This window comes from Pangasianodon hypophthalmus, chromosome 13 (genome assembly GCF_027358585.1).
Source record: "Pangasianodon hypophthalmus isolate fPanHyp1 chromosome 13, fPanHyp1.pri, whole genome shotgun sequence".
Taxonomy (NCBI): domain Eukaryota; kingdom Metazoa; phylum Chordata; class Actinopteri; order Siluriformes; family Pangasiidae; genus Pangasianodon; species Pangasianodon hypophthalmus.
Window position 1 is genome coordinate 16,627,329 of NC_069722.1, and position 243,786 is coordinate 16,871,114.

Consider the following 243,786-nt stretch of genomic DNA (forward strand, 5'->3'; position numbering starts at 1 on the left):
TTTGAAAGCTTGGATTACATGGGTGAAGAAGACTTTTACTACGTGGAGGAAAGTAGCGAGCTTGTAAGTACGACTTATTTGAAATAGCCTCACTTGGTGCCTGGCTAGCTCAGTCGGTAGAGCATGAGCCGAAATCGGTGACTAGAGGTCGCTGTCCAGGAGGAGAAACACGCTTATATACAAGCTCTCCGTGCAGTTATCTGCTTTGTCATCAAGACTGTAACTTTTATATTATCTGTTATTATTGTGGTTTATGATTATGATTGTTAATTAAACGATATGTAGTCCACCCAGATGCTCCTGTGTGTTTACTGGACTGATGATTTTAATTATTTTTTTGATTTTACCATGGTTCTTATTTATGTATGAAATATATTATTAAAATAATCAATGATAATAATAATTAATATATAATTATTACAATAATATAATAATTAACGGTTATTATTGTTGATCTTAGTAACATTATTTTTATTTTAAATATTAGTTTATATATAAAGTAAATATGATATGTAATAATAATAATAATAATAATAATAATAATAATAATAATAATAATAGAAGTAATAACAATAATATATATAAATAAATATAATTTGATAATTAATATAATGATCCACTCTGGTTTTGTCTAAAAACATATTTTATATACCCTAGAAAGCATGTTAATCTGATGTAAACAGTCACAGAGATACAGCTGGGTCACCAAATCTGACAGTTCATAATAAATAGTTACCGAAATCTGTTACTCTCACCAAACTGACTTTACTGTTCACCGTTCAAACAAACAAACAAACAAACAAACAAATAAATAAATAAATAAATTTCTTACATAATTACATATATAAAATGTATTTATTTATATATTCATTTATATAATTGCTTTTATAATTACATATGTAACGTATACTATATAGTTTCTAAACACACCACTAAAATCTCAGCATATTACAGGTAGTCCCGCCCCAAAATCACGCCATTGGCTGAGCAAGACTTTGAGATAATTATATGCAACATCCTGTGCATGCATCGCTCACTAGCGTAGGTCTGTGTTTTAGCAGGTGTCATTTTCAGCTCCAGTATTGCGGTATGTTCATTTACAAGTGCGTGAATTTTAAAGAGTGAAGAAACGAATATTAATGAAAGAGAATAGGCCCTGACAGCTATAAAGAAATTTTTGACTTTATCTCCAGAAATGAGTATCCTCATTCTGCAAAAAAGTCTCAGAGGTTTATAATTCAAAGAAGAGCCTCCAGTTATGTCCTTAAAGGTGAGATGCTAATAGCGTTTTACATATATGTTTAAAAGAACGCAGAAATTGTACAAGAGGTACTTCTGTGTCGAAATGTTACTCAATTAAAAGTCAAAATCTCTTAAACATACCTGAGTATAATGTTTATAAATTCTGTCCTTTAATAATACATAAATCACACGTGAACTCGCTCCAATGAAGTTGCCAAATAATTTCATTGTAGTGCATTTGAATCACACTGCAGTGTTGTGACCTCAGGTAAGCTGTGGAAAACAGGTATCGAGAATAGCCTGTTATGACTGTATATCAAGATTGTATTAAATTTTTAAATATTAATTTATTTAATTTATATATTAAAAACTATAAATGTCAAACTCTCTCAGATGCATTGAATGTCATCCCATTCCATTGTAGTATCCTCAAGAAGTCCTCAGTTTTATCCTTTAATTCAGGGGTGTCAAACTCTTCTTCTGGAGGTCTAGAGTTCTGGATAGTTTACAACCCTGTTCCAATACACCTGCCTCTATAATGGACCATTTTCACAAACTGTGATGATGCATTTCCGTCTTGTTTAACTTTGAAAATCTAGCAACATTTTTTATATTTTCATTTTTTTAAATATTTAATATACATTTAAAACACATTTATTTTTAAAAAGTAGTTAACACTGCTGCAATGGGGTTTCTAATATAGCTGCTGAAGGTGTGACTGTAAATTTGACATCTTTCTCTCTTCTGACTGCCCTAATCCATCTCTCTACATTGTTTTCCTCCTTAAGAAAGATGTGATAATGCAATAGTGGATTTTCTTCTTTTGCAGAAAATGGGAACATAAAAATTATATTTGCTATGGTCTCCTATACAATTCTATAGAGTTTACCCTGCTATAGTTTACTTTCACATTGCAAAAATGGAAGTGTGAAAACAGTCCATTCCTGAAGACTTGACTGATTAGCTGGTTCAGGTGTTTAAATAGGATTGAAGCTTGCAGGACTATGGCTCTCAAGCAGAGTTTGACTACTGTGCTTTAATTTTAGTAATTAGTTAATCTAATTAAGTTTAATATATATATATATATAGGAATTATAAATTATAAATCCTTGGAATGGATCTCATTAGGAAGCACACAATGACAGAGGAAGGATATTAATATATCTGTGTCCTCATTGATTACTTCACAAAGTGGCCCCAGGCCTATCATCTGAAGTCCAAGTTAGCCAGTGAGGTCAACACCTGAATAACAAAGCTCTTTTATCAGTTTGAGGCACCAAAAAGTAACCTCACTGATCAAGTATTTTCTGAATTCTGCATGTACTCAGAAATGTCCATGCAAATTGTTACCTTAATTTTTTGAGTAATAGTAATTTCAATTCTGTCAGAATAAAAAAAAAACACAGTTGTTTCAATTTTAGGATAATTTTTTATTGAATCACGCTCTGGTGGAAATACAAAGGCAAACTATTTGTAGATTCAATGAAATTAGTCTAACTGTGATAGTTGGATATGTTTAGACACATTTAGACACTAGATAAACATTGTTAAATAAAAAAAATGTTCTTACGTACAAACACATTACAAGATCGTTCAAGCACTGACGTAAGAATGAACAAAATGGTGCTTCTACAACACGGTTAATCTTCAAAGTACAACACAACAAAATGGTGCTTCTACAACAGAATCAAACTCAGTGTTTGTGTTTGCAGTGTTTGAACTAATGCTACAAACATTCAGTGCCGATTACGGTCATTCGGCTGGCACTGTAAAACAAAACATAAGAAAACTGAAGACACACGATAGCTAGCGGTCAACTTCACTAACTTAAAAAATTAGCAAAGGGCATTCTGTACCTAACTTAGAAGACGCGAGCTAGCCAGCTGAAGTCAACTTTCAAACGGTCGAATTAGCAAGGGGCAAGCTGTAACGTTACTTTAAAATTTAGTGTCCTGTGACAACGATTTTTTTGTGCCGATATAGTTTGATAGCTGTTGCTAGTAAAACAAATCAAAAATAGTTAGGCTCCTCAGCATGTACCTTTAATGTGTGCACTCGTGCTTGTTCCTTCGTTGTTCGTTTGTTGTTTCTCCTCCTATAGGCGTGGTCTGGCTCTGACATGTTCAGACAAGGGCCAGCCCTGTTCTCTGCTTTTTAAGTTTGCTCACTAGATTTTCAAGTTTCCCTAACTCAATACTTTTTTGTTGTTAGGTGAAAGCAAGACTTTGTTCAAAATCCATATATTAATAAGCTGAGACAGATTTCTTTCTTTTCAGTTTGACAAACTTTGTAAAATAAGTTGTCAACTCACTAATATATGTACATGTAACAAATTTAATTTTTTATGTTAAAATTATTCTTTATTTTAAGCTTTTCTCACTAGCCACATGGATAAGATGGAGTGAAGATGAATATGAGACAATAGATCAAAATTTCATCTTTCATTTCCTGATATTTACATAGACATGTTAAACAACTTAGAACATCCAAATTTTAGGTGAGCAAAAGTATGGGAACAGATAGTAAAAAAATTAAAGTAATTAATGCTTACTATTTGGTTGCATATCCCTTGTTTACAATAACTCCATTAAGCTGGTGACCCACTGACATCACCAAACTGTTGCATTCTTCTTTTGTGATGCTTTTCCAGGCTTGTATCACAGCTTCTTTCAGTTGTTGTTAGTTTTGGGGGTTTCTCCCTTCAGTCTCCTCTTCTGTGAGCTGAGGTGCGCACAGTTTTTTTACATTTTGAAGTAAAGAAGAAAGAAAAAATAAATCGTGTAATTGTAATAAAAAAATAAATAAATAAATGACAATAATTTGCCAAGATTTTGGCAAATTGCCAATTAGCAAATTGGCAAGAATTTGCTAACTTCATCTGCCTCACTGCCCTTTGTGTCACATCATGTGGTGTGCATGTGTTTTATTTCTGGCCCCAAAGTCTCTAAATTCAACTTGGCTTTGCTAGGTAGTCTTGTGAGCAAATGACATCAAAGCGCGAGCATGTGACATTACTGAGCACACGCAGAATGGATATATATAGCTGCGCACATAAAATTCTCTGCATGCTCCAATAGCTTTGGGTGTCGCTCAATTTACAATACCTTGAGCTATCTGTTAATAAGCACACTCAATAATACTGCTCTGCACGCCCAGATTGGGCACCCTCACGCACTCAAATAACAATACTGTTTACACACCATAGGCATGTGGATATAGGAGCAGGAATTATCGCTAAATGTTTTAAAATGATTACTAATTATTTTTACGTTGTTTTGCCATACACTTTTGTGATAATAGTACATTTATTTCAGTGACCTAATTGAAAATTATTTTTTGGACTGTTTTGCCATGCATAGCTTTTCTTTACTTTGTTTGGGACTGGGGGGCCCCCAAAGCTTTAGTTTTCTGGGAGTGAATGACCCAATTCAACCTCCAATTCAACAGGGGTGTGTTCTTGAAGGCAGAATGTTCACGATCACGATGTCACAGGTCACCACTTTCAGGACCCAGCACCAACCCAGCCCTACCAGACCCCCGCACCAACCTAACCCTGCCTATTATCACCACCTCACCCTTGCCCAGCAATGTCAGCTATATCCACCAAGCAACTCCAGAGGACATTTGGCCATACCCAATAGCTCATTCAAGAAAACTAGCTGGTCAGCCAAAAAAAAAAGAAAGACTGCTATTCTCACTGACACACCAGTGAAGGAGGCACTTGAAGCTGAAAAGCAGGTATAACCAAAAAATATCTGTTCCACAAAAACCTGGTGGGGGGTTACTATATCTGTAATGCCAAAGAAAAAGAAGGCAAGTACAAAAACAAAGACTCCAGATGACTCTTCATCAGATAAAGACTAGTGCTCTGAAACTGCTTTCTGAAAGTCTAGTCCTTTAAAAAAAAAAAACCTTAAACGGCTCGCAGGAGTATCAAAAACCATTACTAGTGGGCTATTGTGTATGTTTATCAGTAGAGTAGTAAATGTCAGAACAGTTCAGTTTGAAAGGAAATAGGGTGGAAATAATGTAAGAGTGCCTGTTTAAGTATGAAAATTAAAGTCATAATTGTCTTAGTCAAAAATATAATTTTGACAACGTGTTCATTTGAAATTAGTTATAACCTTTTATATTTATTTTAGGCCTATTCTTTTTTGCATATATTTATTTAATTTTAATTTGTGCCAACTGTGCAATATCTTTGAAAGTATATAGTCAAAAGAGTTTAAATTGTGCATTTTTCATTGTGGACATCCCAAGTGAGTGTATGGGGCACTCAGATGACATTCCTGGGCTGAAAAACTGTCCCACTCCGGTCCTGTCAGGGATAAATCTGAATGAATATCTATATCTGGATATTTGTAAAGCTGCTCTGTGAAAATGTCCATTGTTAAAAGCATTATACAAATAAAATTTAATTGAGTATTTCAATACATTTTGTGTAGATTTGGGAATGTCATCAATATATCGCAACATATTCCCTATCAATGTACTTAAAAAGTGTTTACATACAAAACAACTTCGGTCAGTAGTGGCGGGTTATATTGCCAACTCCCAGCTCCAGTTTGGGGCCACTGTGCCACTGCGCCACAACGGACCGAAGTTACTTTGTATGTAAACATATTTTGATCCTGAGCTTGGGTTACTGTCTGAGTAGTGGCATGGTAGTAGTGGCATGGTACTCTTTTTTTGTCTACCATGCCACAGACTCAAGACTAAATAAAAAAACTGACATGCAAACTTATCTTGGGCCTGCTCTGTAGCAGACATGGTTACACACTGGGTCTGTATCCCAGTCATGGAGGCCCAAATAGTACACACCAATCAGCCATAATATTAAAACCACTGACAGGTGAAGTGAATAACACTGATTATCTTGTTACAATGGCTCCTGTCAAGGGGTGAGATATTTTAGGCAGCAAGTGAAGTGTATATACATGGCAGCGCATGTATATACATGGCAGCGCGTGCACACGCTGCGGCTTCTCTCTCTCCCGACAGAACAGTGTTTTCGTGTTTTTTATCTTGTAAGTCGCAGTGTTATTGTAAGTATTCGTCACATCTATCGGTCTTTAAGCGTGTATACAGTCGTGAGTTTCTGCTCGACATCGGTAGAACCACATTTTTAGAGTTAAACTCTGCGCACGCCGAAGAGCTGCGTGACCTCGGTCTGCTCCGGAGGTCTATTCCATCACCGACCCCCACTCCTGTATCTCGCCCACAGTGGATGCGCCACAAGCGGCGCGAGAGGAAGCAGAAGAGGGGTAAGCGTGGAGGTATCCGGGCTAGGCTAGCGGCTAACCCACACAAGCCAGCGATCCCCACCATCATACTGGCCAACGTACGCTCTTTGGAAAATAAACTGGACTACATCCGTTTACTGCGCTCCACTCAGAGGATTGTAAGTGACTGTTGTGTTTTTGTATTCACGGAAACACGGCTCAGCAACAGCGTCCCGGACTCCGCCATTCAGCTCGACCGGCTAACATGCTATCGTGCAGACAGAGTTCTCGTCGAGGGAGGTAAGTCCTGCGGCGGCAGGCTTTGTGCTTACATCAATGATGCTTGGTGCCGTGACGCTGTTGTGGTCTGCAGACACTGTTCACCCCTGGCAGAGTTCATGATTATTAGGTGCCGTCCGTTCTATCTACCGAGGGAATATACAGCCATACTGCTCGTTGCTGTATACATCCCTCCCAGATCCAGTAACAACAACAGGAGTGAGGCACTGAATGAGCAGCAGACAGCCCACCCTGATGCATTTCTCATCTTGGCTGGGGATTTCAACCATGCAGACCTAAAGAGTGTGTTTCCTAAAATATATCAACACATAGACTTTCCAACTAGGGGAAACAACGTACTGGACTTTGTTTACACCACCCAGAGTGGAGCTTACAAGGCTCTTCCCCTCCCCCACCTTGGTGCCTCAGACCACATCACTGTCATGCTAATGCCTGCATACAGACCACTTGCTAAAGTCGCCTAACCTGTTCGCAAACAAATACTGGTGTGGCCAGAGGGGTCTTCAGAGGCTCTTCAGGACTGTTTCAGCACCACAGACTGGAATATGTTTAAGCAAGCTGCCACATACAACAACACCACTGACCTCCAGGAGTACACAGAGACTGTCACTGCCTACCTCATCAAGTGTATTGAAGATGTAACAGTCACCAAGACCATCACTGTTCGGGCGAATCAGAAGCCGTGGCTGACAGGCAAGGTCTACAGACTCCTGAAGGCTCGTAACACTGCCTTCAGATCTGGAGATGAGGTGGGACTGAGGACAGCTAGGGCCAACCTGTCCCGAGGCATCAGAGAGGCTAAGAGACAGTACTCCAGGAGGATAGTTCATTGTTTTAGCGACAGCAGAGACACTCGGAGCCTGTGGCGAGGGATACAGACCATTACGGACTACAAGCCCCCACCACAGACCTGTGACAGCACCATCTCCCTGCTGAACGAGCTGAACACCTTCTTCGCTCGCTTTGAGGCACAAAACAGCACCACTGCACAGAAGACTCCACCTCCTCCTGGCGACCAGGTGATGACATTGTCCACGCACATCATGAGGAGATCCCTCAGCAGGATCAACGCACGCAGAGCTCCGGGTCCTGACAACATACCTGGTTGTGTACTGAAAGACTGTGCAGTAGAACTCACTGATGTCTTCACAGACATATTTAACATCTCACTTAGTCAGGCTGTTGTTCCCACATGCTTCAAAGCCACCACCATCATTCCAGTCCCGAAGAAGTCGTCACCCTCCTGCTTCAATGACTACCGTCCGGTTGCACTTACTCCTATCCTAATGAAGTGCTTTGAATGACTAGTCATGCACCACATCAAGTCTTTCCTCCTCCCCCCTTGACCCCTTTCAGTTTGCATATCGGTCCAACCACTCAACCGATGACGCCATCGCCACTGCTGTCCACTTCGCCTTCACACATCTGGACAATAAAGACTCATACGTTAGAATGCTGTTCATAGATTTCAGTTCAGCATTCAACACAATCATCCCTCAACAGCTCATTCACAAATTGGTCCAGCTGGGACTCAGCACCTCGCTGTGCAACTGGCTGTTGGACTTCCTGACTGGGAGACCTCAAGCAGTACGGGTCGGCGGCAACACATCCAGCACCATCACATTGAACACAGGGGCCCCTCAAGGATGTGTGCTGAGCCCCCTTCTCTTCACTCTGCTGACCCATGACTCCACACCGTCACACAGCTCCGTCACACAGACTACAGGAGCGAGGTGAGCCGCCTGGCCGGGTGGTGTAAAGACAACAATCTCTCTCTGAATGTGGAGAAGACAAAGGAGATTGCTGTCGACTTCAGGAGAGCGCACACTCAGCATGCTCCTCTGACTATCAATGGTGCGACTGTGGAAAGAGTGAGCAGCACTAAGTTCCTGGGTGTGCACATCACAGAAAACCTCTACTGACGAGCTGCATCACTGTGTGGTATGGCGCCTGCAACGCATCCTGCCGAAAGACCCTCCAACGCATAGTGAGAGCAGCTGAGAAGATTGTTGGTGTCTCTCTCTCCCCTCCCTCCAAGACATCTACAGCACCCATCTCACCCGAAAAACCCTTCGCATTGTGCGTGATCCCACCCACCCGACACACAGCTTCTTCAGTCTGCTGCCATCAGGGAGAAGACTAATTTACATTGGACTGTAAATTACCTCTTCTGACAGTTTACTTTGTCACTTTAACAGTCTAATAAGCTCTTTGCACTACTCACTTTACATCTGCACTGTTTGCATTCTATCTGTTGTGCCTTGTAGATCTACATTTATACTCTATTTATATGTTTCCATTTGCATTTCCATTTGTATTTTTACATCCTTTTTTGTGTGTGTTATCTGTATGCACCTAGGGTCTGAGAGTAACATAATTTCAATTCTCTATATGTGCTGAACATGTGGCAGAATTGACAATAAAGTTGACTTTGACTTTGACTTTGACTTTTGTACAGTCAATCCTTGAAGTTGCTGTGTTGGGAACAGGTAAAATGGGCAAGCATAAGATTCTGAGCAACTTTGACAAGGGCCAAATTGTGATGGCTAGACGACTTCACATTTTCTTTTACATCATGTGGATGGCCGGGTGCATATGCGTCATTTACCTGGGGAAGAGATGGCACCAGGAGGCATTATGGGAAGAAGGCAAGCCAGTGGAGGCAGTGTCATGCTCTGGGCAATGTTCTGCTGGGAAACCTTGGGTCCTGGCGTTCAACAAAAATTGTTCAGGAGTGGTTTGAGGAAGATGACAAAGAGTTCAAGGTGTTGACTTGGCCTCCAAATTCCCCAGATCTCAATCCAGTCGAGCAGGACAAACAAGTCTGATCCGTGGAGGCCACACCTCGCAACTTGATGGATTGCCATCCAGGTTGAATTTTTCTGCCTTACACTCAGAATTCCAGGTATAAGCGCTGGATTTGAGGCCTGACCAGAATCTAGATAAATGAATGAATGAACTTACATCAAGAGACATACATTCTGTACTATGTGTGACATACCTTTGTATAATTACAAACGATCATTGGATGTCTTTTATACATGCTGAGAAGTGCACATGGAACAATCACCAATCTAAATGCTGGTGTAAGAAAGACTTGAAAAGCAAGGGCTTGTGCAGATGCTGTAGTGTGCAAAAAGTGGAAACATTGAGATAGACAAAACCTAATTTACAAAACTTAATTTAGTATCTATACTACATTGTTTGGTGTGGTTCTCTCTCCTTCCACTAGGGGCTATACAGACTTTCCAACTTTTTATTAGTATATACACTCACTGTCCACTTTATTAGGAACACCTGTACAACTGGACATTCATGCAGTTATCTAATCAGCCAATCGTGTGGCAGCAGCGCAATGCAAAAAGTCATGCAGATACAGGTCAAGAGCTTCAGGTAATTTTCACATCAATCATCAGAATGAAGAAAAATGCGATCTCTGTGACTTTGACATTTCAGACTCAGGCCGAGGCATCTTTATTCAAAAACAATACAATAACATCACACTAAAAATAAAACAGGGCTGGATATAAACAAAAAATGGCAGAACTCAAACATTGGCATGAGACTAGCATAGTGTAGTTAACTTATTAACGGCCACTAAGAAAGAGAGTGGACACTCCCTTTCTTAATGCCGGGAGCTTGCATGGTGACAGAATATGGCAAGTCAAAAAACTTAAAATGAATCATCAAGCAACACTAGCCCAAAGTAGTGTTGCCACCTCAGACTCACAAAAAATCTGTACGATGCATTTCGGTTGATCGATATACTGATAAATTAAGCTCCTACCAGCTTTGCACACTCTTTGGGCATGATTTCTGCCCATTCTTCTTGACAGATTTGTTCCAGATTGGTTTTCTTGGTTTGTATAGAGAATTATGCCAAGCAAGCCTGCAAATTTAAATAATTTATCATTTTTTTATAGAAAGGAAAAAGCTGCTCACCTTGATTTTTAAAGCTGAGTCTGATCACTCCCTCATTTATCCTTTTCTCGCTCACTAATAAATAAATAAGTAGCCTCTATTAAAGTTGCACTTATATTTATGAAGTAGCCTCTATGCATAAACAATGGGTTTATATAGTATATTCATGTGTGTCATAAGAATTGAGACAGGAAATTGGATTTCCTGGAAATTATACATTATCAGAACTGTATGTGCTTATTTGACTGACAGAAAATCCATTTCTTTCAGTTATAGACACAATCTGCTGATGAATTGCTTTGCATGATTTTTGTGGGTCTTCATAGAAATCAAATAATCTATACTTAACTCCCTCGGAGCCGAAGTACTGGCGAAGTACTTAACTTTACTACTTAAGGAAACAGCTTGGTGCCTGAATTTGACAAATCAGACACACACGGTGAAAATGTCTGCAACTCATTAGCCAGTTAGTTTCAACACAAATTGTGAAAATTAAAGAAACTGGCAAGTTAGCTAGCTAGTGTTAAAGTAGATCATGTCAACCTAGCAATGCCTGTAGAGAGGTCTGTTGTGACATCAAATATTTGCGCGTAGTTCCTGCAACTCTGTCTAATCAGCGAGCAGGTCCAATAAGCTCAGCAAAAACCAAAACATATGTCCCGGGAAATTTAATGCATTTTCACCGACAGACGATCAAAAACAGGGACAAAACCATAGCTAAAAGTGGTAAGTATGGCGTTATTAATTAATATTTAATAGATATATTGATAAATTGTAGTTGTATAATTTGCACAAGTATATTAATTTTACTGTTGTCAGGAAAAGATTTCAGAGTTTTGAACCATGATTGAGCTACTATTTGCTAGCTAGCTGACATTAGCTAATCCATCATGTTAATCATAGTAATGTAAGTATATGTAGCTAATTTAATGTACCAACTGAAAATATACTGGTAAAAAACAGCCAACATTTACACTCAACAGAACATATTTTTGAGGAAAAAAATCACTGCTCTCCATGATTTTCATCTAGCACTGATACCTTCAGTAAGTTACCCATCTGAATGGTGGTGAATTGCACTCTTTTATACTCTGCTCATTCTGTTGGTGGTACATTTAAAAAGGAGTGACTTGCTAACTGTAACAGTCTTCAAGGATGGACAAGGAGGAGTGAACCAAGTGAACGTAAACGTAAATCTCAGACAAAGCAAATGCTAAACACAAACACACAACACGTGTGCATCTCTTTCCCCCCTTGGTGTCTCCAGCCGCTCCTATCTTCCACTGATTAGCCAACTCAGTGCCAGGTGTGCATCCTCACAGCCTGGCCCTTCCCTCCTCGTCCTCATCACACTAACCAAGCTACCTAATAATATATTTCAATATGACTTGTGGCAATTTTAATATCCAAATTAAGATTAAGACATCTAGCTAGGAAGGTAATTAATGTTTTTTGTAATGCATGGAAAGGATATCTCACAAGTCATGGCTAAATCAGTGCTGCCCTGAACAACTGCCAGCTACAGTAGCTCCTGTGTTTTTGTCTGTTTTGTCATCTTTTGTATATTTATTGTTTGCTTTTTCACAGAAAAACTCATATAGATTTTTAAAGGTGCATTAGGTAAGATCAGTCTTTTTTTTTTTAAGATTAGGTCTCTAAGGGTTAGGTGGGTTCGACACTCGAATGATTGCCGCACATGTTCACGGAGCTCCACTCCCAGGATCTTAGGTGGCCTGCATAGTGTCTATAAAATGACTGATGGGGGCGCAACCAGACACGAACAAGCATTCCAGACTGGAAGTCAGTGACTCTTCTGACCCAGGTGGCTTGGGAATATCAGAGGCTTTTGTAGAAGTTGAATACAAGTCAACTAAAATAAAATGATATTTAAATAGTTGTGTAAACATTAATAAGCTGTGGTTTTCCTCTTTGTTCAAGAAGAGTGCTATAGTCTGGCATCACTACACGTGAGCTGACTATTGTTTGGGCACAAGTGAGTTTAGTGTATTCAATACATTGATTGTAGGCAACTTTGAACATAATACAGATTCCCCCAACTGATGGGGCCAAAGATTATAAGTATGATACAATCACTGTGTGCTCTGAGAGGTTAAACTCAGTCACTGCTTTTATATTAAATTGCCACAGTGGTTTACACAAAGCCTTGTATGTTCAAATTTCTCTACTAGCAATATTGTTTTTCCTGCTTAATCCATGGGTTATACAGTAACAGACTTCCTCCCAAACTAGGGCCTCCACCTGTAGGTATAGCAGGTACACCTCACAGCTTAATCAGTATTTTAAAAAAAAAATTATTGAGAATTTTAACATCTCCTAGATGTGAGCATTTTTTTATGTATGGATGCTGCACAAAAGAAACCTAGAACAAGACATGTAGTATAACCTCCTGTAAATTGAACAGCTGGATTATTGAAAAATGGTATAGTATTGCCATGTTGAAATGTGCTTTAACATACTTTTCTAATAATCTTAATGTCTTAGTGTAGCCTTTTCTCTTCTCCTTTGCAGAAAAAAAACAGATCACTAAATTAAAAAATAATTGGTCAAATAAAGATTGTGTCCACATGTAGTGGATAGATGTTGAGGTGCCTGTGTCTTTAAGCCACAGCAACGGTGTTGTGTCGCACCTGTATGACATCACTAGATGCGACTGATTTGTAACAATTGTTAGCCTCGGAGCTCCTTTAAAAGCACGGCGTTGGCGATGCTAAGGTAAGTGGCAGTTTTTGTTGGTTTGCTCGTCTACCCTGGGTTTTCTCCTGTGAGTCGGAGCCTGTAGAGGTCTGTGCCTTGACTGTAAAGGGTGCAGTTGTTGGAGTCCTGCTCCAGGAGTTTGTTGCTGCTTGTTTGCGCTTATAGTGCGTATATCTCATCTGTGAGTGTTGTAAGCCTGAGGCTGTGTTGCATCGGTTCCTGCGTTCCGGTATGTAGCTTTCTTGCTATATTAGTATATTGGCTTTAGTATGCCACTTGATTCACTGTTACCTGCCCCTATTAGGCTGTGTGGTCGGTTGACTGGGAGGTTTCCCCTTTTCTTTTTTTAAAGGAGCTCCTCTGCATCGCTGCTTGTGGTATGTCGCTATGTTAATTCTTATCTCTTTTTTTTAGCTAGTTATATATGAGCTTATAGGTGCCTTTGGTGTCCTTTATTTAGCAGGTGACTTCTGCTGCTGATTTGCTGCTGTGACTTCAAACCATTGGGGCCGTCTGCTGACGGCGAGCTGCTGTTTTGTTTCTAGCGAATTTCTTTATTGTTTTGTTTCTGTGATACTGTGTATTCAGGTTTTTTTTTTTTTTTTTTGTAATTGTTGCGCAGTGTGTATAATTTGATCATCAGCGCGCTAAAATCGTTAGAGTGGTGATGTTTGTACGAGTGTGTTTTTGATGCGGGTAGTTGGTAGTGTGTTTGTGTGCGCATGTGAGCATGTTGATTTAATTTTGTTGGTATATATTTTTTTTTTGTTTTGTTTTTCTTTGTTCCTGTATTTTTGTTCATTTCTTTTTGTGTGTTCTGTTTCAGGAGTTGGGGGACGCCGGCAGGGAGGCTTGGCACCTGGTGGCTGGGTACCTGTGTTTGTGTGTGTGTGTTTCACCTTTCTGGCAGTGTAGTGTCACCTGGGTGTGCTGTGCAGTGTATGTGTGCGCTTCACGTGTGGTCTTTTTGGACCCTCCTTCCAGATCGCCTCCCTGTGGTAAGCCCCTATCCTAATTTATGTGTGTGTTCTGTCCTGTAGGCCTACAGAATAACTGAACCCTGGTTATATTTGCAGTGTTTGCTATTCTTTTTTTTTTTTTATGAGTTGTAACAAAATCATTGAAAGGAATTCAATAAAGAAATTGTTTAGTGTGAATCCTGTCTCTGTTCACTTGTGTACGAACCAGTGTTGCTTATGTGGGTGTTTTTGTATAGTTAGTTTTCCTAAGGGGGGCATAACTCCCCTGGGTGGCGTGGTCGGTAATCTAAATTCTTATTGGCACCTTGGTCTCGCTACACACAGTTCAAAGTTTGGTGTTTGAATAAATTCCTTAAGTAACAAAGAATTGTTCGGCAAAGGTCTGTCTCACAGCCCTGCCCTCTGATTGTTCCATGGTGAAAGGATGCACCAAATCAGGGAGTCTCTCCTTCCTAATCATGGTTACACTGTGCAGCACTGTTATGTCATGCCTTGGATGGGTCTGCACTTAACAGTCTTAAACAATTGAAGTGTGACTCCCAAATCCCAAACTGTTATTTCTGTCTTGACCATAGTTTTTGCATTGCCTCCTTAAATTGACCCTGAGGTCCAAGCAGTGACTCTGGATATGGAGTCATCATCAAGATATTCTTGCAGGCGTACCCTCTGTCTCCAAGCAGCAAAGTAAGGTAGTCATACCAAGGTCTAAGCAGTGATGTAGTGTAGACTCACTGAGAATACAAGACATGAACTGACCCAGTCCATTTTGCCTTAATCAGTAGTTGGGGACTAATCACAAGTCATGTAAACAGGGGAAAAGGTCTTCTGTGGTTCTATATTCATGAAACCACAGGGATGCTCTAATAGTGATTTGTGTTACTGTGAGAAATTATGGTAGGCTACAGACACTTTATAAAATGTATGACTCATGAACAATATTCTGTTAAGTCAGTTATGTGCTAGTTAATTTAAAAAAAAAAAAAAAAAAAAGTATATAAACCGTATAAGAATTGGAAAACCCTAACGAATTCTCTCTCTTCCTCAAAGCTCTAGCGCAACGTAGAGATCCTTTCACAATACGAGCAGCCATGGGAAAAGTGACGCAATTGTACTTCCTAGCTCTCTGATCGGACAGGAGGGGGCTTTATACACTTTCAGTCTGCTTAGCTTCAACTTAACCTGCCCTGGAGCAGATTAGTCATGTAGAGTCAGTGGCCACAGTGACCTAACCAGCTGAAAAGATAACCACCTTCATGGTATGGATTAAGCCAGAGTTTTAGCCAAAATTAACTAATTCTGCAATCATGCTTTGTGGTACTCTGCTCAGCCATGGGCCACACACACCTTTCCTTTGGTCTGTCCATCTACTTAAGATTAAGAGTTCACACTTAATTGTTGATTGGTGTTTTCTATTTTGTTTATCTCAATAAATTCTATTTTATTGAACATTTCATTGCCGTGTTTGATATCACAAGAATCTATTTAGAACTAAGCCTTCAGAAACCAAGTTGGTCATTTTATTTGGTCATTTTAAAAATTCTCAACTTAAAAAGAGGATAGTCTATGAGACTGATTGATTCATGAGATTAATTAGCTTTTCAGTGCTTCCTGTTTAAACAGACTCATTTCCCCAATTATCCTATTTGTGATAAGTGCAGATTATATATTTCAGACTATTTCAGAAGTCTTAAAATGTAGAATTGAACCAAACCCTCTTGTGGCTCTGTCTGGAGTAGCTCCAGAAGAATTGTGTCTATCTGCAGCAGAATGCAAGGTTGTACTCATATGGTAATTTGAAGAAAAGAAAAAAAAAAGTCAATAAAAAGATAAGCCAAAAATGTTTTAATTTGACTTTTTTTCTTAAATATATTTTTACTTTTCACAATTCACTTTTTTAAAGAGTATACTTACATGAAGTATTCTAATGTGTACCATGTTAAAAGTGTATTTCTAGCATTCTTGTTTTTAACACATACATTGTAAAAATTTACAATATATTTGAACACAAGTATCTAACAAGCGTATTTCTTTAATTAAACTAAATTTTAACTAAAAGTATATTTCACAGTATATATGTGTAATATAATTACAATTTTATTTATTTTTATTTGTGGTATCTACTTTCAAAGTTTATTTGCAAACACTTGATCAAAGTATGAGATTAATATTATTTAGCATGTTTAAGGACATAAAATTGTAAGTATATTTACACATTTCAGTACATTTTGAAGAACATTTTGGGCTCTTAAAATTATATGTGTGATGCACGGCTAACTGCACACAGCTTGTGAGGAGAGGGGCTCAATGTGAAGCCCACAGCTGGAGTGAGGTCCAGCTGATCTTCAGAGACCCCTGGTGGTGGAGTGAAGCGGAAGTGCTGCATTAAGGAGGTGAAGAAGAGGAAGAGCTCCATCCTGGCCAGACTCTCTCCCAGACACACCCTGCGCCCTGAAAACAGAGAAGAAGCTTTGAAACTAATTGAATTTTAGAGCACCATGTTCACCAGACAAAAGCATTTCAAACTACCTGCAGAAAAAGGCATGAAGGCATCCTTCTTAACAAATCGGCCTTGCTCATCAAGGAAATGTGCTGGATTAAAGGTCTGTGGACTCTCCCATTGACTCTCATCCCTCAACACAGATGTCAGGAGAGGAACCACACAGGTACCCTGCAGAGAAAAGGAGCTTTATATGTCAATCTATATTGTCACCTTTCTATAATTGTGTTAGAAATCTGTAGTTTTAGCCCTAATTATAGCCTGTTAGCAGTTAACACTACTACCTTCCATTAATTATTATCATTAATTTCTACTTAACACCACAGATTGACCTTCTTGATGAAGAAGCCTTGGAATTTAACATCACAACTAGTGGTGTGGGAGAGATTCATGGGTACTATGTTAGCTAGTCTCTGAGTTTCATGGATCACTGCATCTGTGTAAGGCAAATTCTTTCTGTCCTCCACCAGTGGCTGACGACCTCCAATGACTCTGTCAATCTCTTCCTGGACATGATCTAGTACCAAGAAAAATTTTATCTTTACAGGAAAACAGAGTCATTTAAAACATTCAGTATTTATAAACAGAAACAAAAACTGTGCACAAAATAATGTCAAACATTCTGGTATAGTTGTTTACCTGCATTGCTCATCCAGTGGACAATGTTTGTGCAAGGTTAAACATTTGCTATTGGCTGTGAACTCTTACCCTGAACCTGAGGATACTTGGCCATTAACAGAAGGCACCAGCACAGTGTTGTGCTAGTCGTGTCAGTACCAGCAGCAAAAAGGTTGGCAACTGTTATAATGAGATTCTGTTCATGAAACAAAGTGTCTTCATCTCCAGCTTTCTGTCCAACAAAAACAACATGTATAATCATTAGCCAGTGTGAGAGTAATATGGTTATCACTTTCTGCCCACATGCTGAAACCTGCATTTGAGAGACAGTGGCAATGATTTATTCTATATTGCCTGAAAAAAGCTGGTTCATGCTTTCTGCAGTATGCAGCAAACTAAAGGGATCTCGTGTTTGTCGTAGCATTTGCAGTATTATACAGGCATCAGTCCACCAAGGGCTCATGTAAAAGTATCTAAAACAATCTGTGGGTTTAAAAAGTTTACACATGCTAAAGCAATGTGATTAATTTCTGTAAAAGTACAGTTTCAGAAAAGGTTGTTTCTTTTTTCTACATCACTATATTTCAGCCTCCAACATGTAATTTTAAAGTATTATAAATATCCTATTAGCTTCAAACATATTTATTTTCAGTACAAAAACATTCCAAACATTAGTTTTCCATCACAAAATTAAATGTTACAGAAAAGTGTTTGTATGCCAGTAAAGAAAGTAGCATATTACATAGGAATCCACTTTTCAGACAAAAAAACCATAATGAAGGCTACTGGGTTTTGCTGCAAAAATAAGAAGCAAGCGTGATAGTCAAAGTCTCCAGAAGAACTGTGGCTGGTTCTGCAAGATGCTCAGTAAAACTTATAGCTAATTTCCTTATAAAACTGCACAAACTGTACTGAGACTACTATTTTTTTTTAAAGTGAAGGATTGTCACACCAAATATTGACTTTGTTTCATTTATTACTGTTCACTGCTCTTTATAGTATTTTTTTAAAGTAGAAACATTTAGTTTCATTATTTTTGAAGGCATCTTTGCTCTACAGCATGTGCCTAAGACATTTGCACAGTAAACACCAAATTTGTGTGTTTTAGGTGAGCAGGCATGACAGCTATACATACATACATACATATATATATATATATGTATATATATATAGCTGTCATGCCTGCTCACCTAAAACACACAAATTTGGTCTCTGGATAATCTATGCACCCAGAAATTAAGGAAATTAAACACATTTTACATATTCAGAGGAAAGCTATACCTCTGCATTCTTTTTGCGTATAAGAAAAGAGTCAACCAAGCCTCTGGTTTCCTCAGGATTTAGTGTCTCCTCCAAATTGTTCACAAGCTCCTTTACTTGCTTTAGATTTTGTTCACAGTTTTTCATTGAGAGCTTCCAGTCCTTTATCCAGCAGCCAAGCCAGGGAAACATATTATATATCTACAAGAACATACAAATACATACCTTCATATTCAGAATTACTTTATGCCTCAAATATTAACCAGTTTATATGGGATCACAGTATATACAGAACATGCTTCTGGTATATATCTTTTTTAAAAATGTGCTGTAAAATGACTTTTATAATACTGATTGTTTAGATGAGCATGGTACCTGTATAGAAGGTGAGCCACTAAGCTTGATGTTCTCTTTGGCCCGATTAACCATTTCTTTGAACTGAGGGTCACTGTATTGAAACCTGCTTCCATACACAATGGCTGAGATGACATTGGAGGTGGCATAATTTAATGGCTGGGAAGTATCAAATGGTTTCCCTGTAAAGTAGTAAGCAACAATTAATATCCCAAACATTTCCTTTGTAGAAATGCATACTTGTGGTGCCTGCAGGCCCCTACACTCCTTGTGGCATCTCAACTTCAATTGAGAGTCCTGAAGCCAACTTTAACATGAAAATACCTCCAGAGTATCAGGACCTCAAGGAAGGTTTTTAGAAAGACCAAGGCTAAAAAGGCTCTGAGGCTGACAGAGGCTCTGGTACGAGGGTACATTTGTCCTTCCACCTCATCAGCATCGGCGGGCTTTTTCTTCATGGAAAAGAAAGGAAGAGGGCTCGAACCATGCATTGATTATCGTAGACTGAACCAGATCACTGTCAAGTACCACTATCCACTGCCCTTATTCCCATCACAGCCTTGCTTAAGAAAGGGCCCAAGAAACTACAGTGAAACTCCTCAAATGACCTAGCATTCCAAGGCCTCAAGCAAGCATTACATCCTGAAGTACCCAGATCCCTCCAAGCCCTTCATCATGGAAGTGGATGCTTAAGAGACTGGCGTAGAGGCAGTACTGTCACAAAGGTTTGGCGAGAAACCTAAGCTTCACTCAGTGGTATTCTTTTCCAAGAAGTTGTCCCTGGCTGAATGAAACTACAACATCACTGAGAACTCCTGGCAGTAAATCTAGCCTTGGATGAGGGGTATCACTGGCTGGAGGGGGGTCCAATATTGGTTCGTGATATACCATAAGAATATAAAAATACATCAAGATGGCCAAGAGACTCAATTCACAACAGGCAAGGTGGGCTTTGTACTTTTTGAGGTTCGAATTCACCCTCTCCTACTGTTCAGGGTCTGAGAACATGAAAGCTGAGTCCCTCTCATGTATATACCCAGCCCCTCCCAATATAAACACCAAAGAGCACATCTTGCCCCCAGCCTGTTTTTTGGGAACATTAATCTGGCAAAATTACAAAAGTTGTGTCACTGTCCAAATCCTTATTCACCTGACTGTACATGAAATAAATTACTTTGGACTTTTATGCAGCAATAGGACAAACAGCATTCCCCCATGGTGAAAAAATGAAATTCTAGGTTTATTTACTTAAAGAAAATAATTCTAAAAAAGTGAAATATTGACTACATTTTGACTGTAAATTAAAATAATTTTACCGTAATAAGATTTTACCTTGAAATTCTTCAAACACTTCCCTCAAATAATGTGTTTCTTCTATGATTTTCTCCTCACTCCCTTTTTTGCCCATCCCAAAGTCTCGAAGAGCGGTGAGGGAAAATCGTCTCATTTCTTTCCAGTTTTCACCATTGCTAAACAGAATTCCTGAAGTTGAAAGAGAAATTAAAAACAGAAAATCTGAAATTCTGAAGTTTATTGTTAATGGACAAAGAAGACTTTTTTATAAATCACTTTACACTTCTGAATGTTCTGGCTCAGATGATGACATATAGTCTTATTTGGCTGGGGTCTCCCTACCAGCAATTTCATGAGCATGAACAAAATATTAAATTTATTCACTGAATTTACACCTGTCCATCTTCAGAAAATATTCCCCAACACCCCACATTTGTGCTTCAAAGGTAAGGTTAATATTTGCTCTTTAATGCATGGAATTGTGGAATTGTGGCAAGATTCAAACTTTGTGGAAAGGGGTTCACTATACAAAAGATATCTGGCAAAGAGCCTGACGTCACCCAGTGTTTATTTGTTACATTTATATTCCAATACCTCTGATGCAGACACTATTTATGCCTTAAAAATTCTTACCTACCTGGGCAAAAAATGTATATTATTATTATGGTCTACAGTCACAGGAAAAAGTAAGTACACCCTCCTTAAATTCTATGTTTTTATTTATCAGGGCCTAAATAACACTTATGTGGTCCTCACCAACTTCTATAAACAAATAACCTCAGGTGACAACAAACAACACAACAGATTTTAACGTGCAGTCATTTTTTCCCAAAAAGTAAACCAACATTCCGAAACCAAGTGGGAAAAAAATAAGTACACACTTTCTATTTCCACAATCATTAAGATGGTAATTAGCAGCCAGGTGTTACTAATGAAATGCACAAGATTAGTTCAAATGTGAGTACTTCTATAAATGCAGAACTTTTGGCAGTTTGGTGTTCTGGAGCATTCAGGTGTGTCTACAGCATGCCAAGAAGAAAGGCCATCAGCCATGACCTCAGAGAAGCAATTGTTGGTGCTCATCAGTCTGGGAAGGGTTATAAGGCCATATCCAAACAACTTGAAATTGAAGGATTGTTTACAAATGGAGAACCTTCAAGACAGTTGCCAATCTTCCCAGGAGTGGGTGTCCCAGCAAATTCAGTCCAAGGTCAGATCATTTAATGCTCAGTGATAAAAAAAAAAATCAGCACATTAAATGTTTATGTTCATGAAATCACAATCATAAAAAGACTGAACATTACACCTTTTATGTAAGGGTGACTAGGGAAAAGAATATGGAGCATGACTGCATCTTGAACAAACCACAAAAGTTGGACATTGAACTGATGAGACCAAGGTGGATATGTTTGGTCATCATGCACAGCATCATGTTTGGCAAAAAACAAACAAACACAGTGTATCACCACAAACACCTCATACCAACCATCAAACATGGTGGTGGAGGGTTGTTGACCTGGGTTTTTTCCGCAGCCACAGGACCTGGGAAACCTGCAGTCATTGAAACAACGATGAACTTCATACCAGAATATTCTTGAGACAAATGTGAGCCCATATGTCCAGCAGCTAAGCTGGGCTGAAATTGAGTCTTGCAACAGGACAATGATCCCAAGCACACCAGCAAATCAACAGTTGAATGGCTAAAGAAGAAAAAACAAGGTGTTGGAATGGCCAAGTCAAAGTCCAGACCTCAAGTCCATTGAGATGCTGTGATGGGATCTTAAGAGAGGTGTGCATAAGTGAATGCCCTCAAACATCAATGAACTGATGCCATGTTCTAAAGAAGAGTGGGCCAGAATCTCTCCAAAAGGATATAAGAGACAGATAAACTCCTACAGAAAATGTTTACTTCAAGGTATTGTTGCTAAAGGTGGTTCTACATGTTACTGAATTACAGAGTATACTTATTTTTTCCCACCTGAATGTTGGTTTACTTTTCGGAAAAAAGACTACATACTGATATCTGTTGTGTTTTTTTTTATTGATGTTGTCACCTGAGGTTACTGGTGTGTTTATAGAAATTGGTGAGGACCACACAATTGTTATTTAGGCCCTGATAAATAAAAACATAGACATTAAAGAGGGTGTACTTTCATTTTCTCATGAATGTCTTTTCATAGAATTTTACAATTGTTTCAATGCAGCTAATAACGGTTTACATATTGTTACTTTGCTACATATATTCTGGCTTTAAATCTAATTTTAAAAAAATTCCCCTCCATTTCATTGTTTACATTTGTATACATTTGGCGCTTTACAGGACAGTAAAAGGAACATACCTGTATCATTAAAAAGGTAAATTATTTGTACCCCTGTACATGTTAAGGGAAAGTACCACTTTATATCCCAAGGTACAAATAGCCTACCTTCCCCATAGGTATAAAATGTAAGGGTACAAGTTTGATCCTACAAATAAAAGTATGTTTCCATTCCCATAAAGGCTACTGACAGAGTGACAAGAGATTGTACTTTTTTTAAGAGCGTGTAAAGGACATTGAGCTGCATTTTAAATGTACAGTATGGTAAGGTTTAGTATACATTAAGAGTATACTTTAAGGTGTTCTGTCTTAGATTTATTCTTTACTGGTAAGGTACTATCTACTTGGCTCTGCTGGATCTAACATTATGACTTTAGTATTGTCAATTCTGTACTGTTGTTTGAAAGAGTCTGTGGGTCTATGCTAATTAGTTCTCTCAGGTGTCTAATCAAGAGTAGCTGCAGTCTGTGTGGATCTGCAGCCATTACTGCGGGAAGTATTCTCTCGCATAGCCTCATGTCACCATAATCTCTGTCCCGGTGCTTGGCGCACTGGGATGAGCTACAATAATCTCCGAAATCTGAAATGTATACACTGGATTTCCCTCCCAGGTTCTTCTCTGGTTTGTAGCTCTGCCAAAATTGGACTGGTTAACACTAGATTGTTGACAAATAAATAATTTATTTTAAACAATTTCTTTATAGCCTGTGGTTTAGATCTCATCCTTGTGACTGAGACATGGTTTACTACCAGCATTTTAAGGTCTGCTGGTTGAACTTTATCCTACTGACAGTCATTTTCTCAGCTTACCTCGAATCACTGGTAGAGGTGGTGGTCTTGCTACAATTTTTGAAGAGTGTTTTTAAATGCCTATCGCTGCCTGTCGACAACTACTCAAGCTTTCAAGTACAAATATGCAGATTGTAACTGTCTAGCTCTCTGCTCTGTGCAGTCATATACAGACCTTTGAAGTTGAATATAGACTTTATTCAAGAATTCTCAGACTTTCTCTCTGCCCTTGTACCCAGCTCTGACAAAATTGTGATCTTGGCAATTTTAATATCCATAATTTCTGTCCTTCTGGTTGTTTTTACAACTTATTGATTCTTTTAATTTACACTCACTGAGCACTTTATTAGGAACACTATACTAATAAAAGGCATTCTATTGGATTTAGATCCGGTGACTGGGAAGGCTACTGAAGAACATTGAACTCATCAGCATGTTCATGAAACCAGTTTGAGATGACTTTTGCTTTGTGACATGGTGCATCATCATGCTGGAGGTAGACATTAGAAGATGGGAAAATTGAGTAATCAGCAAAAATACTCAAATAGGCTGTGGCATTCAAGCAATGATTGAATGGGCCCAAAGTGTGGCAAGAAAACATTCCCCACACCATTACACCACCTCCACTAGCCTGGACTGTAGACACAAGGCAGGTTGGGTCCATGGATTCATGCTGCTGGCACCAAATTCTGACCTATCTGTTTGCCTCAGCAGAAAATGATATTCATCACACCAGGCTTCGGTTTTCCAGTATTCAACTGTCCAGTTTTGGTGAGCCTGTGCCTACTGCAGCCTCAGCTTTCTGTTCTTGGCTGACAGAATTGGAACCTGATGTTGTCTTCTGCTGTAGTAGCCCATCCACCTCAAGGTTCAAGGTGTTGTGCATTCTGAGAGCATTCTATGCTTTTTACATACTATATTAGCCTCCCCAACAGAGTTTTTAGACTGATAGTCCTCTTAGTCCCTGACTTAGTGAACCGTTATGTGGATATATTTATTGATAGAGACTTCGAAGTATTTTTGTAAGTTGCTCTGGACAAGGGTGTCTGCCAAATGCCAAAATGTAAATGTGTAAATAGTCATTTAGAAGAAGAAGAAGAAATTGGGTTTTGATCTGGTGATATCTGGAATATGTAAACTGGGGCTGCTACCATGTCATAGCTAAAAAAAGAAAGGTCCACACTTAGGACATTACATTTGTACTTGTGTCAGAAAACCATCTCAAACTACGGTGACCAAAACCTAATTGTCTAACTTCATTATCCAGGGGAGGTTTCATATTTGCTTAAATACTTGGATCATATATGAATTCAAAGATACACCTACATTCCCATATATGGGCTTAAAGATACACCCACTCAGAGCTGTTCTTATTTTATCCGTGAATTATCCATAAATTGTCTGATGATTTTGTCTTAATGTGAACAGTGTTGCTGTAGGGTTTTCATCTTGCTTCACTTTTCACCTTGCTTTCTGAATTAACATTTGTGACAACAGCACAAATGAAATGAGCGCAAATGCATTCCTTCAATGACCCTTAAGAGAATACCCAACTAGTTTTACTAAAAAGATTGACACAAATAAATGACTAAGAGGAAGAAAATTAATGTCCTTAATTAAAATATTTAAATTGAAATCATTTACAATATAAGTAAGTCAAATTGAGTTTGTTCGGTGAAAAACAGTGTTGACTCTTACCATGTCCTTTGCTTATGTCAAAGAAAATGGGACTGATATCTCTGTTTCCAAATTCCTCTGCATAGTTTACAAGTGCTTGTTTGATGGTTTGATATCCTGCCAAGACAACCACTTTCTTAGACCCAAGATACACAGTGAATATTGATCCATATTTTTTTGACATCTGTAAATGAAACAAAAAGTAAAAGTTAATTTGAGTGGTGAAGGTTTTTGGATCTAGATATTTGATATTTGTTGAGTCTTTTTAGCTAGGACAGTTAGCATTCTTTTTCATGCACATTCAGCTGCTCAGCGCTGTTGCATGAGCAGCAGTTTGAAAAAAATACCACTAAGCATCAGCAGGTCTATAATAATAAAAAATTCTATTACACCCCTGCTAACCTCCAGAGGTTAATCAACTGCATACCACATGTCGAAGTGACATATGATACAGTATTTGCTATAAACGCTAAACTCAAAACAAATCTTGGGATTGGCAAGATTTCAGTGAGGCATACAAGAGCCTTGTATACACTACAACAAGAAAGTAAACTGGAAGTGGTGAGCAAGAGGCTATGATATTAATCAGGTGAGGGTCACCTCTTTTGGTGAGGAGATGTATTTCATTTTCATTTCATTTAATTCAATTCAATTCAATTCAATTTTATTTGTATAGCGCTTTTAACAATGGACATTGTCACAAAGCAGCTTTACAGAAATATATAAAATCAAGATATAAGTTTTAAATGTAAAATTTATTCATTTAAGAGGCGACAGTGGCAAAGAAAAACTCCCTGAGGCAATATGAGGAAGAAACCTTGAGAGGAACCAGACTCAGAAGGGAACCCATCCTCATCTGAGTGACAATGGACAGTGTAACAAATAATTCTATAATTCTAATAATTCTATAACTGTGTACTACATGGTCAAATGTGCAATTGTGTAACCAGGAAATTCATCATAGTTTTCACATGAAGTCTATTTTGTTATCAAACTGAAGTTATCAAACTGTTCACTGATAGAGACTTGAGTGCAAAACTGTTCGTGGCAATTGCAGTCCTAAAGCTATCATAGAAATTGCAGTCCAAAGCCATCTTCATGGTTTCTAAGTGGTACCATCCACATAATCTCATGTACAGTACTGTGCAATAGGAACCCTATTTTTTTAGTACAAACTTTGTTATAGATTTTTATTTTATGACTTCTACATTATTGATTCAGTACAAAAACATTTTAGATTTCCAAACATTAGTTTTCCAGCACAAAATTAAATGTTACAGAAAAATGTTTGTATGTCAGTAAAGAAAGCAGCAAATTACATAAGAGACCACTTTTTGGACAAAAATACATGTGGCTGCTGGGTTTTGCTGCAAAAATAAGAAAAAAGTGTGACAGTAGAGTCTCCAGAAGAACTGTGGCTGGTTCTGCAAGATGCTCAGCTAAAAAAACCTACACCTAATTTCCTTATAAAACTGCACAAATTGTGCCTGAGACTACTATTTTTTTTTCTTAAAAGCGAAGGATCGTCACACCAAATATGGCAAATATTCCAAACAATAAATACAGGTGGATTGAACCAGCAGATAAAGCATGTCTTATTACTGCCAGTCTACTTATATGTGTTTCTTTGTGCTTTCAGTATCTGCCATAACCGTAGAGAGAGAGAGAGAGAGAGAGAGAAAGAAAGAAAAGAAAAGAAAGAAAGAAAGAAAGAGGCATAGCTGGCGGAGCTTGCAACTCACACACGCACACACAAACACGCATGCCCACACGGAGCATGAACTTGAACATTGAACTTGAATGGGGTGAAAGTCGCAAGCTAGTGATGGTCCCACAGCAGCTGCATGTGGAAGGCCAGAGGAAGAGTAGGCCCTATGTCTACTCCCCTTGCTGTGGGGGGAAGCCCAGCTCACCACACAGCAGGTACCACTGCATGTGCAGTTGGAGTACCAGACTGTGAAGTGGCAGTGAGTATACAAGGGAATACATGTCAGGCCTTGGCGGACTTGGGGTATAACCATAATTCAATGCAGGGCATTCGGTAATGCACGATTGGTGAAGGTTCGGTGCGCATGGGGATGTTCATGAGTATCCGCTGGTGCCAGTCATTAAATTCTAGGGATAAAAATGTAAAGTAGAGGTGGTGGTTAGTCCTCACCTCACCAATCCACTCATCAACATCAGCTCCGTGTCAGGGGTATATGGAGTGTGGGGAGGGCTCTGCCCCTCCATCCTTTGCAGGGATTCTCCACAAGGATTTCCCCTGAGGCATGCCTTCAACCGAGTGAAAGTAATTGATAGTCAGCAAATTCAGCCTAATGTTGCACTATCCCACCTGTATTTTTTTTAGTTATTAAGGATAGGTTATATTGAGTGACGCCGGACACTCAAACCAAGGAAGAGATGACCCAATTGTTGGTATCAAAAACCCATAGGGAACTGCTGTTCCATGTGACTCATCATAATCCCATGACTGGGCATTTGAGACAAGATGAAACACTAAACTGTCTCATGGCCAATTTCTCCTGGCCAGGAATTCACGGCAATGTTCACAAATGTCAGTGGGTGAATCCACCAGCCACCCCAAAAGCTCCATTCTGACCCCTTCCATAGATCCCCTTCTAAGGAATCAAAGTGGACCTCATTAGGCCATTAGACTGCACAAGGGCAACACTTTATGCTAGTTTTATTGGACTACGCAACGCGATACCCGGAAGCCATGGCTCTTTGCAACATCTCATCACGTAGTGTTGCAGAGGCACTCTTCTGAGTTATCTCCCGGGTCGGAGTCCCGAAAGAGATCCTGACTGACCAGGGCACTATGTTTTTGTCACAGACACTAAGCAAGCTTTATGAATTATCAGTCTGCAAACAGATGGGCATAAATGGCTCAAACCCCTGTTATTTGCAGTACAAGAGGTCCTGCAAGCCTCCACAGAGTTCTCCCAATTTGTATGGGTGCAAGCCCTGCAGTGTCTTAGACATCATTAGAGAAAATTGGGAGGAGGGACCTTCAATCAGTAAAAACGAAATTCATTATATTTTGGACCTGAGAGCAAAATTCCACACCTTGGGACACCTAACACAGGATAATTTGCATCAGGTCCAAGACTGTATAACAGGGTAGTCAGCTACAGGAATTCACCGCACCGGGAGGTTAAGTGCTCATACTACTTCCCACGTCAAGCTCTAAATTACTCATGAAGTGGCAAGGGTCCTTTGAGGTCACACAACAAGTTTGAAAAGTTGACTATGAGGTCAGGAGAATGGAGGCAATGCACCGAAAATATACCACTTTAGTGTCCTTAAAACATGATGGGAGTTGTTTCTGGTGGCTCTGGCGATGGTGGTTCCGGACAGAGAGAAACTGGGCCTGGTGTCTTTAAAAACCTTGGCTTATTTTTGAGCTGAGTTTTCAGGAAGGGCGCTGAAAAGCACAGTCAAAAAGCTCGCTGAAATTATGCCTGCCCCCCAAGTTTTCCTTTTCCCACCCACACATGCCACGGTTTTGCAACATTATACATACACATTACAAATTACAAGACAGCTAAAAAGACCTTTTTTGCACCCTGACTTTTGAATTAAAATCTTGGGCACTGGTCTGTCCTCTTGTTTAATTTTCAGTCTCTACTTATAAGTATGAACATCAAAAACTATTTCATGCCAAAACGCAGCTAAGCTGCTAGTTGAAGAAGGAAGTGACAGCTAGCTTGTTAGACTTATAAACACCAAATTTCAGAACTAAATGCAAATAATCAAAATAACTTTACACTTAGAGTTTATTTACAATATTTACAAATTACACTCCTACTGCAAGCCCCAAACAATTGCATTGTTAAACAAATGTATATGTTATGTTTGACATGATAAGTCATGTTCATTCAATGATTGGTAACAGGATTCCGCACCTTTAGTCAAGTAGATCTTTATTGTCATCACAGCCATATACGGTGTGCAATACACAGTGAGATAACATTTCTCCTGGACCCACAGGACATAAATAAAGTGCAACAGGAATAGGAAGCATGCAGGGAGGTGGTATGGGAAACAGTCAGGGTGCATACAAAGACGGGCAGCAGAGCATAAATAGTCCAATCACAAAAAAGAACATTTAACATGACTAAGACATTACAGTAAACACAGGGACCAAAGCTGCAACTAGGATGAATTTAGTAAAAAAATTGTCAGTGTAGTAATGCTTGCAAAAAAAAAAACCTGAGATGAATGATGTTTAATGTGACAATGCAGTACGTCAGTGTAGTAATTAAAGTAAGTGATATGCCTCATTATTGATTTAAAGTGTCTGTGCAGTAGGGTGGAAGGAGTTACTTGGATCCCAGTGTGATGTTTGTACGGGCAGCACAGTGTGCAGGAGTCTTACAGCCTGGGGGAAGAAGCTGTTACCCAGTCTAGCAGTCCTTGCGTGGATGCTGCACAGTCTTCTGCCAGATGGTGGAGGGGCGAATAGATTGTGGGAGAGGTGGGAGAGGGATTGACCACAATTCTGGAGGCCTTGCAGGTGCTTCATGAGTGGGAAATATCCTGAACAGGGGGTAGAGATGCACAAATGATGTGTTCAGCTGTTCACAATGGGACTTGAGATCACAGATGTTGCACTTCTTCAGGCACTGGATTAAGTGCAGACGCTGCTGTGTTGTCTTGGCCAGGGAGCTGGATTTGGTTGTCCAGGTGAGGTCTTCTGCGATGTGAACGCCAAGGAACTTGGTGCTCATTACTCTCTCTAATGTGGAGCCATTTATGCAAAGGGGGGAGAGATCAGCTCAGGACTTCTGAAGTCAACAATCATCTTTTTTGTCAACATTCAGAGACAGATTGTTGTTCCCTTTCGATACTACACTCGTACTGCGTCGCTAGACACTATGGGGAAAACTCCTTTTTCTCCGATGATTGAAGCCTTTACAATCACGCAGTGAAATTGCATGGCCATTGGTTCGCGCCATGCAATAAAGCGAACCAATGGCTCGGCAGCGTAACTGCACGCCCCTAGGAAGCCCGCCAGGATGGGCGGAGCCATCTGGCTATATAAACGGGCATAGCGCCATAGGCTCTCAGATCAATTCTCCTTCGGCAACGAGGATCATCTGTCCGCTGAGCTACGAGAATGAAGCTGCTCGCCGTCAACACGCCTTGCTGTGGACAAGAGCTACTTGCCTGCGCCATCCCGCTGTTCCCGCCGAGCTTCAAGCCGCCGTTCGGCATCCGGCGCAGATACCGGCTCGTCCCCTGCCGCCATCCAGCGAGCTAAAAAAAGAGCTTAAGAGCTAAAAGAGCCTTTTTTCCTCTAAAAGAGCAAGCAGCGTTGATATAATGCAGTGCCATCATTGCAGCTTGTGCAGCTCTGCTCTGCACGCTGAAGACGGCCACTCAGAGTGTGTTTCCTGCCTGGGCATAGCCCATGCGGAAGCCGCTCTGACGGAGATGGAATGATCGCACTGAGTGAGCATGAGTCTCTCTTCTCTGCGTGATTTGATTGCTTTCTTTTCTTGAAGCGACCCTGCCCCTCACGCCACTCAGAGCCTTCTGGATGAATGGTTCCTGCCGGGGCACCGTCAGGCTCCTCGTCAGCAAGCCGCGCCTTTTTTTCCAGAGGTCCATGACGAGCTCACGAAGTCATGGCACGCTCCATATTCAGCTCGCCTTCGCACGTCCGTTTCATCCGCGTTCTCCACAGTCGACGGCGCGGACGAAAAGGGCTATGAGAGGCTGCCTCCGCTGGATGAGTCAGTGGCCGCACACCTCTGCCCACCCACTGCCATCGGATGGAGAGCGAAGGTCGCTCACCCCTCTAAGCCGTGCAGGACGACATCTGCCCTTGCTGGACGAGCGTACTCCTCTGCTGGGCAGGCAGCCTCAGCTCTGCACTCCATGGCCATGCTCCAGGTCTTTCAGGCCAAACTCCTCCAAATTATGGACGAGTCGGGGCCCGATCCTACGGCTTTTAAGGAACTACACAGTGCTACGGACCTGGCCCTTCGAGCTACGAAGCCGACGGCTCAGGCTATAGGGAGGTCTATGGCCAATTTAGTGGTGTTGGAGCGCCACTTATGGCTGAACCTGACGGAGATTAAAGAGGCGGACAAGATTCCCTTTCTGGATTCTCCGGTTTCTCCCTTGGGGCTGTTTGGACCCACTGTCGAAGGGTTTGCAGAGCACTTTAGTGCCGCACAGAAGTCGTCCCAGGCATTGCGACACTTCCTGCTAAAGCGCTCAAGCTCTGCGAGCGCCACCAGTCGCCCCAAGCCTGCTCCAGCGGAGCATCCGGCTAGACCCGCTCCTGCGCCTGCCCATCCTATCCAAAAGCCTGAGCCTCTGCAGCACTCCCGCTCGGCCAGACGCCACTCATTTTTGAGACGCCAAGGACCCCGGCCTAAGCTGACGCTGGATCCTGCGCCTCGGCCGTCATCCTGATCTGCCAGACAGGAAGAGGAGGGGGCAAAGTCCCGCCATCGCCAGACCACCCCCTAAATGATCTCTGTTATGCCCCCAAGCACCCCGTTCTGTTCTGGGTACCAGTGGCAGTGTGTTTGTAAACGCTGTTGTGGACACTGGGCCTGTTCTGAAAGTGCCTACACAAGAAGCTGTTGTTGTAACAACAAAAATAAAACACAAACATTTTCAGACAGAGAGCAAAATTCCTCTTCCACTTATAACGAGTGTCTCGCCACACGGGCAGAGGCCTGGCAGGCCATCCCCGGAGTGTCAGATTGGGTTTTGGGGATTATAAAGCGAGGTTACTCACTCCAGTTTGCTCGAAGACCCCCGCAATTCAGCGGTGTGGTTCCCACCTTAGTACAGGCCAAGGACGCTCACGTCCTACGCACCGAGGTGATAGCCCTACTGGCGAAGGGTGCCATAGAAATGGTTCCGCCAGCGCAGAGCAAGTCAGGATTTTACAGCCGCTACTTCCTCGTCCCCAAAAAGGATGGCGGCCTTCGGCCCAGTCAGAGGCCGAGCTAGTGTCCCACAGATCCCTCCTCCTCAGCCACTTGGAGTGCCTAGGACTCAGGGTCAATTTTGCCAAGAGCTCACTGTCCCCCAGCCAACGAACTTCGTTCCTGGGGGCAGTTTTCGACTCAGTCCACATGAGGGCTGCAGTCGCACCAGAACGTGTGCTAGTCACACAGCAGCTCGCGGCCTCCTTCAAAATTGGAGCCCTTCGCCCCCTAAAGATGTTTCAAAGGATGGTCGGTCGCAGAAGGTTGACTACACATCAACTGCCTCGAGATGGAGGCACTATGTCGAGCCCTTCAGACCTTCTTGCCGGACCTGAAAGGGCACCACATGCTAGTCCGCTCTGACAGCATGACAGTGGTTGCCTATACAGTATAAATCGCCAAGACGGGCTCTCCTCAAAACGCCTTTTCGAGATGGTAAAACGCCTCTTGGAGTGGGCACATCTCAACCTGCGGTCGTTGAGGGCAGCACATGTCCCTGGCGTGCTGAACCAAGGAGCAGACATGTGTTCTTGGAGCAACGTCCATTCAGAGGAGTGGATGCTCCAACCGCAGATGGTTCAGAAAATCTGGGAGGTCTTTGGCAAGGCAGAGGTCGACCTCTTCACCTCAAAAGACAACTCTCACTGCCCAATTTATTTTTCAAAGAGCGAGGATGCGTTGACCCACGACTGGCCCAACCTCCTCCTGTATGCTTTCCCCCTGATTGCTCTGATCCCTCAGGTAGTCAGACGAATCAGGGACCACAAACACAGAGTCCTCCTAGTGGCCCCGCTCTGGAGAAACCAACTTTGGTTCTCGGAGCTATCTCAGCTGCTTACGGTAGCCCCGTGGCCCATTCCCCTGAGGCGGGACCTCCTCTCTCAGGCGAACAGGACAAACCGAGTTGTGGGCGTTGCACCTTTGGGCTCTCAACGGGAATCAGTGGATCTCCCTGAAAGTGTCCTAAACACTATTTCACAGGCTCTATGCCTCTATGCCCTTAAATGGTCAGTCTTCTCTGCCTGGTGCGCAACCCGCGGCAGAGACCCTATTTCCTGCGACATACCAGTGATATTGTTCTTTTCTACAAGAGCTGTTGGACAAGGGCTGCTCCGCTTCCATGCTCAAGGTTTATGTGGCAGCTATAGCAGCTTCCCATGCTCCTATAGCAGGACAGTCTGTGGGCCAGAACAACCTAGTTGTTCGTTTCCTGAGGGGTTCCAGGAGGCTCAATCCGCCCCGGCCCCTACCGTCCCTGCGTGGGACCTACCCACAGTCCTGAGGGCCCTCAAGGGGTCCCCTTTCGAGCCACTACAATCTGTGAACCTAAAAACCCTATCATTAAAGACCGCCCTGCTACTGGCGTTAGCATCGGTCAAACGAGTAGGTGATTTACAGGTGCTCTCGGTGAGCCCTGCCTGCCTCGAGTTTGGGCCTAACGACTCCAAGGTCATCCTAAAGCCGAGGCATGGTTACGTTCCTAAGGTGCTCTACACCCCGTTTAGAGCATAGATTATCTCTGTCTTGGCGCTTCCTCCATCGGAGGAAGACCCAGAGTTGAACCTTCTCTGCCCTGTCAGGGTGCTGGGAATTTACATTGAGCGTTCCGCTACATTTAGGCAGTTGGAACAACTCTTTGTGTGCTTTGGCGGCAGCACCAAGGGGTCTCCGGTCACAACGCAGAGAATTTCTCAATGGCTAGTTGACGCTTTTGCGCTAGCATACTCCTCCCTGGGCCTCCAAAGGAGTGAGAGCCCATTCCACTCAGGGTGTGGCCTCGTCTTGGGCATGGTCTAGTGGGGTGTCCATGGCAGACATTTGTGCGGCGGCCAGCGTTCACGTCGGGCCTCGCCGTCCACGTTCGCCAGGTTCTACAACCTGAACGTTCTGGCCTTGCAGGCTCGGAGCCTTTCTGCATGAAGGACACGCGCCTGTTATGACAGGCGTATTCCTCATGCTTTCTTGGCCCTTTTAAAAAGTGCTGAGACAACACAGGATTATTTTGGAACGGTTATTTTGTCTTTGGTGAGTTCAGCCCCCCTGCCTCCTGTGGGGTTCACCCTTCTTTACTGGGCCCTCTGAGCCTGATTGCTGAAGGCCGGTTCGTGCCTATCGTTCCACTTTCACAACTCAGAGTCGTCGCTTCAGTCGATTTGACCTGAGATCCTATGGCGCTATGCCCGTTTATATAGCCAGATGGCTCCGCCCATCCTGGCGGGCTTCCTTGCCACAGGCGCATGCAGTTACGCTGCCGAGCCATTGGTTTGCTTTATTGCACTGCACAAACCAATGGCCGTGCAGTTTCACTGCGTGATTGTAAAGGCTTCAGTCATCGGAGAAAGTGAGTTTTCCCCATAGTGTCTAGCGACACAGTACTCGTTCCCGTATCTCAGGGAACCGAGGATACTTTAGTAACCGAGTACGTTCTTTCACCAGCCCGTGAGCCTATCCAATCATCATAAGGAGAAGCCGTACATCCATTCGGGACAAAAGAAGAGCTCATTGTCCAATAAACAATGAGAGGAGTTTTATTTTCTGTGCAAAACGCATCCGTCCACAGTCCCATTTACTATCAGTGAGGATGCCCAGGTGGGATGAAATGTAAAAAGCCTGTCCCATTAAAACACAAAAACACAAAGAGACGCATAATCTTCACTGTTTGTCAATCAGCACTGTTGGGGGCTTCAAAGGATATTTTTATACAGGCTGCGCTCCAAATAGAGTTTGAGCTTAATGAGCATAGTGCGATATTGCAGTGAGACATTTGATAATTTGATTTGCTAAAATATGAAATACATATGAATTAAGATTGTTGAATAATATAGACACTTTGGTAGACATTTCATTGCTGCATTGTAATGAAATTTTAAGGGGAAGTTGGGCTTGCTGTGTAGTCTTAAAGCAATCACTTTAATCACTTTGTAGGCATTTATGTATAAAGTCACCATGGTCTGCTTTAGAAAAGTAAAGAAGTAGTTCAGAAAATCTTTACTTTTACTCAAGTATTGCTGTTGGGCACACTGACAAGCATGCAAATATCTAACTACATCTTTACATAGATATACGCAAGTTTTGTTAAAGGACATGAAAGTTTCTACCAAAAGCTTTACATATTACAATTAAAATATCAAAGGCTACAAATATAAAAGCTGCTCTACACATCTAAACATAATTTAATAGTTAATGAAATTCTACACATATGTCCAATACATTACAATGCCAAGCATGTCTTGTAATGTAAGATGTATGCTCTAAGCAAAGTTCTCATCTTAGACCACACAGAATCAGAATTCAATGTCTGCCACAAACAATTTGTTTAAAATGAAACAATAATTATCTAGTACAAGTATACAAATTGACTACAACAACAATCAAGACACTCACTTCACATAGAGTCAGGTAGGGTCTTTTGAGGTTCAGCTGCAGCATGTTTCCCAGGATAGGCAGTGGTTTAGGACCCGGAGGCTCCTTGTTTTCTTCCTGAGAGCTGGCATCAGAAGAAAGTAGATAAACAATCAACAGCAACATCATCACAAGACCAAGCAATATGCCTGTACTTGTAGGTTGCAGGAGAAGCTCTTCCCAAAAAGCCATTGCTAAAGGGGTAACCTGAGTCAAATGTGTTTTGCTTAAAACAAATAGAAAGCAGCACACTGCCAAAAACAGACTGCTCAGGTTGCAAGACCGGTAGCAACTTAAAAACAGTTGGCTCAGAGTGGTCAATGAACAGGGGTGGAGCTGTTCTAAAATAAAAGCCACAGGAGAACGTGTTTGAGAAACACAAAAATATTTGTGCAGCTCATTTTATTTATTTGTTTTATTTATTTGTGCAATTCATTTTATTTTTGTGAATCACTGACTACTTATTTGCAGATCTCATTTTATTTTTGTTGAACTTGTGTTATTTATTTGCAAATGATGCAACAAATATACTCCGATAGGAAACCTTGCAAAACTTTATTAACTAGCTGGATACAAATTATCCTATTCTTACAGATTGTGGTCTGAGAATATTCGTATACCAAAATATAAGTAGTGTCTTTTTCTATTAACATAAATCTGGTGCATCTGCACATTTGAAAGTATCACTATCTATATAAGTAGGTGTAACCCTGCACTCTGACTGTTCATTTTCTATGTGCATTTGTTATAAGGAACAGTAATTTCAGCAGCAAGGAGACACAACAAGTGACATGACAGTTATTTTCTCATCTTCATTCAAATTAGGTCTGCTGTGGTAAAGTGACAAATTCAAATGCTTGGTTTGAGTGATTTCTAAGAACAATCATATGGTGTGTGCAGTACTACATTTTTTTCATTTCCTATCTGAAATTGGTCCTATGTATTTTGTTACTCAAAAAATGCAATACAAATACCAATTAACAATTTCATCCTGTCAAATAAAACCTCTCATTAAATGTGTATAGAGGCATTACAGAAAATGAAATAAGCTTGGAAGGAAGTACCAGAGATTGTTGTTTTCTGGAGAATGTTTGTAGCTAGTACAGTTAACTTGTGCTAACTGACATGGAAAGAACATGCAAAACACAATAGAGACAGTACCCTGAGCTCAGGATCGACCCGACCCTGGAGCTGTCCATCACGCTGCCCATTCATAAAAAAAATGTGCCGGGTCATATCTACAGTCATAATCATTTACACATAATTGTGACATTTTTCTATAAAAGTCACATTGAGGACTTGATATAAATTGCCAAATAACTCAATAACTCCTCTGGAATGCAGTCCAAAACTAGGAAACAATTTTGTATTTACAGGAAAGCAGAGACACTTATGATATTCGATATTTATAAACAGAAACAAGATCTGTGCATCAAAATAGTGATAAACATTTTTGGCACCTTTGTCTATTTGCATGGGTGTCCTCTTTGAACAATGTACATTCATATTTCATGTTCCTACCCTAAAGCCAAGGTTATTTGCCATTTGCAAGAAGACCCCAGAATAGTATTGTGTGTGTATCATTCACAATAAATTTTGAAGTGTTAAATTAACTCTATAAGAGTCAAATTTAACACTGGGCCCAAGTGTATTTGGTCCCACTCAGAATAGGTGACAAATTGACTCTCATCATAGTGTTAAATTTTCAGAGTAAAATTAACTCTATTTTGAGTAAAAATTTAACACTGCTCAACACTGAATAGTGTTACCACAATTTAACAATAAGGGGAAATTAACTCTGATTGGTATTAATATTTTACTCTTCTGCAATGTCAAATGAACACTTAAAACATGTTTAAGAGTTGTTTTCTATTCAAAACATAGAATAGAAAACAACTTTAATGATGTCACATTTAAAACATTTATTAAAACACTGTCAGGCTCAAGAAACATACACGCATAAAAATACATCACGTCTGTATGAAATGGCAATATGGCACTATATGCTGTGCAGAATCTGTTGTACCATATTTCATCTGAAGATCAAATGTTTTGAAATAACAGCTCGTTAACATTCACTACCTTTAAAACTCTGTGTGGATACAGTCTGACTGTAAATGCATGGTAATGGTCATCAAAACATACAGTTTCCATCAGTGTTCCACATAACAGTACATTTTCATCTTTCACAACAATAGTCTTGATCTTACAAAACACTGGCACCTCACATGCTGCTTCTGTACAGATAATAAAGTCAGGTACTGCCATGTGCCATGGTGTTTGTCCACTTTACAGAATAGACGAGTTCTGACATTACTACTCCTAGTTTGGAAGCCATCTTTTGGCCACCTCTAATTTCATTGAGTTCCACCATCTTTGCTGGGCCAAGAGACAATCTATACTGGCTAAAAAACTCCCAGTACATTGTCATACAACTCTGGCGCTTTTTGGCTAGCGTTTCGGTGATGTTTTTGAAAATTTTTAATTGTGGTTTAAAGAATTTGTGTTTAGCTTCATAACGCATACACCACGTGCCGAACTGGTCCAATTTTTCATATACGCTGTGGGTAATGTATCACGATGTGATGCTTTGGCAAAAGATTTCTTTCAGGAAATAATTTTTTGAATAGCTGGTGATGTTCAATTATTAAATGTTTGAGATAAATGGTCATGCCTTCTGTTAGGACTGGTGAAAATACGACAAAGTAAAAACAAAAGATGCCAGTGTTTATCATCTCTCACCACTAAATCATCAAATAATAGGGGCACGCTGCACAACAAGCACCAAGATTGGATGCCATTTAAACCCAAATCATTGCTTCCATCAAAGAATTTGACCATTGGAGGATGGTTCCTCTGCCGGTTGTAACCATAGTCAAAAGCATGTACTCTACCAGCAAGATCATCAGCACTCAGAAAATTATGCTGAATTTTCTGCAGAACAAGTTTTACCTCTAGCTGAGCAACTCCTTCCAGAATGTCGTTCATTATATCCACAGCGAATTTGTTGGCTGTGTTGAAATACTTTAACTAATTTAACAAACACACCCGTTTGACATCATAAACATAAGGAAGTGTAGAATCAGTTTTTTAAAGTGTCACAGTGCTGAGCATGCATCTCAGTTGTTCTTAGTACAACCTCAGGGGTATTTTCACAGAACACAGTCTGAAAGCAATCTTTCTCAAGAAGACACAAACAACAGCAATATTGAGCCCCAAATGACTCCAGAAACACAAACAAGATGTGTAAGCCAAGATTATCCCCAGTGACTTGAACAATAGTACCCCTAACACAACTTCCAGATACTGGATTTTACAAAGAATTTAACAAAGTACATGGATTTTTAAATGAACTTTCTATTTTCCTTTTAGTAGCAGCGTCCTGTGAAGATAGACAGAGCAAAGGTGTATCCTGACTATGAATCTCAAAAACAATTTATAGCAGATTGACTTAATCCAGCAACATTTAGTTGTGCAACAGCAAACACACACATATCCAAAGTGCTCTTATTTGACTTTAACAATACAGATGTTGTGGACACCTCTCCAGCACTGCCAATCTGATCAAATGTTTCAGCACTACTTTGTCCATCTGCCACGGCAGTCTCACGCTTGTCAATGGTGTCAAAATTCTGGTCACTTTGCTCAGCATGTTTTATGTGCAGATGTTTCCTAAAACCTGAAAAAGTACCAAACACAGAACCTGCTTGTACACATTTAAGGTGAAGATTCTTTCCAGGACCAAAACCATGACCTAATCTGAAGTGCCTAAGAAGCATTTTTGAACCATTTAACTCAGCATGACAAACAAAACACTTCATGAGGGCAGAAAAACTTAAGGCACCTAGATAAGCAGCCTTGCTCTAACCTCAGCAACACAAGGACTCTCTTTCACTTTGCCAACATCTATGTTGTACACAGTAGTCTGAATGAAAGTGTATATGTATAGGATAGTGTTGTAAGAGGTGCCGAAAACAAAGTGTGCCTTAAACAGTTCATCAGAGGCACCAAGAGAAGAGGTTGACTTGCATGGAATGGCATGCTGATTGAGAATGATGAAGTACTGGTGAACTGAATTCTTCTGAGATAGGAGATAGCCAGGAGAAAGGCTGTGCACTAACAGCGAGCAGTGATGCTCCTCAGTGTTTGAGAAAACCAAGCAAATTGTTGAAATAATGCTAATACGTTAAATAAAGAAAGGAAAACTACAAAAAAAAAACCTTCTTGAAGACAACAAGATGTCTCTCTGCTTAAGAGGCAGACACCTTTCCTGGTCTCTTCCGGCCTTGGGCAGAAGGTGGGATCAGATGCAACAGTAGTAGTATAGAAGAGAGGTCACTGTCCCAAACTGTTTAGACACATTATGTTAGCAAAACTTGATCAATAATGAAAATTAGAACTAAAGAATATGAGAAAAAAAAATGTATGGAGACTAAATTTTTCACCCTTAAATTCCTTAAAATATTAAACATAAACATTACTGAACAAATTATCTAAGTATTAAATTAATCTTAAACATCTTACCAAAATTAACACCCTTTTCTGAGTCATCAGTAGGAGATTCAGCTGCTAGCAGAAGTTCTACACTGGTGGTTGGAAGCTTTTTGCACTGCTGCATCACTTTTTTCTTGAATGCAGTGGTCCACTTCTCCAGTAGCTTGCCTGACACTCCTTCTCCAAACATAAGAACAAAGTCTTGCTCAATCTAACACAGGCCAGAAAAGTACCAGACAAACCATTAACAGATATAAACACATGTAAGCATTGAACAAACTTGTTTCTAGACAACAGCAATGCATTTTTAAAAATCATTAAAAACATGATTCTAAACATTTAACCAAACCTTTAATGTCTTTAAAACATGGAAAGACTATCAATATATCACTTGATTGCACGGGATCAAGAACCATGTTGCGCCAATAGTCAAATGTCAGTTTCATTCTCTTTTTGATTGCATCCTCATCAGCAGAATAGTTCACGAATACAAGTGCTTCCTTGCATTCATCCTCACTCAAGACAGTCTCCGGCATAATCTCTGATTCCCGTCTTACAGTTGGTCCACCAGACACCCCCTCAGCATACGATCCTTGTCCTGATGAATAACAAAGCATTTTAAGAGCTTCAACACTGCTTAAAGAATGCTATATGAAGTTAATTCTTCATGAAAAAGACAAGAGGCTCATGTTAGTACAAATAAAAATGTCACAGTTAAGGTAACACAGTAGCAACAAAACTGCTGTGAAAGATGGCACAAGAAGAAGTGACAGAGTTTTACATAGTTGACAGTGAAAAAGGTTTAGTGCCCAACATAGCAAAGAAATTTCCCAAATACTTAAGTGTTTCGCTTACAAAGTGATGCCATATCTGTACTGAAATGAAAATTAAAAAATTAAGATAAAATTCAACGTATTACCTCAATCATCCAATTTCAGCTTCAAATTGCCTAGAATAGATCATTTAAAAAGGGACATTAATAATGATAATATGTGATTTTTGCAATATATGTCCTATGCAATGCCAGCTTCAATTATATTGCTGCACTCGGTTTCATTTTCAAGGGGCATTTTCTTTACTTTCTACTACACTGCGTTTAAACACCGTCACTCCTGACAAACAGGTTGAACCTCAAATTGCGTTACTTACACTACCACTAACGTACCACTCAGATTGCCTCAACTAATTGTGTATGTCTAACAGCAATAACGAAAAATAGTTGTTTGTGATACCGAAATCATTATTGGCGGCTAAAAGGATGAAAAACAATGTAGCGGGTTTTTTTAATGAGACTTTCCCGCCTTCTTCATTGCGCAGCATTGAGCTAAGTTAACGCTAAGCCCATAGCGCCACCTATGTGGCTTCAATAAAACTGCAGTAGTGGCGTTCCATGAAACTACTTCACAGAATTTGAAATTAAAATGTCGTTGGACACATTTAATCTGTCGTGAGCTGAACGCAATTATATAGTTTATATAACATTACAACAGTTTATATAACATTATATTATTTATTCTAACTTAAGCTGTGTATCTAATGTCATAATACATGCTGAAACTCAACAAAACATTTTATCCACAAAGATATTACATGAATTACACGTTAAACATTTACATTAGAACGTGATGCAAACATTAGCCACAGCTCTACCTGGAACATTGCGATTTTGACCCTCCAATACATAATAAAATTGGCGACTAATGCCCTATTATTCCGTTAGATAATTCAACGTTTAAAAATCACTATAAACACATTAACGGGATATAACAAAGCTAACTGCAACTGAAAAAAATAATTAAGATTATTGACATCATTTAAGCTTTATCATTACCATATTGTGACGAAAAAAATTTTCTCCAAAGTAGGAACTTGCTGTGAAGTTGGTTAAGTTACCTATTCAGAATTTCCGAGTTTAAACCAACAATATTACACAAAGTTCATCAAACTACAACCTATGTAGTAATATTAACACGTTTATTAATATAAAATATTTAAATTGTGTTTTAACACGTTACTTAAAAGAGCTTACCTTTTCGGTGCGAGGTAAAAGAAAATGGCAGCGAGCAAACTTCTGTTCAGATCTTCAGGATTAGATTGAGGGGCGGAGCTTAACAGAGTAAAGTTAACGAGGCACAATTTAACTCTGATCATTTTCACCAACACTAGGGGGTATCTTTCACTATTTGTTGTTAAATTAACTCCTTAAGGGTAAAGGGAGAGTAACACTGCTTGATTAACACTGCCAATTGACAACTGCCAATTGAAGACACATTGGCAACTGTTACAGTAAGATTCTGTGAAGCTTACTGTGTAACAAAACAATACGTATGAACTGGACATACTATATAATCTTGGAAAATGAAATGGCAGGTTACTTAAATAACTGTGGTGCCGTGAACACAGGATAACGGCCAGGGTGTTTTAACACCTGGATACCTTCTTGTTTGGTCAAGACCTTTACCAGAGAGTTACATGATGGCCATATGACACATTTCATATAAAATACCATCATCAGTGGCTGTCTTTCCCTTCTTGCTGAGTTTCTAACGGTTCTGCACTGATTCCACATAATGGTGACCCAGTTATAAAGTTACTCATAGAACCACATTTACAACTGTTCTATTTCACCCCGCTTAGCCCCACAGGCTTTATCACTGTGTTACACAGAACTGACTTATCCTAAGCCTGACTGAAAGGGCACTTAGAACGAAATAACAAGGTTATGAGCACCTAATGAAATCCCATCTCTAGTGCTATGATGCACAGCAATAGCTGCTACATATACTTTCAGCATAGATGGAGATCTCCCCTTGTCTAGCATTTTCTGCAGAAAGGCTGAACAGTTGGAACCAGACAGTGCACCGTATCTGTCTGCTGAAGTATACACCACTTTTGGAACATTTTCCATTTAAGAGTGTACAAGGCCAGTTTATTATGGGCTCTTGTATTTGCTAGTGTTTCCAATCTATGGCTTATGCTTCCCTCTGAGAGGCCATACCCATAGACGCAGATGTCCTGGGCAATTGAGAACACTGCTGCTACTTCTTCTGGGTGCAGAGGCTGTGAAACAGATGAATCTTTGAGCACAAACCCAAAAATGACTCAACACGGGGGAAAATAAGGAAGAAATTGGCTCCAGTCTCAATCCATGGATAATGATCCCATGATGAAGTAGGTTGGCTATGAGTGACTTAAGCCACAGGAAAAAAAGGCGGACTGAGTGGACTGATGCAGGAAGATGAAGAGTATACGTGAGTTAATCGAATTTACTAACTTTGCATGATCAGCAATACAGGGTATTACAGGGACGATACAATCAACCACAATGGTGGAAGGCTCACAAGCGTGTGGTTCTCCAGGCAATGGTATGGTGCGACAGGGGAAGCCCAGCATGCGAGGGACACAGCCCTTAGTGATAATTGAGAGAGGAAAGTGTCTCATGTTAAAGCACTGGTCCAGGTGTTAAAGCACTGTCCTCTGGCAGTTAGGAGGAATGAAATTGAACTCTAATTTACTACAGAGGTTCTCAACTGTGTTAAGGACCACAGAGAACAAATAGCCTTCTTGAGTCTAGTCTTGTTCATTACAAATCTTTTAAATTTGTGTTGTTTAATCACTTATTAAGGAATAAACAGATTGCACCTGTGTCAAAATCCATTATATCCATTTAAAAAATGGTACAAAATTTGTACATCTTAAGTTTATCTTAAGGCGAATATTTTTATACTGGTATTTTCTTTAATGTTTAACTAGTCAGAAAAACACAATTTATTTCGTGAAAACTGTGATTGTACTGAGTGGTTGTGCTGAGGACACTAAAGGCACCTTGTATTTATTATGGCCCAGGTATTTCTGGCCTAGAACCCATGAATATTAATGTATTATAAATATTAAATTACTCCCACTACTCAGTTAAATGATGCTGTCCACATCTATAATAAATGATGTTCTTTCATATTCCTTGGTTGGACAGCAGGCCTACAGCCGCCACCATTCAAGCTCTTCACGCTCCTCATGCAGCTGCCACCTGGGTGCTGAAAGGACAGTGCCACTACCGCACCCCTATTGTTGTGCATAGCACAGGAATACATGGCTGCAAGGTGGGGTGGCACAACAATGTGCAGCTGGCTGCCAATGAGTGCAGCGGTGTTTTCTCACCGTCCTGGAGAAACCAGGGGAGTATAAAAGGGTGTGGCAGGAACAGTAAGGTGAGCCAGTTTGGTCTGGATGGAAATGCCAATCCCTTTCTCTCCTTCTCACACACAGACTGCAGACACTGAAAAAGACCATGCTCCTGACCAGAACCGAGCACCTTCACCTCTATGGCAGAAGCCTTACCTTGACACTGCTCACTAGGGCTAGGACAACCTCGACGCTGTGCCATTCACCCAGCACGCTGCACCTACCTCACCTTCGCAAAAACTTAAATAAAAGAGCGCTTGTTTTCCCAATACCCTCTGTGTCTGTGTTCAGCCTGTCGCAGCCCAGAGTTGCTACATTAGCTTCAAACAGATAGGGTACTTTTTATCAGTGCACCATTCAGCTTTTGAAAATCTACTTTCACAAAACAAAACAGATGCTTCCCCATACAAACACTGGAAAGCCCATGCTTTGCTCTAACACCCCAAAATCTGGGTAAATCTTAGATAATCTAGTAAAACTCAGGTAATCTCTGAGTAATCTCAGCACACTCTAATAAAGCAAATAATTAAAAAGCTCACCTACAACATTTGAATAAAATTTTTTGAAGTGAAAATTAATATTCAACATACACAGCCCAGGAAAGATATACCTCTGCATTCTTTTTTCTATACAAAGAAAGAGTCAAAAAGGCCTAAGGTCTCCTGAAAATTTTGTGTCTCCTGCAAATTGTCCACAATCTGTTTTATTTTCTTTAGATTTAGGTTTCTTTATCCAGGTCTTTTTCCAGGAACAAAATCAGAAAAATGTAATATAGAGATATGGATTACAGTATATATATATACATCATTGTGTTATACTGTACCTTAAACATTGAGTATTTAATGTAATTCTCTTTGGCCCAGTTAACGATTTCTTTGAGGGTCACTGTATTCAAACCTACTTCCACTTACACAGTGGCTGAGATGACATGTGAGATGGCATAATTTAATGGCTGAGTGATGGAAAATGGTTTCCTAGTAAAGTAGTAAGCAACATTAATATCTCAAACTTTTCCTTGGTAGAAATTCATACTGTGCCATTGGCAAGGATGAAGCTCAACCAGGAAGTATCATTAAAATGATGCATTTGCTCTTTTATTGGCAAACTCAAACTTACAGCACAAATATAAGCTTGGTGATTAGCTGCAGAACTGACTAAGATAGGGAAAAAATTATCAGGGTCACAAATCAATGAGGAAGCCACAGAGGCTCATGGGTATGTAGAGTAGAGCTTGTTTTATTCACAGTAAAATGCAGAAGTGGAATTTTAGGCACAGTTTAGTGTAGGATATTTTGTAGTGCATAAAGAATATTGATGATTAAAATAGATGCATAGAACTTTTCCTTAATACACATGAAGAAAGCCTAGAGAAACAGTTAAATATTAATTATTTTATTCATAGTCCCTTGTCCCAGAGACTTCTTGTAATAGTAATAGAATAGAATAATAATTAACAATGGAGTGGTGTGATACCACACTGGAGTGGATTATTAACAATTGTTGCCTTACTAGCCTCTTTTATCTCTCTCTTCGGAAGTTAATAATACAAAAAATGCAGTTTGTCATGTTACTGATAAACTGCAATGCACAAAGTCCTCTGCCCTGAACAGCTTTACATCTGACTGTTATGAAGTATTGAGGACTTGTTCCATATATTAAAATAAATGTTCTCCTTAAAGAAAGCTTCACCATAGCAATTATACATAATGGCTTCAATTATATTGTTAGGTTTAAAGTGTTTTCCTTACAAGTCCCTGTAATTTGGTTGCTGAAATGATAACACATTTAAACAGGCTCAATAATGTATGCCTCTCCTGGCTCAGGTCTTATTTGACTGATCGTTTTCATCTTGTAGATGTAAATGGTGACTTCTCTACACATACTAAGGTAAAGTTTGGTCTTTTGCAAGGTTCTGTTTTAGGGCCACTCTTATATATGCTACCTCTGTGTAACATTGTTCATAAATAAGGTATGATGAGAGCCAGATGAGACACCAGCTTAATAAAGTTGAGGAATGTGTAAGGGACATTAGACACTGGATGCTTATTAACTTCCTTCTACTTAATTCTGACAAGAAAGAAGTACTTGTACTAGGACCACATGCAGCTAGAAGTAAGCCTTCTGATTACATAGTATCTCTGGATTGCCTTTCTGTTTCATTGTGTACAGCAGTAAAAGACCTTGGTGTGATTACTGACTCCAGTCTTTCATTTGAAGCTCATGTAGATAATATTACTAGGATAGCCTTCTTTCGTATTGTTAAGATAAGAAATATAATGTCACTACACTATACAGAAAGACTAGTTCATGCTTTTGTTACCTCTACGTTGGATTATTTTAATGCCTTACTGTCTGGATGTTCCAGTAAGTGCATAAACAAGCTCCAGTTAGTCCACAAATCCTTATTAGAACCAGAAGATATGACCGCACTGCATTGGCTCCAATTAAAATTTTGCATTGGTTATAAACTCCTACTGTTGACCTATAAAGCACTGAATGGTCTCGTGCCACAGAACCTGAGCAAACTTTTGGTCCTTTATGATCCTCCATGCCTGCTTCAATCAAAATGTGCAGGCTATTTGTTCGTACCTCAAATAGTGAAGGCTAAAGCAGGGGGCAGAACTTTCTCTTACAAAGCCCCACAGTTATGGAACAGCCTTCCAATTAGTGTTCGGCACTCAGACACATTGTCAGTGTTTCAGTCTAGGCTGAAAACATATTTGTTTAGTCAAAACTTTTGTGAATAGTTTTTTCTTTGGTAAAGGAGCAGATCTAGAGGGCTCACAGGCATAGAGTGTTGTTGTGAACTTGGATGTTTGGATGCTGTTGCCCCCCAATCTCACACATTCACTGAGGTTTGTTGATGGTGAAGTGATTGGCCACTTTATGTCTCAGGGCACCCTCATGTCTGTGTTGCCTTCTGGCTCTCCTTTTTTGTTATGCTGTCATAGCTAGTCTTGCCAGAGTACCTGCTTGCACTCTGCACACAATGTAAATTGTTCTTAACCATTACGTGACAATTAGCATACCTAATAATCTCTCTCTCTCTCTCTCTCTCTCTGTGTCTCTCTCTCTCTCTCTCTGTCGAGCTACACATGCTATTCCTGATGTACTAGTGACATCCTGACCCCTTCTGCTCTCCAGAACTGCCTGATCCATCCTGATGCCCTACTTCTGGTTGGAGTTCTCATCACTTGGAAATCACTTGCTGCTGCTGAGGATGGCCCCACATGGACAGCCTTAAGATACATGAGATTACTGTGTATGGTACCACTTAAAAACCATGAAGATGGTTTTGGACTGCAATTGATACAAACAGTTTTGCACTCAAGTCTCTATCAGTGAACAGTTGATAATTTCAACAAAATAGTCTTCATGTTAAAACTATAATGAATTTCCTGGTTACACAATTGCACTTTTTGACCATGTAGTACACAGTTATAAAAAGGAATTGTTTATAATTGCACTATCCATTGTCACCCAGATGAGGATGGGTTCCCTTTTCAGTCTGGTTTCTCTCAAGGTTTCTTCCTCATATAGTCTCAGCGGTTTTTCCTTGCTACTCTCACCTCTGGCTTGCTCATTAGCCAAGCCGATAGACTCTTACGCAAAAAGAATAAGTGTTGTAATAACATCAGAAGGTGCTTCAACAAATTATTAATTTAGGGGTGTGCACACTTACAATAACAATAGCCTGGGTTCACATAGAGGTGTGAACCCAGGTTACTGTAAGTTTTTTATTTTTCTTTTTTTTCCCCTAAAATGCTTCAGATTCAGTTTTTTCACTTCATTTTTATATGTTCTATTATATATTCTATTATATATTCTATTATATATTCTATTATATATTCACACTATATATGCAATTTCACTTTTAAGGTGGAAAATGTTCTGACATGATTTATCTTGGTTTCTTTTTTTACAATCACAAAACTCTGCCAAACAGAGATGTGTAGACTTTTCATATCTAATGTAGACTTTACCATGTATAATAAAAATACTCAGTGGTTTCTAGGATTTACTACGTGTCTTCCTAAAGAGCAAGTTTAGCAATCTAGTGTAACTTTAAGTTTTTAAACCTTAAACTTAGGGAGTCAGTTCCATTGGCAGCCTTCCCATCATTCTGGTACAAGTTGATCTTTGTCTCATCTGTCCAATGTACAATGTATTAACATATTAACACATATTTGCTAACAAGGGATAGTCTGAATGTCAGAAGAGAACCAAAACACAGGACTGGACAGCACACTGGAGCTTCACCTTGCATTTATGTTTTGTCCATCCCTGCTGATACAATAATAATGTTAATAAAAGGTATTTTTTTATTTTACATAATATTTAATAAAGATAGCAAAACTATTAAGCAGTGCAGTGGTCGAAGGTCTCTCAGCTGTTTAATTTATGCTCAGCAAAACAGGTTTTTAGTCTTCAAGCACAAGAATTATTTAAATGCATGATTTGACTTTTATAGCCCAGGTGGGTACCTAGGCTATATAATTATTTATAATCATGTAACATACAGTATATGATTATGTGGTAGGCTAATACAAAAACCCTTTATATTAACAGTAATAACGTACAGTATACACTGATTTGTTAAATAACAACTTGCTGACATCCTTCAACAGCTGCTAAAGGCTTAGGGCCAGCCAGGCAACATAGCAGTTCACCAGGGTCCTTATCATGTGAGTATTATCTTCTTATAACCAGCATAACTCTTACAGTATAGGAAGCTTATTCTCTAATACCTGATGTCTTGGATGCATTTTATTTTCAATGTAATCTTATAATAAAAACATAAAATGCAGTGTTTGGAAATGTGTTTATGTAAAAGAAGGTGTTTAGTATTTTTGAAGTCACTGATGCTATTTTAGCAAGACACTGAAATGTCTAATCTAATGTTAGTAAAATTAATAGTTTATTTGATCACCATGATGTGTATACTGAGTCTATGTTACTACTTGTTAGATAGGGAAGAATCCTTTCAGCTGTTTGTGTTTGTTGGAAACGTTATATGCTTGAGCATTTAAACTGATCTATAACACAAAAACCCTGTATCCAGTCAGTTTTGTGAACATTAGTTGAAGCCAGTGATGACACCAGTCTCTATAGTGGGGCATTAACTACACTACAAGATACAGTAACTTGTAGGAGATAACTATGACCATTAAAGTGCCCTGAAAACAGACAATAATGGTGGTGAAAATAAAATACTCTGCAAAAGGCTAGCAAAAAATGATCATATTTTGCTGTAAAATTACTATGATCCTCATAACCTAGGATTAGCATTAAGAACTAATCTAAAGGCAGTTATCACCGAATGCTAACAATCCCTTGTGCACCTTTATGTGGGGAGTATTTTTCTGATGACAAATGGCTAGAGACATCTCCCTAATTTCTCATGTAAATAACAAAACACAGATTAAGGACAAAATAAATGGAAGATTCAAACACAATGAGAAAATCTAGTGTGTGAGGTTTTCAGCCATCACAGTGTCCATGCCACAGAAGCCTAGGAAGAATAAGATATAAAATACATTAATTAATCATGCACATTATTAATAATTTGAATAGAATAACATTTCACTGTACTTCAAGTTACAAAAAATTGCACAATGCTGTTTGGGACTGATTCATTACTGAGTGGTTTAATTTTAAATTTCAAAGTTAATATTTCTTCTCTTGTTTAACTTGTTAGCGTGTAATTCAAGATTGACAAGCTTTTTTTGACAAAGTGTTCTCACATTTTCTCAAAGTGTATGCAAAATAATCATAAATACTCTTTTACTTCACAGGCAACATTTTACTCAGTTTCATAGTATAAAAGGTCACAAATGTGTTCAGTACAAAGACATATAAGTCTAACAAAAAGTGCCTAGGGCAAGAGAATGAAGGAGGACAGAGAGTGCAACATAATCTCCAACCTGAATTCTCAATCATTAGTGATGGAAGATTTAACATGGTGGAAGATGGTTTGATGGTGGTGTGGCTGGCTGCTTTATGTCTCTCTCTCTCTCTCTCTCTCTCACTGTCAAGCGACACATGCTATTTGTTCGATACCAGTGATCCTGACCCCTTCTGCTCTCCAGAACTGCCTGATCCATCCTGATGCCCTACTTCTGGTTGGAGTTCTCATCTCTTGAAAACCACTCACTGCTGCTGAGGATGGCCCCATACTGACAGCCTAAAGATCAATGAGATTACTGTGTATGGTACCACTTAGAAACCATGAAGATGGCTTACGACTGCAATTGCTATGAACAGTTTTGCATTCAAGCTTCCATCATTGAACAGTTGATAATTTCAACAAAATAGTCTTCATGTTAAAACTATAATGAATTCAGAAATAACTCGATGCTTATATTCATAAGTTGCTCATAAGTTCCTGATTACACAATTGCACATTTGCATATATAGTACAGAGTTATAGAAGGTAAATTATTTACAATTTCACTATTATGTGTCACCCAGATGAGGATGGGTTCCCTTTTGAGTCTGGTTCCTCTCAAGGTTTCTTCCTCATATTGTCTCAGAGAGTTTTTTTCCTTGTGACTGTTGCCCCTGGGGATTCATTTATAAGTTTATTTATATCTTAAAGCTGCTTTGGGACAATGGTCATTGTTAAAAGCACTATACAAATAAAACTGAACTGAAATGAATTGAATTGAAGATGGGTTAAGGGGTTAAAGGGTTGTTTGCGCTTAGAGCAGTGATAGCTTACACGGTCCCATATTATTTCATTATTTAGGATTGTTTTCACTACCCAGCAGTTATCTAAGCCCAACAACCCTTTAAATGTTCCATCTGTTATTTTATTTAACAGTTTTTACTGATTGCTTATACACTGTATTTTACACTACTGTTTCTCAATAAAGCTGCCCTGCTGATGTTAAATCTGCAAAGCTTGCACAGAATTGACATTGCAGGAAAAAAAAAACAATGTATGTGCATCCGGGTTTTTATGATGATATTAAAGAAAATGATTAGGCATGAAGAAAAATCAATACATTGACTTATTGATTCATTGTGACAATATCAATAATCTGTCTGACCCAGACTAATCATGCTTCCAGCGATGTAGCTAAAACAACTAATAATGTTATTAATGTTAATAATTTCAATTAATGTTAATATAAATTTCTGCATTACCATACACTAAGACAGTAACTGATCATTAATTATTGATGCCCCCCCAACCCCCCACCTGGGCTCCCGTTTAAACCTGGACTAGACATACCACTGGCTGTGGGACCAGGCAGAATGTTTTCCAAAGTGTGATCTCTGTACAACTATTTCACCATAGACTTGAATAATGCACAGGGACGACAGCTGTATCTTGACTTGAACTTTTACTAAATAACTTTTTTTCCTAGCATCTCTATTTTTATGTCAATATACTTAAACACACTACTGCTCCCTAGCTGCTCCATATATATTTCCCTCACCATCCCAACCATTTTACTCATTGGCATATATTTCAACATCACATTCCCTAAAAGCACACAATGTGAACATTCTTCAATTCAATCAGATCTTAAATGAACTGGTTAACTTAAATTCTCTCTGACTGAACAATAGTACTTCAAATATATTCTTTTTTGAACATTTTGAACAGATTTACTTTTCTTCTATACCAGAAGGCCAGGGTACTACCTGGACAAGTCAGAGCATGCTGTGGGCTTTACTTTGTCCATTTCTTGATAGCAGCTCACTACACTACTTTTCACAAGTTCATACTTTCAGGTGGCTGAAAAATTCTCCCTGACCAGGTGATTGTTTCTCCCACACTGAACTGCACAGGCCCAGCTGTGGCAATACGGTGACATCTTCCCTGGTCTGTTTCCATGTCATAGGACCTGCTGCGGAGTAACTTGACTGTGCAGACTGCTTTCTCAGCCTCTGCATTGCTCTGCGGATATCTGGGGCTACTTGTCATGTTTTGAAACCCCTAGTCCTGAGCAAAGCTTCCAAATACAGATGATGCAAACTGAGGGCCCTGTCCATCATAAGCATCTCCGGCATTCCCAATCTGAGAAGAGAACAGAGAACGCTGTTAACGTCAGAGAGCGGTGACAGAGATTGTGCATAACACATACACATGCCTGGAGCATAGGCTTGGGAAGTTTTGGTGAACTCTATCTAGGAAAAAGCCCTGAAATATTTGGACTGTGTTTTATTTTGGGTTTTTCCAGTTGAGGTGTTGAGAGAGAGCTGAAAAGCACCTGAAAATAAAAAAAGCCCTGAAACTCAGTGAAAGCCACCCTGTCTCGAGAGTCCTCCTTTCCACCCACCTTCACACATACCGGGGTTCCACAGTATTGCTGCCATAAACATCATTGGACGAATCTTGCTCAACTATGGCTTAAACCCTCTTGCCTGATGAAAAATGTCCTGTCTTTCTACATTTTCACTATTCCCACTGCTTCCAGTGAAAATGATATAGAACCAGTGGCTGTTGCTTTTTTACTTCCTCATACTGTCTTGTTGAGTTATCTTTGCCAGTGCCAATTCATGGTCTAATCGCAATCTTTCAGATAGACTCAAGTTTCTGAGTCCTACCTCAATTCCTTTTGTAATGCACCAAACTTACAATGCAGTGCAAGTTTGTATACTTCATGTATCCATGAAAGCCCCCATTACCGCAACATCGCTAGGTTTTTACTGCTCAGTCAGTGCTAGTGTATTCAAGGTCATCAGTCTTCTCTCCTGTAATGTATGTTAGTGAGTTGATTTGATGCGAGCCATCTTTGTTGGCTAATCCTGACACTAGCCTGAATCGTTCGAAGTGCCTTATCCATTGTGCCCAAAAGTTTGGCTCTTCAATGTCACTTCTCTTATTAGTAAGCAGCATAAACAGTAGCTAACTAGCTAGCAAGTCGACAGCTCAGCTCTGTGGAACTTGACTCCTGCAATTCATTCATTTCGTGAACACTTCACTGCAGTGATTCAATCACTTCTTGGGTGCTCCACTGCATATAACCAATTTACATACCTATGTATTCATAAGCATAAATAATTATGTTTAAAAATGAAATTTATTGGGGAAAAAGTATTCAGACACCACAAGTTACCAATGTTCTTCAAGATGTTTAGGTAGGAAGTAATTACCATTTTCCAGCATTGTGGTTCAATTTTGTCCCATTCCTCTTGGTAAACCCTTTTCAATTCCCTGAGGTTGCAAGGGTCTCTCTGATGGACTTGCAATTTTTAAATTCTCCATAAATTTTCAATCAGATTCAAGTCAGGTGATTGGCTAGGCCATGCAAGGCCTTCTTCAGTTATTCTGGCTGTATGTTTGGGGTCTTGCTGAAATGTCATCTCAGTTCAGTGCTTATTGTCCTCTTGTAACTGTTGCTCCTGCTGCTTTCAAGCCATCCTGCAACTCTATTGGCTTCTGGCTTCTCTCTAACTTCTTGATCATTAATCTGAGAGCACGCTGCGAAATCTTGCGTGGCACACCTGTCCTGGGATGATTAGTTTGTGGTCCATTAGCATCACACCTGCGTATTATCAAAATAATTACAGCCAGCTGGGACTAGCTAATGTAGTGGCTACGTTGTATAAAGGGAGAGAAATGGTGCATCTCAATCAGCTCCTTAGCTCCCTAGGTCATGAATCAGTATATCGTGTACACGAGTTCGGGCACTGGTAAGGACCCTGGTATTAAAAAAAGTAAAATTTCACCACTGGCATTTATCAACAACAAGCAGGACCGATATCTTTCTGACATTATTTTTTTATGTTGTTTAAAGTACATTATTAAAAATACTTTGTTCTGTTACATACCCTTGCAAAATTCCTGCAATACAGTGGGCTCCAAGATTGTCAGCAACTACACATTGCACTGTTCCATTTATAAATTTCCCTAACTTTGCCTCAAATATCCCATGTTGTTCCAATGTAACTAGATCACTAACTAAAGGCTCTAGCACTATGTCATACCCATACAACTTCACATCTTCACTATTGATCAGTGCAGCCAAGTGGATAGATGACAACAAAGAGTGATAACCAGGGGGCAGATTACCAAACATCCAATCCAGAGCACAGATTTTAAGTGATGATCTTAGGAGATTGCATAATTCAAAGAAAACTCATCACTCATCACTCAACTGACCAAAAGATATCAAACAATATAGTACCTCAAATCCTCTTTGAGTTAAAGCAGTCCACTACTAGCGGTCTTCTGCGGGTCTCACACGGTCCGATGAAGGCTACTAGCACTTTGGGTAGCGCTATCTTCTCTCCAGCAGTGCCAGAGGAGCTCTGAATCACAAGGGGATCAGAGTGTTATCTGGGGTCTCTCTTCATACTGATGTCTTTACTGAACAAGTCAAACAACAGATATCTTCCTCCAGTCCATCAGCCTTTAACGGTCATAATGAACTTGCTGTTCAAACATAAACATGCCAAATAAAGTCTCATGCAACACTATGTCAAATCGACACAGTCGGAGTAAACCATAAAACAGTGTATGTGCCTTATTTAAAAGTATATATAATAGAGAAATATAAATATCATAAACCTTTCTACCATATCTCTATTGTTTAGAAATATGAATTTTAAAAGAATATTCTCAAGTGTCAGACTTTTAGTAACCCAAATTTACCCTGGATTACACTCTCCCCCTTCTAAAGTTCTCATGTCCCCAAGAGAGTAAGGGATTATATCTGAACAGAGAGGTAGAGTTAGGGCTGGAACCAGCACAACTAGAACACTTGGCCATAGGGTGACACCAGCGGCAGACTTTGCACTAGGCAAAGGTAGGCAACCACCTTGGGCCCCCTAAAAATGCAAATTATATATATTTTTAATTATTAATGCTAAATAATGTATGCTGAGAATTTAAATATCAATGTTAAAACACTGAAGTGCCCCATTCCTTTATTTTGCCTCAGGCCCCCAAATCACTAAATCCGCCCCTGGGTAACATCAGAGAGTTTTGCATTGCTTGTTCTTCCACTCTGAAGAATCTATGATGTGAATCAGCATCCCTCATTGCACAATGGTTAATGGGCTATGGGTTGGCCAATGTCATTGTAGCTTAACTTGACAACACTCTTTATTCTTCTCTTAAGGTGGTGGTTTCTCGGTTCTGCCCTCACTCCTGAACCATTGCTGGGTTGACTTCCTTCCCATCCAACTCATGAATCTCTGCCAGTTCAGGGAAAGGTTGCGAAATGTCTTCCAATCCATCCAATGCTGTGGCAGTTTCTTGTCTCTCTACCTCTTCCTGAAAATTCTCTTGCTCACCCCCAACTACAACCAGTTCCTTCTCCACTGTTCCTTCATCTGCCAGATATCTGTCTAGTCAAGTTCCAAATTCTGTCTGGATAGTAGTAGCAAAGGCCACCATTATGACTGTTTGAGGAGGTATCAGCAATTATTATTCCTCTTTCTCCATCAGTTGTGGTACCAAAGTACACATCCACTGGCAAATGAGCCCCTCTCCCAAACAGAAGATAGTATGGTGAGTAAACTGTGGCTGCATTTTTTGTGCAGTTGTAAGAATGGACTAGTGAACTGATGTGCTGGTTCCATTTAGAGATCTTGGAGGAATCAAGGGTACCATCGATAGAAGGGTCTGATTAAAGAGTGTATGTGTGCCAGCAAGCCGTAGTGCACAAAGAACTTTTCCACCAGAATTTTGCCCACCATCACTGCTCCCTGATCTTTAGTAAGGTAGGCCTGAGCATAACATGTGAAAAGGTCCGTTATGAACAATACATTGGCAATTGGTATCTGGTTCCAGAGACAGAAAGTCAATACACACTAAATCCAAAGGTCCACTGCTGGTGATACGATTTATTGGTGCAGATCTTTGCAGCAGAATCTTCCTGTTAATACACTGTCCAAAGGTTTTTACATATTTTTCTACATCCTTTGTCATTCTGGGCCAATAAAACTGATCATTGTGGAGCTCTGTGGTTCGCTCAACTCCAAGGTATCCACACTTGTACCTGGTACTTTCTTGGTAACACAAGCTGTTTCTTTTCTCTTCCAGTTTAAGTTTTAGTCACTCTGTAGTCCCATATAACTAGCTTTGGACCCTGATGCTGCAGAAGGGCCACGGTAGGGTTTGGATTTTTTGTAGAGTTAAGTATAGTAGCCAGCTCTACATCTCTCTTCAAAACTCCAACTACTTAGTCTTGAACTTGAGCAGATCTCAGGTATTTTTTTAGTTAACTGCTCCATCTGACCAATCTCTAGCTGTGCAGGGCAAGCATACACTTGTGGGATGCCCTGTGACTGGACACCTAACTGGTCAACAAGCCAGAAATACTCATCACACAGGTTAGTGGTGGCTAACTGATAGATGGCCTTAACACCAGACTGTGGTATCTCTTTCCACCCTCTGTCAGCATTGGGTTTCTGCGGGTATATCCAGCATATCCACATCTGTATTGTCACGCACTGGCTTGTATTTAGGCTGTAGTTGTAGGTTGCTAAAGCAGCTAACCGCTGATGTCCTGTGGCATTCAATCTCGCACTTCTCAGCACATAGGTAAGTGGGTTATTATCAGTCTTCACAACAAATTTCACACCATATTGGTAGCCATGGAATTTGTCAATGACAGCCCACTTGAGAGCCAGAAACTCCAGCTGGTGGACTGGGTAGCACTGTTCAGATGCACTTAACTTTCCGCTGACATAGCCAACTGGCCTAAGTCCATTAGTATGCTCCTGGTTCAAAACAGCACCAAAACCACACAAGCTACCATCAATGTGAAGAATGTAGGGTTTTGCTGGATCTGGGGACACAAGCACAGGGGCATGTGTGAGGCAGTGGATGATGTTGTTGAAGGCCTCAGCACAGGGCTGATCCCAGTGCTCACCAAAGGGGGCAGCCTCTTTGAAGTACTTTTTTTCCTTCCCGACCAATTTTACTTCTGCCCAAGGTCAGCGGATAAAATTTGGTAAGGTCAGTCAAGTGTCTCACTACAGCTACATAGTTTCTTATGAAGTGCCTGTAGAACCTACAAAATCCACAAAGACTTCAGGTCTTTTGGTATCTCCCAGCAAGTGACGGCCCCAGTCTTTCCCGGGTCAGGTGATATACCAGCTGCAGAAACAATGTCCCTTACATATTTCACCTGCAATTGGCAGAACTGGCACTTGTCAATGGATACTTTCAATCCATATTCTTCTAGGCGGTCCAGAACTTTCAGAAGCCTCTCATTATGTTCCTCTAGTGTATGGCTGGACACAATGATGTCATCTAGATACATAATCACCTGGAGGAGATGCATGTTGCCCACAGTAAGCCATAAGCCAAACCCGAGAGGGCATATGAAAGCCATCTTTTCTTTATCTTCCTCAGCTATTGCAGTTTGATAGTATCCACTTCTGAGGTCCAAAACTGAGAACCACTTACTTCTGTATAGACAATCCAAGGCATCGTCAATCTGTGGCATAGTGTATTGGTCAGGGATGGTCCACTGGTTCATACAGTAATCAATGCACATGCATATAGCTCCACTTTTCTTCCTTGCTATCACGATCGGCGAGGCGTAGGGGCTTCATTATTCTTTAATAATGCCCGGCAGCCACGAGATCTTTTAGCTGATCTTAAATAATCAATATCAGCAGGTGTAATGTGCCTATATCACTCCCTGAAGGGTCTGGGATCACTTAGCCTGATTTGATGTTCCACTCCCTGTGCCAACCCCACATCCCATTCATCAACAGAGAACACATTTTTTCTTTCTGACAGCTTCTGTCATTTTCTTTTCCAGTCTTCGGGAATAGGTGAATTGCCAAACTTTGGGTCCATCCTCTTTGATCCGTTCAGAGCTCCTTGGATCAATGTGACAGTGTCTGTTGGAAACACCTGAACAATGACTGTACTGGGTGGGAGAGAGATGTCTTTGAGGGTCAGCTATTGACAGAAGATGGTAGTACCACCGGGGGAATAAACAGTCCAGCAGGTAGTTGATCATCCGATGAAGTTTCCACAACAAATCTTTCCTTCTTCAGTGGTTTCATACTCTCAACTTTACAAGCAGCATACAGTTCACTTCTGGGAGGAATGCTGAGATGTCCTGGGCCCATCCACCTGACTTTCCCTTCAGACAGGTCAGTGGTGATCTCCTTACGGGGCTGCAGAGGGAGACAGAATTCATGGTGATGTTTCTGAATTCTGAGAGTGTATGCTACTTTTGAAGACCCCGTGTCTTGGCTAAGAGCAGGCAGATGTTGGAAAAAGCTAGCATTTGTGCCAATTATCACAGGAACCTGTTGCGGACCTTGTGGTTCAGGCCAGCCAGTATTGATATAGACTCAGCAACACCTGTGAGGGAAGCAGGCAAAGACACATCAACCACAATATATCCCTTGTAGGTATAACTGGACGAGCTGAGCCCCCCCCCTTCTGTAGTTATCAATTTTAGCATCGTGTTGGGTGAGCCATCTGGTCTTGGCCAGCAACCTAGATCAATAAGTTTGACAGAGGTTCCTCTTGGCTGAGAGGGTTCGTCCTCTGGTCAGGGATGTCCTATCAGTTGCTGATTGTTCACAGGGCAGTTGAAATCCAGCAATCAGTAAACAATTGGTAATTAACTTGGGTCTGCAAAGTCTGGGAGCAGGATTCCTAGTTTTATGGCTTCTTTGCTTTCCTTGCCTGTTCACTTCAGATCCTACAAGAGAAAACTGGCCTCTTCACTCAAGCAAAAGAAATCTGAGTCTGAGTTAAAGCAGTCTGTTACTGTAGGTGTAGGTCTATATATTGATATATTAATAGGTCATAAATTAATTTGAATCACCATTCACTATTTGGTCGATTCGGTTCATCAGAGCGTTATCAGGTCAAAATAAAACATCTATTCAATGTCAAAATGAGGTTGACTCTACAACACATACCGCCATCCTATTTAAAAATCATAATGTTTGTTCTATGTCGAAATTTGAATGGAGAAATGAAATTTCGGCACATGCACATCATTTCGATTGTAACAGCCAACTGCTACTTCACACTGAGGTAAAGATAAGCAAAAATGTGTTTTGTAATGCTTTCCATGTGTAATGTTAAATATAATTTTAGAGTTGTAATGTTTTATATTTTGAAGCTTTTATAATGTCCCTGCTTCATAATTTTGTAATTTAACATCTTGATTGCGCACGGCCTGCCCATGAGGTAAGCAGCTAACTCTGAGGTCAATTTTGGAACTGTTTTAATTATTGAAATTGGCAACTTCAACACAATAAACTTCACATTTATCACTTTATAACTTTATTATTGTCTAAACTTTAAGATAATAAGATCACTTTTAGTGGAAATGAGCCACAAAAATGCCTTTCTCAAAAGCTCCATGATGCTCATGCAAGGCTGCGATAGTATATGGACAGGGCTGTAGCAACCTTTATAACTGGGGGGAGTCCTGCTCACATTTAGAGAATAATAATTACATTTTAAGTATATTTTGATTAATTGCAGTGCAAGTAAAAAATGTAGCCACTTGCGTAAAACGAAGGCTTTAAGACCAAGCAGATAGCCCTGCCATTTGGTTGCTTCAGCAGTGGATGGAACTAAAGCGCAAATGGCAATCCTATTGGCTAGCACTCACTGTCTGCATTTTGATTTCAGCAAATCAGTTCAGACAAACATATACAACGTGATTAATATTTATGAGCCCGACAGCCTACCAGGCGTTAGCATGACAGACACTGACATGCTGACAATATGTAATCTACCTGAGGGAAGACAAGAGCAAAAAGAGAAGTCATCTTTGACAATTGTAAGTTAATGTTGATAAATAGATGAAAAGATTTTACATTGTAGTAACTTTTAGTGTGTTTTAATCTCAAACCTCATTACTGTTAGTCTATTTTTCACAGAAACATTGAATGACCAATAATGTCTCAAGCACCACCACCCACCAATAATTCTATTTAAGTTCTATTTAATATAAAATATGCATTTTCATTCATGTTGGAATGGAGCTGTATGACTTAATAGTCTATCAGTGAATAACAACTTATAATTCATTCTGTTTCTCACACACAGCTATTGTATGACTTCTGAAGACTTGGAATAAAGGCAAACTGTGACAAACAGGGCAATTTTTCCAATCAATTTGAGATGTTGCTTATTATAACCAACAAAATCCCATGATTTTTACTTTTTTTTCTTTATCGTCTCTGTAATTTACATTTGTTATTTTTGTCTTTCAGGTGTATTTCCAAAGAACCTCAAAAACAAGAGAGAAGAGAGAAATGACTAACCTGAAACGACTGACAATAGTATTAGGAATTGTAGATGGATTCCAACTATCGTGATAGTTATTAAATTGAACAATTTTAATTTTAATTAATTAATTAATTAATTTAAGATCGACAAATATAAAGTGTGTTGTATTTTGTAATATGCGTTTCCTTTTCACCTAATTTGTGGCCTACACGAACCTTAATAACCTGCCGTCTGACTTCAGAGCTGAGCAACAAAACATCTTTCTCTGATGTATCTTAGCTTTCCTTGTCCATGCTGCCAAACAGATAAAGCCTTCACTCTCAAAAACTGAGTGAGGGTTTAGATTAAGAAAATGAAAAATGTGTTGTTTATCAGGGCAACATCACTATACAAGAATTCAGTAAGTATCTCCACTGCTGTTTACCACAGAGCACATGCACGTATAGTTTATAAATTTTTATTTCAAATTTATAATGGGCTTAGTTACAGCTAATTATGTTTATTTACCCATCGTCAGTTTTGCAGCACTCCCGACCTTAACAGGTAATTAACAAGTAATTAAAAAAACAAAATATTCCAAGGCACTCACGTGGTTAAGCATAAAAGGCCTTTATAAAATTGGGCTAAATCATAAAAACGTTAAAAAATCATTGATCAACACATTTTGGCTTAACAGAGCCTTCCTCAGGATACACTGACTGTGTCCATTGTGTCCATTGTCCACAAAAACACTCTTTTAACTGTTTGCAATCAGTAGAACATCAATACACCTAGTTAACAAGTGGATAACAAGTGGATAACAAGAATCATAAAAAATCTATTTTCTCATTAACACCATGTAACTTAGTGAGGAAATTGATTTTTTGAAAATTACAACTTGCAAATTACAACTTAAGCCTGTTATTTGTTTGTTGTTTTTTTTTTATTATTAATACTCAAAACAATATACAGACAATAACAGATAACAACAGTGAGAAACAAAAAAAGGAAGGGGGAAGATTAAATACAGAATAAATTGGAAACATTGACAAGTTTGGAGAATTACAATTCACTAAAAACTGGAAAAGAATTACAATGTTTTTAAAGTGTTTTTATTTTTAGACAATGTAAGATATTGCTCAAATTATTTTATAAAACCAAAAAAGAGAGGTTTAGAGTTTCATTATTTGAATCTGTGAATGTGGAACTTGGCAAGCAACAGAATCAGTTTTATAACATAAAATTTTGCTTTTTTAGATTGATCATAGTCAACAAAGCCCAGTACCACATCAGTCCAACACAATGCACACTCATTATAAATTTCACTCCTAATAAATCCTGAAATATGACCCAGCCACTGGGGCTGCACAAGCCAGTGCACTCTCAGTGCTGGTCACAAGCCTGGATAAAATGGGAGGGCTGCATCAGGAAGGGCATCCGGCGTAAAACCTTCCACACTGGCTCAGTCGAGGCCCAGGTTAGCAACGACCACCACTGGTACTGTTGGCCAGCAGGGTACCAGTGGAAACTATGCTACCGTTGGGCAAAGGAGGAGAAGGAGAGAGGGAAGGCATGTTCAGAGACAACGGGAGAGGAGGAAGGGTAAGAATGTAGAGGTCAAAGTCAGAACTTTGAATGTTGGTACTATGACTGGTAAGAGCTGGCTGATATGATGGAGTGGAGAATACTGTGTGTACAATAGACCAAGTGGAAGGGGAGCAAGGCCAGGAGCATCAGAGGTGGGTTCAAACTGTTCTACCATGGTGTGGATGGGAAGAGGAAAGGTGTAGGGAATGAGGGAATGGTGTATTGGAGGTGAAGGGAATGGTGTATTGGAGGTGAAGAAAGTGTTGGACAGAGTGATGAGTGTGAAGCTGGAAACTGAAGGAGTGATAATAAATGTCATCAGTCCTCCAGTTTCTCCCAGTTCACTGATTTTCCAATTACTGGCTGTTGTTCTACATATAAAATAATGAAAATGCATACATGCTTTTAAGTGCCTGCAATGAATTAATTGTTTTTTATTACTGTGTCATGTCATGCAGTGGCCCATCCAACGTTAGATTATAAAAACAATTACAACAAGATAACAAATGCATGCCATGCATTGGAAATGTAGGCAGCTCTTCTATTGTTGGAAAAATACAAAACATTATGTGATGTATTACGAGTACATCACATAATGGCTAGATAGCTAAAGTTATTGTATCAAGAAAAACTGAAAGCCACTATAAACTGCCCTAAAATGTAGCTTGTTTAGGTGGTTAATAATATCTTTAACCCTCAAAGGCCCACTGTTGTAATATTCCATGCGAAACAAATACAAGTAAAAACATACTGCTTTTGATCAATCACAAATTTCAAAAGTCTTTTTTTTTTTTTTTTTTAGAGTTTCAATTAAAGTGTAATGATTACTAAATAAGTTCAAGTTGAATTAGGGATTAAACAGTTTGAAAGTATTTGTGCAGCAATATTTTAAAAACTACCAGTATCTTCCTTCTTTCTTTCTTGCCTTTGCTTGTTTGCCCAAATATCTGCTTGCTGCATGAAGGCCAGGTGATAATTTTCTGGAATGTGGGGCTATTAGCAGGGCAATAATAGGGCACAATAAGGCAGTCAGACAGCATTGTGGGAATTCTGTGGAATGTGTGAATCTGTGGACTATCACAACTGAAGATGCCTGTGACCAGAGCTACATAATGTAAATGTCAAAGCATATTTTTTATAATAAAATTTTTTTAGAACATTTTGAATTGTCTGATTATCATTATTTTATGATTATTTATGTATAGGCATATCTGCCACTGTTTTGGGTCAACATAGGCAGTACACCCTGCAAATAAACCCATCTAATGTTTTCTCCATTTGTTCAGACAGTAAATCACTGAAATTCTGCTACCCCAAAAGCCCAACGTTGCAATATTACAACATGTCCATAAAAACTTACTAAAATGAAAGTGAACTGAAAAAAGAAAGAGTGGTCAAGGTACTCCAACACAAAAGGTTTACTAATGTTACTGTAGCTTTTAACCCACGAAAAGATTAAGATGTTGAGCTATTAGTAATAATTTGAATTGCAGTTACATTAACTTGTGTAAGCATTGACAGTAAAGGGTGGTGAAGCACTGACCCACCCAATCAGAAGCTGCACTACAGGATGCGCTTGACGATGTTTACTGGGACATGTTCCAATCTAGTTCCGCTGACGTCAACGAGTTTGTAGCAGTTAGCTTTGTTAGCAGGCTAATTGAGGAAACAACACACACCATCACAATAAAGACTTTCTCAAACCAGAAACCATGGGTGGATAAAACTATCCGAGCTGTGGGGAATGCGCGCACAGCCGTCTACAATGCTGGGCTCATGTCGGGGAATATGACCGAGTACAAAGCAGCGTGCTATGCTCTCTGACGTGCAGTGAAAGTCGCTAAACTCTGGTACAGCGAGCAGGTGCAATCTCATTTCCAGCTCAATGACTCCTGACGCTTGTGGCAGGCACTGAGGACTAGCAGTGCCTTCAGAGGCCAGTATTCATCCTGTACACATATTTCATATATTTCATATTTCTCCTGCACATATATTTCATATATTTCTTATTTCCTGATTTTTTTTAATGCACAGTCTAAAGAGGAGTAGGCCAGGCTCTCATTTCACTGTAAGTTATATACTGTATATAACTATATATGTGACAAATAAAAATCTTGAATCTTATATAGGGAATGGACATCATACTGTGCCTTTTGTGGAGAAATTAATAAATTTCCTCAAGAACAAAAGGAAGAAATAATCTGTTTAATATTTTCCTCACCTCTGTACCACTTTTCTGTGCTGTTGATGTGGACTTCTGCAAATGTTACTGCAGTCTTACTCTGAGAAATACTACAGTTAAATGAGTACTTGTAATTTAAGATATTTAAACACTTACAGGTGCTACTTCCAAAGGACAGTGATCTGAGAGGGTTTCTTCACTGACCTGGAATGAACATAAAATGGGTGTCAAACACAGTTGCGCTTTCCCCCCTTTTTATGTAAAATTAACATGAAAAATTATTTACTTACTACACATGCTTCATTCACCACTTGCTTGGGAACCAGTGTAAGTGCTGGTGTATATCTACAACTGCACAAAAGAAAAAAAATACATAATTATAATGAGAAGACAGATGTATACCCATATCCTGTAGTAAGATGTTAGGGTCCCTGGAGGACTAGCGATTAGGCCACAGCTTTCTCACTGCTCCGGCCCAGGTTTGATTCCTGGCCAACGAACCAACCCCAGCCAGTAGTGCATTCCTAGTGCTGATCCCAAGCCTGGATTTAAAAAAAAAAATTGGGAAGGGTTGCGAAGGGCAGGAAGGGCATCCAGCCTAAAAACTGTGCCAAATCAAATATGTGGACAGTGATCTGCTGTGGTGACCCCTAACAGGAGCAGCCAAACTAAGAAAAACAACAACTTCCATTTATCATCATAAACATATTGACATTATGCTAAAAATGATAAACCCTATAGGAGGAAAGTTAAAAAATTTGGTGTAAAGGCCATACTTCCTGTTGCCAGTTGGTGGTGCTATGACAATGAATCACTACTGGCATGTGTATGTGACTATGCACCAACATTTAATATAAATGTGAAGTTTGGGCAACATTGCATGATGTATAATGGAATTTCCTGTTGAGCAGAGTTAATAGATGTGAGTGTGAAATTCATTAATCCTAAGAAGATCCATATGCCTACCAAATTTGGTGCATGTAGGGGAAACTAGATGCTCATACTGAAGAAAATTGTCAAAGGGGGCTGCTATTCAGCCCCAGGGCAATGCCTGGGTCCAAACATTTGTGAAGTACTGATGCTGATCATTTGTGATTTGTGCCAAGTTTCATGAGTTTTTGAGCATGGCAAGCAACTAAAGAATGTCAAAACAAGGTAATACAATAGAGCCCTTCACACCCTTGGTGCTTGGGCCCTTAAAAGAAGTGTTTGAAAGCTTTGGAGTTATCCAACTAATTTTAATCAATACATAATCTTTTCGTTTAATAAAAAGTTTTACTAATTTTATCTTTATGATATCTTTGTAAAATACACTAAATGGCCAAAAGTATGTGGACTTCCCCCAGTGGTCTCCAGTGGTCTGCACAGAGCCCTGACCTCAATCCCACTGAACACCTTTGGGATGAATTGAAAGTCAATATGTAAGCCTCCATATTAATTGCCATGGTTTTGGATGGGATGTCCAACAAGTTATACAGAACACATACAGTGTATTTAAGGTATTGTATTTCCTCAATGATTTTCCCTTCACTGCCTCTCTTGCCCATTCTGTAGTCTCTAAGATTTGTTAGGACAAAGCGTCTCATCTCTTTCCAGTTATCCGTTAGAAATTCCTAAAGACAACAGTCTACATGATTTTCAGTCTACATAAGCCAGTATTTTTTTTTTAATGAGATAGAGCTTTATTTTATGTTTCACACAGTTAAAAAAGGACCTTTGGCAAATCAATTTAGCAGGATATATTCCACGAATCCTCCCAGCAACCTCTGACATAATTTAAACAGGACATAAGGAAAACACAAAACAAATTACAAATGCAAGAACAAAAAAACAAACAAACAAAAGAAAAACACATACAAGTGACAAGTGGCATAAATAGTAATTGATCCAAAAATAATGCAACTACAGACAGAGCAGCAGTTATATCTAGCATTCCTTAACATGTTCTTCAGAAAGCTTAAATGTACGATTGATTTCTCTTTCCCTAAACCTCTCAGCATAAATTTGACGTATTTGACTGTTTTGGACCCTGCTAAGACAATGATATACTTTGTACTGAAATATACTTCTAACACAGATCAGTATTGGCAGGCTGTAAGACACAGAATTTGACATTCCTAATCAAGTCTATTGTGGATTTTAAAATATACTGTACATTTGTCTTTTTTAGTTCATCTCTTATCTCACAAAGTGAGTCATGGAGTCTGTCCAAGTCTATCTGATACAGATTTCCCAGGCGAGGCAGTGGTTTTGTTCCTGGAGGTTCATTAGCTTCTTCCTCAAGGGAGCCTGTTAAAAAGTAATAAACAACCACTATGACACCAAGTAATATGCTTGTGAACCATGACACCGAGTAATATGCTTCTGTCAGTAGACTGCAGAGGAAGACCGGTATATCTAATGCTCTAGTATGCCTGAGGCGAACATATACACACACACACACACACAAAACATGTGTTTTTATTTTATAACTACTACATTATCAAGTAAGTACAAAAACATTTTAGACTTCCAAACATTAGTTTTCCAGCACAAAATTAAATGTTACAGAATGATACTACTAATTTTTTTTAAAGCAAAGGGTCTTCACACTAAATATTGACTTTGTTTCATTTATTACTGTTTACTGCTTTTTATAGTATTCTTTTTAATGTAGAAACATATAATTTCATTATTTTTGAAGGCATCTTTGCTCTACAGCATTTCTTTGCAAGACTTTTGCACAGTAGTGTGTGTGTGTGTGTGTGTGTGTGTGTGTGTGTGTGTGTGTGTGTTTGCATCAGTGCCTCAACACAATCCTGTCTCATTAAGGATGATCTCGCCCTTGACTTGATGGGGCATCAACAGCATCATGGCCCAGGTGGTGCTGGAACAGTTTGTCGAGAGATTGCCAACGGGAATAGTTGGGTGGCTCCAGTGCCTCTACCCCATGATGTTGGATGAGTCAATCCAACATCATCAGTATCTGGAGACAGGCAGCCCCTCCTCTCTTTGCTTCTCCCTCTGTCTCTCCCTCTCAGCCCCCTCCCATTCCTGCTCAGCGGAGTTATCCCTTCCCATTCAAAACCTCTTCCCCAGGTCCAAGCTTCAAAATGACCCTCTCTTTTCCCAAATATCCATTTGCAATCATCATCATTCAATTCCTAGGACAAAAGCATTAAATAGGGGCGGCGTTTAGTCCTCACCACTGATTGTGAGAACAAACTGGCTGAAATTTCAGGGGCTCTTATGCTAGAGGTTGGGTCCTGCCATAATGAAGTGAGATTTGTGCAGTCCTCATGGGGAGGTTGTTGCTTGGTCCATCAAAGTCTGCTCTGTGTTATGTAGGCCCAGAGGTGGGGAGAGCTCCGCCCCTACCTTTCATGGCGATTTCCCTCAGGATTCTCCTTGTTTGAATTACTGTATGAGCGTAAGCCCCTTGGCCTCTGGGAAAATTGGGAGGAGGCACCTTCGCAGAGCAAGAATGAAATTCAATACCTTCTTGACCTGAAGGTAACAAAACAGTGGTTTTGATGTGGTTAGGGTGCCACAATCATATATTATAACATATGATATTTTTAAAGGGTGAAGAAGACTTTGTTTGTAGTGAGTTTTTGATGTCCCAAGATGTTTAACCCCTCAAAATACAATAACAAACAGGATTCAGTTATATACAAATGGAACATGAGGTTTAAGAAAACATGACAGATTTTGTACCCCTGCCCCAGTAAACAATTTAAAGAAAAATGTATTTAAGTACATTAAATAAATCACGTGTCAAACTCGAGGTCTGACCCAAATACGGCACACTGCTTCATTTCTTTCGGCCCATGTGAGCCTGAAAAAAGAATGTTGAAAAGGCCGCAGTATCTACTACTCAACATTTCACACTATTTAGAACTCATGCGAGAGCTCACATCTCTGTGGTGAAACGCTGCTTAACATCAGTGCCTTTTCGGCTGTGTTTAATGTGGGTCACATTCACATCTAAAACAATTCAGAAACACATCGGCAGTGGGCAGTGATGTAAACAGGAATTACTTTCGGTGTGATGAGGACATATACAAAATAAAATAATGATTGCGTGATTATGTCAAGCCACAATCTACGTCAATATAGATACGTCTAATATAGATACGTCAATATAGATACGTCTAATATAACGTCAATAATAGGGAAGCATTATGCTTTGAACCATGATCTACTTTTCTTTTCTTCTTACTGCACTAAACCTCTAGCAGGCTAATTTACTGGCTCTCTCCTCAGTATCACTGCTTGTAGTGTAGTTATCTGGGTATGTATATATGTATATGCAGGGAAAAAGAGGGTCCCTTGTGCACAACAGTGCACTCTCAGTGCTGATCCCAAGCCCCAATAAAATCAGGGAGGTTTGTGTCAGGAAGGGCATACGGCTTAAAAACTGTGCCAAATCAAATATGCAGACCAATGATCCGCTGTGACGACCCCTAACAGGAGCAGCCAAAAGAGGAATAACAATATGCAGGGAAAACGTATGATTCCAATTGGTTAATCTGGTTTCTCACCATTGCAGCTGATAGTCAATAAAAAAGGAATACATTCATTAAAAAAACTTTAATCAGTATAATAGCTGTTATCATTTAATAGTGTATATACTTAAATCCTTTTTTATCCTAGTAACATCGTATTCTAATTTCAGAGACATAGATTACAGCCCTTAGAGGTCTCACAAAACATCCCTGACACCCTTGGCTTTGCTTTATATGGCCAAAAATGAATTAAATAATGAATGAATGAATGAATCAGTGAATGAATTAATGAATTAATGATATTTACATGTCAACAGAATAGTACTGAGCTACAGGAACACTATCCCACTCTCCTTGTGAATGGTTCTGCAGAAATTAAAGTAAAGGAAATTAACAAAATTAAAAGACATTAAAAGTAAAGCCACTGACCCTGCAGTTCTTCATTAGAATACAAATATATTTCATTGGCAAGCATGACTGTAAAAGATGCCCATGTAGGTTACCTTGTATGCATAATATTTCACAATATAAAATGCTTCAGAAGGCGAAACTCCCAGCAATTCTAATGGCCCACACTGGCCCGCAAAAATAAACTCTTTTGTCAAGTGACAATGCTGCTGTACATATACTGGGCTGGAGGACCAAGCTGTTATATGAGTTAGGGGGCCCAATTTCCTCAGTTTTTTAGGGAGACTTTTGGACCTTTGGGTAGTTAATAAGAGCGGCTTTACATGGAGGCTTTGGCTTTGGGGCCCTGTGACTCCTTGGGCCCCTGGGCCTGTGCCCGGTAGGCCAGTTCAGTAATCCATCCTTGCCCTCAACCACTAAGCTGAACATACATTTATGCAAGTTGCATAAAAGGCCAATTCAATGCCATTTTACAATACTCCACACCAATGCAAAGATGCTGCCTCCCAGTGGCTGAAGGAGACATGTACAATCAATATTTTTGTAAAAATGTCACCCAAAACCAACCACAATTCACAGAGATATGCACATTTTCACATTACTGGATAGTTTCGGATATGTTTGGGAGCATTTTCGGATATGTTTGGGAGCCTAAAGGTACCATGTAGAACCTAAGGTATACATTCTGAATGATTTTATATATCTGTCACAAAACTTTTACACATGCTAGACTACACGCACCATCCACTTTAATAGGAACACCGGTACACCTGCTCATTTATGCAGTTATCAAATCAACCAATCATGTGGCAGCAGCTGAATGCAAAAATCATGCAGATACAGGTCAAAAGATTCAGTTAATGTTCACATCAAACCTCAGAATTTGGAAAAAGTGTGATCTCTGTAACTTTAACTGTGGCATGGCTGTTGGTGCCAGATGGGCTGGTTTGAGTATTTCAGGTACTGCTGATCATCTGGGAATTTCACACACAAGAGTCTATAGAGTTTACACATAGTGGTGTAAAAAATAAAAAACATCCTGTGTGCAGCGGGTCTGCAGGCTGAAACACCTTGTTGAGAGAGATCAGAGGAGAATGATCAGAGTGGTCTGAGCTGACAGGAAGTCTGTAGTAACTCAAATACACACTCTTTACAACCGTGGTGAGCGGAAAAGCATCTCACAATGCACAACACATCAAATACTGAGTTGGATAAGCTAGAACAGCAGAAGACCACATCAAGTTCCACTCCTGTCAGCCAAGAACAAGAATCTGAAGCTATCATTGGCACAGACTCACCTAAACTGAAATTGCCACAGGTGGACTCCAATCAAGTTCTAGAGACATCTCAAGATAAACAAAGCAAACAAGATGTATACTGTATAATGTGAATCCTTAGCTAAATGAAATATTTCAGGTTCTGATAATTAATAAATTTGTAAAACATTATGGATGGATATGAATAATCTAAAGATTTGCTCTTCCCAAAAAAATGTTTATGCCCTAGTATCATCCTTGCTTCAGTGGATACTCTTACTTATATACAGTAGATTTGTACCTAAGAACTGCTGCCTGCTGTAATCATAAAAACTGTATTGTGCTTATTCACAATATGCTTACAGTAAACATCCATTTGAAAACACTTAGTACTGTTTGACTTTATGGTATACATTTGTAAAAGAGTATTTATATATATTGTATTTATAATCCCGCTGTCTGTTGTTACCCAGAAAAAGATGGGCTAAGAACTAAGCTTGAGACAAAGTTGCTAGTTGCTAATGTTAACTAGCTAACATTGTAAAATAAACCAGCTCTGATTATTGGTTGAATTAATTGTCTTTGAAAATTCTAACTAGTACGTATACTGAACACCCTCACAAGTTGACTGTACTCAAGTGACTGAGTCAACTCGTTCCCTCAATTTAATTGCGTAATGTGGTCTCCAAAAACTTGTATATTTAAGTTCACTTAACTTGGTTCTCATGTAGACCGTACTAAAAATGTTAAGTTCACTTAACTTGGTGTTCATATAGTGTACTTTATAGTTTACTGACGGTGAATCAAACCCCGGCACAGCGTTGAGCGCACTGCATGCTAGCCACTAGTCCACCAGGGAACCAGTGTACTGACATAATTAAGTTCACTTAACTTGGTGGTCATTTCAAGTGTACCTAAATACAGGGTGCCCCAAAAGTCGCCATACATAGGAGAAATTAACACTTTTTAGCAAAATGTAACTTCATTTACAAAACATCCTCTGCATGATTGCCATTTCTTTGTAAACACACGGAGTTGTCTCTCCTACTCATGATGAATTCTTGAACTTCACTACACCGATACCAGCAACAGACAAGACTAAGAGGACCGCCTTTTGCAATTATCTATCGATCAGTGCATTAGTTCTCTTGTTGCCAAGCAGAACTCCTTGAATGGCCAATCACATCAAAGAAAGACCAGAGTGAACTATTTTAATGTATCATGAGTTTGAGTTCATAACACACAACATTTTAAATAATGTTTAGTCATGATTACTTGATTGTTTAAGTAAAACAATCTGTAATTATGTTGGGTTGGAGAGCTGAGGTGTCAAGTCATGTATCCATCTACACTTAAGTAGATAATGTAATGCAGTGGTCCATGAAATGGGTGATGGGGATTTCCACAAAAGGCACTAGAGAGGGGATATTGGCTAGTATATTTTAAAGACAGTATTGAAATAGGCACCACAATCTGTAGGAGTTTTCTACATTGTGATGTCTTTGTTATTGACAAAATTCCATCATGCGCTAATTTTCTATAAAACTTTTGATAATCTCTGCAAGGATCACATGAAATAAAGAGAAACTCTGGAAAATGGTGTTCATTATATAAGGTGTTTAGTGCCATAATAAAATACAGTGAATACATATACACTTTAGTCTTTAGAAATACTGACTTGAACACAAAATTGTACAAAAAAATTAAGAGCTCACTGATTCATTACTTTGAAATGGCAGCCACAGTATATACAAAAGAATTGCAGTACATATTCATTTTTATTTTTGCAAAATATGTTAACAAATAGTATACACAGATCAATCAACTACAGTGCAGTTCTGCACATATCTGCGGAGAAGCTATGTAACAATTCACATTAGATCAAATGTAATCAAGTAAAAAAAAAACTAACTGCAAAGAAGACTTTTCCAGATAAACCAACTCTCTTGCAAGGTCTATATTATTTTTTAGATTTATAATAGTAAGTCAATGATGTAGTTTTAATCTAGCCTTGATTTAATGATTTTAAACAAAGTTTCTTTTCCAAAGATTAGAAGTTGTGGGTTGTTCTCATGCTACACTAATGCATGTACTTTTTGTTTGTCAATGTGAATGTGTGCTTAAGTAAACAGATGCCTTGAAAGAGGCTAGCTCTACAATTCCCTTTGGTCTTACTAACCCTACCCCTCACACTAACATTTTATCCCGCTTAATGTGTTGCTTAAAATAAGTTTTAGCATCAATAATAATTTTGTTAAAATAAATAATTGTTGACATCAGAGTTGTTCTTACAGTACATATACTGTCTGTGCTAACAGTTTAAAACCTAATCAAACCAGAATAATCTTGTTTGAATTTCCAGCTCAAAAACCTGTGCAAACAAACAAATGGCAGATTTGAAAGTATGCACTGTGTAGATGCACTCAGTTGTGGAATTAACCTAGAGAAGTTGTCAGTGAACTTTATGTTGTTAATGGTAAGACATAACTTAAAGAAAAGTGAATTGTGGTAATATTATACAGGTTTCAGGATTTTAAATTGTATGAAAATTTTTTTTTACATCCATCAATATGAAGTAAAATGAAAAATAGGCTTTTTCCTATCCTCTGAAGTATTATTGCCTTGCTTATCTTCCTTTGATTAGGTCCGTTTCACTGCACAAAGCTTGTGGGGAGAGGGGTTCACTGTAATCCCAACCACACCTGTGAGGTCCAGCTGATCCTCTGACACCCCTGGTGGAGGAGTGAAGCGGAAGTGCTGCAGGAGGGAGCTGAAGAAGAGGAAGAGCTCCATCCTGGCCAGGCTTTCTCCCAGGCACACCCTGCGCCCTGAAAGTAAAAAGGCAGTTCTTAGATTCAATGTTTCTGTTGTCTCTTATCTGTCTTAAATGTGTATGTCCTCTGTTCATGTGAGATCATACCAGACATTACACTCTCACAAAAAAGGCCCCTTGTTTTTATTTTTGTTTTTTGATAATTATGTCTTTTATCTAGCATACTTAGAACCATCTCTGAAAAGGAAATACTGGTTTATAATTCCACATAAAAACCTAAAGAGCTCCCCAGAGGGACAAACCAGAGATCCTTTTATGATCGTACAATTTAGATTTCTTTTCTTAGGGGGTACGGCAAAGTTTTTAAAAAACTGTTTAAAGAATCATATATGCAACAAAATGTCTATGAGAAATACCTATTTCTAACTGGCTGGAAAGCATGTATTAATTCCTTATATTATGAAATGTCTAAAGTAGATGAGGTCAAAATGTCATCACATTTAATTTAAGCACGACTCCGTTTGGTTTGTTTTCTTCTTGGCCTGTGTTTTATCTATTGTTCTCTTATATCAGCACTTTTAAACTCCTATAGACTCCTACTATCTAGGCCTGTCTTTGCCTTCTTGCTTGTCCTTTAACAAAGGGCACATTGGAAATAAGTCATGTGATATTATTCTTATATTGTATTTTAAGCTTAAATGAATCACCTGCAGAAAAAGGCAGGAAGGCATCTTTTTTAACAAATCGTCCCTGTTCATCAAGGAAGTTTTCTGGGTTGAAGGTGTGTGGGCTCTTCCACTGACTCTCATCCCTCAACGCAGTCATCAGTAGAGGGTAAACAGTTGTGCCCTTGAAGAGACAATGAATCATTAAGTATGAAAGCAGTAGTTTCATAATACATTCATGGCACATTTTAAGCTGAGGTGAATTTGATATTAACATTACCTTCTTAATAAAGAAGCCATTGAAGTTCACATCACAGCTGGTGGTGTGGGGTAGACTCATGGGAATTATATTGGCCAGTCTCTGGATTTCATGGATCACTGCATCTGTGTAAGGCAAGTTCTTCCTGTCCTCCACCACTGGCTGACGACCTCCAATCACCCTGTCAATCTCCTCATGGACCTGAACTTCATGTGTAAACAGGGTTTTACATTCATGATTAGCAGACTGTAAATCCACACAGACCAAGTATCAGAAATACTGTTCCTATGTTAGTGCACTTACCCTGTATGTGAGGGTACTTAGCCATAAGCAGCATCCCCCAGCGCAGTGTTGTGCTAGTGGTGTCAGTGCCAGCAACAAAAAGATTCATCACTGTGGCGATAAGATTCTTCTCATTGAAACGAGAGTTTTTCTGTCCTGATTGCTAGGAGACCAGAAATCACAAAGCTAACATTTACAATTCACTTAATTACTTATCAGTCAGGAGATGCAGCTGGACTGCATTTTTTCTTGCATACAGGTTTCTATGCATTTTAACGTTGTTTGTGTTCTGAGAAAATGTGAGAATGCAGCCATGCAGCTAATTACTATGAACTCTTGAAAGCATGAATTCACATGCTGGCAAATACCAAATGCAAGCAGGTTTAAGCAACTGATTAAAAAAGAAAAAGTGTGTTGTAAATAGTTAAATATAAAAACAGATTGGCTAGGCACAATTCATTCTGTCTGTCCAATCAAAATAAAGCATTTCCTACCTCATCACTTTGTTTGCGGAGGAGAAAAGAGTCGACAAATCCTCTGCGTTCCTCTGGATTTAGCGTTTCCTGAAGACCACTCACCAGCTCACGAACCTGCTTCTTGTTTTTCTCACCATTCGCATGGAGTGTTCTTCTGCTTTTCAAGAATGGACCTATCCAGGGAAGTATGTTGAAGATCTTAAAATAGTAGGTTGGAGAAAAAATGGAAAGTAATTTGTCATTATTTTGTACACTTTGTGGCACATTGCCATGCAAATGTTGGAACAAACTCTACATGCCATGCCATTAGCACAAACACTACACTCAGACATTCACGTGAATGATTTTAGAGCAACACAGTTCAGCAGCATATATTTTATTAATAGAATGTCGACTGTTTTTTTTTTCTGTTTACAGTGATGTACATTCTCAATACCAAAACTATACTAAAAGTGCAAAACATTTCTTTAACTGACTGGTCAGCGATATGCAGCTGCTGCTTGTCGTTTGTCCAAAAAATTATTCAGAAAATCCCATTTACAACCTAAAGTAAAGTACATGTTCAGTGTAGTTTCTTGATACATGAACATTATATTGGTTAACATTTAAGTTGTGCGCATCCCACCAAATTAAATGAAAGATTAATATGGAGCATCAGTTTGTTACTAATAATTTCATACACTGCATGTAAATTCATGTATATCCATCCATCAACTCTGAGTTTTAAATCTGGCTTTTCCTTTCAGATATACAAGAAGCTTTAGTCGTTACTTACTCGCATAGAAGCTGACCCACCAATCCTGACATTCTCATTTGCCCTTTTGACCATTTCTTTGAATTGAGGATCACTGTACTCAAATCTGTTTCCATACACAATGGATGAGATGATGTTGGAGACAGCATAGTTCATTGGTTCAGTTGTGTCAAATGGTTTTCCTTTGGAGAAAAAACTCTCATTACAAAATATTACAAAGAAGATATTACAAAGAAATTTATGAAAGCGTTGTCTGAAATCATGGGATTACGTATAATAAAATTTTTTGGGTACCTCCAAAGCTCTCAAACACTTCTTTAAGGTATTGGATTTCCTCAGTGATTTTCTCTTCACTGCCTCTCTTGCCCATTCCAAAGTCTCGAAGGTTTGTTAAAGCAAAACGTCTCATCTCTTTCCAGTTCTCCCCATTAGAAAACAAGATTCCTAAAGACAACAGAGCACATGTTCAATTTTCATTCTGTCATCAGTTATTTCTCTTCACTTTGGTTTATGTTTCATACACAGTTAAAAGGGTAAATCTTGTTAAATCAGTTTTGCTGGATAATAAATAAATGACTATCAAATAATGTTCAGATGTGAAATATATAGAGACTATAATTTAAGCTCAACTGCACACAACTGATAAGTGGCATAAAAAGTGATTGGTCCAAATATGATGTAAATAGAATGTAAGCATCTCTTACCATGTTCCTCAGCAAACTTGAATGTGTGATTGATTTCTCTTTCCCCAAATTCCTCAGCATAGTTAACAAGTGCTTGTTTCACTGTTTTGTACCCTGCTAAGACAATGATTTTCTTGGTACCAAAATATACTTTGAACACAGATCCGTACGTCTTGGCAAGCTGGAAGACAGAATTGGACATTCATGAGCAGCAAGTCCATTGTAGATTTTAAAATGTATCTTTCATCTTCTTTAGTTCAACCATATATATATATATATATATATATATATATATATATATATATATATATATATATATATATAAATATATATATATATACACATACACACATATATACACACACACACATATACACATATATATACATATACATATATATATATATATATATATATATATATATATATATACATATATATACATATATATATATATATATATACATATATATACATATATATATATATATATATATATATATATATATACATATATACATATATATATATATATACACACACACACACACACATACATTATATATATATAATTATATATGCATGTATGTATGTATGTATGTATCTCAGTGCAGAAACTATATCTTTCTGTTATATCTTCCACAGTGTTATCTTTAGAGAAAAGGACGTGATTGTAGTATCGCGCGCGTGTGGAGTTGAAATTGAAAATGGCGAAGGAAATATCAAATAATAATATAAACACAAATAAATAATATCAAACCTAAACTAGATATCCCAACTGTACTGCTGCAAGAAACTAAGTCTAGCAGTGAATCCGGACCGTCTACAAATGAAACCAGACCACCTGCTAATCAGCCTTCAGTGAAACACAGGACATCCGCTAATGAACCAACAGCGTCAGCGTCAGGTGAGGCTGCACCCCTGCCACGTGACCTGTCTGACGTGGACGAGCCACTCGTGCAGCCCAGACTGCGAAGATTTCCATTCACTACCATCTCAGTGAAACCGCGATGTTTTTCTTCGCGCTGGTATGAGAGATAGGGCTGGTTGGAATGGGCACAGCCAGCGATGCGGATTTCTGTAAACCCTGCAGGCACATTCCTCAGCAAAGTGAAGCAATATTTACATGGGATGGATTTAAAGATTGGAAACGTCTGAGCCAAGCCTGTCTGAAGCATCAGGATAGCAAAGGACACGTGCATTCACAAGCTGAAGTGGCAGTGTTTAAGGCTGTTCTCCACAACAAACTGCATCATTTAACATGTCATTTAACTCATAACCACCTTGTTGCTATTATCTAGGAAGGACTTTGGATTATAAATTACTCCAGGTTTAAGGAACCCCACTGTAAGGCAAACCTGGGTTCTGTCTCTGGAGTAACGCTCACGGAGTTTCCATCGCGAGAGGCTCTTTATCATTCGGAAGTGACCTTCACAGAAAAGCGCATGCGCCAGGGGTCACTTGACTGTGATCTCAACAGCTGCAAGGATGTTATTTGCATTAACTTTTCTCAAAATTTAGTTTCAAATTTTCTGTCCACTGAAGTAACGATCGTTTCAGATAATGTGTGCATCATTCAAAAAGACTATGTAATCTACACTGTTGGTGAGAGAAGTGTTGAAATGAGGTAAAAACGGCACGGCCCTGGACCGCGTGTGAGGAGGAACTGGAGAACTGCTGTGTACACACACGGAAGCGTGAGCTTTCCTGTGCCAAGCTTACTGAGAGACAGAATTCTTCTATACGAGTGTTACGAAAGGACAGATTAAAAAAAAAAAAAAAAGAATCCCTTTATTGACCAGAGTATGACTGGGCCAAGTCTGCAATTTGATATGGACACTCATTTTAGTGGAAAAAAAAAAAGACCAAGTAAAACAGAAATAATAGATTGCTTTAAGATTTCAGCAGAAGAGTAGATGGGATCATTTCTGCACACTTTCTGTAGAATATGGCAGAAGTGAAAGAAAGACTCAGAAGCAGAAGAGTGATTCCAGAAGCAGAAAAGCCCAGCATGATGCACCTGATCAACGCCACTGACTCTTACCTCAGAAAGTGCTTCATGGGGTCTGTCCAAGTCTAGCTGGAGCAGGTTTCCCAGGAGAGGAAGTGGTTTGGGTCCTGGAGGTTCATTAGCTTCTTCCTTAAAGCTAGAGCTTGATAAATAGAAATAAATAACCACCATGAAAACCACGACACCAAGTAATATGCTTGTGCCAGTAGCCTGCAGAAAAAGACTTTCCACCACCGCCATTCTAAAATGTAAAGGTTTTCAAATCTAGCTCTCTGACCAGTGTTTCTAATGCTCCAGTACTCCAGAGGCAAACATATATATAACGGATAATCAAGGGCATGGCCACAAGTGCATCAGGGGAGGAGTTCTTTGAAAATAGACAATGAGAAAAGAGGATTGTAGTGGTTACATAATCTAGAAAAGTTACATATATATAAATAAATAATTAAGCCAAATTATCTATTGCACTCTTTACAGCAGGGGTCTTCAGTCTTATCTGCATAGAGCCTGTTGTACAGTCATAGCCTTAAATTTCAAAGTAGGTGAAGGGAGAAATCAACAACTCATTTACTCAGCAAGGTTTTATTTTATTTTATTTAATTTTATTTTATTTTGTATTGCATAATTTTTTCTTTATTTATTATTCAATTGTTGTTTGGTGTACAACTTTCTTCTTTCCTAACAATTTCACTTCTGTCATGAAGCCCTTTAGCACAGTTCAGCATGTTAAATGTTGTTTAATGTTAAATGGCATGTTAAATGTTTTTTTTTTTTTTTTTTAATCAGTGTGAATGTGATCCAGTGCTGTATCAGAGCTGTCAATCAACTGTGCTCAATTTACCCTTTATCCTAATCCTGTGGGCAGTCATCACAAAGCAAATCATCATTAATCATTAATCATTCTCAGTATATGTTCAATTATTTAAATTAAATTTTATATCCCTTACAACTTAAAACACTTAAAGCTACAAAACATTATTTGTGTGTATATGTATGTGTATATATATATATATATATATATATATATATATATATATATATATATATATACACCGATCAGCCATAACATTATGACCACCTGCCTAATATTGTGTTGGTCCCCCTTTTGCTGCCAAAACAGCTCTGACCCGTTGAGGCATGGACTCAACTAGATCCCTGAAGGTGTGCTGTGGTGTCTGGCACAAAGACGTTAACAGCAGATCCTTTAAGTCCTGTAAGTTGCGAGGTGGGGCCTCCATGGATTGGACTTGATGGCTAGCCCTCCCCACGGATGTTCGATTGGATTGAGATCTGGGGAATTTGGAGGCCAAGTCAACACCTTGAGCTCTTTGTCATGTTCCTCGAAGGCCTGCCGTTTTAAAGATGCTCTGACCCAGTCATCTAGCCATCACAATTTGGCCGTATATATATATATATATATATATATATATATATATATATATATATATATATATATATATATATATATATATATGTATGTATATATATATATATATATATATATGTATGTATATATATATATATATATATATATGTATGTATATATATATATATATATATATATATATATATATATATATATATATATATATACATATATACATATACATATATACATACACACACACACATACATACATACATACAAAAAAAATGTGTATTAATCATAGTATATGCACCTTGCCACGTCACCATGTCAAACGTACGTTCACGTCAACAACTGCACAAAGTTTTATCAGTAATCTCCCAGATTTATCAACCATGATTGGATCACCGTCTGATCCCGAACAACTTGACCAGGCAACTGAATGTTTAGAATCAACGTTCTGCAACTCGCTAGATAAGGTAGCTCCACTTAAAAGAAAAATAATTAGGGAGAAAAAGCTAGCACCCTGGTATAGCGATCACACACGAACTTTAAAACAGACCACTCGAAAACTAGAACGTAAATGGCGTCAAACTAACTTGGTAGTATTTCAAATAGCATGGAAGGAGAGCCTATTGAGCTATAAGAAAGCTCTTAGTGCTGCTAGATCAATGTATCTCTCCACCCTAATTGAAGATAACAGAAATAATCCTAGATTCTTATTTAATACTGTAGCAAAATTAACTAGGAATAAGACCACAATAGAAACACGCACACAATCATTATATAGCAGCGATGACTTCATGAATTTTTTCAATGGTAAAATTGAAAATATCAGGCTAGAAATTCAGACTATTAATTTAAAACCGGACAGTTCTATAACTAACCCTGTAGATGATAATATGATAATATTAGATAAACAACTACAACGCTTTAGTCCCCTTGAAGAGACTGAACTAATTTCACTAATTTCATCATCAAAATCATCAACCTGTATGCTAGATCCTTTACCTACTTGTTTCCTCAAACAGATAATTCCTGAAACAATCAAACCTCTTTTAAAGATAATCAATTCTTCCCTTAGCATTGGCTATGTACCTAAATCTTTTAAATTAGCAGTTATCAAGCCCCTGATTAAAAAACCTGACCTCAATCCCTGTCAACTGTCCAACTACAGGCCAATATCAAACCTCCCCTTTATTTCCAAGGTCCTTGAAAAGGTTGTAGCACAGCAGCTATGCTCATACTTACATAGGAATAACATTCATGAAATGTATCAGTCAGGATTTAGGCCTCATCATAGCACAGAGACAGCACTGGTAAAAGTTGTAAATGACTTACTACTGGCCTCTGATCAGGGTTGTGTCTCCTTGCTGGTGCTGCTTGACCTTAGTGCAGCTTTTGATACCATTGATCATGCTATTCTCCTCAATAGACTAGAAAATGTAGTAGGCATTAAGGGAACAGCCCTTTCCTGGCTCAGGTCTTATTTGACTGATCGTTATCAGTTTGTAAACGTAAATGGTGACTTCTCTTCTCATGCTAAGGTAAAGTTTGGTGTTCCGCAAGGCTCTGTTTTAGGCCCACTGCTCTTTTCTTTATATATGCTACCTCTGGGCAAAATTATTCGTAAGCATGGTATTAGCTTCCACTGTTACGCTGATGACACACAGTTGTATGTTTCAGCAAAGCCAGATGACAGACACCAGCTTAATAAAGTTGAGGAATGTGTAAAAGACATTAGAAACTGGATGCTTATTAACTTTCTCTTACTTAATTCTGACAAGACAGAAGTACTTGTACTAGGACCACATGCAGCTAGAAGTAAGCTTTCTGATTACATAATAACTCTGGATGACCTTTCTGTTTCATCATGTGCAGCAGTAAAAGACCTTGGTGTGATTATCGACTCTAGTCTTTCTTTTGAAGCTCATGTAGATAATATAACTAGGATTGCTTTCTTTCATCTCAGAAATATTGCTAAAATAAGAAATATATTGTCACTACACGATGCAGAAAAATTAGTTCATGCTTTTGTTACCTCTAGGTTGGATTATTGTAATGCCTTACTGTCTGGATGTTCCAGTAGATGCATAAACAAGCTCCAGTTAGTCCAGAATGCAGCAGCGAGAGTCCTTACTAGAACCAGAAGATATGACCACATCACCCCTATCTTATCCACACTGCATTGGCTCCCAATCAAATTTCGTATTGATTATAAAATACTACTATTGACCTATAAAGCACTAAATGGTCTCGCGCCACAGTACCTGAGCGAACTTTTGGTCTTTTATGATCCGTCACGCCTACTCAGATCAAAAGATGCAGGCTATTTGTTGGTACCTCGAATAATGCGGGCTACAGCTGGGGGTAGAGCTTTCTCTTACAAAGCCCCACAGTTATGGAACAGCCTTCCACTTAGTGTTCGGGGCTCAGACACAGTCTCAGTGTTTAAGTCTAGGCTGAAAACATATTTGTTTAGTCAAGCCTTTTGTGAATAGTTTTCTTAGGTACAGGGGCAGGTCTGGAGGGTTTCACAGGCATAGAGTGTTGTGGTGAAATGGGATGTTTGGATGCTGTCGCCCCCCCACTCTCACACGTTCACTCAGGTTTGTCGACGGTGGAGTGGCTGGCTGCCTTATGTCCCAGGGTGCCCTCATGTCTGTGTTAGCTTCTGGCTCTCCCTTTCAGTTATGCTGTCATAGCTAGTCTTGCCGGAGTCCCTGCTTGCACTCTGCATGCAAAGTACATCGTGCTTAACCATTAGAGGACAAAAGCTCACCTAACAATCTCTTCCTTTCTCTCCATCTCTCTCTCTCCCTCACTCTCTGTCGAGCTACACATGCTACTTCTGAGATGCCAATGATGCCAGTGATCCTGACCCCTTCTGCTCCTCCTCGCTGCCTGACCCATCCTGATGCCCTACTTCTGGTTGGAGTTCTCATCGGTTGAGTTCGCTCGCTGCTGCTGGGGGTGGCCTGAAGAACTGTTTGGATTGCTGGGGATGGTGCCACCTGGGGGCTGTGGAGATGGCTTGGGGATCACATATGGGGAGCTGTACTGTAATGGCTTGGGACTGCGATTGCTGTAGTGGCTTTGGGGCTGCAGTTGCCACGAGCAGCTTCGTACTCAGGACTCCATCAGTGGACAGTGGATAGATTTTAACCAGCCGGACCTCTTGCAAATACTGCGATGAATTTATTGGTTGCACAATTGCACTATTTGTCCATATAGTACACAATAGAAGGGATTTATTTATAATTGCACTATCCGTTGCACCCAGATGAGGATGGGTTCCCTTTTGAGCCTGGTTCCTCTCAAGGTTTCTTCCTCATATCATCTCGGGGAGTTTTTCCTTGCCACCGTCGCCACTGGCTTGCTCATTAGGGATAAATTCACAGTGATAAATTTAAATATTTACAATATATTTTTGTGAATCCATTTATTTCTGTAAAGCTGCTTTGTGACAATGTCCATTGTTAAAAGCGCTATACAAATAAAATTGAATTGAATTGAACATACATACATATAATGTATAGACAATATGCTATATATGTATATATACACCGATCAGCCATAACATTATGACCACTGACAGGTGAAGTGAATTATATTGATTATCTCAATATAGATATATATATATATATGTGTGTGTGTGTGTGTGTGTGTGTGTGTGTGTGTGTGTGTGTGTGTGATTATATATATATATATACATATATTACACACACACACACACACACACACATATATACATATATATATATATATATATATATATATATATATATATATATATATATATATATTGCCAAAAGTTTTGGGACAGCCCTCCAAATCATTGAATTCAGGTGTTCCAATCACTTCCATGGCCACAGGTATATAAAGTCAAGCACCTAGGCTGGGTCGCTCTCAGGAGCTCAGTGAATTCAAGCGTGGTACCGTGATAGATTGCCACCTGTGCAATAAGTCCATTCGTGAAATTTCCTCACTTCTAAATATTCCACGGTCAACTGTTAGTGGTATTATAACAAAGTGGAAGCAATTGGGAACATCAGCAACTCAGTCACAAAGTAGTAGGCCACGTAAAATCACAGAGTGGGGTCAGCGCATGCTGAGGCCCACAGTGCGCAGAAGTCGCCAACTTTCTGCAGAGTCAATAGCTACAGACCTCCAACCTTCGTGTGGCCTTCAGATTAGCTCAAGTACAGTACGCAGAGAGCTTCATGGAATGGGTTTCCATGGCCGAGCAGCTGCATCCAAGCCTTACATCACCAAGTGCAATGCAAAGCGTCGGATGCAGTGGCATAAAGCACGCCGCCACTGGACTCTAGAGCAGTGGAGACGTGTTCTCTGGAGTGACGAATCACGCTTCTCTGTCTGGCAATCCGATGGACGAGTCTGGGTTTGGCGGTGGCCAGGAGAATGGTACTTGCCTGACTGCATTGTGTCAAGTGTAAAGTTTGATGGAGGGGGGATTATGGTGTGGGGTTGTTTTTCAGGGGTTGGGCTTGGCCCTTTAGTTCCAGTGAAAGGAACTCTTAATGCTTCAGCATACCAAGACATTTTGGACAATTTCATGCTCCCAACTTTGTGGGAACAGTTTGGAGCGGGCCCCTTCCTGTTCCAACATGACTGCGCACCAGTGCACAAAGCAAGGTCCATAAAGACACGGATGAGCAAGTTTGTTGTGGAGGAACTTGACTGGAGTCCTGACCTCAACCCGACAGAACACCTTTGGGATGAATTAGAGCGGAGACTGCGAGCCAGGCCTTCTCATCCAACATCAGTGCCTGACCTCACAAATGCGCTTCTAGAAGAAGGGTCAAAAATTCCCATAAACACACTCCTAAACCTTGTGGAAAGCCTTCCCAGAAGAGTTGAAGCTGTAATAGCTGCGTGATGGAGCGTGATGGACCGAAAGCTGCGAGTCTGGGATGGAGCTGATATATATATATCCCCACTTTATCACTCAGTCTGCAGAGCTGGGCAAAGTTGACAAATCCTCTTCGTCCATCTGAATTTGGTGCCTCCTAAAGATCACTCTCCAGTTCATGAACATGCATCTTTTTTTGTTTTTTTTTGTTTTTTTAACCTGAAATTACCTGAAATGTTTTCTGCTCCTCAAGAACGGATCTATCTGTTATTATAAATATTATAAATCTTTAAATAAAGAATAGAGAAAAAAAGTGGGAGAGAGGTTATTATGAAATAATTCATATTTCTCAATGTCAGTGTCACTTTTGTGTAGTAGAAGAACTTATCAGGAGTATTTTATTCATTGATATTTTGACCCTCATGCGTTGGCACAAATTTCACACTCCAAAATGGACATTTAAATGTACTACTGAATACGGTTAGAGACACATCAGCTAGACAATTTCAAGCTCATTTACATACTTAGATTTGTGCTGGTAAACTGCCCTCTTCAATTCAGACCACAGGTTTTCAGTATGACTGAGATGGCCACTGCAAAATAAATATTTGTTTTCCCAGAGCATTTGTCTGTTGTTCTGGATGTATTTTTGTGGTCTTATCTTTTTGAAAGCCCCGTCTATGGTTTAACCTCCTGCTAAAAGCAGCCATGTTTTCAGGCTAAGAAATCCTGCTATTCTGCATATGAATTTACAGTATTATTTACAGCTCACTGCATTGATTGTGCAGAGACCAACTCTACAGTTACTTTAAATCTCCTGCAAACTGTAATTCTTCTGGGTTTTTATTTATTTATTTATTTACTTTCATAGTCTTTTTATTGTTTCATTTCTGTAAACTCTGCCACAGTTTGAACTGGCCTCTTGTATAATGTTTAATTTTAATGGCCTGTAAGTAGATTGCAAGTAGGGAATGTGTGAAAGCTGATACAGCACTGCACAAGAGCTGTCAGTCAATCTGGACTTTACCTTTACCTTTACTCCAGTCCTGTTAAGTGGAGCAACTGCAATGTTTCCTATAAACACCTCACCTATGTTACAATAGCTGATTTTATACAGACTCCCACTTTGCAAACATGTAAGCTTTTAGTCATCTGTTTAGTTCAGCATCATAGGTAGACCAGAGTTTTCGCAAGTACATCGCAGCATAGTCATGAAATCACATGATCTAGAGATTGTGTTTATTAAAGGCTTCTTTTGGTTGTGGGCTGACCACCACTCAATGTTAAAAAAAAAAAAAAACTACTCACTTTCACTTAATAACTATTTCTATAATCATAAAACAAAATAACTAGTAAACATTTAACTTTGAAGTATCTTAGGAAATACATAATGCACTGCATAATTATTTATAGCTTAAATGATTGAGGTCTACTGATTTACAGCTAAATTATAACGAACATGTTCTAAGGCATACACCTAAGGCATAAGCTTTTACAAATTATATTAAAATGCATTGTTAATGATGCATTAGCACACTAAAGGTTTTGATTTGGCTATGTGATATCCAGCTAGTAATTGGGAAACACTGAAACTAAGGGGCCTAGCCTTTGCTGTTATAGTTTTTGCATGTTCCAGCATGACAATGCTCTTGTGCACAAAGTGAGCACTTTACATTACTAAATGTTTACATAGGGATCCATAAACAGCATATGAACAGGATGACCGCCTTCGATGACAAAATATTTAGTCCATTCTTTCTTAAGGCAAATTTAATTTAAAAAAATAATGAAACAAAGAAAAGAAATGGTAATTAATACATATTAGTCAAGATTAATTCAACGGTACAGAACATAAGATCTCAGTTCCCTTTTATCCATGTCAGATTATTGCCACTATATTCAACAAAGTTATGATAAAAAAAAAATTTAATCTGACCTCAAAAAAGCATCAGTGTGGTTTACAACAATCAGCTTACCCAGCATGCTGTTCCCAGTGCCTCACCTTATACCAGATACTGGTGAATTGAGGTTTGGTTGCAGCTTGAATCCACTAATGCATGGTATGTACCCCCTTGAATACTCACTGGTATACACTATGTCCCAGCTTGATCAGGGTGGTCTGTGGAGCGTGAGGGACCCGGACCAATGCCTCCACCTCCATCACGTGGCATTGGTCCTGGAAATGCCCAGGTTTCCTGCAAAGCCAGCAGACTGGCCCAGGCCTTACTCCCATACCCACCAGTCTGACACTCTTACAGGTTGGACTGGAAATGAGGAGACGGGAGGCAGGCTTGAGACAACTAAAAGAGGTTCTTTATTTTCTCTCACTATTCTCTTCACTTTTCAGCAATTTTTTTCTACCACACAGATTCAAACACATGTACATTCGGCTCTGTGCTGCTCAGCTCTCTCTCTCATGGTTCTCTTCTCCCCTGTTTATGCTTGCCACCACTCACTGAAAAACACACCACTCAGGTGTAGATTCCTGCCATGCACCAAGTGTTCCCAGGATATACCCCAGCATGACCCTGGCCAGAATAAAGCATTTAATGAAAATTACTACATTAAACCATAATTCTGCAGAAAATACTACATAATTTCATTTAAAAACATAAACATTAATTCACTCAACACCCACACTCTGCAAATGCAAAGGTGGCAAGGTTTAAAAATGAAGATTTCTAATTCTTCTACAAAATTATCTATAATGTTATCAGTTACTACTGTTTTTCACTTTCACCAGTCTTTGTAGTGCATTGTGTCTCTAAGCTCCATGACCTATGCCACTCTTTGCACTTGGGCTAATGTTTCATTTTAATGTCCTGTGAGTAGAATGCTGGTAGGAAATATATGAATGCTGATACAGCACAGCTCAAGAGTTGTCAGTCAGTTTAGGGTTTACCTTTACTCCAGTCTTGTTAGGTGGAGCAAATTCAAGGACTCAGTTTTGCAATTTGCAAAAGTGCAAGATTTTATTGAACTGTCTAGCTATGGACAATATACCAGAATGTTATCAAACATAACATTTAAACGTATGTTTGAGCTTCTCTTATTAGACACCCACTCAGTGGCCACTTTGTAGTTTGCGTAATGCCAGTGTTTAAAAAGACACATCTGCTGTAAGGGAAATAAATGATGCAACATACATCATGGGCAATTGCTATCTATGGATTTAGGTCTTAAGAACATATATTCAGCCTTACAACAGGCAAGTTTTACATATTGTATTGAGATGCACCTTCAGATATTTCAATTGTGTCTCAGTGATATAGTATCAGTTGAGGCTGAATAATGAATAAATGGTGATATTGGGGCTTAACTCATTAGATTAATGTGACAGTTAATTAACATGCAAACTAATTTGTTTTAGACATGTGTTTGTATTAAAGAACTACGGGATCCAGTGTAAAAGTTGCAGGCGAGAGGTGGCTGTCAGACATGAAACTCGCAGGACAAAAAGATATAATACAATTCCAATGTCCAGTAAAACTCCATTGAAAGTGTTATATTAAATGAACTACGAGCTTAGCTGCGGTAGCAGCTTGTCCATATGGCATTTTCAGCAAATGTCAATCTTCATGTAACCCTCAGTCACAACTCAAATACACTTTAAATTTTACATTTTATTTTTTAAAATGCATTTTAAATTCCATTGAAATACTAATTACCTCTTTTAGTCACCAACATTTTTTTTTATGTTGCTATTTGATAGGTATGTGCCCATGTAGCTCCATAAGTGTTATAATTACACCTGCTGATCAAATAACGGGAACTGCAGCAAACACTAATAGAGGAACATTGGTTCTGGAATCATGCCGCCCCATGCTCACTCTATGAATATTTTCAGTGAAGTAGATATATGGTATTTAAGTAGTATCTTTAACAGGGAGCACAAGCATGACTGACCTGGAACAGTGCGTGGAACAGTGTCACAGAGCGTGCACATTAACAGAGAGCATGAGGTGTTTTGAATTGAACACAAATAAAGCTGTTTGGAAATATGGAGAAGTTAATCAAGACTGCAGAGAAACTTCTGCGCATGAGCACTGAGGCACGCACGCTTCACTTTCCCTCCCTTTTAAGAGCTACACTCTGCTTGTGAGTCAATCGGAAATTTTAAACTTTGGGGGCAAGTATAAGAAGCATGTTCCTTTGGCTATGATTGGTCACTCTAAGCCCCACTCTAGGCCTCCTTTCTTCTGGAAACAGACCTTGATCTCATTAAAGAAAATGTATTGATAAATGTCTTTAAATTTCTAAGGGTTTGTGATCAGGTGCAGCTGGTGGGCATAGATTTTGGTGGGGCAGTACAACATTAATAACTCACACATAGCCTCAAACAAAATTAAGTTGACTTATGCTATAGGCTACTATCTAGAACCCACATAATTTGTAGTTGAGAGTCAACAACATATAGTCATGCAGCATACAGTTTACCAGCTCATTTTGTGCAGTTATAGATATACCTTTGTTCAACTGTGTTCGACACAGAGGGTGCGTTCCCTGTCCTGAAAAGTCCTGAAACTAACCCAAAATTTTCAGGTACTGGAAAAGGGAGACACAATTTTCTTCTTTTGCTTAACCTTTTGCATGGGAAATAAGGCTGACGTACGGACATTATCCACTCCATAATCCCCCTCCCTATCATCATTGTAATATATCTTACAATGTAAATGGTTCTGTACATCATAGATACAGTGTGTTCCCTGAAACTTTGCCTTTGTTTACAGAAATGTATTACATTAATTCTGATTATTTGCTATAAAACAAGATCTTGGAGGCTAGTCCAATTTTGCAACGCTGTCATTAACTCTCTGCTATCTGCTAACTGTCTGTCACTTACTGCTGTTCTTCCTCCACTGGAGGGAGCATGTACCTCTGTTAGCGCTAGGTGCAGTAATAACTCTGGCTCTAGAAAGGAGAGCACAACAACAGAACATCAGCTTATATTCAAATAGCACCCTTTTTTTAAATAGTTGGAATTCAGACTCTTTATTCAATACTTTGTAGCAACACCTTTGGCAACAATTATAGCTCTGACTCTTCTTGAATAAACTTTGCACACCTGAATTTGGGCAGTTTCTCCAATTCTTCCTGGCAGATCCTTTCAAGCTCAATCAAATTTGATTGGGAACTGTGAACTGCCATCTTCAGTTCTCTCCACAGTGGCTTCAAGTCTGAGCTTTGGCTGTGCCGGTGAAGAATGTTCAGAGACTTGTCCCTAAGTCTCTCCATCAATGGCTTGGCTGTATTCTTCAGTTCATTGTCATGCTCATTGGAGCAATTTTCTTCAAGAACATCTCTGTACTTTACTGCTTTCATACTTCCCTCAGTTGTGACCAGTCTCAAAGTCCCTGCCACTGAGAAGCGCCCCCATGTCATGATGTTGCCACCAACATGCTTCACTGTAGGGACAGTATTACCAGTCGATGAGCAATACCAGGTTGTCAGGTATTGTTCAGTCCAAAAAGTTTCATTTTTGTCTCATCAGAACAAATACTCTTTTCCCTCATGCTTTCAGAGTCCTTTAAGTGTCAATCCTATGCATTTTACCTGAGTGGCTTCCATCTAGCCACTCTACCATAAAAGCTAGATTGATAAATTATTTCAGAGATTGTTCTCCTTCAGGTAGGACATAACGTTTAGAAAAGTGAATTGTGGTAATATTATACAGGTTTCAGGATTTTTTACATCCATCAAGATAAAGTAAAATGAAAAATAGGCTTTTTCCTATCCTCTGAAGTATTATTGCCTTGCTTATCTTCCTTTGATTAGGTCCGTTTCACTGCACAAAGCTTGTGGGGAGAGGGGTTCACTGTAATCCCAACCACACCTGTGAGGTCCAGCTGATCCTCTGACACCCCTGGTGGAGGAGTGAAGCGGAAGTGCTGCAGGAGGGAGCTGAAGAAGAGGAAGAGCTCCATCCTGGCCAGGCTTTCTCCCAGGCACACCCTGCGCCCTGAAAGTAAAAAGGCAGTTCTTAGATTCAATGTTTCTGTTGTCTCTTATCTGTCTTAAATGTGTATGTCCTACCAGACCCTACCAGACATTGCACTCTTACAAAAAAGGCCCCTTGTTTTTATTTTTGTTTTTTGATAATTATGTCTTTTATCTAGCATACTTAGAACTATCTCTGAAAAGGAAATACTGGTTTATAATTCCACATTAAAAACCTCACAGCTGGTGGTGTGGGGTAGACTCATGGGAATTATATTGGCCAGTCTCTGGATTTCATGGATCACTGCATCTGTGTAAGGCAAGTTCTTCCTGTCCTCCACCACTGGCTGACGACCTCCAATCACCCTGTCAATCTCCTCATGGACCCGAACTTCATGTGTAAACAGGGTTTTACATTCATGATTAGCAGACTGTAAATCCACACAGACCAAGTATCAGAAATACTGTTCCTATGTTAGTGCACTTACCCTGTATGTGAGGGTACTTAGCCATAAGCAGCATCCCCCAGCGCAGTGTTGTGCTAGTGGTGTCAGTGCCAGCAACAAAAAGATTCATCACTGTGGCGATAAGATTCTTCTCACTGAAACGAGAGTTTTTCTGTCCTGATTGCTAGGAGACCAGAAATCACAAAGCTAACATTTACAATTCTTATCAGTCATGAGATGCGGTTGGACTGCATTTTTTCTTGCATACAGGTTTCTATGCATTCACCAGCTCACGAACCTGCTTCTTGTTTTTCTCACCATTCGCATGGAGTGTTCTTCTGCTTTTCAAGAATGGACCTATCCAGGGAAGTATGTTGAAGATCTTATAATAGTAGGTTGGAAAATGGAAAGTAATTTGTCATTATTTTGTACACTTTGTGGCACATTGCCATGCAAATGTTGGAACAAACTCTACATGCCATGCCATTAGCACAAACACTGGACATTCACATGAATGATTTTAGAGCAACACAGTTCAGCAGCATATATTTTATTAATAGAATGTTAAGACTGTTTTTTTTCTGTTTACAGTGATGTACATTCTCAATACCAAAACTATACTAAAACTGCCCTAGACACCACATGAATCAGAGTTATGTATCATAGAAATTTAGGACAAACAAAACAGTCATCTACAGGTGGACATCAGCAACGTTTCTTTAACTGGCTGGTCAGCGATATGCAGCTGCTGCTTGTCGTTTGTCCAAAAAATTATTCAGAAAATCCCATTTACAACCTAAAGTTTCTTGATACAGGAACATTATATTGGTCTGTAGTGTTAACATTTAAGTTGTGCGCATCCCACCAAATTAAATGAAAGATTAATATGGAGCATCATTTTGTTACTAATAATTTCATACACTGCATGTAAATTCATGTATATCCATCCATCAACTCTGAGTTTTAAATTTTAGCCATCTGGCTTTTCCTTTCAGATATACAAGAAGCTTTAGTCGTTACTTACTCGCATAGAAGCTGACCCACCAATCCTGACATTCTCATTTGCCCTTTTGACCATTTCTTTGAATTGAGGATCACTGTACTCAAATCTGTTTCCATACACAATGGATGAGATGATGTTGGAGACAGCATAGTTCATTGGTTCAGTTGTGTCAAATGGTTTTCCTTTGGAGAAAAAACTCTCATTACAAAATATTACAAAGAAGATATTACAAAGAAATTTATGAAAGCGTTGTCTGAAATCATGGGATTACGTATAATAAAATTTTTTGGGTACCTCCAAAGCTCTCAAACACTTCTTTAAGGTATTGGATTTCCTCAGTGATTTTCTCTTCACTGCCTCTCTTGCCCATTCCAAAGTCTCGAAGGTTTGTTAAAGCAAAACGTCTCATCTCTTTCCAGTTCTCCCCATTAGAAAACAAGATTCCTAAAGACAACAGAGCACATGTTCAATTTTCATTCTGTCATCAGTTATTTCTCTTCACTTTGGTTTATGTTTCATACACAGTTAAAAGGGTAAATCTTGTTAAATCAGTTTTGTTGGATAATAAATAAATGACTATCAAATAATGTTCAGATGTGAAATATATAGAGACTATAATTTAAGCTCAACTGCACACAACTGATAAGTGGCATAAAAAGTGATTGGTCCAAATATGATGTAAATAGAATGTAAGCATCTCTTACCATGTTCCTCAGCAAACTTGAATGTGTGATTGATTTCTCTTTCCCCAAATTCCTCAGCATAGTTAACAAGTGCTTGTTTCACTGTTTTGTACCCTGCTAAGACAATGATTTTCTTGGTACCAAAATATACTTTGAACACAGATCCATACGTCTTGGCAAGCTGGAAGACAGAATTGGACATTCATGAGCAAGTCCATTGTAGATTTTAAAATGTGCGTGGCAAACTTTTAGAGCACCTGCCACTGCGAAATCAAATGATCAATAGAGATTTAAGGTGAACTAGGAAGGGGAGGATTTTTGGATCATCAGTTAATCCAGGTTTAAGAAACCCCACTGTAAGGCGAACGTTAATTCTGTCCACAACAGAGGAGTAACTCTCACGAAGTTTACATTGTCAGAGCTACTTTTATTATAATTCAGAGACCCTATCGTAGAAAATCTAGAAGGGTCTGTTTGCGTCCTGCAAGATAATAAACCATGCCTATTACAAGGAACGCCCACTACAAGGAACACCTACTAGCAAATCACACTACACAACATTCCCATGCCCACTCCCCCCGAACTCTGTGTTTTACGTAACACAACAAACACAATGTGTTTATGTATTTGTTGTGGGTGTAACTTCACATGGTTTGTAATCCTGCAGGACGCAGACGGATACACTTGAGAAAATCACGTGCTAGGTTTCTTATTGTTTGAGTTTCTCAACAGCTGCAATTTGCATAATTTTTTTTCTAAATTAGTTAAACATATTCTGTCCACTGAAGTAACGATCGCTTCAAATAACATATGCATTATTCAAAAAGAGAAATATGTAATCTGCACGTTTTTTGTGGTGAAAGAAGTGTTGAAATGACAAATCCTCTTCGTCCATCTAAATTTGGTGTCTCCTAAAGATCACTCTCCAGTTCATGAACATGCATCTTTTTTTTTTAACCTGAAATTACATGAAATGATTTCTGCTCTTCAAGAACGGACCTATCCGTTATTATAAATATTATAAATCTTTAAATAAAGAATAGAGAAAAAAGTGGGAGAGAGGTTATTATGAAATAATTCGTATTTCTCAATGTCAGTGTCACTTTTGTGTAGTAGAAGAACTTATCAGGAGTATTTTATTCATTGATATTTTGACCCTCATGCGTTGGCACAAATTTCACACTCCAAAATGGACATTTAAATGTACTACTGAATACGGTTAGAGACACATCAGCTAGACAATTTCAGGCTCATTTGCATACTTAGATTTGTGCTGGTAAACTGCCCTCTTCAATTCAGACCACAGGTTTTCAGTATGACTGAGATGGCCACTGCAAAATAAATATTGTGCATAAATAAATTGTGTTCCCAGAGCATTTCTCTGTTGTTCTGGATGAATGTTTGCGGGCTTATCTTGTTGAAAGCTCCATCTACGGTTTAACCTCCTGCCAAAAGCAACCATGTTTCAGGCTAAGAAATCCTGGTATTCTGCATATGAATTTACAGTATTATTTACAGCTCACTGTGTTGATTTACCCTGTAAGTTATATTCTGTTTTTCCGCTGACACTCCAGTCACATGGCACAAAGATGTGGGTCAAAACTCCTGCAAACTGTAATTCTTTTTTTTTGGTTGTTGTTTGTTTTATTTATTTACTTTCATAGTCTTTTTATTGTTTCATTTCTGTAAACTCTGCCACAGTTTGAACTGGCCTCTTGTATAATGTTTAATTTTAATGGCCTGTAAGTAGATTGCAAGTAGGGAATGTGTGAAAGCTGATACAGCACTGCACAAGAGCTGTCAGTCAATCTGGACTTTACCTTTACCTTTACTCCAGTCCTGTTAAGTGGAGCAACTGCAATGTTTCCTATAAACACCTCACCTATGTTACAATAGCTGATTTTATACAGACTCCCACTTTGCAAACATGTAAGCTTTTAGTCATCTGTTTAGTTCAGCATCATAGGTAGACCAGAGTTTTCGCAAGTACATCGCAGCATAGTCATGAAATCACATGATCTAGAGATTGTGTTTATTAAAGGCTTCTTTTGGTTGTGGGCTGACCACCACTCAATGTTAAAAAAAAAAAAAAACTTTCACTTAATAACTATTTCTATAATCATAAAACAAAATAACTAGTAAACATTTAACTTTGAAGTATCTTAGGAAATACATAATGCACTGCATAATTATTTATAGCTTAAATGATTGAGGTCTACTGATTTACAGCTAAATTATAACGAACATGTTCTAAGGCATACACCTAAGGCATAAGCTTTTACAAATTATATTAAAATGCATTGTTAATGATGCATTAGCACACTAAAGGTTTTGATTTGGCTATGTGATATCCAGCTAGTAATTGGGAAACACTGAAACTAAGGGGCCTAGCCTTTGCTGTTATAGCTTTTGCATGTTCCAGCATGACAATGCTCTTGTGCACAAAGTGAGCACTTTACATTACTAAATGTTTACATAGGGATCCATAAACAGCATATGAACAGGATGACCGCCTTCGATGACAAAATATTTAGTCCATTCTTTCTTAAGGCAAATTTAATTTAAAAAAATAATGAAACAAAGAAAAGAAATGGTAATTAATACATATTAGTCAAGATTAATTCAACGGTACAGTACATAAGATCTCAGTTCCCTTTTATCCATGTCAGATTATTGCCACTATATTCAACAAAGTTATGATAAAAAAAAAATTTAATCTGACCTCAAAAAAGCATCAGTGTGGTTTACAACAATCAGCTTACCCAGCATGCTGTTCCCAGTGCCTCACCTTATACCAGATACTGGTGAATTGAGGTTTGGTTGCAGCTTGAATCCACTAATGCATGGTATGTACCCCCTTGAATACTCACTGGTATACACTATGTCCCAGCTTGATCAGGGTGGTCTGTGGAGCGTGAGGGACCCGGACCAATGCCTCCACCTCCATCACGTGGCATTGGTCCTGGAAATGCCCAGGTTTCCTGCAAAGCCAGCAGACTGGCCCAGGCCTTACTCCCATACCCACCAGTCTGACACTCTTACAGGTTGGACTGGAAATGAGGAGACGGGAGGCAGGCTTGAGACAACTAAAAGAGGTTCTTTATTTTCTCTCACTATTCTCTTCACTTTTCAGCAATTTTTTTCTACCACACAGATTCAAACACATGTACATTCGGCTCTGTGCTGCTCAGCTCTCTCTCTCATGGTTCTCTTCTCCCCTGTTTATGCTTGCCACCACTCACTGAAAAACACACCACTCAGGTGTAGATTCCTGCCATGCACCAAGTGTTCCCAGGATATACCCCAGCATGACCCTGGCCAGAATAAAGCATTTAATGAAAATTACTACATTAAACCATAATTCTGCAGAAAATACTACATAATTTCATTTAAAAACATAAACATTAATTCACTCAACACCCACACTCTGCAAATGCAAAGGTGGCAAGGTTTAAAAATGAAGATTTCTAATTCTTCTACAAAATTATCTATAATGTTATCAGTTACTACTGTTTTTCACTTTCACCAGTCTTTGTAGTGCATTGTGTCTCTAAGCTCCATGACCTATGCCACTCTTTGCACTTGGGCTAATGTTTCATTTTAATGTCCTGTGAGTAGAATGCTGGTAGGAAATATATGAATGCTGATACAGCACAGCTCAAGAGTTGTCAGTCAGTTTAGGGTTTACCTTTACTCCAGTCTTGTTAGGTGGAGCAAATTCAAGGACTCAGTTTTGCAATTTGCAAAAGTGCAAGATTTTATTGAACTGTCTAGCTATGGACAATATACCAGAATGTTATCAAACATAACATTTAAACGTATGTTTGAGCTTCTCTTATTAGACACCCACTCAGTGGCCACTTTGTAGTTTGCGTAATGCCAGTGTTTAAAAAGACACATCTGCTGTAAGGGAAATAAATGATGCAACATACATCATGGGCAATTGCTATCTATGGATTTAGGTCTTAAGAACATATATTCAGCCTTACAACAGGCAAGTTTTACATATTGTATTGAGATGCACCTTCAGATATTTCAATTGTGTCTCAGTGATATAGTATCAGTTGAGGCTGAATAATGAATAAATGGTGATATTGGGGCTTAACTCATTAGATTAATGTGACAGTTAATTAACATGCAAACTAATTTGTTTTAGACATGTGTTTGTATTAAAGAACTACGGGATCCAGTGTAAAAGTTGCAGGCGAGAGGTGGCTGTCAGACATGAAACTCGCAGGACAAAAAGATATAATACAATTCCAATGTCCAGTAAAACTCCATTGAAAGTGTTATATTAAATGAACTACGAGCTTAGCTGCGGTAGCAGCTTGTCCATATGGCATTTTCAGCAAATGTCAATCTTCATGTAACCCTCAGTCACAACTCAAATACACTTTAAATTTTACATTTTATTTTTTAAAATGCATTTTAAATTCCATTGAAATACTAATTACCTCTTTTAGTCACCAACATTTTTTTTTATGTTGCTATTTGATAGGTATGTGCCCATGTAGCTCCATAAGTGTTATAATTACACCTGCTGATCAAATAACGGGAACTGCAGCAAACACTAATAGAGGAACATTGGTTCTGGAATCATGCCGCCCCATGCTCACTCTATGAATATTTTCAGTGAAGTAGATATATGGTATTTAAGTAGTATCTTTAACAGGGAGCACAAGCATGACTGACCTGGAACAGTGCGTGGAACAGTGTCACAGAGCGTGCACATTAACAGAGAGCATGAGGTGTTTTGAATTGAACACAAATAAAGCTGTTTGGAAATATGGAGAAGTTAATCAAGACTGCAGAGAAACTTCTGCGCATGAGCACTGAGGCACGCACGCTTCACTTTCCCTCCCTTTTAAGAGCTACACTCTGCTTGTGAGTCAATCGGAAATTTTAAACTTTGGGGGCAAGTATAAGAAGCATGTTCCTTTGGCTATGATTGGTCACTCTAAGCCCCACTCTAGGCCTCCTTTCTTCTGGAAACAGACCTTGATCTCATTAAAGAAAATGTATTGATAAATGTCTTTAAATTTCTAAGGGTTTGTGATCAGGTGCAGCTGGTGGGCATAGATTTTGGTGGGGCAGTACAACATTAATAACTCACACATAGCCTCAAACAAAATTAAGTTGACTTATGCTATAGGCTACTATCTAGAACCCACATAATTTGTAGTTGAGAGTCAACAACATATAGTCATGCAGCATACAGTTTACCAGCTCATTTTGTGCAGTTATAGATATACCTTTGTTCAACTGTGTTCGACACAGAGGGTGCGTTCCCTGTCCTGAAAAGTCCTGAAACTAACCCAAAATTTTCAGGTACTGGAAAAGGGAGACACAATTTTCTTCTTTTGCTTAACCTTTTGCATGGGAAATAAGGCTGACGTACGGACATTATCCACTCCATAATCCCCCTCCCTATCATCATTGTAATATATCTTACAATGTAAATGGTTCTGTACATCATAGATACAGTGTGTTCCCTGAAACTTTGCCTTTGTTTACAGAAATGTATTACATTAATTCTGATTATTTGCTATAAAACAAGATCTTGGAGGCTAGTCCAATTTTGCAACGCTGTCATTAACTCTCTGCTATCTGCTAACTGTCTGTCACTTACTGCTGTTCTTCCTCCACTGGAGGGAGCATGTACCTCTGTTAGCGCTAGGTGCAGTAATAACTCTGGCTCTAGAAAGGAGAGCACAACAACAGAACATCAGCTTATATTCAAATAGCACCCTTTTTTTTAAATAGTTGGAATTCAGACTCTTTATTCAATACTTTGTAGCAACACCTTTGGCAACAATTATAGCTCTGACTCTTCTTGAATAAACTTTGCACACCTGAATTTGGGCAGTTTCTCCAATTCTTCCTGGCAGATCCTTTCAAGCTCAATCAAATTTGATTGGGAACTGTGAACTGCCATCTTCAGTTCTCTCCACAGTGGCTTCAAGTCTGAGCTTTGGCTGTGCCGGTGAAGAATGTTCAGAGACTTGTCCCTAAGTCTCTCCATCAATGGCTTGGCTGTATTCTTCAGTTCATTGTCATGCTCATTGGAGCAATTTTCTTCAAGAACATCTCTGTACTTTACTGCTTTCATACTTCCCTCAGTTGTGACCAGTCTCAAAGTCCCTGCCACTGAGAAGCGCCCCCATGTCATGATGTTGCCACCAACATGCTTCACTGTAGGGACAGTATTACCAGTCGATGAGCAATACCAGGTTGTCAGGTATTGTTCAGTCCAAAAAGTTTCATTTTTGTCTCATCAGAACAAATACTCTTTTCCCTCATGCTTTCAGAGTCCTTTAAGTGTCAATCCTATGCATTTTACCTGAGTGGCTTCCATCTAGCCACTCTACCATAAAAGCTAGATTGATAAATTATTTCAGAGATTGTTCTCCTTCAGGTAGGACATAACGTTTAGAAAAGTGAATTGTGGTAATATTATACAGGTTTCAGGATTTTTTACATCCATCAAGATAAAGTAAAATGAAAAATAGGCTTTTTCCTATCCTCTGAAGTATTATTGCCTTGCTTATCTTCCTTTGATTAGGTCCGTTTCACTGCACAAAGCTTGTGGGGAGAGGGGTTCACTGTAATCCCAACCACACCTGTGAGGTCCAGCTGATCCTCTGACACCCCTGGTGGAGGAGTGAAGCGGAAGTGCTGCAGGAGGGAGCTGAAGAAGAGGAAGAGCTCCATCCTGGCCAGGCTTTCTCCCAGGCACACCCTGCGCCCTGAAAGTAAAAAGGCAGTTCTTAGATTCAATGTTTCTGTTGTCTCTTATCTGTCTTAAATGTGTATGTCCTACCAGACCCTACCAGACATTGCACTCTTACAAAAAAGGCCCCTTGTTTTTATTTTTGTTTTTTGATAATTATGTCTTTTATCTAGCATACTTAGAACTATCTCTGAAAAGGAAATACTGGTTTATAATTCCACATTAAAAACCTCACAGCTGGTGGTGTGGGGTAGACTCATGGGAATTATATTGGCCAGTCTCTGGATTTCATGGATCACTGCATCTGTGTAAGGCAAGTTCTTCCTGTCCTCCACCACTGGCTGACGACCTCCAATCACCCTGTCAATCTCCTCATGGACCCGAACTTCATGTGTAAACAGGGTTTTACATTCATGATTAGCAGACTGTAAATCCACACAGACCAAGTATCAGAAATACTGTTCCTATGTTAGTGCACTTACCCTGTATGTGAGGGTACTTAGCCATAAGCAGCATCCCCCAGCGCAGTGTTGTGCTAGTGGTGTCAGTGCCAGCAACAAAAAGATTCATCACTGTGGCGATAAGATTCTTCTCACTGAAACGAGAGTTTTTCTGTCCTGATTGCTAGGAGACCAGAAATCACAAAGCTAACATTTACAATTCTTATCAGTCATGAGATGCGGTTGGACTGCATTTTTTCTTGCATACAGGTTTCTATGCATTCACCAGCTCACGAACCTGCTTCTTGTTTTTCTCACCATTCGCATGGAGTGTTCTTCTGCTTTTCAAGAATGGACCTATCCAGGGAAGTATGTTGAAGATCTTATAATAGTAGGTTGGAAAATGGAAAGTAATTTGTCATTATTTTGTACACTTTGTGGCACATTGCCATGCAAATGTTGGAACAAACTCTACATGCCATGCCATTAGCACAAACACTGGACATTCACATGAATGATTTTAGAGCAACACAGTTCAGCAGCATATATTTTATTAATAGAATGTTAAGACTGTTTTTTTTCTGTTTACAGTGATGTACATTCTCAATACCAAAACTATACTAAAACTGCCCTAGACACCACATGAATCAGAGTTATGTATCATAGAAATTTAGGACAAACAAAACAGTCATCTACAGGTGGACATCAGCAACGTTTCTTTAACTGGCTGGTCAGCGATATGCAGCTGCTGCTTGTCGTTTGTCCAAAAAATTATTCAGAAAATCCCATTTACAACCTAAAGTTTCTTGATACAGGAACATTATATTGGTCTGTAGTGTTAACATTTAAGTTGTGCGCATCCCACCAAATTAAATGAAAGATTAATATGGAGCATCATTTTGTTACTAATAATTTCATACACTGCATGTAAATTCATGTATATCCATCCATCAACTCTGAGTTTTAAATTTTAGCCATCTGGCTTTTCCTTTCAGATATACAAGAAGCTTTAGTCGTTACTTACTCGCATAGAAGCTGACCCACCAATCCTGACATTCTCATTTGCCCTTTTGACCATTTCTTTGAATTGAGGATCACTGTACTCAAATCTGTTTCCATACACAATGGATGAGATGATGTTGGAGACAGCATAGTTCATTGGTTCAGTTGTGTCAAATGGTTTTCCTTTGGAGAAAAAACTCTCATTACAAAATATTACAAAGAAGATATTACAAAGAAATTTATGAAAGCGTTGTCTGAAATCATGGGATTACGTATAATAAAATTTTTTGGGTACCTCCAAAGCTCTCAAACACTTCTTTAAGGTATTGGATTTCCTCAGTGATTTTCTCTTCACTGCCTCTCTTGCCCATTCCAAAGTCTCGAAGGTTTGTTAAAGCAAAACGTCTCATCTCTTTCCAGTTCTCCCCATTAGAAAACAAGATTCCTAAAGACAACAGAGCACATGTTCAATTTTCATTCTGTCATCAGTTATTTCTCTTCACTTTGGTTTATGTTTCATACACAGTTAAAAGGGTAAATCTTGTTAAATCAGTTTTGCTGGATAATAAATAAATGACTATCAAATAATGTTCAGATGTGAAATATATAGAGACTATAATTTAAGCTCAACTGCACACAACTGATATTGAATGTGTGATTGATTTCTCTTTCCCCAAATTCCTCAGCATAGTTAACAAGTGCTTGTTTCACTGTTTTGTACCCTGCTAAGACAATGATTTTCTTGGTACCAAAATATACTTTGAACACAGATCCGTACGTCTTGGCAAGCTGGAAGACAGAATTGGACATTCATGAGCAAGTCCATTGTAGATTTTAAAATGTGCGTGGCAAACTTTTAGAGCACCTGCCACTGCGAAATCAAATGATCAATAGAGATTTAAGGTGAACTAGGAAGGGGAGGATTTTTGGATCATCAGTTAATCCAGGTTTAAGAAACCCCACTGTAAGGCGAACGTTAATTCTGTCCACAACAGAGGAGTAACTCTCACGAAGTTTACATTGTCAGAGCTACTTTTATTATAATTCAGAGACCCTATCGTAGAAAATCTAGAAGGGTCTGTTTGCGTCCTGCAAGATAATAAACCATGCCTATTACAAGGAACGCCCACTACAAGGAACACCTACTAGCAAATCACACTACACAACATTCCCATGCCCACTCCCCCCCAACTCTGTGTTTTACGTAACACAACAAACACAATGTGTTTATGTATTTGTTGTGGGTGTAACTTCACATGGTTTGTAATCCTGCAGGATGCAGACGGATACACTTGAGAAAATCACGTGCTAGGTTTCTTATTGTTTGAGTTTCTCAACAGCTGCAATTTGCATAATTTTTTTTCTAAATTAGTTAAACATATTCTGTCCACTGAAGTAACGATCGCTTCAAATAACATATGCATTATTCAAAAAGAGAAATATGTAATCTGCACGTTTTTTGTGGTGAAAGAAGTGTTGAAATGACAAATCCTCTTCGTCCATCTAAATTTGGTGTCTCCTAAAGATCACTCTCCAGTTCATGAACATGCATCTTTTTTTTTTAACCTGAAATTACATGAAATGATTTCTGCTCTTCAAGAACGGACCTATCCGTTATTATAAATATTATAAATCTTTAAATAAAGAATAGAGAAAAAAGTGGGAGAGAGGTTATTATGAAATAATTCGTATTTCTCAATGTCAGTGTCACTTTTGTGTAGTAGAAGAACTTATCAGGAGTATTTTATTCATTGATATTTTGACCCTCATGCGTTGGCACAAATTTCACACTCCAAAATGGACATTTAAATGTACTACTGAATACGGTTAGAGACACATCAGCTAGACAATTTCAGGCTCATTTGCATACTTAGATTTGTGCTGGTAAACTGCCCTCTTCAATTCAGACCACAGGTTTTCAGTATGACTGAGATGGCCACTGCAAAATAAATATTGTGCATAAATAAATTGTGTTCCCAGAGCATTTCTCTGTTGTTCTGGATGAATGTTTGCGGGCTTATCTTGTTGAAAGCTCCATCTACGGTTTAACCTCCTGCCAAAAGCAACCATGTTTCAGGCTAAGAAATCCTGGTATTCTGCATATGAATTTACAGTATTATTTACAGCTCACTGTGTTGATTTACCCTGTAAGTTATATTCTGTTTTTCCGCTGACACTCCAGTCACATGGCACAAAGATGTGGGTCAAAACTCCTGCAAACTGTAATTCTTTTTTTTTGGTTGTTGTTTGTTTTATTTATTTACTTTCATAGTCTTTTTATTGTTTCATTTCTGTAAACTCTGCCACAGTTTGAACTGGCCTCTTGTATAATGTTTAATTTTAATGGCCTGTAAGTAGATTGCAAGTAGGGAATGTGTGAAAGCTGATACAGCACTGCACAAGAGCTGTCAGTCAATCTGGACTTTACCTTTACTCCAGTCCTGTTAAGTGGAGCAACTGCAATGTTTCCTATAAACACCTCACCTATGTTACAATAGCTGATTTTATACAGACTCCCACTTTGCAAACATGTAAGCTTTTAGTCATCTGTTTAGTTCAGCATCATAGGTAGACCAGAGTTTTCGCAAGTACATCGCAGCATAGTCATGAAATCACATGATCTAGAGATTGTGTTTATTAAAGGCTTCTTTTGGTTGTGGGCTGACCACCACTCAATGTTAAAAAAAAAAAAAACTTTCACTTAATAACTATTTCTATAATCATAAAACAAAATAACTAGTAAACATTTAACTTTGAAGTATCTTAGGAAATACATAATGCACTGCATAATTATTTATAGCTTAAATGATTGAGGTCTACTGATTTACAGCTAAATTATAACGAACATGTTCTAAGGCATACACCTAAGGCATAAGCTTTTACAAATTATATTAAAATGCATTGTTAATGATGCATTAGCACACTAAAGGTTTTGATTTGGCTATGTGACATCCAGCTAGTGAGTGGGAAACACTGAAACTAAGGGGCCTAGCCTTTGCTGTTATAGCTTTTGCATGTTCCAGCATGACAATGCTCTTGTGCACAAAGTGAGCACTTTACATTACTAAATGTTTACATAGGGATCCATAAACAGCATATGAACAGGATGACCGCCTTCGATGACAAAATATTTAGTCCATTCTTTCTTAAGGCAAATTTAATTTAAAAAAATAATGAAACAAAGAAAAGAAATGGTAATTAATACATATTAGTCAAGATTAATTCAATGGTACAGTACATAAGATCTCAGTTCCCTTTTATCCATGTCAGGTTATTATCACTATAGTCTACATGGTTATGATCATATAAAAAAAGGTTCATCTAACTTCAAAAAGCATCAGTGTGGTTTACAATAATCAGTCCAAAAGTGAAAGCTGTTACATTGTGCAAATGTACAAATGAAAATAAATTAAAAATATAAATAAAAAAACAGAAGCCCTATACACAATTAGTCCATTAAGCCACACTAGTAGTTGACCACTAGTGGACACACAATAGTGAGACACCCATCGACTCACACTCAGGTGTATATGACATACGATGTCACACTCAGGTGTATATGACATACGATTTACTCACCGATGCCTCAGAATGAATCTGAAGGTTAGTCAGGATATTAGGAACGTACCAATCACAATTGAGTGTACAGTAGAAGCTTTGACTACTATTCATCTACACTCAAGAGCCATATTTCATTAGTCCTTTTTTTTTTTTTTTTTTTTTTTTTTGAAGACTGACATCATTTTTAAAAATGGACTGGGTAAATGAATTGACCTGGACGGTTAAATAAAGCATAGGTGTAAATTAAAAGATCCATTTACAAATGGGGTACGCACATACAACACAGTACTGTCACTTTTCCTTTGGAATCGATAATGAATAGGATAACCAGGGACCATTCTTTACACAACATACAAAAAAGCTTACATGTACTATGTCAGTTAAGAGAGTTTGACATTTGAATTGAAAAATTTTGCTACCTGTCTGCACAGATTGAGTCACAACTCAGATGGTGTTTTACTAGTACTCTGATGAGAATTTAACACATACAGCCTGAACACCTGAAGCAGCATATATTTTGACTGTGGTCATGTGAAGGTACTTAAATCCATTATTTCAGATATTAGAATATTCTAGTACATTTTTGGTTTCCTGTCATACTATTCTCTATGGCCAAATGTTTGTGGACACCTGACCATCACACCCATATATGGTTCTTCCCCAAACTGTTGCACAAAGCTGAAAGCACACTGTCTGAACTGTCATGTCTGAAAGACATGGCTTGCCTACGTTAGTGTGGAAGAACTCGAGTGGTCTGCACAGAGCCCTGACCTCAACCCCACTGAACACTTTTGGGATGAACTGGAACACTGACTGCACACCAGGCCTCTCTAACGGTCTACTGGCCAAACGGAACAAATCCCCACAGACACATTCCAAAATCTAGTGGAAAGCCTTCCCAGAAGAGTGGAGGTTATTATAACAGCAAAGGGGAACCTACTTTGGAATGGGATGTTCAGTAAGCACACATGGGTGTGATGGTCAGGTATCCACATACTTTATAGTGTATGTGCTATATTTTCAGGAAACACAAAACAAGACAGTACCAGTGTAAATTGGCAATAAGTAACATATACTGTTTGTTTGTTTTTTCCATCTGTAAGCCAGGGAGGTAAAACTATTTCAAACATGTTAAACTGACTAATTCTTTGGAGGAAGGTTTCCAGTGCAAATATTGTTTTTGTAATGTAAAAACAGAAAAAAGTACAAAAACCAAAAAAAATTAATGTATTGCAATATAGCTGCATGTGTTTGCTTTTAGAGATAGGGATGGCATGGCATTGTTTATAGATTTATTTTGATTCTTTAAGGTGACTATTTTTTGCAGTACAGCTTCATACATTTGTAGACATTTACACATAATCCAGACCATCACAGACAATCATCATTCAGAAAGAGTTTCCAGCAACAACAACTGATGCAAAGACTTTAAAATGCAACACATTAAGTTCTGCTTTACTTGGTGTGGATGAAAACCTCTCCCCCCAAACACACTGCTTGCAATGTCTGCCACATTGTCTGTTTTAACACACTATACATGCTTAGTCCAGACCTCCAAAGTACTGTCCAAGATCTGTGATTAGTGAAGTACAGTACCAGTGCAGTACACCTGTGTGTTGGTGTATGGGGAAGAGAAAGAAATTTTCTGAGACCTGAACATGTGGAGAAAAATCTCTCAGCCCAAGTTGCACCACATAAAGGCTTTAAATAAGGAAAATTACAGGAGTCTTCATCTCTCTTTTTCTCAGTCTGATTTTCTCCAGCCTTCTGAACAGTGCTGGAACTGAGCAAAGCTCAGGAAAACTTGCTCTAGTGAGATCTGACTCACACAATAGTCCTCAATGCTATATTTCTCCTTAGCTGCCTCAAGGGTCCCAAAAACCTGGCAAAGACAAGAAGTGATACAATTAGGACAGATATGTACTAGACATGGTGCCAAATAACAACCAACAGGGGGCAACATTATTTCTTGGAGGAAATATGAACTACTATCAAAACCTATATGTACAGAACGAGATCAGCATGTTTAGGTAACATACCTGAGCCCAGGTTAATGTTTTGTCAGTCAAGTGATAATGTACCATTCCCTGGTGTTCATCCTTCAATAAGCTACCTGTGAAGATAAAAAAGCATGTTAATGTATACCAGCCCAGTTAGGCTCAGTTCAATATCACAGCACTGGCAGTATGTACATAGGTCTACTTCTGTCTGAATTTGTTCTTTATTAACCATATAGTGAATTATCAGTGTCAGCCATTTTGTAGTGTTGTATAAACTCAGTGGAGAAATTATATTCCCTGAACTGTTTTGTATATTATTAACCTGTAGTGCACTAAATACCACACAGTGGCCAACATCATGTACCAATGTAAGTAAAAATGGGCTTTATCAACCTAAAGCCAACAGCAACTTGTTAGTGGTGTACTTGATACCATAATTTGCTTTGAATACTTCTGTAGATTGTGGTTTAAAATGTTCAGATGGTTTACGTAATGATGGGTCACGTGATGTGTTTCAAGTGCACTATCAAGTCTGAAATCAGTGATGTGTCTCCCATACTGCTACTGTATATAGCGCTCTATATATTATAGTCTATCTAGCTAATAGTAATGAGTGAGTAAGCGATTTCAGATACAGGGTATGTCCCGGACACAGACCAGGGAAGGTGCTCTCGATGAAGTCTTTAAAGAGCTGAAGGTCCATCTCCTCTAAATCAGCTTCCATGTGGATTTTGGCCAACAGTGTGTATCCACTGCCAAATTTGCTCTTTAGATGCTGTGGGCTGCCCAGACACTTGAACTGCCCATTGACCATCACGGCCAGTCTAGTGCACAAAGCCTCACACTCCTCCATACTGCACACACACACACACACACACACACGCACAAGAGTCAGCAGTCAGCAGGCTTTGTAAACATATCATACATTTTGTCTTTAATATTAAAAACCCTATGGAATCTTGGATGCACCTCCATCCAAATCGGTCACGTCATATTCTTGCAAATTCAGAGACCGTGGCAGATAGAAACAAATGGACACAACCACGTAAAAGAACTTTCATATGATATCTATGATATCTATTGAGACTGTATCCTAAGCAGAAGTGGAGATATTTCATTTTAAATATTATTTATTTAAAATTATTTACTTACTGTGTGACTGTTACTTCAGGAAGTAACACTTTTGTGCATATTTTGACATAAAAACATTAAAAAAGAAAAGAAACTCTTGAATTGGCTGAATATGAACTAATCAATGTGTTTACTCAGAAGAGTCCCTTGACCAATCAGATTTAGTAATCTTAGTCACCTGATCCTCTTGCCAACACAGATTTACTACAGCTCACTTAATGATGACTAATGACTGTACACTGTATATGGGTGGATGTCATAACAGGGAGTCAAAAGTGAAGCCAAAATGTCTCTGAGGCCCTCCAGTGACCGACTGCAGTACAATTTTTAACCCCGTCCATTCCCACGATAGTGAATGGGACCCAGGACAACCTTCTATTTTAAGTTTTAAATTATTTTCAGGAATAGTGTTCTGTCATTTTTACAAGTTTAGTTGACCTTGATATATCCCCCAATATTTTTCCATATGATAAATCATTTTATAGGATTTATTTGGCAATAAATAAAAGGGCGTGGTTGACAAGGTGATTGATGGCTTCAACCATGACAGTCAAGCCTCAAAGCTATGTCCTGTTCTGCTGTAAACCGATTTCTTTGCAGTTTTTCCTCATATCCTGCTCACCTTAATGTCTAAACTACAATCCCTTCTGAAAGTATTGGAACAGTAAGGCCAATTCTTTTGGTTTTGCTATACACTGAACACATTTGGGTTTGAGATCAAAAGATGAATATGAGATGATAGATCAGAATTTCAGCTTTCATTTCCTGCTATTTACATCTACATGTGTTAAACAAATTAGAACATGGCAACTTTTGTTTGAGCCCAATCAAGTGCTCAAAAATACTGGAACATGTGACTGACAGGTTTTCCTTGATGCCCAGGTATGCCCGATTAGCTTGATTGTTTAAACAATTCATAGCTTTGAATGTCTACTCTTGCTCTGAGCTCTGGGTTACAATTGTGAAGACTGCTTTTGTTGTCAAAAAGAATAAAAGAAGAACAGAGAGTTGCCTATGGGAGAAAAGCAAGCATTTTGAAGCTGACAAAAGAGGGACAATCATTCAGAGCCATTGCACAAGCATCAGGCATAGCCAATACAAAAAAGAAGGAAACCACTGGTATACTAACAACTAGACATTAAACAGGTCACAAAAAAACAGCAGTTGATGACAGAATCATTGTGAGAGTTATAAAGAACCCCCCACCCCCACCCCCACCCCTTCCAAAAAAAAAAAAAAAGTCAGTGACATCATCAACAACCACCACAGCACAGGGGTGAAGGTATCACAGTCCACCATTCAAAGAAGACTCTGGAAGCGGTGGAAGCAGAAATATAGAGGCCATACCACAAGATGTAAACCACTCATCAGCAGTAAGGATCGGAAGGCCAGATTGGAATTTACAACGAAATACAGAGATGAGCCACAAAAATACATAATAGTTTTAGGCATATTTTAGCCATCTGATAATGTTAGAAGATGATACTGTCAACTTCGCTTGTTCTCTCTCTTCTCACTTTATCAGTGGATCTGGAGCCCAACCCAGGAACACTGCACGAGGCATGAATACAACCTGGATCGAATGCCAATCCATCATAGGGCATTATGCAAACATAAATATTTAAACACTCATTCACAACTTGGGGCAATTTAGGGTAGCCAACTGACCTGTTAGCACATTTTTGGCAGGTGGGAGGAAACCATAGAATCCAGAGAAAAACCATCAACATAGGAAGAACATACGAAACTCCACAGTGAAAAACTATAGCAATTCTAGTCAACTAAAACTGAACAGTTTAATTCAATAAAATATATTTTAGTATATTTCTCAAATGTCCCCAGCTGGTTCTTTTGAGGTTTCCAATGAGCCAAATGCATTCATTTTGCATGATTTGATTTCCGTCTCAGGCTTAACTCCACATCATTTTACAAATATTTTCACTGGCCTCCAAAAGAGCTTATCCTTCTGCAATGTGCTTTATCTAAATAATTATTTATCTAAATAATCTCCTTCTGTGGTACATTTAATAAAACAAATATGTTCAGTGGTGGCTTTGGTGAAGTATCATAAGGTATGCTAGATCTAGCTTTATATTAACCCTAAAAGACACCACAAAAACTTTTTTTTCAGGGGATTTGTGTGCATTATTACATTCAAGGAAACATTCTACAAGTTTCCTTATATAATTCATTTGCAAAGTGAGTGAATGAAGATGGAAAAAAGCTTCAGAAGAAAATGTCATTGCATGTTGTCATAGATTTAGGGTTAAGTACAAGCATTATTTAGTTATTTCTATTTTGTCATGTAATAGAAATAACTATCATTTCCATCATCAAAATTGCTGAGGACAAAATATATTTCTGTGTACACTGAGGAACTCACCTGTGTGAGGTGATAATAATGGCTTTGCCAGATTCTCTGGTGCGGGTGACTGCATCCCAGAGCAAGCGTCTGGCCACAGGGTCCATGCCAGTGGATGGCTCATCCAGAAAGATGACAGGTGGCCCACCAATCAGAGCCATACCTGCACTCAGCTTCCTCTTGTTGCCCCCACTGTATGATAGAAACCATGCAGAAAGAAGTTGTTCACACAGAACATTACATATGATCACCTCTTAAGAGATTTCATAAAGCAGCCCAGTGTTTTTATATTGTATTGTGTCAATACTGTCTACCCTTTTTGATAGCACACTTTCCAAACTATTCCCCGACTGAAATGTAATTTATGTCTATCAAATTTCATTATGATATTCACAGATATTCTGTGTTACATTTCCACAATGACACTGTCAATTTTTCACGTTCTGGTATCAGTCTGTGTCCTCTCCCTCTCTCCCTCTCTCCCTCTTTCTTTTTGCTGCCTCTTCCCTTCTCTCCCATGTTCTCCATATCTGTACCTGTAACTGCGGACCAGTTTGTCTGCGTGCGGCTCCAGGAGCAATGAGCGGAGCACATTCTCCACACATGCAAACACATATTTCTCTGGGATTCCTCTGAGCCTTGCGTACATGCTGAGAGTCTCTCGGCCAGTCATGTGATCGAGCACAGCATCAAACTGAGGGCAGTAGCCAATTCGCTGCTGTACCTGCAAGTCACACATGGAACAATGGTTACAATAAAAGTCACACATGGTTACAATAAAAATATAATATTTAAGCAGCATCTTTTGACATACGTACATATGTACTATGGTTTAAAAGGCATAGCTAATCAAAAATGTTTACTTTGCTAATAATAAATTATCTTCTAAAATAACTTGCTCTTTTTCACACTTAGAAATGCATTAAAATTTTTACAGACAATCAATTTTTTTATTTGTGAATAAAATTACAAATTGGTACAACTGTCGACCAATGTCTGACCTTCTTTACATCACGAAGAATACTGTAGCCATCGATGAAGGCATCCCCTGCAGTCACAGTCTCGTCTCCAGTCAGCATTTTAAATGTAGTCGTCTTTCCTGCTCCATTAAAACCTAGTAGGCCAAAGCATTCACCCTTCCCCACAGCCAGGGACAAACGGTCGACTGCCAGCAGAGACTGACTCCCTGGGTACACCTATTCACACAGCAATAGACCTTACTCTAAAAGGTGACTATGGAAATTTAACTGCTGAAAATGTGAACAGAATGTACAGGGGTTAATGTCTCTCAAAAACAACTCTCTTACTTAAGATTGTAAGAGAGTTGTAACCAGCTAGCAGCTATGGGCCAAATTTATTTTCATCCGAAGTTAGTAATTTTGGTGTGTATATTCTGGTGTTTTAAAATGTTAAAATATAAACCCTTTTTGGGCCCTGTACAAATCCAGTCTGTGATAATAGTGGGTAGTAACGCCAAAAATGTATATCATGGAATATTTTGGAATTTGCAGGGTATTGGTGCAGGCAGGTATCAAATTAAATAAAAAAATTAAATTGTCTTATTTTGTCCATTCTTACTCTAGATACAGTCAGGTCCATAAATATTGGGACAGTGACACAGTTTTGGTAATTTTGCCTCTGTACACCACCACAGTGGATTTGAAATGAAGCAGTCAAGATGTGACTGAAGCGTAGATTTTCAGCTTTAATTCAAGGGGTTTAACAAAAATATTGCATTAACCGTTTAGGAATTACAGCCATTTTTTACAGAGTTCCTCCACTTTCACAGGCTCAAAAGTAATTGGACACTTGACTGATAAGCAGTTTCATGGCCAGCTGTGGCCTGTTTCCTCCTTATACCATGATAAATTAAGGAGATAAAAGGTCTGGAGCTGATTCCAAGTGTTGAATTTGCATTTGGTAGCTGTTCATGGGAACTCTCAATATGCCGTCCAAAGAGGTGTTGATGCAAGTGAAGGAGGCCATCATTAGGCTGAAAAACCAAAACAGACCTATCAGAGAGATAGCAGAAACTTTAGGAGGGCCAAATCAACAGTTTGGTACATTCTTAAAAAGAAGGAATGCACTGGCGAGCTCAGCAACACCAAAAGGCCTGGGAGACCACAGAAAACAACTAAAGTGGATGATTGCAGAATTCTTTTCTTATTGAAGAACAACCCCTTCACAACATCTAGCCAAGTCAGGAACACTCTGGAGGAGGTAGGCCTATCATTGTCAAAGTCTACAATCAAGAGCCACCTTCATGAATGTAAATACAGACGGTTTACCTCAAGATGCAAACTGCTGGTAACACTCAAGAACACAAAGGCCAGATTAGACTTTGCTAAAAAACCTCTAAAAAAAAAGCCTGACCAGTTCTGATGCAAGATTAACTTGTACCAGAATGATGGGAAGAGAAAAGTATGGAGAAGGAAAGGAAGGGCTCATGATCCAAAGCATACCACATCATCCGTCAAACATGTGGAGGCAGTGTTATGGCATGGGCATGTTTGGCTGCCAATGGAACTGGGTCACTGGGGTTTATTGATAATGTGACTGTTGATAGAAGTAGCAGGATGAATTCGGAAGTGTACAGAGCTATACTTTCTGCTCAGATTCAGTCAAATGCTGCAAAACTGATAGGACAGCGCTTCACAGTACAGATGGATAACAACCCAAAACATACTGTGAAAGCAGCCCAAGAGCTTGGAAATTAAATGTTCTTAAATGGCCGAGTCAGTCACCTGACCTCAACTCAACTGAGCTGCTTTTCACTTACTGAAGACAAATCTGAAGGCAGAATGACCCACAAACAAGCAGCAACTGAAGAGGGCTGCAGTAAAGACCTGGCAAATCATCTCAAGGGAGGAAACTCAGCATTTGGTGATGTCCATGGGGTCCAGACTTCAGGTAGTCATTGACTGCAAAGGATTTACCTCCAAGTAATAAAAATAATCCTAATATTTATGATTATATTAGTTTGTCCCATTACTTTTGAGCCTGTGAAAATGGAGGAACTCTGTAAAAAATGGCAGTAATTCCTAAACGGTTAATGCAATATTTTTGTTAAACCCCTTGAATTAAAGCTGAAAGTCTACGCTTCAGTCACATCTTGACTGCTTCATTTCAAATCCACTGTGGTGGTGTACAGAGGCAAAATTACCAAAACTGTGTCACTGTCCCAATATTTATGGACCTGACTGTATTTCCTTCAATTGCCGTTTTGATGGTGGTAGAGAGGGCTGTCTAAAAGCTACCTGGACACTGGTCCAAAATCTCCCATAAGCGTTCAACTGGACTGAGATCTGGTGATCGGACCACTGCATATGATTTACATTATTTTCATACTCATCAAAACATTCAGCGAGCCCTCATGCCCTGTGGATGGGGGCCGGGTCATCCTGGAAGGGACCAGCCCAATCACCATCATGATAAAGGTGATCAGAAAGAATAACTTTGTATTTGCAGTAATCCCATCCATGCCAGCGAAATTGCACCACAGCATAACCAATGGCCACAAATGTACCTTTAATTTGTCACCTGTCTGCATATATCACAGTGTAAAGTGATGTCCCTTTAATTTCACAAGCACCACAATTATTTAGACCGACTATAAAAGTAAAGTATTCTTTACTTCTTTATTGGCATTTAAGTAAAGTATTCTTCTCACGCCAGTTGGTTCCGTATTAAAGAAATAATAAACTGAGCTTCATATTAAACTTTAAATTTAATTTTTGTTGAATATGCAAAACACACAAGCCAAAAGTAAGTCTGCTGTTTAGCAAATCACTCCTACTATATATGAACACAACATCTTCATTTGTGGTTATAAAATATGTTTATAAATAGTGTAGGCCTAGTCCTTTGATCCAAACATTTAGTCCAGGCTCCTCAAGAGCCTCCTTCACCAAGAGGCCCTGGGATAGGTCTGTTATAGTTATACAGGACTACTGGTCCTACAGTGATGCTCATGCACATACTACTACAAAAGGAAGAGTGCAGTTTATGGATACCTTAGTAAGTTCTTGCAGAATGAGAGGACTGCCCACCATGGACTCCACCACAGGCTGGCAATCCAAAACCCTCTTTCTCTCATCAGCGACGTCTCTATCCTCAGGTTGAAGGGCTTCTTCTCCAACCAGCATGCCCTTGGACACAAAAATGCAGCACAAAGCAATTTCAGCCTTTCAATCACTCTATGTACCAATTTATAAATTGTACCGGAGTACATCTGCATATTAAAGCTGAGTGTATTTCTCAGCTTTAACACGCCTGAGTGCATGTGTAATTCTCTGCACAGCAGAACACTGCATGGCTGGCTACACAACATAACTGCTCCTTTCTTCTCTCTGCTCTCACACCTTCTTGCTTCTCCTGCAGAGGGTGAAGAGTGTGTTGACGCACTGGAGCTCCATGACGAAGAGAAGGATGAGGAAAACTACACCTTGCAGGGACATGGCCACCAGGTAGCAGCCCACTCCGGGTTCATTCATAGAGAAGTAGTTCAGCTGATAGGTGATGTCTGTAGAAAACCATAAAAATCAAAGCTACAACTTATTGAATAATTACTATTATCCTTGAACTTCTGGATATAAACTGTTTAATTGCAGACTAAAAATGATTCAGACTTGTCACTTAGAACTTCACATCCATTCCTGTGTACATTTGCATAAGATTGCGGTTCCCACCATCAAAAGATTATATTCCCAGACAACAGACAAGGAACCCTATTCAGTTCTAAAATCATGTCTGAAATCATAACATTTTATTTCTGAAACCACAACTTTTTATATATACTAACATTTAACTAATTTCAAAGTAAATTTAGATTCCAATTTCAAATGATAATAAATATCATGGCCTGATCAGAGCAAAGTAGATTCTTAAGATGAATAAATGAAACAACGATAAAATATATAGTAGCATATGATGTAGCTTATGCACATCTGATTCTGATACACTTGTAATTCTAAAATGTCAGACACCTTTTGCAATAATGTACAAATAAATTCACAAATAAAAACAAATAACAATCAAAAATATAATATGTTAACTAATTTAGTAGAGCATAAAGGCATAAAAGCTTCCCCATGAGTCATATGCACTAAATAATACTAAAATAAAACTCACTGTAAAACTGGCAGATTTCTTTAGTGAGGAAGCTGGTGGTGCAGAAGCTGATGGTCTCGTAGTTTTGGTAGAATTGGCTAAAAGACATGCCCAGGCAGTAGTTGGGGAATAGCAGGAATACTTTATCCAGTAGACGTGAAAGATTCTGCAGTTCCAACTCTGAAAACAGTAGGAGAATCAGGACAAAGTGGTTACAGATACTTACCCTTTTTTGTCTAGATTATGTGCAAGTTTGTCATAAAAATCTGGAAAACATAACAAGATGCCAATAGACTAGTTAGCATGCTCTCAACTACACAACCTTAACTGACCCCTCCTTCATTCTTTATTGACACCATTAGCCTGTTGATGAACCTCTCCCTTAATGAGTTCCCAGTGTTCTCTGCAGCTGGGTGAATGGGTATAAGACCTCTTACCAGGGATGGTCATGATGGTGACGGCAAGGAAGGTGGCTGTGCCGCTGATGATGTTGAAGATGGTGAGGCGTGTGTAAGCAGTGGCAGCGCTAGAGAACAGGAAGCTGAGCAGGTACATGAGTGGAATCACAGCCCAGCCATAGAGCAGCAACAAAAGCAGCACATCTACCAAGTGATTTTCCTCAACAAAGGCCTTCACCCCAAACGCACGGAACACCACCTAAAACACAGAGAGAGAACATGGAAAAACTGAATGATTGTAATTATCAAAATCCTCTTAAAATAGGGACCAAAATGACTGAGTTCCTAATCATATAATTATACACCAATGAGCCAAAACATTATGACCACCTGCCTAATATGCCCTGTTGGTCCTCTGCATGCTGCCAAAACAGCTCCAACCCGCTGAGGCATGGACTTTACAAGACCTCTGGTCAAAAACACTAGCAGCAGCTCCTTTAAGTCCTGCAAGTTGTCTGGTGGAGCCGCTCTGGATCGGATTTGTTGTTCCAGCACATCCCACAGATGCCCAACTGGATTGAGATCTGGAGAATTTTGAGGCCAGGGCAACACCTTGAAGTCTTCATCATGTTCCTTAAACCATTCCAGAACAACGTGTGCAGGGTGGCAGGGTGCATTATCCTGCTGAAAGAGACCACTACCATGGGGGATACCACTGCTATGAAGGGTTGTACCTGGTCCGCAATGATGTTTAGGTAGGTGGCACATATTGACGTCAACATGCATTGTCAAAGTCGCTCAGGTCTTCACGCCTGCCCATTTCTCCTGCATCAAACATGTCAACTACAAGACCCGACTGTTTGCTTACCATCTAATATATCCCAGACTTTGACATGTGCCGTTGTTATGAGATAATCAGTGTTATTTGCTTCATTTGTGAGTGGTCATAATGTTTTGGCTCATTGATGTACATGTTATTATTTGAATAAAACTTACAGTATCGTGACACCTTAATAATGCAAATGATGTGTGAACATGATAGAGATTTATCATAAAGGCCGAGATATATCATAAAAGGATAAATTGATCTGTTTCAGATTTAAAAATGCATATTTGATTATTTGATAGTCAGGTTACTGCCAATCGCAGCGCAGGACTACAGCACCCATCAGCCACTGCACACCACATTCACCTCACGCACCAAATCACATGATCATGAACACCTGAACCATGTTGATGCACAATGAGCACCAGTATAATATATAAGTCACATGTGTATAGCACTGTTTTTCTAGCATCTGTTGTGAGTAGCATCAATATGTTGTTGTATCCATGCCATGCTCTTACGTATTTTCTGCTTGTCTAGTTTATGGTTGTGTTTATGTTAAGTAGTCCTAGTCTTTGTTAACGTGTGGTTCACTTTAAATAAAATACTCCACACTTGCAACCATTCTGTGACAGATACTAACTGAGTAAAACTCAAACATGGCAGTCACCTCAGGAGCCATATACAGTCAGGTCAATAAATATTTGGACATTGACAAATTTATTATTATTTTAGCTGTCTACCACAGTATATTGGAGTTGAAATTAAATAATGTATATGAGCTCAAAGTGCAGACTTTCATATCCAAATCAGGTTAATGGTGTAGGAATTACAGTACTTTTTATATGTGGTCTCTCCCTTTTTCAGAAGATATAAGGTGGCACTGACCAGCATTAGAAGACAAGGCAATGCAAAGTTGATCAGGTCCCAGAGTAATGCAGAGAACCAGAAGTTGGAGAGGTAGACGCCGCTGACCCGCTGTACGTGCTTGGACTTCACAGAGCGCTCAATTACCAGGAGCAGGGCAAAGGTGCTGGCCAAGGATGCCATTCCATACATCAGGTTAATGGCTATGGCAAAGCCAGTCTGACCCCTGAGCATATAATCAAGAAAAAAAAAATCTATAAAAAGGATAGAATGTAAAATGACAGATTTGAGTAGAAGGAAGAAATTATTTGCTAATTAAGGACACTGAAAGTTGTGTTAATCCATATTACATCTTTTGTAACAACAACGCTACAAACAAAACTGTGTTTGTACAGAAATATCAGCCATTTAAAAAAAAAAAAGCATCACAAATGCCAAGACGCATAGAATCTCTTCTTTTTTGATAGTCGCTAATTCCAAGTGTTATCAGTGGCCAAAAAACTGTATTCCCATAATGCACTGCAAGCATAAGTTGGTTTTAACAATGACAGCTAGTGTAGCTGAGAGTTAGTTAACATGTAACATTCAAATTAACAAAATAAAGCATAAAGCTAGTCCCATTATCTGTAGCACCTGTGTCCTCTGTCATGCTCAGCTGAGTGTGTTCATTTGTGTCTATGTGATTTATGTACATGGAACATGGTTTGAGGACTCTACTAAGACTTTTCTATCTAACACCAGCACCTGGGATCCACTCAGACTCACTCTGACAGCTGGCTCTGGGCTGTCTCGGACATGTTGCGGGGCATGGGATAGTTTCCTGTCTGGATGGAAGCGTTGGGGCCAGCCAAGAGCCTGTACAGTGCATTATCCACCAGCATAAGCGCAGTAGCCGGTGTGTGGTAGCCTTGGTTGTTGAAGTAGCCAGTGATTTCAGCAAACCTGTTCGTTCGGCCATGAAAAGCAGCACCCACCACACAGCGCTCGTTGAAGGCTCCTCCTTCCCTCATGGCATTGTTCAGTATATACTCAGAGAAGTCTGGAAAGAAAGAACACACTGATTCAGCTCTTCTAATTCACCTCTAATTTTTGCTTACTGCATTCCATTCACAAGGGTCATCATGTTCACCCCATTTCAAAGCTGTTACCGGTTAGATTGGTCACTGGTGTGGCACTCTCGGCAGCAAGCTGGGCGGCGTAGGCTTCAGCAAGTGCTGTAGCCAGGGGTCCCGCATTAGAATCCAGGGCCATGGGCACAGTGGTGGGGCCATAGCGGCTGAGTGCTAGGGGAAGTTCTGGGGTTTTGTGTTGCCCAGGGAGAGTTTGGGCCACCACAAGGGCGACTGCTGTGAAGATAAGTGGCACTAAAAATTGTGCCACCATCACCTTCCAGTTCCGCCAGCTATACAGTGCCCTCTTTAGGAACATGGCGTAGAACTGCTGCATGTACAGCTTAGCCTAGTGTGTAATAGTTTTGGTTAAGAAGAGAAAGGAAAGAGAAGTCATTCATACTATTCACTGTACTAAAATCCTCATTGGAAATAATGATCAAAATGAGATTTACTGTAGCATGAAGTTCTTCTTGATATAAGGCTTTGTGGACACTCAAATGAGATATAAAAGATGCATATCTAGATACAGAAGCTTCCTAGGATTTTCATGTTCTCAGACAGACTGACCCCTGTGTTGAGTTTGATGTTGGAGCAGTCCTCTGAGATCAATGTGCCACTATCAGTGAAGTCCGTCACATCAGTCATGCCGCTGATACTGCTAGTATCATCAACTGTCCAGTCATGTGACCTGCGTTCATGCTGGTACTGCAGGGCTGGAAGCTGAATGGCCTGAATGTCTAGACTGGAGTCCACCAGCTTCCCGACCCTATCCATGCACATATACACATACACACAGATATAAAACAAACAGGTCATATTCATGTACAAGAAACTCAGCAGTAACTCTGCATTATTGCAACTGAAGCCCTGCTCTGTTCTTCTTCTAGTCAATGTGGAAGCTTTTTGTTGAGACCAATATGTACTGAAGAGAAAAAAACATGTTTGGGAAAAAGTTATATGTGCTCAGATGGATGGGGTTACAAGAAGAGGAGGAAACTAGCCTTCTAAGCACACTGCAATCTGCCACAAGACTTTCCATCAGTTGTGGTTTTGCGCAACAATAACAATCAGCCTTTCTCCTAGATTCCTAGATCCTAGAGTCACATGGTCACCTCCTACTGAAACAGTAATGATGATTTATTGGAAGCTTCACAATAGGATGAAAAGAGGGATGGAACAGAATGGATGGGGCATGGGCAGATAAATGAGATTTGGTCTTTTTTTTTCAGTCCTTTGAGATTCAGACTGACCTGGACATAGGCTTGAAAAATGGCAGACCATGTAAGAAGATGTGCTTTCTTGATGAGTTAAAAGAGTCATAAAGAAAGAATACTTCCTTTCAACCAATTTTACTTAGCATTACCGCAGAATCCTGCTAATGGAACATGGCCATATACCAAATGAATTCATTGGTGAAACAAGAATATCTTATACACTATATGGCCAAAAGTTTGTGGACAACTGACCATCACATCTATATGTGGTTCTTCCCCAAACTGTTGCCACACAATTGTATAGGATGTCTTTGTACGCTGTAGCAGTACAACTTCCCTTCCCTGAAACTAAGGGGCCCAGGCATGTTCCACCATGACAATGTCCCTGTGCACAAAGCAAGGTCCATAAAGACATGGTTTGCCAAGGTTGGAGTGGAAGAAATCGAGTGGCCTGCACAGAGCCCTGACCTCAACCCCATGGAACATCTGGGGTGAACTGGAATATCGACTGCACACCAGTGCTTAACCTGAATAATGCTCTTGTGGCTGAATGAGCACAAATCCCCACAGCCACGCTCCAAAACCTAATGGAAAGCATTCTTAGAATAGAGGAGGTTATTATAACAGCAAAGGGAGGACTAAATTTGAAATTGGATGTTCAACAAAGCACATATGGGTGTGATGGTCAGATGTCAACAAACTTTTGGCCATATAGAGCATATAGATTTTGTCTTATCCAAGTACCTAAGAAAAACTTCCTCCATGGTGGTAACAGATGCTCCATAGCTTGCGATGCCCAACTCCTCTCTGTTCATTTCCAGCTCAGCAAACAGAAGCTCAAACCTACAAAGTTGAACAAGAGCTGTAAGTTGTTAGGACACATATTAATTAATTCCACCTATAGGCAATATACATTCAGGTCCAGAAGTATTTGGACAGTGACACAATTTTTGTAATTTTGGCTCTGTACATCACTACCATGTATTTGAAATGTTACAAGAAATGTAATTTGAAAAGTAATCAAGGTGTGATTGAAGCGTAGACTGTCAGCTTTAATTCAAGTGGTTTAACAAAAAGATTGCATCATTTAGGAATTGCAGCGATTTTTTACAGTGCCTCCATTGGACAACTGATTGATGAGCAGTTTCATGGCCAGGAGTAGCCTATTTCAGTGTGACCTATCAGAGACATAGCAGAAACTTTAGGAGTGGTACAAAGAAATTAAATGATCTCAAATGTCCGATGACCTCAACCCAATTGAGCATGCTTTTCACTTACTGAAGACAAAACTGTCCAATTACTTTTGAGCCTGTGAAAATGGAGGGACTCTGAAAAAAAAGGCTGTAATTCCAAAAAGGTCAGTGGACTATTTCTGTTGAAAGTCTACACATCAATCACATCTTGACTGCTTCATTTCAAATCCATTGTGGTGGTGTACAGAAGCAAAATTATGAAAATTGTGTCACTGTCCAAATACTTATGGACCTGACTATATAAAACATATATATAGACATATAAACATATAGAAACCATCACTTAAAATTAATTAATTGTAATAATGTATCTCCTCACATTACCAGGATAACAGTGTGGATTCAATTCAATAATTTTTTTTATTTATTTGTATAACGCTTTTAACAATACACACTGTAATAAAGCAACCTTACAGAAATCAGGATGTAGAGTTAGACGCCTAATGAGAAAGCTAGAAGTGACAGTGGCAACCTTGACAGAAACCAGGCTCAAAAGGGAACCCATCCTCTTCTGGGTGACACCGGATAGTGTGACTACAAATCATTATGGTGTACAGTTGTAGAAGAATAAAGATAAACAGGACTCAATGTGTTGAAAAGATGCTCAGTAGGAGCATACTGTAAATAGGAGTTCTGGGGTAAGACTTTATGATGACAGCAGCAGTTCTGAGAAGGTGCAATCTACAGTATGCAACTGAGATTATCCACTGAAGCAAGGGGAGGACTTGGGAATAAACTATTTTTGTGAAGTGCAAATCTTTAGGCTATCCATGTGGGATGATCCACAGCAACAGAAACGGAGTCACAAGTACAGAAAACTCCAAACAGAAGCTGAGCACCAGGCGGATCTGATATGAAAAGGAAGCAATGTGAATATACAAAAATGGAGTACAGCAACTTATCTCTGTGGTATATTCACAATTCACTTACGAACACTCAGTGAAAAGAAGTGTCAATAGACAAGGAACTATCAGCATTTTTAAATTTCTATGTATCATTGTTATAACAACATTTGCCTAATAACCATAACAATGCCCATAACCCAGGAGGCTGGAGAAAGAGAAGGAGAAGGAGAAAGAGTACCTAGACACTATTGATTCTGGGGTAAATGAAGACAAGGTTAGTATGTGAGAAGGAGATGGGCATCACGTCAGGGCACTCTGTAAAAGACAGATCGATGGCTACATTTCCCGTCTCTGGCCCTGAGACAGCTTTCAAAATTAAACCAGTAGCAGTCTGAGGGAGGTTTATCTTCTCTTGAAGTTCAGACAGATTAAGGATTAAAATAGTTGTTTTTCTTCACAGCTTTAGCTGGGTTTGTGTTAAATCTATTCTGCTAAAGCGCTGATATAGGTCTTGCTGATAATGATTACTGAAAACATGCAACTGCTTCTACCAGAATCAACAGATTTAATGAAATATTACAGCTGCATATACAGTATGTAAAAAGCCAAATCTATGTACATGTAACAAAAATAACTCCACATGACTGTTAAAAAATCCTAAGCAACCAATGAACCATAACCAGCTATATGGAGATTTCTCATTGTTACATCAGGTCAACACTGCATTATCTTTTATTTTGATCATTCATTTCTTACTTTAAATAAAAGTAAGGTTCCTTCACGAGAGCATTTTACAAAAAAGCTGTGGGTTGGACTTCTGTGATGCTCCACAATGTCTTCATGCACAGGGGGCACAGGCTTATTTTATTCTCAAACTGTCAAAACACATCTTTGTGCTGGTCTATTTTACACAAACATACTCCTCAAACATTAGTGCAATAGATCAGCAAAATTCAAACAATAAATGGATGGTTTTAAAAGCCTGGCACTTGTGTGAGGTTTACCAATAGGCTATAAAATAGAAACCAGAGAAAAGTGTGAGGTTTCTTAAATCTCATTTCTACTGTGGTAGTGAAGAACTATAAAGGCAGTTGATCTATTTATTTTGTCCACTGTGATAAGTGATCAACCACTATAAGAAAACCTGTAATTCTGTGTAGAAATGTTTAAAAAAAAACACACAGCAGTCAATATTAATTGTGGTGCTAATCAATCATGCCTAATAATCTATATTTTCTCCACTGAGATAAACCCCATGAAAAATAATTGTTTTCCTCCCTCTGCCACTGCAGTATGGTGATAGATTCGATTACACCATGGTAATGTGTTTAACCAAGTTTGTTGACCAACTTTCCGAATATCATGTCATGACTGCGTAAATCAAATCTAGCTAATAGTTGTGTAGTCAGTAATAAACCCTGGACTGGATCTATTTTTGTCTCACCCATTGAATATCACAACATAATTAGTTAAATCCACTGCCACTTCCTCACTATTTTGGCAGTTAATCGGATGCATGAAGTAAGTAATGTAATTAGATGTGTAGAGACCAATTTTAGATATCTCAGTCCCAGATATTTAGTTCTCTCTAAGCCTAGAAGGCCCTAATAGTTCAAACAATAGCCACACTTGGAGAGCTGTCTTACCTGCTGGTGCTCTCTTTTGGCAGGATGTAGGAAAGTTCAGCCCCAGCGCTGCTCTCCAGGGTGGCATTGGGCACGTACATGTGGACCAGGCGGCTGATCTCGGATACATTACACAACGCGTCTTTTACTATCACCATGTGGTAGCCAGCACCTGAGAGACATATGCAAATCAATGTGTAACAGTTTATTACTATATACAACTCTTTGTATGATGCTTTCAGTCATCCATATTACATGTGTAGTAAAAGCAATCTAAGGCATTTTAACTTATTATTAATATTTAAGATGTTTTACCACCCATACAAAGGGCTGCAATATGAAACTTGTACAAATGATACTAAGGTCTGGATGTGAACTGAAGAAAATCCTGTCACCCCTCCTCCCACCCCCCAGTTTATGCCATGTTTCTCCGCACCGTATTTGTTTTTGAGGAAGAGAGGTGAGCCACAGCACTGGAGTTCCCCACCAGCCATGATAGCAATGCGGTCTCCCAGTAGGTCAGCTTCATCCATGAAATGCGTGGTGAGAAGGATGGTGCGACCTCGTTTCTCGCCCTGCAAAAGATCCCATGTGGCTCGCCTGGCTGATGGGTCCATGCCAGAGGTAGGCTCGTCCAGCATAACCACCTACAAAATAAAAGTCAATAAATGTGACTATTCCTCCACCAATAACTCCATAATGTGCTGGACATGGATGATGTTTCCCTGTGTAGCAAAAAATCGTTGCTGCATTTTCAGTAATGTGCAGCCTCATAAAACCTGATCAGTATTAGCATGTAAGCAAATTAGTATGTAGGCATGGATTATATCAAGAGAAAGATTACTGGTTACTGAAAGACTGTATTAAAAGAAAAGAACTGCTGGTATTGCTGGTACAAAACAGATCAATGAGAATTTAGACAACAAAAAAAAATCATATACTTCAGCAGTTCCATCAGCCCCAAGGTCATTATCAACATTACGATAATGATTATTAACAGCCACCTGATCTCCCTGAGGCAAAAACACATCAGTGAAGCACATGACGTTTACTCATCATAGTCCTGTACATTCTGAAAACAACGGCTGACCTTTGAGTCTCCAATAAGTGCAATTCCGATAGAAAGCTTGCGCTTCATTCCGCCTGAAAGGGTCTTTGACCGTGCATTCTTCTTATCCTCCAGATTTAGGATACGGATGATGCGGTCCACCTCATCTGGAATCTTTTCACGTGGGTAGCCCTTCAGCTGGAGAAACAAAGTAGAAGAAATAGTGGAAGTGAAAAAACAGAATAAGAGTTACAGTTGAGGCCAAAAGTACAGCTGCATAAACAGTATGTAAAAAGCCAAATCTATGTACATGTAACAAAAATATTCAACATGACTGTTAAGAAATCCTATGCAACCAGTGAACCATAACCAGCTTTATGGGGATTTCTCATTGTTAAATCAGGTCAATACTGCATTATCTTTTTGGTTATCTATTGAGCTTTCATTTCTTACTATAATAATGTATAAGTAATGTTCCCTCACTAGAGCATTTTACAAAAAAGTTGTGGATTGGTCTTAGACTTGTGTGATGCTCCAGAATGCTCCAGCATTGAAACTCAGTTTTTCACAGCTCCACACATTTCATATTACCATACATTTTCTGTGTTAAGTCAATTAGGGTATCTTTTTTATTTACATAAGAGGTCATTTCAAAATAACAGCAATTAACAGATTTTATTTACAATATGAGATTTTCAGTGGGTCAAAAGTTTACATACACTTTGTTAGTATTGCCTTTTAATTGAATCAATACTTGAATCAAATGCTTAGGGTGGCCTTCCACAAGCTTCTCACAAAACTGGAATTTTTAATCATCCCACCTGACAGAACTGCAGTACCTCAGTCAGGTTTGTGGGCCTCCTTGCTCACACGTTTTTTTTTTGTTTTTTTTTTCAGTTGAATCCACACATTTTCTATGGACTTTAGGTCAGGGCTTTGTGATGGCCACTCCACTAGTCTCACTTTCTTGTCTTTAAGCCATTCTGTTTGGAGGTATGCTTAGGACAGGGGTGCTCACACTTCTATGACAAGAGATCAACTTTATTATTAATGGTAAGTTCCAACATGTAAAATATGCACATACACTCTAAATTTGGAGTTTGAGAAATTATTTTGAGAGATTTGTTCTTATTCAAATAATGTTATGCAATCAATTTTCATTCAAAGAAATCACAAAAGGAGAGCCGGCGAGTCGAGCTGGCAGGTAACGCGTGATGATTCTCACCTGTGTCTTATTACCGCCAGTCTACTTATTTGTGTCTCTTTGTGCGTTCAGTAGCTACTGCATCCAGAGAGAGAGAATGCGATATAGTTGGTGGGTCTTGCGAGACACGCACAAACGCATGCACACCCACCCACATGCGAAAACTTGAGCGAAAGCTGTGAGTAAGGGACGGACCCATTTCGGTTGTTTTGGGTTGGTTGAGTATTTGAAAGTGCGCTGAAAAGCGTGGACTTAATAAACATGAGCCCAGAGCTCAGCAAAAATTCCACCTGTCTCCCGAGTCTTCTATCACACTCTCACACACCAGGGTTCTACATCGACCTATTAAGAAGGTCAACCAGTGGTTGTTTTGCGATTGAAGTAATGGGCATCCCTGGCTTAGGATCATTGTCCTGCTGGAAGACCCAGTTGTGACCAACTTATAACTTTATGGCTGATGTTTTGAGGTGTTGCTTCTGTATTTCTAGATAATACTCCTCCCTCACGATGCCATCTATTTTCTAAAGTGCACCAGTCCCTTTTCAAGCAAAACACCCCAACAACCTGATGCTACCACTCCCATGCTTCACAGTTGGGATGAAATTCTTCAGATTAAAAGCCTCATCCATGTTCCTCCATGCATAATGCTGATCATTATGGCCAAACAGTTTTGTTTCATCTGACCAGAAAACACTCTTTCAAAAGTCTGATGATCACCTGCAAACTTCAGTCTGGAGTTTTTATGTCAGTTTTAGAGTAAGGGCTTCTTCCTTTCACAATAGCCTCTCAGGTCATGGTGATGTAGGACTCTCTTAATGGTGGGTGTATATACTTTGGCACATGATGCCTCCAACTCCTTCACTAGTTCCTTTGTTGTTGTCTTGGGATTCAGCTGACCCTTTCAGAGCAAAGTTTGTTCACCCTTGGGAGTACTATTTAGTCCAAACTAAGTTTAGTTCAGATCTACTAGACTAAGTGTGTTGTAGCTTATCATTTTCACAGTATTTTGTTAATGTATACCTCATTTATACAAAGGATGTGCACAGCATTACAACTTTAAAATGTGACAGATAAAGTACATATGTAAGAAATAAAATATGACAGGATGTGCTGTTAAATAACCAACTACAAGATGGTATGAATGAGAAATGACCCCAAAGTAGATTATTTTGCTACAGTATAACAGCACGTTCCAATGGTTTCATTCCTCCTGTAACACAGCAATTTGTCAACTATTACATTTTGACATGCCATAGTTTTTTATAGTTACATTTTATGTTGCGGAACATACACAAAACAAGTTAGTTCCTGTTATTCCGTTAAACAAGTTAGTTCCTGTTATCAATTAGTTCATGTTATCGACAGTCACTCCAGCCACTCTTTCTCTCTCTTCAAGTTAATAAGACAAATGAACTGCAGCTTGTCATGTTACCAAGAAACTGGAAAGCACACAATCCTCTGTCCTGAAGATCTTCCCATGGCAGAATACTTGCTAACTGTTACAAAGTGCAGACACCCAGACTTCTTCCATAAAAAAAAATTCTCTTTATAGAAAACATCTCCAGATCAACAACTATATGTCCGTTAAACAAAAAAACACTTTTTAATCCATGGATTATTAGTCTTATTTTATGTGGACATATTAGAATGAGGATCCAGCACTACTGTCAGAGCCATGCTGTTATAGAACATGAATCAACACCTTCTGACCAATCAGATTCAAAAGTTCAATAGTGGTGTGGTATAATTAAAAACTAGCAGCTGCAATAATTTCATACCTTTCTGAGAAAACTGTAGGACACAGTGTTGTGTAAGGAACTTAGAGAAATCTTCAAGTGCAGATGGTTAACAGACAAAGAATACATTTTGTCTGGTATTGTAAAGAAGTCAACTAAAGTAATAAGCCATGAGAGGGTGTGCCTTATAATGAGTACCTATAAACCCATTATAAAATCACTGTACTGCACACCGTTGAGTGGCTTACTGCTTATAGAAAAAACAAAGACAAAACAATATGATAAAAATCTAGTGTATAATCAATAATGTAATTTCTTATTAATAAAATATGCAATAAACACTTTCATCTGCCACACAGTGTAGTCTGTTATTATTACACTTTGGTTGCTAAGCAACATAACGGACAAAGATTAAGGAATTCTATAGAAAGAAAAATGCGTTTAGTGTAACAGTTTCATTGGTTCAAAACCTGGTGCATTAACACAAAATTGAATTACTGTGATGCAGTCACAGATGTGTGTATACCGGGGATTTTACAACAGCTTCGAAAGCAGCTCAACAATAACTGTCAGTTCCACCTAATTGTGAAACTGTGACACTGTGACAAGCCTATTACCAAACATATAATGTTAATCTTTACATCTGCAGTGCTTTATTTACCTGAGTATTATTTACACTTACATGTCTATGTCTGCATGTCTGAAGGTTTGTTAGGAGTAAAATAAAAAAAATTACTCTGCAGAATAACATTATAGTATGGCCTGAAATAATCTAGTAACTATGAATAGATTTTTGATTTCTGAGGCTAAAAGGAGGAAGACAGTCACCTGGGCATAGAAAAGCAGATGCTCTCGGACCGTGAGGTTGTCGAAAAGCACATCGTGTTGTGGACACAGACCTAGGCTGCGGCGGATCAGCGCCATATCCTGGCATATATCATAGCCATTGATGTAAGCTCGGCCGCTGCTGGGAGGAAACAAGCCTGAAGAAAACAAAAAATAATGCACTGAATGAGTAGGAAGCAGGATCATATAAGATCAGACTGACTGGAAGGAGAGGGAAGTTGAGGTTTTAGACCTCTGACCTCTATCATAGGATCCACTGATTTAAATCACACTTAAGCAGCTCACCAGTCAGCATAGACAGTGTGGTGGTCTTTCCAGCGCCGTTGTGTCCTAGCAGCACTGTGATCTGGCCTTCAAACATGTTTAATGTGAGATCCTTCACTGCTTCTTTGGTCTTATTGCCCATTTTAAAAACCTGTAGTGGAGAAAATCTCAGTTACAGCTAAACCATTATACAGACTTCAAAAATAAAAGCAGCTCCTATGCAGGTCATAGTGACCATGTTTACACACTAGACGACACCATCTGCCATCGAAATAACACACACATTCCATGGTTCTTAATACCTTGGCCAGGTGCTTGATTTTGACCCCTGAGACTAATCCAGTTGGCTCTTCTTCAATGAACTCGCCCTTCAGCGCTTTCTCTGCATCCTCTTCCTCCTGCTTCTCCTTCAACAGGGCAACTCTAGGACTGTTGCACCAGTATGAGGGCTGTGGTAGCAAGTGTTACATGTTAAAAAATATCTATACAGCTCTATTAAAAACAAACACTACCTTCTCATTTGATATATTGATATATATATATATATTGATATATACCCCTGAGCTTTGAACTGTGCACCCAAAGGAATATCCCATGCTTAAATTCATTAATGTGATAGTGCTGGGCTATTAACTACACTAACAAGTGAAGCTGTTAGGTTTAAAGATTTCTGTTTCTCTTTTTCTGTTTTTCAATTAAAACCTAATATAGTGTTGTTGGATATGGAGGGCACTTTGAGGGCTCAACAGATGCACCAAAGAAGGCAATTTGGGGGTTATAGCTATACAATTTTTTAATAATCACTACTAAATTTACACCACAGCACAGAATTCTCAAATCTGATTGGTCAGGAGGTATTAATTCATTTTCTATAGCAGCAGTTCTGGCAGTAGTGCCGGCTGCAGGGCAAATCACAGGTTTCTATTAATGCGCTTGTTCTAAAACATTAGCGCTTCTAGTAACTAATTCACAGGGACTTGTTTTGCTCCACATAATCTAATACTAATAATAAAATGAATTTTTATGAAAATATGCTGTTATTTAATAAAGAAAACCTATGATTGTTGATATGATCTGTAAGGAGATGTGTTTATCATTTATGGAAGGAGTCTCACATGTCTATGTTTTGTAGTCAGTAAGTTTTTCGACATGGGAGAGTCTTCAGGACAGAGGAGTTTCTGATTTCTTGGTAATCATGACAAGCTGATTTTTTTTTTGTCTTATTAACTTCAAGAGACAAAACAATAGAAGGGGGTGAGAGTACAATTGTTTATAACTTCAAAATAATTTAGAGTGTATACAAACAGAGTGATCCTGGATCAGATTTTGTTAGATACACAGAAAAAGACACATAGTTAATTTCTGTTAAGAGAGAATGTGTGTATGGTAGGAAAGAGGAAGAAAAAGCAAAAACCAGAATAGAGGTAAATGTAAAATCATCATTTTCCAGTCATGCTTTTTTTTTGCCCAATCCATTTCTAAACAAGCTTTGGTAATATTACAAGCAGTAAGGTATCAGAACTTAATCAGCACCTACCAGCATGAAAAAGTACCATGGTCGTGGCACTCCATACTCGCCAGGGAAGACAGCCTCGATGTACCAAGCCACCAGGCTGTAGAGTATGGCATCCAGCAGCAAGAGCCCAAGAACCTGAGCCAGTGAGAAGTCATCATCCACAGTCACAGGCTCAAACAGATTACTCCACTGGATCCCCATGCCTGATTGGAATAGTCAGTATAGAAACCACATATGTGCTAGACTGGTTGATGGAATTACTATATTGGAGAATGGGGGATTAAGCCATAAGAACTTATAAAGTACAAATAAAATCATGGGGAGCTCATAAAGTCTTACCTTTGGCTTCAAACATGCCAATAAGCTGGGCACCCATAGCCATGGCCACATTGGAGATGAGACAGGCAGACACTTTCTGAGCGTGGGATAGCAGGTCATAACGCGGCCACAGGAAGAGGTATGGCAGGTAGCTAAAGAAGTACAGGAAACCACTTGCTGCTGCTGCAACGTTAGCTGTGAGAGAGAGAGAGAGAGAGAGAGAGAAAGCAAGAGAGAGAGAGAGGGGAGAGAGAAAATTATAACGCCAATAATTTATGAAGACAAGACCTATCTGTTAATCTATCTATCTATACTACTACTATATACTACTATATGGCCAAACGTATGTGGACACATGACCATCACACCCATATGTGGGTCTTCACCAAACTGTTAAACACAACTATTAAATGCATAAATATAACAATGAGATTTAACAGGAACAGAGCTGAAATTATAGCCTGTGCAAATCAATGGGAAACCTGAGGGTTTGATTTCATTCCGATAAGTTTCTCAAAATCAGGATGGCACTGATACATCTCTTGATTCGTTTAGTTGGAGTACATAATAATCATTTGCCATAATGCGTTTTACCTTCTGCTGCTTTATTTCCTTGGACATATCTTGTATTCTCCTTCGTATGGTGTCACTGGAGATTGGGATTTTTCCACCTACTCTGCGGTAGATTTGCGCTGAGGATCTTTCTGCTCATGTTCACTGTGGCACGTAAAACAAGATCCTCTGCAACTGTGTGGACCTTTATGCAATGAGCGAGACTGTATGATGCACAAAGTGAACAGTGCACACATTATTGATAATTCTTTTTTTTTTGGGGATGTGTGCATTCTTTTGTAAAACTCAACAGGCTTGTCTTTAGGGCTTGAGTGTTTTGTCTCTTAATACCTTCTGAATTTCGATGGTTTCTGCAGCCAATAACTCACCACACAAAGCACACTGTGGTCTGCACAAACCATGCTGGTCTTGTGTGCACATAAAGCCATGTTTTATGTAATCCAGGTTATATTTTTGTTTACCTAGCAGAAACCTTTACCTTTAATATTTTCCATTCTTTCTGAGAAAGAGGGAATTTCACTCCATCTATCCATGTAATTACTAATTATACACAGATGAATTAGTACCAAAATTGACAGAATTCAACTGAATGCACAACATGACAAATTTTATTTTTTCCTTTTTTAAAACTAATATTTGCTTTATTGTCATATTTTTCCATGGTTTTCCATTTTCTTATGTTTTATCCTTTGCATTTAGCAACGTTTTTTCTTCTTCCCAGCAGTCCATGACCCACTTTTGGGTTGTGACCCACCATTTGAGACACAGCTACATCACATTTTACTTTTGTGTTTTCTTCAGATTGACCAGACAAATGGCCAAAACCCCACTAGGGCAAAGCTGTCAGATATTTCTTTCCTTCTGTGGACAATTTGTTAACAAAGGTGCGTGAGCGCACACACACACACATGCACACACACACACACGCAAGCACACACAGTTCATGTGGCAAGTCCATGTGATATTCCATGTATTTTAGGCTCTCGACTATAAATCTTTACATCCTGCAAACTACAACATGCACACACTCTTTTCTGTTTGCTGCAGCCACGTGACAGAGCCACAGGTGCAGAAAGGAGACGAACAAGAGAAAAGAACAAAATGATGACAAAATGGCCTTGTGCTACAGAAAAAGAAATTTCTCTGGGTTATTTTTATATCCACATACAAGTGCAAGCACAAAAAGGTTCTCAGGGCCTCCTCACACTTCATAATATGATATTCTGAGTCAGAAGAGGGAGAACTAAGACAGCGCAGATATTTATTAAGCCCCATTTGCAGCCTGTTTTCTGGCTGTGGGAGGAAGGGAAGTGCTTCACCCCTTCATAGACTGGAGGAAAAGAAACTGCTCTTCCCTGCCAGAAGCCGGTCTGTTTTATATTACACAAAACTGATTCATATAAGCTTCATACAACACAGAGGTGATTCATTTAGGAGCAGTAACTCCTTAGCCTTAGCAAAACAGTTTTTTTTTTTTTAACAAAAACAACCATTGAGACAAAAAGTGGGAAAGTGGGAAAGTCATTGAATTATTAATAATGAAATTAAAATACCACTGAATTAATAGCATTGAAATATATTACCTTGAAAACCACACATCTGTATTCATATATTGAAGTAAACTCCTTGAAAATTCAAAGTAGTTTTATTTCAGAGTTCAGAGATTCATGGTTTTAAAAAAAATCATCTATCATCTATACAATTTTTTTTTTCAGTGTTCACAAATGCAGATTCAATAATTTAGTTTTGAGATATATATATAAAAAAAAACTATTCAGGTTGCTCATTGCCATGCTTAGAGTCAACTAACTTCAAAAATTCACTTCAGGAAAAAAACAGAAGTTAAGCATCAGGGTTACGCAGGGATAAGCAAAAGCACTTGAGCATGGAACGCAATGAACTGATATTTAACCAATCAGCGCACTCTCTCCTATTCCAGGCTCAAAACTACTTCGAATTTCAAGGAGGTTAATTCAAAACAAATAAATACAGACGTGTGGTTTCCGAGGTGATATATTTCAATGAATTCAGCAATGTTTAAATTTTGTTATTAAGAATTCAGTGCCCTTTAACATTCATATCTTTCCTTTTTGCTTACATCGGTACACAGCTAATAACTTTAAAATACATGACCTGCTCAAAGGTTACTAGCTGGTTGTGCTAGCTTGTGAGCATTATTTTTCATCTATTATTAGCCAGATTTAGCAGTAAATGACATGATCCCATAGACTGTACAAAAAAAAATAATTCTCTTTTTTGAACTGTGTGTGGATTCAGGTCACTTAATGCTAAATTTGGCCAACAACAGATTTAAAAAAATACATAAGTACTAGCTAGCACAATTTAATTCGCACACTGCTAGTAGTTTACATTGTTAGAAATGGTAGCATTTTTGGATAAGCAGTGTGTACCAGCACTGCTCAACTCCTTCCCTTCACACACCATATCCCAGAAATCAGCAATAACCACTTGTAACCTGATACATCCCCAATGAATTATTCACGCACCAGGGACCTGTTAGTGATACAGGAGCTAGGGCAGTGGTGCTCAAACTAGTCCTCAGGGATAAACGGTCCACATTTTCGCTCTACGCCAACTTACACCACACAAACATAGACAGAAATGTGGATCATCTGGCCCTGAGCTAAAGCTACAAATGCCTCAGTAACATATATAATGCCTCCCTATCCCACAAATGAGGTTTCCACCATGACAGAACAGTCTGATTCATTTTACTATTCTTTTTCCCCATCAGGAATAAGGTCGACATATTTGAAACTCTTTTGTCTAAAAGCCAGTGCACAGGTCCAGCGCTCTGAAAATCTTCACTATTCCTGCTAATTTTCTTCGAAATGTTCATGCATGTGGAGGAGGACAGTTAGTTCTTTCCTTCAGGTGTTCAGCTGCCCTTTGACATTGTATGAACAGCAGTTGATGCCCTGGCTGGCTTCACGTGTCTCAGAGGAAGCACGTATTAGCCCTCAACCTCCCTGCTTGGTACCTATTGTGTGATACGGGAGCGCTAACTAGTTGGTGAGAAATTTACAAAATAACCAGTGTATTATTTTGCAATGTATAATGTATTTCTGCACTGGTCCTACTGATCGACCAGTCACCATAAAATATAACTAAACATTCAAAACCCTTTTAAGATCTACACAAGCACAAAATAACATGGTTAGAGGTCAACAATGGCAATCTATGGCACGTCCACACTCCCAGTAGCTTCTCAGATCACTCATGCACCTCACATACTGAAGCCTATGTTCTCTTACATTCACATTTGCTCATTTGGCTGATGCTTTTATCCAAAGCGACTTACAGTTAGCCACGGTACAAGTGAGCAGTTGCTCCAGGTAGCTTGGTAATACTGGGATTTCAATCGTAATTCTTCTGATCAATACATTATATGGCCAAAAGTATATGGACACCTTACCATCACATCCAGATGTACTTGCTGAAAATCTCTTTCCAAAACCATGGGTATTAATACGGAGTTTGTCCCCCCTTTACTGTTAAAATAACCTCCGCTCTTCTGGGAAGCACTCTAACCACTCAGCTATGGAGCCTTAAATGTCCAATGAGACCTGCTGATCTACCCTTTCATAATGTTTCCTATTTTCTGTGCTTTTTAATTGATTATTCACAAGTATTTGATCTGCCAGAAATAAACTCTGCTTATGAAAGAAGAAGAAAGTGTTATATACAATAATAAGTCAATTCAGATTTCAATTTTAGTCATTTAAAGCCCCTAAACTTTGCAAAGTTATTTCATTAAAAGGGAATTTCATCTAAATTCCCTATTAGGTTTTTCTATCTGATCATTACTCACTGCTGGATAAATCAGTTAGCTTCATAATAAACTTGACCTGGTCTTGTGAACACTACAGCTAAAAACAAATAAAGCAGATGAACTTGAAACTGAGACAGAACAGTTATGCTGATGGAACAAGGTTCACCTGAAGTAGCTGTTTATGACGAACCAGGTGATGGTTCTTTTGCTCAGATTACTGTGCTCAGATTATGGAAGGGATTCACACACAATACCACATATTCTCTAAAAAAAAAAAAAAAAAAAAGGAGTCTGAAGAAGTTACCTCTGGAGAAGAAGGAGCTGATCATGAAACAGAAGCTGATAGTAGCCACGGCAAATGCAAGGAAGAAGACGAAGACTAGTGTAGGGTCACTATAGGTCAGCACTGCTCCATTTGGACTCACCTTTAAAATCAAGAACACAATAAGACATGCTTTACAAACAGTCTCATACAGAGATGTCCAAATCCAGTTCCTTCATATTTCTCCATTTCTAATATTTGTTTCATTTCATCATAACTTCATGTTAAGTTCCAGATAACTACTTTATAAGAGGAACTGAATATGGTCCCGTGTCATTTCTTATGATGGCACAAAAATTGAAGCTGGACAAACCTCACTAGTCACAAGTGAAAGGTTAACCTAACACTGGGTAAACAACATTACAGCATGATAAAGCCAGTGAAGGCAAGTAAAACTCACCTGGACACAGAAGAGCAAGGTGACAAAGAAAATGGAGATAGAGAGGAAAAGGAAGAACATGAGGAACCAGGCACTCCAGTGCAGCCAGTTGCTCAGACCCATCATTCTCATGTATTCCTGGAAAACACATTGTTAAAAAGCCTGGTCTTATTCAGAAAGTCCATCATGTAGCACACTCATAACAGATAAATGGCATGGTTATGCATCTTCTCCACTTCTCCATAGGCACACCTTGAGTTTTCTTTCCTTCTCCTGCACTATGGCTCGGACAATGTTGAGGGACGTGTAGGTGAAGCTGAGCACCAGCAGGAGGGGCAGCTGGTTCTGGATGGCCAGGATGAAGACATCATAGATGAAAGCTGGGTACGGGAAGCGTGACAGCACCACCCATGTCTGCGTGAAGAGGGCAGTCGCCGCTGTCCTGTTGTAGGCCTTCATGATGGCTCGGTCCACTGCATGCTGGACCATTAGGAAGCCCTCACGGTAATAACCTTTTTACATACAACAGCAAGAAGTTTTATTTGTTACTTCACTACAGAATGATAAATGCCTTCTGTTTAATTGGTCCATTGATTTGTTCTTTTGTGAAGGCCAGGTTAATACTTGATGCATCACTAAGTAGAAGCACACTCAGCTATGACTATGCTTACACATGATCAGCTGCATGCTCAAAACATCCCTGTCCATCAGGTTTCCATGTCAACTAGTAAAATGTTTAGCAACTTTAAGCTGCTAGACAGTGACAAATGTGTGTCCCAGAACAATTGGCATGGAGTCGTTAAATATATAGATGAGTTCTGTAAGTCTCTCTTCAAGACTTTCTCCCATTGTCGTGACTTTTGTCACAAGCTGCAACACCAAATCAAAAACTATGGTCTCTAGATTATTTACTTATTTAGAAGAACTAGAATATTGGTAACATTACAAGGTACAAGGTGGGAATACACCACAAATCGTCAGTCCATTGCAGGGCACCATTCACACACACACACACACACACACACATTCCCATACTCATTCACACCTAGGGCAATTTAGCATAGCCAATCTGCATACCTGCATATATTTGGACAGTCAGAGGAAATCACAGAACCCAGAGAAAGCCCACGTGAACACGAGGAGAATGTATGAAACTCCACAGGCAGTAACCCAAGATTGAACCCAGGACCGTGGTGCTGTGAGTCACCAACGTTACCCACTGCACCAACACGCTGCCCATTAGAAAATGACTAAGCAAATATAATCTAGCATTGTTTATGAACAATCATTGTGAAAAATAATGAAAAGCAGGTCCATGCTTATCCATGTCCTCTGCCCTTATTATTTGTTGTGGTCAAATAAAACCCCAGCATAAAGGGTTTCTAACTCACTCAAAAAACTCAACAAATTATAGTCATGTTCAGACATGACTACAGCACAGCATATATGTCAGACATGACATAGCATCAGCCAGTAGCCTAAATGTTGTATGTGATACCCACTAATCACTTTCTTGTGTTTACCAAAAGGAAGGAAATAGTAGTAAATTTATTCATTATGTTTATTCATTATGTTTTGGAAAAATCAGACCAGTGTAATTAATTAGAAAAAAGCTGCAGTAGATTTAAACAGAAACGAATGCGGAAGGGGGCAGTATTCAAGAACATCTGCGGGAGCAGCCAAGTATGGAATTCATAAAACCAACCCTCCCACAACTCAAATTAAAGATGTTCAAATTACAAAGCTCCTTTACAAAGTCTCTTACAATTCCAAAATATTAGCAAACCACCTCAAACAAACGATCGCCTGAAATATGAAAATGTATTACACAGCATGTTCTAAAGCTACCTTCAAATGCTTTTCACGTGGTCCTATTTTCGTTCGTTCTGCATTGCACTGCTATTGTTAGCTACATCTGGATAACATTTCCTATACTCTAAAAATGCACAGTTTCGATGGCTTCATAAGACAAGTCAGGTAATAAAAGTGTATAAAAATATTTTAGAAAAAAAAATGACGTTTGAGGGGTGCCTACAGAGTGCCTTCATAACACATTCATAAGCACTGCATAAATATTTTATAAAGCAATGCTGGTAAATTTCTGAAAATGTCAAAACGCATAAGATAGTATTGGAGGTTTTATGCAACTTTGTCTTTTTTATGCGATTGTCATTATGAGTTGACTGATTTAAATACTGTGCTACTGTATATTTTTAAGATGGATTAATAAAAAATACACAGTAACACAGTATCTCAATCAGCTCATAATGATAATTCCATGTAAAGACAAAGTTACATAAAACCTCCAATATCATCTTCCAGTTTTGACATAAGCCTTTCATAAATTCTCCAGCACTGCTTTATAAAATATTTATGTAAATGCTTATGAATGTGTTATGAAGGCACCATGTAGGTAACCTTCAAATCATGTTACTGAAGAAATAAAAAAATACCTATCATCAACAACTGAAACAGTTTTCCTCCATGATAAAGGAAAAGGGTAAAGGTCAGCAACAAGCAGCAAACCTGTGCTTCTGAAGCTCTCACTTACAACATGAAGGGATGTTCATGTCAAGATGAGAACTCAGATTTTAACGGCATTATAAGAACAGAACATTATTTATTAAGTGAGCTCATATAACCTCAAGTGCTGTTAATATTTCAGTGTGTAGCTTGTTTGCTCATGGAAATGCACGTCAGTACATGAAGAGAAAGCAGAAACAGTCCTTACTGCTTGTTGTGGTGGCTAACTGATTGATCAGTGATGACTAAGCCATGACTTACCTTATGCTATTGACTGCTGAGGACTGAACTCTTGTAAAGCAATCCATATAAACGCTCACTTCTAAATTTACTCTTATGAACCTAGCAATACCAAAAGTGCCAAAGCATTTAAATGACTGACCTGGAGTGCCCCCACGAGAATCATGCTGCTCTCGAGGTCCAGGCAGCTGAATGAGGGGGAACAGGCTGAGAGTGTGCCAGTTAAGATCACTGTTTGGATTCAGCTCTGATTTTTCCTTGGAAGGAGCATTTCGGGGATTATACGAGAAGCGCAAGTGATAACTGACCTGCGAGAGAAAGGAAGGGTAACCAAACAAGGCAGAAAAGAAGAAAAATATCATGAAATATTAGGAGACAGTTACTGACGGAATTAAAACAGGAAAAAGAGATGGCACACACCCAGGAGCATTGATCAAAAGTCTGGCTCCTAAACTCGGAAAAAGAGAACTGATCCAGAACCAGCTCTCACACTTTAACCATATGACTCTCCAGCAAGGAACCAATTTGCATTTACTGTTAATACCCTGGCTTCACTGTGAACAATAAGGTCATACAGTGGTTGTGCTGGCTGTGCAGTAAACTGACACCAAGACATGAACCCAGAGAAATTATTCAAAACTAGTTCCAAAATAACTCAAGCACACTGGTTCTAAAGGTCAAATTCCTAATGCTTTGTTCACGGTTTTGAGTGTGTGACACTTCATGATTACTCCTTACACAACACTGAAACAGTCAATATTTTATTAAGATTTTTTTTTAAAACAGGTTCAGCAGGGAGCAGGGTTTTGGTTTTTAGCATTAAGCCTTTACCTGAAGTGGGAGAGGTTCATCATCCTGAGTAAAGGAGTGCTCAAACACCACTGCTGCCAGGATCTTTGCTGATTCAGGGTCTGTCTTCACGAACTCTTCGAACTGATGCTCAGTCTCAAACCCACGCACTGGAGAAAGCAAGCAAGAATAAAGGGGTTTTTTTTATTTACATTACAATATGTTTTAGCCATAAAATAATAACTATTAGCAAACTGTAGAGAACTTCACTCAAATTGTAGGAACAATTTAATGCTATAATTACGGTAACTCAACCTTGCCTTTATTCTCGGACTCTAAGGATATTAATTCTAAGGACTAATGTCTAAGAATTAATAGCTGTTCAATTTAAAGTATCATAACACAGCATTAGGTATTAGTCAATCACAATAAAAACAACTACTAAACTATTAAAGCTGCAGTAAGCAATGTTTTATTAAAAATGCATTACTCTATATCTAAAAAATATTACTTTAGCTGTTAATTAAAGCTGTCTTGCTAGATTTGGCACGAATGTGCTTGAACTAATGTGGCACACCTCATCATGCACACAACATGCATCATCATGGCACACAAAAGGTCAGATGACTATCAGTGCCAGTGTTGTAAAGCCAGTGTTTGACGAAATGCATTAAAATAAAAGGTAGAACATGGAAAAATACTTCAAAAGAGCTCTAGTACACTAGAAAGCTGGCGAGCAAAAAGGACCATCGCTCTCAATAAGGGTGAAGGAGTTTGTTTTGCTCTGGTGCCTCAATTCTTTGTTCATGCTTGATCTGCACCCCTACTTCCATCCCCGACACTGTGGTGCGCCTGTGTGATGCTCTGTACAACGTTTCCAAATTATGCACTGCTGCTTTAACTAAGCAAAATGCTTTCAATCTAAGCCTTAACAATTCCAGAGGTTTCTAATGTTTGTGAAATATCTATTGGTGAAACATGAATTCTCAGCATATTTTAGGGACAAGTTAAAGAATTTACAATGTCACAAAATGCAAATTTGGGTTACTATTTTAAGTGTTTAGATTTGGTTCAGCATTCACCAGGTCCTCCAACCACTGGATGCGCTCTGTGAATCACATCATCTACAGTATGTCGGTGTTTCTTACGGTTAGAGCTGGGCAATATGTACTGTTTATACAATTCCTAATGATTCTGCTACAAGTTAGGAATTTTTTTTAACATGCTTTACTATCATGGTTTTTTTTCCCATATATTAGGAATTTGTCCTGTGGAGTCCTTACATATTAAACATGTTAAACAGCAATAACAATTACAAATTAAAATTACAAATATTTCTGTCTCCAGGCTTGTTTTAACTGGAGAGAGAGTGGGTGAGTGAGTGAGTATGTGATTGTATGAGTGAGAGAGAGGTCTAAAACTGTTGTCCACAAGAGTTACAGCCAACAGGCAGAAAAAGATCAAAACAATGAGGACAGACAGGTTCCACAGTCTGATTCCCTTTGTGGAAAAAAACAAAACTAGCCTGTTCTGTCTGCTTTGACTGCTTCCAATTTACCTGTCTTGCCTGAGGCGCAACCCTTGTTTTCCCTCATTTCTGTTTGATCAAGAGCAACAGGTAACACCAGCTTTTCATATGTAGACAAATGAGAACTTAATAGTTACTGCGCATGCTCAGTAAAAAACTGAACACCTGACAGGAAACATTCTAGAGTATAAGCTACAAGCTCAGCCTGCAACTTGATATCAACCCTTAAATGACAAAGCAATGAAACAATATCCATGGGCTTCCTGCACAGCCTGTCTTCACCCAAGCAACTAGCTCCATCACATGATCCAGTTTGATTGAACTGGACTGAACTGCAATATCAGGAAAATAAGCGCTTTTCCCTTCCTCTTTTCTAGCATAAGACTATGTCAGCTCATTTCTGAGCAGCTGAAAACTCTGCTGTTTTATTAGTAAAATAGAAGTCACCTTGTGAGTTGTAAAACAGCCCTCTTTGCTGTTAGTACAAAGACTAATTATGGTCTGATGGCATGCCCTATACATTCTCCATGCAGTGCATTAACTACACACAGCACAGAGTACTAAACCAACATGACTCACCATACATCCAGGTTCCATTATCTTCACATTTTCAGGCCTTTTTACAAGAATTTAAAACAATGAAGACTTATATAGAATTATATTACTTATAGAGCATCATGAGTGCAAGCTGTGTCCTTTTCCTTTTCCTGTAAGCAGGATAGGTGATAGGGGTCATGAAAGTCTTAGAGAGCCACAGTTCCGTTCATAAATGATCTAACAAACATGCATTAATACAACAGCTACTGGAATCTAATGTACAGTTCCTGGACCAATATATCAATTGCAAAAGTTCCCCCTTCCTTCACATGACACACCTGAGGCAAGTAACAAGCCATTACCTATCTGATACAGGTATGTGGGGAGCTGGAAAAGAACACAGACTGAATGATTAAACTGTTTAAACTTTTGCTCTCTCTGTAGTGGCCTCACCAGCACTGATGAAGCCATGGTCCAGGCTGAGCTGCACGTCTTCAGCCACCTGGCGTACTATGCTGGAATTTGCCGGCACATAGGCAAGCTGCAGGCCTGAGGGCAGATGAGCAGGAGGCCTTTCCAGTAAGAAGCTATCGTAATGCGTGGCATTGGGGTAGTTGGTAAAGGACACCTTCTGACGCAGTACAATCAGGATGGCGGAGAACAGTAGGGGCAGTGCGATCTCCACCAATGTCACCAAGATCTGACGTTTCTGCAGGGACAATGAGAAAGTGTAAGATAGAAAGTATATATAGAAGATACATATCTACACTACAGAACACTCTCTATATATATAAAATTAAAAAAAATAAAAAAATAAAAAAAAACATTAGACCATAAACCTGCATTGTAAACTCTCAAGCTAGTTCCCTTAGCTGTTTGTAGTGATGAACCATATAGTTGTTATTGTTATGGCATGTCTGGACAGGTTTGCACAATGCAATTGGAGACTGAGATTGAGAAACTGAAATCCCACAAAAACATCAAGTGGGTTTTGACTGTCATTCCTCTATATAGCTCATATACATTGGAACAGTGTGAGATGCAAAAAAAAAAAAAAAATAGGACAGCACAGTGTACATTAACTAGACATGACAACAGAACAGTGTTGTGTGGAAAAACTACTGACTATGAGGACAAGCAGCAAGACTGGCTGAAAGGCAGCATCAAGAAAGTGTCTCATAATAGTAAAAAGTGTCCCATAGCAGCATTATAGAGTGCAGGTGTGCAGAGATGGTTGTGCGATGGAGTTTTGGGGAATGGTTTGGTTACTCTCCGTGGGTGGTGGGAGGCAGCAGTGTATTCAGTATTCTGACGGTCTCAGGGAAGAAGCTGCTTCAAGTCTATTTTCGAGTCTGGTGGTGGTGCCACGGATGCTCCGGTACCTTCTGCCAGATTGCAGGAGGGTGAAGAGTCCATGAGAGAGGTGGGAGGCCTCTCACTGCAAGGTCTTTTGCAGTCTGAAACTGTGCAGTTCCCATAGCAAACAGTGAGACAGATGGTCAGGATGTTCTCTGTTGTCCCCCTGTAGAGGGTGGCAAGTATGGGGGTGGGGGTTAACTCTCTTCAACCTCGAGAGGAATTGGAGATGCTGCTGGGCCTTCTTGCATAGACAGGTGGTGTTGAACAGTAATGGACTGAGCACATAGCCCTGCAAAGCACCAGTGTGGTGCTGGAGGTGGCTTTTTGTCCAGGTGGATGGCAGTAGATATGGTGTCTTCTGTTGAGCGGTTAGGGTGATAGGCTTACTGAAATGGGTCCAGTGTGGTGGTTTATGTGTTTCTACCTGCTCAAAGCACTTCATGAAGTGTGAATGCAACATGCCAGAAGTCATTGAGGAAGGACACAGATGATTTCTTTGACATAGGGATCATGGTGGTCATCTTGAAGCACACTGGGACAACTGCCTGGCTGATCAGCACATTCCCTGAGCACCCGGCCTGGTACGTTGTCAGGACCAGCAGTTTTCCATGGGTTAACTCAGGACAGAGTTTTCCTGATGTCCACTGTGGACAGGCAGAGTACTTGGTCTGTGGAAGTTGGGGTGGTCTTCCCTACCGGCACATTGTTCTGTGCATCAAACCCTGCAAATAAATCATTCACTTCATCTAGGAGCGAGGCATCACCATCACCACAAATGTTGCTAACTAAGTATGATTTCTTCACATGGTCAATGCCATGTTTTGATTGTTGTTGGATAGCTATATGCCATAGTGAAATGGACATAAGCCTAATCACTTCTGTAGTCAGATACCGACTGTTAAAATGTCGTGATGGACCTGCACAGTAACACTGTCATCAGAAAAAAAATAACACTTACAGACTCTACAGACAGCAGAGGAAAAGTTGTAAAATATTTAAATGACCTAATGAAAAGACATTAATAACAATAAATGTAGTCAACACAACAGAACTCACTGAAAAAAATCTAAAATGATTTCCCTACTGATGTAAGAGGGAACACAGATCAATTGAAGAGACGAGGATGAGGCTCATGTTAAAATGCCACAAGTGACAAGTGATGAGTCGGAGACTGACGTGAATGACGCTGATAATCAAAGTGATCACTCATTTTCTACTGTAAATGCATAACTAACTAAAATTTAGCAGTAACGTTTTTCTATAAGTAGACTGATTTATAAATGTAGAGGTAGGCAGGGTGTCATTCAGTGGAGTCAGAATTGAGTCTTTTCTCCCTTTTCACTTTTGGACCAGATTTTAAAATGTTAGAACTTCGGATTGAAGAGCATGCAAAACGGAAACATATTTCAGTTCAGAAAAACCTGTAGCTTTCAAAACTATATTTCCAGAAGCAGTTTCATTTAACATGGGCTGAATCCCAAGTGGCTCCCTATCCACTATACAGTGCACACTGTATAGTGAATGACAGTGTTATAGGAATGATATAATTCACTTTGTACTCAAAAGAACTCCATTTGAGATTGGGCCACAATGGTGACAGCAGTACTTGAACATTGTGGGTGGAAATGTGGATTTCCTCAAATATGTACATTTTATGCACAAAATTTTAATAGTATTCGAACAGAAAAACTGACAGCTCTAAATTACAGTAAGGCACAAAGTTAACGTTATTATTATTTATTCTGATCCTTTCATACCATCCACAGAAATGTAGTTGTGTTGTATTTTGATATTTCATACTAATTCACTTGATTTATCCTGGTCTTCCAAATCCTAGCCCCTGTATAAACCCTTTTTTCTTTCAGTCAGATACATGCTCCTCCTGGGTTTCCTAGCCATCCTCCCCTGAACTTGGTTTCCTAGCAACGCCGACTGCAGCAGCAAGAGGAACGAGGACAAAGAGCGCGCCTCATCTTGGGGGGAATAACAGGTCTTCTCACAGGACTCCTGAATGGTCAGTTCAGAAAGCTTAAAATGTCTCTATTTAACAAGAAAATAAAGGACAAGCAAACAGAGTTAGAACCACAGTAACTGCATACTCCCATCAGGCGCAGTGAAGGAGGAGAGAAGGAGGAGGAGAGCATGGCAGAATGGATCAGTGACTCACCCCACTATTGATTTATTGATTGTGTGCATAAGTAAATGAAGAAAAAAAGACACCAAGTCTATGACCAAATATTTTACAGGAACATGTAATACATTTTTCCAAACATCCCTTACTATATGAGCAGATGAGTCACAAGTCAGTTTCTGTGAAAAAGCAAGAGATACTATTTTGTTTAGAGAGTCCAGGCCTCCCAGATTGCCACTGTAGACCTTGAACACTTATTATATCATAATATTGTAAAATGTGATAAATTGTTATTATGTTAATATGTGATAACTTCAGATTTTACAGCTATATAACTAAAAGTCTTTCTTTATAAATTCCTATTTATTCTCTCTTCACTTCAGTGATTATTAATATAAACACATGCTCATGAAAAGGAGAAGCAAAAGCCTATAGCTACCAGTTCACCTGATGACAGGTGCGTAGGTAGGAGCGTAAATATAAGAAACAAGGAAATGGAACTCCCAAGTGGCACAACATTAGAGTGCTTGCCCTATTGTCTGGACATCATCCTGATAAATCTTGACGATGCCACAGCAATCTGTGGCCCAGGAGTCCAACAGAGCCAAATTGGCCATGCTCTCTGGGTGTGAGGGACGGCATTGCTGTTTCCCTTGTCAGTCAGAGAACACTAGCAAATCATGGGTATCTGTGAATTCACGCATGAGGAAAAGGGCAGCTGCAGTGTGACGTGGCATGAGCAGCAGTTTGAAAAGATGTGGTGGCTGGCTTCACATGTCTCAGAGGAAGCACCTGCTTTCCCTCACACTACACAGCTGGTGGCTGTCGTGTCATGGGGAGAGCTAACTAGTGGGTGGGATATTAGGAGAAAATGGGGTAAAAATTAAAAAAGGGAATAGGACAGCCACTGAAATCGCTTTTTTTTGTTTGAATTTACTAAAATTAACATAATCTAAGCTATTTAAACAAGATTTCTATTTTTTTTTAAAAAAAACAAAAAAACATGGTTCATGTTCATTTCCAAAACTTTTTAAACTGTTTGGCTGAAATTCTTAGTGGAAGCATGTCGGAAAGTGACACTTTTACCCCGGACAGAGTCCCACCCGTATTGTCATAACTCTAAAATCCGGGACAGCTCCAACAATGCTCAGCGTTGTGTGAGCTCTTGTTGAAACAGCATTTTCTGACTTTCTAACCTTAGAAAAATTTAAATTCACAGAAGCGGAGCCAGGCAAAAGTGCTGACCAGGAATTAGTAAAGACAGTTACAAGTACAAACTAGAGAGGAAACTTGACAATGAAGTCTGGTATTTATTCCCTATCATCACATCAGCCACTCCAAAAGTAGAAGGAACAAGATTCACCACCTCTTTATTGTCTTTACAAATATGAATATATACGGACAGTTCAAGAAACTTCTTATTTTTACTAATGCTAATGGTGCCCCTAGCCAACCCAGTTGAGGATTAAAAGCCTTACTCAAGGGCCCAACATTGGCAGCTTGGCAGTGCTAGGATTTAAATTCACAACCTTTTAATTGGTAACCCAGAGGTTTATCCACTGAGTCACTACTGTGTTTTAAACAATACATACCAGTCAATCCTGACAAACAACCTATCAGGTTCCCTCTTTCCCCTCACCTATCTAACCCCAGCTATGTCTTTTCCACCTCCCAGACTTGCTCCATACCAGCACTGCTTCAAACTGTAATGAAGCTAATATTTGAGCAGATGCACAATATCCAGTTGCTTTAAAGTCTAAATTGTCCCAGTCCCCAAAAATACTACCTATGCCAGTTGTCTACATTTATATCAGAACCCTTTTTGCCAATATTATCTCCACATTCAATACAATCTAGCTCCTTCATCTTATTATTCCCCTTTGCAAACAGTCAGTAGGTTACCTCACAGACAGGAGGAAATGCATTCAGATCAGACCATCTTGAAAATATAACAAGTAAACCAAAATCCAATGTGCAACTAGAGCGGCTCTTTGTCTCCTCCTCCTTCTCCGCCTACTGCATCGCTGGACATGAGCAAAATTTTGGTCTATTATGATCCGGCACACCTGCCTTGATCAAAAAGTGCAGGTTCATTATCAGTACCTAGAATAATGACGACTACAACAGGGCAGAGCTGTTTCCTACAAAGCTAACTACGCAATAGTCTTCCTGTTAGTGTGGAAGCCAATCCATCCACCTTTGGCAATCCATGGCACCACCTTGACCACTGTTGAGACTTTCAGATTCCTGAATCCATTAGCAACAACCTCAAATGGAAGGAGATGTTGTTTTGCACTAAGTCACAGCAGATGATGTTTCTTCTGTGACAGTTGTGAAATCTCACTGTATCTCAGAGCAATCAATAACAGCATTCTCACATCCTCTATTACAGTCTGGTTCCTGTCTTCCTCCTCTCATCTGAAGAAACTGCTGACCTGAGCTGCTTAACAGATCACTGGATGGCCGCTGACCTAAATAACAAACTGTTCACCATGTGCTATTAACCAATATAAAAAGAGGTCATTCTGACTTCTACTTCTTATCCAATCCATAACTCCAAATTCTGGCACTTATGCTTTTAGTACTACTCACTAAGCTGCCTAATTATTTCTATATCATATATAGCTCAAGTGTATGTCGGGCATGATACGCTGTACAGATAGAATGATGTAGTCTTTTTTTGTTTTGTTTTTTTACAGCTGATATGAATATTGATTATTAGCAATTAAGTAGACAGATAACCATTATTTGGGGCTGATGAACCTCACCACCGTGACTCTGACCAGGATAAAGAGGTTACTGAGGATGAATAAATGAATAAAAGTAAAATATAAATAAATGTGTAATTTTTACCCAAATCACACCCAAGGGTTTGGTTACATACTCGATCCAACAAAACAATCCACTGCTCTGGTCAATGAGGTCACTGTAAGATGCACTACTGCATCACACCATTACGGTGTATGCAAAATATATATACGTTGCTGATAGTAAGCCATTAAAATGTATTAAAATGTACAAACCAAGAGAATCCTTGGTCAAAATTTTCAGTAGGGTTAAAAGGTTTAACTATTGATGCCTTCTGTTTGACTATGAAAATCCTCTTAGCTCCCCAGCAGCTGATTAGATAAAGCATTAGCTGAGTTTGAGAATCGCCTTTAGCAGATTAGACAGATTTGGTTTCAACAAGCAATGGACTCAGCACTGAACTGATTGGCTGTGTTTAGATTGTATATGTCAATTAATGTGGATAATGTCCAACTCCAAGTCTTACATGACTAGTGTTAAATATTTGGTCTTTGCAAAAAAAAAAAAAAAAAAATCAATTTCTGATGTGTGTGTGTTCTATAAGCACCATCTTTTCTTCTTTATAGGCAATTTCTTATTAATGAACCATCAGCAATAGTTTGTTCAGATGTAAAGCAATACAACTATATGTTATTTCACATCCACAAAATTTCCCTTTCAAGGATCTCCGGCTCAATTCAGCTACCCGTTAATTGGTGGAATACAGAAAATCGAGACTCACTTGCTGTAGGTAGTTCTTCCAGAGAAGTAGCCCAAACTGTCGCCACACATCCATGTTTAGTTCACAGCCACTGCTTTACAACCTAGAAAGATAAAGAAAAAATTAGCCACAATATGTACCATCATTACCAGCAGTTTGTGTTTTTGGAATATTTGTGTTTTTTGTTTTTTTTAATTCTTGAAATGGCGTTTTCACAGAGGCATGGATTGAGTAAACATGACAATGTAAATATTCTGAGCTTCCCTAAGCTTTCCACTTGTCACTATTTAAATCATGATGAAGATGATGATGAATATTATTAGTAGTAGTACATTATTATTGTTTTTTTTTTTAAATAACATTCTAATTTTAGAATTAATAAGGTCACACCAACACTACAGATCATCATCTCTGAAGATTTGTTTATTATTTTTAATCATTTGGGAAAAAAATACAAAGAACACAAAAACTTGTGGTCAAATTCTGAGTTGCCATTTTTTGGTTCACTCTTTTTTTGATTGACGTTGGTTTATTTTCATTTTTGGTTAACCACTTCCTATATTACCCACAATTCAATTTGACTACCTGCAGATTTTAGTGCCAGTGGGATTTAGCCCTGGCTTCATCTCTAGCTAAAGAGACGGAAGCAGCAGGGCTTTAGTCCTTTAGTCTGTCCAGCACTCTCACTTCCTCATCTGTACACTCTGCTCAAACAGCTGATGCTCAAAGGCTTTAACTTTCACACTAACACCCCCATCACGCTTGTAGATCGCTAACTAGCCGAGTCGAGCACCAGAATCACCAAGCACATCGCAAATATTTCAATATAAAAGTATTTAATGTGTTTCAGGGTGGAGTTTGTAAAAAAAAACATACAAGCAACAGTCTGTGGGTTTAATTGGACTTGCATTATGCAACTACAAGCTGAACAAGATGCATAAGAATACACCTTACATTTATTGTCATCTGAGCTGTTCACCAAGTGTAAATGTTACTCTGCATGTCATGACTCAAAACATTAAGCTTAAAAGTCAGTTTGGTGAACAGTATTTTTCCAAATGATGATGAAGGTGAAAACAATGGGTATAAGAGATGTTTGGAGTTTGGGGACTATGAATAACTAGGGGACTGTATAACTAATAACACGATGAATGCTGTTGCATCAAATAAGTTAAATAATGTTTTAATTATCTGTTTAATTAAAGTGTATTAATAATATACTGGTAGTGCTGAATAGCTACACAATTATGGATCTTTAAGGAAATATAAGGGAATAATTGTACCCTTTGCATGGAATGATGATCATCTCAGTACATTTTAATTTTTTCAAATATTACTGCGAAGAATTGAACATCACTGGAAAATGATGAGTGAGAAAAGAAGCTCTTCCTCTTTTGTTTTTAGGAGCTAACAACAAAGCCTTACTGTTTTCAGTTAGGCTTGAGGTTGCTGATTTTGTTTTCCTATTAAAAGCCATTGTAACTGAGATAGCAGTGAGAAAGCAGCGCAGCACACAACTGCTAACTTCTCATGGGAATAACGCAAATACAGCACCATCCATTGGATTACAATCTCTATTCACGTCACAAATATTTCAATATAAACATATTTAATGTGTTTCAGGGTTTCCTTTAACAACACACTAGTGAACACTTGCTGTGATGGGAGAACACTTGCTGTGATGGGAGATCTTAATTTCATCATTAAGTTGACATTATTTTAAGCTTTGGATCATGTGAATGCTCAGGTGAAGTCACTAAAATCCTTCACCACCAGAAGCTCTCATCTGAGGTAGGTCAGGATGTTGCATGTGTCTAAAACCACACCCTGTTCACTACCCAGTGCTCTATTTTGAGAGATTTGTCATTTTGTATTCGTGTGAAAGAGCTGATGAGAATACACAGTGCACACAGGGAAGCCCACAATGCACTGCGATAGCGTATTATCCAAATGACGTAGGCTGCCTGGTAATATTACACCGTCAACTGCTTGCTCATTAGGGATGTAAATATAAACCTACACCTGGAATTGTGTAAAGCTGCCCAATGTTACATGGGTTATACAAACAAAATTAAACTGAACTGAAAAACAAACAAACGATTAGGAAACGGTGTATAATCCAGTGCTAGTGTGCAGTCTGTGCTGCAAACGCCTGCACATACATACAGTGCATATAGTACATACAGCGCGTATAGATAATATAGTGCACATAGTGAATATAGTGAATATAGTGCATATAGTGAATACAGTGAATACAGTGCATATAGAGAATATAGAGAATATAGTACATATAGTACATATAGTGAATACAGTGAATATAGTAGATATAGTGAATATAGTGCATATAGTAAAAAAATAAGAGGCCTTTTATCATTTGTAGCAATGCATGACTTAAATGTGCTACTTAAAATTATTGTTTTACATTTGAACTAAATATCCCACAAATTGTATTTAAGCACAGTTCAGCCTGAAGTGCACAGAGCTGAGCTGCAGTCTGCACATGACTCAGAAACAACACACAGCTCTGTCTGTCTCCACACCGGACACACTGAACAATGGGTGTGTGTGTGTGCGTGTGTGTGTGTGTGTGTGTGTGGGACAGTGCCATGTTTTGCCTCTGGATCACACACAGAAGGAGGGAGCAGTGTAATTACCTTCGTACAGAGGGCCTGTACAGATGAACTTCATGAGCTGCGTCTCGGCCGGGGCGGTAAAAAATCCCTCCTTTCAAGATAAAACCATGAAATAACGACGTGCTGCTTGTCATCCGGAGAGGTGTTCATGCGCCTGGGCTGTGTTACACAGATCCCTTCCCTGCCATTACGTTAGGAAACATCGGCTCCGGAGGAATGACATTGCGCCCGGCTGCGATCAACACACCAACAGTCGTCAACAAATGACGTCACGTGACGTGGCGTGGCAGCCGAGGCCACGTGACCGGCACAAGGCCAGGACCACAACCGAAAAACACAACAGCAGCAACTATGACCTAAATCTGAGTTTATACTGTGAGGAGTTCACTACAAGCATAATGTAGAAATGATTAGACTATTGTACTGCTTGTCAAGACGGTTCGTTATCCAGAAAACGAGTCGGGCATGGAGTGATTTAGCTGACGTCATCGTCTCACACACACACACACACACACACACACACACACCAGGCAGTGTTAGAAACAGCTCATTTACAGGAACTGGCATGGCAGACACTCCACATGATATAAGTAATAATAAACGGATAAAAATGTTGTTATTTCACTAAGAAAAATGTGTAATGGCTGATATGGTGAAACCTTCTGCAAGGAGACATTTATTCAACATCTCTGGAAGGAGTCTCCAGTTCCAGCTGATTGTAACAGTCAGTACTTTTTCCGCCACAGGAGAGTCCTCAGGACAGTGGACTCGTTTCTCAGTGATATCTGTCTTTATCTTATTAAATTAAAGAGAAGGTGTGAGGGAGCAACTGTCTATAGCTGCTATATTAACTTTATATAGTTATTAGTAATGGATACATAAATTTTCACCAGCAAATGCAGAAAACCTGATTAGTTTGATGGTGCATTGCAGGGGAGGCAACGGTGACAGTGGGTTGTGTTGCTGCCTCACAGTTGCGAGGTCCACGCATTGATCCTGAGCTGAGTTACTGTCTATGTGGAGCGTGCATGTTCTCTCCGTCTCCACATGGTTTCAGCCCCGGGTTCTCCAGTTTACTCCCCTAGGTGTGGATGTGTGTGTTGATGGTATGCATTGACACTGGAGTCCCATTCAGGGTGTACTCATCTCTCATGGCTAGTGTTCCTCGGATAGGCTCCAGATCCACCGGGACCCTGACCAGGATTACTGAAGATGAATGAATCACATATTGCAAGTTATAAGTGACCAAATGTATTATTGTAGTTTCATCATTTGCTCACATTTAAAAGGGAAACTTTGAAAATTATTTCCCTGTGCATTTAAATGTTTTTAAAATCACATTTATTAATGTATAATGTAATTATTTACATTTAATTTTAATTAGACAACAGCGACACCACCACTCGTGTTACAGTTAGACGATTCCCCCCCGGTGACTATAATATGTACATGTAATATACAGTCTGTGACCTTCCTTTGACCTGCCTTCCTGCTGGTTTTGTCCACGTTGTTCTTAATGCAAATTCTTGAGAAGTGCTGTGCACAAAATGGAAAAAAAAAGCATGTACAATCTAACCTGATTTTCATATCCTTTAATCAGATATGAAACTACATATAAATGTGGCTTATTGCTATTCAGTCTGCAGGAAATATTTTCTACTGAAATCAGATGGAAAAAAAGTCTTACTGCAGCATTATTTTATTGTTTTTGAAAACACTTCTCAAACATCTATGGATCTATAGGTTTCAAGTAGTGGTTTTTCACAGCTTCATACATATACATAGGTATGAAAATCAGTTACAGTTACAAAAAAAAATCTAATGAAGTTACAGTACTGAAAAGATGCATTAAGAATCATTTCATGGGTTGTGATGTTTTGGAAATGCAGGAACATTTCTATTGTAGAGCACTGAATAACACATACATGTAATTGATTTTTCACTAAAGACATACACAGCTGTTTAGGAACACTGCTTGTCCAGTGTTGTAAAATAAAAAGTGCTTTGCTTCATTTGAGGTTATGAAGAAACGACATGTCCGATATTGTGCATTAAAACTGTTGCAACACAGTTTCTGTGTTATCCCATAATGTTAAAAACTTATCACAGGTGAAATAATGCTATCACATTCAGCACCGTTTGCAGTATGTATGCTGTATGAAATGTTACAGTACAAGTATAATAACTTGACCACACTTGAAAATAATAACACCTTTGGCATCAGAACATGGCACAAGACACAAATCATTAGAATGATGGAAAAGGCACATAGCACATATACATACAAAAACATGTAAAGTATAATTTACTCTTCCACATAACAGCAGTCCAAAGAAACAAATACGTCAGTGCCCTGAAGAGAGTTCAGTGAAACAGTTGTATTTTGACAGCTCTCAGTACCTGGATATTTAAAGTCTTTCTGTCCAGTAAAAAAAATATATATATAAATGTAACCATATGAATGTAAATTCTGAGATAGTCTTTGATTTTCTCTGGTGGCTGAAACGTGAGGTTGTTGTAATAGTCTGTTCATTTGGCTCAGGTCTCACAGAGACACACAGGTTCACAAGCAGACCTTTTTCAAGAATTCCAGTGGTTTAATTGTTGGGAAATGAATCGGCAAGTGACCCTGTAGAGGAGGTGTTCCCAAAGTCTTCTACATGTAATTCAACACAACACAAGGTGAAACAGACAGGACCCAAGCAGGACCATCAGCGTTGTTCTTCCTCTCTATCCCTTTGTCTTAATGGGACACTCCATCCAAGTATACAAACAGCTAACAATGAATGAAAGCTGCTTAGGCCAGGTAGTAAACTTTTATTTACATAATGCTAACTGGTCCCCAGTGAACTCTTATTGATTGTTAGCATTGTAGGTTTTGAAGATTCCTTAAAAGCTCATAGTGGACAAGTTGTACAGGATTTGAAAAGCTGCCATTTGATTGCTTCTCAGAGGCACGGAGGTTACAGTGGCACCCTTAACCTCAGACATGGCTGCTGGAGCCAACTGTTCAGTCACAAGCTAAGGAAAGCCTGTTCATCCGCAGAGATCTCACCATTTCCCCTTTCCAGCTCCATCTCTCCGCCACTGTGGGCTGCCGTGTTCTTCCTCTTCACCTGCCGGTGGGTGGAGCCACAGGGTCTCTGCATGGGCACCAGCAGACGGAAGCCGGGTGAGGCGGGCACTGATGCTGGTGCCAGGCTGACTGGGGAGAGATGGCAGGGCACCTGGGAGGAAGAAGAGGCAGTGGAAGGACTGCTGCTCTGGACAGAAGAGTATCCAGAGCTGTGGAGATTGATGCGGAGCGGGCGTTTGGAGGAAAAGGAAGAGCAGGAGGCAGCAGGCTCACCCATGTCCTCATCGCTAGAAAGAGCACCGCAGTGCAGCCGTACATCAGCAGACTGCACACACAGAGGTAGCTGGACTGAGAAGACAGAGACTGTGGAAACAAAACATATTCTCTATTACTTGTACTTTTAGAAAATCCCAACAAGAAAAGTGACTGGACGTTAGGCTTATGGGATACATTTCTTGCTAGAAAAGTCTAGCATTTAGTCCTAGAGGAATCTAAAGTGTAAAGTTTTCAACTAGCAATAATCACACCTTGGATAAACCTCATAGGGTACTTAACCCTGCTAGCCCATTATTCCAGCTGCTCCTGCCCATACTGTGGAGTTGATAAAACCCTTAGCAGCACGGCTTAAAACACATACCACATGTCCACTCATTTGGACTCTCTGGGTGACTGTCTGTATGGTACTGTAACAGGAGCCCATTTGTTTACTCACCTTCACACTCTTTCTCTCCATCACTCTCCTGATCTCCCTCATAGCCTGAGCAGGAAGCATCAAGGCTCCAGTCTAGCATGTCACACACAAGGGTTTCCTCTTGATTGGACAGCTCAGCTGTGGGTGTGGCCACAAAGCTGCCTCGATGGCTATGCATGCTATCCTCCCTCCTGCAAAAGAAAGGGGAGTGACATTAACATAATTAAATTAAAAAGACAAGACAAAAGGGCAAACCTACTGTTGCCAGACTTCACAGCAGTTTTCACACGTGTCAATAGTACAGGATCTCTAAAGAACTCTCTAAAGGTGTGCTAGAGTTTGATTGGTCTTCTGTATATTGCTGCTAATAAGGACACCATGACTTGAGGCCTGCTAGCTTTCAAGGCATTCTGCTGCTTTTAAATGCTAAAATGAAAGTTAGTATTTAAAGTCACCACTGCAATTATTAGTCACAGCTAACATAAATGATATGATTATATTTGCATCACTCATGTATATGTGCCTTTCACCACTGCAATAAAAATTTTCAGACTCCATATTATGGTCATGAACTGCCATAATATATTATCTTGTGACACTGCTTTTTAAGGACACAAGCTTTTGTGCTCGAAATAGAGAAGTCCATGAGCTGAGAGAGTGAGCATGAGCTCAAGTAAAACATTTTTTTTTTTTTTTTTTTTTTTAAATTTAAATTTTTAGAATTCACACAGCAGTACTATTTCCCATTGCTTATTCAGTACTCCCCAGTAAAGTCAGGAATTTTTTTTTTTCTAAATTTCAACTCTTTTGTTATGGTTGCTTTGGTAGTGCAAATTACTTATTAGATGCCCAATCAGTTTGCTTCTGTAGTAAGAACTAGGAGCCAGTCATAGTGTAGGGAACTGGGGGGAAAAAGGGGGAAAAGGGATGGGGGAACAAGGACCACATTTCCTTAACTTATGGTGACTATACAGTCATGCTTCACATGAATGATCTATAGAACAAGTCATCTACCTCTTGCTGTTGCTGGATGGAGAGGACAGGAATGTGTGGATGTCTGCTGACTGACTGTTAGCACTAGGATGCTCAATTTGGGGCTCCACCTCTGGAACCTCCAGCACCTGGCACAGTTCCTTAAAGTCCATTACCTGTGAACCACAAACACCCAGGTATGAATCACCAAGTATGAGAGAAGCAGATGTCTTTAACAGGATCTTGCAGTAAGATCTTGATCTACATCTTGCAGGACAGGTAAAGATGAATCTACGCACATAATAAACATGGTGGCTTTTGTATTTTGTCGAAAGTTAATTAATTGTTGCTTTGTGACAGAAAACCATTTTAAAACTACAACTAATGCATGAAGGATCTATATCAAGACATAATCACATGATCACAAAAACTACATCAATGACAAAATCACATATATAATGGTTGAAACTGGGGGCAGAGTTTTGGAAACAACAATATAATACTCACTGTGTCTTTGCTTATATGTTGGTAGAAGTCACTTTCAAATCTCTGCTTAACACCAGTTAAGGACACTTGTCTGTAATCTTTTGGCACATCCTGGCTGAAGCTATAAGTGGAGTAAAAGAGGGAAAAATTAATCACAAAAGCAAGCTTACAGTAAATGGGACTTGTTTCTTTCTACCTGATTCAAAAAAAAAAAAAAAATTACAAACCACACTGTACAGTTTCATCCTCCATTGTTAATTTAATAATCACCAATCTGTATGTGTCAGTTTTTTCCAAATATTCCAATTTTTTCTTTTCCAAATAAGTACATAACGTGTTTACCTGTAGTTACATATGGTTGCACAGGTCAAAATCTGGTCTCTCAAGTCCAAATTATATATGTAATTTTTTGGAAAAAACAATTAAGAAAAAATATTTGCACCATATAACTCTGTAACTGCTAGTAATAACTAACTGTCATTTGTCATAGGGTAGGCATGAGTGGGATTTCAGTATCAGTCTATTTATACTGTCATATTCTCTGTAATTTATTTCACAGTAGAAAAACTCCATGTGTGCTAATTTGGGAAAATTGCACAAATACTTCAGCCAGTCTGATCCCTTACAAATTATATTATCTACATCTGGTAAAACAATACCAGCTCAGAACTGTGAAGCTGGACTGGAGAAATAAATCCAAAAGAAGCACTGAGCGTTACCCAGCATGAGAACTCACCACTTAATGTAGATCAGCAAAGCACAGGGCACCAGGTCTTGCTCAGTAAAACCTGTGCTCTCCACCAGCAGACTCGGCCATACAGGAGCTGTAAGAACAGAGAGGATAAGGAAGGAAAATTCACTACTACAGACACTTGAAGGAACAGCTAAGCAAAAATGTTAACGTGGCTAACAATGAGCAAGAGCTTATAGCTACGGTTAGCAGGTTGGGAAATGTGTAATGCTAATGTCCTCTACAACATGATTGCCAAGCTTTGTGCTTTTTAGATCAGTGCTTTGATCATTTTGATTATTCTTTGTGTTCCACTATCAAACAACACTAAAATAAAAGATGAAGTAGTGTACAACCATGATAAGTGGAGTACAAGAGGGAAAAATTAATCACAAAAACAAGCTTAGGGTAAGAGGGACCGTCTCTTTCTACACTACTCTTTTTGATTGAACAGCTGCTACTCGGAACCGCACAACCAAAGTGTAAAGATGTCAAATAGCTCAGGAGAGTTTCTCCCTCAGTAATTGTGAAAAAGATGTTGAGCTGTATGAACAATATGGCTCCCACCTGCCAGTCTATTCTTATGGGGCAGAGCCTAATTCATTTGCATGGACTCGAACAAAATTTGACAGGCCCTTTCAGGACAAAGTCCTGACGAGGTATGCCAAGTTTTGGGTGTGGTCATCATTGGTAGCAGGTTCAGAAAACTGTTTCTCAGGAACCATAAGTCCAGTTGAGCTAAAACTTGCAACTCTTCCCCTCTTTATGCTAATCTGTAGTAGTATTGTTTAGGACAAACTGGTTTCTTAAAAATGGTCGTCATCAGCCATTCAGTGTTCCGCAGCCATTTGATAGGGGTAACACGGAGCATTCATCATAAAACTCTAGCAACGAAAACAAAATAAAAAAAAAACAACCACGATGCATTGTTACTCAAATTGGCCAATGTGTACGCTATACATGTGTTTTTTTTAATTAATAATAAAATTGAGTAAGGAATCTGTAGTATTGAGCATTAACACCTAGACATAGCTGCCTTTAATTCTTCCCCATCAGCCAACGCTGAAGATTTGCTTCGCCAGCACACTCGCAGTTTCTGCAGAAACTGCAGAACCAAGTTTTGATTATTTTCTGTGTTCCATTATCAAACAATATCAAAGTGGGGTCCATGAAGGTGGCAAAGAATTCCATCAACTACCATTAGTTATTATTAAATTAGTATAGATCTCAGCCTAATATACTGAGTACCTGAACTGAATGAGTTTAAACTAAAATAAAAGTAAATGAAATATGACATGGCATAGTGTTCTAAAAAATAATCAACAACATGGTGACCATACAAGTCCCCATGAATTAGCTGTTACTATAGAAACAATAACACATTAGAACAAGCACATTAATATAAAGCTGTCATTTTCCTTACTCATTTTTCAACACTTTCTTGAAAATTACTCACCACCTTCTGACTAATCAGATTTGAGAATTCAGTAGTGCTGTAGGATAACTCCCATATAAATAATGACAATTTGAATCTACCAGTAATTCAAATAAGAAAAAGAACTGTTAGGATGATGTAAATGTTTCAACATGTCATGCAGTGTAACTGGTTTATGTTCTGAGGATGTAAAGCTCAGGAATAAAAATCTCTTATGACTCCTAAGAATAGCAGGACATAATTTCTTAATATTTAAATAGCTGTTTACATTCATAAAAAGATCTGTGCTACAATCATGGAAGGGGTCCTTGGCTGTCCTTCTGAGGAGCCCAGATGGGATGCCACAAATCACATACACTAACAGAACAAAGGAAGGAAGAAAGAGGGGTGGAAGTAATGAAGACCCGTACTGTAGTTGTGCAGTGCTCGGGTGAGCAGCAGGGTGGCACTGGCGAGGCGAGCAGGACCAGGCGCCGTGAGAGGGGAGAAGAGCAGAGACAGCTCACAGATGTAGCTGAAGAGATGAGCAGTGCGGCGCTGCATGGGCAGTAGAGACTGCAGTACCTCACCGTAGTCCAGCAGAGTGGGAGTCTGGAATAACACACATGCATATTAAACACTTAACACATTTCTTGCACTAGCAACTAGAAACTGAAGAATGTGTGCATGCTGGAGTCTAAAAGGATTAAAAGCTAATCAAATCACAACCTCTAACATTATAAGCCTCATACAGTAAGATTAATACAGAATAGTGTAAAAGCCTGCTTTCTGTTGTGTTAAGAATTTCAAGTTATTCACATGGTCATATGCAGGGATGGCTTGCATCAATGGCCTAGAGAGGCTAAGCTCTCCCCCACTTTCTTTCTGAGATTTAAAAAAAATAACAATATAAGGTTTTGTTTTTGGCATCCATTTCATCGTATTTGTGGTTAGAAATGTTTTAAAGAGGATTATTTTGGATTTTTTTATACCGAGTGCAACAGTACCAACAGTGGTCGTAATAAACACACCGAGAATGATATGAAGGGCTAATCCTAAGGAGCCCAGCACTGTAGATTCATATAGCCAATCAGTGACAGTCTTGCCAGGTGATTACACAGAGATGGCTCATCTAGAGATGTAAAAAATACCAAGACTATTTGGAGTTGATAAAGGCCACTACTTAAAATACGAAAAGGGCAGTGTATAACATTGCGACTGTATTATGGGATGTCCCGTCCTTCAGTAAAAAGAGCCCATCGCCTTGGTAAAGACCAAAGCAGCCACTGTTTTTTGGCTAATGTTAAAGTGCTCGTAGTAGACGCGTTATGTATTACTTTTCTCTCCAAGTCAATAGCAGCATAACTAACCTATAGACCTGATATGATAAAAATAATGACAGATTGACAGTGACACATGAGCTCTGTATTTCATATATAAAGGCAGCACTCTGGCTAATATATTACTAATACATTTGTGTACACCCCAATGGAGAATAATATTTGTGAATTGTAATGGAAATAAACCATAAAAGCCAGATTAGCCACACATCAACACATTTCTGTTCAAATCTGTGTTTGAAGTCATCTTTGATCTGTTTTGGACTTCAAGGCAATAAGTACCTGGTCTTATGGAAAGAAACAAAGCTGTTGCCTGATGGCAGTCAAGCAGACTTTATTACGAACAAAAATCACTCACTCGGATCTTCCCCTCCAGCACAGAGATGACCTCCCCCATCATCCTGACCAGGTCCTCGTACTGATACGTGTTATCAGTGAGCCACACAGCCTCTCGAATGGTCAGAATTTCTTTACTGATATACCTGAAAAAATAAAGGAAGTCAGCAAGTTAGCATCAGAAAACAAAAAATTGAATGAAAAAAAAAAAAAAAAATCAAAGGCTGATATAATATATATTTATATATAATATAACAGGATATTATGAGCTATGTGCAGGACCTCACCGTGTGCAGATGACCATGCAGGCAATACCCAGAAGCTGTAACCTAGCCTTAGGCACGGAGCGTCGGGCCAGGTAGCGGTCCACACAGCCCACAGTCACATGCAGTGCCAGGCTGGAGAAATCCTTCATGGTGGCTACCTCCACCAACCAGTCCACCAGGATGTACCTTACAGAAGGTGAAATGACTAAGTGAGCACACTGTAACCAGCCCAACAAAAATTAATATAAAAAAGCGAGTATTTTGAATGATGAGATATTGGTGGTACCTCATGGTGTCATTGATGCCCTCTTTGTGTGGGCTGTCAGAGCGTCGTGGTGGTGATGGACAGGAAAGAAAGAATTGAGCCACCAGGTCAGCACAGGCCCGCGGCTCCAAACCCAGAGGATTGCCGCTGGCACATGACTTTGCTAAAGACAACTGAGAAATGAGATCGAAAGTAAATTGTGCTGATAGGCTTTTGGTAAATACAACCATGACTAATATAAATAAACAAAAATAACTCATTTGTCCAGAATGGAATTATTCACACAGCAGCATTTAACATGCTGAAGTGAGATAAGGTCAGCAATGACACAGATCACTGGATGAATTCTAAAGACCATGACGCAGATCAGGCACAGGATGGGAACAGACAAACAGGGAGAATGATGAAACAAAATGGATGACAAAGAGCCAATTAAAAATGAGCAGTTGCTAAAATAAACCGTGAAGGCTGGTGACAAATTATTTCATTTTTGCGAGACAGATATCTTTATTCGATTCAAAATGCCATGGTTGTCTCTAAATAGCTACACTCACCAAGCCCATCACTGAAGACATCACCCACCAAAATTAAACTGGCAGAGTTTAATTTTGATGTTGCAAGGAATTGATACATCCGGTGTGAGCTTTGTGTAAATATCCAATAATAAATTCTGCCCTAAGAGTTTCTGTGGTGAAAAACCAATAAACAGTGAATTGGGTTGGGCAGCTACTTCACGCCTAACCTGAGCAAACTCGCAACACCTGAGAATTCAAAGTTTGACTCCATTACCTGCATCCCCATTGTGCCTTATCGTAGTGTCTTTTGACAAATTTTGCATCCAACCTCAAAACTATGTACACTTCCCCATTTTATTTGTCTATTTGCCTCCTCTTATCAGTTACAAAAAAATGACAGTAGCAGGGCAAACTAAAATCTGAAGTGGCATTTTTCAGGAATTAAACAAGACAATATGGATACAAAGGGAAACGTTAAATTGAGGTGGTATATGTCTGATTATAAATTGGATATTATACAGATGAATTTCAGAAGAGGCACGCACAAATTCTGATTGCAGGAAAAAAATGTTTATTTCATATCCTGGCTTTACGGTAACTGAGGATCTAAAACAGCACATTAAAGTTCAGAGCAGCTTGACTGTTCATTGACTCACAAATAGCAACAGCACTGAAATGGCTATCTGTGCAGGTGAAACTGACCTCAAGGTGAACAAGAACATAAACACACACACACACACACCTGAGCTTCCCAGCAGCCCTTAGCAGCATAATCCCGGAGAACGCGCACACACTGCAGATATCTGCCAGGGTCGGTCATCTGAAGAAAAAAAACAAAGGAGTCAGTGAGGGTCAATCAGTAGCCACCGAGTGTGAACTCATTTGTGAACTCAATGAAGCTTCTTACAGCCATGTGGCGATTTTTCTCCCACAGGAGGTACGAGCTCTGCACGCTGCCGCAGCACGACGACTCGTCCAAAACAGCAAGAGCTCCCGAGCGCGTCTCCTCATCCTGACACACATACACAACACAAAATAAAAATCTAACCAAGTGCATGGAAAGCATGCACTTATTATTTGTTCAAAATAAACAAGATGCTCTTTTCAGCATCACTAATCTGAGTGAAGCTGACTTGTTTTGTCATTCAACACATTTTTGGAAATGGTTCAGCCACAGTTTCATTTCGAAGTATTTTGCGGACAAATTTCAAAAGGTAATTCTATTTGTGACATAATTCAAATGAAAATGGAAATCGTATTACCGTTTGCATTTTCATTTACACGAACGTACAATGTCTGCCAAATTTCAAATAGAAAATCAAAGTCCATTTGCAGTTGCATTTCCCATGTCTTATGAATTATGACCCTGTCAAATCGAAATAGCAATAGCCCCGTTTGCTATTTATCTCCCTCAGCATCGTGTATGGAGCCTGCCAAAATTCAATTGGACTCACAATTCCCTTTGCATTTCTGCTGCCTTGCACAGAAACCTGTCAATCAGTGCTGGGGGTGGGACTATACTATGGGGCGTGTTTGTATTTGGAAGTGACATCAGTCACAGTCGATGGCCAAGAAGGAAAATGTGCACACGATTGTGTCGATGCTTTGCTTCAAGATACTGATAACGCTCGAAATTGAAGTGTACAAAGATTGGTATTTTTTTAACCATCGACATTTATGAACATGATATTTACCTAAATAATAAATATAAATATATAAGGGCATGGTGGTGCAAGGGGTAGCACTCCAGGGTGCAGGGTTCGATCCTGTGGGCTTGGATTACTGTCTGTGTGGAGTTTCAAATCTTCTCTCTGCGTCCATGTGGGTTTCCTCCTGGTTCTTCTCCTTCCTCCCACCTCACAAACACATGTCAGTAGATGCACTCTAAATCTAAGTCTACTCTAAGTTGCCTCTAGGTGGGAATGTGTGTGCTTTGTGCCCTGTGGTGGATTACCCCATACAGGGTGTATTCCTGCCCACAGTTACCAGCACAGGCTATGACGATGCTGCTTTCCATTTATATAGTGCGTTTCTAACGGCACTCAATGATCTACCCCCTACTCATATCAGTCTGGTCTTGGGCACCAACAGCAAAACGAGAATTGGAGGTCCTGAGCGTACAAGCAGGGTGTAGGGCTGTAGCAGCTCAGACAAGATATTGGGGGGGTGAGAGATATGGTAGTGTTTGGAAAGTGAGAAGTAGGACTTCGTATTTAATTGCTTGTGAAACGGGTAGCCAGTGTAGCTGATGGAGTACAGGGGTAATGGGTGCTGAACGTTGTTTGAGTAAGGACTCATACAACATCAGCAGCTGAGTTCTGAATGTGTGTTGGAGACTATTTATCAGCAACGCAATAGAGTAGGCAATTACAGTAGTCTAAACAAGAAGTTATGACAGTGTGAACCAGGGCTGATGGATTCATCGTGACCCTGATCAGGATCAGGTTACTGGAGATGAATAAATGAATTGATGGTGGCTATTAAACACACTGTGGTGTTTCACCATCTGCTGATAATCAAAAGCCCTGATGGGTGACTGAAACAAATAATTCCATGTGACAACTACAGGGTGCGACTTAATCCGCCACTTACATCAGACAGCTCAAGGACTCTAGCCAGGCAATGCAGTAGCGCTCCTCTCCTCTCCTACAGAAAAGAAACAGTGATACTACACTGAAGAAATGATTTTATTTCTATAAGACATAAAGATGAACTTTATTTAGCACTAAAAGATATTCCAGTAGAATTTGCAGGAGGTGAACCCCTCTTTACTTTAGTTCAGTAATAAGTGTACAAATCGTGGTGAAGAATGTGCATGAACAGATGAAAGGATTACTAGTAGTGCATTTCCTTACCAAGTTGCTCTCACACTCTGCTTTGAGATGCTCATACACCACAGCCTTGCAGCAGCTTCCAGAGGGAGACCATGGCGGCCGGATAAAGAGCCAGATGAAGGGATCGGCCAGCGGCGAGCGCACACGCTCGGCCAGGGTGAAGAATTTTGCAGCCATCCTGCCACAGAGATCGGCCCGGCCCTCATCGCTGAGTGACGCTGGAGAGAAGCAAGAACAGTCAGGCTGCTTTGATCAACCTTAAACAGCACGTTGCTGCTAACAATGAATGAAAGCTCATCAATCTAATCAATGGAACAAATGTAATTATCCACTGATCAATCTAGTGACACATTCACATGCATGAGTTAATAAACTTACGTCCTTCATTGTACAAATACGCAATTCCTAGTTTTACTGCAGCCTCAAAATTTCCTTTCTCTGCAGCCCTGGTGAAGAGACCAAAGAAAACCGGGCAAATGAGGTCAGACATGGAGAGGCAAAATGCACTCAAGAGTAAATCAGAAGTTCCGTTGCCTTCTCAGCTCTTAATATTTGCACTAGTAGAAAACACATCAGATGACTCAGCTGACTGTAAGATTCTCAACACACAATCCTAGCGTTACTAAACAGGCTGTTAGGGTGTGTTATTAACAGCTACCTCTCAAAGAGCCAGACAGTGTCCGGGGCTGGCCAGCGGTCCTTGAAGCTGACCCGTGCCCAAACACTCGAGTTGTTGTCGATGATATTACGGAGATGAGAGTGCACCTGTGAGAAAGAACACAAACAAACATACAAAATAAGTATACTTATTAAAGCACTAATTGTTCTTCAGGAATAGTTTTTTAATCCAGTTTTTTTATCAAACTGCAGGAGAAAAAAAAACGAAAAATTATATATTTTCAACATTAACTCTTTCAGGATATCATATTTGCACTTTTTTCCTCAGAAGTGAGGTCAGATGCGCAGGGTTCAATACATTTTGTCAAGTGTGAAAGCTGTTAGTGAGTCAGTATACAAGTTCACAGCCCCAATCTCTGGGCCACATGAATGCTGATTTGAAGTTGGTCCCTTCAGGAGCACCAGGGCACGGCCCACAATATGTATGAAAACATAAAGATCTTTTCCCAGGACTGGGTAGTGAATAACATGACTGGACGTACTGTGACAAGTTTAAATAATCTTAAGCTCCAAACTGGCGTGGGCGGACCTGCTGCAGTCTGCATGCAGATGATCAAATCATAAACTCTGACTCATTTTTATAAAGGCTTCATGCAAAATGTCAATTAGTGCCCAGCAAAAGTAAAGAAACATGAACTGAATAAATGATACATCAAATAAATAAAAATCAATAGGAATGATAAAGACATGTCCGTAATTTGTTAAGATTTTGCGCACTTAGCAGATGCGAGTACAATATTGTGTGACTGAACCTACAGTAATGACACTCTCACCCTAACAAAGGCAGAAGTGAGAGTGGCTATGAACTTCGGGGTGATTTGTTTTTATTACTGAGGTGCACTGTTATCTAGTCACACCCTCAGATCTGATCCCTGGGGAACTCGGTGAGTACAGGCGGACACGGAGAGGCGACTCACAGCTCTGACGGCGAGCAGGTCTTCAGCTGAGAGACACTGGAGGACACAAAGCAGCACCTCCTCAGGTAGAGACAGGAGGCCCAGAGACGAGACCTGCTTTCGGACCCGCTTCCTCGCAGGCACAGAGGAACATTTATGGCATCCACAGTGTAGCACTAGAAATGGACAGACCAAGTGAAGCTCTTTAGTAAACATACTGATGATGATCATATGATGCTGAATAAAGCCTAAGCAAATCAATGGGCTTTTTTTCTTCCTCCTAGTCAGTTTCAAGCGCTTATGGAGTTCTATTAATCTCGCCATGAGAGATGTGATTGCATCCTAACGCGACAACTGCCATAAACTACCAAATAACCATGTAAATAGCATTTTTTAAAGTAAAGTGTGCTGATGTTCCAGACTGATGAGTGAGGAGTCAGTGTTAGCAGCTTTACTGGAGTCAGAGCCTCAGTTTCCCTCCTCGGCTTTAACTCGACAGAAGCTAACTGCTCTCAACACTAATGCTGCTTAACTCCATGAGCACACAAGTCAAATTAACCAGCTAGAAACCTATACATATTTATAAACATTACTACGCTTCTAAACACACAAGTTACAGAAAAAAAACAAAACAAAACGCAAAGGTCAGTTTAGCTTCTTATCTGTGTAAAGTAAGTTAATATTAGCTACAGTGCTAGTTATTTGGCACAGACTCTACAGTTTAAATGCAGGTACAATGACAAGCAAACACTTATAAAAATTTGTACCTATAATATTTATCTATATATGGAGAAAGTTTCAGGAACTTCCTATATAGCAGTAACGTTAACCTAAAGCTAGCTAGCTGGCTAAGGGCTGAAGAAATATACTCACCGCCCGCTTTCATTTCAAGAGAAGATCTATCCGCTGCCACAGACAACACTCCCCAAAGTGAGTATTTACAGAATTAGTAAAGTTTACTTTACGTTCTTTAATGAATTTTGTGCTGCTTGTTGGAGACTGGGCGCTAACAGAAGAGTTAAGTGTTGGACTGTTTAACTTCATGCACACAGCTTGAGTTGTGGATCCTCCCCTAAACCGATTAGCACCGCCCGCGCGCACCAGTTTAAACATCAACTTTGCCAGCTCATTGGTCAAAACTCGAACACGCCCACACAAAGACCTGCTTCACGCTGATTTGTCCGTTCCAAAAGGTCGGCATGCAATTGGTTTATTTTCTGAATAATTAAAAGCACTTCGCTGATTGGGCAGAATGATGCTATTTCGAATTGCGCGTTTCCATTCCTACACTTAGGCTTGCAGTCGTTGGATAAATATATTAGCTCTTTTTAGGAGTAATATAGAATTTAAATGAATTATAAATTCTTTAGAAATTAATGATAAAGATTAGGCATAGATATCTTTAAATTATATTTCAATTATATTTATTTAGGCAGACTATTAATAAAATATCCACTTATTACATACATGGAACTTTTAGACTAATGTTCAGACTCACAGAGGAGATCAGCTTATGACCCCACATGTGTGACCAAGAGCTTCACACAGGGTGATGGGCAACATAAAGCTGACTGCAGTAAATATTAAAACAAACCGGGTTTGTTCTGGCTTTCTAGGTCTCTGAACCAGAACTGATTTAAAGAAAGACTGTACTCATTATTATAACACAAGGGAATAACAGCAGAGCCTGGCAAATATTCCAGACATTCCCCAAATCTCCACTGCATGTCACGGTTCCAAGCTGCTTGTAGAGAATCAGACAGGACTCCTGCTTCTGACAGGTCACTTTCAGTACTTTACAAGGCACTCCACTGCTGTGGTGCTATATTTAAAAAGCATGTAAAACCGTAAGTCTGTAGATACACTGGGCTATTCAGACCCCTTCACTTTTTGCACACTTTACTGTATTATAGATTTAATTTTAAATAGATTACATATAATGTGTTGGTCATTAATCTACACACAATAATTAGAGACTTAATCGATCCGATACCCAGGATCGGTACCGAACAATCCCAGCAAAACATGGTGGATCGGATATCAGAGAAAAAATAGAATAATCTGACTACATCCTGTAATAAATGGAAAACACTGGAATCAGATTTAGAAAATCTGATTTTTTTTTTTTTACTGGAAATGTTTACATATAAAGAGACTGGATTGTGTTTTTTTGTATTGGATTGATTGATTTTATATTTTTATACTTTATTTCAAATGTAAGTGATTTTTTTGTGTGAAACCTGTGGTTTTGTGTAAGTCATGTCTTTAGCTATGTATTCTGTCCTGTATTAGTTAAATGCTTTAGTTAAAAAAATCGTTTTGAAGCTTAGAATTTTTTAAAAGAAAAATATCAGATGAGTATTGATATTGGCTGATACGCAATGTTCCAGTATCAGTAATATTAGAAAGGAAAAAGTGGTATGGTGCTATCTCTAACAAAAATCCATAATGACTAAGCAAAAACATGCTTTTAGAGTTTTTTGCAAATTTATTTTTAAAAAAAAACCCTGAAATATCTAATTTAGCCAAGGATTCAGACCCTTGGCTAAGGCACTATAAATCGAGCTCAGTTGCATTTTATTTTCTGTGATTATCTTAATATGTCTTTAGAACGTGACTGGAGTCTGCCTGTGGCAAATTCAATTGACTGGACATGATTTAGAAGCACGCACTTATGTGTATACTGTATGGTCCCACAATTTACAGTGCATGTTAAAAACCAAACCAAGAAGTCCAAAGGACTCTCTGTAGACTTCTGCAATCAAATTGTATTGAGACATAGAGCTGGTAAAGGGTATCAAACCATTTCTAAGCTTTGACTGTTCCCAAAAGCACAATGAGCTCCATCATTGTGAAATGGAAGAAGTCTGGAAACACCAGGACTCTCCCTAAAGCTGGCTGTCCAACCAAACTCAGTAACCAGGCCAGAAGGGCCTTGATCAGGGAGGTAAACAACAACCCAGTGGCCACTCTACTGGAGGTTCATAAGTCTTTCACAGAGATGTGAGAACCTGCTGGAAGGACAAGAATCTCAGAAATACTCCATCAGTCAGACTTTTATGGTAGAGTGGCTAGGCCTGAGTTAAAGGCACGTCAGAGGACCCTGAGAGCATAAGGAAAAGATTCTCTGGTCTGATGAGACAAAAATGGAACTTGTTGGGCTGAACACAAAGTGCTACATCTGACACAACCAGTCACAATTGACTAATACCATCCCTACAGTGAAGCATGTGAAGCAAAGCTTGTAAAGACCTGTCCAAGAAGCTGTAATTGGTGCTCAAGGTGCTTCTGCAAAGTACTGAATAAAGGGTCTGAATACTTATCTAAATGAGAGATTTCAGCTTTTTATTTCACTAGATTAATACAATCATTATGGGTCATTACCGGTTATCATCCAGTCATTCTTAACCCAGATAGAACTTTATAATACTATGGTCTTAAAATGTTTTTGTGACTCACAAACATGGCAGAATTCAATCTCTGCAATAAAAGGAAGCAACAGAGATACAAGTTCTACAAGTTGCCACCAAACGGCCAGGCATGTAGCTTGTAACTAAACAGTCACAACTAAATACACAGAGAGAGAGAGAGAGAGAGAGAGAGAGAGAGAGAGAGAAAACCACCATTAACCAGAAGAAGTGGCACAAATAATATTCACAAAGCAGTCAGACTACAAACAGGGCTCCAGTGGAAGGAGACACTGTTACTGACACTTAGGATAAAAAATTGTAATTAGTATATAACATTAATGAGACATGATACATACTTTATGATAACTGATCTAATATATATAGCATATTTTATACCATGGCTACAACAAATACTCATTTCTGATTGAATGGCAACAATATTTTCCTTAGTGTACAACTGGATAATAGTAGCCAGTTGATATGTTGGAGAACAGAAAGTTAGCTAAATGAAATGACAATTAGATGCTATTTCAGTTAAAATGACAAACTGAATAAAGCCTTTGTTTTTAACCAGCTTCTCACTAGCTAGTTGCCATGCTAGGATGCCATTTTGCCTCAGTTTTTGTTGCTGTGTTCTTTTGGTTTTCTGTAATTTTTGGCCATTTTATTGGCCGTTATCTTTTACACATTACCTGGTAGAAATAACGGGTAGTGCTCTAGTCAGCATGCCTGTTATGACAAGTCTTTTATGGTGGTGCTGCAAATTACATGCCAGTTGTGTTGACAATTAGCAGTAATGGTAACAGGACAAAGTGCCAGATTTACATAAGCTCTCATGACAACTCCTGGCAGCATGTGACATTTACTACGACACATTTATAAAGTGCTTATAAAGTGGACAGTCTGATGGTGCATTGTTTGAGTAAAGTGTTATTTATCGTGTCAGCAGATTCACTTGTCCATACTGAAAAGCTTTTTGGTGCCATGAGTGTCCATATCCTTGTAAGTACTGTGTGTCAAGTTATTTCATTTTCTCAGATAATAAAGAATTAAGAGAATGAAGCAGTTTGGGGGAGGGATGTGGGGGTTTGAAATAATTTACTTTAATTGTGCACTTCAAAGGCTCTCCATGTGAAATAAAGCAGGTGATAGACAACTTTAGCATATAATTAGAGGAAGCACGATAAATGAGTGTGTCTCCATTCATTGGAACCTACAGATGTGTTCAAGCCAAATGACCCATACTTAGTGTGCCAAATGAGGACTGAGGAAGAGCTTCCATGGCAACTTGAAACAGTTAGCAGTCCTAAAGTAGAAGATGTCTGATGCAGAAATTTCAAAACTTTTCCTATTCTTCAACTGTAAGACACCAGAAACAAAATACCTTTTATTCATTTAATCTAAAACAATTTACATATGCTAATTGAAAATTCAGTTCAGTGCTACAATGGTTTTATCCTTAAGATAAAATCCTTAAAATAATCCTCAATTTATTATTTTAGCCTTCACCTAAAACAATTAACATTTACAAAATCCTCAGACACTGTGGGTAAGTATGTGAACGACCGTTCCATGTAGTTATTATAATACCTTATAAAAATGTGTTTTTTATAATGCCTACTTTTATTATAATACATTTATGGTTACTAGCTTTCATGTCCAGAAATGAATTGACTATCTAAGTGTTTTCAGTACATTTTAAAACTATAATGAAAGTTGCGTTTAAGGGGAGAAGCTGGAGTCTCATGTAAAAATTCAAACAGTTGCAATTCTTACAGCTGCAAGGCAGCAGTACTCTGGATTAAATACACATTTATTACTTTAATCCAGAGCAATTTATATATGCCAGTTTAAGGAACAGTCCACTTGGTGCAATTTGTGTTGAAGAGCTTTGGACACAGTGGCATTAACACAGCGTTATTAGCTGGCATTAAACCCAATGCTTGGTTTGTAGCCAGATTTTGTGACCACCTGAGTAGTCAGTATTTGTAGACTATTGAAATTAAAGTGGGGCATCTCAGTGGTGCAGTGAGTAACGTTGCCAACTCACAGCTCCATGGTCCAGGGTTCTGGGCCCTGAGCTCAGGTTACTGTCTGTGTGGAGTTTGACATTCTCCCCGTGTACATGTGGGCTTCCTCTGCTTTCCTCTCATCTCCAAAAACAAGCTGCAGTGGATTCACTACTCTGAACTGCCATTAGGTGTGAATGAGTATTATCCCTAAAGGGAAACCTAAAAACAGGCATTAATTAATTATAATTAATTATGTGATCATTGCTACAAAAAATAAACCCATCTTTTTTCAGAGAGATCAGTAAGTCAGTAAGTTACCAGTGGGAGGATTTGTACATTTGGAGTGTTACATGAAAATGTTTTTTTAATTAGCTGATATTTCTACATATTCTATATACATATACATACATACATATTCTATATATTCATTCTGATTCTTTTATTTAAATACTCTTTTATTATGTTGTAATTGGCATTAATTATCCTTCACAGTTTTACTACAGCAGTGAGTCTGAGTCTGATTGAGAGTGGTAAATCTCCTCCCAGCCATGTTTCTACTGGTAGAGGGAAACCAGTGACTTGAAAAAATGAGCTCATATTTCCTGTACTGTAGTGGGAATTAAGGCTACAAAGCTATATAGGGCACAAAGCTACAAATGTCTATTTCTGACTAGTTTGAATATAATAATAATAATAATAATAATAATAATAATAATAATAATTTGCTGCAGACCTCAACTTATGTTCAGTTCGTTCTTAAAGATGAGGTGTATATAATTTAAACCATAATAATATCATTATGTTTTAAAAAAAATTACAGTTGACTGTTATATATCTATGAAATCTTTTACATCCCTGACTTGCTTGGTGGATCTGATTGACCAAAATGAACAAACAAACAAACAAACAAACAAATAAGTGTAAAATGTAACAAAAAGCAAAAAAATGCAAAAAACACACATTTATATCGATTTTTTGTTTTTATATATATATATATATATATATATATATATATATATATATATATATATATATATATATATACACACATGTATAATACAAAAGAAAGCATAAGCACAAAAAAAATAAAGACAAAAAATAACCTCAAGAATAAAAACATACAGAAATAGATACAGAAATGCAGAAATAATGCACAAATAAATCAATTTGCAAAATACATACAGAATATGATAAAGAAATTCATACAGAAATACATGCATATTCCCAAAAACATTGAGACATAATTATGTGGAATGAAAAGATACTTCGAGTTCGAGCGCTTATTCATTCATTGATTCATTCATTCCTTTAGAAGATCTGGTCTTCTTTAGTAAGGTGTGCTCTGAGTAGCAGAGGAAGTTTTTCTAGTCCCATAATGCACTGAAAGCATACTTTTACAGAAATAGTTCAGTCAAAAATGAAATGTTTTTTACGCTTTTTTTTATGCACTGGAGCTGGTTAACACAAAAGAGAAGTGTATAGCCTCCAGTTTAGCATTATGCTTTCTGCATGGCTAAATCATCACTGTCTAACACTAACACTATAACATTTGAATAATTGTAAGAATAAAAATTTATAGTCTGTTATGTTGTACTTCTCTGTCAGGCTCAGCCGAGTTTTAGCTTATAACTGGTCTTATTTCAAGAGCCACGTAAAGACTTTTTCCCCCATTTACTCTTCGTTGTGACAAATGTCTTAATTACTAAAAAAAAATGCAAACTTGATAACACCATAAACCACAAAAGACGTCCAAGCTGATCTGTGCTCTCTTTTCTTCCAGCTAATTTCACAGCATGAAAACAGTTTGACAAAAAAAAAAAAAGTGGCATCTCATGTGGCATCTCATGGAATACACACTAGTTTAAGAAACGGCAAGTCTTAAATCAGTGAGTTTTTTCCTACTTCACTGTAAGTATAAGCAGGAGTGTTGTGGAGTGCAGCATTAATAATTCATTCTGTACCATCTCCCTGTGTGGTTTGATTTTGATGATGGGAGGGAAAAATCAAAGGGTGCAGTTTTCCAGGAAACTTGCAGTGTTCAATTGCCGGATAAGTGCCCAAGAACATCTGGCAGAGTTCACCCTGCACTCTTAACAGTCAATTAACACCGTCACTTCTTGTTTCCACATGTATATACTGATTGCTCTCAGACAGGCTAATTATCTCTATACTTTTCTCCCAAAAAAAAGGTTAGGATATGTAAGCAAGCTGCACACACACTTTTAGCAGTCTGTAATGTGATTTGCTTGAAAAGACTAGATTAAGCTGCAGGGCCCCTGAAGGATTTGTGTGAGAAATCCAGAAATAAATACACTATTCTTCTGCTTATTCTCACTGGTAATGTTATTAGTCATAATGCATGAGCCTTACAGGTTTTTTATTGAAGATATAATGTCTATATACTTAACTATATGACAATGAGTATATGACAGAGCTTGGGTAAAATGAGATGTAATCGACATTTAATTAATTAACTGTGATTAAATTAATTAAATATTTAGTGTTGCTTATGTCTCATTTCACCCAAGCTCTGCCTTAATGTGCTGCAGTTGTTTGGCGAAGCAGTTCACTATTTTTATGTAAATCTGCCATGTTCATGTATTTGTTGCTGTGTTCTTTAATGACCACTGAACATGTGAGTGTGAAGTCAGGAAAAAGATGTCATGCTTGCCAAGCCAAGACTGGGTGGAGAGGGAGGAAAAGGTCGGTGGGCCAGAATTCCTGTAATCTGCACTGACCCTCCCAAACCCAGAGCTTCCTCCTCTGCCCTGTGCTCGCCCTTTCCCCTTTTCCCTGAATCAACCTGCTTCCTGTCCAAACGCTCACACGCTACCCAGCCACTGGGCTTCATTTCACTTTTCTCTTAGGTAGTGTGGGAAACACACTGTGCAGTTACCTGTGAATGTTCGGTAAAGGCCATGTTCAAATAAATTAGAGCAGGCAAAGGAGGAATAGGAGATTGAAAAATTGTTAGCCGATAATGTGATCTAAGGTATACAACACCTCACATGATCCTGATGGGACCCAGGATGGGGTTTGTGAAGTTGACAGACTGCCATCACTGAGTGAGCTTGGGAAAGAGGAAGTGAAAAGAGATGGTCATAAAGTAAACACAATGTAATGTATTCAGTGCACACTGTACACTGGGATTAGGTAAATACTACAGCACTGAGCTCATGGAAAAGCGTATCTAAGGCTAAGATGTTTAACAACAATAAAATGAAACATTTGTAATTTATCAGGAATATATTATAAATAGTGGTAAAATGTAAAAATTATTATTATTAACAATAATAATAATAATAATGCATTATTGAACTAAGTATTAAATGTATTATGATATTTAGTTCGAGTTTTCAGTATTTCCCAACCCCACAATGTCATCAGAACTTTTTGTGTGTCATCACTTTAGCAACACACACATAGTTATATACAATATAACAACAATCATCAAACAAACCCAGGTTTTCCAGTTTGATCTCTTACTCTCTGCCTCACTTGGTTCCTCAACATGTATTTTTAGCTCAGACCTTTCAGCAGAGATCAATAAAGCAGAAGGGTATTACACATGTAGGAGATTTATAATTGCACTATCTGTTAGCACCCAGATGAGGATGGGTTCCCTTCCTTGGGTTTTCCTTGCCACCGTCACCTCTGGCTTGCTCATTAGGGATAAATTCATACATTCATACAAATTCATAGATGTATATTTCGAATGTATTTATTTCTGTAAAGCTGCTTTGTGACAATGTCCATTGTTAAAAGTGCTATACAAATAAAATTGAATTGAATGTACAACATCCCTTTCTTGCACCGTTCTTGAGTTATTTTTTAATGATATTTTTTAACCCTTAAATGCATACCAAAGGTCATATAATCCATCTTTTTTTTTAAACTCTTTTTATAGTTAAGACCCTATTTCCCTAGTATTCTTGGATTTTTTTTTTTCAAAACAAGTTACCAAAACCAAAATCCAAAATGTAAGAAATTATATGCATTTTTTTGTTAGATAATTCATTAACAGTGACAAGGAACATTAGTTGTGAATAGTGTTGAGTAATGTGTAGCTCACAATGTCTTTAATATAATCAGACTGTAGGGAAAATATTGGTCTCTCTATAGCCATAAACCACATCTGTTATTTGTACTAGAGTCTGCATTACATACAGTAGATGACAAATATAAAAATACAGCAAACAATATATTATTTTTTTTATTGTCTATATCATTGCTGCCTCACAGCTCCAGGCTCCCCGCTTCAAGCCTGAGCCCGAGTTTACTGTCTGTGTGGAGTTTCACATGTTCTTGTTGCGTCCATGTGGGCTTCCTCTACGTTTGTCCGGTTTCCTCCCACTTCCCAGAAACATGCTGGTAGGTGCATAGGCTAAGCTAAATTGCCCCTTGATGTGAATGGGTTTGCATGTGTGCGCGTGTGTGTGTGTGTGTGCACATGGTGCCTTGAATTGGTCTGCAGTCCCATCCAGGATGTATCTGTGCCTTGCATGACCTTGCCCAGGATGAAGCGGTTACTGAAGATAAATGAATGAGTAAATCAAATGTATTGACATGTATTTACACCATTATTAGCGATTATACATCAATCTGTGTTGAAAATGAGTGCTGCTTTGCTAACGACCTGAGGTATGCACAAACGCTTGAGAAACACCCACATAATTTAAAGGTTAATTGATTTAATTAACAATTAATAAAAAAAAACCCACATTTGTTACTTTTTATTTATAACAGCCTAATAAAAACACAAAAGGCCAATCTCTACTGACATTTCTTTAATACAGTTTCAAAATGTGTTTAAATATGAGTATAAATATATAAATATATATAAGGTGGTATTTACATAGCTAAATACATTACAGATCACAGATTGGCATATATTCACCTCCAGCTAGTAACGGTCAATATTCTGCAGTGCATAGGCACACTAAAGGCCAATCTAATAAAGTATACCCCCAGAGAAAAAGAGGTAGATTTTCCTTTTTTTTTTCTTTTCAAGCAGCAGAATAAACAAGTCATACACAACAATCACTTTCCTCATTGTACTAAAGCAGGGTTTGAAAACAAAACAGTCATTAACAACTTGGTATCTTGGCCTACAGTATGAATATACAGCTCAAGAGTGCATTTGCAAAGCCATAGCTGAATGAACGAATATACGGCTGGGATGTGTGGAGGGCACGAATGGGTGGCTGCATATCAAGGAGAGAGAGAGGGACAGAACCAGAGAGAGGGAGAGCTACATATAGATGCCTGACTACTAATCTTTCTGCATTCCAAGCACACAGCAGATTCCTTCCACGCTGTTTTTTCCTCAATGAAATTGCTCAGCTCTCTGCAGCTTTGTATTCCCCTCGATCTTTTTTTATCTCACCTTGTCTGCCTGTGGAGAATGTAGGCCAAGTCATGACCTGAGTGGAATAGCGTTTCACCACAGCTGATAATTCCACACTGAACAGGGCCATTAACACACAGGAAAGATCACCATGTCATGTTTACTGTCTGGCAGCTACTCTACGTCATCTCCCATGGCACAGATACAAGAGATTGTTAGACTAATATCAAATACTTATAAGACCCCCAATCTTTCAGTGATGATTACGCAGCCACCAAGCTATGTTTTAAGATCATTACCTATGACTGCTTAATATCCTTCACTCATCCCTTAATTTCATACCACAGCTGTTTTTTTGTAAACACTTCCCCGTAATTTACTGATCTACATAATCTCCTCATATTAACTCCCGGTTATCTGTTACACATGACTCTCTACCACACCTGGTCCCTACAATTCTTTCCACTTAAGCAGTGTCCAAATTAACTGAGATGCACTATAGCATACAGCAAAAGCATTCTGTATTGTTGAAAACACCATCATAGCATATTGTTTTCCCCAAAGTCTTTTACAAGGCACACCTTTCCTTTTCAAAAACAAAGGGAGGAATTATTTGCCAGTTAACCTCCGAGTTCACAGAAAGACCTTTCAGTGAGGATATTGCGACATTCTTTGAATACACATTAAAAAAAAAAAAAAAAAAAAAAAAAAAAAAAACATTTGTTCTGCAAATGACAATGTTAAAGAAAGTTTATGACTGCAACTACAATCCCCCATTAGTATCATGGAGACACTCAAGGGAATTCCCACTGTACAAAACTTAAAACATCTGACTGTAGCCTGATGAACGGATATTCTTCAATAACTGTCTTCTTAAGTATATCCTGCCTATGCTCTGTTTCTCTTCACTGATGCTATTATTAGTGTCATTTTTCTCCTTGGAATCTTTTCTCTAGCAATGGGCCAGGAGGTTCTAATCATCAAATAAACTAAGTCATGGGATCAGTTTTATCCTGAATAATAATGATTCACTTTTTATTACAGTACAAGGGAACAGCTTTCTTGTCTTGAACACTTTTTCCAACAATCATAATGGATAAACAAATTAGGTTTCGCAGTATACGACCAGAGCTGAACAGTTGAATAACACTCACAATATTTCACAAACCAATTCCTTCATCCATGTGAAATACAATAGACAGAGATGGCTATGGAAAACCAACATAATGACAAACTTGTCAAGTCCATTAATCTGGTATTTGTCTACCAACCTGGGTTCTTCAAATGAAAAGAATTCCAGACACGGTGTAATGATTGCTATTTCCGCCATGGGGATGGATGTGAAATGCTGGAACGATGGCAGTTTATGGAACTGGAGCAATGGGGTTTATGAGCTGGGAATGAAAGGAGTGGTAGTGGAGTGGGAGCTGAAGTAACTCCTTAAGCCAGAAATGACATGAGATTCGGGATTTGGTTGAATGGAAAAGCTGATGTTGGCCAATGGGTTTATGAAGAGCAAAGGCCAAAGAGAACTGTGTTGAGAAGGTATTGTACGTCACTTGAGTCCCACTTGCTCAAGGCACAGGAGTGAAGTAAACTCTAAATGTGAGTGTTGACATCTGGTGTCCTCTTGTGTTTTTTCTCCTTCAGTAATATCATTCTCTGTGAAGCAGGGAAATGAAGTCTTATCTCTGAAGACAAGATTTCCTTTTCACCAACTAGCCCAAAACAAAAGGGCTTTGGTTTGATATTTAAACCTTTTCCGTGTATATTTTCCTCAAATGCTGCTTTGCAAGGGCCTGAGAATGATCAGAGGCACATAGTTACAGTGAATGCTAAAAATCCTCTAGATTAAACCTCACCTAAACTGCTTCTGGTGGTCCTAGGAGCACACCTTCCTATAGAATTCAGTTCCACCTCTAACTCAACACATGTGCTAGAGGTAATCAATCTACTTGCCTAGCCAGATCAGCTCTATTGATTGCAGACAGGAACCGAATTAGGTAAGAAGGTAGGCTTCCAGGAACATGGTCATTGCTCTATATGCTAACACTGCACCCGGCCTGACATCGGAAAACTCAGACAGAGAATGAAGTGGAATACCATGCACCATGCTTGCTGTTCTCCATCTTCCTGCAGCACACACACACACACACAGGCACGCACACACACAGGCAGCGTTTCCTGCTCATGCCCTCTCTCGCCAGTAAGGACTAGCTGAGGCTCAGCTCAGGTTCCACTCTCCCATTGCGTAAAAAAGCTCACACATTGCTGTAGTGTCACAGGACAGGAGAATGACGTGCGACGATTACGGGGTTGCACTTCTGCTTTTCGTCGCGGTGTCTGGTTGCCCTCTCTGGATCACTTCTTTGCTAGCCTTGGGGAGCCATTTGGCCCCAAGAGCAGGAATGCGGGGGACTGACGGCTGTGTTGACGGCAGCACTGACTCCAGCAGTGGCTTGGTATTACGGTCCAAGCGTTAAGTGTCTCAAATGTGCATGTGGCTCTGGAGTTGTTTTGACACTAGACACTTGCTGAGTGGCAGTAAACCATCTGTATGAACCCTCATACTTGTCCAGTGGGTTCTGTTGCTCCCTAGGGGTGTCCTGAATACACTGTCCATCTGTCCTATTTGCATGTTCACACTGCTGCTACCTGAGTGAACACATGGATTGAAGTTTGGCAAAAAGAAATGCTAAACAAAGGTGGCATCACAACTCCCCGTGTTCATTCAAAAGTGTCTTCCTCCTTCTAGTCTCTCCTCACAGGGGACACTGTTCAGTGGTAAAGGGGCCTCCCTCTTTCTTTTTCCTGCGTTTCTTCTTATGTACTGTCCAACAGGCAGTAGCCATTACCACCAGGACGAGCCCAGCAATCAGCAAGACGACTGACACCACCTTGGTCTGAGGGAGGTCATTGTAGGTGCAGGTCACGCCTGTGCCAGCTATACCAATCACCAGTGAGATGATTCCGAAGGGAAAGATGCAGCGATACCAGGATTTCTCCATGCCCCCTGTGGCCTGAGAAAGCCTCTCTAAAGAGGACAGGACCTCAGGGACTTTGGCTGCCCCCTCCTGAATCTGTCCCTCCTGGTTGGGGCTTGAAAAAGGCTGGGGCTGGCATGCCAGGTGCCCCGTGGTACAGCCCATCTTAAAAATTAAAAGCCAGTGAGTCTGTTGGAGGCCAGGTGGAAACTTCCTCTACTGTACTCCAAATCCAGTACTGGTTTGAGAAGAGATGAAGCCTAGATCCAAACAGGGCAATGTGAAACTATGTGCAAGATGAACATGACCAGCAAAAAAAGGTCCGAAGTCCCTGCGCAGTCATCCTCTCTTTCTCTGCTGTCTTACAATAGTCTGCACTGTGAATCACCAGCAGCATGTTGAACACTCTCCCAGCTGAACTGCGTGTGGGTATATAATGTGCCAAAGGCAGGGGGTGGAGTAAAGAAGCAGTGAAGGGGCTGGACAGTGGAAGTGATTGGCTGAAGCCACAATGTGACGTTGAATACAAGAGCAGAGGAATGGGGATCAAAAGGAGAGCTGGAAAGAGGAAGGGAGGGTGGGAGTTAACCATTCAAAAGCTGTGTCTCACTCATGCTTTTTCAGGGCTCCCTGCAGCCGTTCTTCCTACCGGAAATGGAAACAAATATATCCTAAAGGAACAGATCATATGAGCATGTGATCACATTAAATACACAAGAATACTGTGTCAAGTCCTACAATCCCAAACAAATTTTCATCTTTGCCTGTGATCATAAAGAGGGAATTCCATATGAGAGCACAGCTGAGCTCTGCATGCTCCCTCTGTGGCTGATTAAACTCTCCATACCCACACACACACACACACACACACACACAAACACACACGCCTGTGTGTGCCCACACACCCTCACCCACCCACGCAGCAGCACACAAAGGCAGGTTGCCAAATGCTTGGGAAAAACAGCTTCGTATGGTCATCCATGTGGAGTTTCTACCCAATCTGGATACTGAGGGGGTTTTTAACCCCCAGAGAGGAGAAAATCTATTCAGAGACACAAATCACAGCTAAGGGATTGACGAGAGAGCAAGAGATTAGAGAGAGAGAAGTCGTGATAGCGAAGCTTGCCATGTCAGGCAATTATAGTTCTCTATATTTGATATTTAATTCAAAGGTCACATCTAGACTAGCATTGACATGAATGTTACGATATGGTTACTGAAACCCACGAGAGAAAGCATAAATGAAAAAGTTGAGGCAAAAATACGTTTTAAACATAGACAAAAACAAATAACAATGCAAAGTGCATCCTATTTAAGGGTCATTATTCCAATGCGTCTAGACTTTTGACTGATACTACGAGATAATTGAAGTTCAGAAAAGAATCCATCAGACCATCAGACGCAAAAGGACTCTCAGTAACAGGAGCTGCTTTAATAAAGTTAAACACACTCAAATGAGCCAAAAGGCTAAAACATCTTCCAGAAATAAAAGCAATTGAACACCGTTCATTGTGTCACAGTGTGTTACCCTGCACGCAACCGGAATATACTGTTTACCCCTCGAGACACTAATATTTAGAGCAAAGCTAAACTACAACAGGATGAGGAGACTGCAATTCACCCGCTCTTTTTGATAAGTGGTTCCATACAGGGTCTCCACTACAGGGCTAACCAAGTAGAGGCAAACTGAATGTTTTTGTTCTTTATCTTCTTTCGGCTGCTCCCGTTAGGGGTTGCCACAGCGGATCATTTATCCGCATGTTTGATTTGGCACAAGTTTTACGCTGGATGCCCGGGACTCGAACGCGGGCCGCAGCGGTGAGAGCGAGGGATCCTTAGCTGCCAGACTGCCAGGGACAGAGGGGCAAACTGAATGATGAGCACAAACACCATAATTGATGACTGTGATGACTCACACTGGCAGCTTTAACTTCACATGCCAGCATATCCAGAGCATAAAGTGGAATCACAGAAATAGAGATATAGGTGGACAATATGTGGTGGCATACCGCACATACAGGGCAAGTGTACTGTTGGTAAGGGCACAGATGGAAAATAATAAATAATAATGGAGTATCAGTGTGCCCTTCAGTTGCAGCTCTTCCACTTTGCATAGCTGTTGTTTTAAATTAAAGAGGCTCCTAAATATGCTAATATGGTTAACAATTAACTATTAGGAAGCAGTTAACATGACTACATCTATTTTTATTGATTTTAGCATTACGTGGGTGAACTATTCCTTTAAGCCTCTTTTAATGTTAACGGCTACCACCAATTGTCTCAGGGGACGTGTATTTACACACGGCAGCAGGACAGGACCAAAAATGGTGACAAAGAATTGGAAGCTGTTCTGCAGTCTGACCAGTGAACAAGAGAGAAAAAAAAACCACCCTGTATTTTTCCTCTGAATGGTGACATCAGGGCACTTTTCCTGTTCTGACCATCCTTTTCCATGAACTAACAAAGCTTTTCTAATAGACCTTCATGTTTAATCAGGATTATAAGTGGCACATAAGTGACATGTTTAAGCTTGAAATGTACACTATTTAGCAATGGATGGCCCAGTGACCCAGACTGCATGGCAATTGCATGCAAGGGGAACAAGCTGAACAACTTTTTTTTATGCCCAATCCTGAGTTAGGTTTTATAAGACTAAGTGTTGGAAGATTTCCTTTAATGGTTTTATTTACTCAACAAAATACCAAGCTAACTAGTCTTTAGTGACCCTTATATGGACATCAGCACTGTTATTGGAAAGTTTGAATGTCACCATATGTCATTTTAGATCTTAAGAATTGTAGAATTTCCCCCCACTTTAAAAGAGTATAAAAGTGGGACAGTATCATGAAGACATTTGAGAGGCTGGTACTCAAACAGCTCCATTCCTGGACCATGGAACCCAGTACAGTTGGCTTCCCAGTTACACACAGATGTGGAGATGCTCTGATCCACTTGCTGTGGTAAGCAGTTCCCAGGGAATGATCCTGTCTCTCCTTCTCTTTACTGTTTACATTAGACTTCCAGTACAATGCCAGCTCATGTTGCCCACAGAAGTTCTCGGATGACTCCATCATTGTAGTGTGCATTTACAATAGAGATGGATCTGGGAGCAGGATTTTGGTGTCATATGGTTCAGGGAAACAATTAAACTTGCAACTGAACATCAACAAGACAAATGAACTTTGCTGTGTTGGAGAGCTGTTTTAAGCCAATCACCATCCAGCTGTGATAATGCAGTGCCTCAAGTTCCAGGCAGTCTACCTGAACAATAGACTGGAGTGGAAAGACAACACAGATGCTCTACAGAGGAAAGCCAGAGCAAAGCACATTCTTCTTTCTAAGTGGTTCGGGGCTTTCAGTGTCTTTCAGGTCTTTCCATCCACCTATTATGGCCAAAGTTCATGTCTATGCTGTGGTCTGCTGGGGAAGCAGCATCACACAGGGGATGCCAAGCACCGCATCTAACAGTTCAGGGAGGCCAGCACTTGTAGTAGTGACAGAAAAGAGGACATTAGCAGTTTTGGAGAACATTCTACCCAACCTCTCCACAGTGTGATATCCAGGAGCACCTTTAGTTCATGCCTCCAAATTGCTACAGTATTGGGAATCTATATTTCTGTCAATGCTATCAGGTTCCACACCATCTCCTTCCAAAGTCCTTCAAAGACCTGGTTTATTTACAACATATTCTTATCCTGCTTCCTTCCAATGAGAGAACTTCCTCTTTGTGTCTTGCCCCACCCCCTCTGTGACATTTCGTTCATCCTGATTTATCACATGGTTACACTACTAAGGATAAGCAATAGCAATGTTTACCTGCTCTGCTAGAGCAAAAAATAAACAAAGTCCCCTATTACCCAAGTTTATACCTATATGTTTATGCCACTGCAGTATGGATTCATTAACAGAGACTGTAAGTCTCTTAAAAGTGGGCTGAACTTGTACAAGACTGAGCTGGATGTAAGAAGTTAAGCTAAAGAGAGTTGAGATTTGACTTCACATATCTGAAAATAGCCAGTCAAAGTATGCTTTGATCGGGTCATCCATATCCAATATATTTTATATTCATCATAATTAGTAGCAAGATAAATAATATTTATGCGTATGTGTACAAATTTTTTTAATCTGGGGATCCTCCTGAGAGCAGGTGTGTATACGCACAGATGAAAGTACAAAGCAGAGCTATAGGTAATGTGACAAGAATTAAATTCACCTTATTGTTTCAAATGTACAAATTAATTATTTTAAAACTTACATTTTAAAAAATGTTCTTCACAGAATATCACCAAGGACATGTTAAGCAGTATAGTTTAATGTATAGTAAAATGTCCTGAATGGATTATTGTGACAAATTAGAATGTAAGGGTTAGGGAAATCTGTCAGTCCTGAGTATGTGAACCAAGAAGCAATGATCATAACCAGTGAGAAAGCTATGTGTCAAACACTCATTTATGCCTTTGAGACACATTATAGACGTTGGCTGGAGGCTTTACAAAATATCACTTGAAATTACACTGTTAAACAGTATCACCACCTTGTTTTATGATTGCATGGAATTACAGGCCATACCTGTAGATACCTACCCTATCTTTCCTTGATTTTAAATCAGATCAGTGGATTGATGATATAAGGATGAGCATGGCGGTTTAAAAGTGAGTGAGCTCATGCCTGCGGGGTGGGTGTCTCATCTGTTGTTTGTCCACTTTGTTGTGCTCTCTTTTGGTTTCCCCCTTTTCTTGGTGAGTCACTGAGAACGGGGGAGTGTGTGGGGGTTGGAGGAGGCTCCCACCAGCGCCACCTGTCCCCCCGTCTGGATCAGCCTACATGGCCAGGATCTCACTTTCACCTACAGGAGTCTGGCATAAATAAAGGCTCTTACAAGTCCTCATTAAAGCCATGTACAGCATTGATCACATTGTGTACACTCCACAATGATGACAAATCAGACTTTCATTGTATTGCAAAGAGCAAGATGAGTCACGCTGTTGAGCTGGCAGCATGTTAAAACTACGCAGTGCATAAGCGTTATGTAGTAGACATACAACAGTGCATAAAAAATGCCATTCATGTCTCCTTTGTAACCAAGGAAACATTTAAAGATTGGTTCAGTGTGCCATACACATGCATGATTAGTCTGAACACAGACCTTCTGCGGTGCACTAAATGCAGGATTAGATCATTGAGAAAAACCTTCAATAGTTCTTCTTTAAGAGTGACTCGGCTGCTGAGACTCCCACAAAACATAATTACTACACAACATTACTCTGCTAACCTCACTCCCATTACACTGTCCAAACAACATCACAGAGCAGACTTCACAAAAATAACCTGTCAGTGTCTAAACCTGGATTGTGATTATACATTATCCTTATGTATTCATTTAGCAATTCATTTTTGGTAGCATTTTATTTAAATGACCAGCTAGTATTTGTACTTTGCCAAATTTGTTTCCAAATGTTGCCCATTCTTATGGACATGTCTGTTAGAAATCTTATAATGCCTTTATTAAATCAGGCCCCTATTCAAAGACAATGGGAGATGAAAGATCTTGCACCTAATTGTATACGTGATGCCTATTTTTATAAAGTCCACATTGGTGTTCATAAATGTTTGTGTATGGCCTGTAAGCAAGTTCTTAAGAGCTCCTAAAATACATTTGACAAATTCTCTGGGTATGTAAGAACAATATCTTTAGGTTCACAGCAAAATTAAAAATGGGCTTCAGTGATCAAAAACAGAGAATTTATCTGAGTGAGATGGAAACAGCATATACTGTACTGTATAATGTTTCATGATTGACAAAGAGGAAAAATCATTCATTCACCTATGCAGTCAAGAGTCCTAAGAGCACTCAGATGGCAGATATTTATTTATAGTCTGATTGTGTTTAGAAACATTATCATTTTTAAATAAAAGGTTTACACACTTGAGAGGATATAGGATTATAAAGTACAGAGACTGCCCTCTGGTGATTTAAAATGCTAAAGTAAAATAAAATCAATTTGTTCCTAAATTCATTGCAAAATTGTGATAAATCATCACAACCATTTCGGGTATTATCCAGCAGCCCTCACTCCAGGTGCTCGAGCTTCCCTTGACGCACGTTTTGGTGCTTTCCTTGCTCTTAACACACACAACTTAACGTATAAGCTATTTAACAAGCTCTTCATTTGTAAAATCTATGTCATAGCAAGAGGTACAAATCAGGAGGGCAGGCACAGCTCAACCTTATCTTCAAACTAATTTGTAACATGGTGCTCTCTGCTGGTAAAAGCTCAGCAAAACATGACTCATGAGACATAACCCACAACATTTATACTACCAATCTTTGTGATATAAATGCCTGAAATGTAAAAGCTGCTGATGAGCCTCCAAATCAACTCCTGCAGTGCGGTGATTTAAAATGGCGGTAAGTAGAAGAAAGACAGCCGTTATTGGCAGCTGGCAGCTTTATTCCTGCTACATCCGAGCAGCTGCAGGATCTTGGCTGCTAGTATTTAACCCAGGAGATAAGAGGCATTTGAGCAAACATCTGTCGAACACAAAAAAAATCTGTTCATATCTGGTTTAGGAGCACGGTATCCAAACAGTACCCAGGGGCCTAAATCAGTTCAGTTTCAACACTTTGCCCACTTTAGGAAAATTAATGTTATCTTTCTTCACGTTTGAGCTGCATCAATGTCCAAAACCAGGCTGGGAAATTGAGCACCTCCCTCTCCCAGGAGCGAATACACACCACGTAGTACAGTAGCACTGGGGCGCCCAGATGCAGAGGACTCACAGGAGATCAGATCTATGAGTGTATCACACATGGCCTGTAGTAAGAAAAAAAAATGCAAACACCTGCCATCATTTGTGTAATGGAATTAAACACAGTTAGAACACTTTCAGGTAGCAAATTGAACCAATCCTCAAAAAAAGCATTAACTGTTTAGACTGAAGGCTTCCTTGGAGGTAATAAAAGTGAAATGCTCTCAGAAAAGGGCCTCAAACGGGAAATGAAAGGAGCTTAAATTAAAACTTGCTCCGGTCATAAGGGAAGATGTTTAAAATAAGGAAGCTGCAAACTGAATGTAAAAGTGTGATGTAATTGTTTTTTATAGAGAAGCACAGGGGCTCTATGGGTTGTGTGCATGTAACCTATCAGCTGTAGCATTCTACATAGCCATGAATGCTATGCAGGTGATGAATTATTTCCCTTTAGTGAATGTTCTATTGTATAGGCTAACAGTAATAACATAGCACACACAGGGGTTAAAACAAATAGCGTAATCAAACACCAAAGGTGCAAACCCACTGAAGTTTGCCTACCTGCTATTACAGGTGCTGAATAAACAAACACCTAGTGCACAGTGCTAGCCGTAGTCCTTGCTGGAGTGGCTGGATTGTTTTCATCTGCGGCACTAGTAGCTATGGGAGTCTCTGATGGAGTGACTGGATAAAGTTCCTGTATTGTTGTTATTTTTATCCTTGTCCTCTAAATCCTTGTATTTTGTCATCAATTTTAGTTTTCTTTGAAGTAATACTTGAAAGAAATCTGATATTTTATGTTTTCCATTTCTGCTTGCCAAACATGTGGGTAGCATCTGTACATTAGAGGCTTTAGAGTGAACGTCCTTGATTATCCAAACTATTGTTCAAATCATACATTTCCTCAACAAATTTACAAAAACAAAAGCTTTTTGTTGTTGTTTTTTTAAGTCTGTTTTAACAAAAGCAGACTTTTCCATACCTTCGTCGCCACTATTATTAAATTACTGTTGGTCTTTTGTACTTTATTGAAGACAAATTTTGAACAAATTACAGAGAGACTGATCAGTAATTAGTCAATACAAAACCAGACCTGAAGTGATTTGTATGTGGTAATGGATAAATAATGGATAAACAAAAAAATAATGAAAATATAGAACAAATAATTACTAAGGGAATATCCACTCGACAACAAACGGAAGTGTGACACTGCGCATATAGAATATCATTCTTCCTCTACTTTCTCATTACACTTGTATTATTCCTAGGTTTTACGTATGTTTAAGTAAATCTGCATAAACTATTAATTTTCTAAAAATCAAACATTTATGTGTCCAAAAGACATTACTAACCCCATTAAAGTGCATTATTTTGCTTACCTGCTGAAGATCACCTAATCAATAAATCAGTGAGAGCATAGAAAGCTGTCTTTCAGGATTTTGAGGTGTGAGAAATATAAGCTCTGACCTGGTGCATGTGGATCTCCAGCTTCAGCTGAGCTACATGTAGTCTCAGACTGTGTACAGCTTCTAGCTCGTCTTTGCCGCTATAGCCCAGCATGGGGGGCAGGCAGGGTTGCTCCGAGTTGTGCCACTCAACCCTGCTGCGCAATGGACATAACGCGCCGTGCCACCATGCCATCTTCCTCTCCCAACCTGAGGGAAACCATTCGTTTAAAAAAGCAAAAATATTACAATAAAAGCTACATCCATAGCTGCCCATTCCAGCAGCTGTGCCTTTTCTCAGTGCCTTTGTCAGTGCTTATTTTCTTTACTCCTGCTGCAGTTTTTAATTTGTTTGTAAGATTAAATTTACACTATGTAGCCAGTTTAATTCAGTTCATCTACCTTCTGCCTCATTTACCACTGTATCAGATAAACCTACCATAAGTGTACGTTGTAGGTATAGTATTACTGGCTGTAGACCATATGTTGCTTTGCATATTAGTCAGTTAAAGAGTATACCTCATCTGTGGCTATGTTTACATGCAGATTTTTACCAATCTGAATTAATTAATTTTGACTACAATAAGTGTTTGTGTATCTTAAACTATACTCTCTTTAGATAGTCTTCATTTATATGCACGTTGCTTCATGATTATATGCATGTTAATCTGATCCAATGTTAGTGAGTTGAACACGCATGCAGATTGGATTAGTTATTGAGCTATGCCAGTGGAAAAGCTCGATTTGTCTTTGTCCCTCTTCAGACAGGATTCATTAAGTACCTTTTTTGAGGTGATCAGCTTCCTTAATGACCTGGACCATCATTTTTTCCAGGCCTGCCAGCATTAGCAGAGATTCATATTCCTTCTCTGTTGATGGATCTGTACGCAGACATACACGCACATACAAACACAGTACAGGATATTTTCACGCACAGCTTACTTGGGCAGTGCATGTTCCACTGAGACAACACTGACTTGCCTTTTAAAAGCTGCCAGAATATAAACTACATTACTATTGTGGTATTAAAGCAAATGGGAGCATTAGATCAATTCTCTCTGAATGAGCTGCCTGAAAGCTTTAATTCCACATTACTCCCTCTGGTCTTGTGGCTCATCTCTCAGTCTCTCCTCCTACACCCTTCTGCTACAATCTCTTGCAGACTCCCTGAAGAGCGCTCTCTCTCTCTTCAAATCTGTTCTTTTAATAATCTACTACCTGGACTCAATCCCAGTTGGTGGCTGTGGAGCTCGGCATTATAGCAGTGAGTCAGGTCCAGGCCTAGCTGCGTAAGGACATCTAGCTTTGCTTCCATGGCTGCTATGTGGACAGAAGCCCATTCTGTGGGAAACTGTCACATTTAGAGGTCAAAGATCCATAACATGCTGTTCAAAATAACCAGAGTGACGTGTGCCACCAATATAATTTAACATTATAAACACATTATTAAGAAGACAAGACAAATGGAAAACTGTGGCAAATTTAAAATACATATTTAAAAAAAATTAGCACCATAATATTGCATAATATGAACTGCTCAAAGTAGACACTGATTTATTAGTGTTGTTGATTTAAGCCTGCCACACTGAACATTGATTTAAGCCCATTACATCTCCAGAGGGCTCAGCATTGTAGCCTGGCATCCCAGGTGCACCCCCTCTGCAACTGACTACCTAATGGTCATTCTGGGGCCCAAATGATGTGCTTCTTTTTCAACAATAACCACTGGCTGCTTCATTCATCTGCCTCTGAGAATTCTTTTATAGCTTGCCAGTGTCCCTGGCCTCAGGTTCCCAGTGCCCTTAGTAACCTTACTGTGGATGTAGCCATAAATCGTCTACAGCCAACCTCCACTGGAAAAATCTGTACTCTCCGTCCTTTCTGCCTGGCAAACAAAAGCAAGCTCTGCATATCTGAGACCAACTTAGAAGCTGCTTTCCAGGTAGGACAGACTATGCTGGGAGTGAATATAAAGCTGATCAATAAATTTTTTAAAATTTAAAAATCCCAAATTTAGCACAGGGGTACAATATGTTACAATAAGGGTCTAGGATAAAATACCACCGTGTTTAATATAGTGGTTTATAGTACAGAGTTGAATTCTTGATTTCTGAAATTTCCAGATTTCTAAACATGGATTTACTGGGTGTCTTTTCTTTGAACCAAGGTGTTTGCTTCACCAAAAGCACAATTTAGCTGCTCAACAATGTTAGCATTGATGAAGCATTACTTTAAATAAATGGGGTTGAAAATAAAAGAAACAAGTCCTTGGCTAATTTTTCTTCTTTAGTCAATTCTGAAAGGATACAGTACTTATAAGTCTCTTCTTAAAGTGGTCCCTCTCTGGTACAGGCTTAGAATGTCTGGTCAAAACTTTATTCCACAGTCTGGTGAAGGAGACACAACTGGCAAATTAGCTTATTAGATATTCAAGTGAAGGTCAATGACGATATACGACATACGGTATAATGAGATGCCTTTTACACACACACACACACACACACACACACACACACACACACACACACACAAACACACAAACACACAAACACACTAACTTGCTCTTTTTGGCCTGCTGTGCCTGCCATAATGGTAAGGAAGGAGAGGGCACCCTACAACACAGAAAGCATGTAATGTTCAGAAAATTCAAATAAGGCGCTACGGCTAATGCTAAACAGCAGGGGTTAATCTCACCATTGCTCTTTAGGAGCCGATGCTTCACTTTGCGTTTTTAACTCCTGATCTGAACGAGATGTCCTCTCTTCTGAAGAAGATAAACCGACGCTCATCACTCCTCTGTCTGATTCTAGGGAACAACTAGTTATCTGACAGGGCTTTATTTGGACACCGACTCCTGTAGTTTTTTGTGTCGAAAAAGGTTTCATAGCCAACTGCTTCCCCTTGATGGTGGGCCGAGATGATGGCCCTGTCTTGTCCAGAACCTGGCGTGTAGCAACAGCTCCATGGCCAGCAGTGCTTTTTAATTGTCCTGCATGCTGACGGTTTCCTTTCACCTCAGAAGAAGACAATGATGATTTTTGTTGGTTTCTTTTATCACCATCTTTAACAGCAGGAGCTTTACTAGCGCTGCCACTTGAACGTGATTTTTCTTGATAATTCAAATCAACTGCAGAGCTGCTGCGGATTTTCAAAGCCTTTTTCAGAACATGTTCTAGGAGCTCAACCTCTTGTCTCTCTTTCAGAGGAATGTCTATAAAAAAAAAAAAAAAAAAAAAAAAAAAAAAGAATATAACAGATGATTATCAGACACAGTCAGTGGTTAGTCAGAGGAATAGGATGAAGGAAGAGTTTGGACAAAAGTGCTAACATGGATAACCCTGATCACACTAACAAAGGTCTACTCAGTGTTTGCATCTCAGCAGTGAATGACCAATCACAATAGTTACCCAGCTAAAACCCTATAAAACCCTAAAAAGCAATATTAAGGACTCACCACAGGCCTTAGGGCATCATTTTGGACACAGCCTAAAGAACCCTGTCTTGACGCATATTTTAGCAGACTAAACTGAATAAAATTACTGTAGTAGAGCATTAAACGTATGAAAAACACTGGCAGTAGTTGTCACTCCAAATTTCTAAACATGCACCAGCATGGCTTCTGTAGCAGGTCCTCTGTTTGAGCTTATCCATTTACATGCATTTATGTAAATTATTCAGCTGAAAGCAGCTCATGAGGACCAGAGACTACACACAGGGCTAAAGACTTTGGGTCAGAAAGGGGAGAGTTTTCACAGACTTTTATAGATTTTGATAACACGGCTTGTACAAGAAAGAAAAGTCAACATGTATGTGTTTATTCTGCTGTTGTTGTTTATCCAGACTGCTAAACATATATTGCATAATAAAAGAGAATACATTATAAGATAATACTTCATACTGTCTCTGAAATGCACTCTTTAAATTTACCTAACAAACCTTTACTTTTAATGTTAACTGCCCAAACACTTTAGTTCGCTCGGGCACAAAGACAAGGACAGAGCAGGTAAAAGTCACTTTAGAGTCTGTGGGTGGTTTTCTGAGGTAAAGCTGATGTAAGCAGATGGCTAATTCTGATTGGTACTTTGGTAGCCCTGACATCACCACTACCAGGTGTAGTCCCGCCCAACTCGAATCAGTAGTACCGTCCTATACTGTACTAAAGCTGGCTCTTTCAAAACAAAGCAATGTGACTATCTCATGCAAATGTTGTGTGTGAAATTCATGGAGTAAATTAAGGAATGGTCACACACATCCCTGAGTGGAACTTTACCTGAAGTGTCTTGTTTTAATTCATTATTATTGGACTTTTCCATTCACGCTGATTCTCTTACCATTATCTTTCACTCTGGTCAGTGTTCCTGCTTCACTGCTGTCTTTCACACGAGTTTTCCTGCCAAATATAACACATATTATACATTATATATAACACATATATTATTAACCATTGTATTATGTTGAGGGAAGAGAGGGGAGAAAAAAAAAAAAAAAAAAAAATTCCATAACATTATGGGTCAAATTGACCTGCACAGTTTAAATACCCACAAAAACAGGCAAAGAGTCAGGTCAAAATAGTAAAATTGTATTATGCATTGTCAGAAAACTAAAAAAGAACAACATATGGTACACCACCAAATACAATCCACCAAATTTAACAAATATTTAATAAACATTTCTTCACACACTGTGGCATTTTGATAATGTTAATTAACGTGATGCAAAGGTTTCAAAATTCTTTAAGTTGGCCTTTTTTTTGATTTTGTAAATGTATTCTCAGTTATGGTTATTCTTTCACTCTTTCTGTCAGAATAATTCTCTTGCTTTTTCATTTCTCCCCACATGGTGAGCACAATGTAAGTGTGTGCTTTCTGCAGATGGAAATACCACATGTGGTGCTGGTCTTGTTGAGGGTGGCAGACCTGCCACCTTTTCCACTTCTTGCCACCTCCCGTACCCGCTGCATTCACTGCTTGCTGATTGGCTGCAGGTTTGGACATGCCAGCTTGAAATTTCTGGCCAGTGGCTGCAGCTGCCAGGGACTGAGGTGGCTGGGTTCATCTCTGGGTGAGAGGTGAGAGAATCTAACATCTGTGCAATTTGCCCTCATTCCATTGTTGGTTGATTTCAGTCCACAGGATACAAGCATTGTAATCAGATACATCTACAAATATTATAGAAAATCACCAGAGGCCAATGGGCAGTCATGCGCTGACAGCTACAGTCAGGTCCATAAGTATTTGGACAGTGACACAATTTACATAATTTTGCCTCTGTACACCACCACAATGGATTTGAAGAGTGAAGAATGAAGAATCATGATGTGATTGAAGTGTAGACTTTCAGCTTTAATTCAAGGAGTTTAACAGAAATACTGCATTAACCGTTTAGGAATTACAGCCATTTTTACAGAGTCTCTCCATTTTCACAGGCTCAGAAGTGATTAAAAAAAGGATTATTTTTAACACTTGAATGCAAATCCTTTGCAGTCAATGACTGCCTGGAGTCTGGAATCCATGGACATCACCAAATGCTGAGTTTCCTCCCTTGAGATGCTTTGCCAGGCCTTTACTGCAGCCACCTTCAGTTACTGCTTATATACTCGAGTGACAGCAAATCTTGCAGTTCCTGGAACCATTCTGATTACACTGGAAGCTGATAGTCTGCCTTGGCTTTGTTGTGGTGAAGGTGATCAGACTCGTCCTCTGAATCTTCTTCACCTAAACATCTGGATCTTCAACTGTATTGTCCTCTACATCTGAAGCATCTTCTGTCTCTGTGAGAAGACTGCTTGGACTGTCAGTCTTTCGGAGCTCATATTTAGCATCTATGTCTGATAAAGTCTGTTGCAGCACTGACAAGAAATGTAGTGAAGCTCCTTTTTACCCTCTCAGGGCAAACAGATCCAGTCATAACAACTATATACATCAGAGCCGTTTTTACTGCAGGTCTGTGAAAACATGTCTGTACATGAAAGTGTCAGGGGCAAAATGAGCCACAACACCATCTCTGTATACAGATAATGTACAGACCTTCCACAGCACATCAGTGTGATCAGACTGTGCATGGAAGGTCATGACCCTAAATGAGGAAAAGTCAAACAATTTCAGGAAGAGGAAGAAAAAGAAAAACCAGCATTTCAGACTACTCAAAAGTGACAAAGGGTCAGACTGACCCGTACCATAACAGCAGGGTTAGAGCTCCATTAGCTAACGACTGTCTTGTTAAAAACACACACTCAGCCATTCACACGACTTACATGGAGAGTAAAATGGCTTCATATTGTCGGGTGGTTCCTGTGAGTTTTAGCTCCTCTGCTCTGCACACTTTTATCGCTTCATCCAGTGCAGACATGCTGAAAGAGAAAACATCCTGTAAACTACCAGTGAACGCTTTAAATCACTCAGGACCGAAGCAAGAGAAAGACAACATGGCAGGCTAACTTCAGGCACAGCTTCTGTCTGACTCTCACCTCTCAGCGTCAGTTTCAAGTCACCCGCCAGGAAGCCAAACGTCCCTCATATCCGGTGAACACACTGTAAAGCTGCACATTTACAAAGCAGTGCCATAAATCAGCATATCACTGTTTTTTGCCTAGCTCACATTATTCAGAATAATATACAGCTTGCTACGGCTATCAGAAGCTGTCCAAGACGTGTTTCCGTGCTCTGTACTCCGGCTTCCGCATACTGCCGCCCTACAGAGTATGCTAAAATATGAGCTAGTGCGCTAGTCTCCTGCCTGCACCGCACACTAGCGCACTAAAGAGTAGCCTGGACGAAGTAGGACGCAACCTGCCGACTCGCCAAACAGAGGCACGAGAGTCTAACATCTCGCGAGAGCAGGTAGCGTTACTATGGAAACACTGAGACGCCTCGAGACACGGTTGTTGTAGAAGTAAGGAAAAAGATCAATTTTCGGGGGCTTGTTTTTAGCTGCTCTTTCACCATGGATCAGGGAGCGACTGGTGTAGCAGTGCAGGTGACTGTATTACGAGGAGAAAATTTGGTAAAATAAATCTTCTGTTCATTCCAGCTAATGATTTTACCTTGGCTAAGCCACTCAAAGCTCCCATACCCCTTTTCTATAAAGACGCTATGTATTTTTCAGTAAGTATAACTGTATGAGCAGCTTGTGTACCTGTGATTTCAGAGAGGTAACAGAAAGCCCTTTGTCAGCTTTGTGCGAGCTGAATTTAACGGCGTGCTGCTGGGAGACTCACACAAGCTGCATGTGTCTGTGGAAGAGGCTGTGAACTACAACTTCACCTGTGGCTTTGAATGCTCAGAAGTGACCCACACCCTGGATGATCTGGCCCATAAACCTGTCATATGTGAGTGGATGAATCTGTGTGGGACTGGAGAAAAGACTTTCTGACTCTTATGATTTTAATCTTTTACATTGCGCTGCTTCCCATTTGTTAGTCAGTCAGTAACATATAGTCAATTATTCATTAGCCATTTAGGCCAATGGTTCTCAGAGAGGCTCCCTGAGGCATAGCCAGGGGTCTGTTACATGAAATCACAATCCACCCTTATCAAAGTTATTATAGTTATAAGTTCATTATTCATTCATCTTCAGTAACTATTTTATCCTGTTCATCCTGGATGGAATGCCAGTCCATCGCAGGACACCATGCACACACATTCACACATTCATTCACACCTAGGGACAATTTAGTGTAACCAGTACCACTACTGGCATGTTTATGGGAGGAGGAAACCAGAGGAAGCCCATGTGGGGAGAACATGTGAAACTCCACACAGAGAGTAACCCTAGCACAGGATCGAACCAGAGACCCTGGAGCTGTTAGGTGGCAAAGCTCCATGCCAACCTATTACTGAGTTCTTATAGACATTAACCTGTGGGACTGGTCACTCAAATGTAACAGCTGTAATCCAAACCTCAGTAACTCAAAAACCCCTATAAATGGTCTGTCAGCTTGGACCTATTATGTTCTGGGAAGTTCAGAAATAATTGTTATGAATCTAATAAATAGCCAGATTTTTTGCCAAATACATTTTTAAAATGTGATTACAGTCAGAATTCACAGATATTCTTAGGAGGAGTTCTGTCAGTTTTTCATTGTCTGATTGATGTCAAACAACATAAAGCAGCTTTTGGATCCTGTCAGTTGTAATATTTCACTTTTTGCACTCAAAAATAGCTCACAGTATTGTGTTTTGTTAGTGTGTGCAGGCGTAATTTAATTCACTCTGCTTGGAGGAATAGCTATTTGAAACCTCTCTGTCTTTTTGACTCATTAGTAACACTGATTGAGATCTTCCCGAAAGAAGAAAAACAAAAAGAGGAGAAGACTTCTGTCTTGGGCCAGGCTGTTGTGGATCTGCTCCCTCTGTTGCATGGTGAGACCTTAGCATTTGCTCCTTTCATTCATACATGTGAAGCAAGAAATCTGCATTTTAACAATACTTCAGCCAAGAATTTGTCAGGAAAATGAAAGCTAGTAGCCAATTAATTAATGAAGATATAAAGATGACAACTGAGATCTTGTCTAGGGTAAAACAATTTAAAGAGGTTTTCTTTGTGAAGTTTCTGACCTGTTTGAACTTTAGGGCAGTGTAGCTTCTCCTCCACTGTGGTGCTTCACCCTACACAAGGATCACCCATTGACACTGTCTCACAGGACACAGGAATTAAGGTAAGGGCACAGCAACACATATTGTTGCATAAAGCCTTCTTTAACCGAATTATTGAAAGAATTGCACAGCACTTGAATTGCCATTAGACAGTCTGTTTATTAGCAGAAAACTATGCAAGGAACATGCAGTACACCCTATTGCTATTCCTAAAACTATACAGAGCTTTATAACTTTATATTAATCTTTATATAAAGTTATAAAACTCTGTGTAGTTTTAGGAATAGCAATAGGTTTGCCAAAATGCTTTGCCACTTCTGCCAGGAGTTACCACAGTATACCACTCTTAAACTGTGGTAACTCCTGGCAGAAGTGGCAAAGCATTTTGGCAGTGTATATGTGAAAATATCAAAATGGTGCTTTACTGGCCAAATGCACTAGAGTATACAAGGAATTACAAGATTACCAAGACAAGGACATAGTAATGGTAATATAATACATATGTTCTTTGAACAGAAGTGGATACTATATACAAGTATAGCAGATTAAGTAAAAAAAAAAAGAAGAAGAATACACAGAGGAAAATGTTGTACAGATAAAAATTGCTCAAAAAAGTTATTGCATCTTGAACCTAAACCACAATGCTGTCAGTGACACCGTCATCATGATTGTGATTGCAATTAAGTCTTATTGCATTTTTTTATAGCCTACATCAATGGTTCCTAACATTGTCCTGAACCTCTGTCCTTCAGAATGTAGTTTTTTCTGCTTTAACAGAGAGTTAATCTAATTATCTGACTGGTAGATCAGGTGTGCTAAAGCAGGAATAACAGCAACATATGCAGTGCAAGGCCACTTCACACCCAGGGTTGGGATCTACTGGTGTACTCATACATATGCGGCCTAATTTATCAATTATCTGAGACAGGGAGTTTACCCTCAGGCTTATTTGTTGGATCCTGAGCTCAGGTTATGGTCTGTGTGGAGTTTCACATGTTCTTCCTGTGTCCACATGGGTTTTCTTTGGGTTCTCGTTTCCTCCCTAGTGGTGAATGAGTGTGCAAATGTGTGTGTGTTGCTTGGTAATTAGATTAGATTAGATTAGACTCAACTTTATTGTCATTGTTCAAAGTACATATACTAAGCCAATGAAATGCAGTTAGCATCTAACCAGAAGTGCATAAGTGGCATATTTACAATAAATTACAAATAAGGATATATATCTATGAGGGTGATATGTACAGGGGAATGGATGACTTATGCACAAGAGGTGGAGTAGGTAATATAAATAGGGATAAATGTGATCTATATTTGTATGTACAATCAGTGTACAGTGGTGAAGACATGTTAAGAATATAACAGGAATATGAACAGGATATACAAATGAATATATACATACTTACTTATACATACATATACAGTTGAGGTCAAAAGTTTACATACCCCTTTCAGAATCTGCAAAATGTTTATTATTTTACCAAAATAAGAGAGATCATACAAAATGCATGTTATTGTTTATTTAGTGCTGACCTGAATAAGATATTTCACATAAAAGATGTTTACATACAGTCCACAAGAGAAAATAATAGTTGAATTTATAAAAATGACCCCGTTCAAAAGTTTAAATACCCTTGATTCTTAATACTGTGTTGTTACCTGAATGATCCATAGCTGTGTTTTTTTGTTTACTGATAGTTGTTCAATAGTCCCTTGTTTGTCTTGAACAGTTAAACTGCCTGCTGTTCTTCAGAAAAATCCTTCAGGTCCCACAAATTCTTTGGTTTTCCAGCATTTTTTGTGTATTTGAACCCTTTCCAACAATGACTGTATGATTTCGAGATCCATCTTTTCACACTGAGGACAACTGAGGGACTCATATGCACCTATTACAGAAGGTTCAAACGCACACTGATGCTCCACAAGGAAAAAACATGCATTAAGAGCCGGAGGGTGAAAATTTTTGAACAGAATGGAGATGTGAACATTTTTCTTATTTTGCCTAAATATTGTATTTTTTCATTTAGTACTGCCCTTCAGAGGCTACAGAAGATAGTTACATGTTTCCCAGAAGACAAAATAAGTTAAATTTACCCTGATCTTCAAATTCAAAAAGTGTTCACCCCCCGGCTCTTAATGCATGGTTTTTCCTTCTGTGAGCGTTTGAACCTTCTGTAATTTAACTGTTCAGGACAAGGGACTCTTGAACAACTATCAGTAAACAAAAAAACACAGCTGTGGATCATTCGGGTAACAACACAGTATTAAGAATCAAGGGTATTTAAACTTTTGAACGGGGTCATTCAACTATTATTTTCTCTTGTGGACTATATATATATATATATATATATATATATATATATATATATATATATGCACACACATATATGCATGTATGTAAGTACAGTAGTGCAAAAACTGCATTATAATTTATGTAGTGCAAAAAAGGAAGGTGAATAAACAGTGAAGTAAGTAACTGAAAACAGATATTACAGTGTACAGTGTGATCAGCTGTTCAGTGTGGAAACAGCCACAGGGAAGAAGCTATTTCTCAGTCTGTTTGTGCGGGTGCTAAGGCACCGGTAGCGCCTTCCAGATGGGAGGAGGGTAAATAGTCTGTGATTCGGGTGAGAGGCGTCTTTGATAATGCCGTTCGCCCTCTGCAGGCAACGTTTATTGTAAATGCTCTCGATGGTGGGTAGCTGAGTGATGCGTTGGGCGGTTTTCACCACCTGTTGAAGGGCTTTTCGGTCTGTTGCGGTGCAGTTGCCATACTAGACTGAGATGCAGTTGGTGACGATGCTCTCAATGGTACAGCGGTTCACGAGAATCTTGGGCCTTTTTCAGTCTCCTCAGAAAATAAAGGCATTGTTGTGCCTTTTTAACCAGAAAGGAGGAGTTCAGGGACCAGGTGAGGTCCTCGGAGATGTGGACCCCAAGGAACTTAAAGCTGGGTACATGCTCAACAGTAGCACCGTTAATGTGAATGTGATTCCCAGCACATCTGAAGTCCACGATGACCTCCTTTGTTTTTTTTGTGTTGAGTTCCAGGTTGTTGTCCCCACACCATGCCACAAGCTGCTGGATCTCCTCCCTGTAAGCCGTCTCATTGTTACCTCTGATCAGGCCTTTGCCGGTGTCATCTGCAAACTTGATAATGCTGTTAGAGGCATGTACAGGTATGCAGTCATGGGTGAAAAGGGAGTATAGGAGAGGGGACAATACGCATCCCTGAGGAACTCCACTGTTGAAGATGAGACTGGAGGAGGTGAGGTTGTCCAGTCTGACAGACTGTGATCTGTTTGAGAGAAAGTCCAGAGTCCAGTTGCAGAGAGGAGTACTGATTCCAAGCTGTTTAAGCTTTAAGATTAGTTTGGACGAGCTAACTGTGTTAAATGCTGAACTAAAGTCTATGAGCAGCATCCTGGCGTAAGCGTTGGGGATGTCCAGGTGAGTCAGAGCAGAATGGAGCACTGTGGAGATGGCATCCTCTGTTGACCTGTCGCAGCGATAAGCGAACTGGTATGGATCCAGAGTGGGTAGACAGGCTTGGAGATGGGTGGACCAGCCTTTCGAAGCACTTTGCTATGACAGGGGTGAGTGCGACGGGACGAAAGTCACTGGGTGTTGTTGCAGCAGAGTGCTTGGGCACAGGTAGCTGACTTAAAGCAGGTGGGGACAACTGCCTGAGCTAGGGACAGGTTAAAGATGTCTGTGAAGACTCCAGTCAGTTGTTCTGCACAGGCTCTAAATACTCGGCCAGGGATGCCATCGGGACCAGCTGCTTTACATGCATTAGCCCTGTTCAGAGTAGCACACACTTCAGAGGTGGAGAGTGTGAGTGGCTGCTCACCTGGTAGTAGCTCAGCCTTGAGCATGGGCTCCATCCTCCCTTTTTCAAAATGAGCACAGAAGTGGTTCAGCTCGTCTGGGAGTAAGGCGGAACTTGTTGGAGGTGACGTGCTGGGTGGTTTGAGGTCAGTAATGGCCTGAATCCCTTGCCACATGCACCTGGGGTCAGCAGAGTTGAAGTGCGCCTCAATCCGCTGTTTGTGTTCATGTTTGGCTTTGCAGATTTCCCTCCTTAGATTGGCCCTGGCAATGCTGTAGGCCTCCAGGTCTCCGGACATGAAGGCTGTGTTGCATGCTTTGGTTCATCCAGGGCTTCTGGTTGGGGAACATTATAATTGTTTTCTGTGTAGTCACCTGGTCCACACATCTGTTGATGTGCTCCAGCACAGAGTGGTGTAGGTGTTAATGTTGGTGTCTGAGTCTATGGTGGCCTGGTCAGCAAATTCACTCCAGTCAGTGTGTGAGAACTGCTGCTGGAGAGCAGCGTCAGCCCCGTCCAGCCAGACTTTAACAGTCCTGATTGTGGGTTTCACACATTTGATGATTGGAGAGTATTTGGGCAGCAGAAACCATGAAAGATGGTCAGATTGTCCAAGGTGGGGGAGGAGTGTGACTTTGTAAGCATCAGCCACAATAGTGTATACATGGTCCAGAGTTTTGTGTCCTCTAGTGAAGCAGGCGACATGGACTGGAGTCCCATTCATAGTGAATCCCTGCCATGTGCCTATTTCCCTGAATTTGGGTTGCACATTGACCCTGATGGATGACTCTGATGACCAGGAAGATGAATGAGTAAAAAAAAGTTCTAATTATTTATTGAGTTCTCATTTCAAAGTCTTCATTAATGTCTTAAACTTCCAGATTTTAGGAAAGATTCCCAGGTAAATTTCCAGTAGGTAATTAGAATTCCATGGTGGAATGGCACCCAATGAATACAGTGTTTTAATGGGAGTTCATAGTACAATACTACATTATGCTTTGCCCCCTGAAATATTGTCTAATCTCAATGGGGTTCTTATCAGATATTTATGTATTACCAAAGGGTAAAAAAATATAATCTATTTATGATCTAATTTCATCTAATATTTATGAAGAATTCTAGTATCTTTTTTGTCCTATGACATTCTGTAGCTTCTCTGGGAATTTTATTGGGCTCACATGTGTTTGGTGTGATTCCAAAGGACTTAGAGCTTTAGATGTCTTAGCAAGCTATCTTAGCATGCTAAGTGGGAGCACCATGAATTTTCATGGGGTCCCATATATAGCTTAGGATATGAACTACTATTGATAACCTGTGGATTACAAAAAAAATTGGAATTTTGCATGAGTGTCAATCACTTCTGTAACTATGTACATTTCTGTTTACTGGTCAATCTATCTACCTATCCTTCCTGTGATCATTAGCAGTGTGTAGTGGCCGAAAGAATAAGGCAGAGATTACAGGTGGTGGAAATGAGGTTCCTCCTCAGTGTTGTAGAGCCTCCACTTGTGTGAAGCCAGTTGAGATTGTTTGATCACCCAGTCAGCTCATGCTAGAGATTTATCAGGCACGTCCCACTGGATGGAGACCCCAGGGCAGAGCCAGGAGCTGCTGGATAGATTATATCTCACAGTTGGCTTGGGAATGTTTGGTGGATCCTCCAAAAAGAGCTGGAATCTGGCCAGGAATAGAGACGTCTGGACTGACCTTCTCAATCTGTTGCCACCATGACCCTCACCAAGAAAAGTGGAAGGAAAATGAATGAAAAATGAATGAATTTCCTATTAGTTTGTGTAGTTGAATAATTCGCTGTAGTCACTCAATAAAATGCTTCATGAATAACTGAGTAGTAGTATGAGAGTCTGAGGGTGGATAAGTTCTCCTCTGTATTTGCCTTTTTACTGGACTATGGAATGCTCTTTCCACAGCCAACACTGGAAGTGACAGTCAGTGCACCAGAGCCGTTGCTCTCAGACACCAGGCTCTCTGAGTCTAATCTGTTCACAGTCACAGTGGAGACAGCCTACTCTGTGCCTGAGGTCTGGAACGCTGCTGCTGGGCCCCAACAGAGTTATGTAGCTGCTCTGCAAGTCCCCCTAACATCACAAAAGGTATGAGAAGATACCACTGTTTTGAAGGTATTATGACTGGATTTGAATGAATAAATAAATAGCATCTCTCTTGGCATTTCAGTGCTCTAGGTTCCCAACCCTGGTACTGGTGTATCCCCTGTCCTGCACAGTTTAGTGTTTTCCCTGCTTTAACTAGGAAAGGGCTGTTATTGAGCTAATTAGTTGAATCAGTTGTGTTGAGAGCAGTAAAAACAATAATATGTGTAGGACAGAGGGTACTCCAGGACCAGGATTGGGAACTTGTGCTCTAGATAGAACTACTTGATACACATTGACATTTCTAGATTAAGATTTTCTCCTTTTATAATAGAAATCATTGGTTTTCTCATTTTCTCAACAAAAATAATTGACATAATTGTGCCTACAACAAAACTTTTTAGTCATTTTATGCTTTAGCTTTATGCTTGGATTACATTCTCGTCACTTTTATTCAAAGCATCAGCCAAATAATTAAATCTGCAAAAGTCACAAATGTTCTTTTTCAGAAAGAGCAGGTATTGTTGTTCTCCAATGGCATATTAAAAATGGGCGGTGAAAGGGAGCCAGTGCCTAGAGGCAAAAAATGGCCCCTCGGTTCATTCCTCGCCCCAGACGCCCAGTTCATCCCAGGCATCTCCATTGTCGACGAGCCTGTTAATCTGGAGCATAGTGACCTTAATACTATTGAGGTATGTATGGATGTTTCAAAGGCAATAGGATCTAATGAGACATTACAATGTACAAAATGGATGTGCATGCAGTGATAATTCATTAACATGTTTGTGTAACAGGATGAGGTATTCCGAGCCGAAGCTGAGTGTAACAGAAAAAGAGTGAGCTGGGATAGAGCACGCCGCTGTTTTATAGATGCAGGAGGAGCTACATGGTCAGAAAACAACTTCTGCACTTCATAATCGCTTATCTTATTATAGTCTACTGTTTTCCATCCCAACTACTGGAGAGCTCCTGAACTCCCGTTATGTAAATCCTGGTTTACAGTACAAGTGCTTCTATAGTTCTTGATTTGCTGGATCAGGTTTGCTGGATTAGGGCTGTGTTCCACTCTGCTCAGAATTGAAAACAACTCCTGGCAACACTTTTTTGCCATCTTGCAATTCACTAATGTTAAAAAGAAAGCTTGTCATAAGGAAGCAAAAGACAAAACTGTAGAGTACTGTTAACCACCAATTACATTACAAATGGAAACCAAAACTATTGTTACAGGTGTTCATAAAAAGATATCTATATCAAACTTTTATGAAGATAAAATGATGCAGATTTTGAGTGTGATGCCATTTTGATTAGATTTCCTAATCTGAGGTCCTGGCTTCTGAGTACACTGGAACGAGGCATAGCTCTCCAGGAACTTGGCTTGGTGTACTTGCTGTACTTCCTGATGTTAAAACAATACTTTCCTTTTTCTTTGTATTATGACAACTTTGAGATTGTCCTTCTAATGACAGTACTCTCTGTTATGTCTCAGTCTGTCCCGCAGAATTGTCGAATGCAGGCTGTGGCCAGTGGAAGTTATGAGATGTACACAGTTTGGATCTTTCAAAGCAGGAGGAGGAAAAGTAGGCAAAGAAAAACCTGTAAGTAATGCTGTAACAAACTGTATATCTATCTAGTATGATATTCTCCATTTTCCTTTTATATACCAATATGAATTATACTTTTCTTTTTTTGTATAGCAAATGGAGGATGAGATTCAGATTTCTTTCCATGGAGTGGCCTATGTCGACTTTGCACCTTTGCTGTACCCTGGGGCCAGGCGTATCCGCGGGATGTACAGAATCCACCCATTCTCTGACTCTGACCTCCTAATGAAGGTAGAAGTGGGTGGAAGCACAGGAGAAAATCAAAATCTTTCATCATCCCATGCAAAGCTATTCCTTTTATATTTAATTAACTCAGTAGAATATTAGATGAGATCAGCACACAAATATAATCTAAATTATAATGTTAAAAACCATTTTCTCTAGTAGCACTCCTTGATTATTTTTGATTAGCCTGGTTCCTGTTATTTCACAAATAACAGGAACTGCTCTACCATCTTCCCACTGTACTTAATTTGGGGCTCAACTGTTTGTATGTTGAAGACCAAGAGACAGGAGAGTGTAGTGAGCGAGAGCATGAAGGCGCTGTTAGCAGAGGCTCGTCTTCGTCCAACTTCTTCTTTAGCCTCCTGCAAGGCAGCACCCAGCAAAGTGTTGGGAGACAGTAAAGAAGAAATGAAAAAGGTACTCTTTATATAACATTCATAGTAATGCAGAAATAAGATTGTATAGAGCAGGGATTCCCAAACTTTATGGTTAAAAGACTCCAAATGGGTATTATGAATTTTCTGTGACCCCAAGCCTTGAGCACCCTACATTTTTTTATTCCAGATGTATAGCCTAATTTAGGACTACTGTAACATTTGTACATTTTATCGTATGTCAGTAACGTGTAATTATGATTTAAAAACCATAGTAATGTTCTTTGCACTGAATTACCTGTCTAGTGGGAAGAGACGGAAAAGAGCAGTGGCTGACAATAGCAGTCCTGGGATGTTATGCTCTGTATATTTGAATGTTTCTCCACTCTAACACAGCTGAATCAGCTCATAAAGGGCTTGATAATTATCTGATAATTTGAGTCAAGAATGTGCAGAGCATGAATGTCGCAGGACTGCAGTGAATAAATATCTGCAAGCAGCCCAGCTGACTATTCAATTACGGTGGCTACTTAGAATAAATGAGGTGTGCAGTGGGTGCCCTGGAAGTGACCTTTTAAAAATTTAGTCTAATACCCAAGCAGACAATTTAAATAAAAAAGTGAAGTTTTAACTCCATATATTTCAGGGAAAGTGAAGGTTTTTGCACAATTCAGTTTCAATGTAATGTTATTTCTATAGGGTTTTTACTTCTTACAAAAATCTTTATCTTTTGAGCAAGAGGAAGAAACTGTGACAGGGTTCAGTTGCTCTGAAGAGTGCCTCTGAAAAAGCACATTATCAATGAAATTGTGATATTTGATAAATAAATAAACAGTTTAAATGTGTGCTTCATTAAGCTGTGTGGGGATGCAGATGCCCACTTAGGGTCTCCTATGCAACACACAGCTTGTTGTCTCATATCCCCTGTGATTGGATCCGGATCTGTAACAAAAACAGGCTTCCGAAAGCAATTAGTTATAAAAGCAGCAGATTGCTGGCCTCACTGCAGATGGTTGAATCTTCATGTAACCATCAGAGCATCTGATACTACAGTTGCCTGTCACTGTTGCCTGCTATCCACACACTCCTTGATGATGTTATACATCTACATACCTACACGCACAAGCCTTACAAGCAGGGGTTAAAGAAATTCTCAAGAGAGCAAAGATAGATAGGTAGGTAGGTAGATAGACAGATAGATAGATAGATAGAGTCAGGTCCATAAATATTTGGACAGTGACACAATTTTTGTGATTTTGCCTCTGTACACCACCACAATGGATTTGATATGAAACAATCAAGATGTGAATGAAGTGTAGTCTTGCAGTTTTATTTCAAGGGGTTTAACAAAAATATTGCATTAACTGTTTAGGAATTACAGCCATTTTTTTACATAGTCCCTCCATTTTCCCAGGCTCAGAAGTAATTGGACAATTGTCTGATAAGCAGTTTTATGGCCAGGTGTTGCCTGTTTCCTCGTTATTTCATGAAAATTAAGGAGATGAAAGATCTGGAGTTAATTTCTGGTCGAATTCGCCTTTGGTAGCTGTTTATGGGAACAAGCAGTCCAAAGAGGTGTTGATGCAAGTGCAGGAGGCCAACATTAGGCTGAAATACAAAACAGACCTATCAGGGAGATAGCAGAAACTTTAGGAGTGGTCAAATCAACAATTTGGTACATTTTTAAAAAAGAAAGAATGCACTGGTGAGCTAAGCAACACCAAAAAGCCTGGCAGACCATGGAAGACAACTAAAGCGGGTGATCGCAGAATTCTTCCTTTGGTGAAGAAAAACCCCTTCACAACATCTAGCCAAGTCACTCTCAAGGAGGTAGGCATATCACTGTGAAAGTCTACAATCAATCACCTTCATAAATGTAAATACAGAGAGTTTACCTCAAGATGCAACCCACTGGTAACATTTTTTACATAGTTCCTCCATTTTCACAGGCTCAAAAGTAATTGGGGCATAAATGCGGGACATTGGGTACGCGTGAAATTTAGACACCGCGTGTCTTTTCTAAAGTCCACACAGAACCGGACTGAACTGTTCTATGGGAACTAAGACTACCAGACTGGACCAGTCATTGTGGGACTCCTCGATTACCCCATGTTGACTCCCCGATTACCCCCATATGGCCGTGAGCTCCTCCCGTACCACCTGTTTTTTGTGCTTGGGCAAACGATAGGGGCAGCTGCGTACCACCACCCCTGGGGCTGTCTCAATGTGATGTTCTATGAGATTAGTGTGACTGGGTAGAGGCAAGAACACATCGGAAAATTCCACCTGCAACTTGGCAACCTCTGTGATTTGGAACAGTGAGAGGTCGTCTCCACAAGGGACTGGGAAGGATTGAGCTGCCGATTTTAAATTTACCTCTGGTCCTAGCTCCTGCCTCTCTGTAACGACTGTCGCCAAAGCCACGGGGACCACCTCTCTCCATGGTTTAAAGAGATTGAGGTGGTAAATCTGCAGCCTCCCGCCTCTATCCATTTGCCTTACCTCATAGTCGACGTCCCCTGACTCACCGTGTTACCTCGAAGGGCCATTGTCACTTGGCAAGCAATTTGGAGCTCAATTTGGGTAATAATACGAGCACTTTATCTCCCAGTGAAAATTCCCATAGCCGAGTAGCCCTGTCACATAATCGGGACTGTCGTTCTTGGGCCTGATGCAAATTCTTCTGTGTTAGGTGACTCAAGGTGTGGAGTTTTGCCTCATGTCCAGAACACATTAAATTTCAATTTTGCTGTTAGAAGGTCCCTCATCCCAATTTTCCCTAATGATGTCTAGGATGCCCCGAGGCTTGAGCCTGCATAATAATTCAAATGGGGAAACCTCGTGGAGGCTTGCGGGATCTCTCAAAACTGCAGATGAGAGGGGCTTGAGTCACTTCTCCCAATTCTGAGCATCATCGTGAACAAACGTACAAATCGTATTTTTAAGTGTTTGATTAAACCGTTTCACTAGTCCATCCGTCTGCGGATGGTAAACACTGGTGCAAATCGGTTTAATCCCCAAAAATTCATACAGTTCACGAAGAGTGCATAACATAAAGGATGTGCCCTGGTCAGTCAGGATCTCTTTCGGGATGCCAACTTGGGAGATGACACAGAAGAGTGCTCACATTGCGTGCTGAGATGTTGAGGAGAGGTGCTGCTTCCGGGTATCATGTTGCGTAGTCCACGAGAACTAACACAAAGCGATGCCCTCATGCAGTCCGATCTAATGGCCCAATGAGGTTCATACCAATTCTTTACAAGTGCTTCTTGGGAACATCTTGGGATCTCGATTAATGGAAGGAGGTGCAGCGGCACTTTTGGGATGCCCAGCCAATGTTGCGAACATCCCACACCGTGCTACACTGCTGCAGGACACATCCACACACATTCGCCTGAGATGCCAGCCAGTTTGTCCCCAAAATCAGTGGATGGGTGAGGCAGGGACTAACCGCCATCTCTATTATATGCTTTTGTTCCCTGAATTGGATCGTGACTGGCACCAGGGGATACTCGTGAACATGCCCGTGCACACACCTCACCTTCACCAATCGTGCATTTCTCAATGCCTCACCTTCAACCAGGCATTGGTAGATTGAGGAGAAAGAGGGGAAGTATGAGAGCAAGAGAGAGAGGGAGGGAGGGAGAAGGGAAGGACTTGCCTGCCCCAGATAAGCTGCCAAGTGGTCCTCTGCCAGCTGGACCGCCTCTTGTCTCTCCCCTCTTTATCCTTGCCGCCACTCACTGAAATACATATACATACAAATACATATGAAATACTCGTTAGCCAAATTCCGCACAGGTGTGTAATCCTTACCACTCACTTCCTCTGGCTTCACAAACCAGTGCTCGGCCACGCCCCCGCCTCCACACACGTGTTAACTGCTGCGTATACTGGCCAAAGGTTTGTGGAAACCTGACCATCACACCCATATGTGTTTGTGGAACATCCCATTTCAGATTTGGTTCCCCTTTGCTGTTATAATAAACTCCACTCTTCTGGGAAGGCGTTGACTTGAGTAATTATATCATTTTTTACACTTACTGAAAGTTATTTGGATGACTACTTATTCGGTTTTAAAATTGAGGAATAAAATGTGATGGGGCGTGCTGTTGAAAATAATCAACAAATATCTTCCTATAACAGCACATACTGAAGTGTTTTATTCCTTTTTATACCATAGCACTTTGCCAACGTTCCAATCCATTTCTATTACTTAGTTCCTGTTATCACTTACATTATAACTGCCAAAAACAGTTGTTCTTTCACTTCCTTTTAAAGTTAAACAAAAAATGCAAATTGTTACAGAGCAACAGCAAAGTCCACCTTCATGAACACATTCCCGAGGCAGTAAACTTACTAGAACAGCTTTACTTTGATTGTTACAAAGCACTGAACCTAAAGACTCCTTCTATAAATTTTAAATAAACAAATTAACAAACAGATGAATGTCTCCTTACAAAAAGTTTTACCATATAAATGATTATACATTTTTCTAGTCAAATAACAGCATAAGCTTTAGATTGTTTGTTTAGATTGTTGAATTGTTGCTATAGAAACAATAACCTATTAGACTGAGCACATTAATATAAACCTGGGATTTCAATTACAGCTTGTATTAATGTTAGAGCTACTGTTATATACTGACAAATCAGAATTAAGAATTCCACAGTGCCGTGGTATAAACTGAATTGTATGTAATTATGTATGTACTTATTACTCACCAGTAGACAAATAACCCATTTATTATTAGATATAGATTAGATTTTACTTTACTTTAAATCCCAGAATTTACTGCAGTAGCTTTTCGGCATGACCTTTAACCCTCAACTGCTGAGTTGTATGTACATAGATTGTATTTTGTATGAGTGTCGCATAAAAATTGTGTTTAAAGTCTGCACAACTGCCTTGGTAGTTTTTTTAATGTATTATTTGTGAACCTCATGCACACGCTTTTTTAAAAAGAAAGCTCTGCTTTACCACACACATGAATATATACAATTACACCAGTCTGACTCACTGTTTAGGCTAATAAGGAGGTTAAATGCAGCTTTTTATCATAGGCTTCTCACATGTTAGTATTTATACCATTTATAACATTTAATAAGTCTCTCTCACAAAGACTGCAGGGGAAACCTCACACCCACCGCTCTGGAGCACAGAAGCAGCGCTATAATTGTGCTAGTTTACAAGTTATAAGTGTCTACTTATGGATCAGGTTAGATCAGGTTAGATCATGCTACCGTGCAGGGCACTATATACTGAATGTTAGCCACATGCCACTGGCTGTCTCAAAGGCCGTCTCTTCCAGCTCTGTTCTGAACACACCCTCTAATTATTGACCATCTGTTTCTCTCTGTTACTCCCATTGTGTCTCAGAAGTGCTTTGTATGTACAGTATAATACATACATATACAGCATTTGTGTTGTTGTTGTTTATAAATCTTGTATGTAATGTTACAAACACATGCAGTTCTAAGCCCTGGTCCTGGCTCCATGTTTTTTCTAGTTGTAGTCCTTAAGATATTGTTCTGACCTCTTCCTGCCTGTCTGGATGGTGAATTTACCTGGTTTTAGGTTGCCTGTGTTCTGTCCTGTGCTATGGACCACTAGAATAGTTTTCGGATCATGCCGTATACCTTAAAATTACATTCAACTGCCTTTGACATATTGATTATGATTCTGATTTTTAAATTTTTTTTATGGTGTCCACCAAACTGTAAACATCTATTAGGAGCAAATGGTAAATGGAAAGAAATGACACTATAACAAAGTTGTAATTGAGAGCCTGTCTTTATAGGCAAAAGCAGCCCAGGCAGAGAGTGTGATGGATGCTGAACTGCAAGTGAATGCAGAAGCTCAGGTTGGTCTATTTGATGAAAAATAAAAAAAATCCATATAAATCCTGAAACTGAGGCTTTCAGACTTTTTTGTGCAGCTAATGGGAAATGTATTGATAGATGTATGCAGATTCAAGATCATACATTATTATTGAAATTGCCTTGGAAAAACCGCTGGTTCCAAAAAGACAGCCAGAGGAGTTAGCAAGACGGTAACAGGAAATCTGTTAAATTACTTTAAAAATATAGGATGTTTAATGTGTTACATTGTGTGTTATAAGGGCATTGAGAGATTTTATACACTTACTGAATGTTTTTGTGCTGTAGAGTGAGGGAACTGATTCCTCCCAGGCCTCCACGACCACGACATTCAGCAGGAGCAGAGAAAGTGAGAGAGAAGCACACACACACACACACACACACATTATATATATATATATATATATATATATATATATACACACACACAGTATCATTCCTCAGGACAGCAATCTACCCTCTTTATACTTCATAACACATTCTCTGTTCACTCTCACACTGATGTGCATGCACACACACACACACCCCTCCTCACTGATTTCAAACCATGTTCTGTCCGTTTGGCTGTGTCGCCCTCCTGTGGAAAGTCAACTGAATAAATTTCAGTATTATTCTGACTCTCTTTGAAGGAGCAGTTTGTCTTTAACAGAAGCAGAGGTTATTCAGTTATAATAATGACAAGCTTCAACTAAACCCTCCAGCTGACCCCATCCCTTCTGTTGTTGCATATGCCTGCTTTTTTAGAAAAATGGGGCAGAGCTGAGCCTTTCTGCTCTTACTGAGGGTGTGGCTAATTTCCAGGCCGAAACGTAAAAAGACGTCTCAAACAAAGAAACAAGCCAGCTCCTGGCAATATTTTTCCGTATTTTTGTCTCAAAACATTTAAAATTAACACTTTGTAACCTTTAAGGCACATGATAATTTTTTTCTTACTAAGATTCACTGATTTGAGTTTCAGTATTTGAATCATATACCAATATCTCTAATAGTAAAGTTCAATCCCACATTTATTTTGTTTATACTACACTATTTCACCATGGTTCTGTGGCATGCAGGGCATGTGTGCCTGACAGTTCCAATGAATGAGGCTTGGCCTGTGTGCCCATCAGTCCTCGTGAATGAGGCTTGGCCTGTGTGCCCATCAGTCCTAATGAATGAGGCTTGGCCTGTGTGCCCATGAGTCCTAATAAATGAGGCTTGGCCTGTGTGCCCATCAGTCCTAATGAATGAGGCTTGGCCTGTGTGCCCATCAGTCCTCGTGAATGAGGCTTGGCCTGTGTGCCTGTCACTCCCAGTAAAGGTGGCATGGCCTGTGTGCCAGTCATTCCCAATAGAGCTAGCATGGCTTGTGTGTAGGGCAGACTCAGTGAAGAAGGTATGGCCTGTTTAATCTATTACATCAAAACAGTTTAAAAATATTTGTATTTTTTTATATATTTTTGTCTCCTATATTGGATGATTGGTCATGTACAAGGGGAAGGAGATATATGCTCTACCTCTAATATACCTCTAACCCACACCTGTAAGAATCTCTCTAGCACGCTTGCTTCCTCTAATACACATGGTTATGCTCTCCCTCTCTCTGAGACTCTCTCTCATTCTACAACACTAGTATTTTTCATGCCGTTTTCAGCTCTTTTGTCTTTACTGAGGCCATTTAAATGGAAATTACCTGAAAACAAATCTAAAAATGATTAAGCTGTGTGGGTTTTGGTGCAGGCTGTGCAGGAGTACCAGGCACAGATAATGAGCGTAGTGGCGCAGGTGTTGCAGCAGTATGAGCAGATGTTTGGATCTGCGTTTGTTCCTGGTGCCAAGCCTCTGGATCCTGCCACCCAAGAGCAGCGCAAAACCCAGTTGTTCGGAGAGCTGAACTGCTCTGGGAAATACTTCGCCTTTAAGGAACAAATGAAAGTGAGTTAGTGAGTTGGTGTGGCCTGAAGACATTAAAGTAAGGAATAAAGCACAATGTGGTGTGCTGTTAGAGGAAAATAATTAAAAACAGGGTGGCACGATGTGGCCCGACGTGAAGCAGAATTACTAATATAACCTATATTGTGTTCCTATAACAGCATGTCCCAATGGGTTTTATTCCACATACATCAGTTTGCAAATACATTTTTTATTTATTTATAGAATGGCACAGCGTACTTTGTAACCATTCATAATGATATTTAATGTTGTGCAACATCCATGAAACAAGTTAGATGCTGTTACCACTTATATAATAGCTGCTCCCGCACCAGTATTGCTTTTTTCTCTCTCTTGAAATGAATAAGACAAAATGCAGCTTGTCAACTGTTACTATAGAAATTTTAATGTATTAGAACAAGCACATTAATATAAACCTGGGATTTGAATTACAGGCACCACTACTTTTAGAGCAGCTGTTATAGAAAATTAATCAACACTTTCTGACCATTCAGATTTAAGAATTCAACAACATGGTGGTATAAAATCTGATTATCAGGATCATATAATTCTACAATGTATAAAATAAATTATCCAAAAATTGTAACAGCCAACAAATTTTCATAAAGTACCTGATTCTGGCAGTGTTATTCTGCGTAGCAGCAATCGTAACCACCAAATGGCTTTAAAATTAAGCAAATGTCACTCAAGTCAATAAGATATTTCACTTTCACATGCAGATTAATTCTTAAATAATAAGTAAAGTTTTGTGTTATTTTTTCTTCTAAATAATATGATGATATATATATACTGTTATAAACTGTTTAGTAGACTTTTCTGTATGTGTAGAATGACCACTTTATTGATTTTGTCTGTGACAAGTACTCAGTAGTGCGAATTGTGCGTGAGAAGATGCTGAGGACGGAGGCTTTCACCAACCCAGAGCAGCTGCAGGCTTTCCTGAGTCAACTCTACATCTTCCTGGTGGACGAGATGCATGTTGCACTTAATAAGGTGTAGCTATGACTTTCTAAACAAGTTAGTCACTCACTTGTCCAACTTGTGCTGTATATGTTTTCTGTATATGACTTTCAGTGAATGCAAGCTTGGTGGCAGAATGGTAAGATAACACCAGTTAGCACTAGTTCGTACTTCTTGAGAGAAGATTATTTTAAAATCAGACTGTCAAGCAGCTTTTCTCCCTCATCCTCCTGCAGACCTTATCAGCTGAAGAACAAGAGTTCCCGGCTCAGCCCTTGCTGGACTGCAGTCAGCTCAGGCACTTTGCCAAAGAGGCCCAGCTAAATGAGGATTATCAACTAGCTGCCCACTATTACCAAGAGGTTCATCTCACTTGCTCCAAAAAAAAAAAGTTTTTTTTTTGTTTTGTTTTGTTTTTTTGTGGTAAACCAAAAAACCATTCTCTCTTCAAAACCCTTTATCTTTATGTAGCAGCTGGCTCAAGATCGGAGCAATCCATCCCACTGGTTTGATTATGGCGTGCTTTCCATGTTTACTGCTGAATATATGAAGGCTGAGGAGTGTTTCCATCTGGCCGTGTCTGTTGACCAAGCACACGTACCCAGGTGTGAAGAGCACATGGATTACACTGAGCTCTAAATGATATATAGTGCTGCACTTCATTATGCAACATACAGTATATGACTAAAAATATGTGGACCCCTGACCACCACATCCATATGGGTATCTATTGCCACTAAGTTGGAAGCACATAATTATATAGGATGTCCTTACATGCTGCATCATTACATTTTCCCTTCACTGTAACTAAGGGGCCTAAACATGTGCCAGCATGACAGTGCCCCTGTGTTCAAAGCAGGGTCCATAAAGACATTGTGACAAGGTTGCTGTGGAAGAACTCAAGCGCCTGCACAGAGCCCTGACCTCAACCCCACTGAACACCTTTAGGATGAACTGGAAACCTGACTGCACACCAGGCCTCCTTGTCTGACATCAGTGCCTGATCTGACTAATGCTCTTGTTACTGAATGGTACAAATCCCCACAGCCACATTCCAAACTCTAGTGGAAAGCCTTCCCAGAAGACTGGAGTTTATTATAACAGCAAAGGGGAATAAATCTTGAATGGGATGTTCAAAAAGCACATATGAGTGTTATGGTCAGCTGTCCACAAACATTTGGCCATATAGTGTATGCATATGTAAAAATCGATTGTTAAAATGCTCATTTGTGTTCCCCAGCTTACTTATGTGTGGGATTCTGTCAGAAATGAACGGTCATTATGAGGAAGCAGAGACCTTTTTCGAGAGGGCCACATGTATCAAATCGAGCTCCATGGTCCCCTGGACCTTATTTGGTAAGACCAGTATGAAATGAGAAATGCTGGTGTATTTTATTTATTTATTTATTTATTTATTTATAAATTTTCTTCTCAACTTGGTCACCTGCAAATTCCCACCCACCGGCCAGCCCTTTCCTATCACATGACAGCTGCCAGCCTGGGAGGGTGAAAGCTAACATGTGCTTCCACATTGAAGCTAACCGCATCTTTTCAAACTTCTCATGAGGTGCACAGAGTAGCGTAACACACATGGAGGAAAGTGCTGTCTGCCCTCTGCGACATACATGAGCTCACTGACACCCACAATTGACTAGTGTCGCTGCGGGAAGAGAGCTCACAATCTCCCAACACTAGGGCAAACATATATATGTGTAGTTGACAGGTTAAGAGCTATAAAGTTTGTTTGCTGCTTTTAACATGAAGAGAAAAGTAAAAGATAATGTCTTTGTTATGAGGATGTTTGTAATATTTGTCAAAAATTGGTCTGACGCAAAGACAGTAGCAGTCTAAATCTGTACTTACTGTGCCAGTAAAAGAATATGACAGGGTGACTTGGGCAGGATTACTATAAACATATAGGTTTGTAGTACCTATATAAGATCTATATAATATTATCTAGCAGTGTCCATGAATGCTGTGCTTAAATGACTGTCCTGCTTCTAAGCAAACAGACATATTTCTAATAATTGTTTCTTGGTTTGGTATATAAAGATCTTTATCATGCCTGGATTCATGTGGCTATAAACACAACTCAGAGAAGGCCCGTCTTAGATGAATTATCTCCAGAATAGATGTGTTGTATGTGCACAGGCTTGTTTTACTTGGCCCAGGAGAACTTCATCCAAGCAGAAATGGCGTTCATGGAAGCAACTAAGCAGCTGAGAGCAGCCCTGGTGTGTAGCAGCCCAGAACAAACAGCAGAGACTGTGTGTGACAATCACACTCATTCAGAGGATACTGAGCCAGTGGACAAACCAGGTGAATTCTTTGTTATTTCTTGGTTCAGTAAATGGTACCACTCTTTATCTTCATACAATACTGATCTACTAATTTTGGCATCATCAACATTGTTCTAGATTTCTAGATTTCAGTTCTGCCTTTAATGTAGTTACCTACTATTTCTACAACAATTACTTCTGACCACACAGTCTGCTTGTGGTTGATATTCATTCTAGTTCATTCATGTTTTTTCACCAAATCTGTATCAAATTCCAATTCCTGTATCTTCTTCTTTTTCTTTTTCTTCTTCTTCTTCTACTACTTCTTATTAATAATAATAATAATAATAATAATAATAATAATAATTAATAATATTAAAACAAGTAGCTTAAGTGGTAACTGTGACCATTCCGTAGCTAGAACTCAATTTGGGTAAACTATAGCCTGCAGCAGTTTTTACAGGCTCTTGATGTCAAAAATATGTTATAAATACTATTTTTTGTACATTTAATTATCCGTTCTACAGGATGGTGGATAAACCCAATACAGTTCATTTGCTGGTAAATCAGCATGGAAAAACAAAAGTGAAATTTCTCCCTGATACTCTGAGGGAATTTGCATCAGAGTACTAATATTACGCTACAAAACTCTACATTGGCATTTACCCTTAGCATTTTTAAGATGACACAAGCCTCACTTCACTGACAACAAAACTCGAGACACATATTCACTCAGTGTTTTACCTCCCACACCCAAAGCTAATACACTATATGGCCAAAGGTTGTTAACGCCTGACCACCACAACCATAAGTGCTTATTGAACATCTCATTCCAGATTTAGTCCCCTTTGCTGTTATAATAACCTCCGCTCTTCTGAGAAGGCTTTCCACTCAAGATTTTGGAATGTGGCTGTGGGGATTTGTGCCCATTCAGCCGTAAGAGCATTAGTGAGGTCAGGCACTGATGTCGGGCAAGGAGGCCTGGTGTGGCGTCAGCATTCCTGTTCATCCCAAAGGTGTTGAGTGGGGTTGAGGTCAGGGATCTGTGCAAGACACTTGAGTTCTTCCACTCCAACCTTGACACACCATGCCTTCATGGACCTTTCTTTGTGCTAAGGTCCCTTAGTTCCAGTGAAGGGAAATTGTAATGAAACAGCATATAAAGACATTGTATACAATTCTGTGCTTCCAGCTTTGTGCAACAGTTTGGGGAAGAACCACATATGGGTGTGATGGTCAGGTTTCCACATCCTTTTGGTCACTTTATGCCCTTACAGGAATTTGCCTTTAGTAGATTCTGACCAAGGCCTCAGCAGCAACTTCTTTTATTTAGTTATATATAAGTCAAATGCAGGGTGATGCATGTATGCTGCTAATGTAGTTGTGTGGACATTATCACTTCTTCATGACCTTCTTATGGAATACACTGTAGCTAATATCAGGGTAACAGTTTTGATTCTGCAGCTGTGGAAGAACTCACTGAGGGTGAGACAAAAGGACAGGACAAACCTCAGAGCAGTCAGGAAATTAGAGCAGGAGAGGGTGACAAAACAAGAGCTGATCCTGCACAAACCTTCCCTCCAGACCAGCAGTCTCCCACAAGAGTTGGCACCAGCATCTACATGGAGACGGTGAAGTTTCTACTACAGAGTTACGCATTACAGGTGATCCAAAGCCACACAAAAAAACACACAACACATTCTTCCCCAGGACCACTGCAAATATTTTGTCATCAGCCTTTTTATATACAGTATGATTGTAAAAGCTTCAGGGAAAGAACAAGTTTATTTATGTGCTTGCTCTAACACGTTAACATTTCTATAGTAACAGCTCATTCACAGGGACTTGAGTGGCACACGCTCCACATAATCTGAGGCTAATGATAAACTGATTTTAAATTATATTTAATAAAGAAAAATACTCACTGATATTATAAAGCTTTCTGTAAGGAAATGTTAATTCAGTGTTTATGAAAGGAGTCTCCAGTGTCAGCACAGTGACAGTCAGGATGTTTTCTGCTGTGGGAGGGTCTTCTGGACAGAAGAATTTTCACTATGCTGCAATTTTTGCATTATTACCTTCCAGAGAACTAAAAAAGAGGTTCTGGTGAGGGAACAACTGTGTATAGTGTAATGTAATGGACAGGAACTAACTTGTTTCTTACCTAACAACAAGTGGCTAAAAAGTATGGGGTGTCATTCTTTAATAAATTGGAACTATTGGCAAATTGCTCTGGTATAAGCAGAGTAACACACCACGGGCCATAATGTTATAGGAAAATAATCAACCTCAAGGTGGAAACACTAACTCCACTTTGCAGTGGGAGTCATCACATCATCCCCATTTTTTTGATTATTTTCCTGTAACAGCATTCCCCAATGTGATTTATTCCTTACATAGTGTATTATAAGTAATTATATGCTGAGTGTATAATTATATTTGTATATTGAGAGAGATTTCTGTGTGTGTGTGTGTGTGTGTGTGTGTGCACGCACATCCAAGATGGCTCAGAGGGCTTTGGCTCAGGAGTTGTTGTGTCCAGATGGAGGGCCAAGCAGCTCGTATCATTTGGCTCTGGCCCAAGTACAGCTGCTGAGAGGGGAGTACAGCAGTGCCGAGGCAAGTCTGCAGCAGTCCCTCAGTGAAAGCTATCAGGTATGTGGCGTGTCTTCTGGCTCATTAGCCATAAAGCTGCACATGTTTTTTTACCCTTCAAGTAGAAAGATTGTCTTCATTATGCATTAACAGTTTTTGTCCTGAAATTGGCCATCGATATGAAACACATGCTCTTATAGTGAGCTACTGTAAGATTAATCTTAGATCAAACATTAAGCTTTACCTTGATTAGGCTTTAAAACCTGGTGAAAAATAATCAAGATTGCATTTAAACCATCTTTTAGCACTGGTTTTAGTTTTACAGTAAACAAGATTTTCTGTGATTCTGTTGCCCCGTTACTTTAAATTCAGGTGTCATTTTCAGTTAGATACATGTCATAAGGGTCAGCCTATATTAGAAGAATTGTGGAAACAAAAATTAAAATTAAAGAAAGGTTACTAGTTTTCACTAGTTTCAGAGGAAGGTAAAAAATATTGATAATGACTTATTTTGAGTAACATTTTTGCCGTTCAGATTTTGAGGCAGGCAAATCAGAATTAACCCCAGGTCAAGGATTTAATCAGATATTACAGTTTTAATCACTGATGTGTTGAGCCATGTTTAAAATGAAATGTGCACATCTTGACTTAATATAAAAATTAGATCAGAAAATCCTTGACTAGCGCTTATCTTCAGAGAGGCTCATTGGCACCACTTGCCAGAGAAAAAGAATTTTTCAGCATGGCATATACCATGATGTACAGTCCTCTCTGAAAGTATTGGAAAGGCAAGGCCTTCTTTTGTTTTATCAAAAGATGAATATGGGGCAATATATCAGAAATTCAGCTTTCGTTTCCTGCTATTTACATCTAGATGGGATAAACAATTTAGAACATGGCACCTTTTGTCTGAACCCACCCATTATTGAAGTGATCTAAAATATTGGAACATGTGACTGACGGGTGTTTCCTGTTGCCCAGGTGTGCCCTGTTAGATTGATTGTTTAAACAATTAATATCTCCAAATGTCTACTCTTGGTTTGAGCCCTGGGTTTCTCCTGTGAAGACGGAATTTGTTGTCAGCCCAGAGGGCTGCCTATGGAAGGAAAGCAAGCCATTTTGAAGCTGAGACAAGGGGAAAATTGCACAAGCATTGGGTTTGGCCAATACTACAATTTGGAATGTCCTGAAAAAGATGAAACCACTGGTGTGGCTAACAACCAGACATGAAACAAGTCAGCCAAGCAAAACAACGGCAGTTGATGACAGAAACATTGTGAGAGCTGTGAAGAAAAACTCAAAAACTGTAATGTTGTAGGTGCCCTCTCAGGCAAATCTGCGGCCACCTGCACAGTCTTTTATAACGTGTTCTCTCAGGTGCGGCCACGCCTCTTCATAAGCTCTCCGATTGCCTCAATCTGCATGCGGACATAGTTCTGTGCCAGCCAGCAGAATGGTGTCATGCTGCTCTGACTAAGATATTTAATGATTCAAGATTTTGAGACGTGAATATTGACCTTCGGGGCTGGATATATTTCATATTCACAAGGAAATATTTAGTTCCTTCAAGTTCGGCCATTTTGTGTTATTTTTCCCCGCTACACCGCTGTGCTTTTGTGTTGAGCCGTAGGTGCTGAGTTTCCCAATCCCATATCCCTCAACCCTTGCGCCTACTATCCCCGGAGTTCACTTGGTGGCTACCACTACAGACTAGCACACACAACCTATCCGGTTCCTGCCCCACTCAAGGCTCTCATTTTGATGACTTCAAGAGCAGAAATATAGAGGCCTTACCACAAGATGTAAACCACTCATCAGCAGTAAGAATCAGAAGGCCAGATTGGAATTTGCAAAGAAATAAAGAGATAAGCCACAAAAGTTTTGGACCCAAGATTAACCTTAACTAAAGTGATGGAAAGGCCAAAGTCTGGAGAAAGAAAGGATCTGCTCATGATCTAAAACATACAAGCTCATTGGTCAAGCATGGTTGAGGTAGTGTCTTGGCTTGAGCTTGTATGGCTGCTTCTGGAACGGGCTCACTGATCTTTATTGATGATGTAATTCATGATGGTTGCAGCAGAATGAATTCAGAAGTCTACAGAAACATTCTGTCAATTTACAGAGAAATGCATCCAATCAAATTGGGAAGAACTTCATCATGCAGTAAGACAGTGACCCAAAACACACTGCCAACACAACAAAGGACTTCATCAGGGCAAAAAAGTGAAAGGTTTTAGACTGGCCAAGTCAATCACCAGACCCTAACCCTCCTGAAGAGGAGACTGGAGGGAGAAACCCCCCAAAACAAACAGCAACTGAAAGAAACTGCAGTACAAGCCTGGAAAAGCATCTCAAAAGAAGAATGCAGAAGTTTGGTGATGTCAGTGGGTCACTTTCTTGATGCGGTTATTGCAAGCAAGGGATATGCCACCAAATATTAAGTGTTATTTACATTAATTTCCAATACATTTGCTCACCTAAAAATTTGGTGGTCTGCCACCAAAGGTCCCATGTTGATCTAAGTTGTTTAACACATCTAGATGTAAACAGCAGGAAATGAAAGCTGGAATTCTGATCTATCGTCTCATATTCATCTTTTGATCTCAAACACAAATGTCCTCAATGTATAGCAAAAACAAAAGAATTGGACTTGCCTTTCCAAATACTTTCAGGTTTGGAAACTGTATTTTGAATGTGGATATCAACAAAACTGCATAGACATTTGTTTAGCTGATGCCAAATATGGTTTCTATTTCATTTTTTTAAAAATAATTATTATTCAGGTTTCTATTATCGTCTGTCCAGTTTTTCATGGAGCATTGATTATAGCACTTTGTACTAGTAATGTGAACTTACAATCAGTGTTCTTTACCCTGAAAGATGCTAAATGTGATGATGTTGGTTGTTATTGCTGTTCAGAACCCTGATGTGTGGGCTCTGTATGGTCACGTGTACTACATGATGAAGGATTACAATCAAGCTCAAGAGTCTTATGAGAGAACGCTGGACTTTGTGACAGACGCTTCGGACACACATCCTGTTTACCTGCGTCTGGGCTCCATCTACTTACAGAAAGGACAGGTGAGGTAACACCTGCTTCACAAACTGAGTTTATCCTCCATTACACATTATACAAGGCTTTTCATGTCAGATCTGATCTACTGCCTAATAAATCAAAGGTGCTGGATTTGTGGAACAATGTTGCCTTGATGTACTGTTATTAGACAATTCAGTGACGTGGATGACTGAAGGACATTTTCAATCTGTTTGTTTAAATCCATTGTAGTATGATAAAGCAAAGCCCACATACATGCATGCCTGCAAGAGTTCTCCCTCCTGTCTCACCTGGCTCGGGCTGGGGATTGCCTGCTACAGGGTGAGTTCATGATCGCCACCGTGTCCCGTAAAAGAAGACAGTGACATCACATCCATAACGAACCTATAAACACTTACTGGTAGACCAGAACAACCTGGACTTCTCTAATATGTTCACACTAATGTTCACATAAAACATCAGGATGGCATGAGTGTTGGTGCCAAACAGACCAGGCAACATTTTTCAAAGCCTGTGCTCACTGTAGCCTCAGATTCCTGTTCTTGGCTGTGGAGTGGAACCTGATGTGGTCTTCCGCTGTTGTAGCCCATCTGCCTCAGGATTCGACACACTGCACATTCTGAGCTGCTTTTATGCTCACCACAGTTGTAAAGAGTGGTTACTTGAGTTACAGTAGGCTTCCTGTCATCTCGACCCAGTTTTTCCTGTGTCACGATCATCAACATTTTAGCCCACAGAACTGACGCTCACTGGAGGTGTTTTGCAGGTTCTGAAATACTCAAGCCAGTCTGTCTGGCACGAACAACCATGCCATGGTTAAAGTCACTGAGATCATATATAAAGTGGTTGATGTGTATAAGTGATAACAGGAACTAACTTGTGTTAAAAAGTATGATGATTTTTTCATAAGTACATTAGAAATTGTAATCATTGGCAAATTGTTGTAGTATAAGAAGAATAAAACACTTCAGTATGTGCTTTGTGGCCACATAGCACATGCTCTTGTGTTATATTCCTTACATATTGTAGTCTGCAGTAGTAAAATGTGAACATGGAAAATTCTATGGTGAAAAATTCGAGTGTCCCATTTGAAAGTATGTCTGATGATGTACCTGCGTGTTTCTGAATCTGACAGACATCTCATTTCTTTGTCTTACTGCACCCATATTGCATTTTTTTCCTCTGTGGAATTAGTTGGGGGAGTTGACTGAGGCTGAGGACGCTCTGACTGAAGCAAACGCCCTCGATAACAAGAACCCTGAGGTCTGGGGCTACCTGTCACTGATTTGTTTACAGGTGAGTAATAAATCCATTCTTTTCATTAATGTCTGACAGTGCTGTTCCTACTGCAACGCTGTTGAAAACACTCACCTTTGGGTTGGTAAGCAGTAACTCTGCTTCGTGTCGGGCCACATCACTCCACCCTGCCATTAATTATTTTCCTATCACAGCATGCTGATCCATGTTTTATTCCTTACTTGGTTAACATTAATGAACATTAATGCTCTTTCAGACTAGAAGGAAACTTGAAGCAGAGCAGTCATACAAGTACGCTGTAAAGGTTGGTCTCTATAAATACCTAGATGTGGAAGATTTGTATATGATCATTTGAGTAAAAATATAATTTTGAAACTTAATACACATAAGTCTACTCAAAGAAATGAATTTGTGTGAAGGTGAATGAGTCGTCTACATATAATGATCTTTGACTCCACAGTTCAATGCATCAGAGGCGCTGCTGCAGGAGATTACAGATGTGCAGACACGAGTAGGATTTGGAAATCCATGTTTTTGATAGCACTTGTAAAGTGTACACATATAAAAAACCTTTTAAACAGATGTGTTCAGGTATTCTGTGTATTAAAGAAGTAATAAAACATCATTACCTTGTCAGTATTGAGTGTATTATTATTATTATTATTATTATTATTATTATTATGTTGGAGTGAGTGAGTGATGAGTGAGCTCGGGTTTCTGTCTGTGTGGAGTTTCTTGTACGTGTCCATGTGGGTTTCCTCTGGGTTCTCCTGTTTCCTCCCACCTCCCAAAAACATGCCAGTAGGTGGATTGGCTGAGACAAATTGCCCCTGTGTGTGTGTGTGTGTGTGTGTGTGTGCGCGCCCTGCAATGGCCTGGCTTCCCATCCCTGGTGTATTCCCAGGATAGGCTCCGGATCCACTGCGGCCCTGATCAGGATGAGTGAGTACTGACTGTGAGTAGTGGATCCTGCATGGAGATGAATAATCTGCACCACTGGTATGGAAACTATCTGCTGCACTGGGCGAATATGTGTAAACCTGCATCTCTCCATAGACTCGCATTATCTTACAGCAGTCTCACAGTTGATTCCGGACCCTTCCAATATGGCGGACGCGATGACGTATTGCAGTAGCTCGCAAACTGCTGTTTCCGTTGCGCTTGACACGCACATACCGAATAAGCGCTTCTCCCTTCTGACTGCAAGTGCGGAGTAGAGCTAGGTGAGTGTGTTTATGAGAGGATTAGGGCAGATGTGTTTTACACTGGTTAGTGTTAGCAGTGTTTTTTGTAGCATTTGTTTAATACCCCTTTGGGGACTAAGTGAAAGGTTTGAGGCTGATTACTGCGAGCTGCTGAGAGCCGCTATTGTGTGGAGCTGGGTTTAGCTACAGGAGGCTAGCTAGAGGATGTTAGCTACAGGAGGCTAGCTACAGGAGGCTAGCTAGAGGATGTTAGCTACAGGAGGCTAGCTAGAGGATGTTAGCTAGAGGAGCCTAGCTAGAGGATGTTAGCTACAGGAGGCTAGCTAGAGGATGTTAGCTACAGGAGGCTAGCTAGAGGATGTTAGCTACAGGAGCCTAGCTAGAGGATGTTAGCTAGAGGAGGCTAGCTAGAGGATAGCAGCCAGCTGAGGGATTACACAGAGCTAGTCGCTTCTTATTTCTGACTCGATACAGAAACAGAAAACTGGATGATGGTTTCCAGCATCTTCACTTCAAAAGATGTTAATCTGTAAACGGCTGTATCTGCGTAGCCGATATCATGTTTCAGTGTGCTTTCCCGCTAGCCTCAATCACCCGGCTGTGGTCCAAATGCTTCAAAGAGTGTTTAACTCTAGTTTTCCTAAGTCAGAGTTCAGTGCTAGCAGGTGTGCAGTAGCGGTACTGAGCGCTCTCACTGCAGCACGGACATTTACATAAACACACCTGTAGTTCTAACTGCCAGGAGCTTCCCCTCTTCACTCAGTGGAAACACCACAGAGACCTTTCTGAAACACAGCCATGACCTTGACTACTGTGCTTTACTTTCTCAATATCAGCGTAAACAGCTGAGTAAAGAGCTGAGCGGAGTAAACAGCTGAGTAAAGAGCTGAGTGGAGTAAACAGCTGAGTAAAGAGCTGAGCGGAGTAAACAGCTGAGTAAACAGCTGAGCGGAGTAAACAGCTGAGTAAAGAGCTGAGTGGAGTAAACAGCTGAGTAAAGAGCGGAGTAAACAGCTGAGTGGAGTAAACAGCTGAGTGGAGTAAACAGCTGAGTGGAGTAAACAGCTGAGTAAAGAGCTGAGTGGAGTAAACAGCTGAGTGGAGTAAACAGCTGAGTAAAGAGCTGAGTAAACAGCTGAGTAAAGAGCTGAGTGGAGTAAACAGCTGAGTGGAGTAAACAGCTGAGTAAAGAGCTGAGTAAACAGCTGAGTAAAGAGCTGAGTGGAGTAAACAGCTGAGTAAAGAGCTGAGAGGAGTAAACAGCTGAGTGGAGTAAACAGCTGAGTAAAGAGCTGAGTAAACAGCTGAGTAAACAGCTGAGCGGAGTAAACAGCTGAGTAAAGAGCTGAGTGGAGTAAACAGCTGAGTGGAGTAAACAGCTGAGTAAAGAGCTGAGTGGAGTAAACAGCTGAGTGGAGTAAACAGCTGAGTAAAGAGCTGAGCGGAGTAAACAGCTGAGTGGAGTAAACAGCTGAGTAAAGAGCTGAGTGGAGTAAACAGCTGAGTAAACAGCTGAGCGGAGTAAACAGCTGAGTGGAGTAAACAGCTGAGTAAACAGCTGAGCGGAGTAAACAGCTGAGTAAAGAGCTGAGTGGAGTAAACAGCTGAGTAAAGAGCTGAGTGGAGTAAACAGCTGAGTGGAGTAAACAGCTGAGTAAAGAGCTGAGTAAACAGCTGAGTAAAGAGCTGAGCGGAGTAAACAGCTGAGTGGAGTAAACAGCTGAGTAAAGAGCTGAGTAAACAGCTGAGCGGAGTAAACAGCTGAGTGGAGTAAACAGCTGAGTAAACAGCTGAGCGGAGTAAACAGCGGAGTAAACAGCTGAGTAAAGAGCTGAGCGGAGTAAACAGCGGAGTAAACAGCTGAGTAAAGAGCTGAGTGGAGTAAACAGCTGAGCGGAGTAAAGAGCTGAGTCAAGAGCTGAGCGGAGTAAACAGCTGAGTAAACAGCTGAGTAAAGAGCTGAGCGGAGTAAACAGCTGAGTAAACAGCTGAGTAAACAGCTGAGTAAACAGCTGAGTGGAGTAAACAGCTGAGTAAAGAGCTGAGTAAAGAGCTGAGCGGAGTAAACAGCTGAGTAAAGAGCTGAGTGGAGTAAACAGCTGAGCGGAGTAAACAGCTGAGTAAAGAGCTGAGTAAAGAGCTGAGCGGAGTAAACAGCTGAGTAAACAGCTGAGTAAAGAGCTGAGTAAAGAGCTGAGCGGAGTAAACAGCTGAGTAAAGAGCTGAGTGGAGTAAAGAGCTGTGTAAAGAGCTGAGTAAAGAGCTGAGCGGAGTAAACAGCTGAGTAAACAGCTGAGTAAAGAGCTGAGTGGAGTAAACAGCTTAGTAAAGAGTTGAGTGGAGTAAACAGCTGAGTAAAGAGCTGAGTGGAGTAAACAGCTGAGTAAAGAGCTGAGTGGAGTAAACAGCTGAGTAAAGAGCTGAGCGGAGTAAACAGCTGAGTAAACAGCTGAGTAAACAGCTGAGTAAACAGCTGAGTAAAGAGCTGAGCGGAGTAAACAGCTGAGTAAAGAGCTGAGCGGAGTAAACAGCTGAGTAAACAGCTGAGTAAAGAGCTGAGCGGAGTAAACAACTGAGCGGAGTAAACAGCTGAGTAAAGAGCTGAGTGGAGTAAACAGCTGAGTAAAGAGCTGAGTGGAGTAAACAGCTGAGCTGAGTAAACAGCTGAGTAAACAGCTGAGTGGAGTAAACAGCTGAGTGGAGTAAACAGCTGAGTAAACAGTTGAGTAAACAGTTGAGTGGAGTAAACAGCTGAGTAAATAGCTGTGTAAAGAGCTGAGCTGAGTAAACAGCTGAGTAAACAGTTGAGCTGAGTAAACTGCTGAGTAAACAGCTGAGTAGAGTAAACAGCTGAGTAAACAATTGAGCTGAGTAAACAGCTGAGTAAACAGCTGAGTAGAGTAAACAGCTGAGTAAACAGCTGAGTGGAGTAAACAGCTGAGTAAACAATTGAGCTGAGTAAACAGTTGAGCTGAGACAGTGGAGTAAACAGCTGAGTGGAGTAAACAGCTGAATAAACAGCTCCTTGCTCGGGATATTGTAGGCTTTGCTGGTTAAACTGAGTCAACTGTTTCACTTTATTTTTTCTTAACGTTGTCTGTGCTCAGGTCCAGATTAAGACCATACAGAGCCCTGGGGTTATGGCCACTATTCTTGTCTTTTCTATCAACAATATATTTCCAGGCAATGTTGCAACCATACTGTTGGCTATCATCATATCATATTACACAGCAGCTACACACGTGTGTTTATGAGCAGACACACTGAGCGGCAGTAAACATTAGCTATAGGCTATAAACAGACACTTGCTGAAGTGAAACAAGATACAGTGCATTGCATAAGCCTTCACACTCTGAATTTTTCCACATTTTTTTCTACTCTTACAACCTGGAAGCATGGTGGTGGTAGCATCATGTTGAGCATTACCCTTGGAGACTTGGTTGCTTCTCTGGCAAATGCTCTCCTTATCCGGTCACTGACTTTTAGTGGACGGCCTCCTCTAGGCAGAGTTATCTATATTCTTTCCCTTGTGAATTTAATGTCACTCTGTGAGATGTTCAGTGTGTTCTTTTTTTTAAACCAAACCCTGACTGATACTCTTCCAGAACTTGACGTATTGTGATATCTCCTTGGTCTTCATGATGCTGTTTGTTTAGGCATGTTCTCTAACAGACTCCTCCTCCAGGAAGAGGTGTATTTATACTGAGATCATATGACACTTTAATTGTCCAGTCAGCTAATCATGTGACTTCTGATAGCAGCTGGTTTCACTGTAATGGGTGAACACTAATGCAGTCACCACTTTTACATTTATTTGTAAATTGATTGATTTTCCGCACACTTCAGTATTATGGGCTATTGTGTGTAGATTCATGACATAAAACATAAACACTTTAATCGATCAGAAGTTTGAGTTTGAATAAGTAATAATACCAAAGTGCCTTTTTTCCTTTTCTCAGACTGAGACTCCACTTGTGTTCCTACAGATTTTCCCTGATAAAAGTGAGGAATATTGTGAAAGGATTCTGAAAACACGAGTCTTAACCACTTCCACACTTACAGTGAAAAGCAGCCAGTCAGCAGAGACGGAGAGTGAAACATGTCTGCAGAAATGACAAAAGATTCAGCCAATGGAGTGAGTGTGGTGAACGGTGGAGGACTCGTATACGAAGATAAAGAGGAAAACGACAGTGCCAGGTGGTGTTATGACCTTCTGACAGTTCAAATAATAATAATACATGTCTTTAATACCTTATTGAAATATTGAGAAATGGATATAGTAGAATTACCATTATGGTGGTACTGTAATAAGGGAATGTGCCATTGCTAATGTTATACTACACCAGTATCAGTAATGATGACAATATTTTTGTTGATCATACCTATTTTGCTGTATTATTAATACACAGGCAGCGAAAACTGTACCTATTCTACAAATTGATTTGATAAATTTCTGAGGTCTAAGAAATACCTTCTGTCCGTTTTAACGAACAGTTTCCTCTAATTTTCTCTAATTCCTCTAATTTTTATGAAGTTTCCTCTAATCAGAGTTGGACAAATCATAAATTCATTAACTAGTCCAGTCCCATGTTACACAAGACCCAATTAGCTAAGCTAAAAATATGAGCTAATTATGTGCATTAATACAGAGGGGCTTTACATGACCATAGTCTTTACCGTGTTGTGATAGCTGTGAGCTGTGGTGTTTTCTCATGGCTCATGAAGATTTGAGGTGACTGTTGTGCTAGCGCTGGATTTATATAACAGTTTCTCCACTGCACTGTTCTGTGCTTTTCTCAGTTTGGTCACTGTTTCCACTGATTCTGGAAAGAATGTCTAGCAGCCATTCCGGCTAATTAATATGCCTAGTAAAAATAATTCCACCCAACAGGCAGACCACGTGCTTGGTGCTCATGTGTAGTGTGGCGGGATTTGGAAAAGAGTGGTGCACAAAGTCTTTCTCAGGTTGTTGAACGAGTGAAGTAAAAAACAGCAGTGACCAGTAGAACCGCCCACTGAACCTACTTGTATGGCATTAGCAATTTGTCCATCCTGCTAATCAATGTTTAACACTTGGGCTGAATATAATGGTGTAAGAAATAATCACGATGCACTGAAAACTGTGACACTGGGTAGTATCATTATAGTACATTGAATTCATCGTAGCTTTGTCATATTTCAGTTCTACGTAGTACTCATAGCACGCACAGTGCTCTTTCTCTGATGTGTATGTATGAGTAGACAAACCTTTATTTATGTCAGACTTATGAAGCTCCTTACCTCACAGACCTGAAGATCTCTCTGAGCTGCTGGCTGCAGGAACCAAAGAAGTTCATGAGCAAGCTGAAAACACCCAGTTTGTCAAAGATTTCCTTCATGGACGCATACGCAAGGAGCTCTTTAAGGTTAGACGCCCGTTCCAAATAGCTCTTGGTGATTTATATATTCACTAACAGTCAAATCTGTACAAACCTACAAAAATGTTTTTTCACGAACGTCAGCTAAGTTAGCTGGCCAACTAGCTTAGCATGCAAGTCCTGCACCTCATGTGCACCTCATCATCCTCTGATATAGGACATGCTTAGTGAAGAGCATCCTCAACTGAGCTGATATCTACCTCTCCTCTGCAACTACTGAGAAAGCTATATTCTCTCTCTCTCTCTCTCTCTGCTTGTCTCTCTTTCTCTCTGTCCCTCTCTGCCTCGCTTTTTCTGTCTCTTTTTCTCTCCATTTTGTCTCTCTCTGTCTGTCTCTGTTTCGTCCTCTCCCCTGCACTCTCCGTCTCTATTTCTCTCTTTCTCTGTCTGTCTCTGTCTTGTTCTCCCTCACTTTTTCTGTCTCCTCCTTTTCTCCTCTATTATCTGTCTCTCAAATTCAGACAAGCTTTATTGGCATGACTGGTACAGTATTGCCAAAGCACAGGCCATGAAATAAACAAATAAATACACCATACATAAATAAATGAACAGATAAATCAACAATAAACTCTTACAAATATATATAACAAGAAAATGGTCATGTTAAGACGAGGTTAAACATTTGTACACCACTCAAACACTTGGAAGTGTAAGAATGTGACTGACTTTAGATTCGTCCGCTGGCTGTCTCTCTGAGCTTACGGCAAGCTGCTACATATCTAGCTGCTGTTCTCTCTCTCTCTCTCTCTCTCTTTCTCTTTCTGTCTATTACATTCTGCTTTTAATGGAGCAGAAATCTTTTAGAAGAAAGCAAACTCAGTTCTAAAATGCACTTGCATGTCTGAAATATCCCTCTGCTTCCAGCTCGGAGCCGTGGCACTCTACTACACCTATACAGCCATGGAGGAAGAGATTGAGAAAACCAAGGATCACCCACAATTTGCACCTCTTTACTTCCCCAACGAGCTTCACAGGAGTGAGGCCTTGGCTCGTGATCTCGAGTACTTCTACGGCGAGGACTGGCAGGGTCAGATCAGCTGCTCTCCGGCCACTCAGCGCTACGTGGAGCGCATTCATGAAATCGGTCGTGAAGACCCTGTGTTGCTGGTGTCTCACGCGTACACACGCTACATGGGCGACCTGTCAGGTGGTCAGGTGTTGAAGAAAGTGGCCCAGCGTGCCCTCAAGCTGCCCCCTACAGGAGAGGGAGTCTTCTTCTACCAGTTCGACAACATCCACAGCAACAAAGCGTTCAAGCAGCTGTACCGCAGCCGAATGAATGAGCTGGAGCTCGACACCAGCACCAAGGACAGGATTGTTCAGGAGGCTGTGCGGGCTTTCCAGTTCAACATGGAGGTAGGATGATGCAGCAAAGAAGCTATTTACTGTCCCAAATGTCAGAATTCATGTCTGGTTAGTGTTCGTACTCAAACATCAGCCATTTTCTATAACGTTTGTAATGATAGACATGGCTGATTCCATGTCAAACCAACCAGTGGCAGAAGACTTTTCCACCACTCCATCTCAGATTTTCCTGGTTTTTTTTTACCATCTGTTAGTACAAATATCAGAATGAAAAACTTTTGATGTAGAATCAGAATCTGTAATGTAATCAAATCAAATCAAAGTGGCATATCTGTAATGATTTCAGTGATAAATAGCAAGAAACACTTTTTGGGGAAACCCGTGTTCAACCCCCAAGAACCCTGCTTCTGTCAGCCTGTATCAAGCTACAAATATTATGAGATATTTAGCTTCAATTCATCTTAGAAATAAGTGGAAATTGTGTGTTATACCCCATTACAATGAAATAGCAAAAAATCAACTATCTAGAATTTTTTTACGTTGTGCCAAAATGACTGATTTCCACCCACAAGTGGCTAATGAGTTGCTATTGCCACAATTAATAATTTAACCAGATGTTAAATCCTTGCGTTCCACTTTCCACCTTCGTACACTGGAAGGACACACCGGCATCACAGCAGTCATGTGATTTAAGTTTTATACTAAATAGCATTTATTTTTGTTCAGGATTTTGGCAGTTGCAGTAAAACATGCAGTAAAGCAGTAATTCAGAATGAAGATGAACCATCATTTACAAACATCCACTAAGCAAATTTAGCAACAGCTGTCTGCTAAAATAATGTAAGAATTTAATAAGCACATTATTCCTTACCAGATTGGTGTGTTGAAGAACTGAGAGTGAGAATCATGATCACAATTAAAAGCCAAAACAAATTCATAAATTCAAAACACTGAAAGTAATTAAACACAGAAAAACAAACTCCAAAAAAAGCATAAAATCACATGCATTTTAGTGTTTAGGAAATCAACTGGATAATGAAATTATTATGAAATACATGCTGTGATCTTGTATATGTCTTCGAATAGCCCTCATGCCTAAACCTCTGCATTATTACTCAGCTGAAGGATAGATTTCAGTTATATAACTGCAAATCAAACATATTTACTGTTGTTAAAACATTACGTTCAGATTCACACACACTCCAACCCGATGGGAGTTTGATTGTACAGATACTCCAAAGATGAAATTAAAGAGTAAGGAAACAGACGGTGCACTTTGCGTACATCTCTTTCACAGTTACTGTAGTCTTTTGTCCACTGTCCTGGGCTCAGCCTTCAGGATCTTGCAGATGGCAGTCTGAGGGGCATTCCAGACCCCTGTATGCTGATTCCCAACGGGAAAACCCATGAACACTGAGTGAGATATGGCTACTGAATTGAAATGACATCCAGTCTTTAATTTGAAAAGTTTTCAGAGGGCAGCAATTGTAAAGAGCAAGTTTCTAGCAGGAAGACCTCTGGAGTGTGGCCATCGATGTTCGAGCGATTTAAGCAACGCCAGATGGAATATTGCTGCTAGTGTGTGTGTGCAGGGTTGAACTGAAATGTAATTCGCTATATTCTATGGGGCTAGCACCGTTAGCATATGTTAAAATTTCCTTCCTCCTGGCCCTGTTTAATTCTCTGTTCAATGCAGGTTTTCCAAGAGCTGGAGGAAATGGGGAAGACGATTCAGGAAGATGTTCTGGACGGAGGTCCTATCCACGGTCACATGCAAGGAGACATCAGCAAATGTCCTTACTATGCTGCCAAAATGGGTGAGCCTGATCCAATAGCTAGTCTTACAAAATATTTTGGAAATCAAGGCCCTGAATGACTTCATGATTACATGGTGCTCTTCATGTTTGTGTTGTTGCTCTCTGTTTCTTGCTGTAGCTGCCAGTGGAGGATCAGCATATGCTTATCGAATGGCTGCAGCACTCCTCAGAAACCCCACAGGCCAAGTGCTGTTAGCTGCGTGGATCGCTGCTCTTGCCGGATTGGTTGCCTGGTACCTCATATGATCCATTCGTGTGTCCATGGAATTGTAGAAGTGAAATGTTGATGGTGATGTAGGAGCACCTTCCCCTTCCCAGTTTCCTAATCTTAAGAGAAATGCTAAAGTTGTTCTCAGATGAGCAAGAAGGAGGAACGTCCACCACCAACCTCAGAACAGAAGGATGATGGTTTGGGTCTAATGGACGAATACATGTTCTCTACATCCTCCTTCTACCTGGGAAGTGTTGTGTCCCACTCGCCTTTCAGTTACTGAGTGAAAGTGTTTAGACTTTTACTCAGATATTTTCACATGGCAGATCTGTGCTGCTTAGCTTACTGTATATAGATAACTATTAATACTCTTACCTGCTTTGTGGTGATTCAATTCAGTTCAGAAGTTGAAGTTCATTTTTAAATAACACATTTATGCCCTGGCCCAAATGGCACACTTACAGTCCTCGTTTCTGTGTGCCGTGAGGTTCGTGAGGCTGTAGGGTGCCCGTTGCTTATTTTGAAAAGCCTTTAGAAGGTGGCTCACGAGTGCTCTCTCTACATCCTTTCGATGGTCGTCCCCATGACGTGCACACTGCAATCCTAACACTCTTACTGGTCCAACTAGCGTCAGCTAGCTAGCCTTGCTTGCTCTCTAGATCAATTATCATCACTGGTAAAGATTAAATTAAGGGTGGTTTAACTCTGGTAAGCTTTGGAGGCAGAAATTCTAGAGAAGAAGCGTCTTGGCTGTATGCATCCACAGTTAAAGCAGGACCACACATCGCGTACTGGTGAATATACCAATATTAGCCATGTTATTTGTTGGTAGTTATGTTGCAAAATTGCAGTATTGTCAGTGAAATGTGACATATTGAAATTTACATTCAATATGTTGTAAATCTGTATTTTTCAAACGCTCTGCAGTGATCACTGAAACACTCGTGGTAGCAGCTAGAAGAATTACATGTAAATGCTGGTAAAAAAAACATGTAAAAAAAAAAAAAAAAAGGGTGAAAGCAGACTTACTGTGCTCTTTCTTTCACCAAGCGATGATCTCTTACCCACAACCCTTTGCAGTGATGCTCAGTGACCAATCACAGGATGGCTAGAAAGCAGCAAGTGGATGTGATAGAGAGAAAAAACTAATAAATTTAGAGTTCTAAAGTGGATTTTGTTAATAGTTGAACTTGTCATTAAGCAGAATTGGGGTTACAACATGGGCAAAACAAACTCCCTAAAATGATTAAAGTAACAGGTACAATCAAGTACTTTAATTAGGTAAATATATAAATTAATGTCTGTAGCAGAGATCTTCTCCACGAAAGGCTGCAGGCTTTCATTCCAGGGAAAACGGAGGTACACTTGATAACTGAATGGAGACAAAGATAAACTCCTGCTGGTTGAAATGAAAGCCTGCAGCCACACTGGTCCTTTGTGGAGAAGACTGAAGATGCCTGATCTATAGCCTACATACACAGGGTTTTATATCGAGCTCCTGCATGCAGACAGCTGATTTGGCAACTGCACGTTATTTGAATTTGTCAGTGTGATCAGAGTGGATGTTTTTTCTTTTCGCACCACAGGAACACACCTCAACAACCTCAGCACACTTGAAGAGCACCATTTGGGACAGGGCCTACCTTTACTGAGTAATCTGAATATTGCACATTTGAATACATTCTGTTTGCTTGCTTAACTCGAGTCACGGTTTCTTCTTCATATCGCACAAATCTGCTTTTGAGTGAAAAACGCTGTTATGCATGAAACACACAACAGTCTATCTGCAGGGCAGACTACTAGTGGGTGCTTATTAGCTTAGTGATTACTGTTTCCCACTGTTTAATGACAAGTTTAGTGTTGCAGCGCATGTTCTGTTGCTCTGTATACAAACTCAGAACGTTTAAGTGACCAGAATATAATCTGGACATTCAAAACCAAACACTACTACTACCAAATCAGTTCTGGTGCAGTAGGCAGTTCTTTTGACAGTTTAAGATATACTAGTGTCACATGATTACTTTTTGAAACAATTTGAGGTGTTGGGGCCACAATGTGAGTGTTTTCATGAATGTGATGCTAATAGCTTTTGACAAGAATTGAAATAAAAGAGCAGTATTGAAAAAAGTAGATCTATATTTGTAAAAGGTGTTTTCTTCCTAAGCTGATACTTACTGTACTGTCATCAACACCCTGTCTGCTGTGAGATTAAATACTGATTTATCAGTCCTGGTTTATAAGTGTTGGGTAATACACCACATACTTTTTAGACACTCAAAAGCTATGTAAAAATGGTGTTATTGACAGGGGGATGGTTTTGTGGTATTTTCCTTCAGCTGGTGATGTGCTTATGCGTAAATAACATTATTAAGCTAATCATGGCACATAAATCTAATACTGATGTTCAGTTTCAGCACTGTGTTGGTGCAGTTTGAGTGTTCAGCATTTTTGTGCCTTGCAGTTACATTTTGCTTGAGATTATGTTTAATGTTGAAATTAAGTTAATTAATTGTGTATTTGCACGAAGCAGTTTGCTGATGGTTTGAGTATTGGAGCTATTTCAGACCACCCCATAGTGTCGCGCTCTTTTACGCAAGTGAAAGTGCACACAAACTGCTTCATTTTGCACACTCTCTTATACATGCACAGTAGCTTGTTTCCTGGAATGATGATGTTACAGTTTGGTCTCATTTCCTGATAAATCTATTAGTGTGAAATTTGCTCACATTTTGACACCAAAATGGGAGTCACTGGTCCTTCATCTTTCCCGGACCCAAAGAGCAGGTGGTCATGTTGGATCATTTTCCTGTCATTTCAATTTCCTAGAGTCGATAATCACACCAAGGTCTTTTACTGCTGCATTTAAGTGCTATCTATTATAATTTGGGTTATTGTAGCAGATTGAACATTACGCAGACTAACAGTGGAATTATGGTCATGTTTACCAAATTCACACAGTAGCAGGTTGCATCTCCTGAAGTTTGTGATTTTTTTTTTTCAGAAGAGGCTTTGCAAAGTGCAGATGGAGTTTGAGAAATGCACAAAAATTATGTAAAGGTTGATGTGTATTGTAACAGATGCCACTGACCAAACTCTTTAAATCAAATGTTAATCAAGAAAGGTTTAATAAACACCCAAACAGCTTGTAGTACCAAAATGAGAGTCCATATTTGACAGACTAACTGGTTTATTCGTTCATTTTTACATATTGCACCTTTAAATGACTACTACAGTGGAACAGTTTAACAGTTCAATGAGCTTAGGATTAGTAACTGGTTTTGCTGATAGTTCAGTCTGTATGCCCAAACGTGTTCTTTTTAACTACCAGCTGTGTGACTAGTTCAATCTGTTAGACTAATAAAATCTTAATCCAACACATTTGATGCGTCATGTTCCTGTTTGTTAAATGTCACCTTTAATTTAATGTACAGGGTCATAGAAGTTTATGTGACTTCTGTTTCAACATTTGAATGTTTCAACATTTAAATAATAACAGCTAATGAGGCAGAGCAGAAGTTACTGTAACACATTGTGTTCTGTGTGACGTGTGAAGATGTCTGAGCACTCTCACCTCGTCTGTGCAGACACAAATCTCAGAACTTTCTCAAAAACTCACAACTAACTGCTCTTCAGCCTTCTTAAAGCACATTTTACAGAAAGTGGGGTAATTTTACATAGTGTAAGAACAGTGCGCACGATTGATGACCCAAAACATTGCAACATAAAATGTATTCATTCTGAATCAAGTTAAGATTTCTGTGCGTTTCTTGAGCTCTCTGAATGCCTTCCACAGACTTCCACTGCACGTAAAGCTAGTGAAATCATCTTCAGTGTGGATCAGCAGGGTCCTTTTAGAAAAGATCATCTTCCATAAGGCATGTAAGGAAATGGTGGATGCAGACGTGTGTGTTTAATGCCATGGCTGTCTGCTTGAGAAGTGTGAAGTCTCACACTCCTGCTTCTCTTCTCCACGTCCAGCAGCCAGTCACAGCACCTGCCCGGGGTCCTCATGACCCACAATGCTCTCTCAGTTTCCTGTAGATCTTTTACCTGAGGAAGTGAAGACCAGAGATGAAGAAGAGCACAGTACCAACAGGATGTTAAAGCTTTCATACAAATTACTAAACCGGCTAAAATGTCTCATTTAAAGGACTTTTTAAAATTAGATGACAGTATACATATGTAAGAAATAAAACACACTGGGACATGCAGTTATAGGAAAATAATCAACGATGGAGTGGTGTGTGAGCAGTGATCACCCCAATAACAGCACGTCCTGCAGTGTTTTATTCCTCTTACTCCACAGCAATTTGCCAAAACATAAGACATTTTATACACTTATAGTTACATTTAATGTTCTGCAGAACAACTCATCACTTGTGTTACAGCAGCTATAAACAGTTATTCCCTCACAAGCCTCTTTTTTTCTCACTTCTGAAGTCAAAACAAAAAATGCAGCTTGTCACATAACTGAGAAACCGTAAAAGCACAAAGTCCTCGGTCCTGTGTGTGTGTGTGTGTGTTCACCTGCAGTGGTTGTAGTGACTCCATTTACAGTTCCCTCCACATCTGCCTCATCCTCTGCATAGCTCATAATGAGGGCACGCTGTCTATCAGTTAGCATCCTGCACACCAGCACAATAACGGTTACTCCATCAAAGAGATTAGTTACTCACAAGTTACTATTCCACACTGATTCCACACTCCTTTACCACTAAAGCCACACCCCTTTTCCCAAACTAGTCCCACCCCTTTTTTGTAGCTATTATAGGTTTCAGCAGAATACTCAAAAAGGAAACATTATGTAAACAATGAAGTAAAACGTGTCCTACTTGGGGATTTTAATCTTGATGTGGATGTAATGATCACCATAACCATAGCCACTGACTCGTGGGATTCCCTTTCCAGAAAGCCTGATCTTCTGATCGGCCTGGACTCCAACTGGGATCTGCAAAACATTTCATCAGGCTTTGATACCATTCCAATCCACTTTAACTTCAAATCTACCAAAAATGCATGCGTAACGTAACTAACTCACGGAAAGATTGACCGTCTCGTAGAGTCCTTGTGCTCGCACTGTGCCTCCCAGGATGGCCTGAGCCACTGAAATCTGAACGTCTGAGTGGATATCTGCCCCATCTCGCCTGAACACAGGACTCTTCTGGACCTGAAGACCAATAAAGCTAGACATTAGACTCAACCTGGTAAATCCTAACACACGTACAAGAGGAGTTCTGCAAGAATGCATGTAGCACATTGCTGACAACCAATAAAAAAAATTAAAAGAAATATAACACACATGGAATTTCTCTTTAAATTAAGTTAAAAAATTAAGTGACAATTTTGTCTAACCAACAGCAACAGATGTTGAGTTCTCAAGTCTGATTGGTCAGAAGGTGTTAATTTGCTAGAACAGCAGCTCTGACAGTAATACTGGCTGTAATTTAGATTATAGGTTTACATTAATGTGCTTGTTCTAACAGCTCAATCTCAATAATCAACAGATTAAATAATAATCTGAAAAATGTGTAATCGTTGATACAGTGAGGTTTTCTGTTCAGCATTTAGAGTTTTGTCTTCCAGCAAGAGGTAATGCTGTAACTACATTTTCCAACACAGGAAAGTCTTCAGAGGGTTTTGCAGTTTCTTGGCAACATTTTTTTTGTCTTATTAACTTCAAGAGAGACAAAAAAAAAACTAAGCTGTTATAAATGATAAGAGCAACTAATTTGTTTTCCACAGATGTTTGACAAGATTAAAAGCAACTACAAATGGATAAAGTATGACATGCTATTCTTCAACACATTTATAAATTGATGTTGGAAAAATAACACTTCATGATGTGCTGCTTTAGAAAAAAAATAATCTAATTTGGGTAGCACACCGTCGTCATTCATTGCTTTTCTATAACGGCACGTCCAGGCGGATTTTATTCCTTATTTAGCAGGTGTTTATTAGCTTTACACCTCTTGGTGCATTCTCTCTCGCCTTTTCATTTGTTAAGAACCGCTGCTATAATCCTTTTCAGTTTAATAAGTAGCCATACCTGTTCTTCATGTGGGGTCTGTAGAAAATAAATTGTTTTGAAGGACAAGACTGATATTTAAATAGAGCAAAAAATACACCGAATCACAACTCACCCTGAACGTGATGAAGATCTCTTTATTTCCCACAGGCATCCTGACTGTCTGCCCATCTTCAATACCTGTCAAACCAACCACACAACAAGCATCACACCACAAAGTTCAGATCTCAAACAAGTAAGACATCCATCATATCCTGGCTTGTTTCTGTGGTGAAACAAAATGGGTTCATGATTTCAAATGTTTGCATGAACAAACTTTTGTATAATTTGCACAAATTGTGAATAATATCCAGTTGGCTGAACTTTGCCACCTCACAATCTGGCACCAGTGCCACTGTTATACTTCTGCGCTTACCACACACACAGTCTCACAACTGCAAATTTTAAAGAGTTTGCATAAACTTGTGTGGGAATGTGTATGTATTTAAGATATTGTCTACACTAATGTGGTTCTGAAAACACAACTATTTTCCAGCTTCACTCAAAAAAGGTATCTTGCTGAGAAACCTCTCCAGTTAAATCTGAAAATGCAGATTTTCACAGTCAAGTGTGGATGGATGTTTCTGTCACAGGCCCCTGGTCGTCACATGATCCCAGCTTCAAACTAGAAGACGAGTTAATTTGACTGGCGTTGTCTGTTTTGTTCTCTTTAACAAATGAACAGAGCTATGTACAATAGGAATGCTGCGTTTCTGCGTGTAAGATGGAGCACTTTACATTCACTTTTGTGAAACCGATCTTTGTGTGCTCAGTGTCGTTACCACTGTACATTACTCAGCTACTTGTGCACCACTATAAACCGCTTGGCAGAAATGGCTACACTAGTTTTCTTGTCATCTAATTCATTTCATGTAAACAATTTAGTGTGGAAAGGGCATGCGATGAGGGCTGGGAACCATGTTAACAGTAACAACCTTTTCTTATGACTTTCATCTTAGAGTTGGTGCAAAGATTGCTGACTGACTCACCAGCAGGAACAGGAACCATGACGGTGCGTCTCTGCTTGCTCTGACCCGTTCCTTTACATGCTATGCAGGGGGAGGTGATCACTGAGCCACGGCCGCCGCACCGCCGACAGGTAGAGCGCATCACAAATGGCCCTGTGTTCACCGTCTCCTACAGGGACACAGAGGCCATGTACAGGTTAATGGACCAGGCTGAAGTTTTGGCTTTCTACTTGTAGCTGAGGTTACTGAAGTCGACAGCATAGCTCACCATTCCTGTGCCGTTGCAGTGGTTGCACTGCTGGATCTTAGAGCCCGGCTCATGGCCTTTACCATCACAGCGCTGGCAGGCGGCCTCAATGTTCACCGTGATTTCCTTATTCACGCCTTTGGCAGCTTGGGCAAAAGTCAGCTCCATCACGTACTGATGAGAAACAGACGGAACAGACACTGTTAACTGCTAAACAGAAAAAAAACTGTATTCTATCCCACCACTGCAAAGGTTCTGCTTCATAACACTTCACCAGATACAGTCCCCCCAAAAGTACTGGAAAGGCAAGACATTTGGGTTTGAGTTCAAAAGATGAATATGAGACTACAGATAAGAATTTCAACTTTCATTTCCTGATATTAACATCTAGATGTATTAAACCTAGGACATGGCATCTTTTGTTTGAACCTACCAATTTTTTCAAGCGATCAGAAATATTGGAACATATGACTGTTTACACAATTAACAGCTCTGAACATCTACTCTTGGTTCGAGCCCTGGGGTTCTCCTGTGGAGACTGCATTTGTTGTTAAACTGAGCTGCTGTGGCTTATTAAGTATTATATGCTATGTTTAGTAAGGAATAAAACACAACAGGGCATTCTGTTATTAGGAAAATAATCAACAACAGGGTGGTGTGATACAAAGTAGATCCTATACCAGCACTTTCCAAAGTGTTTTATACCTCTCATACCACAACAATTTGCAAAATATTTCAGTTTTTAATTTATTAATAAATGACATGGCATGTTTTTTTATCCATTTATAGTTACATTTAATTTTATGGAACGTCTTCAAGACAAGTTAGTTCCTGTTATTTGTTCTAACAACTATAAACAGTAATTCCCTCTCTAGCCTATCTTTCTTTCTCTCTCTTAAAGTGTATAAAGCAAAAAAATGCCTCGTCATGTTACTGAGAAACCGGAAAGCACAAAGTTGTCTGTGAATCTTCACAATCAAGAAGTAAATAGTTATTTGTTTTTATAAAAGTTTTTTTTTTTTTTTAAATAATTTCTTATTAGCCTTAGATTATGTGAAGCAAATACAAGTCCCTGTGTACGAGCTGTTACTAAAGAAATGATAACTTATTAGAACGAGTGTATTAATATAAACCTCTGTTATAGAAATTTGATCAACAACTTCTGACCAATCAGATTCAAGAATTCAACAGCGCTGTGGTATAACCTGGAGACATAAAGGAGTCCTCCTCAATTTTCATTTATTTATCACCTATTCTCTGTGTTATCCACATCAGCACCCTGTTCATCAGTGTTTAAACTCACTGACCTCCTGTGGCTGATCAAAGATGCCGTTGAAGTCCCCAAAGCCTCGAGCTCCGGAAAATTCCCCAAAGATCTTGCGGAAGAGTTCCTCAGGGTCGACTCTGGCACCGCTCCAGTACTGCTGCTGACCCGCTCCAGCTCCGGCTCTGCCCGCCTCGAACCCAGCTGAGCCGTACGTATCATACTGCTTCCTCTTCACCTCATCACTGAGCACCTAGAACAAGACCAGGCACAGATCATGTAATTAGGTTTCCCACAGCAGCCCCTGCAGGCACCAAACGCTCAAACACTGTGCCGTAATCACGCTTTAAAGTGATACCTCATAGGCTTCAGCCAACTGTGCAAATTTCTCCTTGGCCTGTGGGTCGTCTTTGTTTGTGTCTGGATGATATTTCTTTGCCATCTGAAAAAAGGAAACAAAATGTCAATCATATTGTTTTGACCAAAAAAAAAAAAAAAAAAAAAAAAAAAAAAACACTTTCATAACTATTTAACATTACGTTGGTTTATGTGTAAGCAACAATCAAGAGACTTTATTTCATTTAAAATTTGTGTAAATACGCAGAACTCTTGCGACTGGTGAAAAGGAAATCTGTGTCTACTCATTTAAATAAGAAGAAGTCACAATGTAGGATTCTGTAATAATTCTACAATAACATTAACGCGATATTCCAGCATTTTACGCTCAGGCTTGATCTACCAGTTCTGCAGCAGTGTAATTACCACAGACAATGATTTCAAGTTTACTCAAACCCAATTATAATATAAATCTAAGTGCAGGACTTAAATAAAGGTTTAGATTGCAGGAGAGCGGAGTACGTCACAGAATCTATTCTGGAGAAAGGGAGAATCTGTGGTTGAAACACCAGTGTAGTTAACGCTGCTCACAGTTTTAAAAAGTGCCACAGCCATTAAGAGTTTCACCACAGACACCACAAAATCTCTAACTTCTTACTGCATTGATCCAGTGCTGGATAAAATACTACAACTTTCTCTACTTTTTTTCCTCCTTCTTTACTGTTAAGAGCTTAAAGGTGCTTGTTTTGAATTTGCCTTATAGAATCATATTTTAATCTTAGTGCTTTCAGTTATTCCCTTTAAAGCATGTTATTCAATTAACACTATGAAATTATTCAGTATCCACCGTGAACTACTAGGAACAGTGTGTAGCTACAAGAATAAGAAGCAGTCACATGAAACCTAACTGTGTAGATTAAAAAGCGGTAGCTAACAGTGTATAATATATGGTGAGCTAATTAGGTGCATTAATGCAGACTAAGGGAAACAAATGCGTATATGATTTCTCAGGGAGAGGACGACTGTTTAGCCACAGCTATTCTCTCCTGATAAAGTTTCCAATGTAACACATCGTGTTTGCGCCCTTAACAAAAAGTCGTTGGTGAATATTTCACCTATAAGCTGTGAAATTCATAGCTTCACAAGTAAAAATGTTATTTGAGCCTGACTAGCATTCTTATTTTCTCTTGATGTTTATCTGTGAAGTGACTGTGTGTAGCAAACAGGAGAGTTATATGTTGGCTTTGGGCCAAACCTTTTTCTGCTCTATTTTCACATATTGCCATGTTCCTGATTTTGTAAAGGAACATTTGTAGTCTGTACATGCTAATTAATGCTGTCAGACAGCTCGCGCCTCGGCTGATGTGGGTAGGGTTGTGGACTTAGCAGCTCGTTCTACAGTTACTGCATCCACGTGTGTTGCACCACAGTGAGGTTCATTAAATTTAAACACAGTTACACCCCAAAGAAAAAGTTTGCTTTCCAAATGTCAACAGAAAGTAGAGTTTATTTTCTAGTTACTGAACCTATATGTCAACTACGACACAAAATGTGCTTGTCCCGAGGGCCCAAGCTGCTGATCTGTTCACACTGTGTCTGGCTCGTATCTTGATTTTTGCTTGCTATGTGATGGAGCATTGTGCTAGAGGTAGAGTTAAATGCTTATCGTAGAACGTAGGAGACAGAGATTTGGACATCTTACTTGGTAATAGGCTTTCTTGATCTCTTTCTGGGATGCTGTGCGCGGTACACCGAGAACCTGGTAAAAGTCCTGTTTATTACTGGCAGTGGCACTAATGTGGAAAGACAGCCTGGGCAGGACGTGATGAGGGTTTCCACCTGCAAACAGACACCATAAAAACACTGCAATAAGAAAATGTTTCTTACAAGGCATAAGCTGGATCTCAAAGCTCCTGTAAAATACAGACTGTAAATAAACATGACATAAGCTGGATTTGCCATTATGTGAACAATCATCTGATGATTCAGAATGAGTACATGGCATGAGTGTATGAACACATCATGTCTTTTTCAGTCTTAAAGCAGGAATAGAGGAATAGTTTTTCAGTCTTAAAGCAGGAATGTTTTTTCCAGTCTTAAAGCAGGAATGTTTTTTTTCCTCCAGTGCTTTTTTTCTCCAGTGTTCAGAGGAGGGAGAGTGAGTATATTGGTAGGAGAATGTTGGACGTGGAGCTGCCAGGCAGGAGGCAAAGAGGAAGGCCAAAGAGGAGGTATATGGAAGTAATAAATGAGGATATGAAGCTAGTGGGTGCAAGTGTTGAGGATGCAGAAGATAGGGATAGGTGGAGAGTGATGATTTGCTGTGGCGACCCCTGAAGGGAAAAGCCGAAAGAAGAAGAAGAAGAAGAAGAAAGCAGGAATGGTTTTTCAGTCTTAAAGCAGGAATAGTTTTTCAGTCTTAAAGCAGGAATAGTTTTTCAGTCTTAAAGCAGGAATAGTTTTTCAGTCTTAAAGCACTAATGGTTTTCCAGTCTTAAAGCAGGAATAGTTTTCCAGTCTTAAAGCAGGAATAGTTTTCCAGTCTTAAAGCAGGAATAGTTTTTCAGTCTTAAAGCACTAATGGTTTTCCAGTCTTAAAGCAGGAATGGTTTTTCAGTCTTAAAGCACTAATGGTTTTCCAGTCTTAGAGCAGGAATGGTTTTTCAGTCTTAGAGCAGGAATTAGTTTCCAGTCTTAGAGCAGGAACAGGGAGGCTGAAGCTGCTCTTTCCTGAGCTGTGTGCCATGCTGAGGTCAGGATCAGCTGCAGGTTCACACTCAGGTCTGCTCTCAGGCTCTACAGCAAACCGGTGAACGTCAGCAGCTAACAGAACATTTTCTTATAAACAAGCAACTTCTTCACATGAGTTATGTGAGAGATTTCAATGACTACAAACAATCTATGAACTGTGTGTGATATAGAAACGAGCTCCATGCGCTGGGCTCTGCATGTGTGTGCCACCTCTCCCACTGCAGCTAGCTGTTAGCATGCTGCTCCGCCAGGCCTTACTGCTCACCTAACAGTCCTGTCAATGTCACCGCTTTCTCCGCTCCTTCTCCAGCTCTGCTGCCCGCAGACCAAAACACGCCGCTCCCGAATTTCCCCAAAGCTCGACTAGCTCCATTAGGCCTGGAGGCAAAAGTGCTACAAGTGCGGACATTAGAGGACACAGTGACTGTCACCCAGCGTGCTGAACACCGAGCTGCGGAGGACGCCATCACTACTACCGCACACACAGTAGTGCGACAAACTGCGCATGCGCGGCACTCAGTGCGCACGCGCACGACCCACCAGAATAAGAGTTGTCTTACTGAGGTTAGCGTTTTCAGAGAGTGACTGGGAAATCTAGCAATAAATCAGAAAAAAGTAAAATATATTTTTGATGATGTTATTATAGTTGTATTATTTGTTATTTTGCACTATGACATGCTTTTTGAGCTTCTTATAGTGCAAGCCAACAAAAAAGTCATTTCAGAATTATGTTGCATTTCTTGAGTTAAATGTGAATCAGAAGCTGTAAAATCAGCAGGTTATAGAGAATTAGCAAAGTGGAAAAGCATGAAATATATTTATATCTTT

The 243,786-nt window shown here is 39.6% G+C and overlaps 11 protein-coding genes and 2 long non-coding RNA genes across 16 annotated transcripts; 4 read left to right on the top strand and 9 right to left on the bottom strand.

Moving 5' to 3' along the window:
• The first annotated feature begins 13,328 nt into the window (after positions 1-13,328).
• On the top strand, positions 13,329-15,826 carry LOC117598846 (uncharacterized). The gene is made up of 2 exons (XR_004579398.2): positions 13,329-13,418; positions 14,227-15,826. It is a non-coding gene; the product is annotated as an uncharacterized LOC117598846 (long non-coding RNA).
• Positions 15,827-16,207: 381 nt separating this feature from the next.
• On the bottom strand, positions 16,208-35,841 carry LOC113528041 (cytochrome P450 2K1). The gene is made up of 9 exons (XM_026916293.3): positions 35,527-35,841; positions 25,208-25,370; positions 20,442-20,591; positions 19,131-19,291; positions 18,777-18,956; positions 17,586-17,727; positions 17,210-17,394; positions 16,907-17,048; positions 16,208-16,828 (listed from the first exon to the last, which is right to left on the bottom strand). Exons 1-9 carry the CDS (start codon positions 35,734-35,736, stop codon positions 16,632-16,634), a joined length of 1,530 nt encoding a protein of 509 aa, XP_026772094.3. The 5' UTR covers positions 35,737-35,841; the 3' UTR covers positions 16,208-16,631.
• Positions 35,842-47,338: 11,497 nt separating this feature from the next.
• On the top strand, positions 47,339-51,160 carry LOC113528544 (uncharacterized). The gene is made up of 3 exons (XR_003402954.3): positions 47,339-48,534; positions 48,849-48,905; positions 50,257-51,160. It is a non-coding gene; the product is annotated as an uncharacterized LOC113528544 (long non-coding RNA).
• A 20,735-nt stretch (positions 51,161-71,895) lies between these two features.
• Positions 71,896-78,492, bottom strand: LOC113528100 (cytochrome P450 2K1-like). Its single transcript, XM_034309987.2, has 9 exons — positions 78,242-78,492; positions 76,219-76,378; positions 75,809-75,958; positions 75,536-75,696; positions 74,779-74,958; positions 74,306-74,447; positions 74,024-74,208; positions 73,786-73,927; positions 71,896-73,133 (listed from the first exon to the last, which is right to left on the bottom strand). Exons 1-9 carry the CDS (start codon positions 78,446-78,448, stop codon positions 72,946-72,948), a joined length of 1,515 nt encoding a protein of 504 aa, XP_034165878.2. The 5' UTR covers positions 78,449-78,492; the 3' UTR covers positions 71,896-72,945.
• A 7,493-nt stretch (positions 78,493-85,985) lies between these two features.
• On the bottom strand, positions 85,986-92,999 carry LOC117595684 (cytochrome P450 2K3). The gene is given in 6 exon segments (XM_053239111.1): positions 85,986-90,406; positions 90,626-90,775; positions 90,873-91,212; positions 91,855-92,015; positions 92,128-92,277; positions 92,538-92,999. Coding segments are annotated over 6 exon segments (1,170 nt in total). The 5' UTR covers positions 92,719-92,999; the 3' UTR covers positions 85,986-90,218.
• Positions 93,000-98,284: 5,285 nt separating this feature from the next.
• Positions 98,285-101,124, bottom strand: LOC128319779 (cytochrome P450 2K6-like). Its single transcript, XM_053239112.1, has 5 exons — positions 100,984-101,124; positions 100,711-100,871; positions 99,729-100,068; positions 99,482-99,631; positions 98,285-99,262 (listed from the first exon to the last, which is right to left on the bottom strand). The coding sequence occupies exons 3-5, from the start codon at positions 99,814-99,816 to the stop codon at positions 99,075-99,077; spliced, it is 426 nt and encodes a 141-aa protein (XP_053095087.1). The 5' UTR covers positions 99,817-100,068; positions 100,711-100,871; positions 100,984-101,124; the 3' UTR covers positions 98,285-99,074.
• On the bottom strand, positions 100,983-150,503 carry abca3b (ATP-binding cassette, sub-family A (ABC1), member 3b). Of its 2 annotated transcripts, XM_026916431.3 has the most exons (31): positions 150,260-150,503; positions 147,627-147,708; positions 141,061-141,316; positions 138,585-138,712; positions 137,896-138,061; positions 135,243-135,502; positions 135,012-135,128; positions 134,594-134,714; positions 129,945-130,118; positions 129,627-129,808; positions 128,392-128,538; positions 128,111-128,240; positions 127,808-127,962; positions 124,082-124,237; positions 123,428-123,638; positions 123,013-123,163; positions 120,013-120,111; positions 118,622-118,820; positions 118,091-118,400; positions 117,708-117,981; positions 116,964-117,168; positions 115,289-115,508; positions 114,873-115,031; positions 114,104-114,264; positions 113,756-113,890; positions 110,744-110,938; positions 110,279-110,466; positions 109,764-109,934; positions 106,907-107,103; positions 106,289-106,362; positions 100,983-106,131 (listed from the first exon to the last, which is right to left on the bottom strand). In XM_026916431.3, the coding sequence occupies exons 2-31, from the start codon at positions 147,678-147,680 to the stop codon at positions 105,994-105,996; spliced, it is 5,133 nt and encodes a 1,710-aa protein (XP_026772232.2). In that variant the 5' UTR covers positions 147,681-147,708; positions 150,260-150,503; the 3' UTR covers positions 100,983-105,993. The 2 variants fall into 2 exon arrangements, with proteins under 2 accessions (XP_026772232.2, XP_053095085.1); XM_053239110.1 differs by lacking the exons at positions 147,627-147,708; positions 150,260-150,503 and adding an exon at positions 140,650-140,686 and having other exon boundaries at positions 105,528-106,131; positions 141,061-141,166.
• Positions 150,504-151,685: 1,182 nt separating this feature from the next.
• Positions 151,686-165,822, bottom strand: ccnf (cyclin F). The gene is made up of 17 exons (XM_026916081.3): positions 165,611-165,822; positions 164,759-164,913; positions 163,822-163,928; positions 163,542-163,609; positions 163,185-163,381; positions 162,922-162,975; positions 161,237-161,341; positions 161,072-161,149; positions 159,836-159,987; positions 159,571-159,735; positions 159,306-159,429; positions 158,039-158,219; positions 156,200-156,287; positions 155,485-155,584; positions 155,020-155,153; positions 154,027-154,196; positions 151,686-153,677 (listed from the first exon to the last, which is right to left on the bottom strand). The coding sequence occupies exons 1-17, from the start codon at positions 165,621-165,623 to the stop codon at positions 153,253-153,255; spliced, it is 2,316 nt and encodes a 771-aa protein (XP_026771882.2). The 5' UTR covers positions 165,624-165,822; the 3' UTR covers positions 151,686-153,252.
• Positions 165,823-174,929: 9,107 nt separating this feature from the next.
• LOC113527928 (uncharacterized) lies at positions 174,930-193,391 on the bottom strand. Its single transcript, XM_034310079.2, has 10 exons — positions 193,152-193,391; positions 192,939-193,034; positions 191,017-191,075; positions 189,380-189,896; positions 189,244-189,297; positions 188,994-189,072; positions 187,904-188,036; positions 187,468-187,566; positions 186,708-186,895; positions 174,930-185,305 (listed from the first exon to the last, which is right to left on the bottom strand). The coding sequence occupies exons 2-10, from the start codon at positions 193,031-193,033 to the stop codon at positions 185,150-185,152; spliced, it is 1,380 nt and encodes a 459-aa protein (XP_034165970.2). The 5' UTR covers position 193,034; positions 193,152-193,391; the 3' UTR covers positions 174,930-185,149.
• On the bottom strand, positions 178,269-178,655 carry LOC113527915 (transmembrane protein 100). Its single transcript, XM_053239402.1, has one exon. It carries the CDS (start codon positions 178,653-178,655, stop codon positions 178,269-178,271), a length of 387 nt encoding a protein of 128 aa, XP_053095377.1.
• Positions 193,392-193,495: 104 nt separating the features above from the next.
• On the top strand, positions 193,496-222,012 carry cfap70 (cilia and flagella associated protein 70). 3 transcript variants are annotated; one of them, XM_026916115.3, is made up of 26 exons: positions 193,496-193,687; positions 193,832-194,012; positions 194,947-195,045; positions 195,256-195,341; positions 201,037-201,219; positions 201,726-201,908; positions 202,011-202,105; positions 202,703-202,811; positions 202,911-203,048; positions 203,319-203,459; positions 209,217-209,279; positions 209,377-209,468; positions 209,584-209,644; positions 211,015-211,209; positions 212,089-212,220; positions 212,424-212,549; positions 212,659-212,792; positions 213,428-213,543; positions 214,339-214,506; positions 215,931-216,130; positions 216,969-217,121; positions 219,981-220,142; positions 220,348-220,437; positions 221,311-221,412; positions 221,630-221,677; positions 221,834-222,012. In XM_026916115.3, exons 1-26 carry the CDS (start codon positions 193,628-193,630, stop codon positions 221,909-221,911), a joined length of 3,195 nt encoding a protein of 1,064 aa, XP_026771916.3. In that variant the 5' UTR covers positions 193,496-193,627; the 3' UTR covers positions 221,912-222,012. The 3 variants fall into 3 exon arrangements, with proteins under 3 accessions (XP_026771916.3, XP_026771919.3, XP_034165969.2); XM_026916118.3 differs by having other exon boundaries at positions 216,051-216,130; XM_034310078.2 differs by lacking the exon at positions 203,319-203,459.
• Positions 222,013-222,471: 459 nt separating this feature from the next.
• hmox2b (heme oxygenase 2b) lies at positions 222,472-232,347 on the top strand. Its single transcript, XM_026916254.3, has 6 exons — positions 222,472-222,596; positions 226,565-226,775; positions 227,866-227,983; positions 228,860-229,351; positions 230,997-231,117; positions 231,236-232,347. The coding sequence occupies exons 2-6, from the start codon at positions 226,678-226,680 to the stop codon at positions 231,361-231,363; spliced, it is 957 nt and encodes a 318-aa protein (XP_026772055.2). The 5' UTR covers positions 222,472-222,596; positions 226,565-226,677; the 3' UTR covers positions 231,364-232,347.
• A 2,150-nt stretch (positions 232,348-234,497) lies between these two features.
• Positions 234,498-243,467, bottom strand: dnaja3a (DnaJ heat shock protein family (Hsp40) member A3a). The gene is made up of 11 exons (XM_026916255.3): positions 243,224-243,467; positions 241,910-242,046; positions 240,230-240,313; positions 239,915-240,124; positions 238,629-238,781; positions 238,382-238,529; positions 237,469-237,533; positions 236,367-236,495; positions 236,161-236,276; positions 235,856-235,953; positions 234,498-235,378 (listed from the first exon to the last, which is right to left on the bottom strand). Exons 1-11 carry the CDS (start codon positions 243,423-243,425, stop codon positions 235,356-235,358), a joined length of 1,365 nt encoding a protein of 454 aa, XP_026772056.2. The 5' UTR covers positions 243,426-243,467; the 3' UTR covers positions 234,498-235,355.
• Between the last annotated feature and the right edge of the window lie 319 nt (positions 243,468-243,786).

Bases quoted from the DNA above. Each gene is read 5' to 3' on its own strand.
- LOC113528041 (XM_026916293.3), bottom strand. From the start codon at position 35,736: ATGGCTTTTTGGGAAGAGCTTCTCCTGCAACCTACAAGTACAGGCATA. The intron at 18,957-19,130 runs GTACCATGCTCA...ATGTTCTTGTAG, and splicing joins GTGGCTCACCTTCTATACAG to ATATATAATATGTTTCCCTG. The intron at 17,728-18,776 runs GTATAGCTTTCC...TTTGTTGGACAG, and splicing joins TACGCAAAAAGAATGCAGAG to AAAGCTGGAGATGAAGACAC.
- LOC113528100 (XM_034309987.2), bottom strand. From the start codon at position 78,448: ATGGCGGTGGTGGAAAGTCTTTTTCTGCAGGCTACTGGCACAAGCATA. The intron at 76,379-78,241 runs GTAAGAGTCAGT...TCTGTCTTCCAG, and splicing joins CCCATGAAGCACTTTCTGAG to CTTGCCAAGACGTACGGATC. The intron at 73,134-73,785 runs GTGATTCATTTA...TTTTACTTTCAG, and splicing joins CTTCCTGCCTTTTTCTGCAG to GGCGCAGGGTGTGCCTGGGA.
- LOC128319779 (XM_053239112.1), bottom strand. From the start codon at position 99,816: ATGAATCTTTTTGTTGCTGGCACTGACACCACTAGCACAACACTGCGC. The intron at 99,632-99,728 runs GTAAGTGCACTA...TTACACATGAAG, and splicing joins TAAGTACCCTCACATACAGG to TTCGGGTCCATGAGGAGATT. The intron at 99,263-99,481 runs GTGAGGTTTTTA...TTTTACTTTCAG, and splicing joins TCTACCCCACACCACCAGCT to GGCGCAGGGTGTGCCTGGGA.
- abca3b (XM_026916431.3), bottom strand. From the start codon at position 147,680: ATGGATGTGTGGCGACAGTTTGGGCTACTTCTCTGGAAGAACTACCTA. The intron at 135,503-137,895 runs GTCAGTCATTTA...GTATGTAAAAAG, and splicing joins TTCTCGTGGGGGCACTCCAG to GTTATTACCGTGAGGGCTTC. The intron at 113,891-114,103 runs GTGTGAGAGCAG...TTTGTGTCCAAG, and splicing joins TCTGCAGGAGAAGCAAGAAG to GGCATGCTGGTTGGAGAAGA.
- ccnf (XM_026916081.3), bottom strand. The intron at 161,150-161,236 runs GTAAGAAGCTTC...TTTTTTCTTCAG, and splicing joins AGAAAAATCGCCACATGGCT to ATGACCGACCCTGGCAGATA. The intron at 156,288-158,038 runs GTACGGGTCTTC...CTGTTCTTACAG, and splicing joins CCGAGCACTGCACAACTACA to CTCCTGTATGGCCGAGTCTG.
- LOC113527915 (XM_053239402.1), bottom strand. From the start codon at position 178,655: ATGGGCTGTACCACGGGGCACCTGGCATGCCAGCCCCAGCCTTTTTCA.
- LOC113527928 (XM_034310079.2), bottom strand. From the start codon at position 193,033: ATGTCTGCACTGGATGAAGCGATAAAAGTGTGCAGAGCAGAGGAGCTA. The intron at 189,897-191,016 runs GTAAGAGAATCA...TTTTTTTTATAG, and splicing joins GACCAGAGTGAAAGATAATG to ACATTCCTCTGAAAGAGAGA. The intron at 185,306-186,707 runs GTCAGAGCTTAT...TTCTTACTACAG, and splicing joins TGGAGATCCACATGCACCAG to GCCATGTGTGATACACTCAT.
- cfap70 (XM_026916115.3), top strand. From the start codon at position 193,628: ATGGATCAGGGAGCGACTGGTGTAGCAGTGCAGGTGACTGTATTACGA. The intron at 202,812-202,910 runs GTAAGTAATGCT...TTTTTTGTATAG, and splicing joins AAGTAGGCAAAGAAAAACCT to CAAATGGAGGATGAGATTCA. The intron at 209,280-209,376 runs GTTGGTCTATTT...ATGTATTGATAG, and splicing joins AAGTGAATGCAGAAGCTCAG to ATGTATGCAGATTCAAGATC.
- hmox2b (XM_026916254.3), top strand. From the start codon at position 226,678: ATGTCTGCAGAAATGACAAAAGATTCAGCCAATGGAGTGAGTGTGGTG. The intron at 226,776-227,865 runs GTGGTGTTATGA...CTTACCTCACAG, and splicing joins GAGGAAAACGACAGTGCCAG to ACCTGAAGATCTCTCTGAGC. The intron at 231,118-231,235 runs GTGAGCCTGATC...TTCTTGCTGTAG, and splicing joins TTACTATGCTGCCAAAATGG to CTGCCAGTGGAGGATCAGCA.
- dnaja3a (XM_026916255.3), bottom strand. From the start codon at position 243,425: ATGGCGTCCTCCGCAGCTCGGTGTTCAGCACGCTGGGTGACAGTCACT. The intron at 242,047-243,223 runs GTGAGCAGTAAG...GTCTGTTTGCAG, and splicing joins GACATTGACAGGACTGTTAG to GTGGAAACCCTCATCACGTC. The intron at 238,530-238,628 runs GTGAGCTATGCT...GTGTCCCTGTAG, and splicing joins ACTGCAACGGCACAGGAATG to GAGACGGTGAACACAGGGCC.